Source organism: Ixodes scapularis, unplaced genomic scaffold (genome assembly GCF_016920785.2).
Source record: "Ixodes scapularis isolate PalLabHiFi unplaced genomic scaffold, ASM1692078v2 PGA_scaffold8__174_contigs__length_109621045, whole genome shotgun sequence".
NCBI lineage: Eukaryota > Metazoa > Arthropoda > Arachnida > Ixodida > Ixodidae > Ixodes > Ixodes scapularis.
Genome location: NW_024609883.1, coordinates 79,806,781 through 80,095,138, shown reverse-complemented (window position 1 = coordinate 80,095,138; position 288,358 = coordinate 79,806,781). Strand labels below are relative to the sequence as shown.

Sequence of the window (288,358 nt, the reverse complement as noted above, 5' to 3'; positions counted from 1 at the left end):
GACCAGCGCTGGATCCGACCCACGGCCATGACTGGTGTCGGGCGGTCCTCACGAAACAGTCCAACCAAAGGCTTGTGGTCTGTGACTAAAACGATCGACCAAGCAGAAAGTCGCGGAACCTAGACACTCCGAACATCAACGCCAATGCTACACGCTCGAGTTGAGAGTAGTTCCTCTCGGCCTTTGACGGTCTTCGGGATAGGAACCCAATTGGCTTGTCTATGTTTCCAACGCGATGCGACAACACCGCTCCTATTGCGTACGGCGATGCGTCGCACTCCAGGCGCAATGGCTTCGCTAGGTCGAAGTGCGTGAGCATCTTTGCTTGTCGCAGTGCTTGTATGGACTTCTCGAACGATTCTTGCTGCTCCCGACCCCAGGTCCAACGGCGATCCTTGGCTAGAAGGTCGTAGAGTGGAGCGAGCAACGTAGCCATGTTCGGAAGAAACTTGCTGTAGTATGTTAGAAGCCCGATGTAGGAACGTAATTCGCTTACGCTCTTGGGACTTGGAGCCTTCATCCAGCGTCCAGGGGTGCTATGTTGCGCTTTTTGCACTCCCAGGAGACTTGGAAGAAGTAAGTGACGTCAACGACTAGTGCAAACGCAGATTGGATGTTGACAGAAGAAAACAAAATCAACATCCAATCTGCATTTGCTGCGTTGTTGACGTCACTTCCTTCTCCCTAGTCTCCTGGGAGTGCAAAAAGCGCAACATAGCCCCTCTGGTTCTTCTCCAGAGGCTGCAGTCCTTCGCTGCTGATCTTGTGTCCCAGGTTCTGGCTTGTGTCCCAGGTTGTGTCCCAGGACTTCTGGCATCCGGAAGGTGCACCTGTCCTTCCTTAACTTGACGCCGTTTTCTCAAAAGCGCCTCAGAACCGCCTTGAGGCCCTTTCCACCATCTTCTTTCTTTTCTGCTACGAGGACATCATCCAAATACGCCTGCACGCCTTGAATACCCTTCAGCATAGTCTCCATAGTACGGTGAAAAATAGCGGGCGGGAAAGACACCCCAAACGGCAGACGGTTGTAACAAAACAATCCTCGATGGGTATTGATGACCGTCAGTTTCTTAGCCTCTTCGTCAAGGGGAATCTGATTGTAAGCGTCGCGAAGATCCAGCGTGCTGTACATGTCTCCCTCGTTGAGAGCGGCGAAGGGGGTCATCAATCACAGGTAGCGAATATTGTTTTGTAACGCATGCCGGGTTCCCGGTTAGTTTGTAATCGCCGCAAATTCTGACTGATCCGTCCTTCTTCGTAACCGGCACGATCGGGGTTGCCCACTCTGAGTGTGCCACCGGAGTCAGAACGCCGTTCTTCACTAGCCTGTCGAGCTCGTCAGAAACCTTGTCCGTTCTAGCATACGAAAGAGCTAGGTCTAGCCCTGAAGAACTTTGGAACCGACCCTCCTTGACATACAGGTATGCGGGTGAAATCTCGAACAGTTCTAGCGTTGGCTCAAATACCTTTTCGTACTCGGTCAAGATTTTATCCAGATCCTCCCATTTACATTGGCTTTTCGAGTTGGACACACTGAGAACAGGAGTCCCCAAGTTGTTTAGTGCTTGAATCAGGTCTCGTCCACACAAATATGGTTCTGGCCGGCGAAGTAGTCATCGACGCTGTGACAGTCTTGTCGGCATACGAAACAGAAAGCGTGAGCTTACCGGCAACTGGCAGTGGCCCCAAGTAGCAAGACAACTTCAGAGTTGACTTCTCCAGTCTTGGCCAACTTTCCCTGTGCTGGTCGTAAACGTCCCAGGATATCACGCACACAGGTGATCCCGTGTCGATCTCCATGAATGTCGACTCCACCCCAACAGAACTTGCGCCGAACTGGACCGACGAACTTGTTCTCCCCGATCGGATTTTGTTTCAGGGACATCAGGTTCGAGGAGAATGTTGTGTCGCCGTCCTCAGCGGAGTTTTCGGTTAGTGCGAACGTCCTCTGTTGTCGCTTGCCCTTACAGCGACACATTAGTGCGAGGTGTCCCTTCTTTCCACACTGGGAACACTTCGCACTCTTGAACGTGCAGGCCATCTCGGAGTGTTCCTTGCTGCCGCACCGCTCGCACGCTATCGATGGTCCACGTTCTTCCTTGCTGTACTGGCGTGACGGTCCCGGTCGTTGCTTACTCGCCAGTTTGTGCAGTTCCGGCTCTGACTTCACGTCTGAAGGCTTCATGAGCTTGACACCTTGTCTCGCCGCCTCCGCCGTCAGCACGATGTTCTCAGTTTCCTGCAATGTCAACTTGGGCCTGGAACGTCAATATTTCGAATTCCGCACACTATCTGTCTCGTAGCATGCGGTCTAACATGTCGCCGAAGTTGCATTTATCGGCAAGCTGCCGAAGTTCCACGATGAATTGCTGAGCCGACTCTTCCTCTTCCTGAATCCTCGTGAAAAATTTGAAGCTTTCAGCTATCTCGTTCGGTGTCGGTGCGTAAAATTCTTTAAGAATTTCAATCCCTTGAGAGTAGGTTAATTCTTTAACCTTCCTTGGTACGCAACGCCCACTCAAGACGTCGATTGCTCTTGAGCCCAGTGCCGAAACGAGAAGCGCTTTCTTCTTTACATCGTTCACGATGCCGGTTCCGTCAAAGTAGGACTCAATGCGGATAATATACGAAGTCCATTTTTCGTTCGTCTCGTCGAACTGTGGTAATTGCTACGTCATCACCGGAGACTCGGAGTTGCGTCCGTTGACTTCAGAGGCTGATTCGGTACTCGTCGCCATTGCTAGACATTATTAGAGACGTTACTAGTGCTCTTTAACCTATGTACAAGTATTTACACGAGATGTGCTCTTGGTTCCGACCGAAGGCTACAAGCGCGAGCTCCTTGCTCTAGGGCACATCTCGGCGGCGCAAGCTCTCGTGCGTTAAGAGCAGCTCCCAATGCTATGAGCTCGCGCTTCTAGCCTTGTCTGCGGTACAACGTAAGGTGAAACGGTAGGCCATCAGTTCCATGATTGCTCGCGCGTTGTTCTCGAGGCTGTCTGTGGGTTGTCGTCGTCGTTAGTGCGACACCAGACGCACACGCGGGAACCAGATGATGTCCGGGATGCAGCACGGTCATTCCTCGGTCCATAAAGCACATTCAGCCATAGGTTCTGCCGTACCTTCAAATACACGATTCATGCATTTTGGGCTGCTTTATTAGTCTTAGTAACCGAATTTCAGAAGCTGTCGAAATCAATTATACTTCGTTTAATTCCCCAAATAAATATCACTTCTAAAGTAAATCAATATTTTCAGTTTATAACGTTCTAAACCAGCTTACTTAGCTCATAATCTTACCTTTCTCTATCCATGCATTCCTTCTTTCACACAAAATACCAGACAAAACATATATCATGCCCGAAAAGCTTAAAAAAAAAACGGAGGCTTTTATGTCAGCTTTTTTCCCTGTTCTTTGTAGTTACACAGTCAAGCCGATTGGTTGGTCACCAGTACACCGCTGACCAATCGCAGAAGGCGGCGATGTCCTGGAGTTCCTGTACCGCTACGCTTGGTTCCGCCGTGTAGCACACGATCAAGCACACATTTCTATCTCGAGACTAACTTTCAGGCCCTTGCGACCGTAGGCATGCACAATAAACTGAAAAAAAGCAACATGACATCAGTATTTATTGACATCTATGGGAAATCTAGACAACTTGAGTCCCGCGGGGGAAACTAGCACACCGAGGGAGTCACTTCACTTTGCACAATCTTCTGCAGGCATGAACGTCTGGAACTTGACCACGGGCTCGTCGACCGCTTAAGCCGGCAGACATTCAGGACGATGACTTGAACTTCAAGGAGCAGTTGTAAAGAGGCAGCAGAAGTCGCAAACTATCTTCGGCACTCTTTGGGTGGGGGTACACTGAAGTTGTCCACGGCAGCAACCACGAAGCATGGAGGCTGTTTCAGCGCCTCTCGAAATTTCGGATGCGACTGAAGCCAACGAGGATACCTCTCCGAAGACTGCAGATTCCGGGGCAGCAAGCTCGGCGACAGTGGAACTCCGCGTTGCAGTCGTCTGAAGATCGGCAACTCCGTGGTCAGCACAGCCAGCAACCCTGTCCTTCTGCAGCCGCAGTCCTTTTGCAGCCACAGGACCGAGAGCCCCAGCATCGGGCCAGAACCCCGGGTGGGACGCCAAGAAAACCGGCAAGACTGGCTCAATGGAAACCCCGGAACAGAGAACCTGAAATAAAAAAAAAACGAGACAGCACCAACACAACCACTGGCCTTCAAAGAAGTCTGAAAGGAAAGGTATGTATTAAGTCACATAATATAAGGTATTAGGTGTCATAGTGGGGGGGGGGGGGGGGGGGGGGGGGGCTCGCGTTGTCTCCACGAAAACTATATGGTAAAACTCTCCGTTTCCAACCTAGGAGACGCTGGAGAGTGCATCTGAACTCTATCATCGAGGCACAACGAATCCATGGTCGGCCACTGGCCATCTGAAACGAAACAAAAATAAAGGCAACGAGGCACGAGTCCATGGTCAGCCACAGCCCATCTGAAAAGAAACGAAAATACAAGACAGTATACCAGTAAACACAATTACAATCCCGCCAAAGTCCCCAGTGAACAGTGTAGAAGTCAGTCGATATCTAGCAAAGCGCATTCGAAAGAAAGTTCCTGAAAGGTAACGAGGCACGAGTCCATGGTCAGCCACAGCCCATCTGAAAAGAAACGAAAATACAGGACAGTATTCCAGTAAACACAATTACAATCCCGCCAATGTCCCCAGTGAACAGTGTAGACGTCAGTCGATACTAACAAAGCGCATTCGACGGGATGCCACTTGCTCGAATATTGGACAACTGAAAAATAAACTAGGCAATACAGCGACAGGGAAAGTCCTTTATTTTCAAGAGCTGCGCATTGACACAATTGCACACTGAAAAAAAGAAAGTTCCTGAAAGGCAACGAGGCACGAGTCCATGGTCAGCCACAGCCCATCTGAAAAGAAACGAAAAATACAAGACAGTATACCAGTAAACACAATTACAACCTCACCAATGTCCCTAGTGAACAGTGTAGAAGTCAGTCGATATCTAGCAAGGCACATTCGACAGAACGGCACTTGCTCGAATATTGGACAACTGAAAAATAAACTAGGCAATACAGCGACAGGGAAAGTTCTTTATTTTCAAGAGCTGCGCATTGACACAATTGCACACTGAAAAAAAGAAGGTTCCTGAAAGGCAACGAGGCACGAGTTCATGGTCAGCCACAGCCCATCTGAAAAGAAACGAAAAATACAAGACAGTATACCAGTAAACACAATTACAACCTCACCAATGTCCCTAGTGAACCGTGTAGAAGTCAGTCGATATCTACCAAGGCACATTCGACGGGATGCCACTTGCTCGAATATTGGACAACTGAAAAATAAACTAGGCAATACAGCGACAGGGAAAGTCCTTTATTTTCAAGAGCTGCGCATTGCCACAATTGCACACTGAAAAAAAGAAAGTTCCTGAAAGGCAACGAGGCACGAGTCCATGGTCAGCCACAGCCCAACTGAAAAGAAACTAAAAATACAAGACAGTATACCAGTAAACACAATTACAACCTCACCAATGTCCCTAGTGAACAGTGTAGAAGTCAGTCGATATCTACCAAGGCACATTCGACGGGATACCACTTGCTCGAATATCGGCTAACTGAAAAATAAACTAGGCAATACAGCGACAGGGAAAGTCCTTTATTTTCAAGAGCTGCGCATTGACACAATTGCACACTGAAAAAAAGAAAGTTCCTGAAAGGCAACGAGGCACGAGTCCATGGTCAGCCACAGCCCATCTGAAAAGAAACGAAAAATACAAGACAGTATACCAGTAAACACAATTACAACCTCACCAATGTCCGTAGTGAACAGTGTAGAAGTCAGTCGATATCTACCAAGGCACATTCGACGGGATGCCACTTGCTCGAATATTGGACAACTGAAAAATAAACTAGGCAATACAGCGACAGGGAAAGTCCTTTATTTTCAAGAGCTGCGCATTGACACAATTGCACACTGAAAAAAAAGAAGGTTCCTGAAAGGCAACGAGGCACGAGTTCATGGTCAGCCACAGCCCATCTGAAAAGAAACGAAAAATACAAGACAGTATACCAGTAAACACAATTACAACCTCACCAATGTCCCAAGTGAACAGTGTAGAAGTCAGTCGATATCTACCAAGGCACATTCGACGGGATGCCACTTGCTCGAATATTGGACAACTGAAAAATAAACTAGGCAATACAGCGACAGGGAAAGTCCTTTATTTTCAAGAGCTGCGCATTGACACAATTGCACACTGAAAAAAAAGAAGGTTCCTGAAAGGCAACGAGGCACGAGTTCATGGTCAGCCACAGCCCATCTGAAAAGAAACGAAAAATACAAGACAGTATACCAGTAAACACAATTACAATTTCACCAATGTCCCAAGTGAACAGTGTAGAAGTCAGTCGATATCTACCAAGGCACATTCGACGGGATGGCACTTGCTCGAATATCGGCTAACTGAAAAATAAACTAGGCAATACAGCGACAGGGAAAGTTCTTTATTTTCAAGAGCTGCGCATTGACACAATTGCACACTGAAAGAAAGTTCCTGAAAGGCAACGAGGCACGAGTCCATGGTCAGCCACAGCCCATCTGAAAAGAAACGAAAGATACAAGACAGTATACCAGTAAACACAATTACAACCTCACCAATGTCCCAAGTGAACAGTGTAGAAGTCAGTCGATATCTACCAAGGCACATTCGACGGGATGCCACTTGCTCGAATATCGGCTAACTGAAAAATAAACTAGGCAATACAGCGACAGGGAAAGTTCTTTATTTTCAAGAGCTGCGCATTGACACAATCGCACACTGAAAAAAAGAAAGTTCCTGAAAGGCAACGAGGCACGAGTTCATGGTCAGCCACAGCCCATCTGAAAAGAAACGAAAAATACAAGACAGTATACCAGTAAACACAATTACAACCTCACCAATGTCCCCAGTGGACAGTGTAGAAGTCAGTCGATATCTAGCAAGGCACATTCGACGGGATGCCACTTGCTCGAATATTGGACAACTGAAAAATAAACTAGGCAATACAGCGACAGGGAAAGTCCTTTATTTTCAAGAGCTGCGCATGGACACAATTGCACACTGAAAAAAAGAAAGTTCCTGAAAGGCAACGAGGCACGAGTCCATGGTCAGCCACAGCCCATCTGAAAAGAAACGAAAAATACAAGACAGTATACCAGTAAACAGAATTACAACCTCACCAATGTCCCTAGTGAACAGTGTAGAAGTCAGTCGATATCTAGCAAAGCGCATTCGACGGGATGCCACTTGCTCGAATATCGGCTAACTGAAAAATAAACTAGGCAATGCAGCGACAGGGAAAGTCCTTTATTTTCAAGAGCTGCGCATTGACAGAATTGCACACTGAAAAAAAAAAATGTTTCTGGAAGGCAACGAAGCAGAAGTCCATGGTCAGACACAGCCCATCTGAAAAGAGACGAAAAATACAAGACAGTACACCAGTAAACACAATTACAACCCCCCAATGTCCCCAGAGGACAGCGTAGTAGTCAGTCAATATCTAGCAAAACGCATTCAACGGGATGCTACTTGCTCGAATATGGGCTAACTGAGAAAAGAAAAAAAACAAAAAGAAGAACTAGGCAATACATCGACCGGGAAAGTCCCTTATTTTCAACAGAAAATAAGGGACTTTCCTTGTCGTTTCCTGAAAGGCATCGACACGGTTAAATATGCACGCCCGCGTTTCTTGGAAGCCGTGCGTGTTTGTGAAAGGAGGGGAGCACAAAACAGAAGCACAGAATGTTTTCCCAAGTTTTTATTATAAACGGGTACACATTTGTGAGGGAGGGAGAAATTTCGCAAAAGAAAGGGCTGCAACCTGGAACAAAACATTTCGCAAAAAGAAAATGCACCTTCAAACAACGTTTCACAAAAAAATACGGAAAACATACGCGCAAGGTAAGGCCGGGACCTGCAACCAAATAGCGCGAAAGCAAACTGCGCAACCTGCAACAAAAGATCGCAAAAAAAAAAAAATCAAACTGCAAAAAAGTGAAAGCCGTTTACAACTCCCTGTAACGCCGAATTAGAGCGCAGCTCTTGAGGAGGAGGGAAGGGTACTGGGGGGGTGGGGTCAAGTGACCTTGGGTGGGGGTCACGTGACCTAGGGGGGTCACGTGACGAAGCCGATGACGTCATCAGAAACGATGACGATGCGGATACCGATGAAGTCATCAGTGACGTCACTGATGACGTCATCAGTGATAATGACAATGACGATGCCGGTGACGTCATTAGTGATGATGACAATGACGATGCGGATGCCGGTGACGTCATCAGTGATGATGACGATGACGATGCAGATGACGTCATCAGTGACGTCACTGATGACGTCATCAGTGATGACGCTGACGATGCCGGTGACGTCATCAGTGACGTCACTGATGACGTCATCGGGGTCACGTGACTTGGGGAGCCACGTGACCTTGGGGGTCACGTGACCCTGGGGGAGGGGTCACGTGACATTGGGGTGACCTTGGGGGTCACGTGACCCTTGGGGAGGGGTCCCGTGACCTTGGGGTAACCTTGGGGTCACGTGACCTCGGGATGACCTTGGGGGTCAAGTGACCTTGGGATGACCCTGGTTACGCCGACGGCGACGCCGCTCAAGCCGGGAACGGGCCCCTAAGAGCTGCGCTCTAAAAAAAAAACACTAGGAAAGCAGGTTTGTTTCAAGCGCATGTAAGCAGTCCTTTAAATTACAACTAAAGGCGGAATCAAGGCATGACAGTGCGCTTTTTGATTTTAAGCGACATTCGCGCAACATGACAAATAGTGAATCCCACTCACTTGCAGCCGAATGTCCCAGCCGACAAGCGGTGGATACAAACAGCCTGATGCGAAGTTCTCGTAGGTAAAGGCCACGACGCCGACGAGGGTATCGAGGCCACGTCGACCTGAAAAACCCCCTCCCAAAAGCCAGACCGCCTAAACAAACACTAAGCGCTTTAACCGCGAGCGCTGGAACTTGCATTTTACGACGCGGAGCATGTGGCTTTTGCGAGAGGGCGAGCGTTGGCCCCGCTATGCGCCCAGTCTCGAGGCTAACCTTAGAACCGGTACGCAGGACTCGAACCAACATCGCGACCGCGAGCTGATCTTGGCCTATGCATGCCCTAGAGTTCCAGTCCTGTGTAGTTTCTTTGGTTTTCCACTATAGGGCCAACGCCCTTGTCGTGTCGGGGTGGGCACTTGAGCCGAAGATTTGGCTCGCCCACCCGGCTCACCCGAGGTAGATTCCTGCAGGCTCATCGTTGCAAGTCGGCACTGGCTCGCACAACACCGCAAGTTAGTCAGTCGCTGGCACCACACCGCAAGTCAGTCACTGGAACAACACCAAGGAATGGGCGGGCTCGTCGCACAACCCCGACGATTGGACGGTCTCGCCGTCACACCAACGAGGAGTTGTAGCTGCGAAAGAGAAGGGAACGCTCTTCCAAATGCAGCCACCCCAAATGCCACCGAGTCATCAGACTTTAGGTAGACGCCAGAGCTACCCGTTGCTATTAGGAGGGCTGGCGCCGTCGCTTCGAAGCGTGGACTAAGTACGCGCCCGAACGGCCCGCAATCTACAACGCAAGGCCCAAATGAACCTCCAAGAACAGAGAAACCATACCCCTCAATGAATCCACGGCAAAGGCTGAACGGAAAAAATGCTTATCGCTCTAAGGCCCTCTACCTCGTTGAGAGCGAGGCAACGGGTTGAAATTTAAGTTACATATCTTCGTAACAAACGCGTAAAGTGTAGTTACTCGAAATATTGCCCGCTGATGATACGTTGAACAGTTGTCACAACTAGCGTATGTTTGCCTTCCACAGCCAATCGCCCAATAAAACTTTCCCAAAGCCGCGAGAAAAAAAAAACGAAGAAAAAAGTCTAGCATGGCTGGAGAGCAAACGTTGGGAATAGCCTAACCGTAGATCGTTCACACAATAAAAACTAAAAAAAAAAACTTAAAAAACGCACTGGCACTATTACCGCTTGGATAAAACAAATCGTTCAAACTAAGAAAAAAAAAAAAGCAGCAGATTATTACCGCTCGTAATCACTCGACGTCAAAACAAAGAAAACCGCAAGTGAAAAAAAATGGCCATAAACAACGTTTGCCTAAAACGATATCAGCAAAAATGAACCTCAAACGCGAACTTCTTTTTATTGTTTGTTTCTACACTTTCAAGCCCCCAGGCGGAAAATGCCGACTCACTGAGCTGCGACGCTTGCGACTCGGATCGCGCCGCACAGCAAAGATAAATAAACAAACATAGGGGGAGAGAGGGGGGAGGGGGGGGGGGGAACATCTTACCACCATTGCGTTTGCGTATCTGTTCACAAGCATTACGTTTTACGTACGACATCAAACTGCTCCCCTCAACATTCGCAACGCCGCCATGTTCAAAGTCAGCACGTGTCACGTTACCTCACCCAAGTACACACAAATTACGAACGATAAACTTGACATTTTTCCTTATCGCCATGTTTTCTAATATTTCCGAGACGCTCCCGAAGTAACTCAGTTGGTATACGGCCTCTTGGCTTCGAAGCACCTCGGCTAGCGGACGTTCCTTGCAGACGTTTTTGCTTGCGACTCCGACGTTGCGGAGTTGAAAACAGGACAGCGCGCACACCATACGAAAATCCGAACTTCGAACTAAAATGCTGTTCACACACTTGCAACCGAGTGAGACCTGCGATGAGCTGCTGCGTAGAAGGTCCTACGCCGTCGTAAGAGGCTTCAAAACCGCTCCTGTCTCTGTCGGTCCTCCTCGGTTGCAAGTGTGAACGGCGCTAGACTTGCACGGCACGCGGAAAAAAAAGAATACGCTTAGCTGAAAAACGCTGGCGCGCAAAAAAGAAAAAAAGACTTAACTTACCTCCGGAGGTTACCGGCAGCGGGTCGTCAGGGTAAGGACCCTGAATAAGGACGGTAGCGCATCAGCACCCTCCTCCTCTAACGCGCACACTTTCTATGATCATTTTTCTGTACTCGCACTCGCGCATGGACGGTAGCGCCGCCTGGTCCGCTCCAAGATAGCGAGAGATATGCGGACTAAAGAGCACTGTCACGGTACGCCCTGATGAACCGCGAAGAATATTCTCGAAAAAAGACGATTGAAGCCGTGACGTTACACTTTCGACGTAAATTGATTGGAGGACAACTCCTCCTTCCCCGTGCAAGCTCCTTTATCTGAATTTGTTGCTCTTTCGCACCAAATACGATATAGCTTCGCCACTACTCGGAACTCCTCCGAAGACCTAACGGAGCGGCGGCGAACGTGGCAGGGGCGCCTTTAGCGGACTTGGAGTCTACGGAAGCAGACGACTCGTACTTATCGCGCCCTGTTTCGTCACTCTAACAGCTGAAACAATTAATTACGGTCAGCACGCTTGCAAAGCGGAATCCACTGACCGCAACTGCAACAACAATCAAATAACAAGGTGCTCAGAAACAAAGATAGAGCAGTTTATTTAGCGGTCTCAAACGCCACTCGGGAGATTACACCGACGCGTTGGAAGCGCATTTGGGAAGCGGGAAAAAAAAGGCGTTTGGCTACTCGAAGTACGTCGTAAGAGGTTACTTTTGATCTGTTACAAACTGCGTTGTCACAATTTCTTACCTGAATAGGTGGTTATTAAAACGTGCGCGATTAACATATTAAGATTACCAGACAAGCGCGCCCGCCTTTGCAGCATTACAAAACAAAAAGTAACGGGGAAAATGACCGTGCAAACACTTTCCGAACTTTGCAGAAAAGATAGGGTCCGCATCCCAGACGAAAATAAAAATGGCGAACAGTCGCGAACAACGGCGAATGAAACAAAGACGTTAACAGTCAATACAAAGATACAAATCACCCAGCAGAGACCTTCAACGACGACGATCGCGCGGGGCGTCGGTAAGAGCATTGAAAATTAGCAGGTGGTGGTCGTCGTCGGTGTTGAGTCCACAATAAACAAAAGCAACATGACGAAACTATAAAAAAAATGGCTTCACTTTTTTTTTTTCATTTGCACTTTACACGTTTGTTTATTTGCTTTCGCGGCTTTGGTAGGAATCAAGAACAAAACGGAGGGCAAGAAATAAAGCAGTCCAGCTCACATTGCCTGGTAAATAAGAGTCGCACGCTACAATCTGCTACGTGTTAGCGGTGTGTGACCTTTTTTGCTTTCGGATTTCTTTTCCCAGGGACTTTGGCAGGTTGTTTGTTTGTTCGCTTGACGGAGCAGTTCAAAGGTACATTTAAGTACTTGACATACATGTCCAGGCAAACATTGCACACTGTGCCGTGCCTATTGTTTCGAGTGTCGATCAGCGGCCTCAAGTGCGCCCTTAGCTGAACTCTTGCTTGTGCAAAATACTGGGTGATTCAAAAAGCGGCCAGGCTCGGATACTTTAACGAAATTTGAAATATTCCCGTCGTGTTCAAAAATAAGTTGAATATGATCCACAATACCCGTAAATGACAATCGTACGTTTGTATTTTGAGCCTTGTGGCTGTATTTTTCGTTATAAACGGCCCACTCTGGCAAGCGCTCGGAGAAGGCCCAGCCCGGAGACCACGTGACATCCAACGCAATCGTGATGTAGGTCGTCTCGGGACGAGCAAAGCTACGGCGAGGCTGACGTCGAGATTATGGCCTAGTCGTTCCAGCCACCGAAGCGGCTGTCTTTGTACGAACTTTGAGTGACGGGTTAATCTTCTATAATCTTGTAGGCGGACAGACAATAGCGACTTCTACAACACACAAAGGCATTCGCGGGAAGAGTGGAGTTCCTCCTTCTCCTCTCCTTTCGTCGAGGCCGGAGGCGAGACAACCTCTGTCACTACTTGTCAAGGTCCCTAGACGAGCATTACAAACGAGGCGTTAGCGACATCCACCAGGTGCTCTTTGCTAATCGTTTAATTCGTTTTAAAATTCCTTTTCGAGACTTTTTTAACAAGATATTGGTGTGTTCGATGTGATACTGCTCCTTTGAACACATATAGACCAAAAAATGAGCTCCGAAATTTCGTTGTAGTATCCCTTTAAATCGACCGCAAAATTCGGTTTCTTAACCTATCGCGCTCTTTGTGCAACGTTGCCCAGAGATGGTGCTTTTTTTTTTTCTTTTTGTAAAATTTGCAAAGAGCGAACTTACCTAAGGAAAAAAATAAAGAAAGAAAAAGTCTTAGCTCCTATGGAAACGCAGCGAAGTCACCGGTCTTCAAACAATACGGCGCCGGTTCGCACGGGAGGCAAGACATGGCGCAAGCGGCCGCGATACCAAATGCCGCCAACGAACGAGCATACGTCGCCGAGAGCCGGCGTCTTTAGCAGACAATCCTTTTGAATCGAAAGCGGCGCGCGTTCCGCAGGCGGCGACAGTCGCAGAAACAAAAGCAGGCGCGGTAACAAGAAAGAACTGCAAAGCAGACGACATCATGCAGTACCCCGAAAAAAAAAAACAGTTAAAATATCGCGACAAACTATTTTTTTAATCGATTATCTGTCCATTCAATATGTTTTATTAGTAAGGATGATAAAATAATGCATTGGCAACTTATATCAGAAAAGCTCGCGGCGCTTTTGAGTCGAAACGATCGTCTGCTAAAGGCGCCGACTCTCGGCGACGTATGCTCGTTCGTTGGCGGCAGTTGGCATCGCGACCGCTTGCGCCATCTCTTGTCTCCTGTGCGGCGAAGCGGCGCCGTGTTGTTTGAAGAACGGTGGCTTTGCGTTTCCATAGGAGCTAAGCGTTTTTCTTTCTTTACTTTTTCCTCAGGTAAGTTCGCTCTTTGCAAATTTTACGAAAAAAAATGCACCATCTGTGGGCAACGCTGCACAAAGTCGTAGCGCGATAGGTTAAGAAACCGAATTTTGCGGTCGACTTAAAAAGCCTGGCCTCTCCTTGAATCACCCTGTAGATAGTTATGAGTAGTAGTAGTATAAAACATTTATTTGAACCGCTTTAAGGGGGAGGGGGAGAGGAATGAGTCAATGGCATCGCGGCCTGGACTCGCGGTATGGGGGAAGGGAATTATATATGTACTTCTATGCCAGCTTCGTGGATATAATCCAGAAGCGTGCGTAGAGTTTGATATTGCTTATCTGGAGGGCCTGGGGGAAAGACCCAGTCCTCCATGGATGTCACCCCGTCTTCTAAGTGCTTCTTCCTTGTTGCCTCAAGGCCTTTGCAGCCCCATAACAGGTGAACTCGGTCGACCGCATGTTGGAGGTCCTTGCAGTAGCAGCATGTCGGTGGTGTGCGCGCCTTTTCCCACGCTGCTCTTCTGTTCAGCGTGCAGGCGGTATTGGTTCTAATGCGAGTTAAGAGCACCCTCGTTCTCCGCCCAAAGCCTCGCGGCAGCGGGTCGGAGATGGGTGGAAGGTGTTCCTTCAGCGCAGTACGGGACGAAAGTTTGATCTGCTGTTTAGCTTCGTCGGGGTCATAGTCGTCTTCGTCTTCGTCATCTTCGGGTGAGAAAGATGCGTAGCCGTGATCATGGAGGTGGCAGGGCGGCTTCTGCGTCTCGCGGAGTGTAACTATTAGCGCGCGAGCTGCAGAGTGGGCCTGCTCATTGCCAGCTATGCCTGCGTGGGCGGGCGCCCAGGACAGCTGGACTTTTGTACCTTGCAGAGAAAGTTGGAGGGCCATCTTTTTTAAGGATTTTGCTCTCTTGCAGGGGCTGTTCCTATTTCTGCACTCGGTGAGCGAGGCTACCGAGTCCGTAAAAACGTGGAGCTCTTTTGGTCTAATGGTTGTGTCGTTGAGGACTGTTTCAATCGCATATTGAATCGCTCCGAGTTCGCCACCCTTGACGGAGGTGCTGTTTGGTAATTGTTTGGAAGATATAATTCCTTTTCCTGGTATTGCCACTGCGACCGTAGCAAGTTGGTCTGGGAGTGTCGCGAAAGCCGCGTCTGTGTAGACGTCTAGCTTCTCCGCCGAGCTTTCCCAGGTCTGTATTCGTTTGTTGTGGCTACTGGCTTGCGATTTCTGACGATCTGGATGTCTCAAGCTCGCGTTCTTCGGGATGGGCTTGCCTTCTACGAGGTCGATGTAGTCTAACCAAGGAGGGTCGTTTTCTGGGAAGTCGGGAAGCGGGAGTTTAAGTGCTTGAATCAGACTGAGAATGGTTCTGCCGGGTCGTGAGTGTTGCAGTCGTTCACGGTGGGCGGCAGATCGTACCAGTACAGTTTCTTGTAAGTTGTTGAGCTGGGCATGTTCCATTACTGTCCCTATTGGTGTGAATCGAGGTAAGCCGGTAATGACCCGTGCAGCTTGTCTGTTGATGGTTTCCAGTTTTTTCCACTGGCTTTTTGAGATGTTGTAATACGAAGCGCAGTAGCAGACCTTTGATACTATGAGTGCCTTCACCATCTGACGTGCAATTCCTTCGTTCGCTCCGCCTCTGGAGCTGCATATCCTTCTGATGACATGGATGATTGCCTTGCATTGCTGGCTGACCTTGGTCATCCAGGTTTTGCATGAGCCGTCTTCATCGATGTACATCCCGAGTATTCTGATCGAGGTAGATGGTTGGATTCTGTTGCCTGCTAGCGTTAAGTACATCTGACCGGCGATGCCAGCTTTTCTTTGTTTACGGGATGCGACGACCACATAGGTCGTTTTCTCCGGGGATGCGGTGAGGCCGACCCTATTGAGATGGGTTTGCACTTCGTCCAATCCGGCTTGAAGAGTCTGTTGTTGGGTTCGGGTATGGCCTGTCACTCTCCATAGGGAGATATCGTCCGCATATATGGTGAACTTGAGGCTTGGGATCCTCGATAGGCGGTGTGGGAGATCGGCCATTGCCATGTTAAACAGTAAAGGCGAGAGTACAGAGCCTTGTGGTACGCCGACCCTGTTGGGTCGTGGGTTGCTCATGTGGTCACCTATTCTTATCGAATATGTCCGATCCTTAAGAAAAGCTTTAATAAAGTTAAGCACCCTGCCCTGTATCCCTAAGCGTTCCGCCTCCTGAATGACAGCCCAGTGGGGGACGGAGTCGAAAGCCTTTCTAACATCAATGGCGACGATTGAGCGGATGGTTTTGCCCCTTGGCGCCCTTTTCTTGGTGATGTCGTGTGACATCAAGAGGAGGCTTTCCTGTGTGCTTAAACAGGGTCGGAATCCTGTCTGGGCTGGATGAAAAGCGCCGGATCTCTCTAGTGTCCAGTTAAGTCGATCTAGAACCATTCGCTCCATGAGCTTGCATGCGCATGAAGTGAGTGATATCGGTCGGAAGTTGATAAGCGTGTCCTTGTCCTTGCCAGGTTTGGGGATTGGGACGACGGTCGAATGCTTCCATATTGGTGGCAACTGTCCTTGTTCCCATACCGCGTTAATTCCTTCGATAAGCTGGTGTTTAGCGTCTTGTGGGGGGTTGTGCAGCATGGGAATGGTAATTTTGTCCGGGCCCGGAGCACTGTGTGCCTTCCCGTTGTGGAGTGCCGTTTCCAATTCACCCAGGGTAAAGGGTTGGTCCATTGGATCCGCTGAGTTAGCCAGCACTGGAGTATACGGGTTCGGAATTGAGTTTGTTGTCGTAGCAATGGGCTGCGGGAAGAATTGGTCTCCGGCCGCATCTGCGAGGTCTCCTACCGAAGTGTCAGTTTTTAGCGCCAGGGTTAGAGGGGCCTTCTGTTCCCTCTTTTGTCCCAGTATGGATCTGCTGGTTGCCCACAGTTTCTTTACTGAAGTTTTCTCCGACAAGGACGCACTGTAATCCAGCCATCGTTTCCTGTCCAAATATATCGCGTGTTTGCGTGCCGCGATGTTGTGTCTGGTGGCCTCTCTGAGTGCCGCTGGTGTCTTTGGGCCCCTCCTATATCGCTGCAGCGCTCGGAGTCTCCTAGCCCAGAGATTCAAGAGGTGAATATCCGGGGTAGGTGCATCGGCAGGTATGTTGGATCGGGTTGTAGCCGCTTTCAATGCATCGAGCATTGCTGTCGCAAAAAATTCCTCTTGGTTGTTTTCTAGGTGTCTTCTATAAAGGTCCCAATTGACTGTATGAGCAAAACGCCGGTCCTTTTCGGAGTTCACCTCGATCTTTATTGGGAGGTGGTCACTCCCCCACGTGTCGATGTTTACATTCCAGGAGAGGTTTTCAGTCTTTCCGTATATCCATGTAAGATCTGGACTGGTATGCTGTTGTCTGCTTGTCAAGCCGAGTCTCGTTGTTGAGCCCGGCGTGTTTAGTAGTGTGTACTTGAACCGTGTCATGTCCTCCAGCAGTTTCTGGCCGTTTATGGTGTCTACTTTGCAGCCCCAGCTGGTATGTGGCAGGTTGAAGTCTCCTCCTATAATCTTTCGTTCTTTTGGGTAAAGGATGTGTAGTTGTTCTATCCACCCGTTGTCTCTTGGTGCTTTGCTGCTAGCCCCTGGCCTGTAGTATACAGATGCGATGATTACGGGTGTTCCTTGATGCGTTGCACGGACTGCGACGACTTCTTGTCTGTCTGTGCACCATCGCATCAAGTCAATTTGATGTTGTGGCTAGTCCGATCGCAAATACACCATGGCTTGCCCCTTGGGCACGTCTTGGTTAGGCTTGCGGCCTGATGGGATCGACGGGCTGGAGTATGAAGTGTAACTTGTTAGGTTGATGGAGGTTGTCTTTACTTCTTGTAATAGAATTGCATCTGGACGTTTTGATGGTCTGTTCAAGTGTCTTGCGTTGAGTTCTGCGGCCCGTAGCCCCAGTCCTCTGCAGTTCCATTGAACAATGCTAATCCCTATTTTTATCGACCAAGTTTGAAAGCGATAACAGTGAGCTGTTGGCTCAGCGCTGAGAGTTGTTTTTCCAGCCTTGTAAACCGGACTTCGTAGCTGTCTCTCTCAAAAGTGGGGGTACCCCGGACTAAATCAGCGTAAGTCCTTTCGTGCATCCGTGGGTGTTGGATCGGATTAAATGGAGGTGGCGGCGGCGGCGGTGGTGGTGGTGCCCCCTTCTTCCTCCTGGACTCTTGATTGGGTTTCGCGTGCTTCCTTGCCCTTTCCCTCAGTAGCTTCCCGATCTCTGTCTTCTTCGGGCAGACATTGCTTGTCGCCAAGTGTCCATTTTTTTTGCAGATCTGGCAGTACGGGGTCGGATTTGGGCACGGGTTGGTGTTACCTTGGTCATCTTGCGTATCCTCGTGGTGTTTGCCGCACAAAGAGCACACCGTCTCGTTATGGCAGATGTCTTGCTTGTGACCCGCGCCGTGGCAATTTGTGCATGTCACCGCCTTGGCTCTATATGGGTACACTGGGGTGATGCAGAGCGCGTATCTAACGAACCTTGGCAATCGATTACCCTCGAACGTTATCATCGCAGTGCGTCCTTTCCTTCCCAGAAGTCGGGCCGTGACGATGTCGTGGGTGTCACATCGGAGCCTGTCCCGGAGAGAGGTGTTGTCCTCACCCTCGTCTACTTCATATATGACCCCTCGAATTTGGTTATCCTGCAGTGTTTTGTAAGCTTGTACGGGAATCTCTTCGTTAGCAACTGGAATTCCAGTGATCTCCAGTAACGCCTTGGCGGTAGGCTCAGATGAAGTTTGTGCGGAGATAGTATTGCTCTCCTTTTGTAGCTTTACTGATATCTCCTGTGATTGTGTGCCTAGCGTTTTTGTGAAGGCTTCCTCCAGGGTTCTTCTTGGTATGGTGGTAAGGTCTGTCTTCGTTCGTGGTCGAAGTATGACAGTGAAGAGCTGGCGTGGGGCCTGTGCCTTGCCTTCGCTTTCAGTGGTCTTCTTGCGAGTGTATCGTGCCCGCTTGATGGTCTTTTTGGATTGGACCAAAGACCACGCTGGGCCGTCGTCCTCTTCTGTGATTGTGCTTTGCGTTGCGGCGGTGCTGACGAGAGTGTCCGCTGTCGCCGCCTGTGTTGAGAGTGACGTCCCAGGCGCCATGGCCGCATGCCGCTTGCGGCTCTCGCTGTCGTCTTGTCGGCCATTTTTCTCCGGTGTACTCGCCGACGAGGTGGCCGACTCTTTTTCATTAGATTTAGAAATCGGTGTATTCTTGAACCGTGGCTCTATGGTAGTCTGCGTGTTTCCTGACGCTTCTGGCCGAGAAAGATCGTCTAGAGCTTGCAGGAACATTTCCGTGATTTCCTCTTTTGAGGCCTTCCCTAGCAGAGCGACTATGAGCGATTTGATTTCGTTCGCGGTACTTTGAGTTAGTGGAGCTGGATGTGGTTGTCTCGGTGGTGGTACCGAGTTGTTGGCCAGCAGGGCGGGCCAGTTGATCGTTGTTTCCGGTTTCGGAGGATTCAGAGTTGGCGTCGTAAATCGGAACACCGCATTGGGGTTGGCGGTCACAGCTGCGGTGTCCATCGTCTCCATCGCAGCGGTTAGGCCTAGCAACGCACCGGCTCAGATCGCTTTAGTGCTGGCTTTTTGGGTGCGGAAATTCGGCATGTTGGCCCCCGGTATGATATACCCTGGTCACATACCTGCCGAAATCTACACTTCGAAGCAATAATCGGTATACTTCTGTCTTAAAACGGAGTCAAGAAATTCGAAAATTTCCAGAGCGGTCGAAAGAGCAGGGCGTCTCAGTCGGGCTTCTTTTTCCTCCATAGTTATGAGCATTTCTGTGGTTACTAACTGGAATGACTTAAAGTGGCTATGGTTGGCTATTAGCATCTATTTCTGACCAATTGGCTTCAAATAGCTAGCAATGGCTATTAGTGAGTATAATTGACAATTCTGTGCTATTTCAGTGTTTATAGATGAAAATGACCACAGCTGGCTATTACTGGCTATCAGCATTTATTTTTTTATTGCAATGGTTTGATTTGGCTACAAATGACTATTAGTGACTAGTGTTGATGTTATGAGCGGTGTTCGTGCTTACCAACTGGAATGGCTTTTAGTCAAGGGGGTTATAAGTACCAGGAGGGGGCACGTTGCAATATTGGTGAAGCCTAGTCATAAAAAGTTTAAACGACTTTGTGCCCAGCGTAACCGCAGATCTCTCTGGCGATTGCTGCGCGTGACATGTCACGTGTGAGGTGGACGGTGGATTGCAGGAAGATTCCTTGCAGGCTTGAGCGCGCTTCGTCAGATCGGTTTTATCAGATCGAAGGCCAAGCTGTGGTGTATTGTAGTACACCATAGCTAGACAAAGGCTAGGCTGTGGTGTATTGTAGTAGACCATAGCTAGACAAAGGCTAGCTACGGTCACGTGACGTGGTCACGTTGGCTTGATAAGTGAGGAGAGTAAGAAGAAAAAATGAGAAAGGGGCGAGGCGTCAAAAGAGCATGGCTTGTGGAGGATAAATGGCCGACGTCATGCCCTCTCCTACCCTTCTATCCTCCTTGCTTTTAGTGGCTGTTGTTATAAAAAAAAATTTCCGGCCAGATTGGCTTGAGATGGCTAGCTATGGCAATTAGTGAGTATAATTGACAATTATGTGCTATTTCAGTGCTTTTAGATGAAACTGGCTACAAGTGGCTATTACTGGCTATAAGCATTTAGATTAGCTTAAAATTGCTACACATGGCTAGTAGTGACTAGGGTTGATATTTATAAGCAGGTTTTATGTTTACTAACTGGAATTGCTTTTAGTCGCTATTGTTGGCTATTAGCATCTATTTCTGGCCAGATTCGCCTCAAATGGCTTGCAATGGCCATTAGCACAGTTGCCTAGAGATGGGTAGTTAGTTCACTCGGCCGCGAAACAGGTCTTGGCGAGGGGACCCGAAAACGTGGAAAAAAGCAGAGGATAGCGGTGGCGCTGTAGTCGACTTTTCCTGAATAATTTCGCCGGCCGTGAACTGGCAGCGTGTTGCGGTCACTCCGAGTTCGCGGCCTTTCATTTAATTTAAAAAAACATCTGCTTTTTGACGGAGCGAACATTTTGCACATAAACAATTATGAAGCGCTGAGATGTTCAAGTAAAACAAAAACGAACAAGGCAACGAATCGCAAATGGAGCTGGGGGCTTATTCACCAGAATACGCGAGTTGATACAATACAGGCAAGATATAGGGGGGGGGGGGGGGGGGGGAGGGGGGGGGGACACGTGCCTAAGCTTAGTGTGTTTACGGGCACTATTCCGGCTGGCTAATCCCCTTCAAGGTTCACCACACCACTGGACAGAAAATAGGCACGCAAAGACCCAACAATTAAAACGTCCCCCAAGATTAGCAGAGCTCACATATATTCCTGCTTTTGACAGAACTCCCTTAATTTTCTTCTTACTACGATCCACCTATACTTCGTTTCAGCTTCGGTCCGAGCGCGGCCGATGTTATGAGCCGAAGGGCCAATCAAACAGCGCAAAAAGCGCTGCGTCATGGTGTGCTCTCTGCGCTTGATAGGACTAGCCGGCGGAGGAGCGCGCACAGAGAGACGGCGAATACCGGCTGGTCCTATGAACTGCAGAGAGCACCCCATGACGTTGTGCCTCTTTCGCTGTTTGATTGGCCCTTCGGCTCATAACATCGGCCGCGCTCGGACCGAAGCTGAAACGAAGTATAACATCAAACCAGAAGTTAGGGTAATGAAGAGAAATTGATAAACTTAAAATAAATTCCTTTACCCATCAATACCAACGAGTATGTCTCCCGTAAAGCGGGACGTACACATAAATACACGGTTCAATATGTTTGGCAAGGCACTTTCCGCAACGCAAACGCGCGCGCGTGTATTCTGCTCGATATGGGTAAGCTGGCAAAAGGCAATATTTACAAATCCTCAGCCCAACGTCCGATATCTTCTCATACCAGTATGCATGCATGCTCGTTGCTTCGGAAAGCGAGCTAATCACGCGCCATAGGTACGAACACTGAAAATGAAACCGTCCAGGAGGCCTTTTTTGGGAATGTCCTTATCTAACAGAGTGGGGAACATTCTGGAACTTAATTTGGTCTTTTTCGAAGTTCGGGCTGGTATCTGGTTGCTAAAACCTTTGAACTGTTTTTTACGTGAACTGCAGTATATTTTAGTAGCAAGTCTGAATCAGCGAAACAGCGCAAGCTCGCTGGCTTCCACACTGCTTTGGTTGCGCGTTCCTGCGCGTTCCCTGTTGTGTTAGCTATACTCTGTTTCATACTTAGCGTGCAACGCTGTCAAAGCAACTGGCGCGAGCATGGGGCTTGATGTCGTTGATCATTTGCACGCGTTCTCGCGCAAAAAAAACCATAGATGAAGCCACGCGCTCGCGCCAGCAGCTTTGACAGCGTTGCACGCTAAGTATGAAACAGAGTATAGTGTTAGCAAAGGTGGGAAGCTCACGCTGAAGGCGGAGGTTCTAGTCTCAGCTGTCTCAGCTTCATGGTAATAAAACCCGAGACTCAGGAACACAAAAGTCTCGGGTTTTATTACCATAAATCACCACCAGCTCGCTTGTTTTTTTAAGTATTTTTGTAGTCTCAGCTAATAAGCAGCGATGATAAGCGATAAGCGATAAGCAGCGATAAGCAGCGATGAGTGCCATCAGCTACTTATCGTCTGCCATGAGCACCAGTTTTGACAGTGCAATACAAAGCTGGTGAACGCTCCCGCCACCACGTGCTTAGCGCAATTCGTGTGTTGAGAGCACCATGGTTGAGAGCCACTCGCTCACCAAAGATGGGCCTAAAGACGCTGCTTTGGATCGACTGCTTGTAACGGTGGAAGGTGCTACCACGGTAAAATACGGGAACAATAAGCAGTTTTATGACGCTCTTCAAACATATGATTTCGGAAATACTATTTTTATAAAAATATAATTAAAACGGCGGTTATCGCACAGAGCTTTGCACGAGTCAACGGAGCAAAGGCGGAGGAGCCGGAGAACTTCAAGCGAAGGCGGCGGTGGCGCCCTCTACTAGCATCCACAGAAAGAGTAAGCTCTCCGGCCAGCATGTGGACTCACTACTCCTCTCTAGCTCACTGTACCATTAGCAAGTATAATCGACAATTCTGTGCTATTTCACTGTTAATGGACGAAACTGGCTACAAGTGTCTATTATGGACTATAAGCATTTATTCGTTATTAAATTGGCTTGAAATAGCTACACAGGGCTATTAGTGGCTAGTCTTGATAGTTATGCGTAATTTTAGTGTTTACTAACAGGACTGACTTTTAGTAGCAGTTGTTGGCTATTATTATTTATTTTTGACCAGATTGGCTTCAATGGGCTAGCAATGGCTATAGCAAGTATAATAGACCCTCTCGGGCATTCAGTCTGGCCACTTTGATCACTATCATAATCTGAAAAATTTATTATATGTGCTATACCAATGGCGGCCTTCTGTTTACTGATGAATGAAGAAGTTGAAGATGCTCATGAGCAGATGATTCGAGGCCTATAGATTCTAGACGTTAGTGCGACGTGAAGCAGGAATTGAATGCAAGAGCTGCGTAAGCATTCATTTCTGACTCGGGCCCAGTCAATATGTTAATAGCACACACTCGGCTTCAAAGCCCCTTGATTTATAGAACTTTATTAAGGCATTTATGTGGGTTGACGCTTCCTTCTGTCTGGTTGCATTTTTTTTTTTTTCGCCATCGACGCTGAAAGATATTGAAAAAGAACTGTACAATGAAGCGCACATTCTCGTTTATTGTTGACTTGTGAAAGTAACGGTGCCTCATAAAATACAGCAGATCGCAGGTTCATTGCCGCCATTGGTACGGTAAAAGCTAAACTGCCTTTTGCATCACCAGATGGCACTGAGTTCCAGAAAGGGTCTATTGTGGATATTCACGAATAGCCGTTCATAGTCATTCAATTGATATTCACGGATATCCATTCATAGCCATTCGAAGCCAGTCTGGTAAAAAATAGATGCTAATAACCAAAAATAGTCACTTGATGCCATTCCAGTTTGTAGACAAGGAAATAGCTGCTAATTATAAATACTAGTCACTTTAAAGGCCGCTGTACAAACGGGGCGTTCTGCAGGGAAGAACCTTCTCTCCCGAAGCTGGAGACGGGAAGGGAAAGGGCCAGCGTTGGGTGGAAAGGGCGTCTAGAGAATGGGATTAGCCTCGGGGCGAGCCACCCGCTCGAGAGGGAGTGGGGACGGAACAAAGCTACCGTGGGGGTTCCGGCTACCAGGTGGAAGAAAGATAAGCTTGTCAAACGGCGACCTCGGATGCGAGGACGGGCACGTCAGAGGATTTGAAAATAGCTGCTTGATTAGCCGGACGACCCAGTGCGGTCTACTGGCTCTAGAAGGTGACTCGGATGAAGAGAACTCGTTTTGCTCCAAAACTCTAACAGCATTCTGGAACGTGAACTCTTGCCACAAATAAAAATAACACATACATGAAAAACTACGAAGGTACCTAAGCGTTCTCCTACGATGTGAGAATGCGTGAGTATTACAGGCAGAGTTATGTCGGCGCAACTTGCAATAAAGAAAAAAAAAAAGTTATGTTGGCGCAACTAGGCGCAACGAATAGCGCGCTAGTTTCACGATCAAGAGTGCCTAGCTTCGAAACCGGGCAGAAGATGGTTTTTTTCTCGTGTTATTTTTTATTTCGTTTATATTTTTTTTTTGTTGGGTCACGTGTCAATAAAAATCACATGAACAGAATTTTTTTTTTTTTTGGTCACGTCACCAGAGATTTTTTTTTTCTTATTTCTCCTTTTCTTCTGTCTTTTTTTTTTTTTTCCTTTTTTTTCGGTTTACGCTCCCTTTTGCAAAACTCTTTGCACCTATTTCGCGTTACTTTGGCGTTAGCCAAATCATTTCATTTATGGCAGGGAATTCTGCCGTACGTATCTTGTGTTACTATTACCAATCCTGGCTTGCAATACGCATAGAGAATTTCGTCCGGCAACCAGTTTGGGAATGACGAGGCCAAATTTGTGTTATAATTTTTTTGAGGTACAAGCATAATTTCGGCCTCGTTATCCGTCGGTCTCTACGATTGGCTCTTCAAGTATCTTTTGGGAAGGCAGACGACTGGCATTTTTAGAGTGCACGTGTGTCGACCAGAGTGAACATTGCTGAAGCGCCTCCAGTGTGATTTTGGCCGTAAATAACTGGAGGCCCCGGGCAAAACACAATGTAGAAAAGTATCTACCTTTCTGGTTTCATAGGGAGCTATGAAAGGGGCGAACCCCAGCCGAGTCAAACTACCGGCCTGCAAACGCAATCGTGTTGACAATAGCTCCAAGGAGTTTGTATGACTCTCTCTGGCGGTTTGCAGAGGGTAAAGGCACGGAGGTAATAGGGAGTTTTAGCAGGTCGTTTCCACACGAACGGTTCGCCCTCGAACGAATCCGCGACGCCACTGCGCATGCGCGCGCGAGTCGTTCGGGGAGTCGGGAGGCTCTTCTCGTTCGTTTCTCCCATTCCAGCCGCTGGAGTCGTCACCGCAACGCAGGCAGCACCGTTCACGACTCGGGTAAAAAAAAAAAGATGGCGGTCGGTTCGGCGACCGCCTTCGCCGACCGAGCCGAGCGTTAGGCTTAGGACAGCGGGAGGCGATTTGGGCCGTCCTGTTCGTCTGCTTCATTTGAGAGGTTGAACCAAATCATTTCGAGGACTGCTTACAATGGTAAGCGATCGTGAATGCTGTAAACTGTGCATGCTAGTAAATTTTTGCGATCTGAGGGCAGACTAGCTGCCGTGGCTACCGCGAGCAGACGAAATGATTTGGTTCGACGGCACACAACGTGAATGATCGTCCAAGTTTAAGATGACGGAGACACAAAACATACCTTTACAATCGTTCAGACACTTTTTACTCGATCTCGCTTCGCAGTTCTTGAAATTCCGACCGGCAAATGTTACGTCGGCCGTCTTGTTTACATCAGTCGTACGCCGGAAACACGAGCCGCCACGGATTTGCACGTTGCAGAATGTTTCACATGTTTACTAGAAGATGGCGCCACCGTTAAGCCCAATCATCATCATCGTTTACACGGTCGTGCCACTTTCACGATTCGCTAAAGTATGTCAAATTTGAGGTACGGTTTCACGGAACGGACCAGCTGTACCGTTCGTGATTTCGGAACCGTGTGCTTGAAAAACGACTCGCTAAAACTCCCTATTATATGCGTTCGCCTAGTCACCTCGCAAACGGTTGGGTATTGGCTGCAGAGATCCATTTCGCTTTGTTTTATTACCAGGATTATAGCTTGATTTTTGTGTTCCTAATTTCACAGACAGAACGAAATCGCTTTTCTCGTGTAGCGTCACGGCGGTGAGACAGAAATCAATCAGCGTACCGGAATTCGACGCTTGTGCTCCTTCTATAGCGCTTCTAAAAACCGTGCGATCACGGCTGTGCAACGTCAACAATGCATAAACTGCAGTTAATTGTACTCGTACTGCATCGTGAGGGAACGACTATGACTGGGTAAACAGGAATGGGGAGAATGGGCGCGTTTGATTTGTTGAAGTTCGAATCAACAAATCAAGCTTCAACGAATGCGATAGTATTGCATTCACTCAACCAGCTATATGAGCTTTCAGACGGTATATACCTTCCAAGTATGCGATTCGTGTTCTGCCAGTGGTATACCTCAGCTAAATTAAAAAGCAAAATCCACGTTGAAAAAAAAAAAAAAAAAAGTTTACGGTGACTCGAGCCGCTCCCGCGCCGAATCATGTTTCACGTAAGCGTAATCTTGGGGTCGATGCACGACGAGGGGTCTTCAATCATAAAAATAGTTTGGTTAAGATTATTGGCAACGCTACAAATTTGAAAGCCAAGCAGTGAGGGCAACGGTGTTCTTAAAAATATTATATACATTTTATTTTACACTGTTTGAATACGCTTCCGTCGTTATGTTCTTGAATTATTGGCTAGCTTGTGGCGGACAGGGAAATCTTGCAGGACCATTATGATAGGACCTACACTAAACCTGCCGCGCTTCGAAAAATGTTAGTCTAATGCATACAAGCATTTTCAAGGCGGACGGAGCGTTGCGCATCCGGCAAAGCGCATGTGGTCGCTGCCCGCGGCGCTTTTTTTGTTTTTTTTTCGGGCAGCGAAATAATTTTAGTCAAGCAGGCCCCCTCTTCGGCGGGTTAGGCCGGATTAACGGAGGCGTCTCCTAATCCACTCTCCGTGTTGTCCCCTCGGGGGAGGGCGGTAAACAGGTGGGGGAGGGTGGTGAAGGAAGGAAAGGAGGGCAGGAGAGGAGGAAACGCAGAAAAAGTGGAAAGCGCGAACTGTACGGCGGCCTTTAACCCATTTGTAGCCAATTCAAGCCACCCAGGTCAGGAACAGATGATTATAGCCAATAATAGCCAATCCAAGCCAACCAAGTCAAGAATAGATGCATATAGCTAAAAATATCCAGTGTAAGTCATTCAAATCTTTACACACTCCAATAGCATAAATTGTAAATAATAGTTGATGATAGCCATGTATAGCCATTTCAAGCCAATCTAATAAAAATATATGATAATAGCCAATATTAGCCATTTGAAGTCATTTTCATCCATAAACACCGAAATAAGACGGACACGCTGTTTACAAACAAACCCGCGTTTGCCCACACCAGGTGTGGGCACTGCACGTGCGCAGAAACCGAATTCGTGTGAAGCGAAGCGTCTGCGCATGCGCAGTGCCGTCGACAGCGCCACCGCAGCTGCGTAACGTCAGGGCCGCGTGTTGGTCTTAGGATTTTGTTTCGGAGGGGGGGGGGGGGGGGGGGGGGGCCGCCAATGACAAAATGCTTTAGAGGGGGAGGGGGAGAGGAGGCCCCAGCTAAATGGAAGATTTCGGGGGGGGGGGGGGGGGGGGGGGGGGAAGGGGGGCCATGGGCCCCCCTGCCCCCTGGCTACGTGCCTGATTCACAAATAGCCATTCATAGCCATTTGAAGCCAGTCTGGTAAAAAATAGATGGTAATAGTCAATACTAGCCACATGAAGCCATGTCAGTTTGTAGACAAAGAAATAACTAGGGGTGTCGCGAATTTTTGTCGAACCAGATTTTTAGGTCGAACTTTCGGGGTTCGACTGGGTCGAACCGGTTCGACGAACCTTCGACCTTTTCGAGAGGGCATGACGTCGGCCGCGTAGCCTCCACAAGCCATGCTCCCTTGACGCCTCGCCTCTTTCTCATTTTCCTCCTTACTCTCCTCACTTACCATGCCAACGTGACCACATCATGTGACCGTAGCTAGCGTTCGTTTTGCTATGGGAGAATACACCACAGTCTAGCCTTGGATCTGATAAAATCTACCGGACGGAGCGCGCGCAAGCCTGCAAGGAGTTCTTCTACAATCAACCATCCATCTCACACGTGACATGTCACGCGCACCAATCGCCAGAGAGATCTGCGGTCACGCTGGGCACAAAATCGTTTAAACTTTTTATGACTAGGCTTCACCAATATTGCAACGTGCCCCCTCCTAGTACTTCTAACCTCCTTGTTTTCACCAGATTCGACCGGTTCATGGAGAATAGAAGGGTAGGAGAGGGCATGACGTCAGCCGCGTAGCCTCCACAAGCCATGCTCCCTTGACGCCTTGCCTCTTTCGCATTTTCCTCCTTACTCTCACCACATCACGTGACCGTAGCTAGCCTTCGTCTAGCTATGGTGTTCTAGAATACACCACAGCGTAGCCTTCGATCTAATAAAACCTACGGGACGGAGCGCGCGCAAGCCTGCAAGGAGTCCTTGTACAACCAACCATCCATTTCACACGTGACATGTCACGCGCACCAATCGCCAGACAGATCTGCGGTCACGCTGGGCACAAAATCGTTTAAACTTTTTATGACTAGGCTTCACCAATATTGCAACGTGCACCCTCCTAGTACTTCTAACCTCCTTGTTTTCACCAGATTCGACCGGTTCATGGAGAATAGAAGGGTAGGAGAGGGCATGACGTCAGCCGCGTAGCCTCCACAAGCCATGCTCCCTTGACGCCTTGCCTCTTTCGCATTTTCCTCCTTACTCTCACCACATCACGTGACCGTAGCTAGCCTTCGTCTAGCTATGGTGTTCTAGAATACACCACAGCGTAGCCTTCGATCTAATAAAACCTACGGGACGGAGCGCGCGCAAGCCTGCAAGGAGTCCTTGTACAACCAACCATCCATTTCACACGTGACATGTCACGCGCACCAATCGCCAGACAGATCTGCGGTCACGCTGGGCACAAAATCGTTTAAACTTTTTATGACTAGGCTTCACCAATATTGCAACGTGCCCCCTCCTATAGTCGGTTACAGGTTAAGAAGGTAGCGGCAAATGCCCCTCAAAGGGAATGCCATATCCCTCCGCCACCTCCGCATCCAATAGCGTCCCACCGTTTCCGTGACGTCGCGGCCAACGCGCGAGGAGGGTCTTGCCTTTCTGTACATATTTGCTTTATCTTTCGACTTCGACTTAGCATTGTGGAAGCCACGAGAGGGAGATTAGAGTTTTCCCCCACCGACGGAAACAAATACGACTTTCGGGGATTAGCTCCCCCTCCGATAGATACAAAGGCTGCTTTCAGGGGCTCGGTTCCCTCCCCGATGAATACAAAGGTCGCTTTCTTAAAAAGTGGGATCGGAGACAAGTTGGAATCCATTGAAGCGGAACAAGGAGCGTTTCCAGCGAACTCTTCTTTCGACTGCGGAGAAATTTGAAACGGGCGCATCACGCTTGTGGGAGGAGCTTCTCCTACCTTCTTGGCTAACCTCCTTGGACCGGTTCGACTTTGTGGACAGTGTGGCCAGACCTTGATACAAGCATGTCTAGGTTTGGAGAATTCTTTTTTAAGAAAAGGGTTATTTTATTTTATAAACAGTTGCAATTAAAAGAAACTAATTTTAATCATTGAAGAAGTTAATAACGTAATTTTTTTGGTACTGTATTGAGTGAAATAACCGATCAGCGCTGCCCTTAATTTATCCCTTAGCCATTACCATCCAATCCGAAGCCAACTGGCCAGCCTGTCGCGCATGCGCACACGAGTCGAACCTCAATACAAGGTTCGTCGAATTTTCCACTAAAAGTTCGAAAAAGTCGAACCTGGTCGAACTCTAACCTCGGCCGGTTCGCGACAACCCTAGAAATAACTGCTAATTATAAATACTTGCCACTTTAAGCCATTGGTAGCCAATGCAACCCACCCAGGTCAGGAACAGATGATTATAACCAATAATAGCCAGTCCAAGCCAACCACCAAAAAAACGCTCCTAGGCCGCCGCCATGTTGGTGATGCTGACGCGGCTGGTGCAACTCTCGCGCCCTCTATCAGCTAGAAATTGTCTGCCACTCTCTTGGACTGCGAAGACCCGCTCAGCGCGGTTCTCTACCTATGTTTTTGCTGTTTTGCATTTGACGTTTTTTCGCCCCTCTTGAAAGTTCACAATTAATTTTGGTTTATGCGTGCTGCGTACCCTTTCTGTGTTATCTTCTATCGTGAGAAATAAGGCTGGTCAGTGCCTGCCCTTCAAGCTTTTCTGCTCGACATTCACGGGAAACGAAGGAGGTGAAGGACGTGAAGAGTTCCGAGATTTCGACAGAAGGATAGTTAATGCAGCGTAATGAGTATACTGCTTTTTATAAGCGTTAGAATATCTCAGAACTTAGTTTACAACGTTAAGTTATCACTGTTTATATTGCAGAGAGTTTTCAGTCTTCGCGATTACCATTGCGACTGTCGTCCTTCAGCTGGCAACATTGGTTTCTTTCTCTCGTGTTATATCGTTCTCTTTCGCGATCTTTCACTCGGGACCCAGGATGTCGGCGCACGGGATTTGCCACTCCTCCTCACCCACCTTTACCCCCTGCATTAAATGTAAACATTTTGAGATTCTAGTTGAGCAAGTGTGCATATGTCTCAAGTTCAAATGCCTCATTTTCGGGTTTTAATTCGGAGCATGATTATTAAAAACCACTCAAAGACACCGGAAAGTACGGACTAAAACATCGAACGCCCGACTTCCGGGACAAGTATCAAACTTCCGGTGGCTTCACTTGTGCGACTTGTGCCCTGCTCGGAGAGCGGCTATGCGCCAGTGGATAGACATGTATAGCCCATAGCCAATAATAGAAACTTGAATCCATTGATATTCAAAACGTCATGAATACTATGTCACTAATTGTCACTGATGTTCATTCTGAAGCGATTTAAGGCAATATTGTTAAGATGATATGCTATAGCCAACACTAGCCACTTTAACCCATTTTCATTCATCAGTATAGAAATAGCAGAATATTGCGACCAATAAGCTCTAATAGCAAATACATTATAGCTTCGCCAATACTGGAAACTCCTCCAAAAACCTATGGGAGCGGCGGCGAACGTGACAGTGGCGCCTCTAGCGGACTCGGAGTCTACGGAAGCAGACGACGCACTGGAAAAGTATAGGCTCTGCGACGTCCTTGAGCTTTGCCAGCCCCGTTTCTTCACCCCAACAGCTGAAACAATTTATTACGGTCAGTCCGTTTGCAAAGCGGAATCCACTGATCGCAACTGCAACGACAAACAAATAACAACGCGCTCATAAACAAAGATAGAGCAGTTTTTTTAGAGGTCTCAAACGCCACTTAGGGGGATCACACGCGTTTGAAGCGCATCTGGGAAGCGGAAAATGGCGTTTAGCTACTTGAAGTACGTCGTAAAAAGTTACTGTTTATCCGTCACAAACTGCGTTGTCGCAATTTCTTACCTGAAAAGGTGATAATTAAAACGTGCGCAAACAATATGTTAAAATTACCAGAGCGAGCGCACCAGCCTCTGCAGCATTACAAAAACAAAAAAGTAACGAGAAAAATGATCGTGCAAACACCTTCCGAACTTCACAGAAAAGATGGGGTCCTCATCCAAGACGAAAATAAAAAGAAATGGGAAACAGTCGCGAACAACGGCGAATGAAACGAAGAAGTTAGCAGACGATACAAAGGTACAAATCACCCAGCAGAGACCTCCTTCAACGACGACGATCGCACGGAGCGTCGGTAGGAGCATTGAAAATTAGCAGGTGGTGCTCGCCGTTGATGTGGAGTCCACAACAAACAAAGCAAAAGCAACACGACGAAACTATTTAAGAAAGGGAACTTTTTTTTTTTCTAGCTGCACGTTACACGTTTGTTTATTTGCTTTCGCGGCGTTGGTACGAACTAGGAGCAAAAGAGAAGAAAGGAATAACGTAGTCCAGCTCACACTGCCCGGTAAATAAGAGTGGAACGCTGCAATCTGTTTCGTGCTAGCACTGTGTGACCTGTTTTTGCTTTCGCATTTCATTTCCCAGTACCTTGGCAGATTTTTTTTTTTTTTTTTTTTTTTTTTTGTTTGAAGCAGCAGTTGAAAAGTACATTCCAGTACTTGTTGGCGTTCCTGTCCAGGCAATCCTTGCACACCGTGCCCTTGTTTTGAGTGTCGATCAGCGGCCTCAAGTGCGTTTTCAGCTGAACTCTTGTTTTGCAAAATTGTCAGTGGCGATTTTGAAGCCAGACTTGGATAGCTCTTCCAGTTTAATCTGAAGTAATTAGGTACTCACATTTGTTCGGTCTTCGGGAAGCGGAAGAAGGATTTTCCACCACATCATGAAAACTTGTTTTTGCAGTGGAGATGGCAGGCACATGGCATGCCTGCTATCTTCAAGTATGCGCTGGTGTATGCCCGAAGGCGGCTGGTTGATCAACCAACGATGACCCATAGCATGACGTGACCGCGTATTCAAATAAGATGCGAATAGAAAAGTATAACGAGCTTACACTTCTTAATATATTTATTAAGTATCAAAAAGTACATATGAAGATTTCGGATCAGAAACTAAATCGAAGGCGAACATAGGAGGTAATCACAGACGACAGTGGAAAAACAACAACAACAAAGTTGCAGACGGCCCTCCAAATGTCCGGGCATAGCGTAGCAGACGAACCGGTGGTAGTCAGCGACGAAGCGAGGGAGAAAGTAAAAACTAAGCCAAACGAGGCAAAGCTGAATATGCGATTGTTCGAACGTCAAGTAAGCACAAGAAAGAAAAAAGCAAACAGAAAACATAAACGCAGGAGGAAGAAAGACCGCGGCGGCGTGGCGTCGCCTCAAACATAAAAAGAAAGTAGACTTTGAAAAATGGAAGGAGGTGCACGACCGTCCATCAAGTGTTCTTTTTTGTAACCCCGCTTTTATTAGTTTCAGTAATAGCGTCAGATTTGCATGTGCACAATCGTCTTCTTCCAGAGCATACAGACATCGCAGTAACGTACGTGGTTCGAAATTGCCTTTTGCTTCTTCATCCGGAGACGATCGGGATTAGCGAGCTCGCCTATTCGACGAAACGGCTTTTTAAGCAGTACATTCATGAGAAATTGAAATTGCAACAACAAAACGAATTGATCGATATGAACAATAAAGTTGAAACGTAGCAATGTTCTAAAAATGTTTTTTCATTGTCCTTTTCAAAGAAACGGGGCGAAGGTACATTCGTGTTTTGCCTGGCTTACGTACTTTCTGACGGAGTGTTTTCATAGGAGAGCCCGAAAATTGCACCCTACAAGCAGTACATCTTTCCCACGCGAAGAAAATGTCCTTGACTCATGAGAGGAACCTACTTTTTAACATTCAGAACAAAGAATACCCGTGACAATTTTTCTTTTTTTTTCATTGGTCACCTCACACGGGGATAGGCAAAACTAATGCGTTGTGGAGAATTCGGCTGCTAGTCGAAACCGAAAGTGAGTGGCCAACTAGTTCCCAGAGTGCACTGCGTGGTATTTCGCCGCGATGGGGCGCGTCGGTTTTGGAAGAAGTCCATTGCTGGATCGCACACAAGGAGGTTAGAAGTACTAAGAGGGGGCACGTTGCAATATTGGTGAAGCCTAGTCATAAAAAGTTTAAACGATTTTGTGCCCAGCGTGACCGCGGATCTCTCTGGCGATTGGTGCGCGTGACATATCACGTGTGAGATGGATGGTTGAATGTAGAAGGACTCCTTGCAGGCTTGCGCGCGCTCCGTCCGGTAGGTTTTATCACATCGGAGGCTAGGCTGTGGTGTATCCTAGTACACCATAGCTAGACGAGGGTTAGCTATGGTCACGTGATGTGGTGAGAGTAAGGAAGAAAATGCGAAAGAGACGAGGCGTCAAGGGAGCATGGCTCGTGGAGGCTATGCGGCTGACGTCATGCCCTCTCCTACCCTTCTATTCTCCATGGAACTGACGTAGTCATGCCTCTGACGTAGGGGCTCACTCTTGGCTGCGCCAAATCAATCCGTGGTATTGACAGCGCTGTTGATTGCTCTTCACGTCGCGCGCTAGGGTTAGCAGATTTCGGTGACTTGACTCGTTTGAAAGTTTGCTGGCCAGATTAATAAATATTTAGACGGAATTGCATCGCGGTACTTGGCATGTGGTCTTTGCTGAAGAGGGCTGCATAGTTCTCTCAATATCAAAAATGAAATGGAGTTGCCCTTTAAAAAAAAGAAAAAAATGTTTGCGCAGTCGACAGGATTCGAACCTGTGCGGGGAGACCCCAATGGATTTCTAGTCCATCGCCTTAACCACTCGGCCACGACTGCGGGACGAGTAGGGGGCTCGCGAGCCCGCTTCAGACGGGGAAACTTTTCCAGTAATTTTGAGGTTGCTGGCGGGTTGTTCCCTAGCTTTCCCTTGATCGACGCGAATTGCTGAGATCGGGTCCGGCTCGAACGAGCGAGCAACTCGCAGCAATTCGAAGACGTTTGAAACGGCTGCAGCCAATCAGGGACGCGATATTTTCACGTGACACTCCTATGAACAAAATCAGTATCATCAGCACCACCAGAGCTTCGCCTCAGTGCTTCGCCTCAATCAACATCATTCACCACGTAGAGATGCGGTCCTTTTTTTTTTTTTTTCATTTTTTGCCAGGCGATTTATTATGGTGTCAGAATACTATCCAACTAATATTTTGCTCCAGAGTCAAGTATTTTTTTAATAAAGCCAAAAAACGCAACTGCTCGAAACCCAAATCCCCGCACCGTACGGAAAAGTGGACAGGAGAGAGTGAGTGGCAAGAAGCTTGCGAAAAAAATTCGACGAGGTAAATCATTTTTTATCTGAGTTAAATCAATGTTTTGACATAATCTGTTTTAGTGAGACGTGGTTTACATCTGATGAGTGTGTCCAGCTGGCTGGTTACGACTGTGTGTCTGCGTGCCGCGCAAGAAATGTGGTGTTGCCATATATATTCGCTCAGAGCTATCATACAAAAAAGTTCCTGAATACAAAATTATAGACGACAACGTTGAGTGTATTTCGATTCAATGCTGTGATATTTTGTTTGCTCTCTTGTACCGTCCTCCGTCTGGATCCGTAAATGACTTTCTGCATTTCTCAGAAACGCTGCTTGAACACAGCATAGAACTGAGGTTGCAGGTGCAGAGCAGGTGGTTCTCGTTGGTGATCTTAACATAAATGCTTCCGCGGACAATGTATCATATTTGCGCTTTCAAGAGATATTTGAATCCTATGGTTGCACAAACACAATAGCTGAACCAACTAGAATCACCTCGACTTCCGAGACAACCCTTGACCTCTGCATTACAAATATTGAGAATTTGAGATCAGGTGTACTAACGTGCGATATCAGTGATCATTTGCCGATATACTGTCTAATGCCTGTTAACCAGCTGCGCAAGAATAAAGAAAAAAAAACTGGTTAGAGACTATTCGGAACGAAATATTCAGCATTTCAAAGATCTTATTTCCTGCCTAGATTGGGATAGTGTTTTGAGAGAAAATGATGCAAACACAGCCTATGACGTTTTCTTTTTTTTTTTTTTTTTTTTTTTTTTTTATCCTGTTTTGTGTTTGCGTATAACACCTCTTTTGACCTAAAGACACGAAAAAAACGTAAGAAAACTCGAAAACCATGGATATCTCATGAATTATATGCAACAAGCTATTTCAAATATTTCTAAAAACGAGAAGCGAAATTGACCTTTGCATATTTAAGAAAGTCCGAAATAAACTAAACTCTGATATTAAAAAAGCAAAATGCGAATATTACAGTATACAGACACAAAAGAAAACTCACTCATTTAGTGCGTGAAAAAAGGCGTCATTTGAAGCTATTGAGACAGCGCTTTTATATATTTATCCTTTTCTGTAGGAAACAGTATCAAGCTTTAGCTCGAAAGATGTACATAGATTTCCGAACCAATTAACTATTGATGGTGTCCTGTTCTCTGGTGAATCATTAGCAAATAAGTTCAATTCCCACTTTGTAGCCATTGGTGCATCACCATTCTCGATGGACCACAATGGAGCGGAATCTTACGTAAGCAAAAATGTACCTGCCTCAATTTTTCTGTCTCCTACATATGTGAGGAGGAAATATTTACTATGATCAATGCTTTGGCTAACAGTACCGCAGCTGGCGAGGATGAAATAAAAGCTGAACCAATTAAAGCGGTCTCTAATTTAATTTCAGCGCCTCTCGCTCACATTTTTAACGCCGTATTAGGCAAAGCCATTTTCCCAGAGAGAATGAAAATTGCTAGGGTGTGCGTGTTGCATAAAGGGGGAGCACCAAATAATCTAAATAATTATCGACCAATATCGGTTCTACCATTGTTTTCAAAAATATTAGAGAGACTTGTAAACGCAAGACTTACCAGCTTCCTTACAGCCAATACTTTGATCGTAAACCAGCAATATGGGTTTCAAAAGGACAAATCAACCGAAATGGCGTTATTGAAAGTAAAAGATAAGATAATCAGCAATATGGAAAATAAAATCTTTACACTCGGAATTTTTTTAGATTTTAGAAAAGCTTTTGACTCGATTAAGCATGATATTCTTTTAAAAAAAATGCCAAAATACGGTATAAGAGGTACAGCGTTGGAGCTAATTCGAAGTTATCTAACAGAACGGTCACAGTATACGGTAATAAACGGAGTGCAGTCCAGGCTTGAAACTATTGAGTATGGTGTACCTCAGCAATCTATCTTAGGTCCCCTGTTATTTCTTCTCTACATAAATGACATTGTTAACCTGCCACAAACACCCGACATTATCATGTACGCAGACGATACAAATGTATTTTTTTCTCATTTGAACTTGATGGAACTAGAATTTTTGTCGAATGAGTGGCTAAACAATGTATCACTATGGTTGCGGTCTAATAAACTTCAGCTTAACACTGGTAAAACAAAATATATTATTTTTAAACCAAAAAATAAACCGGTTAGTTATAACATGAGTATCACATTTGAAGGAACTATTATAGAAAACGTAAGCTCACATAAATTTCTTGGTGTCTGGTTTGATGAAAGTTTGACTTGGTCGCGCCATGTTGAACACCTCTGCTCGAAACTTTGCCAATCTATTGGCATATTACGCAGGCTTAGATTGCTTCTTTCATGTTGGTTAAAACGTCAATTATATTACGCATTGTTATATTCTCACCTAAATTATTGTTTACTTATATGGGGTACAACAGGAACTACGAATTTTAACAGGTTACTTGTTCTACAAAAGAAAGCGATTCGATGCATAGACAATTTAGATTTTTGCGCTCACACCGCTCCTTCTTTCTCCAAACACAAGATTTTTACAATTCAGCAACAATATAACTTCAAATTAGCCTTATTAATCTATAAAGAGATAAAAAACAGCAGATCCTTGTCTATAGATTTGTATCCATGGAAAATTACGACATATAATTTACGGCATGAGTTATTCCTTCAGGAGAGAATTCGCACAAATTACGGGTCACAGAAATTGAGCTTTTTGATTCCGGAATATTTAAACAAATTTTCAGCAGTATTAGATTTCATAAATTGCTGTTTTTCTTTGCGGAGCTTTAAAAATGAAATAAAAGAGTACATTTTTACGCTCTCGGCTTAAATATTGGGCCGCTGCTTCTTGCTCTCCAGATTCAGATTATTACTATTTTATGCATTCATTTATGAATCGATTTAAGGCAAATCATCCCAGTTTGTGTCTGGTTTGTGTTTAGTTGGTGTTTAATTTGTGTTTTGTTTGTGTTTAATTTATGTCAAAACCGTTTCTGTGAAAATATTTTCACCTTGAATTTTATTATGACTTCCACACTGCTGCTGCGACTGCTGTAGCGCCGAAAAGGGGAATGGAGCCTCGTCAGGTAGCTTGGGCAACCTTTTGCTCCTCCCTCCCCGGCATTTCATATGTGAAATAAACTTCAATTCAAACTTCAAACTACACCGGTTTTTGCCATAATAAATATCGTGAAAAAATTTGAGACGGAGGTGCTTTCTGCAATCGTTTAGTAATTGCCACTTGAGTTTATGTTTCCACTCAGTCATACTTAGTCGCCAATCGTAATTACTTAAAACAAACCTTAAAGCCAGATTTTGTGTTTTCCCAGACAATGTAAGCATATTCCAGAATAGAACAAACAAAGGAAAAGTAAATTATATCTCTGAGCGACTGAGGTACAGTTTTGAAATTTCGACGCAGAAAACCTAGCATCCGTGAGGCCTTCGAGGAACATGCGCATTCTAACGCAGATCGGATGTGAATTATACACCGAGATATTTAAATTCATTTAGGGTTTCTAGGATATTTTCCATTTAGCGAATAACGAAATGCTAGCGGTAAAGCCTTCCTTGTAAAAGTGACATGTACAGTTTTTTTTCCCCCATTTAAAGACATTTGTTACGACTGACACCATGAACGCTGTCCAGGTCCTTTTGCAAGATCACACTATCCTGCGCATTATTAATCTCTCTATAGACAACACAATCATCCGCAAACATTCGAATTGTAGAACAAACATCAACAGCAATATCATTTATGTAAATAAGAAATAAAAGCGGTCCTAGAATCGAGCCCTGTGGCACACCAGAAGAGGCGTCAGCCATTAGGGATTGGAAGCCATTTAAAACCACATACTGTTTTCTGAACGACAAATACTCACGAAGCCAGCTACAAACTTTGTCATCAACCCACGTAGCATCCAATGTCGTGCGAACATTCCCTGGGTGTTCTGAATGTTGAAGGAACGTTAAACACCATTCGGAACGTTCTAGGAACGTTCGTATGCGAACATTCCTTACAAGGTAAGCTGCTCAACATTCTAAAAACGTTTGTTGGCGAACATTCGTATGCACAATGTTCTCGGAACGTTCCCCTTTGAACATTCATATGTGCGACATTCTTAGAGCGTTCGCTTCCGAACATTCCTAGGATTTTCGCAGGTGAAGCCAACTTTACGGAGCTTTCAAGCAACCTGTGTTTCGAAACACCATCCACTATATGCCACCTTGTGCCAAAAATATGCAAATTAAGTGGAGGTTTTGCAAACTTAGCATAAGGGATCAGTTTTATCTTGTACGAGTGTACCGAGGAATGTGAGATAAGGTGTAGGAGAAAAGCAATGGTCTTCAAAATTTGATAATGCGTTTTGCACTCACTGCGTATGTAGAGGAGCAGTTTTGAACAGACCCGATTTTTAGCATCTCGGATTCAATACTTTGAAGAAGGTATGTCCCGTTTGAGTGTGGGATGCCGTAGGTATCTGTTCTTATGCTCCGAGTGAGTAATCGGTTATGTATGCCGCACGTTTTGATAAGTAGGAGTAAACTGCCGTTATAGTACAGGCTGTGGCTAATCCGCTGGTAAAGCCGTCTAGGTTGTGCAAGGCCTAGAAAAAGTATATTTCGATTAAATAATATCGATCGCTTTTTGAGATTATAGTACGGTTCAGTGGGGCTGTAACGTAAGCAAGCTATAATTGGGGAATCTTTGCAAAACGTTCCTCAGAGAATGTTGCAGACGTTTATGGATGTTTTGGGAACGTTATTAAAACCTTGTTAGAATGGTGATTAAATGTTTTGTCGTGCTCATAATGTTCTGAAAATATCAACTAGAAAATATTCCCCGAATGTAGCGAAAAGTGCCTGCGCCACATTCTGACAACGTCGATAGAATGTTCTTACGCAAATTAGCAACATTCAGAGAATGTTGCAGAAGTTCTTTGGATGTACTGAGAACGTTAGAACCTTGTTAGGATGTTTCAATGTTGATTGAATGACCTGGTAATGTTCTATGTCGTTCTCAAAACGGTTTAAGAATATCCCTTTGAAGACATTCCCCGAATGTAGCGATCAGTGCCTGCGCCACATTCTGACAACGTTGATAGTATGTTCTTACGTAAATCTTCAACATTCCAAGAATGTTGTCTATGTTATTTTGAACATTCCCGGAATGTTCTCAGAACGTTTTCGTGCTACGTGGGAAGTTCAGACGATGACATGGCCATGCTGGCCATGTCATCGTCTGAACTTGCAGATGATGTCGATGATGTCAGAGCTCGAGAGGACGCTTAAGCTTCGATAGCTAAACATATAAACCCACTCGTTCTCAAGCCATGCAAGCCTGCCTGCATGGCCTAGTGGCTAGCATGTCTGGCTCGCAACCTAGGTCATAGATTGGAATCCTGCCGCCGCCTAAAATTCTTTTTGAATTTTTTCTTTAAGGCAAATGTATTGCTTTATAGCAGGGGTTCTCAAACTGGGTTCTGGGGAACACAGGGGTTCCACGAGCTGGTCTCATGGGTTCCATGATCACACAAATTGCAACCCCCCCCCCCCCCCCCCCCCATGCTGCAGGCTGCGTGGCAGGACCATGCAAAGCACCTTCATCTCATTTTGTACTGACATTGCAATTGATATGGTGGGGATATATGGGAAGCAACACAAGCAAAATTGCCTACAATTATGCATCTGTTGCTTCTCGGTGGGCAAATATGGAGGAAGTGGGGGGGGGGTTCCGCGGCAGTTTTTGAGGCTTCCTGTGGTTCCGCGAAGCCAAAAAGTTTGAGAACCCCTGCTTTATAGAGTGAAATCATTTGAGACATGCAGTGACCTTGAATTTACATTACACGTCACGTTTTAATCACTTTCATTCCACGCGAGCATTTGAAATTCCCACGCAAGTTCGTGTGGCTGGGATGTTGACCCTATCGACCAATCAGGATTTTTCCAATCCACGCCAACAACACTTCTGCGACACAAGCTCCTTGAAGCTATCACTTTCAAATAATAAAATGGTGGTATAGCGGTAGCTCTAAGACAGAACCAAGGTCTCGTACTCCCGATGAGATCTCTCAATCATCATCTCTGCCACATGCCTCTACACCTTGACACAATCGCTGCTACCATCAACCTTCACCACCTTGCACAGGCACGCATGCATCAAACTTCTCTGCATTGCATTGGTGCGCTGGGGGAAGCGACTTGTGCGGCCTAACACCTGTGGGTTAGCACGATGGGCTCAGAAATTGTGCGCTGTAATATTACAAATCACTTTTTTTTCTTGATTGTAGGTTGACTTAATTTCAAAGAACAGTGCCAACAAAAAAAAGGAAACAAGAATTGCACTTATATTTGAACAAGTGAACAAGGTAGTTTCCACTGAGCAGTTGACTCTAGCCTGGAGTCAGCCAGTACGATGATCATCCAGATGGAAATGGGCGGGGTGGGGATGGAACCGAAGTTCCCTGGATTCTGCAGTATGAGGTTTTTCTCCAGGTGCTCCAAGCTGGTGTGCACTAGCCCACTCTGCCACCGATCCCTTCCACATATGTTTATTGATTTTACATATATGATATTGATAGGCAACATTAACTATGCACATAAAAGAGGGAGTGGGAGAAGCGTGAAGTATTTTGCTATAATTTATTTACATAAATGACGAACACTAAGACTTTTCATTTAAAAAAATACAAAGCAAAAAAAAAAAGGGTGCGGGCACGGTTGTTACAGATTAGATGCACCCTCCGCATCTTTGGAGGGTTCTTCGTCCTCAGGAAAGAACACCTTCTCGGCCATTTTGAGCATGGCCTTGTGTCTCGCAAAGACTCGCTGGGAGTTCAGTCTTGTCTCGGCCACTTTGTCCGCCAAGGACTGCCGAACCTTTTTCGCTTCGTCCTGGACTTGACGGATTTCAGCATCCAAGCCTGCCACCTGAGCAGAGGTCGGACAGTGTAAAACACAGCGTGCAAGGAGACAAACACAGCATGTCCCCCCAAACAATTTACAGTTTTTTTTTTTTTTTTCACCTGGAAAATAAACTATGCAACGCCGAACACTCAGACTTCGCCCAAATCTAGCGCTGGTGGCCCGAACCAGATGCCAGCTTCAGAACTAACAGTTACCTTAATAAAAAAGTGAACAGATTTCCTGAAAAGAAGGGCCCCTGAAAAGAAAAAAAAAATCTTTTTTTTAACAGTCTGGGTGGGACGCGAGACTCAAAAAAATAATTTTCCGTGAATTTTTTAAATTTTTTTTAGAGCAATATTGATGGTGCGAGACACAATTTAGTTGGCAGTCACCTCCTTTCCACTTGTTTTCTCTCTCTGTTACTGCTTCACAGCGCACAAGATCAGCAGCGGGAGTGTTCTTCCTGTGTATGCGTGAAATTACCTTTAATTTTAAGTGTGTCTGATCTTGTGCGCTGTGAAGCAGTATCATGAATCACCAACTCGCCCAAGCTGAAGTTCTGTCCAATTCTCTCTCTGTGTTTCGGGTGCGCGGAGGAGATGTGGATTGGCTTCGCGACCGAAATAGTCATTCCGGAATGACCTGCGACATCATGAACTTCACGTGCAGAATTTCAAGTAAACTCTCGTCGTCAATATTGCTCTAAAAATTATTTTTTTTTGCTCAAAATTTATTTTTTTACACGCAAGTCTCAACCAGATAGTTAAAAAAAAAATTTCTTTTCAGGGGTCTTTTAAGTGGAAAAAAAGGGCCCTTTCTTGGGAAATGACGGCGTTCATCCCCACATAGCTGCCATTTACCTACTGCCAATTTCATAAAATTGCTTACAACCATTAAAAAAGATAGTTCTGGAGCTCTGGCGCATGGACCGGACTGCTAGTGCCATATTTGGGCAAAGGCCGAACGTCCGGCAATATGTTTGTTTTTGTGGCGAAAAATATTCCGTAAATTATTTTTGAGGCGTCCCATGCACAAGCAGAGGGACACCGTGCAACGGAAACCTTTATGCTGTCCGATCACAGTCGTACCAAGGCAGCAAACGGTAGGATGAGCACAAAACGAGACTCTGATTTCTCCGGTGCAAACCGACACGAAGGGAGATTGGGTTCATCTGATTTCGCCTAAAATTAGTAATATAGGATTTGGGGGCCCGCAGAAGAAGATGCCCAAATATGGTAAAGCAACCTGCACACTCGTGCGAATTTCGTAGGAAGAGTGAAAAATGCACCCTTTGCAGTTCACAACCAGAATGGAACATCCAAGAGCAAACTGTCGTATGTTGCATGGTGCCGAGTGCAAGCAGCCTTTGTTGCGCAGGATACAGCAGAGGTTTTCTCTTTGGCTCTCAACTCGACAAAGAGGAAACGTGTCACGTATTGAGGAGGGAGGGGAGGCATGAGCGTTGCCTATTTTGGCACAAAAAGCAGAGCACACGGAACTATTTTCCTGTTGGCCGAAAGACTGTGGGGACACTTTTTGTCCACGCCCACTTCCGTGACGTTACGCCACCTCCTGCCCATTATAACCTCCTTGCCTACTATAGAATGGCGGCCAGCTGGCAGTGCCAGACCTCGGAATCCTTGGAGCAGACCACCTCTTGGCGCTCGAGATGGAGCTCCTCAAGGCGCTGCTTCGCTTGGGCCAACTGCTCCTTCTTGAAACTGAGCTGGGACTGCATGGCCTGGTGCTTTAACGCTGTCTGGCCGTTCAGCTGGCTTTTCTTTTCGGCCACTGCCTCCCTCTCCTTCAGCAGGCGGTGGTATTTGTCCTCCGCACTCTTCCTGCGTTCAAAAGCACGGGCAAATCGGGGCAAGAACAGCTCCTTCCCGCCGCTGTCACTTTGTCAATAATTACAGTTACGGGCAGTGTTACCAAAGGTACGAGGACGAGATCACAACTCAAGCAGTTGGAGAGGGGACAACTTTCTCGGATTCTGCTATAATCGGGGACGACATTCTGTGGCAATGCAGTCAAAGGTGTGGGAACACGTGTGCTCACGCGCCTCCAGCTCCACCCAAGGCTGCGCATGCGCACTCTTCCTCTTTTCGGAAAGGCCGTGGAACCTTCCCCCCGATAAAACAAAGCAGAGAACAGTTATTACTGATATAGAATTATGCTTAAAGGCTTATTTACACATGTGTTTAGCGTGTTGCGCGATCTCTCGCAACTGCTTACGACGAGGGCACACGAACACCATCTGTCAGGCAGCCCCGGAGCACGTCTAAAAAAGTCAAATTTGGGGGTTTTACATGCCAAACCTACGACGGGCATCTGGCACGCCCCAGCGAAGGACTGACGATTAATTTTGATCACCTGGGGATCTTTTGACGTGCAACCGAAAGCTCGGTTACACGGTGCCTTCTCCGCAATAAGCCTCTGTCAGATTGCGGGCACCTCGGTCGGGATTCGAACCCGCCACCTGGGGATCCATAGGCCGGCGCTCTCGCCTCGGAGCCGCCGAGGCGGCTCCGGAGCATGTCTAGTCCACAGACAAGGTTTCGCAGTTTTTGCGAGATCAAATCTATGCATTACATACGAGCAATGGTTGCCTATAACATCGTCAGAATTATTTTGAGACCACGGTAAGTGAATGATGCATAAAAAAAATTAGATTGTACGAGCATGAGAGGAAACATTTATTTAGCCACGAGATTACGGGGGGCAGTTGCGCTGCGGCAGGGCAGAAAATATATACTAGGCAAAATGGAAGCGCCAGTGCGTCCTCTGGTCGCAGCTGGCTGGAAGGGAGTGCAGCACGATCAATATGTGAACCAACCTCAAAACAACACGGATAGAGAAGAGCACTTTTTAAGCAAGCTCCGGATTTTCCCAAGGACGTTACGAGTGGCACCGAACTCCGACCTTACAAGTCGCAGCAAACTCGTCGCAAGACAACTGCCCAGGCCGCCACGGCGGTTTTAGGACACCAAGTGCGGTGCAATGAAGGGCTATAAAAAAAGATGGGGTACGGGACGGACCTGCGCGCAGACGCTTTGTCCTTGTCCTGCACCAACGACTCCAGACGCTGCGCAACGGCCAGGCTGGAGTGCAGCTGGGTCTTGCGTTTGGTCAAGGCCTCTCGCTCTCTCGGAGCCTTCTGCATCTTGCGGCGCAACTCCTCTACCCTGGTTTGCAGATGACGACGCTCCTCCTGCAGCTGAGACGCTGTCTCCGCTTCCTCAGCCAAGCACCGTCGCTGCCGCTCCGGCGAATGGCAGATTCTGGCTCGGACGTCGTGTACTGCAGACCTCAGGTCGAGGACCTCCACCTCACTGCAGAGAATGCACAGGGTGTGGCAGACCGCGAGATCACAGACCCTTTTCGAAGTTCACTATGGCAACTTTGATCCCAATCGTCACCGCGGGTAGGTGGCGCAAGCAACAGCCCGTTATAAAGGGTACAGTCGTTAGCATCCATCCATCCATCTATGTATGACATCTGTGCCAAACTAATGGCAGCCTTCTTGAGCCTGGTGAAGGAAGAAAGAAGATACTACCACAAGCCGAGGACATATGAGGCCTGAATGTTCAATATGTCATTGTGCTACACCACTCTCTTACCACAAAAAACTTGGCTTTAAAGGCTTTTGTTGGCAGATATTTAACCGAGGGACTTATGGGTCGCCGCTTTGTACTGGTCAATTCTTATGTTCACACCATTGAAACTGAAAAAATCAAAACAGGATTTGAAAGGAGCAATTCTCATCTGCCACGATTTAAAACTTGACTAAAACGGAAGAGCAACTGAACGGCTGCTATTTAGGTTGGTCACTTGCCTGCTTGCATGAATTTGTACAAAAGGTGCAATCAAAGCGACATTCTCATGCAGTATTGGCACGGAAAGCCGCAAACATTTGAGAAAAATTGCCTCATTACGCGTCGCTGCAGGCCTCAGACACGGCCTCAGACATGGGTGTTGTCACAACCCCTCAGCATTGAATTAAGATTATTATTATGTTCGTGCCGTGTTTACCCAACAGTTCATTTTTTGAAAAATGCTTAAAAAGAGGCACTGTGAAGGTCCCTTAGGCACTGTATGCTGGTGGAAAATACAAAATAAGACAATACACCGAATAACTGAGGTAGCCAGAGCTCCGGCTGGAAGGACTGGGGGACCTCAGGCAGCTCCACTGCACTCATTAAACGCTTTAGAACGCGGAACGCCGGCGTCCGCCATTTGCCTTTCGCATTCGGACGCGTTCGACGAGTGTAGTGGAAACAAAGGCAGGCAGTTTTTGGGTCTAGCGGCTTACCCACTAATCATGCGAACCAGAACTCGGCATTCTCGTGTCAGTACTCGTCAACTGAATAGATAGGAGCGACGAAAACAAACCTTTTCTTCAGCTGCTCGGTCACCTGGCATTTGGCACTTTTTAAGTTCTTGTAGTCGTTCATCACAACCGCCTGCTTTGGCTCCTCGGTCGCCAGCGCCTTGTTTTCGGCCGCGAGCTCCCCTTGCGCTGCCGCCAGCCTCTCCGGGTTGATGCCGGGATGCTGGGACAGCTGGTTGACCTTGGCCTTGACCGCGTCCAGCTCGGCTCTTTTGGCTTCGCGGTCAGTTTTCGCGGCGGCGAGGCCCACCTCGATGTCTGACCACATGTTCCACTGCCGACCCAGTCGCACCCAGAAGTTGCAGAGTATCGAGAGCAGCTTACGACTGCGCTTCGGCATCGGGACGCTGATGTCGGATATGCCGAAGTCGGGGACGCCCAGCTTCGTAAAGACCACCTGCATCAGTTTGTTGAGGTGTAATGTTGGCACGAAGCTGCTCACGTGTGCTGGCACGAGGAATTGGGACATCTCGAAGGCGGTCTCGTTTAGGCCCGCCTCCTTGAAAACGCCGTAGAAGACTTTCGTCATAAATTCGCTCGTCGGGGCTTCGACTTCTCGTCGGGTCACCTTGTCGTTGAGCATTTCACTTAGCAAAGCTGCAAGGCGTTCGTGGCTATCCGCAGCTCGTTCCATTTTCGCGGTCATGACGTTTCCGACGACGACACGACGATGACTGCCCTGACAGTGGCCCTGACCACTGTGGACTGTGGCCCTGACTGCCCGATTGTCCGGATTGTCTTCGCGCGCGTAGCAAGATATCTTGGCTTGGCTTGGATTGGATTGCACGTTGAGTTTGTCTGCATGTAAAACTGCTGCTTGTAAAGCTTGTAAGCTACATCTCTATAATGGCTACACCTTTCAGTATTTGGAACGAATATTTCTGCCAAAATTGAAGGGTAAGCGCCTTGATGTTGGAAAAATATTAGGCCGAGGCTACATCCACGCGCGGGGACGTAGCGAAGTCGGGAGGAGATAAGGCTCCATCCACGCAAAAGGTCACGTGACTTATAATATAAGCACATAATTTCTTTTGATGTACATATTATGCTTTCTTAAAAGTAAATTTGGGATATAAAAATAAAACGGGTTACATTTTATTGTTGTTTTTAAAGTTAATATGTCACGTGACCTTACAAATTTTTAGACAATTCATCAATTGTTTACTGTTTTCTAAGACTAATAGCAAATATCATGCGTCATAACAATAGTACCAATATATATATTTGCGTAGTTATGTTGTCCAGGAGTCACACGTGTAAGCGGCGTACGTGCCATCCGTGCGGGCGGTGCGGGTGCGGCCTCCGGGGCCTTCGCCCATGTATGCATCGCTGCTGAGGCGAGGCGGAGAGGCTTCGTCGTGTGTGTGGTTGGCTTGGTTCGAAGGGACAAGTACGTGCCCACCGCTCCTTACGTTCTTGACTTGCCTGCACGCACGCAATCACACAAAGATTGTGAGAAAAGGGAAAGCATGCATTAGTCCCAAATTATAACAAACATACCGAGAGCATTCAATCGAGAAAACTGGGTAAAAGATTCCAGAAGCAGTTTATTCCATGACAAATAAAACAGTAGCCGATGGACAGATGCCACTCGTTCACGAGATCACCGATAAACACGAAGCCCTTCTTGCGGCAGAACTCCTGCAGGAGCCAGTTTACGTCTCTGTGCTGATCATTCAACGCCTGGATCTCGGCACTCTGACTACGCTGATACTCCATCGAAAAGAACCTGTTCTCCCGCCTCGGAAGGACAGAAGAAAAGGCGATCTGCATCGTCGATTGCGTTCCAAGATCTGAGCGGCCAGTCGACGATACTTGTCAACGTACGCGCTGGCACAAACGCTGGTGTTGTTTGTGCCAAAATCGAGCAGGGCGTCAGACACCTTGGAAAACAAAGCCTCGATCCTAATGCCACTAAACACCCGCACTTCGACAGCCACCCGGTTATTCGATGGGAAATACTAGGACAAGTATTTCACCGTGGAATCCACGGCAACCAAACTTGAGGCAGATCAGAAGCGCGACTGTGCTAATACTCAAACGGCCAAGCTCCTTGTCCAAGAAAAACAGGAAAAAAAAAAACGCTTCAGAGAAAGTCAAACCCGCTTGCGGAAGACCAGGCATGGCACAGCAGACAGTAGTCCGCGCACGGCAGTAACGCAAGGTGCAATGGCCGCCGCGCAGATAGAAAAACAATGGGAGGCTGGACCGGAAGTTGATCGAAGTGCGCCGGAAGTGACGTATTGCGTGGATGGAGCCTTATCTCCTCCCGGCGTGGCTACATCCCCGCGCGTGGATGTAGACACTCCCTTAAAAATAAGACAAGCAAGCCATCGCCCCCGCGTCTAAACTCCGGGCGAACAAGCATAGCAAAGCCAAAGACAAAAAATACAACGAGAAACAAAAAACATGACGCAAGGCGCCATTGCTTCCCACTGTTGGGTAGACCTGTGCGCCGCCGCGCCGCGCCGCCGCCGCCGCCTGTTTTGCTCTCGCCGCCCTGCGCCGCCGCCGGAATCCCCAGAGCCAGCACGCCGCCGCCGCCGCCGGGCAAAAAATCCGGCGCGCCGCCGGCACCGCCAATATTTTTTTTTTTTTTTTTTTTTTTTTAGGGGGGGGGGGGTGTGGAGGGGTGCGTAGCATTGGTGTTTCTTTTTTTCTGCTTCTGTATCAGTCTCACCTACTATATTATGCATAAAAAAATGAATAAATACACCGGTGTCTGTATGTTTCTTCCCTTTCATTTTTACTCCTTTACACGGAACGATAAAAGAAATGGACAAAACAACAAGTCTCGAACACAGTTGCTAGTTTATTTAAACAACGAACGCTCTTATATATACGTCAAGACCCTCACCACCAATAAAGAAACACCTCCTCTTAACTAGGTCACCGAGAACCGGACACTCACAGAACCCATATGGTTCATGATTCAGACAGATCTAAATGATTCACACCAACCAGCTACCCTGATGACCTCGCTTGCGGGCTGACCAGCCACATGCGATAACAGGCAACTCCAGCTCCAGCAGAGCCCTTACAATTTTCGGAAAACCCACAAAACAAGACCTTAGAGACACAAAATACGCTTCATATCACCGTCCAATGCCAAGGACAACGTGCTTATACAATTACCAGAGGTCGAAATACGCATGGTCTCCCTCAGAATTACTCTCCTACCATTGCTGATTGTTGGGCGAGAACTGGTATTGTACGTGAGAAAACATTATTGCGCTTTAAGACGTAGACAGAGGAAGAACACCACAGAGCGCTTACTTTAAACTGATTTAACCCAAGAGCCTCAGTGTAGATACACACTGCGTCACCGCACCACATCTCAACCAATCCGTGGCCCCGCCGTAGGCCGCAAATACACTGTCTCTTTTTATGCCAAGTCAATTGAAGCCGCGCATGACTGCGTGTGCAAACCATTATTTGCTTCTTCCACTGTTCTCGCTAGGCACTTAGGCGGACGCCATCAATAGTTCCGGCACGTGTTGTAACGTGTTTTTTGTGGCACCCCTGAGGACCACCCGAAAAGGAGGTTAACCTTTCTAATTTGTGCTGAGCTTTGGAAACTAAATTTACACCGAACCTCTCTGCCACTGATATAAAGTTAAGAGAGCTAGATTCCAAGGTATAGTAAGGCACACGCACACCATTCTTTACAACCGGTTTTTCCACAGGAGCCGGATTAAACGTTCCTAACACCTTGAGCACCACTCTAACAATCACATATCCTCGTGTAATTGTTAGAATAGTTGTGAACCAAAATGGAGCTTGGCAGAAAGTGTCGTCGATTTTTATCCAGAAATGCCTGATAGGAGCGGAGCAACAGTTCATTGTCACTCAAAAACTCTGAGCAATTGACTGAAATATTGAATCCGCATCATGGGAGAAGGTGTGATGGGACACCTGTAGACATCAATGCCATTACTCTATGGATAAGTCGGAGCTGTTAATAAGGGTCAGGAGGTGGTGTGATAATAATCTAGTGAAGTTGCAGTCTGCCTCTGGGATTGATATAGATAGTTTTATGAGCATTATAGAGTTTTATTTAGAGTCCACTGCCGTAGACTTTGATGGTTCTCTTTTTATTCACAAAGAAGGAGTGTGCATCGGGTCGTGAATTGCTCCAATGTTGTCCGAGATTTTTTAAAACGAGATTGATGTTCACGTTGACACGGTTGTGCGGTCCTTGTAGACTGGACCGCACAACCCTGCGGTTGCAACAGTCGAATTGAGTGCTTATAGGCCTCCTGTTTCACACGGAAAAGGACCTGTGCTGGAGGTGGGGCAAGGAATCAGCAAAGCCTCTGTTGACAGCGTCTATGTTAGAAGCTGACAGCTGTCACTTAAAAATAGTTAAGAGTGGTGTAATTGCGTCTGCGAAAGATAACGCCTGTAAAAAATCTCGCATGCTTTAGGTTGGAGAGCCAGTTGCAAAAGATGCGTCGTTTGGAAGCGGGCCACCACCACGATGTAATTGTTAGAGTCGTGCTCAAGGTGCTGAAAGTTTAATCCGGCTCCTGTGGAAAAAACGGTTGTGAAGAATGCTGTGTGTGTGCCTTAAAACCATGGAATCTCTCATAACTTTATATCAGCGGCAAAGAGGTTCGGTGTAAATTTATTTTTCAAAGCTTATCACAAATTAGAAAGGTTAACCCCCTTTCTGGTGGTCCTCAGGGCTGCCAGAAATAAACATAAGAACCCAGATGTAACTTTTCAGGCAGGAGTGGTGTACGGGACCCTCTCATTTCGTCGAAACTCGTTTCGTGGAATTACGTATCGTGGACAACTTTTCATGGGCAGACGTTTCCCGGAAACACGTTTTGTCGACACGATCGTTTCATCGACACTCGTTAAGCGAATTGCACGCTGTAGGGACATCTCGTCACGCGTGTATCATATTTATATTATAGTAAGGGTTGTGATGGGGTTGCCTGATATCGCATGTGTCTGGTCACTCATCAAGCGAGGTCGTCAGGGTGGCTGGTTGATGTGACCATGAATCATTTGTATGTGTCTGAGTGTCCGGCTTTCAGTGACCTACACTCGAAAAAAAAAAGGTGTCCCATAGAATGCACCCCAAAAACTTCAGTTCGACGTACAGCGCACTGACGTCGATTTGGGTACTAACTTTCACGAGAGGCTCGATAGCCGTGGCGTACAACTTATTAAAATAGCTAATGTACGTGTTACTGACTACAAAAAAAAAAAAAAAAAAAAAAAAAAGAAACCTCGGGGTTTTTTTGGCTTTACTGCAAAACCTCAGTGTTTTTATTGTGTGGTCTTTGATATGTACTTTAGTTATTCCATAAGTTATATGACACCGTTATCAAGCCCCTCGTAAAATTTGAGGCCGTCTGTTCGACTATAGTGCGCTGTACGTCGAACTAAAGTTTTGGGGTGCATTATATGGGACAAAAGGGTGTAAGGCGATACACTTTTTTTTTAGGTTGTAGTAAAGTTTTTTGCTGTTTTTTTTTTTTTTTTTTTTGAGGCGAGAATCTTGACGTATAAGAGCGTTCGTTGTTCAAATAAACTATACCCGTTTTTTCAAGAAAAAAAGAAAGTTTTGAGCATTGTTCGTATACACGACGCGAAGTCTTACGAAATTTGGTTGTCGGAGGAAAAAAGCGACGATTTTGGCGCTGAAACGTGTACGTCTGGATAATATATATAGTAGAATTATCCTACATATATCTTAATTCTTCACATAAAGGTGAAAAATAGTAATGGTTCGCGAGTAGTCGGACTTTTTTAATTTTTTTTTACTAGGGTTCTTGACGTGAAAACGGGTATAGAAGCTGTGTTTGAGACATCTTGTCTTGTCCGTTATTCTTATCGTTCCGCATCTTGTGCATCCTTGCTCTTTCCCACACCGGGATGCAGCATCGGGGGTCGAAGTCGAGCTGCAGTCGGGCTCCCATCCGGTCGAGGCGGGGAGGCTCTCCTTACGGGTCTTTGCCGCCAGCGTATTAGTTTACACTCCCGAGCTCATAATCTTTGCGTCCTCGCATATTTTTGTTAATGTTGTTGTGATCCTCTGTTATGCGTCTAGCCATCGTGGAGGGCGCCGTCGGCGTGAAGCGCGTGTAACCGGAGGATCTGCGCGGCGCAAAGCGAGTTGCGCTGAAATCGACGTCAATCGCTGGTTGTTCAGGGGAAAAAAAAAAAAAAAAAAAAAAAAAGTTGTCGCGCGGCAGTTTGGCGGCAGTCCGGTGTGCCATGCGGGTTAAACCTGGAAATTGGTGTAGGTTTGCTTGTCCACGTTGGTGGTGATAACGTACGGTCCGTGGAAAGGCGGGCCAAGTTTCAAGGTACGAAGGCCGTTCGTGTACCATACCCTATCCTTGACGTTGTATGGAGCTGGTCGATGTTTAGCATCGTAGGACGCTTCATGCCGTGGAGGTAGTAAGCGAGGTTCGCGTTTGCAGCGTCGTGGTTCGCGTGGACGTCGCCGACCTGGTCGGGAAGCCGGGAAAATTCCATTGGTCGACGTGGGACAAAGTCGAACGGTACGTCTGGAGTCCGGCGTGCGGCTGCTCGTTCACTTGAAAGCTGGTTATAGGCGCTCCAATGGTCGATGTCGCCGTAGACGTTCTTTCGCAGACATGAAAGGATTTCTCCGTTGGCGCGTTCGACAAAGCCGTTAACTTCGGGAGCGTAAGGTACTGTTAGGATGTTCTGAATGTGCCTGTCAGTGAAGTACCGCGAAGCCAAACGTGAGGTTAGGACCCTGTCATTTTCGGTGATGACGGCTTGCGGCGTACCGAATGAGAGTACGAGTTCTAAAAATCGGAAGACGTGCTCGGTCGACTTGTCAGGCACGGGGCGCGCGACAAGCGAGTGGTGAGGTCGAACGCGGTGATAAAGTACCTGTTGTCGTCACCCCTCGTCTTGCTACAGTGTAGCCTTGCGGAGGATCTTGCGCCTCGGCTGCGGCCGGCGGCATATTCTCTTACAAAAGAGAATAAACAAGACGCCGGAGTACCTGATTCTTCTAACGGACGCACTCTACACAGCAAAAGCAACGTAACTCAAGAAAAAAAAAAAAAAAAGCGTGTTCCTTTTTATGGTATTTGTATCTTGTTTTCTAAACTCAAACGACTCCTTCCTCTTTCCCCCTCACACTCTAATTTACACCCCCTCCCCTCCCTCTTCCGCGCCGCGCCGCCGCCGATCCGTTGATCCCCGCGCCGTCAACACGCCGCCGCCGGAGGTACAAACACCGGCGCGCCGCCGCCGGCGATTTCTGACCGGCGCACAGGTCTACTGTTGGGTATAACCAAGGAGGTTAGAAGTACTAGGAGGGGGCACGGTGCAATATTGGTGAAGCCTAGTCATAAAAAGTTTAAACGATTCTGTGCCCAGCGTGACCGCAGATCTCTCTGGCGATTGGTGCGCGTGACATGTCACGTGTGAGATGGATGGTTGATTGTAGAAGGACTCCTCGCAGGCTTGCGCGCGCTCCGTCCGGTAGGTTTTATCAGATAGAAGGCTAGACTGTGGTGTATTCTAGTACCCCATAGCAAGACGAAGGCGAGCTACGGTCACGTGATGTGGTCACGTTGGCAACAGGGGGGTAAAGGTGGGTGAGGAGGAGTGGCAAATCCCGTGCGCCGACATCCTGGGTCCCGAGTGAACGATCGCGAAAGAGAGCGACAGAACACGAGAGAAAGAAAGCAACGTTGCCATGGTAAACGCGGTAAACGCGAAGAGTGTAAACTCTCAGCAATATAAACAGTGATAATTTAACGTTGTAAACTAAATTCTGAGCTATTCTAACGCTTATAAAAAGCAATAAAGTCATTACGCTGCATTAACTTCCCTTCTGTCGAAATCTCGGAAATCTGGTGGTTGCGCAGTTTCGTATTCCTCAACCGCGCCCAGCCGCGCCCCACCAGCGAAGCCGGGTATATGGTTTAGTTTAGCGTTAACGCGAGGCCGTACATCTGCGCGCTATGCAGAAAGAAACCTTCGAAAGGAACGCGAGTATTTTTCCACCGGTAAGTTCGTGGATTGTTGAAGTTCACGAAACTGCTCTGATGATGTAACCGTGTTTGGGACCCAGAGGGTCTGCCTGCATGGTCCGCCGCTTGCGGCAGCCAGAATGTATGGGAAAATGGCGGACCTTTTCCTCTAGATTTAGTATATGATCTCTATGGTTGGCAAGGTAAGTGAGGAGAGTAAGGAGGAAAATGAGAAAGAGGCGAGGCGTCAAGGGAGCATGGCTTGCGGAGGCTACGCCGCTACGCGGCCGACGTCATGCCCTCTCCTACCCTTCTATTCTCCATGGGTATAACAATGAGAGCGCGGTGGCGCGACGCCTCCACACGCTCGCAATGCTCCCCTTGGCTCTTGCGCCCTCTCCCTCCATGCTTTCTTCGGACGACACAGACAGACAACAGATCACGGCAAGCGCGGGAAGTTTGTGACCCGGCGTTGTAGAAGTCCATCTTTTGTTTTTCTTCGGATACGGCAGTCTGAGACTCTGTTGCAAAAGTGTACTTCTTCATCCCTATGGGCCTTCAGGGCCTTCTCGGCGCTGAAATTTATTTTATCGGACCAGAGGTCTTGCCTTTCACCGAGCACACTTGATGACGTGCTGCTTCTGAGATCATGCTCGTATGCCTTATTGATCATGATCTCATTCTCAAGGAAATGAACATGATCTCAGAAGCAATGTCGTTTCCGCGGATTCCTCTAGAGCGCCTGAATTATCTATTTTTGTGTAAAAATAAACGTTACGTTCCTTTTAATTTTTGCCGAGATTTTTTTTTTTTTTTTTTTTTTTCATAGAAAGAAATCGTTACGAACCGTTACGGACCATTATTTTTTCGTTCCGGAGCGAAAACGGAACGGAACTTTTTTGTAGGGAACGAAAATGAAAACGGAACGAAAAACATTTCGTTCCAACACCCTGCTTCTAACCTCCTTGAGGAGGGGGCACGTTGCAATATTGGTGAAGCCTAGTCATAAAAAGTTTAAACGATTTTGTCAATTTTGTGCCCAGCGTGACCGCAGATCTCTCTGGCGATTGGTGCGCGTGACATGTCACGTGTGAGATGGATGGTTGATTGTAGAAGGACTCCTTGCAGGCTTGCGCGCGCTCTGTCCGGTAGGTTTTATCAGGTCGAAGTCTAGAGTGTGGTGTATTCTACTACCCCGCAGCAAGACGAAGTCTAGCTACGGTCACGTGATGTGGTCACGTTGGCATGGTAAGTGAGGAGAGTAAGGAGGAAAATGAAAAAGAGGCGAGGCGTCAAGGGAGCATGGCTTGCGGAGGCTACGCGGCCGACGTCATGCCCTCTCCTACCCTTCTATTCTCCATGTGAGTGACCGGCGACTAGAGAAAACTTCGGCGCGCACTTTATTGGATGAAATTTGGTGACGTCACGACCAATAGGAGCACGGAAACAGACGCGGTCTCCTCAACGCCCGGAGAAACATCGGAAACACGAGCCGTCGTCGAACGAAAGGTGAGTGGTTTGAGTTTTCCTGTGATGTGATCTCTATGTGTGTTCGTTCAATGTTCGTTCCACGCGTCCGAGCTGTTTCTTCGTTTCAGATCTATTTGGCGCCGCTGCACCGACCTTCGCACATCGTACCTTCGCCGAGAAATGTTCGCGCGTCGCAAGGATCAAGTTGCCGGTGTTCGCTGCCAAACCGAGAGCAATGTCGTCCTGTATTGAAAATCTCAGCCGCGAGGATGCCGCCGACGTCGCACTCACGACGCCGCCAAAGCAGCCGCCGACGTAATCCTGGAAGCCGCCTTTTTTTTTTTTTTTTTTTTTTTTAACTCTGCTCGTCTTGGCTTTAGCCAACTTCTCATCACGAATCCTCCTTGGTGAAGCGCAAAGACTCTGCGTACGCACGCTATTTCCGAGAAATAGCGCTCGCTAAAATTGTGCACGCAAAGCGCAAAACATAGACAAAAACAAACTGGGACCAGGGACGGCGCCAGGATCTTGATGATGGGGGGGCAGTGGGGAGGCGAACCAAATTGGGGGGGCGGGGGGGGGGGGGGGGGGGGGAGGTTGCTCTGAGGTGCTGTCGCCCACGGGCTTATCGAAGATAGCTTTTGCGGTGTGCTCATTGGAAATGGAAATGTGGAGACACGAGAAGGGAAGAGGGGGGAGGGGGGGGGGGGGGGGGGCTATCACAGCAGGGACTTCTGCCCCCTGTGCTCAGGCTCACAACCAGGTTTTGCTTCCCTCTCTGAGACAGTCCGGAATTCCCCATGCTCCCCTCCGTTCACGTCTCCGGTCTCCGCTGAAGATAAGCACCACAGAGCGGAATACGGAGAAAAGCCAGCAGGCGTCACAAAGGGGAGCTACTTTTTCTAAAAAGCTTGACAGCTTACTCGCCCGCAGTACGACTTCCAGTGGCTGGAAGTTAATAGAAAAAAAAAAGGCATGAACGGCTCTAAAGTCTGGACACAGTCTGGACACTGGGTATTCAAGCCGACGTCGTAGGCAATTATTTGTGTACAAAGCTGCTTCATCTTGGGGTGGCAGAAGAAATTTTAGGGGAGGCGCCCGCCACCCCTCGCATCCCCTTGGCGCCGTCCCTGACTGGGACACGACAATCAAAGGGCCACGTAGAGAACGCCCAGGGGACGCGCGCTGTCATTGGTTGGGGTCGGAGGAAACAGAAGCACGGGAGCACGTTTGGCAGCATAGAGATCATACATACTAACTCTAGAGGAAAAGGTCCGCCATTTTCCCATACATTCTGGCTGCCGCAAGCGGCGGATCATGCAGGCAGACCCTCGGGGTCCCAAACACGGTTACATCATCAGAGCAGTTTCGTGAACTTCAACAATCCACGAACTTACCGGTGGAAAGATATTCGCGTTCCTTTCGAAGCTTTCTTTTTGCATAGCGCGCAGATGTACGGCCTCGCGTTAACGCTAAACTAAACCATATACCCGGCTTCGCCGGTGGGGCGCGGGTGGGCGCGGTTGAGGAATACGAAACTGCGCAACCAACAGATTTCCGAGATTTCGACAGAAGGGAAGTTAATGCAGCGTAATGACTTTATTGCTTTTTATAAGCGTTAGAATAGCTCAGATTTTAGTTTACAACGTTAAATTATCACTGTTTATATTGCTGAGAGTTTTCACTCTTCGTGTTTACCATGGCAACGTTGCTTTCTTTCTCTCGTGTTCTGTCGCTCTCTTTTGCGATCGTTCACTCGGGACCCCGGGTGTCGGCGCACGGGATTTGCCACTCCTCCTCACCCACCTTTACTTGCCTTTACCCCCCTGGCGCAAAACCTGGTTTGCGTTCGGAGCGTGCGCAGTGGCGACGACGCTATTTTTTGCGTGCGCAAAGCTTTAGCGTGCGCTATTCTAAAACTCCCTAGTGGCGACCATTGAATCTAGCCTTCTGCACGAATCATGCCCGGGATATTTTCATTTTCCTTCCACGCGCTTAAAAGGCAATACGTTGGGGGAATTTATGTGCACTAACATGCTGCTTCTAAAAGAAAGTACCAGATTTCTAGTGCATGTCAATTGACTCCGTAAGTGTGACGTCATGGGTCCAAACAAACCGTTGCTAGGGTCATTGTTATGGACAAATACATGTGGCTAGGTTTCGCTACGAAAACCCGACCGTTCAAAAATCAGGAGTAGGATTTAAACTTCTAAAAATCACAGATATAGAAAGCTTGAATGCCATTTATGTTTCGACAGAAGTGCGCCGGTAATCGCTTGTTTCTGAAATATTTACGACTGCAACTTCCGGTCCTCGAGATGCCTGCAGCAGACGACGAATGCAAGTATGCCGTCTGCCACACGCCCACCGGCCAAGCCGGCGCCGGCGTCTAAATCGTGTGAATAAAGACGATATTCTGATATTGCATCTGTTTGAAATATAATGAGTTTCAGACGCTTATAAGAATTCATATTGGGGTGCGATTCAGAATATGGTTTAACGAACGTCCGGGAGTCGATCGAGTTGAACGATCGGCTGCTAAAAGATCGCATTGCACCCGTAAGAAAAGCACTTCAGTCGATCGGTTTAGATCCCAAATTTTGTTTGCGGACTCGCGCTATGGGAGGGTGCTTCGTGTATACCTGGTTGTAACCATCGCGTGGAGAAACATTCTTGCAGTTTCTTGAGAATCCCGCAAGATCCCAATACAGATTGTACTCGCATCGCGGGCTCGATAGAGATCTTCACCAAAAGAGCACAGCCACAAAATTTGATGTAAACCAAGGAAAAAAGATAGTTCGAAATGGCGAATTCTTTAATAATCTGACAACCTCAATTATAATAATAAAGAACGACTTACCTCGACGGCGTACGATTTGTTTCTCACGCCGGCCTGTACTACGCCGGTAATGCACTTCAGGTCGTCGTCGTAACTGATCTGCATGGCGTGGTTTGACTTTACGGCATTTTCAACCCCCTGAACTAAGCCGGGTTCTTCACAGAAAAAAAAAAAAAAAAAAAACACATTGCGGAGGTTTCTACGGTTATGGCGATGCACTTGTTTTTCTCGCTCGTTAACCGACGCAATTCAACGAAGACGCCCGCTGCAACAAAGGCCAGCGAACCTATTGTGTCGTCTGCTACCAAAGCAAAACGGAGTTTAATACTTCAGAAATGGCTTTCATCGTTGCAATACGACACTGAGACGACAACAACATCTTCGTAATTAGATATCAAGAAGTTAGGTTGCTTACAAAAAAGTATTTACTTACTTGTAAGCAAAAGTATAGCCTCATGTGGAGTCTCCATGCATTAGTCCATAGCAACGTCCCTAGCAACGGTTTGTTTGGACCCAGTCACCATGTTGTGACGTCATCACTTACGGGGTCAATCTACATGTAAATAGTTTAATCAGTGTGCACAAACATGCGCGGCCTGGAGGATGACATGCTTGATGGCTGGAAATAGAAGTCTCTATTGGATTGCACTGGTGTGAAAAATTATTACGTCTTTTTGTTTTTCTTCTGTGCGAAAATAAAAACAGCGTTTAGAAACCGAACACTGTGCGTTTTGAGGAGCGCCGGAAGGACATAGAAAAACCGGGACAACCTGAACAATACGAGGCGCCTCGCGTCACTCAGTTTTTCCTGGTTTCTTGTTTTTCCGGAGCCTTTCAAAAGGGGATGAAAAATTATGAACCGATTGGCCCGATTTGCCACATTAGAGCGGTTGTTTTTCATTACGACAGGCTCTCTTACCGCTCATTCACTCTGGAAGCGGATCCGCGTTCGCAAAGCGGTTGCGAACGCGGTTGTATAAAGACCCAGTACAATTGCACGCGCACTTGATGTCATCGAGTGCGCGTGGAATTGCACTAGATCTTCATACAACCGCGTTCGCAACCGCTTTGCGAACGCGGATCCGCTTCCAGTGTGAATGAGCGGTTAGAGCGTTTTGCATAGTTCAGCTTGTAGTGGTCCGTTTTTATTTTCGGTTCCTTTCAAAAAGTGACCTCTAAGCCACTGGACCAACCTACAACATTCAAAATTTACGGAAGTGGAGAAGTGGTTGGGAGGGCCAAGCGCGGGCAAGGGTTGCATGCCTCTCGAACCACCGTCCGTTACCTTTGTTTAGTGCATGGCTGGGCTTTGCGAGCAGAATGCGAGCTTGCTCGAGTAACTTGGATCCGTTCAGAAGATAAACCCCTCTAAACGACAATCTCCGCCGCCCGGGAAGAACGTAAGCGGGCGAACGAGACGCCTCTGGGTCCCACGTAGCATCCAATGTCGTGCGAACATTCCCTGGGTGTTTTAAATGTTGAAGGAACGTTAAACACCATTCGGAACGTTCTAGGAACGTTCGTATGCTCAACATTCTAAAAACGTTTGTTGGCGAACATTCGTATGCACAATGTTCTCGGAACGTTCCCCTTTGAACATTCATATGTGCAACATTCTTAGAACGTTCGCTTCCGAACATTCCTAGAATTTTCGCAGGTGAAGCCAACTTTACGGAGCTTTCAAGCAACCTGTGTTTCGAAACACCATCCACTATATGCCACTTTGTGCCAAAAATATGCAAATTAAGTGGAGGTTTTGGAAACTTAGCATAAGGGATCAGTTTTATCTTGTACGAGTGTACCGAGGAATGTGAGATAAGGTGTAGGAGAAAAGCAATGGTCTTCAAAATTTGATAATGCGTTTTGCACTCACTGCGTATGTAGAGGAGCAGTTTTGAACAGACCCGATTTTTAGCATCTCGGATTCAATACTTTGAAGAAGGTATGTCCCGTTTGAGTGTGGGATGCCGTAGGTATCTGTTCTTATGCTCCGAGTGAGTAATCGGTTATGTATGCCGCACGTTTTGATAAGTAGGAGTAAACTGCCGTTATAGTACAGGCTGTGGCTAATCCGCTGGTAAAGCCGTCTAGGTTGTGCAAGGCCTAGAAAAAGTATATTTCGATTAAATAATATCGATCGCTCTTTGAGATTCATTACATCAATGTATGTAGTACGGCTCAGTGGGGATGTAAGGTAAGCAAGCTATAATTGTGGAATCTTTGTAAACATTCCTCAGAGAATGTTGCAGACGTTCTTTGGATGTTTTGGGAACGTTCTTAAAACCTCGTGCTTAGAATGTTCTAAAAATATCACCTAGAAAACATTCCCCGAATGTAGCGATAAGTGCCTGCGCCACATTCTGACAATGTCGATAGAATGTTCTTACGTAAATTTGCAACCGTGTTCCAGATGTTCTGAGAACGTTCTTAGAACCTTGTTAGGATGTTTCAATGTTGATTGAATGACCTGGTAATGTTCTATGTCGTTCTCAGAACGTTCTAAGAATATCCCTTTGAAGACATTCCCCGAATGTAGCGATAAGTGCCTGCGCCACATTCTGACAACGTTGATAGAATGTTCTTACGTAAATCTTCAACATTCCAAGAATGTTGTCTATGTTATTTTGAACATTCCCGGAATGTTCTCAGAACGTTTTCGTGCTACGTGGGAAGTTTATAAGCATGTAGTTTAGAAATTAAAAGATCATGAGGAACGACATCAAAAGCCTTACTGAAATCAAGAAATATACAATCAATACTTCGTCGCTTGTCGATTGCCAAAGAAAGGTCATGAAAAAATTCAACGAATTGCATACTACAAGAATATCCATTACCTTGGATCAGGGCCGTACCCAGAAAAAAATTTCGGGGGGGGGGGGGGGGGGGGGGGGGGGGGGGGTTTCGGGGACAACGGCGGCCATTTTGAAAGTGTCTGTTGTCTTATTTTCGCCTATGAATCATGTGCATCAGTGGCATGTAATGGAGAGTTGCAGCAAACCGGAGAACCGGTCCCGGTTTGGTACCCGGTAGCCGACCGGCGCCACTGCGCGTGCGCAGAGGTGGAGATTAAAATCGGCTGGCTGCAAGTGCACCGACCCGGGCCGTACCCAGAAAAAATTTCGGGGGGGGGGGGGGTCAGAACCCCCTAACCCCCCCCCCCCCTGGTTACGGCCCTGCCTTGGATGATATACTTGTTAAAGATATCGGTCGGTAGTTTTCTCTAGTACCACTTTTATGCACTGGCATTACTCGTGCAAGTTTCCAGTCGCCGGAAAAGTGAGTGAATTTAGCCATTTAGCGGTTCAAACCAGTTTCGTTTGAACCGTTATTTTTGCTCCTCGGAACTGAACCGGAACTAAACCGAAAGCCGTGAGCCCGAACCCGAACCGAACCGATAAAAATTTCGATTCGTCACTCTGCGACTCTGCCAACTCTGCCACCGACACCGCGGACCCATCCAGAAAGTGCCGGTTTCGTTTTGAAAATCTCTCAGCCTATTCCATCGTTTCCCATTCCTATCCAACACAATCCAATCCAATTTCGGTTTACCTTTGAAGTCTAGTGTGTTGTTTCGTGTGTCGATGGGTAAACATCGTGATAAAAACAAGCACAGTACTACATCTGGACATAGACGCAGGGACCATGATGATAGGCAAGATAACGATCATCATGCCAAGCGCCCAAGACACGAAAGGAGGTCCAGCGCGAGAGAGAGTGGCCAAGAAGAACCGAAGCCCAACAGGTTGCATCACGATCAAGGCGAGCCTCGAAGTTTGCTGTTCTTCCGTCATGAACTCTCAAGGATTTTCTTCGCTGACAACAGCCCGATACGCAGGTGAGACCATTCGACGCTGTTGATGTGTTCAGCGATAGTCACTGGCAAGGTCAGCACGGCAGGGTGGTCTTTTGTTTTGCGTTGCCCAGCGCGCGTTCATTTCGTGGCTTTGGAATGCCAGTTAATCACCCGCCATACGAATAATAATAATAATAATATTTATTTTGGTTCAGGAGAACTGCGGCGCCGCAGAAAGGCAAGTGGCCCATACCAGGGAGGCCTGCGGCGCCGCATCTAATGGCGATGGCATGAGATTGTGTACAGATGACAGAGAGGTGCTGACGATGTTGAAATGGAGCTTGTCGGCGAGGGTGGCGGGATGATATGACGGGTGATGTGGGTCCAATGTTGAGCGCCGAACGTGGCACTAGCCCAAAAGCCCATTCCAAAAACCTTTTCTGGAATGGTTTGTAGTCACTTCAGCGGAGGGAACGGTGGAGAGGAGGTCGCCTCCTCTCCAGCGTTCGCTCTACTAAAGTGGAAAGAGGTGGGAGGAGCTTCCACTTCGTCTCGGGCACGCGCTCGCAGCCAAAGCACGGCGAAAGGCACGGAGCTGCCTTTCGCCGTGCCGTTTTTGTTCTGTCAGCAACAATAGGGTGTTTTCACGGACGTAATTTCGTCCACCTGTTTAAAGTAAAGACGTCTTGTGTTTCTCCCCTTCTTGTAGCCTTGGATTTTAGAAATGTTTACCATTTTGTTGTTGTGAGGTGTCTGGCGCGTGCCGAAGGCGAGCAATCCAAGGATTTACATGACCCCTCGAATTCGTAGTGCACACAGGCTTATAAGTCTTGCCATGCTGACATTTCCTCACTAGGTTGCGGTATGTAATTCTAAAATTATCAATAAATTTGTTTGAACAAACAAACTCTCAACAAAATGGTGGATTGACGTCATGTGAAAACCCCTTATAGTCCGGAAAAGCACACAACATGCATTGATCACGCTCACCTTTGAACGACGCCGCAGGAACTCCAAGCAGTACGACGACTTTTGGACATTTCTGAAGAAGTATGAAGAGCACAAGCGGAAAAAGCGTGATGAGCCCGGGGAATCTCGAGGTCGGTTCTCCTGAATTGTCGAACATAGCCACAGTTGATATAGACCCCTCATAGGCCATGCAAATGGTTCAAGCTGCTGAAAAAGCACGTCCTGTACGTAGTATAATAACATAACCCAACCTACTAACCTAGTCTAAGGGCAACATTGTTCGTACGAATTCTGCATGCAGTTGCAGTCTAGTGTAAAAAATATAAAATAAAGCACATAGTCATTGAAACATAAAGAACAAAACAAAAAAAAAACCTTATGTAAAAGGGGTTTTGACTTTAATTTGCCTCTGGAAAGATTGCATGATTGCACGTGTCTGGCAATATAAAATTGCTTTTTTTTTTCTTCTGGTATTACGTATATGCCTGAGACTTTCACATTCTGCCTTCACCACTGGGACTACCTTCTAGTTATGTCTGAGTGGTCTGCGATGGGGAGTTTGTCTATGCTCAATAAAAACCCATGAATTTTTTCTTCTAGGCGTCTTATAGGCGTATCAAAGACGTTTTTGCAGGGCAGAAGCATCTGTGATAAGAGAGTTTCACAGATGGCATTCAGCATCACAAGAGCTCAGTGGTGTAGCCAGGGGGGGTGGAGGAGGTGATTAAGGAATCAAAAACCCTCCCCAATTTTTTTTTTTTTTTTTGTGATGTAGTTTTATTATGCCTAGCAGTGGCATGTCTAGAAAAAAATTCACAACCCTTGGTGCTGTGCCTTGTGCCTCCAGTTCGTTTTTGAGCTGCTGTAGTGGTTAACACTCCGAATATGAGGGCAAGAGACCTGACAGGGCCATCAGAAGTGTTACAATGGAGGGGGGGGGGGGGGGTGGAGTGGAGTGGAGTGGAGTGGAGTGGAGTGGAGTGGAGTGGAGTGGAGTGGAGTGGAGGAGATGATAATGAGGAACTGTTCGGATCCCAATGCTGGCGCACATTTTTCGGTCCTCGGTTGATATCATTGGTTCAGCAATACGGTTTATTCATCTGCACACTTCGAATCCATTTATAATAAGCTTTATAAATTCATGACTTAAGCAATGAGAAGAAATAGAAATAGGAAACTGGGTGAAATATTAATAATATTATCAAAGGCCATAAATGTAACTAATAATATGTCGCTTTTGCAAAACCACCAGGAAACATGAGAAAAAGAACACGAGAGTTTTAACAATAGCTGAGCACTGCTTAGCTAATGTCTTTCCAGCTTAACTCGTTTTGCCAACTCATTATTGCGACAAAGATTAGAGAACTAATGCGAGGCACAATGTGCTGAACATGTTTTAACAACAGGGATCAACAACAAAAGGGCTGCTGCCTTCACTCTCGGAAAAAGACATGCCAAACAGGTAGAAAAGAATTTTCTTATTTGAGCAAGGAAAAAGTGGAAAACGTTATTCGGACAAAAAAAAAAAAAATGTACAAGCTGCAAGCGAGCAGAAACCTTTCCTCATTTGCCAATGGAGTAGTTTCACCAAAAACAAAAAGTACAACATCGGCGGGCCGGGCAGTGTGGAGCCGCAGTTTCAAAGTCGAAGGGCGCAGCACTTCAGAGTCGTCGGCGCTTGCGGTGCCATCGCTAGGAATGGCATCGCTCTCGCTAGCACCATCGCTGTCAGCCACCAAACAAACCCCCCCCCCCCCCCCCCCCCCCCGCCTTTTTCTTGAAAAAAAAAAAAAAAAAAATCCTGGCTATTTTACTGCAAGAGTCGTATTGCTAGGTTCACTGAGATGCCACTGTTTGCTATATCTTTATCCTACAGAAAACCCATCTGACTACCTGGAAACATCTCTGGGACTACCACACACCTACGACCCGATCCACAAGGTCAACTTCTCTGTCTTCCCCGGTGAACCCAAGGCCCTGATGCTTGACGCTGGCGTTATGGTTGACACAGACGACAGCGCTAACTCGCTGTCCGAAGCAGATGTCGCAGAGGCTCGCACAGTTTTCCATCTCTTCCTGGACTTCCTCCAGCGCCAAAAATTCGCCAAACTCAAGAAGCTGCGCGATTTCCAAAGGAACCTCCCGATCGCTCAACAGAAAGAAGCCATCATCGAAGCGGTCCAGAAACATCAGGTGGTCCTGATCGCCGGGGACACCGGTTGCGGCAAGTCGACGCAGATACCGCAATACCTCCTCAATGCAGGCTTCGAGGGGATTGTCTGCACCCAGCCGCGCAGGATCGCGGCCATCGCACTCTGCAAGCGCGTCGCGTTTGAGACCCTCAATGAGTATGGCACACACATCGGGTACCAGATCCGGTTTGAGCGGCACCGCAGCAAGCACACAAGGATGATCTTTATGACAGAGGGGCTCCTGCTGAGGCAGATCAGCAGTGACGCAATGCTGAAGGACTACAGTGTGATCATCCTTGACGAAATCCACGAGCGGCACCTGACTTGTGACTTCCTTCTGGGCGTCGTCAAGTGCCTACTTCAGCACCGGGAGGACCTCAAGGTCATCCTCATGTCAGCCACGATCAACATCCAGCTGTTTGCGCAGTACTTCAACAACTGCCCCGTTGTTCAGGTAAGGTACCTCGCTGAGAGTCATTTCGCTGGCCGGTCACGAAGAAAGCTCAAATCTTCTATGGCAGCTGGTTAAGGATTGCCAAGAAACTAACCATCATCTAAAGACTATTGTAAAAGGGCTGCTTTTTGGCACTCAGAACCTTGGTTTGGCCATCTCTCTGGGAATCTTGTGACTAACCCTTGTTGTAGTAGTAACTTTGTGTGCATTGTCGTATGTATAGTAGAGGGTATTCTCGAGTGCATGCCAGCAGCAAGCTTCCATTGTTGCTCCTGTCTGTTGTTTGTAGCATGGTACATCCAGTAATATCATTGTTGTGGATGCCTCCTGGAAACATGCCAAGCACATCTTTGAGCAGAATGCCGAGGGCAACTTTACATCACACTCGGTTGTTTTTGTTTTTCCTTATATGGTTCCAAGTCATTCATATTCTGACCTGCATAGCTCAAAGCCAGTGCATCAGTCTGATGTCGTCCTATTACATACCTTTATTTGCGGAAGGTCTTTGAATTTGCTAGTGCATTTACCTTGCTTCTTGGTACCACCTGGCAATAATACAAGGGTCTATTGTCTCTTAGTGAGACCTCACATCCCTCAAGAGGAGCACACACTCGCATTTTAGTATTGGCCCTGGGTAAGACTCATTAGAAGTTTGGTAAGGAGGTTTCTATATTATTACATGCTTATATTGTTGCAGTAATTTGTCATAAAACAGGTGTCCTGTACCTACATGCAGGTGCCAGGACGCCTGTTCCCCATCCAAGTTCAGTACTGCCCAGTCCCCGTCGAAGAGAAGCGTTCCCGCACTGGCCGCCTCAACCCGGCTCCCTATGTCCGTCTGCTCAGCCTGGTGGACAACAAGTACCCCAGTTCAGAGAGGGGGGACCTGCTGGTCTTCCTCAGCGGCATGAGCGAGATCTCGGCCGTTCAGGAGGCGGCTGAACAGTATGCGAGTCAGAACGGCCACTGGATCATACTTCCACTCCACAGCACTCTGTCGCTGGCCGAACAGGACAAGGTACGGCCAGAGCCACTAGATACGTTGCTCCCAATAGAATTTTAAGGTGGCCATGAAACTGTTCTTTTCCATTGCTAAATGCTGCTTCAAGTTAATTTTCTACATTCAGAACCTACAAAGTGTGCGTTAGGTTTTCTTTCCGTTCACTAGCAGTCCAGAAACAATGTGAGAAAACGTACGGCATTTGCTCCTCTAATTCGCTGCCAGAGCGTGAGGCCAGATGTCCTGGTGCCAGTTATATGCATCCGACGTTCGTCACAGTCACATGCTAGGGTTTGCCGTGTACGTAATGGCACGTGTTCTGTTCCAGGCATTGTCAGGATTTGGGTTTGTTCGTAACCCCAGCAATTGGAAACAAGCCCCAGCCTGGATGTCCATTGAATCATTGACCGCCACCGAACCGAACCCGAATTCAGTGCTCACACAGTGCTCGTGTTCAATCCGCAACCAACGTCCAACTATAGCCACCCAGGTTATACCTAGCACCATGACAACATTGTGATCCCCACGACTGCGTGGACAAGTTATGTAAAGGGAAATACTGAAGTTAAGTTTTCTTTCTCTCCTCAGAATTACACCACAACAAAAGAGGCCTTTGCCTAAGTGGTACAATGTGTGGGTAGACAAGCACTATGCTTGTGTAAAGTATTAAACATCCCCATTCAATGTTGTTTCATGACCTCTTTAAAGGGAAACTAGTGCTGGGAAACATCTTTCCACATGTTTTAGAGGCATAGCATTTATAGGGCCAGTGCTTGGGGTTTTCGTGACACCACGATTTATTGTCACAGGATATCATGACGTCGCATGATGCCGTGATGTCCTGTGACACTGATATCACATGATCTGATGTCATGCCACGTGACATCATAAGACAGTGATGTCACATGTGGCACCATGTTACACTGATGTCATGTGGCACTGTGATGTCACGTGACATTGTAATGTTGCATGATGTCATGTGACACTGTGACGTCGGGTTGTGTCATATGGCGTCATGTGACATGGAGAACTTATAGATGCTATACATTCCGAGTGTCTTTGGGATACACCAGGGGCGGCGAGCCTTTTTACCTTGTGCATGTTCAGACATCTGGGGAAACGTCCCTCCACGTGTTTCCTTCTACGCATGTTCAGGTGTTCGACTACGCCCCCGAGAAGGTACGCAAGTGCATCCTCTCTACGAACATTGCGGAGACCTCGGTGACCATCGACGGCGTGCGCTTTGTCATCGACTCGGGCAAGGTGAAGGAGATGAGCTACGATTCGGCCAGCCACATGCAGAAGCTCAAGGAATTCCCCATCAGCAGGGCCAGCGCTGAGCAGCGCAAGGGACGGGCCGGTAGGTCGGTGCAGATGCAAAGCAGACCCCAGGAAAGGCTTTCATTCTTCCCTAGGCAGCAAGCACATACTGGAAACAGCTTCTGCAGATCTTAAGGCTTGCTTACATGTGCATCTCATGCTGGCATGACACAAGGTCGGAGCTGCATTAACGCTCTTGTTAACTCTGTGATGAACTAGCACCGCATTCTGCGTGTAAGCAAAGAAAAAGCGGGTTCACACGCATTGCAGCACTGTGGCTGATATACACCTGTCCAAAAAACGCTCCTAGGCCACCGCCATGTTGCTGATGCTGATGCAGCTGGTGCGACTCTCGCGCCCTCTATCAGCTAGAAATTTTCTGCCACTCTCTGGGACTGTGAAGACCCGCTCAGCGCGGTTCTCTACCTACTTTTTTGCGGTTTTGCATTCAACGTTTTCTCGCCTCTCTTGAAAGTTTCCACTTAATTTTATGATGCATGCTGCGTACCCTTTTTGTGTTATCCTCTATTGTGAGAAATAGGGCTGGTAAGTGTCTGCCGTTCAAGCTTTTCTGCTCGACATTCACGGGAAACGAAGGAGGTGAAGGACGTCGAACGACCCTCGACACTATTTTGCGAACATTGTTCTCCCCCCTCCCAGAGATAGTCCGTGTAGAATCCTCAATCATCTCCAAAAATAGTTGTCCGGGTTGGGGTGAGAAACGGGTCAGTCGCGTTTGTTTCTTTGCCTTGGTGCGGTTGTGAAAAAAAAGGAAGCTCTCCCCAAAACGTGCCCCAAAACAAAGTCATCTCGGATTCCGTCCGATCATCAAGATGTGACTGTCGTCAACTGGGAGTGTGTTATTTGAGATCTTTCTCAAATAAATTATTTTTGGATAACGCTGCATCGTGTGGTACGTACGATATATTGTTTGAATGTTAACACTTCCTCAATTGTATGTCCGTGTCCTGTCCATCGGTAAACACGTTATTTGTGAGCGTGAAAAATGCATGCCTTTCGGCCCTCTTCTGTTGCAATTTATTTTTGACAGCGAAGCGCTTTTGTCGTTTCACATGCGGCAAATCGCGCGGCGCCGTCAAAACTTGTAGTAAGAAAAAAAACAAAAAAAAACTAGAACTATACATTCCAGTCGCATTTGTTTTGCCGCGCGCATACCCAACAAAAACAGTTAGGTTTTTTTTTTTCTTGCTTTTTTTTAAATGTAGTACAATGCTTTCTCAATGTCCTCGGGAAAATTGATGTACCATGAAACACAAAATATAGCGGGAAAAGACGAGAATTTAGCCGCCAGCAGCGTTAGAAACTGCGCCTACGCAGGCTGCGCCTATTGAAATCACAGTCCACTCGGTTAGGGTTAGGAGGGACGCCGGTGAGAGTCTAGCCTCAAACTCAGTGACTGGGCTTGAAAACGGTTTGTTGCCCCTGGGGTCGAGTGTTCTTTGGAAAGGTGTATATGAGTGCAAAGTCGGCACTTTTTCTATAGCGCTGAATTAATGCACCGACGCATCTGTGAACAGTCTAAAACGGTGCAACAGACTCTTGGTTTGGTCTAAAGAGTTTTTGGGAATTGCGGTGGCCTTCAATGGCTGGCAAACCTGTTGCCTCAGGCAATTCCAGCATGCTCGATTAAGACGTTTGACTGTATTGATCACAGTTATCTTTTAGATTAATTATCATCATATGGATTTTGAGGGGTTTCATTTTCTCTTTTGAAATCTTATCCACAGCACCGCCGCCAATTCATTTCTATCAATGATCATAAGTCGTCCTTACTTAATATTTCTTGCGGTGTACCACAGGGAAGCATTTTAGGTCCTCTCTTATTTCTTTTTTATATCAATGATATTGTTACTATCGACACTGAAGTGGAATTGATTATATATGCAGACGATACAAATATGATTGTTTCAGATAAAAATATTGGAAATGTTATTACTGAAGCAAACAGTGTCCTTTATAAATTAAGAATGTGGTGTTAAAACAATTCTCTTCATGTAAATGCTGACAAAAGCAAGGCTGTGATATTTCAACTACACTCAGGAGCACAGATAAAATTACCTACTCTGAATTATGGTAACGATGGTATACAGTACATTGATAAGGTCAAAGCTTTTGGTGTATTATACTTTTCCTATGATATCTCATGGAATCAACACGTAGATCATATTTGTAATAAACTGTCAAAAATTGTAGGCGTTTTAAATAAGTATAGGAACCTTTACCCTACCGGTGTAAAACTTCAACTTTATTAGTCGCTTTTTTATACTCACTTATGCTATGCACATCTTGTTTGGGGATCTACATGATTAAGATTAACTAATTTAAACGCACTAAGAGTTCTACAGAAAAAAGCTATTCTGGCAGTTGCTGATGTCTCTTGGACATTAGCAACTGCCAGAGGGCGTCACTGCCCCTCTTCGAAAGACATATTTCCTAATTGACATATCAAATATTCTGAATGTTTAATATTAATTCATATCAAGCTGCATAAATGGTAAACAGAACTTTAGCTGACCTACGATCCAACATTTCATTTCATCACATCCGTCATTTTCACCCATGGCGTACTCCTCAATCGTGAACTAATTTTGGTCACTGCATAATTAAGCATCTGCTTCCCATAATATTAAATAGCATTGCATCAAATGGAATTGATATTACTTCTGTACTGAAAAAGCATCTATCAAACATTTGACAAATGTACATGTAGTAATTTCTGCTATGGTAAGGGTTTGCAACTATTGTGTGTTATCATATTTTGTTATTTAATACTTCTGACTCTTGGAGCTGTTGTCTACTTGCTTTGTAGGGATGCCAAGGGATCGTCAAATTGTGTAAAACAGCTTTTTTATATGGCACCCTCCAAGATGGAAAGAAAACAATGTTTGCAAATGTAAAAAAAAAAAAGAAAAGAAGTATGGCACTTCCTTATAAAATCGAGTGATACTGTTTGCAGGCAGGACAGGTCCCGGCGTCTGCTTCCGCCTCTACTCGGAAGTGGAGTATGAGGCGCTGTCTGCCTACTCCACCCCCGAGATCCAGAGGGTGCCCCTCAACTCCCTCCTGCTCCAGCTGGTGGCACTGGGCCTGCCCAACGTGCGCCAGTTCCCATTTCTGGAGCCTCCGCCGAGCGAGAGCATTGAGGAAGCCGTCCAAGTGCTCAAGGAACAGGTGAAACCCGTGTGGACAGTTGGACTCCAGCTGGCGTGCCTTGTCGTGAATACGCTAGGAGTAGTTGGAATGTTGAAAGCTGTCAGTTCTTTTAAGTTACGGCAACTATTGTCGCATTTGTAAGGATACAAGTTTGTAGCTTCGCTACCTTCCGGCACAAATAACTGTAATAACCTAGTTATATCTCCGCTACACTGCCACCCTTAACCGCAGCTAAGTCATGGCCTTCACTTACGCATGCACAGCTTTGATGGGTGCTCAAGACGTGCGAGAGCATGTGCACCCGTAGCTTTGATTGTATAGCCACAGAACATTGTTAAAAAGTATAATGTGGTAATTGTGGCTTAGCGTGACTGCAGTTAAGTGTGCCCGTGTAACAAGTGTATAACATGGGCACCCTTAAACTCAGTTAAGTGTGACTGAGGTGAGGCTTAAATGTGGTTAATGGTGCCCGTGTAACTGGGACACAGTTCGTTGGACACCCTTAACCGCAGTTAAGTTTTCACACTTAACTGTGCTTAAGCGTGCCTGTGCAACTAGAGTACCATAACTCACTCACTTCTAAAATGTTAAATCGAAGCTGATTTGAACGGGCATTGCACCGGCGTGCATCAGTGGCTGTATTCCATCTACGTACACCAGATGCACCGGCCACACTTGGTGGTCATCGCTGCATTTTATTTACGAATGCAGCCTATCTTGATTTAAAATGCTTACTAGAGGTATGCTGCCCTGCACTTTTCTGCACCGTACTACACTTGTCTGCATCAGTGTAGGCCGGTGCAAGTGGTATATCGAGCGAGCCCAGCGTCATCACTAGTGCGCGAGTATTGTTAAAGACCCCGGGTTCAAGTACTGCCGCACTGGTCATGCTGACCCTCCATATTAGTGAGACAAGTCGTCACGTTTCAAGGTGGATCACTTCTTTTTGCGTAGGCATTTACGGACTGACTCAGTCTTGACCTTTGACCCCAGGGTGCCCTGACAGCGGACGAGGAGCTCACCCCGACTGGGCGCATCCTGTCCCAGCTCCCTGTGGACGTGACCATTGGCAAGGTCCTGATCCTGGGCTGCGTCTTCCGCCTGGTTGACCCTGTGCTCTCCCTCGCTGCCGCACTGAGCATACAGTCCCCCTTCACCCAGCGGTCGTTCAGGGACCTCGATGCCTCGGTGAGCGGCGTTTCTGCATGATGTGCTCTGACTCTTTTTTACAGCAGGGCTGGGTTCCCCAGGATGGTGTCCAGTATCAAACGCCTGTCGACACAAACCTACCTGGACAGCTACCGCCATCTATAAGCGACGGCGGTAAGCACACAACCAGTCTGCTTGCCGCCGTCGCTTGTAGATGGCGACAACCTTTCCAGCTATCATAGAAGAATGGATAGTTGGGCGCTTTGGTGGGAATTCATTGTAGGAAACAGCGCGAAAAACAGATGACGACAAAGAAGAAGCACTCGTAACAAGCGCAGTGCTCGTCACGTGTGTTTCTTCGTCCTCGTCTGTTTTGTGCTCTGTTTCCTACGCTCTTATCAGTTTCAGTATGGACTTAGGATGGGTTGGCAGCGCGCCATTTCGGGGAAAGAAGACTGGCTGCAGAAAAAGCGGTGAAGTACGCAGCCACGCGAATGGGGCCGCAATCGCCGCAAAGCCGCTTTCGCCTTGACTTCCACTGTGTCGAGCGCTTCAGATTTCCTTGCCAAAGAAGAGCATATTGCTCGCCTAAAAAGCCTCTGCCGAGAACAGAACCAGCAATATAAAGGGCGCCGGCGGGCCAACGTTACGGACGACGATTGTGCCACGGATGCCAAGCGCAAGCGCGAGGCCCGGCGACGACTGCACTCCACGCTGGCTGAACAGTTCCCGGGATTGAGGGCGAGGTTCTGGAGGGAGTTCATGGATTACCCGTTTGGCGTCACGTGCGCTGCGTGCGCTTCATGGGACTCTGGTTCGCCAGAGACGTGTCGGATGAGAGGAAACGGGCGTGTGCGCGTTGCGGCAGTGTATCGAGTAGAGCTTTGCTGGTCCTCCTTCTTCACGAGAGTGGAAAGGCTGAACATATTTTTAATGGAGAATGTCTTATGGGTACTTTTGCTCAGTAACCGCATCTGCCATGTTGTTAAATGATTGTGTCTGCATCTGCATACCTTGTATCCTCATCTGAACCACATATGCAATGTTCTTAAATTATTGTATGTGCATCCGAACAGCATCTGCCATACTCTGAAACTATAGTATCTGCATCCGATTCGCATCTCCATATTACTTTGTATTCGCATCTGCAATGTTCTTAAATTAGTCCATCTGCATCCAATCCATATCCACATACTTTGTGTCTGCATCCGAACTACATCCGCCAACTTCGAAATCGCATCCTGCAATTTGTGTAATTATGTTACGGTATATTATCAAGCATGAATGAAGAAAAAAAAAAGCCTCTGGATGGTACCTTATATTTAAGGTTCAGTGTTTTTGGACAAGTCCGAAAAACTCCGATAAACATTTGCCGGTAAAATTTTTGTCAATTCGGATTTATACAATAAACTTTGAATTTTAGGGCCCCACCCTAAGAAAAAAAAAAGACAATATTATACAATTAAGTTTGATCAGCACTCAGGGTCAATGGTCCTGAGAAAATGCCTTTCAAATATGAACCATTGTCAAAAGGGGCTCTTACCGCTTATCTCGTCAAGGTTCATTCAGGACAGCAGGTCATTCCACTTTTGGGTCACAACAGAAGTCACTGTTTTGGTTTCCAGTCTGAGCCATACTATCTGTGATTCTTAGTGGGAGGAGATATTGTTTTTATTACAGTAAAAAGCTATAAACCATAGAGATTGCATAAGATGGGAAGAGGCGAGGGGGGGGGCCATTGAAGCTTCTCTATTACATTGTTCACCACTCCATCTCGTGCAGCCACAGAGTAGGTTCATGGAATAGGATGGGATCAATACGAGCGTCCCAGCAACTACCTCCTGAAGTTTATTGATTTTGAGGTATCAATGTTTACAACACTTGTGTACAATGTGTGTCGTGGGACGAATTAGTATTGCCAATGGCAATGGCACCAATGCCAAATCCAGCTGAAGAAGTATTGCTTAATAAAAGTATGTTTTTTTTTATCTGACACACGTTTACACCCGGGTATTATTACTTCTTTAATTTTTTTATAAAAACACTTCAAAATTAGACTCTAAATTTTGGAGAATCGGGAATGAAAAAAAAAAACTCTGATAAACTCCAAATTTTCGTTAAAAAAAAATAAAGAAAAAACTCCAAAAAGCACTTTCTGAATTTAACAAAAGATAAACTCCGAAAACATGGACTCCTACTTATAAGCCATTTTCTTTTCTTTGTACAGAGAACTCCTGGAGTCAGAATACGATAAAAGTTAATTTATCATACTCTGTTTTAATGTATTTTTGTTATGAGCAATAGTCCTTCCAGAGACACTTCATGTCACTGAAAAGATTACTGCAAAACAAGGCACAGTGTAATTTTGACAGTCCTGACGTGCTCTGTCACTGGAACTGGAAGTTCTCTTGGCAGTAGGAGAATGGGAACATTAGCAGCGAGCTGGCGGTGTGCCGGTAGGTCTTACCACAGGGTTTTACTGTGCTGATGGCGCCAATGCCATCGGCATATTTTTTTAATCAGCGCCTCTCATCAGCGCGATAGCCATGGACACATCGCAGCTGAGCGAATATTAAGTAGATTATTTTGCTACAGCAACAGCATGGGACTGGTCCCATACGCCGGTACGCTTGTGGGAAAGTGCTACGAGTCTTCCGACGAAGACTCCAGTTCCTCATTAAAATGGGACGACAAGGAATGGCGACTCCAATGTACAGAATGTTCCGAGCATACACAGATAACCCTAAACATGGAGCTTCGGTTGTCCTACCTCCAGCGCGAGCGTCCCACCTTCGGTGACGCTTTGGCGTCTCGTGCACCTAGCCGAAGCATGGTGGAAGGTTGTGTGTCTGAAGGTCGGGTGTCCGATAGATGCACCTTGCCATTCTCATTTTATCAGTGACAATAGTGGTTTTCGGTTTGTTCATTCCCGTCATGGAAGAGCGTCGCACGAGTGCTCTGTCAGCGTTTGACTGAAACTTATCTTCTCGCCGATTGAGCACCAATGCCAGTTTAACGCTGACACAGCACTCTTGTCCGACCTATACCACGTGCTGGCCTTCTGTAGGTGACACGGAAAATCCTGCACTATGCCCTTGTTATACCTAGTTCAGAGGTTATAGAAATTTTTGGTCTCAAGGAATGGCTGTCTCCCTTTACTGATTGCGAAGAAACTCTTCCCAGTCTCGGCACTGGTGCAATAAAGCAGTTGAGGAGCCCAGACACCTTGTTAACGAAAATTGTAGACGATCACGCAAAGCGCGCTGCGAATGACAGCGGTTGCCGCTGCGTCGTGGAAAGGCACATCGAAGGAGATTTGCCCTCAACCAGTGTGCTGTATAATGTTTCCTATGGGTTTTTTCCTTTTGGTAGAGTTGATGAAGGAGATGCGTGCGAGGTGTGTGCTTTGGTGGAATGATTGTGCGAGTTGTTGCACGTGTTAAAGTAGGGCACTAAGATATGTTTGTTTTTTCTGGCTGAAGCGCTAGCGTTTCTTTAGAATGGAGGCGCCCGTGAAAGCACATGCAGCAGAGGAACCGAAGGTGTGTACGCGAGCAGCCCTGTAGAGGCGCAGAGAGTATGTGACGACGGAACCTGGGCTGCGGTGGTGGGGAGGCGAGGGGGCGTGCCCGCAAAGGTCTACCGCGTAGGTATTTCGCAACGTCGGCTACCGGAGAGGTGCAATGGAGGAGGAAGGGCGAGCGTCGCCGGAGCAAGAACAGTGGCGGCCAACAGGGGGGAGGGGAGGGGGGAGCAAAAGAGAGCCTTGCCACGCGTGAGAAACGACGGGGAGAGGGAGAGCGGCACCTCTGCCGTAGGTTGAGTTTGGCGGTCGTACACGAGCATCTTTTTTTTTTTGCTGGGAAGGCACAGTAACAGCTACCGCTGTAATGACGCACACAAATTATGCATCAATGGGTGGCACAGAGCTGCTAAAACTGCTTTAAACTTGAAAGAAAAAAAAAAAGCTCGCTTGGGGTCAGGGATGGTCGAGGAAATTTGGGGGAATCCACGAGGGTATATGGTGAGCCCCCTGGCTTCCCAGGAACCCAGGGGTCCCCCCAGACTCAGTGTTGCCAATTTGGCAGTTTTGCCAACAAATTCCGCGGTTTTCTGAGTTGTCTAGGGGCAAAAATTGCGATTCCGGGGTGGCGGAGTTTTTAGCAGTTTTCACATCACATTGGCAATTGGCATGTTTTCTGACGTCCTAAAATGTCTCCAGTTTAGGTTTATTAGTCGTAAACACCATCATTTCTGGTAAACTAGAGTAGCGGAACCGTCACTTTTGCCTTCTGTGCTCTTGACAAAATTGTTATCAGTGAGAACAATGCTTGCGATGCGACTGAGTCAATACGGGGACAAACATTGAATATTAGTGTTAAAATGGCCATTCTTGGCCTGCTCCTTAAATTTAGTATTTTTGGGGTATTCCTTCCGCGGTTTTTAATGTGAGAGTGCTACTAAGCTACCACTCAAGATTTTCAGCTCTATGGGTATCATCTTTTCTGGCCACGAAAACAGTTTCCCCGCTAAATTGAGCAGAAAAACTGTCATCACGACCTATGCTCCAATTAAGTTTCCCCGATAAATTTAGCGGAAAAATTGATGCCACGACCTATGCACCGATTCAGGTCCTCGTTAAATTTAGCGGAAAAATTGGTGTCACGACCTATGCACCAATTCAGGTTCCTCGTTAAATTTAGCGGAAAAATTGGTGTCATGATCTATGCATCAATTCAGGCTCCCCGCTAAATTTATAGAAAAAATTGGGTGTCACGACCTATGCGCCGATTCAGGTCCTCGTTAAATTTAGCGGAAAAATTGGTGTCACGACCTATGCACCAATTCAGGTTCCTCGTTAAATTTAGCAGAAAAATTGGTGTCATGATCTATGCATCAATTCAGACTCTCTGCTATATTTATAGAAAAAATTGGTGTCACGACCTATGCACCAATTCAGGTTCCTCGTTAAATTTAGCGGAAAAATTTGTGTCATGATCTATGCATCAATTCAGGCTCTCTGCTAAATTTATAGAAAAAATTGGTGTCACGACCTATGCACCAATTCAGGTTCCTCGTTAAATTTAGCGGAAAAATTGGTGTCATGATCTATGCATCAATTCAGGCTCTCTGCTAAATTTATAGAACAAATTGGTATCACGACCTATGCACCAATTCAGGTCCCTCGTTAAATTTAGCGGAAAAATTTGTGTCATGATCTATGCATCAATTCAGGCTCTCTGCTAAATTTATAGAAAAAATTGGTGTCACGACCTATGCACCGATTCAGGTCCTCGTTAAATTTAGCGGAAAAATTGGTGTCATGATCTATGCATCAATTCAGGCTCTCTGCGAAATTTATAGAAAAAATTGGTGTCACGACCTATGCACCAATTCAGGTTCCTCGTTAAATTTAGCGGAAAAATTGGTGTCATGATCTATGCATCAATTCAGGCTCTCTGCTAAATTTATAGAACAAATTGGTGTCACGACCTATGCACCAATTCAGGTTCCTCGTTAAATTTAGCGGAAAAATTGGTGTCATGATCTATGCATCAATTCAGGCTCTCTGCTAAATTTATAGAAAAAATTGGTGTCAAGACCTATGCACGAATTCAGGTTCCTCGTTAAATTTAGTGGAAAAATTGGTGTCATGATCTATGCACCAATTCAGGCTCTCTGCTAAATTTATAGAACAAATTGGTATCACAACTTATGCACCAATTCAGGTTCCTCGTTAAATTTAGCGGAAAAATTGGTGTCATGATCTATGCATCAATTCAGGCTCTCTGCTAAATTTATAGAAAAAATTGGTGTCACGACCTATGCACCAATTCAGGTTCCTCGTTAAATTTAGCGGAAAAATTGGTGTCATGATCTATGCATCAATTCAGGCTCTCTGCTAAATTTATAGAACAAATTGGTGTCACGACCTATGCACCAATTCAGGTTCCTCGTTAAATTTAGCGGAAAAATTGGTGTCATGATCTATGCATCAATTCAGGCTCTCTGCTAAATTTATAGAAAAAATTGGTGTCACGACCTATGCACCAATTCAGGTTCCTCGTTAAATTTAGCGGAAAAATTGGTGTCATGATCTATGCATCAATTCAGGCTCTCTGCTAAATTTATAGAACAAATTGGTATCACGACCTATGCACCAATTCAGGTTCCTCGTTAAATTTAGCAGAAAAAATGGTGTCATGATCTATGCATCAATCAGGCTCTCTGCTAAATTTATAGAAAAAATTGGTGTCAAGACCTATGCACCAATTCAGGTTCCTCGTTAAATTTAGCGGAAAAATTGGTGTCATGATCTATGCATCAATTCAGGCTCTCTGCTAAATTTATAGAACAAATTGGTGTCACGACCTATGCACCAATTCAGGTTCCTCGTTAAATTTAGCGGAAAAATTGGTGTCATGATCTATGCATCAATTCAGGCTCTCTGCTAAATTTATAGAAAAAATTGGTGTCACGACCTATGCACCAATTCAGGTTCCTCATTAAATTTAGAGGAAAAATTGGTGTCATGATCTATGCATCAATTCAGGCTCTGCTAAATTTATAGAAAAAATTGGTGTCACGACCTATGCACCAATTCAGGTTCCTCGTTAAATTTAGCGGAAAAATTGGTGTCATGATCTATGCATCAATTCAGGCTCTGCTAAATTTATAGAACAAATTGGTATCACGACCTATGCACCAATTCAGGTTCCTCGTTAAATTTAGCGGAAAAATTGGTGTCATGATCTATGCATCAATTCAGGCTCTCTGCTAAATTTATAGAAAAAATTGGTGTCACGACCTATGCACCAATTCAGGTTCCTCGTTAAATTTAGCGGAAAAATTGGTGTCATGATCTATGCATCAATTCAGGCTCTCTGCTAAATTTATAGAACAAATTGGTGTCACGACCTATGCACCAATTCAGGTTCCTCGTTAAATTTAGCGGAAAAATTGGTGTCATGATCTATGCATCAATTCAGGCTCTCTGTTAAATTTATAGAACAAATTGGTGTCACGACCTATGCACAGATTCAGGTTCCTCGTTAAATTTAGCGGAAAAATTGGTGTCATGATCTATGCATCAATTCAGGCTCTCTGCTAAATTTATAGAAAAAATTGGTGTCACGACCTATGCACCAATTCAGGTTCCTCGTTAAATTTTGCGGAAAAATTGGTGTCATGATCTATGCATCAATTCAGGCTCTCTGCTAAATTGATAGAAAAAATTGGTGTCACGACCTATGCACCAATTCAGGTTCCTCGTTAAATTTAACGGAAAAATTGGTGTCATGATCTATGCATCAATTCAGGCTCTCTGCTAAATTTATAGAACAAATTGGTATCACGACATATGCACCAATTCAGGTTCCTCGTTAAATTTAGCGGAAAAATTGGTGTCATGATCTATGCATCAATTCAGGCTCTCTGCTAAATTTATAGAACAAATTGGTGTCACGACCGATGCACCAATTCAGGTTCCTCGTTAAATTTAGCGGAAAAATTGGTGTCATGATCTATGCATCAATTCAGGCTCTCTGCTAAATTTATAGAACAAATTGGTGTCACGACCTATGCACCAATTCAGGTTCCTCGTTAAATTTAGCGGAAAAATTGGTGTCATGATCTATGCATCAATTCAGGCTCTCTGCTAAATTTATAGAAAAAATTGGTGTCACGACCTATGCACCAATTCAGGTTCCTCGTTAAATTTAGCGGAAAAATTGGTGTCATGACCTATGCATCAATTCAGGCTCTCTGCTAAATTTATAGAACAAATTGGTGTCACGACCTATGCACCAATTCAGGTTCCTCGTTAAATTTAGCGGAAAAATTGGTGTCATGATCTATGCATCAATTCAGGCTCTCTGCTAAATTTATAGAAAAAATTGGTGTCACGACCTATGCACCAATTCAGGTTCCTCGTTAAATTTAGCGGAAAAATTGGTGTCATGATCTATGCATCAATTCAGGCTCTGCTAAATTTATAGAAAAAATTGGTGTCACGACCTATGCACCAATTCAGGTTCCTCGTTAAATTTAGCGGAAAAATTGGTGTCATGATCTATGCATCAATTCAGGCTCTGCTATATTTATAGAACAAATTGGTATCACGACCTATGCACCAATTCAGGTTCCTCGTTAAATTTAGCAGAAAAATTGGTGTCATGATCTATGCATCAATTCAGGCTCTCTGCTAAATTTATAGAAAAAATTGGTGTCACGACCTATGCACCAATTCAGGTTCCTCGTTAAATTTAGCGGAAAAATTGGTGTCATGATCTATGCATCAATTCAGGCTCTCTGCTAAATTTATAGAACAAATTGGTATCACGACCTATGCACCAATTCAGGTTCCTCGTTAAATTTAGCGGAAAAATTGGTGTCATGATCTATGTATCAATTCAGGCTCTCTGCTAAATTTATAGAAAAAATTGGTGTCACGACCTATGCACCAATTCAGGTTCCTCGTTAAATTTAGCGGAAAAATTGGTGTCATGATCTATGCATCAATTCAGGCTCTCTGCTAAATTTATAGAACAAATTGGTGTCACGACCTATGCACCAATTCAGGTTCCTCGTTAAATTTAGCGGAAAAATTGGTGTCATGATCTATGCATCAATTCAGGCTCTCTGCTAAATTTATAGAAAAAATTGGTGTCACGACCTATGCACCAATTCAGATTCCTCGTTAAATTTAGCGGAAAAATTGGTGTCATGATCTATGCATCAATTCAGGCTTTCTGCTAAATTTATAGAAAAAATTGGTGTCACGACCTATGCACCAATTCAGGTTCCTCGTTAAATTTAGCGGAAAAATTGGTGTCATGATCTATGCACCAATTCAGGCTCCCCGCTAAATTTATAGAAAAAATTGGTGTCACGACCTATGCACCAATTCAGGTTCCTCATTAAATTTAGCGGAAAAATTGGTGTCATGATCTATGCATCAATTCAGGCTCTCTGCTAAATTTATAGAAAAAATTGGTGTCACGACCTATGCACCAATTCAGGTTCCTCGTTAAATTTTGCGGAAAAATTGGTGTCATGATCTATGCATCAATTCAGGCTCTCTGCTAAATTGATAGAAAAAATTGGTGTCACGACCTATGCACCAATTCAGGTTCCTCGTTAAATTTATAGAAAAAATTGGTGTCACGACCTATGCACCAATTCAGGTTCCTCGTTAAATTTAGCGGAAAAATTGGTGTCATGATCTATGCACCAATTCAGGCTCCCCACTAAATTTATAGAAAAAATTGGTGTCACGACCTATGCATCAATTCAGTTTCCTCACTAAACATAGAGAAAAAATTGATGTCTCGACCTATGCACCAATTCAGGTTCCTCGCTAAATGTATAGAAAAAATTGGTGTCACGACCTATGCATCAATTCAGTTTCCTCACTAAACAGAAAAAAAATTGATGTCACGACCTATGCACCAATTCAGGCTCCCCGCGAAATTTATAGAAAAAATTGGTGTCACGACCTATGCATCAATTCAGTTTCCTCACTAAACATAGAGAAAAAATCGATGTCACGACCTATGCACCAATTCAGGTTCCTCGTTAAATTTAGCGGAAAAATTGGTGTCATGATCTATGCACCAATTCAGGCTCCCCGCTAAATTTATAGAAAAAATTGGTGTCACGACCTATGCACCAATTCAGGTTCCTCGTTAAATTTAGCGGAAAAATTGGTGTCATGATCTATGCACCAATTCAGGCTCCCCACTAAATTTATAGAAAAAATTGGTGTCACGACCTATGCATCAATTCAGTTTCCTCACTAAACATAGAGAAAAAATTGATGTCTCGACCTATGCACCAATTCAGGTTCCTCGCTAAATGTATAGAAAAAATTGGTGTCATGACCTATGCATCAATTCAGTTTCCTCACTAAACATATAAAAAAATTGATGTCACGACCTATGCACCAATTCAGGCTCCCCGCGAAATTTATAGAAAAAATTGGTGTCACGACCTATGCATCAATTCAGTTTCCTCACTAAACATAGAGAAAAAATCGATGTCACGACCTATGCACCAATTCAGGTTCCTCGCTAAATTTAGCGGAAAAATTAGTGTCAGGACCTATGCACCAATTCAGTTTCCTGCTAAATCTAGCAAAAAAACTGATGTCACGAAAACAGTTTTCCCAGTAAATTTAGTAGAAAAATTGATGTCACGACCTATGCACCAATTCAGGTTCCTCATTAAATTTAGTGGAAAAATTGGTGTCATGATCTATGCACCAATTCAGTCTCCCCGCTAAATTTATAGAAAAAATTGGTGTCACGACCTATGCATCAGTTCAGTTTCCTCACTAAATATAGAGAAAAATTGATGTCACGACCTATGCACCAATTCAGGTTCCTCGCTAAATTTAGCGGAAAAATTAGTGTCAGGACCTATGCACCAATTCAGTTTTCCGCTAAATCTAGCGGAAAAACTGATGTCACGAAAACAGTTTTCCCGCTAAATTTAGTAGAAAAATTGATGTCACGACCTATGCAACAATTCAGGTCCTCGCTAAATTTAGCGGAAAAATTGATGTCGCGACCTATGAGCTTATTCAGATTCTCTGCTAAATTTAACAGGGTACCTAAATTGGTGCCAATTAAGGTTCTTCGCTGAAAAATAAAATAAATGTACTCCAGTTCTTTCTCGTCAAGACCGAGCACTTGCCCGTGAATGCAACAATAAATGCTATCACATTCCTATGGGCCCTTCAAAAATGTTTTATTATTTTTTATTCACAAACATTGCCCAGAGTACTCTCGTGGGCTCCCCGAGCCGTCAGATTTCTTCGACCATCTCTGACCTCGGGGAAATGTTCTTCTGGTTTAAGTGCTATTTTGGCGAATTTGAGCCACTCACTGATGCGTAGACGCTCCCTAGTATGGACATTTATGTTTACGAGGTCTGAAGTCTTCTGCACTACCGTATTCTGTCAGTGCTGAGACTGGGAGGGGTTTCTTAGTTGCCATCCGAGGCAGCGGTTCCCCGATGTCGGCAAGTTCAGAGCCCTCGAGAGATGTGGAGGTCACCCCGGTCATAACTATAGCCTTCTGTGTTTTGTGGGTTTATTTATGTGGCATTTCATAAAGCCCAGACAAAAGTATGGATAAAAGTGTGGCCGTGAGGCTCGACACTGATTGGTTGTCGAGCAAGAAAGGAGAATTGAGGGGCTCGACGCTGATTGGTAAACGGAGAGGTCGTGTGACCAGCGGGGTAGGCGAAGAGGGGCACGGCCACCTGTGCACACTGAGGGAAAGGAGCTCGAGAGTATGGAAGACTCTGGAAGATCGCCAGGCTTATCAGCCCAATTAGCGGTAGCGTCACTTCATTCTAGGAACAACTATCAAATGTACACATGGTAAGCATTAAACTATGTGATGAAGAGCGCCGTGAATGTAGGTGTATGGCGTCCGTAAACTCGGCGTATCACTAAATGTTTCTGACGCTATAATGTTTCCTCTGTGCAACACAATTGCCAAGCAATTTTTTCCTTTAAGTTTGATCGGGATGGGTTTCAGGGGGCTTTATTCCTTCCTTCGAATTCAGTGTTTTTCAGTATCAGGTTTTGGTGTCTGACGAAAAAGCGGGGGTTCATTGGGGCTTAAGACGAAGAAAATAGGACACGGGCATGGGATTCCCCGTTTGTCAGGAAACTGTGCTCGATCCAAAGACCCGTAAAATGTCCCCGTGCCGACACGAAAAGGAAACACAACGAAAGGGTGTGGTTCCAGTGAAAGAAACGGCATCGCAGACGATTCGGCGACGGCTGTGTCCCGGGTAAACACTGTATGAAGCCTATAGCATTTTTCTTGCCCCTGCAAAGCTTGAAGGTTTCCCTATTCGAGGTCAGGCCCGAATGGGGTGTTTTATTTTTTCTTCTGCTTTCTCGATTTTGAGAGAAGCCGGCTCGGTATTCACTGAAAACACGGAACCCTGGTCGTAACCCGCCCGCACTCTCCCTAGGCCGCCCGCAAGAATGTGGACTCGGACCATGGGGACCCCTTCACCCTGCTGAATGCCTACCACGAGTGGCTGTCCATGAAGTCTGGCCGCGGGGAGGACACCCGCAAGTGGTGCCGCCGGCTGGGCCTGGAGGAGCAGCGCTTCTACGAGATGACCAAGCTCAGGAACCAGTTCAGGCAGCTCCTGGAGGTGGGCCGCACCGTCGCACACTCGCCATACCGCCTACAGTCCGAAGGAGATGCACTACTGTTCTCGTCCTGTTGGCAACTATGCAGAGTGCAAGTTTGTCTGCTTCTTGTGCAGGAAGTTTTGGTGACATCAGGACGCTGAGCTCCGATCGGCTCTCATTGAAAAATAGTGGGCACACCTCAAGGTAGCCTACTCTGAGGTCTACCCACCATCCTTCAATCGGAGCCAGTCACAGCTCGGCATTTTGACGTCACCACAACCACCTGCGAAAGAAGCAGACGAACTTGCGCTCTGCACAGAAGACGAGGGCTGTGCCTTGTCTCATCTGATATCATTGCTAGTGGATCCACGCAGCACTGCCTAGCTCGCGTTTGTGGTGCCACGAGTGCATCTGGCGACGTCTCGTGACAAACACGGCGCTAGTAGGCCGAGACGCATGCCTCGGCCGCTTTGCCGCGCGTGCTCCTCGAGCTGTGACATGTATTTCACTTGGGGAAGTTCAAGAACGCACAGGGCTCGTTTTCTAGGTGGTGTTAGCTCTTATCTACCTTCCCATAATGGCGACTGCCCGTCAGGGGGTCTCGAGCTTGCAAATGTCACACTCAGTAAGCCTGCGCATTCAGCTGCTTGGAGTACTCTAAATGTGATCTGCACCGAGTCGTTTACTCTTCTCCTTTCGCACATTGCGGCGATTGGCTCCGTGTGTGACGTGCGGGAAAGCCTGGGGTACCGGTCGCGTTGGTTAAGGGCAAATGCTGGGGCGTGCGAACAGTGCTTCGAATGGAATGGCGCTGCATCATTTGTGACCCTTGCAGTGTAAGAGAAATCCACGACACACTGCCTTTCTCAATGCCGGAGACTACATTGCGTTATTCGGTTTAAAACAATATTTGCATACCCCTAGAGGGTATGGTATTCTAACATGTTTACAAAGCACAGAAATTGATGCTTCTACTGTCGTGTCTTTTATTTAGCAGGGCGACCTGCACAGCTTTCCCCGAAACCTGTGGCTCAATAGCGGTGCTTCTCCTCTTTTTGTCTGATTGCTTTCAATTCGTGACTGTCGCTACTAACTACGTATTTCATTGTTATTTTGAGCAAGGGGATCCTCATCTACAAGACCTGCAGTCTCTGCAAACCATTACTGGTCTGAAAATTTTACATTGGACCTCAATGGTCGTTGCAAAATGACAAAGTGTCCACTGACTATTTTCTTTTTCCATTGAGCAAATTACCGTTAGACCGGTGTATTGGTCGATAGTAGGGTTGTGCGATTATTTGAATTTTTTAATAGTAGTTTATAATCATATGCTATTCAATAATCGCAGGTTAGCTCCGTTGAGTGTGCTTTTCGCCGAGCACTTGTGCACTGTGGGGAAGCAATTCTTGCGGAGTTCACTGGCTCCGCAGGTATTGCTTCTCCACTGTTTGCAGGTACCCAGTGAGAAGCACACTCAACAGGGCTAACCGCCGCAATTATGCAAGAGTATATGTTAGGCGGTGATGCCTTGACAACCTGCGTTCATCATTGGTGCTGCTCTTTTTACAACAATAGCTGTTATAGGCTCTTCCCGGATGAATGGATGGATGGTAATGGCTATACCCAGAGCCGTATTGTAGAGAGTTTGGTCAATGGGAGGCGTGGGCAGAGCCAGGGCGTGCGGCAGACTTGGAAAGAGGGCTTGGCATGCTCTCTTGACTAACCAGAAGCCGAAAAGAATCCCCTAGCGGTGGTAGCGAGAAACAGTTCTGATCGAAGGTCTATGTTCGTATATGGTTTTAATAAGTGCGTAAAAGTGAAGTGTAGTAACTCTTCGTAGTTGAAAATAGGGTGCACGTGTTGTTTTCATCATGATCATGCAGAAAGATATAAGAAACGAATGCGCCGCTCAACTTTGTTTTGCGGGGACAGAGTGTGACCACTCGGATGGCAGATTCCCGGCCCTCGGCGTTTGGCGTACGGATTATGTCGATCATTCCGCTAGTCGCACTCTTCCACCATCATTTTGGATGAGCATGATTGAAACATCACGTGCACCATATTTTCAGCCATCGAGGGTTACTCCAGTGCAGTTATCAGGTTTGTTTCTCGCAACCACCGCCAGGGTATTATTTCCGGCTTCTGGTTGGTCACATTCGAATTTCTGAAGACGGCCTGGAACACGCCCAGCTCGCTTTCGGCCAATGGCGCCTCCTCATTTGTCTCCTATACTTCCCAACGAATTGTCAAACTCTCTACATATACGGCTCTGGCTATACCCTTTGTAACGGGCAGCAGCTTGCGCCACCTAGACTAACATTTCGTCATCCCTTCTTTTTTTTTTTTAATTTGTATGAATTTTGTTATAACAGACCCCCCCCTCTCTCCTACCACTGCAAATGATGTCCATTGTTAATGTTGTAGTTGTTGTTGGTGTTGTAGTTGGCATAGCAAAGCGTAGGGTGTCTGTCGTCACTGCTGCAAATTCCTTCAAAAAGCTCATCCGCCTCCCGTGGGAATCGAACCTGGGTTCGCTGTGTGCGAAGCAGAGGTGCTACCACAGAGCTATGCCACAGCGTTAACAACACAGGACTGCTCAGTTCTTTTTTGTTATGTTTGAAATTGAAGAAATAATATTTGCATACATGAAAAAGATTTACAAATCTCCTCGGTCAGGATAGCTGTGACAAATTTTTCGTTTACATGCCACAGTTTATTAATATAGTTAAATGTGGGAGCCATTCCACTCTGTGGAGGTGGATGACCTGCGAAGCTGTTTAGCACATGAGACAGAAGTGACATAGAATTTGAACAAAGGTACAAACACATTTGTTGTCTTGATCGGTGGTCATCGTGACGAAAGGTACGCACACACACGTGCTGCCTGCCGCATTTAAGGAGAATGCAGGAAATGGTGTTTCACGTGCCGTGCACGCACGCCTTTCCCGTATAAGAGATTCAAAGTAAATAACCAAAATAAAGTGTTATCAAATGCGCGTGCAAGGTGCCATTTGTTTTGGGCTTTTGCTTTTGAACAGTTACTGCTGCAGACGCCGGCACGTGCGGCGCGTGGGTGCGGTGCGAGTATAGTTTTTTGTCACAGACACACGAAAAATTCACAGAACTCCAGCATAAACAGCTTCGCTGTAATATTAAAACGAACTGAGCTTTGAAGTGGAGAAGATGAAGGTTGGGTACAATCTTCACGAGTTCAGCTTGGCTTCTATTTAAGCTTGGTGCAGTAGCGAAAGGCTCTAAGAAACTGTTCAATATTTAATTCGAAAATATTCTGCCAAAACCACTATTCGCTTCAAATTTACTTCGAGCATAACATCCACTATTCTCATGTGCCTAGAGTTATCAGACAACAGGTTATCAGCGAGTGACTTCCCTTGTTTGCCCGCTCAGGAGGTGGGCCTGATGGAGCGTCAGGTGGAGGCGGCGAGCAGCGTGGAGCGCGTCCAGCGGCATGGGGAGTTGCGCAAGCTGCGGGACCTGCGGAGGCAGATGCAGAAGGAGCCCCGGAAGAAGCGGGTGCTCCGGCCGACCGGAAGGGACGAGGACGAAGAGGACGAGGCCATAGACCTCAAGGACGTGGAGTTCAGGCTGCAGCAGGACCCATCCCAGGTTCAGGTCTGTTCCGACCTGCCGTCTTCGTCGTGTCTTAGAAGTTTTTGTATGGGAACCCTGCAACGGACCTCACTTGCTCATGTTGGTATCGGTTGCACTGTAGCAAAACCATGGGAAAAAGTCTCAGCCATGGAATGCAGCTTTTGGTTTAACACTGTTTGACATGTGCGAAGTGGGGGAATGCTAGCAATGTGCTAACACTCTCTCTCCCCCTCTTCTTTCTCCTCCCCCCCCCCCCCCCCCTTCTGCTACTAGTAAGATGGGAACTGTATATTAGTAAAAGTAATCTAGTATTCATGGGGGCAATTCATGGCTGGATGGTATGTGTAGAGGCATTTCAGGAAAAACGGTGTCATGCACTCCCAAAGAACAGGTGTATGGATGAAAAAGAGAAGTTCAGATGCACTATTTCTTTGTTACGTGTCACATTGCACATTATTCCGAAAGGAAGTGCCGCTCATTAAAAATGCCTTCAAGTGCTGTTGCACATTCGTCACATTTTATGGAATGTCTAAGCCAGGCGTTTTTTTTTGCTTCTCGTGTCTCTGAAACTCTTCTATTCTTCACATATTTGAACTCATTTATTACAACCTCCTTGTTGTACAAATTATGTGAGTACAATAAAATACCAGGGGAGTGCCTACTCCACTGTAACTGAAAACTGGGTTAATCTAGACATGGGTGCTTGTCCGGTTAAATATGGGGCACTTAACAAATTACTGAAATTAGTTTGCAGAAATCCCAAGTTTGGAAAATGTTAATAGTGGGCGCTTGAACAAAGTTTACGGTAGTCATTATATCTGTTTAAGAGGGGGACACTACCTGGGATTGTCAACCTTTGAACCACCCACTCAATCGGCATGATATTTGCATGTGGTGTTTGTAGCCATATAGAAGGAGGGCATGCAAAGTTTCAGCCCTGTGAGCCAATTTTATGAGTTGCCCCACTATACCCCCAGAACGAAGTAAAGCATAGCTTTGCATAAAATCTGCTCAATGTATATCATTGAGAAAAGGTGTTGATAACCACATGTTGTTTTGTTGGAACGCATACTGGAATACCTGTTGCCGGTTACTATGAAAAGAAATCTTAAAAAATATGCATTTTTCAAGTAAACGGTTTATGCAATTTTTTTTTTTTTACATTTACAAATTTTTGCAAATTAAAATTTTTCATAATAAAGGAACATGAAAATGCAAAATCTAAGTTCATTGTTAATGGCTCCATAAGGTTCGGCATGTAAGCTGCAAATATTAGGTCTCTTGATAGTTTTATACTGAAAGGGTAGTTGTATTAAGGTGGGATTTATGCCAAAAAGAGGGTTAGAGAAAAGTGCATTCGAGGTGCTCGAACCTCCACCTTTTCTTTGACATTGCTGGACTGAAAATAATTTATAAAGAAAAATAGCTATCCAGTGTAAACAAATGAAACTTTCTGGGAATACTCTAGATGTTGGCAGATGTAAATAGGGCATTTTTTAAAATCATCTTTTTTGGCAAAAAAAATTTTTTTTCTGGGTAGTGTCTCTTTTAAGGATGTTATGTATGTTTCCCCTCCCCCACAAAAAAAAAAAAAAAAAAAAAAAGGTTTTCCAATGTACCATCTATTATGCCTGGACGCAGGGCTTCCTGAAACGGAGCCGCAGCTTTGGTTTCCATGACCTGAGCCTGATGAAGCTGATCCTCTGCTCTGGCGTGTACCCCCAAATCGCAATCTCGGACGACCACAACTCCTACAAGAGGGACTCCGACCAGGTCTTTCACACCAAGGTCCGCGTTTTTCCCGCATGCACCGACATGTCTGCCTCTGCCTCTGCCGTGGTGCCAGTGGAATGAAGCGCCATCTAAAAGCTTGACCGTATCCTCGAATATCTTTCTTCCCAGGGTAAGGGCTTTGTGGTGCTCCACCCCAACGGAGTGCTCGCTCTTCATGCGGACGTTCTGCGACTGGACGACTTGGACGTCTTGACGGTGCCCGGTTTCCGAAGCTCTCTGCCAGTCAGCACCAAGCATCAGGTGGTGGCATTCATGTGAGTAGGGCAGCTCCTCAGCCACTTCGACGACAAGCTGACAATTGGGTTTCAGTTTTTAACACAGAATGTGTTTAAAGGGGAGCTCCGGCGTCATTTTGAACATTTTCAACTAGTTCGCGTTTGTGCAGCTTATGGGCAGAAACAAGAAATACGAGACATGCCCACCAGCACATAAAAAACGACAGTTTGGAACGAAAAAACATACTATGTATAAGCAAAGAAAAAAATGAAAGCTGTTTACAACTCCCTGTAACGCCGAATTAGAGCGCAGCTTTTGAGGAGCAGGAGGAGAAAAGGGTACTGAGGGGAGGGTATACCCCCTCCTCCCTCCTCCTCACCTCCTCATCCCGTCTGCTGCTCCTCCCTCCGAGCGGCGTCGCCGTCGCCTCACGAGGGTCACGTGACGTCACCGGGGCCACGTGACGTCACCGGGGTCACGTGACCTCACGGGGTTCACGTGACTGCCGTGGGCCTGATGACGATAACGTCATCACGATGGCGTCACGTGACATCACTGATGACGTCATCGTCACTGATGACGTCATCGTCAATGATGACGTCATCAGTGACGTCATCATTGACCGCGCAGTCACGCCGTCATCAATGCACCGCGCAGTCACGCCGACAGCGACGTTGCTCAAGCCGGAAACGGGCGCCTAAGAGCTGCGCTCTAAAACAAACTAACTGCAATATCCATTACTAGTGTTGAAGAATGCAGCAGAAACACATTCTGTGTATACAGTGTAGACCGCATATAACGTATGTCGCGGGAGTCACGAAAATCCGCACTATAAGCGGTACCACGCTATAACCAAAACATCAATTTTTCATAAATTTTTCAGGCCAAAATACATGCTATCAGACAACTTACCTTTGTAAAAGAATTTATTTTATGTTAGATGAAAAATAAAGCTTAGTTTGAGGAAAGTCTTTATTTCACCAGACTAGTACACTTTTCTCTCAAGTGTGTCACACATTTTGAAAGAAATCAGCGACTTTTGCCTGGCGGAGCCTTTTAACGGCGTCGCGGGTTGCGGACGGACGTTGCGAGCGTTCAGGGTTGCTAACCCTAATCACTTTTCTCCGGCGATGAAAACGCGTGAAAATTCGCATCCTTTATACGGTACGCGCCAGTAATACCTTCAACTTGAGCACAGGCATGAAATGCTCCAAATAAGAAATCCGGGCGATGTTCGAAAACACAAATGCTTAGGAAGCACCACTGTAGTCGAAGTAAACAAACACAACGACACGGGCGTTTCTGCCGTCTTGAGAGTGCCGCCACAACATCGCCGCACGAGTAGGTGGATCTTCCGTTCTAGTACGTGCTGGGTGATCATAGCGACACACAACGAAAATTCACAGTCAAGGATAGCGCTTTGACGCGGAACGATGAGCTCCACCACGCCGTCTACCACGTCGACGATCACAGCCGACGTCATGTTTGCGGATAGAAGCAGCCGGCCCGCGACCGGCATGCAACGCGCGCAAACACTTCTCCTCGTCCTGCGATTGGTCTGCCGTTGCGGTTGTTTCCAACCGTCGCGGAGGGACGAGTTGGTAGTGGGACGCACGCACGTGAACGAAACGTGCGTGCGTCCCTCCGTCGCTATGGCAACTGAAGCCTCTCTCTTCGCTTCTTCCCGCTTCTTCGAACATCCTCCTTGCCCCGCGGGTGCCGCTTGCGGCTCGCGCTCGCGCCGTTATCTAGCGCCGCACGGGGAAGCGTGCTTGCTGCGTCGGTCAGTCGGCACGGCCGCCGGGCTGTTCGAAAAACCACACTATAACCAATACTTCCCTTCGCGCGCCTGCATTTTAAACGGTATGTAAATACATGGAGTTCTATGGGAGGTGAACCGGTGGTTTAAAAAAGCCGCGTTATACCCGGTCCCGCACTATAAGCGGTTACGTTGTAAGTGGTCTATACTGTAGCAACTTTATTTTTAGGATCAGGATAAAAAAATATTAGACGAAGACACTTCAGATTGCCTACGTGCAGGAATGCGAAAGCATGAAGGCCTGTTCACACATGTAGTGGAGCACTGCAAGCATAGCGCTGACCTTGCACTAAGCGCGTGCTGACGGAGCGTTCACCAGCTCTGTATCGCACCGTCAAACCGGAGGTAGCACGCTAGTCTTCCTTTTGCACGTGCCGCTCCGGCGGTGACATCACGCTTCCCCTCTGTGCAGGCGCGGCAACCTTGCCGGCTTCCATGAAAAAGCATCTACGTTGCTGTGCTTTTCTTTATGTTTTATTTCTGAGACGCGTCCGTTTTGACCTTGAGTGGCACATGACGTCTCACGGCCAATGGGAATGTATTTGCTCATATTGCTGCAACATACAACACCTGCTTTGCTCCATGGGGCAGTTAATGCTTTCGAATAAAGAATTTTTAATTAAATGACTGGGACATTGGTACAGCTTTCATTTTAATTAATATCTGTCTTCACTGTGAGACGTAAACGAAAGAATAAAAGGAAATGGCTTAGCTTGGGAAGGGAAGAGGCTTGGGAAGGAGCTTCAGTGTTCACACCTCTGGCGCTAGCATCCTACCTTCGGCGCTTTGCTATTTTCACCTTGTCAGCGACTATAGTATGCTTGTTGTAGATTGTAACTTTTAGCTCATTCTAGTGTTGTCCTATCCATAGGTCACTGTTGGAAACAACAAAGCCATACCTCCTGAATTGCCTAAGGGTTCAGTGTGTGCAGATGCTTCTGCTAGTGTCATCTGCAATTGACTCCAGTATGACTCTGTCCAGGTAAATGTTTTGGCTTCTGATCGTTCCTTTTCTTTAAAGGAGCTGTGAAACGATTTTAACGTTGAAGGAATTGGCATTTTCTGCTTTTGATATTGTGCACTGTGTCACAAATGGCAGAAAACACACCTCTTTTCATCGCAATGTTGCGATTCCGCCGCGTAATAGCGAGGCAAAACTTGGAATATTTCCCGACCTGCAGCCACGAGCGGCGGCCATGAGAAACAAGCGGCGTGACGTCACTTGGGTCGTTGTAAGAAAGATAGCAAGTTGTGCGAATACCTGCTCGATAAAAGGTAACTCTTTTTACAAATCTTGTCGTTCCAACATATATATAAATGCGTCAACACCCTGGTATCATCGACAAAACTTTTATTATACGGAGTTTTAGTGGCGCCATCTATCCTAGGTCCACAAAACCGCGAACAGCCGCCAGAAGCCGGAGGGGGAGGGGGACAGCGCCACACTGGCAAGGACGGGTGGTCACGCGGTCGGCAGCGGATGAGTTCTCGCTGCTCGCTGATGGCTCTAAAGAGAGAACTTTTCCGGAACTCCGCGCCTACTCTAGTGACGTCACTGTGCACGTGACCCGGAAGACGATGCACGAGTTGAGAGGCGGCAAAAACCTGGATCTTTTTCATTTTTTTAAGTAAAAACTAGGGTATCCAGGCAAAATCTGTTTTCTGTAGTTCACTGCAGAAGTGTCAGGCATCAACTTCCACAATTATTTAAGCAAAGCCCTGAAATTGTTGCACAGCTCCTTTAAATGTCGCAGTCAATTGATTGGTTAGGCTATCTGACGGCGCGATTTCTAAGTTCGAGCTCTATGCCCCCAAGAACATTTATATTGTAATTTTATCCTTCATCATTATGGGTGATAAGAGCACCTCAGTGCGATCATCCTTTAGTGTGACCTGGAGGCACCGCTCAAGCCGAAAATTATAATATTTTCACTCTCTTTGAGAATTAAAGTATTAGTGCTTTAGACAGCCTTATATAGGGTTGTTCTACAAAATTCAATTGAAAATCTTGTAAGGGAAGCATACAGGGACCTCTTTTTAGAAATTGCAGGTTCAGGAGGTTTCCATACAAAGATATGTGAGCTCATGCTCAAGCAAGCTTAGGCACCCCCTTGAGCAGGAAAGCCAGGTCTTGTTGGCTCCATTGAGCTGGAGTGTCCTAAATTGAGAACTTCCAATGTTTCTTTTGTGTGCATGGTGGCCTATCTTTTGCCTACAAGTTCATAGAAAGAAGCTTTTTCTCTCTCTTTTCCAATGGCGCATATTTCTTTATATACCAAGAAATCCCCAAACCCAATTTTCCAACAATACCAGTTTTTTTGTTTTTTTTCCAGTTGGTGTTGCTGTAAAATTGGTAATTCAAGAATTACCACTGTTAGATGTCATTGGAAAACACTTTGTGACATCGCAGCTAGATTGCTGCAATCTTCTGATATTTTTTTCTTCTCTGTGCACTTGCAATGTCCTCTTCTTCTTATAGCAGTGGTGCAGAAATAGTGTGAAAAGCATGGTATGCTGGCATCTTCCAATTTAATGATGAAACAAAGTGTAATAGAAAGCTTCAGAGGATGACGTTTAAAAGATTTTATGAGAACTGTAAGGCGTGATTAAAGAAATGCCAATGCCACGACAAATATTTTCAAAACTAGAATTGCCCTCTGCAGTATCGTAGGTTTGTAGATTTGAATGATGTTGATAGACAAAGAAAAAGACACATTGCATGGAAGATATACATGAAAGATGTGTTGCCTCACCCATCTTTGTGTTTGTTCTTTGAGCAATACTTAAATCAATAATGCTAACTCACATTTTTTTTTTTTTTTTTTAAGGTTGGTTTTTGACGAGTTTGTTGAGGTAACGTTTCCGGATCCGGACGAAGCGCTCCAACTGGTGCTGAAAGTGCTGATCGCCCGCAAGCTCTACGGGAAACTCCTTGCCCTGATGCTCGAAGGTATGCACAACTCTGACCGGGGGACGTCGATGCGCCAAAAACATGGCAGCGGCACATAACCACATTTGTATGTACATTGGACAATCTTTTTTATTAGAAACATCCTGTGTGTATGCTGTGTAGTCTCGGAAACATACTGGCCTATGCTGAAGATCTGAGCGTTGTCTTTCTTATCTTTGGCTCGCCTTCATTGGATTCCTTTTGCAAGTCTCAACGGTTCTCTTCCGCGGTCACCATGAGAAAGTAGACATGCCCGTCTCATAGCTGTCCCTGAAAGTATGTATGGTAGCATCCACAGTCTTCTGCACCTTTTGGCCAGTGTAGTCGGATCTGGATTGTTCTGCTTGCTCCACTGCAGTACAGGTCACGAACTGCAACGTACATGCATTTAGGAACGGACCTTTTTGTTTAATGTATCCGAACGCACTATAAAAGGAAGAAAAAGCGTATATCTTCATGTCGGTCTTGAAAGTGGCTTTTTCTCCAACAACCTTCGCAACACCAAAATTTTGTTCAAACGATAGAAGTGTTTGTTCACCGAACAAAAATCCTAGACAGGTCAAGTTAGTTTTCTCGTGCTTTTCGTTTTGCTGTCTGTCTTCTGGACATTTTGGGCATTGTCTCTTGGAGGCACACACCTCTCAACTCTTCTGTTTTTTGTTTTTGTTTCCTGTTTTGTTGCATTTAAAATTTTATATTTTATTCAATCCCGTACAAACTCTCTGGATTGAACGTGTATCATATTTTAGATATCAGAGTTTTCAAGCTCCTGGCCATAAAAAAAAAAAAAAAAACCATTGAAGCTTTTCGGTGTTCAGACAACCAGCTTTTGGATAGGTCAACGGATTCTTCAAAACCAATCTTCCGTACCTTTGAATACATTAGACATTCATTCATTCAAACTTCAAAAGGCAACAAATTTTCTTTGAATTATAAAAAATTCATTAAATATGATGCAAGACAAAGTTATGATTTGTCATATGAGTGGCTACAGATACAAAGCAGATATTTAATTCCTCTACATAGACCTGCTGTCACGCATGAAACTTTTGTGAAATGTATGACATAAGTTTATCTATCTCTCAAAAACATTGTTTATGGTGAACTGCTTAGACAGTACATGACAGCTCAAAACAAAATTAAGTTTGTTCGTCAGGCCAAGAAGTTGTCTAGTGTGGACTAATACGCAAGGGACACGAGCAATGAAAACTGGCACCGTATGGCAGTTTTCATAACTTGCGCAGACACTGTGACGCAGGCACGTAGCCAGGGGGGGTGGCCCAGGGGGCCTGGACCCCCCCCAAAATCCTCAGTTTTGCTGGGACCCCCTCTCTTCCCTCCCCCCCCCCCCCCATCTATGATGTTTTGCCATGGGTAAGTCACCCCCTCCCCCTCAAAACGAAATCCTGGCTACGTGCCTGCTGCGACATGGACATGTGCCATGCCACTACGTCACAGTGCTATGTCAAGCAATGACTGTGCGACCCGTGCTGCGACTGATGATGACGCGGCTGTTATCTGCTCCTAATTTACTTTTCCCTTCCTTTCGTTATTCTGTTCTTTCTTTCGTTCACTAACATGCCAAGCTGTTAAAAAGAGGCAGAGCCCACGAATAAACGTTCAGTGTGCCCGAGACGTTGTCCGAGTCACTTCACACAGCGTCTGCGCGAGCTCCTACAGAAATTTCCGCATGATGCCCATTTTCATAGCTCTTGTGTGCTCTGCTTGAGCACCGTTGAGTGCGCTTCTCACTGAGCATCGGTGCACTGTGGAGAAGCAACACCCTTGGAATCAAGCTCCGTGGGTGTTGCTTCTCTGCAGCGCACCGGTGCTCGGAAAGAAGCGCATTTAACGGGGCCACGAGAACAAGTAAGAATTACACGAAAACACTGTTCGAATTAACCGGCTTATGAATACATTAAAAACAACGCGACAACCAACTTTTCTTGAATTTGTTTGAATTAACCAGAAGTATGAGATACCCGAGTTTGAATTATCGCGAGCCTGCTGTAGCCCTTAAGAGTCAAAAAGACCTACCTTACATATCTGGACGATCGTCCCTTCCTCCCAAACCTCTTTGCAGAGACGGTGGAAACGGAGGGCAAGCGGGAGCCCAGTCCGGAAACGCTCCACCTGCAGCGTAAACTTCGGCGCAGGTTCGACGCAGTCCTTCGAACAGAGATTGCCTACACGGTGCGGCGACTTCTCCCCGCCGACGTGAAACACCTTTACACTGGAGCGCAAGGTGCGGGGACATCCCAACACTCTGGTGTTGTAGTACAATGCAGGCTGCTTATAAGATCCTCACGCATAGTTTAAGCACTATTTTAGAAGAGCCGAGCCATCTGGCGACCCACAGCAACGTGCTATACACCACCTAGTATGCACGTAGTGGTTCCCAAGGCCTGTAGGCTCTTGCACTGCTTTACTGCATCAATGCCAAGACTAGGAAGGGTGCCTTGGCTGCCACTCGCAGCAGACGAAGGTTTCTCAAGGCGGAAATGTTGACTTCCGTTTTTCAGTCCGCTTTGTGGTTGTGCTACGCTCCACACAATCGCAGTGCAGGTGCGTCATGTGGAAAAGCCATTGTAACGGGGGATTTTTAAAGCCGCTTTATAGCTATTGACTAAACCCAGAACTGTGTGACTGCGGTTATCACGTTCATTGGAGGTTAACGAATGCTAGTAAGAATTTACACGTGGGGACAGTAACTTTGTAGCAAGCATCATAAGCGCCCGAAATGTTCTGTCCCTATCTGCACATGTCAAGGAACGCAAGAAGGGTGAAGAAAAATGCGGCTATATCAAATATATGGCGTCTGTTTTCAGCATTTAGAGCCCTAGCACAAGACGACGATTCACTGCCAGAGGAACGCTTCAAGGTCAACTCCAAGAAGGGGGGTGTCTTCCTCAGCGAGTTCTTCACATTTGGCAGGTTTGTTCTGGCAATTTTATTGATTGCCTGCTTCTGAGCTCTTTTTTCATAAAATGAACTAGTGCACAGTAGTACTAGATCCATGGATGCTGTGTCTCCACTGTAGATGAGAAATTTAGCAAGAGGTTAAGTGAGGTGTAATTAGCCATAAGAAAAGTCAGTATTCTTGTCAAGCTCGGATTCATGAGAAAATATTTCTAAAATCACAGGCTTGAACTACCGCAATATTCTGAGTCATCGCCCACCCCCTGCCTCCTGAAATTCATTAAAAAAAGTGGTTGGGCGTCTCGGTGGGCGAGCACAAAAATTAAAAGAAGTGAAAAGAAAAACATGCTCACGACCAGCCATGGGTGCACCTCTGTCAGTGGAAACGTGCCACAGTACCCTGCCAAGTCATATTGGCACCTAAAATGACATTTGCGCAGTGTAAAGGCAAAAATTTTACCCTGCGTAATGAATGCACCCCCCCAATTATGTGTAGGAGTGGAGGGTCGGAACATCTCACTCTACATATTTGCAATATGTACACTGTCCTTTTGACTAGCTCATTGAAAAGCCTGTCACCAAATCCCAGGGTCCGTACAGCTCGGGGTCCAGGCACCTCGTGTCCCTTGCTCGTGCCTGTCCCGTGAGCTTGGCACCGTTCAGGCGCTAGATAGCTGCCGCTACAATGTGTCAATGTTTCGGAAAAAAAAGTGCATTTATTATGCGAGTAAATACGGTAGTGCATATGTCCTCCTATAGATGCTGCTTACTTTATGAGATAGTGTTGCACTCAGAAACACAGTAATTAAATACACGCAAATCTCGTTAATTCAAACTTGAGGGGGACCGAAAATTTGTTAGAATAAAGCAAAGTTTGAATTAACGGGAGTTTTCTCCTATAGAGACGCATAGGATGAGACCTGCATGTTAGTTTGAATTAAGAGAGTTGGAGTTAACGAGATTCGACTGTATTGTAATCATGCTTAAAATAATATTTTGTTTTTTACTTATAGTCTGGAAGAGATTAGCTTGTCTGCGGATGCCTTTGCGGATAAAAAGTGGAAGTGTCCCATTTGCGAAGAAGAGTTTCCTTTGTCGGTCATTGATGCTGTCCTTCATCTGGATGACTGCGACAAAGACGCCGACATCAAAGGTAAACGAAGCTCGACTCTGGTTTTGGAGGAATTTTAATTTACCAGAAATGCTGTGATCTTTGAGACACTTTCTGCAGCTAGGCATTGTTCTGTAGTAATTTCGAGCAACTTCCCTAATGTTTGTTATTCACAGTATATCATTGAATGTGCTGGATCATGGCAGCTAGTGTGTCTTGCAATCTGCTGTCTTCCATAGAGGTATTAGAAACCTGTTTTATTTAAGCTTGTTAAACATTTTATTATAGAACTAATTCTCAAGCCTAGAACCTATGTGCTATTTTGTTTGTTTTTTCACAAGTTGGTATGCAATATACATTATGGTGGTGCCCTTCAGCAAGTTGTCTGCGCCACAGGCAAGGCTGTCAAATGACTCATTGCAGTTGGTATCTATACACTTTAATGTTCAAAGAATAATGAAACATTCAAGAACAGGACAAGGTGTCAATGTCTCTTAGATGTTTCTGTACACACTTATAGAATTCTGTTGCGAGGCTGGCTGACTGAGGCCGGAATCCAAAGTTTAAGTGGACTCCATAATTTTCGCAGTGCAATCCTCGCACATCGCAAGAGGAGTTTTGTTTTCTGAACCATAGCCGGTGACTTGCTAAGATCAGCAGGTCACTTCCAGACTACCTTTATAAGTATGTCAAGTGTCATTGTTTTATTTTTATTTTTAAGATGAAGCGGAACCCTCCAACGAAGAGACAGTGCGGCGGGACCCATCGCAAAAGGCCTACTTCTGCAAGGAGTGCAACAAGGAGCTGTACCTGTTGCTGCCCGAAATATTCAAGCACAGGAAAAGCCATCAGGTGGCTGAAACAAGAGAGTCAAGCTGAGAGACAGCCCCGAATTCAGTGTAAAAAATGCAGTGTACATAGAGCCATCGTCACGGCATCTCACTTACGATTAGAAAATGTCAGTACACAGGGGTTAGACAAATCTTGTATATAATTTTAATAAAGCAAGTTTCTTACTGGAAAGTGCTCCGTTTGAGAAAGTGACGAGCAAGCATTTGTGATACGATAGCCCTTTTTGTCAGAAGAAAAGTGAGGCCAGTTGTGTTCTCTAAAATGAACACTGCAATTGGCTTTACATGCGTGTTTGTTTATTAAGCCGCGGGAAGTTGGCGAGCACCATTGGGCGCCTCCTCTGCAGATGAGAAGTTTAGCCAGTGCTGTGCCACTGCTAGCCTGGAGCACTTAATGTGCATTATGCAGTAGTGACAGGGTGTCTACCAACCGGGAAAACCGGGAATTGTCAGGGAAATTTCCAAAAATATTGCCAAATCGGGGAATTTATCCCATGCTCACCCGCTCGTGCGGCAGCAGCAGGCACGGGCAGGCATAGCCTTGAGCACAGTCAAGTGCGGCGGCGCGACGTCGGAGCATGGTTTGCACTTTGTTAGAGTGGACTAGAAACGTCCGATCCTCCGAAAAGTGCGCGCCTAGCGATCCATTCACTTGTCAGGTATGGTGTTTTCGCACTTCCCCGTAAACGCAACTGGATACCTGCACTCTACGACCTCTGCCACGTGCGTTTGTGGCTTTCGGTTGGGCTTTCTATTGTGTTATTTCCCTGCAGTGGAGATATGTGAAAGTGACTATGTCGCTGTCAAAGAAGTGCTTCTTCAACTTCGACTGGACAAACCCAGACATATCCACGAATGCGAGTTAAATTCGACCTGTTCCAATCGATCCAAATAGTGCTCACTGCACAATGTGCTGCAAGAAGTTCTCCCTGAGCAACATTGGGAATAGGGCGATTACTACTGGTGTTGAGGGTAAGAAATGTCAAGCTGCTATGAAATATCTGCGAAGCGTTACCCAGACTCCAATCGTATCATTTTTCAAGACTGCGACAAATGTGGACTCTCCTTTCGCGACAGCAACGGGCGTTTTGTCCGGAGGTAGTGCCAGTGCTTGTAGCACTCCGGCAATGCGTCTAACCATCGCCACGGAAGCTCTTAGCCCCTCTGTGACGACGTCGGTGGGCGGCTTTTTATTGAAGAATGAAGTCACAATGGCAGAGATCATGTGGTGCTTGAACACTATAAGGACTCGTGGATCTTTCCGTTCAGCGGCAGCGTCTGCCTCGCTGTTTCCGTTCCCCATGTGCGAGACCACAAAAAAAATGCAACCCAGAGAGAGCAAATGGGTGTACTGATCAGGTACTGGTACTAAACTCCCTGAAACAGCAAGCCCTGGTCAATGCTGTATTCTAAACATCTTCAAGAGTGAAAGTAGTTTTTATCTAACTTAAAATATTTTACATTGCAAATATTGTGTATCTATAATAGATTGCGTTTTGTTGTCAGTAGTTGTGGATCAGGGAATTTAAAATAGTCGGGGAATTTGAAAAAAAAACACAATTTGGTAGACACTTTGTAGCGATACGTGACCACGCGCCCGTAGGACGCTCATCCTGATCGAAACGGGCTCGGGTAGAAACTGAACCCACAATCCTCGGGTCCAGCAGTGCGAGCTTCCGTTCCACATGCTCGGAGCTGTGGTTCGTTAACGCACTCGGCAACCGATCCTCCGCATGCGCAACTGCGTCAGCGTTTCAACAATACCAAAACAAGTGAAATTAGAGTCACAAAATCAAAGGAGAGCCGTCAGCTTTATTGACTATCGACTGTAAAAAAAAACGCCGATTCACCCCCACCCCCCCTCGCCTCCCTTCCCTTCCCCCGTCAAAAATACTCTGTTCCCTGCGGCAGACGGCGTGCAGCATCGGTCGAATAGAAGAGACGATTGCGACTATTTACAGTTAAATCCAAAAACCAACTAAACAACTAGCAAAAGCCCCCCAACAAAAACAATGTGGACAGGCAGTGCAGGCGGGAAAACTACTTATTCCTGGCGTGGAATTTCTTGGCGGTGTCGTTTGCGTGGTCCCTCAGCAGCTGGCAGGGCTCGAACTCCGGCCCATATGCTTGGGCAAACTTGTCCAGCCATTGGACCAGCCGGTCTGCACCGTAGGTGTCGACGTAGTGGAAAGGGCCGCCCAAGAACGGCGGGAATCCCAGACCAAACACGGCGCCAATGTCCCCCTCGACCTGCAGTTGAAATGAGTGATGGCCGTCCATGGAGCTCTCGGGTGTCGTCGTTCTCTTTTCTCATTTTCACTTCGAGAACCGCGATATAAGAGATTGGCACCTCGCTAAGAATTTACCCGCTTATGCAGTAAACCGAGATACTCGTGAGCATTTAATATTAATCTGCAAATATTCTCATTATTCCTATTTTTCGGAGTGTTGGATTGGTGCGGATTAGCCCTGTGGAGCATGCTTGCTACCGAGCACCGGTGCACTGCGGAGAAGCAACATCCGCAAAAGCGAGCTCAGCGAGTGTTGTTTCCCCATAGCAAACCGGTGCTCGGTAAGAAGTGCGAAGGCTAACCTGTCGCAATCAACAATTCGAAAAGTATGAATATGGCAGTCGTGTGCTCAGGAGAGAAATACACTTTCAAAGTGGGATGATGCTTTAAAAAGGAGCGGAAACATTGCACCAAATTTTTGAGATTAGTGTGGTTATGATGCAAGGGTCTATGTTCGGCAGAGATGTCCCGACAACCTGCATTCATCATTCCTGAATTTTTTTATTTTTTTTTATTTGATTTAAAAAAAAGGATATTTACACATAGCGAGATTTATAAACCCCCTCGATCAGGTATAGCTGGGCATCTTAATGTTTAATTTATATGTCAAATTCGTAGTTTACTTGCTGTCCCAATGTTGGCATTGGACTTTCTGAGGCCACTCCATAACTGTAGGCATATTAAAATTAGCCTAGAAATGAACAAGTGGAGGCTTGGGAACATCCTTCACGAGTTCGGCCGGGTACGCTAGAAACACTAAATTTCTGGACCGATGGTAGAGGCGTGCACTTACGGGGTTGGCCAGGACGCCCTCCTGTAGGCAGAGAATGGCCTCGTTCACAAAGCGGCCCGCTAGCCGCATCTGCAGTTCCTCCACAGTGTTCCTGCGAGACAGCGTGCTGCTTCAGCCTCGGCATGACTTCAGGAATCTCGCGTCTTAAAAATGCGCCGCAAGCGAGGCAGCGGAATGGGCGTTCTCAAACTCTTCCTTACACTAGAACACCCCAGCAACAAACTGGAAAATAAATAAAGGTAGCCTTTACATAAAGTAATATGTTGCACTTGCTTGTAACGTAACATTACGAGCATAATAGCGTCCTTTTAAAGTGGCGCTTCTACTAGAGCACAGGCCGTCAAACTCGCCCGCTCGGAACCGAGGCCGCTCGGCTACACAAATTCACCGGAAAAGCGCATGCCTAATTTGAGCTCCATTTCAACGTATCCGAGCCGTGCGTTGATGCGCAACAGTGGGTGAAACATTCTCTCGTACATTTTCCGTTGTTAATCTGCAAGCTCCTCAACCGCCAAAAAAAGGGAAAAGTGCCTTGCGAAGCTTATAGCTGATTCACACGACGGACCGAATCGCGATTTTCGTCCGCGGACCGTGTAGCACGCGACCGGCACATCACCGATTCGTGCAATCCACTCCTCGTCCGCGAACGCGCAGGCTGATGAAGTTGAGCGCCTTTTTCACTCGCGGATTTTTGGCGGGAGATTGACTTGAGAAGCGTTTAGTCTGGCAACGGTACATTGTTTTCTTGTTGTTTTTTCTGGATGATTAAAACAAAAATGGTGCATCCTTGTGTTTTGTGCATTTGCTGGTTCATTTTGTCGCGCGATTCTTGGTCCCACGCGTGAAAGAAACTCTAGAAACTTTGTCCAGCTGACGCGACGCAGGTTCCGATACTCCTCCGGGTCCACGTCAAAAAGCTCCCGTCAAAACTGGTCTAGCACGCCGCTATCATTCTTGCACGTCCAATCAGGATTTCACCGAGCAAGGCCTATCTTGTGGATGTGGTGTACTTGAGTGTTGTGCACGAGCGCAGAGTGTGTGAAGGCATCTCCAAATGCCCCTCCACAAGCCCAGAACTTCGTTGCTTCTATGCCGAACCCCTCTCGAGCAGGACCATGCTTTGGGTTAGTAAAGCTAGTGGCGCTTCGTGCGAAGCCTATCGCGGTGTTTTGTCTCGATCTGTAGTACGTAACAGCGGCGTACGATTCTTTACTGCGGTAGGAAATGTCTATTTCTCTTTTGGACAATGTGCAATGGTGCAATGTTGGAGTTTCGCGGCACCGTGGGGTGGCGAAAGGGTTCGGTCCGTCCTCGCTAGTGTCTGCTCGATATTTCCCTCGTGTGGATCCGCTTGGGAGACGGACGAACCGCGGACATGTCGTCACGTGATCAATCCGTCCGCAGATCAGTCCGCCGTGTGAATCGGCCTTTACTTGGCATGGAGAGTAACGCAAGCCTACGACGCTCTTTATCAGATAGTTTAACGCTTACCATGTATACACTTGATAGTTGTTCCTAGAATGAACGAAACGAAACTACTGCTAATCGGGCTGATAAACCTGGCCATCTCCCAGAGCTTTCCCTACTCTCGAGCTCGTCTCCCTCGGTGTGCACAGGCAGCCCAGCTCCTCCTCGCCTATTCCTCTGGTCACATGACCAGCGATGGAAGTGCTGTGCCATTTGCAGCAAATTGCACCACAAACAAAGGTTTGCTACTTCTTGTGCCAAAATGCTAAGGGTTCTGCCACACCTGCGCCGAGATGGCTTAAAGCGGAAAAATTAATGTTTTATTATTGTTTGACTCTAATATTCGGAAAAGTAGAAGGAAAAAGAAAATTGTACAAATATGAATTCCACAGTGCCTCTACTCACCGTATAGTTTGTTTCGTCTTAGGTCAGAGCACGGTTGAAGGCTCGAACACGTACAACCACAACCACACGTACTAAAAGTGCAAGTGACGGGACATTCCCTGCACTTTAGTATTGGTTTAACCAATGAATAAAACATACAAGATGACGAATGCCATGTTGTTGCGCTTTGATACTGTCCATTACCGGCCAGAGCCGCTGACGTTAGGCATCAACCACTCTGGCCGGTTGATGTGCTGGCTGGCTGACTGTCGACATCATCTAAATTTCCAGACTGTTGTCGATGTCGGAAACTAATTGTCCCGAGAAAACCTTGCAAAATAGTAGGATTGCCGATTGTGGCTACGGTCATAAAACAGAACCAGGGTCTTGTATTCCTGATAAGATCGTTCGATTATCGTGTCTGCCACGTGTCTTCGTTCCGTGGCTGTATTCCGCTCGCATTGGCCTTCACCGCCTCTCACCAGCATGCACGAGTCGAGCTTCAACGCTTTGCACCGGAGTGCTTGGAGCAGCGACTGACACGGGGGAACGCGTGGCTTAGCACAATACGCTCGCAAATTGTGCTCAGGATTATTACGGGTCAAACTTGTTTGTCCTAATTGTGAGTTAATCTCAAATTTAGAAGAAAAAAAAAAACGGAGAAAGAGAGAAAAGAAAACAAGGGTCTATATTTTAATAAATATGGTAGTCCTGCTAGTTCCCGTGCAGCTGTCGATCGAAAGAGCAGCGAACTTTGACGTAACTCTGGTTCCTACGCCCCTCACTCCTATCCCACCCGTCAACCAATCGGTGTCAAGCCTCGCGGACACACTTTTTTTTTTCTGGGCTTCATGAAATGCAGAGCACCTAGCCAAAAAATGTTTCATGCCGAAGTTAGAAGTGTGTCCACTGCGTGCGAAAAAAAAAAAGTAAAAATATTGACACCCGTTGCAGGGAGTGCTATCACTATGTGAGTAAATATGATAGTTGTGCACCAATGGATGACTCAAATGTTGGTGCTTAAACTGAGAAAAAAAACACAGTTCATATAGGGGTGGAGATGGTCGAGGAAATTTGTGAGTTTGGGGAACCACTTGAAGGTAGTAAGTACTCTGAGGAACCCAATAGGAAATCCACGCGCCGGAGCGTTGTCAAACTGGGTTTTGTTTATAAGTGCAAAACCATCAAAGGGCAGGGAAAGGGGTTCTTTGATATCGGATAGTCTGAGAGCGCCCATCCCAGAGATGCCAGACGTAAAACTCCACTCACTCCAACTTCTTTGGCGTCCTGTACTTCTTGAGCAGGTTCTCGGCCTCAGTGTTGGTCGGACGGTCTTTTACCCCAGGGGTGTACAAATAGCAGCCCTTGCCGGACTTGCGGCCTGCAACGAAGTCGTAGAAAAAGAAATTAGCAGCTACCTTTATCTTCAAAGTTCTATAATGCACGAAATGCAGTATTTAATGACCGATCGTTTTAGCCCGAGTAGAAGACATTAAATGGTGGTGTCGAGGATTGAACCTTTATCCATTTAGCGGGGAAACTGAGGGTGTAGAGGTCACGTGACGTCAATCTCCCTGGAGAATTTAGCGGGGAAACCAAACAGGTTTCCCCGCAAATTCATTGGGAAATGCACGGACAAAACTTTGTGATTGGGGTTCTGTTCAAAAGCATTTATGCTTTAAAAGTTTTGATAAAAAAAGAAAAAAAGAAAAGGCAGGGCAAGACATTGCTTGAAACACTGCTTGCGCTTGAGACACTCAGCGCCCCAACGTCCCCGCACACTCTCGTCTCCTCCTCTCCCTCAGTTTCTCGCCGCCACCGCGTTAGAAGTCGAGCGACGCAAGTGGTCGTCGCAAGACAACGGAGGACGCAAGGTGCCGGCATAGCTCTCGATCGACCCTGGAACTGACCGTGGAATCCAGCAGCCACCAGGTCGTGCAGAATGGCGGGATTGCCGCCCTGGAATCTGGCGCCGAATTCTTTGTTGAGGAACGCGGCGATGTGCGACGCCACGTCGATGCCGACTTCGTCCATGAGCGTCGCGGCACCCACAGGGAAGCCAAACTTCTTGGTCAGGGAGTCTAGTTCCTTGACGGTGGTGCCTTCCTGGCGACGGAAACGGCGACCTCGATTAATTCTCATACTCTTTCGGAAACAACGACCGTGTTCCCATCACGCGACTTTTATGATTTTTTAAAATTTATTTATAGATACTACATATTCTAACTTGGACATGGTAGAAGTGAAACACACTTCAAATATACAAAAACTGTCCGACAGCCAACGGTGCCTTAAAATGAACAACAATGGGCTCGCATATTAATACAATTCAAAGCATAAATACAAAAATCAACCGCGTTCAGGCAACAAAGACAGTGTACCAGAAAATGTGCATGTCCGTGGAAAAAAGAAGCCTCGATATCCTACTGACTGTTTTATCATGTTTTCAAAGGTTAACAAAAGCTTCAAGGAGAACTTCAGGCACCGCGCTGTTGCGCATGCACTTTCGGATTTTCGGCATTTACAGTTTGGATTTTTAGGTTTTAGGAAGACACTATTAAGTTTTCGAACTCTTTCCTGTTCTTTAAGTTCGTTAAGTTTCCAGTTAGGCTTTCGTTGCTTAGAGAGCAAGCCACAGGAAACACTCGCCCGCAATTATTGATTTGGGAGCAATATACCCAATAAGCTTAACAAATATTACAAAAAAGGACATTTTCATTTTTACAAAGCCGGCGATTTTTAATGATACATTGACATATGTTACGCGTGATCCAAGAACCTTTATATAAAGAGAAAAAAAAAATATCGGCGAGCTTTTCTCCGCATACACTCAATGGCCGGTAAACATTTCTCTGCATCCGCTGGTTTTGCGGTGAGCTTTTCTCCGGGATTCAATAACTTCTGTACCTTGCTTCCGACGTGTTCCCGAAATCCCTGCCTCCCCCAGTTCCTCAATTCTCGCAGACCAGTTAAGTGCCCGCCCAATCGTTAGGCAATAGTGAAGTATTGTCCCTATTCTTCGCAAAATAGGGAAAGACTGTGCGGGGATTGTGATCCCTCAACATTCTGTCGCGTCAGCGTTTTGGAGCGCCGTGGCGGCCGCGCCGACGTAGCGAGAGGTGGCGCTGCTTACCACTGTGAGTGGCTTCCTCCTCTCCCCCTTGGGGCGATTTCCGTAACGGACCCCCGCACAAAGGAGATCGACGTGTCGCTCCTTGATTGGCCACTTTGCCCCCGCCGTTATCTTAAAACCAGCGGACAGCAGTCTCGCTTCTCGCTTCTTCCTGGGATTCGGCGGCGGCGACAACGGGGAACCTTCCGGCGCACCGGTGAGCGTTTACCCCGTCCTTTGTACATTTGTGAACGACCGTTCGGCCGTGGGCAATCTCCACACCGACGGCGTTCACCAGCTTATAGCCGCTGTGTTGTTGTTATTTTGTTTCATTGTAAATAAACAGTTTATCACCGTTACCAACGTGACTGGTGTCTGTTTGCGCTCAACGAGCAGCATGCCACGCGAGTACGAACCCGCTTCGCGTTAGAGCGTCTCGCCGCGAACGTGGTACTCCCAAAGGCAGTGGCCCCAAGGAGAACCACAACTGATCCGTAATAACGGGCAGCGCTCCTTATTCCTTGCAGAATGGGGAGACCGATTCATACGCTGGCATGAAGAGCTCCCATTCCTTGCAAAACGGGGAAAGACTGACCCATACACTGGCATGAAGAGCTCCCTATTCCTTGCAATAGGGAAAGACTGATCCATAGTAAGAGGGACAGCTTCTTATTCCTCACAAAATGGGGAGACTGATCCATTGTGATGGGAAGAGCTCCCTATTCCTTGCAAAATTAGGAAAACCAATCCATACAATGACAGGAAGGTTGTCCAAAACTTCATTCTTACCCGCTTGTAACGGCGTCAAACAAACGCCTCACATTAGCTCAAAATAAAACACACAATTTTTTTTTCTCCCAGCAAAAAGTGCGCCCCAAAACACAAGGGGACCGACCTGTAGTACCCTGAGGGCCTCGGCCATCATGGCCGACAGGATGCGGGTGGTGTAGAAGCCCGGTGCATCCTTGACGGTGATCACCACCTTGCCCTGCTTCAGGCCCACGTCCACGGCCGTGGCCGCCGTGTCCTGGGACGTCTTGTCCGTCGTGATCACCTCCAGCAGCTGCATCTTGTCCACCGGCGAGAAGTAGTGCATGCCCACCACCTGGTACGAGAGGAGGCACATGTCTACTGCGGTGCCTGGAACACATCTCCGACTGCCACATTTTCCGCATCCGCATCCCTCGGTTCCTGCCTACCATGTCGCACTTGCGTCATCTTGTTGCCTGCAGCAATCTTGGCGGTGGCACTGCAGCAGAAGGGGACACAGCATACGGCTGTCCTGCTCAGAGTCACTCTTCAGCTTCACACAAAGTTTACGGAAACTTCGGCAGCTATGAGTTAGAACACTGACGACGGCGGCAGTAGAGGTTCGCTTACTACTTTTCGACGGAACTTCTATGACACACAAATTAGGATGTCGACATACGTCCGACAGCCTGGCGCGCCGGTTCGTGTGGCGTACTTTGTTGCCACTTTTGGACCACTTTGGATGTGTGGGCGGAATAGGACGCTGGACGTACCGGGCAAGGGTGCGTTCCACGTACCGTGACGTGGGATGAAGCGTGATCCTCTTCGAACAGCTGCAGTTCTGTCAAGCTACCTTTACAACACATGCACGCAAGAACTCTATAAAATCTTGTGTAAGGACCTCAATGAATAAACGTCGGTTCAGCTAGAATAGAACAAACATGCTCAACCTAACAGATGAGTTTGCTACATGTGGATTTGGCTGTGGTCCTACACGAGTTCCTTGAACAGAAGACGCCGCTCAACGCCTCAACTGCTGTGTACGTTCACGCGTTGCAGACATGGCTCCCAGAGTCCACTTGTAAGAGCATGAAGGTGGGCAAGATAGCAGTAATAAAGTCAAAAGTTAAGTCTTTGTAAGGACAGGCTACAGGATCACAAGGAGACTACGTCATTGCTGTTTGCGTTTCTATCACCTGTCCCTCCTTTCTGTCAATGATTCAGGCCTTGAAATGTTCAACTATACTCCACTACCAATGCTACAAGCCAATGGGGCCAATCGAGCTTCTCGGAAAGCGCTAGATCATGGCACTTGTCGTGTTTCTATGTGTGTGTCTGACACCATCTGATCCAAGCAAGTGCGAAGGATGCGTTGCGACATGGCATTTCTAGTATGTGCATTCGTGTTTATGTTGCCACTAGCTTTCGGTCCTGCTTTTAAAATGAAATGAAGTACAGTATTGTAATTCTGCCCTATCCCACTTTGAGGAGGGGGCCACTGACCTTCTCGGGCCTTTTGCTCGCCTCGGCGATCTTGGCGATGGGGAGGGCAGACGTGTTGGACGCAAAGACGCAGTGCGGTGGAATGTGCTGCTCCACCTCCTTGAGCACGGCGTGCTTGATGCCGATGTCTTCGAAGACAGCCTCAATGACGATGTCCGCCTGGCTGAAGCGGTCATACTTCAGCGTCGGCTCCAAGGCAGACATGAAGCGGTCTTTCTCGATCCTGCATGATGCAGAGTCTGACTTGACGACCCGACACAGCTCCCGCTAAAAGGCTCTGCCGTGCCCGAGTCACGTATCTCGGTGCTGAAACTGTTTCAAACGGTTTCAAAAGATCTCAATTCGCGACACAAATTTATGGTGCAAGCTTATGTAGGAGAGTTCATGATGCAGTGCAAGGTGATGATGCAAGATTTGAAAGATTAAATGCAGGGGTTTTATGTAAACCAGACCAGTGAAGGACATCTGGCACACCCAATCTGGCAAACTGTGGTGGTGAATCTGTGCTTCCTTGTCACTCTTATCGCCACTTCAGTTTGCCCTGCGCAGTTTCAGCCCAGCGTCCTTGTTTGTCCTTCTCTTTTTTGTGCTGTTGTTGCCGCTATTACAATCTCATCCTGTCAGTGACAATAGCGAACGCTGACCAATTCTTGCAATCATGGAGGTCCGGACTCACGCTGACAAGCGCTTCTTCTTGACTGCGTCGCTCAGCCCCTTCTGGATTTGCTGCTCCCCGCGACCAAGACCTTTCTGGTTCGTGTCCTTGAGAAGGACATTGTAGCCCTTGTCCACTGAGACGTGGGCAATGCCAGCACCCATCAGGCCGGCCCCAAGGACTCCCACTGTCCTGTGGGCCAGAGAAAAGAAAACTTGTGAGCCGAACTCTTCTAAACCAAGATGTCAACTGAACGGAACTGCCTTCCCGCCTCTTTAGTGTCAATACCATTGATTAGTTCATTTAGAACTGCCATAACCAATCATATTTGTAAATTCAAACCTTGAATGTTTCAAGCTTCCAGTGAATTTTTTTTTTTTTGTAATAATGTTGCATAGATTTTATATCTTTTTTTCCCCCTTCCCTTAGTAATGCTTCTGGACAACGAGGCTACTGAAATAAATATATAAATAAATAAAAAGTAATGTGAAGCAAGAGAGACTGTGGGCCAGGATGTTTACTAACTGGCACGAAAAATATTTATAGACGGGTTGAACACTATTTGCATCACTGCGTGGCTTCATTTGTGTTTGACCAAGCTTGTGCATTCAATCAAACTTTTCTTCACAAGTTTTTCGAAAAAAAAAAAAAATGCATATGGTCATTTAATTTTTGCAATAATTGAAACTTTCCTTTTAAAAATTAAAATCTGAGTTTTAGGGAAAAAATACCTGATGTGCCAATTGGCGTAATACGTCAAAAACTCAATTTGAATTTTTCGCAACTTTGGCCGTTCTTTACAAGCTGACGACTTCACTCAAACAGTTCACATTTTTTCATGTAGCAGAAACTTTTGCAACCTATTTTTAAAAGGAAAGAGCTCATGTTTCACCCTTATGGTTATTTTTTTTTTCTCCAAAATTTCAGACTTGTTATCCAGAGGAATGTTGCCTTCCATTAGGATTGCTGCAGAAAACTAACAGCAAACTAACAGCTCGGAGCTATGATTATTCTTTTACCCTTTTGGTTATATCCTTTGTACCTGGCAGCTAAATTGAGCTCTTACAGCCCCATTTGTGGACCTCGTGCTGGAGTAATCATTCACAGTTGGGGCATTTGCAAACAATCTTGGCAAAAAAAGGGTAGAGGCAATATAGAAAGCTGCAAATAGTGCATAATGTCATTTAAATTAGTATTGTTTGAAACGCTTCAAAGGAGTGCCGCAAACATGTGCCCTCTGCGCCGTTTACGCAGAACCTAATAGACCCTGCAATGAGAATGATTTTCCTCTTTACTGATCCTCCTCCCACACACGTACCCCCATCATTGAATGGTTAACAAATTTTGCTCAGCTAAGCCCCCGTGTTTTATGGAATGGAGCTGAGAAACTTGGAGGCACATTGACCTAGATATGCAATCTGGCTGTTTCTTTTTCCAGTTTAAGAAGGGACATGAGCCTAAGTTTTAAAATTTTTCGAAAAAATTAATTTTTCAATTTTGAGGTTTTCAGTTTTAGAAACTAATTATACACCCTTACACTAAATTTCATACCCATGCAGCAAATAGTTACGTTGACATAAAATATTTTCAACACATTGTGAGGCACCAACAAAGTAAAGGAGTTCAATGTTTGAATGCATTTTTCTCAGTTCCACTTTTTGCTGCAAATTTCATACGAAGGAACCTTTTGTTTGAGGATAAAATTATTCTGATACCACAATCAAGATATTTCTGAACTGAAATTTACTGGGGAATCGGGCTATCTACTTTATTTTGTTTTAAGTTGAAGTCCTCATTGAGAAAAAGCCATGTTTTCAAAAATTGACATAGGACAGTTATGCATCTCATATTTCGAGGTAATTACTCTCCCTGAAATATTTACATTTGAGTTATAAAAACTAGATAGCCCAAAGTCCCACATCCCCCATTTTATATTCAAGCAGTTAAACTTATGCCTAATAGCTTCATTTACATATCACAGATTTCGTAACGAAGAGTGACACACTTTCTTATGCAGGTATGTAAAGTTGTCCTAGAGAGCTGAAAGTTTGTATAGTACCCCTTCATCTGAAGTTAAATCTCCCGTGCAAATTTCATTCCGATCACTTGAGTAGTTCAGAAGTTCAACCTCTAGCCAGTGTCCCCCCTTAACCCTTTGGGGCTCTCTGTCGGGTATCTTCCAATAAATATTCCCGTTCTGGACAAGTGTTGAAGCTCCCCCAACGGGCCCATTTATCCTTTGTGGTCGGGCGCCTCCCGACAATTTCAACTTGCGCCATCTCTTATCGAGTATGTGAACTATGCGTACTTAGTTTTTTGTCCCTCCAACAGGTGCCGTAAAAAAATGTGACATGTTTTCAATTATTTGTTTGCTAGATGCGTGGACGGGCATTTTGTGCATGCTTTTGGGTGTTCAAGATGACAGCCTTTACTCCGTCTGCAAAAGGCAAAGACACGAAAATGTTTTCTACTGTAAAACCTGGCTTGAACTGTAAAACCCGGCATTTGCTTTGAAGAGTGTCATACGCTGCGCAAATACCGCTAGTATAGTTCAATAATTCAAATGAAAATATTCAGGACAATGCAGAGTTATTTTAAACTGAACATATTAATCATACTGAAGATTTTTTTTTTTTTCTTTCTCTTTGCCGGATTATTTGCAAAAGCTACAGTGAAGCAATTATGCCAAAGCACCAGGTTTACAAATAGGGTAGTAAAAGTGCCCTACTTAGCTGTCTGTTACCGAAATTATAAGAAGGTGAAACAAAACTTATAGTCCATCATTAGCAACTACGTGGGCCCACTGCGATAGAAGTTGAAAAATAATAAAAAATTACTTTTTCAAAAACCTGCTTCAGAAATCTTTTATACTTAACCATTTTTAGAAGCTTGCTTACCGACATTATTAAATTATCACAAGGTAGCTCTCACCTATGTAGCTAAGCACCAATATGTGTTTCACGGTATAGGTCCTTGCAGGTGGGAAAGTAATTTTTTCTTGAAATCTAAATTTAAGCAACATAATGTTCTTGGATTAAAGCAAATTCAACTTAGGCAACTAATGTGAATGTTATTTTTTTCTATACACCAACTTATCAAATAAAATAAAAAAAGAAGTTTTTTTTTTTTTTTTTTTTTTTTTTTTTTTTTTAGGGTTACAGGGTTGCTTTTTCACAGCAAAAATAAGCTAAGCATGGCTGAGCGCCCATTGTCCGCCCAAATGTGGTGTTAGCGGACCAAACCAGATGCAAAGTTCCAGAATGAACCGTTACCTTGTTCGAAAGTTTTACGATTTTCTGGAGATTTAAATGGGAAATTGGTGGCCGACGGAGTCCTTGAATACACAGAGCTGAATGGTGCCAGTTACTAAGAATGAGTCAATTTTCCCATTGAAATTTTCAGAAAATTACTTATCACTTTTAAACGAAGTAACGGTTCAATCTGAAACTTCGCATCTGGTTTTGGGCTGCTAATATACTACATTTGGACAGAGAAAGAGCGTTTGCTGATGCATACTAGTTATTTTTGCGGCAAAAAAAACCCTGTATACACGGCTTGCTCATGCAAGCTCGTACTGAAAGCTCAATCTGATGAGCACAAATGCCGCACGACAACAACACGCATGCTAACCCGCTGCATGGATATTTGATCACCGTTTACTTCATTTTTGTTTACTTCTCGTTGCTACCCGATAGCGGCTCCTGACACAGACGACGGCCATAGTTGAGAAAAAATTCGAAGCGAGTGTTTGTGCATCTCACTGCGTGGCAGCTCAAATATTTTTTTTTTTTTAATACAGCAGACAGTTTTGTATCTTCATTTAAAGGGAAATTTTAGACATGGCAGAAATTGAGTTATCACACTCATTTTTCATAAGAATAAAAAAAACCTGACAAATCTGATTGAATTTATACGAAGACGCTCCGTACTATTGTAGGTGTGGCAACAGTTTTCCACGTGCACCGTTAGGCTGCACCGATTCTCAAGGTGGCTCCGTTCGCGCCCAGCAGAAGCGTGCTGCTCGGAACACGTCTCCGACTAGGCAAGTCTACTGCGTCCCCATTCGTGGTCCCCCGATTTCCGCCCGACGACGTCACACCAGTGTCCCTAGCGCACCCGTCTGCCGCGATCCTGGTGGCGGCGCAGCAGCGCAGGTGGATGCCGCAGACGACCGTCCGCCGTACCTACCCGCGCCGGCAGCTTAAGTTCGCTCGACCGTCAGATACGCTGAAGCTTCGGCATTGGGGCATCAGGATGCCACAATAACGGCGACGCTTGTGTTCGCTTTTCTTTTTTTGCTGAACCAACAGCCGGGGACGCGACATCCAACGACACGACGTCGTCTGTCGACGCTTTGGGACCGCTTTTGATGCGCGGGCGGGATAAAACAGCGAATGTACCGGTTGGAAAAACGTCCTAGGCACAATGGCAGGAACGGGTTCCTCACTTGACTTTGTTCTTGGGCTCTCCAAACCGATTCTTCTTGCAGGTGACTTGTCCAAAGTACAGCCCGATGAGGGCCTTGCTCTGAGGAGTCATCACAAGCTCTCCGAAACCTTCGTGCTCGGCCTTATAGCCGGCCTGGGGGCCCTTCTCGATGCCGGTCCTCACAACCTGGGCAGACGGTCGAGTACTACTGTAAAGGCAGACTCACACACTTCCGCCTGCTTACGACCGATTTCTTGTGATCTCTCGCGACGGGATGGCGCACTGGCAATCTGGCACCATCTATGAAGTGACCCTGGAAACGCATTTCACTAGAGCAAGGGTGACCAAACACCGGCCCGCGGATGGCCGCGGTCTTTCCAGGGTGATGCCCGACCCACAACGCGCTGCTAAAATAACAAAAATAAACGAGAGAAAAAAAAAAAAAAGAAGGGCGCAGCGATGAGCATTAAAAACGCAAACAAAAATATTATAAAATATTTTTAAAAAAAACTACATAAAAAAATATGTTCTTCTATATATTGCACATTGGTATTTGTAGTCCGTTGTTTCATGTCCGTGTAACTATGTTATAATTCCTTTGCTTTCTGACGTATATCGTGCTTAGACTCCCGTGCCACAACTATTGCATATTGTCATAATCAAAACTACCATTCCTAATAGCTTTATGCCCTCAGTGAATATGCCGAAATTTCTATGCAAATTGATTTAAGACTTGGCGAGTTTTGGAGCTCACAATTATTTTTTAATGTCTCAATTAGCGACACATTGAATTTAAAAATAAAGTACATGTATTTATCCACTTTACCAACTCGAATTATTGTTACGTACTTTAAATTTTTACATGTAAATATTCATACTTAGGTTTATTTGTTCTGTAATCCAACTTTTTATTGAAATATTTATTATCCGGACCTTAAACTGCAACAGATACCAAATCCGGTTCCTTAGCCGAAGCTTTTGCAGTATTTGCGAGGTTAAATGTATGTAATATCTCTGGGCTGTTCTCGAGGCCTATTGGGGCGATGGTGTTCCCGGTTCAACAGGCCCTGAGAAGAGGTGACACAATAGTGCCTCCCGTTTCCTCCAACCCGTGCGCATTTTTTTCGGCTGGTACAAAAACGCGCCTAGATTTCTCGCTTTAAAACGCAGTCCACCCCTGTGCCGTCAACTTGTTCCTTATCGACCACCCCGTGCATTTTCGCACTCTGTAAAATAACAAACTTGTCAACCATGGGTATGTACATGCCCCATTCATGGCACTGCAGTAGCCTCAATTTGGCCATATTTCTTGCTTTATAACTTCAAAGACATGAAAATAAGGCAGGGTGTTAGTACAGATTTTGTTAGTACATATTATTAAGCTTAAATTGGAGGACTTTAAAAAGAAATTTAAGACGGTCTTATTTTGTAGCGTTAGCTACACTGTCCAAGGTTGAGCAGTTTCGCGTAGCCCTCATAATTAGCCGTGCTCATTATGCGGAGCGTGCGGCGGTGGAGCTCTGCATAATGAGCATGACGACGCGCGCTCCGCATAATGAGCACGGCTCATTATGAGAGCCACGCTCCGCCGCCGCGCCCGCCTTGCCGGTCTGCGCATTCCAGAGGACTGACGTAGCCGCGGCAGAACGCACTCGCGCCACCGCATGCCCAGCTGTGCGCCTCCGTTGCGCAGTAGCCAAGTCTGACGCTGCACCGGAGCCGCTTGATAGCGCCTCTCATTTTGTGCGTGTAAGCTCACGCTACAAATTTTATTTAACTGATTTTCAAAATGGTTTGTATTGAGTAAAACAGCCCCATTTGAGTGTTTTTCGTAAATTTGTTCCTCTAACCAGGACAAGAAATTGTAGCTAAAAGATTAAAACAAATATAGGGTAACAGGCTGACAAAGTTTGAAAAGCCTAGCATTCATAGATGTAATAAAAAAAATTTAAGTTTTTGCACAACTTGCCACGTTTGAGATTTTTCTTTGCAAACTAACGACGATGATACTCCATGGCAAATACTTTGGGTTCATCATCCCCAAGCCCAACTTACCAATAAATATTTCTAGACCCGTAAACATGTTAGCTGTTTTGGGGGAGGTGCCTGAAATGCCAACTTTGTACAATCTGCAGAAAGCACTTCAGACTGAGAGAGCGCATCTTAATTTCTTTCCGACAATATTTTTCTTCTTCGCAAAAACAAAAGCTCGTTTTAAAAAATGGTTGTAGGACATGGTCGTCCAAACTTATCGGAAAACACCCAGCAGCTATTCTTTTACCTTCCAAAACATTTTTTTTTCAAAATAATATGCAAACAGGCCTCACGCAACGTAGAAGAGGCATGTACACTGTGCAACACTGTGAGTGCAACCGCGACATGGGCACTTTTGCACATTTTTCTCCGAAAGGGCACCAAAGATTACAGATTAGATTAGTGCCCCAATTAATGCATTCCAGCACACATAGTGTCGACAAAAGTCTTAGGATTCCAAGAGAAAAACAAAGAAAATTGGCGATTGCTTGTTTGCACTGAAAGAGTCGTGCTATGTACCTTTCAACCCAAAATTCCCAAAGTTTACCTCGAGGATCTTGAGGGGTGCTGGGTATAGTCCCTGGGTCATTTTCATGACCTGTCCTTTTGCCTTCTCGAACACATAGTTCCTGGCATATTCATACGAGAGTGCCTTGTTCATCAGTCCTGCGAAAATAGCCACAATCCGTCACAATTTGACAATCGAGCAGTAAGGGTGAAATTAAAAGCAAGAAAGTAAGTACTTGAGGCCACTCACGCTCCATCAGTGGCCTTGTTCGATTTGGTGTGAGGGTGTTCGACGCAAGCCCCTTAGCAGCTTCGACTGCAACTTCTTCGAGGTATTCGATCATCCGGTCTTCCATTGGTTTCAGTCCTGGGCCTGCATAGCCAAGTTTTATTTCAAGGTGCATTATGTACAGTTTTCAGCCAGCCTTTCATTTTTACTTCATATGGTGTACGAGTCTGGGTGCATAACAATGCCATAATTCACCGTAATATATAAGTCCCCTACCGGGTGTCCAATCGAGAACCAACGAAAGTCAGATGTAGAAAATAGAGTAAAATCTAGTTAAGGGGATGCTAACACGAATTTTGAGATCGTCTTTGCATGGCACAATCTCAATCTGTGCTCCTTAAACATCCCAGAAAACCCAAAATTACAAGTATGTGCTCACTTTTCACCCAATAAAAACACCACCAAATGCCACTTTTCTGAAATAGATCTCAGGACAAAGGGGTGCGTCGCAATGTTTGGTCATGTTTTTAATTAAAAAAAATAGACCATGCACGATTGCAATTGGGCGTCTTCTAGAATGTTTAGAGCATGTGGTAGAGTTTGCGACCTACAAAAATCTTTCAACAAATCTGCTCTTGTGCTTTTTTAAAATTTAATGCTATACTTTCGGTTCCTTGTGACAACTAACATTAAAAAAACAGGCTATGACCCCCCCCCCCCCCCCCCCCTCCACAATCTACATAAATTTGACCAACCAACCAACCAAGACCAAGGCAAGTCCACAGACTCACCAAGCAGTTCCACGGTCTGATCCACAAGACCCATCTTCTTGGCTTGATCGGCGCGAATATTCCGTCCAGTCAGCATCATGTCGAGCGCAGTCGGAAGTTGGATCTGTGCAACAATAAGCGAACTCAACACTTGGTACCGACGCAAAGTGGAATGCCCGCTGTGATATGCCTACATCCTGTATCCTGCTGTGCTTAGCGTCCTATGCCACCCACTGACCAAAGATTCCCCGAAGAGACGTCAAATGGGATAACTGACGATCTTCAAGAAAAAACAGCTCAGATCATTGTGACCCCGATACAGCGGGTATTCAAAGCTACAGTACAACAAACTGACATGTGCAAGCATGATACTATGCTGCCCGCAACGAGAATTCGAGAGGCGTGTATAGGGCCCTATCCCGCCCATGTAACAAAAGTGCCGGTGGGCTCGCAGAAATCCAAATTCGGAAACTGCGAACAATCTTTTTTCTCCGGGCCAATATTTTGCGATTTTGGAGAAGTGTGGTTTTCGAGAACATTTCAGGGACGCAACATTCCACGAATCAGGGTGGTATGGAATGTATCTATTACCATAAGGACACATAATCGCAGGATTTATTTTTTGCAGTATTAAAACAAGACACAAAAATTAGGTCCGCGCAAAAATTAAATCGATTTACAGTATTTCATACGTATGGTTAATTCAGACAAGTTTCAAAATGTTAACTGCCCTGCCATGGTTTCAACGTACTGTATTTATAAGCTGCTCCTCACAGCCCCATTGAATGAGCTTCCTACCAAGCACAGTTGCACAGCAGATATACAACACCCGCGGAGCTCGGTTCTGCAGGTGTTGCTTCCCCGTAGTGCAGCAGTGCTCGGCAAGTTCACAATAGACAACCTTTTCTTTTTCAAAAACAAACCAACCTAATTTTTTTTTTGGGGGTGTTAGATGCTGTTTAAGCAGTCCACAATAGACAACATTTTGGGGGGATGAATAAGCTTATCTCAGAACATTTCACCAATGTTTCATGTGTGGCATACACCTTCTTATGGTTAGGAGGCCTGTGAAAAGAAAATCATTAAATATCTGCTTAGTATGTGTAGCTATCCATACAGCAAATCAAAATTTTATCTCGCATCACATTTAGCTTAACTTCCGAAAGTTGAAACGAGATTTGTGGCTTCCTGGAGTCTGAATTAACGAGTCTACTGTAGTCCCTGAAGTAGCAACGAGTTGTGTCACAGAAGCCGTCCTGAGAACCACGTCCAAAGGAGCACTGACAATCGACACGACGCACAATCCCGGCGTCGCCGGGCGTACGACGGCCAGAGACGTGTTTCGTGCCCCACACTTTTGACGGTGAACAAATGGCGGAACTCACGAGCTTGGGAAGGCGCTGGGTTCCGCCGGCACCGGGGAGTATGCCGAGCATGACCTCCGGGAGACCGAGGACGGTCTTGCGCTCCTTGACGGCTATCCTGTAGTGACAGGCCATGGCCACCTGAAAGGCAGTCGCACGCTGTCAGGTGTTTGTCGCGTCACCGTCGTCGCGGTCCTACCGTGGCAGTTTGCGATACCTTTTTGTCGTTTAAGGAAGGACACCACCCAAAAGAGAAATCGTTTGAACATTTGGCTTAATACGAATTAAACTTACAGTATATTCTGGCAGTTGCGAGCCAAAATGCAGTGTGAAGGTTCATCTGCATACATGAATTGTGAAATTATAGTTGTATTTTTATCAGGAACACAGACATTGTTAGGGAAAACTATCGTTAGGAAACTGTAATACCCAACGTTTTTCTTCACTAGATGCGCAGCAGAATGCCTGGAGAGTGCAACTATAAAAACAACATTTCCAAAAAGTAATTCAGTTTATGATAACATTGCACTGAAAAATCAAATAAATTTTTTGCTTTTTATGTCAAATTCTTAACAATTTTTTTGTAAAAGACATTCATAATGTAAAAAAACAATTCAACAGTTAATTGGCCTTTAAATCAGAGTTAGAAAAAACCAGTGACCCTTTCTTTTGTTCTGTTACCAAACAAGTTTTCCTAAAGTGAAATTTATGCAATAAGTGGAACGGAGAAAAACACATTCAAAGTGCTCTGACCTCTACATTTCCTTTAGCATCGGTGGACTGAAAATAATTTATAAAAAAATGACTATTCGCTATAAACAAATGAAACTTTCTGGGAACACTCTAGATGTTGGTGGATGCAAATACAACATTTTTAAAAGTCAACATTTTTTACACACATTCTTTTTTTCTGGGTAGTGTCCCCCTTAATGCGCAACAGTGCAAAGACCTAAAGCATGGTCTCCCCAGACTGGGTTAATAGAAGCCCCGAGGTACCCCAGAACACCCTCATGGGATCCGCGAGATCTTGTATTTCCTCGACCATCTCTGTCCATCGAAAAGAAGTGTTTTTCCGGCTTAAGCGCCATTTCAGCAGATTTGAGCCATTTGTTGGTGCGGAACTATAAGCCAAACACCCCCTAGCATGCATATTATTATTTACAAGGGCAGTGGTGTCCTGTACTGCTTTATTGCACCAATGCCGAAACCAAGAGGAGTTCCTCCGCTGCCATTCATGGCAGATAAAGGTTTCTCGATATCAAGAAGTTTCAGAGGCTCTGATCTAAAGACAAGCGACAGTGCTGACAAACGTTTGTTTCGGTTGCGTAAACCGTAATGCCTTGGACAAATGTAGGAGCATCATACTGCTGCGAGAACCTTAACCTCCGGTTCCGCAGCCCTGGATGACTCCCTTCCGCAAAACGTTGCGTCTTTGCTGTCGCACACCGCGGCTGGGATTGGGCCGCCGTGAAACTTGGGCAACGCTCCCGAAATGGGCCGCTTGGTCCTTTCTCAGAAGAGAAAAGACCCGTGTGCTTTACGACATTCAGGCACAAAAGCATGCACAGTTCTAGCCACCGCTACCTAGTAGTTCGCTTCTAGTCGGAAGCTCTGTGCACAGCGAACTTCTATGTCACGACATAAACAACTCCACAAACAAAAACAAAGAGCATCAGACAGGACTTTGTTTTGGTCCACACAAAGCAGCACCTAAAGCTAAGTTACGTAAGAAAGCTCAGGAAACCATGGAAACAGAAAATAGACACGAGCGAGTGCATGTCCGCGTCCCCTTTTTTCGTGTCCATCTTTGTTTGCGCTTGTTTCCGCACGTCATGCACCAACTAGCCCAACAACAAGTCTTGTTAAGCTTCAAGAAAAGAGCTTTTCTTCGTGTCCATCTCCGTTTGCACTTACGTGTTTCCTGACATTGTGCGCCAACAAGGCCAACAACAACTCTTGTTGAGCCCGTAAAAGAGCCACATACATAGAAACAACTTGTTTGTGTGACCAACTTCCCACACAGAGAGACCCCTAGACGTCCAAACTGAAAGAGAGACCGGTAGACGTACCTCAAGACCTCCACCTAGGCAGGACCCCATAATGGCCGCCACGATGGGCTTGGGGCTATCCGCCAGCTTCTGCACCATCTTCTGTCCCTCGTGCGAGAGTTCGGATGCGTGGGAAACGGACGTCACCTTGTCCAGCATTCTGGTGGACGACGCGCGGTAGAGATGCCGCAAGTTAGGGCCAAGCAACCAATTTTTTTTTTTTCTCAATCACCCGTGATCAACGGTTTCCTCGTGCCGCCAAAATTCGAATTTGCCGCTTGGGAACGCTGAAGTTTCTAAAGCTCTTCAGCTACCTTGTGAATAGCTGAAGAGCCATAGGTTCGGTTTCGATTTAAATTTTGCACTTTCTTACAAGCTGAAGATCTATCGGAAATAAATTTTTTTCGTGATAGCGTCACTTGTCAAACGCGGCGTTTCACTGGCGTTGGGGACTACCACAGGGACGGCTTCACTCTGCTGCTTGTTTTTTTGTTCTCCTCTGCTACTTGTTTTTTTGGATGACAGCAGCAGTGAGGACTGTGGATGATGTTGGATCATTTGATTTGAACTCCAGCACCAAGGTTTTATGTCCAAGGCCCCGAATGTGCACCACCGCATAATACAGCTTCTCTGAATGGCACTACTGTCACAGAAGCTATAGCTTGCCAACGTTCCCTCCCCTCCCCTCCCCTCCCCTCCCCAAAAAAATACAATATTAGATAGAGTGGTCTAACTTGTAGAAGAGATAGTGATGCGTATGAAGGCACGTTTGGTGTATTTCAGATTTTTAAAATTCATATTATAATCTCATACAGCCACAAACGTTCCAAATTTTCATTTTTGCATAAATTCCAATTTTGACAAATCAATATAAAAAAAATCTCTTTCAGACATCATTGCAATTGTTTGTTCTTTCTTCTAAAGAGCAGCTTATTGGCTACATTTTGATGTATTCTAATGTTGTATCATGATTAGATATTAAAATAAAAAAAAGGTTTTCTTCATCTCCCGAAAATCACCCCCTTTTTCCCATGGCATGAAAAGAGTTAAAAAGTACAGAAATGAATGTTACATCCTTTCCTGCATTCTTCACTCAGCCCTCAATTTCTCCTCTCCTCCCCCCCCCCCCCCCCCCCCTCAAAAAGAACAACTAATAAGAGAAAGACAAGGCAAACTCACACTCTCTATACATCACACCTTAAAGTTTTGTTCTGAGCCTTATTGAGTCAAAGCCCACGAAAATATGTTCCGTAGTCCCTCTAATAAACTTTTTGGAGGAATCATGCAATCCTCAATATTTCTAGTAGTCACTGCCACTGCTCGGAGGGTACAGTTGTCATGGCAGCAATTGAGACAGCAATTAATCCATTAGGTCAGTATTTCAACATGCAGCAACCCCCACTACCAACTCACGTAATGTCCGCTCCGGCGATGAAGCAACCAGGCTTTGAAGAAATGAGCACTGCACTTGTGACGCTATGGTTGTTTTCAAAGTCCTTCAGGACAGCATCCATGTCCTCCATCACTTCAGCATTCAGTGAATTCACCTGTAAAGACGCATGCTGTAATTTAGATTTCTGAAAGAGACACTGAAGACATATCCAAAAATTTTCTAGAAAGACATCTTGTTTTTAGAAGCTTTACATGCAGCCTAAGTGTCCCCAAATATTCCGACATACACTTTTTACCGATGGAAGAAAACCAGCAAAAACCACCAAAAGTGACCTCCACCTTCGGCAAAAGCAGCCATGTGAGACAATCATCTCCCACAAGAGACAGAATTTGGAACAAAATTTATAGAGGAGGGATACAAATGAGACTACGCTGGGTGGCAAAAGCTACCACAAGATACGAAGGATATACCTTATTCATCTATCCATCCACCCTACATGTCTCTCTCTTCCCTCCCAATGTCATGTGCAGCAAGATTGGATGATGAACTCTTTAATAGATTTGTGAGACACAGAATCGTATGTTTTGACTAGAACTTTATTGCTGCTGCCAGAAACACCTGTACAACATAAATCAACTACAAAACTGAAATTTAGAAAAAGCCTACTTATGCATCTCTTAAAGGAGCAGAGCAACGATTTTTGTCCTTTCAGAAAATACCGCTTAGAATTAGTGGTTGACATTCATGATCTACTAAACATGCAATAGATTTTTTTTTTCTCCAAGCAATGGTAATTGCAGATGAAATTAGAGAGAAACGAGCAGAGTTTACGAACTCGCAACCAGAACAAGCAGTCACGTGATCCGGTGCTGAAAGTAAGCTGCCAATGTTCATTGTAGCCATGCACTGGGGTTGGCAGAGCACAGGACATGTGCCGAGTTCCAGACATTGTTAGGGGTCTACGATTACCATCACTGCAGCCAGTGAACGCTAGTTACTATTCGAATGCTCGTCGAGGCATTGATTGTATCGAGTGCTCAAACAGTGCTCACGTCTGATCCATGAGCCAGACTCTTGCCACCATGTCCCTGTGTCTGTGTCAACACTGCGATCCCCATTAATATGTCATCAAGTTTTGTGAAAGAGAGACTTAAAGGGGCACCGACACCCCAAAGGTCGTATTTATTTTTATTGTCTAAAACGATGCAAGTTGTAGTCAGAGACACGCAAAAAAAACCGCATCGCGAAAAAAAAATTTCCCGCGCGCGCGCGCGCCTTTTTATTTTTGGCGTTTGATTTTCCCGCCTCTCGCCTCCTCGCTTCTTTTGATCGGTGACGTCAAAAATCAGGAAATTTAGAAGCTTTGTAGGCGACATCTCTATAACATTTAATTACGGCAATCTTAAAACATGTTTTTTAACGTAATTGCGAACGCACTACGGCCCTTCTTTTTGAAATACCAAAAATCGGGAGTTCGTTGTGGTGCCGTCTCCTGGATTTGTATCCTCCAACGGAAAACAGGCGACACCGCTCAAAACCGGTCCGCCGCAACGCCGGCGCTAGCCGGCGCTCGCTCCTATCCTCCTCGCTTTGGGTCGCCATGGCAACAGCAGGGAGTGGTGACAGGAAAGTGGACTCTCAGGTCTCCTCAATTTTTGACGTCAAGGCACCGGCGCCGATCGCGCGGGAACTTCGAATTCGGCATTTGGAAATTGTTTTTTTACTTCACGAATACTGAATTCCCAAATCTCAAATTTTGAGGGTAATGTCCCGGCATCGTTTTCAATCGTTTCGGATAATAAAAAAAAATATGATTTTGATGTGTCAGTGCCCCTTTAATGAAAAAGTCTGCTTTTATATAAAAAAAAAAAATTACACCGCAACAAACCTCTCTGGTATGTGGTGCTGCATGCGAGTATACTTGGGTCGCACTAGTGCCAGTGAATTTAAAGAAAGTGAGACACAGTGCAACCGAATATTGTTCCAACCCCTTTAACAGATGACATTCAAGACCTTACCCTCGAGTCCGGCGAGTTGATGCGAACCACCGCCACACCATCCTTGACAGTGTATGTTATATGCTTTAAACCTTCGAGAGAGAAGCGAAAAAGCGAGTCATCCTAACAAACCAGCTTCAATGCGTCAAGAAAGTATCACAGCAACACCATATTCGAGAATTTCACTTACTGTTCATGGTGGTCAGTGAAAAATCCCTAACCGGTGTCGTCCCTAGAATGCGTATAGAAAAATGTCAGTGGGGCAAATCGCTCTTGGGTATACCAGGAATGAACTGGCAACTAATTTTTGCTTGTGCCAAAGCTTACTAGCTTCAGAAAAGTAAGTAAAGCTATGTGGAGCGCAAGTTCGTCTGCTTCTTGCACGGGGGTTGTGGTGATGTCAGAACGTCAAGCTCTTATTGGCTCTGATTGAAGGATAGTGGGTAGACCTCAAAGCAAGCTTGCTTGAGGTTTACCCTCTATCTTTCAATCAGAGCCAATCACAGCTCGGCGTTCTGACGTCACGACAGCCCCTGAAAACTAAGCAGATGAACTTGCTTTCCGCATAGCATCGTGTTTTTTGGCACCATTGCAAAAAGGCTTCCGGGTTTTGGCAGGCATATGCAAAACGTTTTTTTTTTTCTCTCTCTCTTTTTTTTTGGGGAGGGAGGGGGGGGGGGGGACAAGACATCAAATAGGTGGCTCCCGTTTCCTTTAGTAATTACTTCATTTAGTAATAATAATAATAGTCTGCTTGCAAAGTAATGTTAAACCGGGTGGCTAGCAAGGCTAGAACAGAAAGGAGAAAGCCCGTACGCTCCTGCGCCTGTTAGCCAACCAGCCAGGGGAGGAGAGAACAAAATAGCCTAACAAAAACTGCCCTACAGAAAGCATGTTGGACACTGAGCACGAACACACTACATAGAGCCTCAATTTTCGCCGTTTTCGCTGCGCCACACTTAGCAGATGGGAAAGTATTCACCAACAAACGCGATAAATACAGAAATATTTTAGTATCTATTATAAAAATAGGAGCTAGAGATACTAAAGGGAATAGATCTTCAGGTAAAACTTGGGTCACGGCGAGATAGCCCCTGCACCAGGAATGGTTCACCGACTGCAGAAATAAACATGACAACCGTTCGCGTTCATAACATGCGAGAACGCTCGTTCTACAAAATTTTTACACTGCAATTAACGAAACATAAGGTTCAAGGTTATCGAGATATGGTTACATCTTCCATGAGTTCCCCACTACAGCGGCCTACAGCTAGGAGACTCCCTACATGACCTCGACATTTAACGCTTTTCAAAGTTTCGGGGGCACATCGGGATTCTCATAATATCAGTAGAAGCGTTAAGTATGATATGAGGAAGCGCTCAAACTCACCCAAGGCCGATAACCGATGAGGAAAATTACGGAAAACTCCCAGCACCCGACAAGCCATGATCACTTCCTCGCCGACGTTTCTCAGGCAATCGCGGATCAAACGGAGCAAAGGCCGGCAAACGTGTGCTAAAACCCGATGCAATGCATGTTTACGCCGTTACACTTTTCCTGATTTGAAGGCAACGGGCCTGAATAGTTTGTAATTAAAAGTACACAGGTGAATTATTTTAAAATTTAGTTATTGTTGAAACAGTTTGAGCATTGTCGTTACGTCTGGTAAGGTTTGGGTTGGGATCGGCCTTCCGTTTTTGGGTCACCTATCGCATCCTCCTTTCAATTACTTTGGTCGGCACAGTCGATTAAAGATGGCGTACGTCGTTGGTAGAGTCGGCATCGCTTCCGCGTTAAATCAGGCGAAATTATGTAAGTATGATTTGTCAAACTTCGAGCTGGGGGGCAAACGAAAGTTTATGTATGTCATTTCGAAATGTCCCTATTGAGTTTTGTCGATCTAGTTGATTTTGTGATGTCTTCAGTTCAGACCGTTCTGTGCCCTTGCACGAAAGGGTTGCGACCAGCGATTTCCTGATGCGTATTAATTTCCGGATTTCGTTCATAACGCATAAATGCAGTCTTCTCTTTTTTTTTATGTGTATATATGTTGTCACGTGCTTACTTGTCACGGTAATCTAACTTGTTTACATACCTTAGATGTTTACAAGTGTCTGTAGAGGTATACCTGCGTAGTTCGAAATTCAGTGGTTTAACAAGACGATGTACAAAATGTCACAAAAAAAAAAAAAAAAAAAATATATATATATATATATATATATATATATATATATATACATACATACATGCATACATACGCGTTAAAATGGCTTGCAAAGATAAAAAGACTAGACCGATCTTGTAGCAACTTTTCTCAGAAATGTCTTTAACTAGTCACATTGTTGCGCTAAAATTTCAAGTCGGAACTCCGAGTAGTAAGAAAATAAAGTGATTTTTTTTAACGGCGAAGCGGCAGTTGTCGGGGAGATCATAACTTACAGCGCGACTGGGACGACAGACAGACAAGAGAAAACACAGGACAAGCGCTGAACTAGCAACTGACATTATTGAAAAGATAGATTGCGGATGCCAACCCCTTTTCATTAACACAAGCACATACTACCCTGAGAAATAATGGAGACATACTACATAACACAAAACGGATCCTTGTGTGCGAGTCAGCCCACAGTGACTTTGACAAGCACTGAGATCAGTTTTTTGGATCTTGGGTAAGTGGTCCAGTTTCGTGTTGAGTGAAAGAAGAAGTGCCAGGGCCACAAAGGGGCATGCCTGCACGAGCATCAGCAGCATGTGTATTTTTTTCTTTTCAATAGAAACACTTGCTAGTTCAGCGCTTGTCCTGTGTTTTCACCTCTGTCTGCCCTTCTCCCAGTCGCGCTGTAAGTTATGATGGAACTCTTACCAACTCGCCCCATTGTCCATTATTCTGTCGGGGAGACACTGAACAACGGCCATGTTTCTTTGCCTTATCCAGAGATGGCGCTGAAGATTACTGGACGTAAAGCCCCTAGGCTCCGAGCGAAAAAGCACTCTTTTATCTGAGTCTTTGGTTCCGAGGGATATTTGTCAAAATAAAGTTGTTTGGGTTTTCAGTTAAGTTTCACAGTGGAGAAAGTGTCACACCATAAATATTAATAAATAAAACCACCCAATACTGCTCCAGAAATGACGTACCTTCGTCTGCAATGGTTCTCGTTTCGTACGTTGCCTACTTTTGCAGTTTGACGTTTGAAGGAGACACAAGAGGCAGCCAGGAGTGCACCTGAAAAAGCAGCTATTTGGTGGCTCTGAAAAGCCACTGAAATCTGAACTACGGTCTTCGTAGTTGCGGTCAAATGACTTATTCACACTGGTTACTATAAGCTGGTTACAGTGTGTGAATGAGGCATTTGACCGTAGTTGCAGTCAAATGACTCATTCACACTGGGCGCGTTCAGTAGAGGCCCCGGAGTCAAGGAGTCACTGACTCCTTCCACTAGACGGCCAAAAGTCACTTCCGGTGCACGTAACTCCGGGGCTTCGGAGTCAAGCTCCGAAGCACCGAGTCCGGAGACGGTGCACGTAGAGTCAAAGGAGCTAAAGATGGCGTCATTTCCTGACTGGTGACGATTTCCGGGGAATTCGGCGGGAATATCCAGAAAAGGTTTCGAATTCTCCCGTGCGTCTGCTGCCATGGCTGCATCGATGACATCCACTGCGTCCGAAAGCCCCGTTTATCTGGTTGAAAGCGACGACGGTAAGGGACAACTCATGCGCTAACGTTCCGTCTCACCTCCTTATGTTTCATTTCGTGTTGAAAATAAGAACCTCTCCGTATATGTCGTTTTTTTTCTTACAGGACGCTGCACTACTCCTCTCTATATTAGTATCGGTGAGTACCTCCATATTTCGCTGATCGCATTCTTGCATTTGAAATTGACATCGCTCATTTAAATTGTCGGCGAAAATTAGTTGTCGGTGAGTGTGAGCGTTGCGCGACAAACGCGAGCCATCGCCGATCGGCATTTTTCACTCACTTTATACTGCAGCCCAATTCCGCTTGCGCACGGCCGCTGCATTTCTATCGATATTTTGGTAGAGCTCAGCTAGATACTTCCACCGCTCAAGCGCTATTGTTGCTGTGGGCCTTCCTTGTATCGAAGTGCGAGCCACTTCCCCTTGCACTAACAAACAATCATTTGATCATGCTTCTTGTTTTGATCACATCTTCATAAACTTCGCTAGCGTGCACATTCTGTCGTGTGAATATGCATTGCAGTGTGTTACGTAAAAGTGCTGTAATGCAACTGCTTTCCCTTGTTGACAACTTCGCAATTTTTTTTTGTTTATAGTCAGTGGTCATCAGGAGTTGGACCCGCAGCCATGTAGCAGCAGGGAGTGCGACGGTATGAATCTCACATATAGCTTGGGTTCTGAAGGGAATTTCTAAAAGCCAAAAATATTCTCTCGTGTGAAAAGACTTAGCTTCTTTCTGGCCTAAAAAGGCTGTTAGCAGCATGCCGGCTGTCACTCTCTGGCTTCCAGGAGGCTTGAAGTCCTTCCTGCCAGTGTTAACTAACCTCGTGTTTTGTCTATAGTTGCATGTAATGGGGCTTTGATGATTGCTTGGCCTCCCCGGCATCGCCTACAGCTGTATATATAAGGTTTGGTGTTTAAAGGGTCATGAACTGATAACCTTAATAATTACATTTGATGTTTTGGACATTTTAGATCATGAAGGAAGCCCTGATGAGGCTGGTGAAGGAGGGGCATGGTCCCGCAGCGAGGTGTTGTTGCTGATTTCACTTTATGAAAAGTACTATGCTGACTTCAACAACCGAAAGTTGAAGAAAAGAACAGTGTGGAGGAAGATCAGTGTAGAAATGAATGAAGCTGGTGCCCACAGATCGCCAGACGACTGCGAAAACAAATTCAAAGGTTTGAAGCGGACTTACACTAGAAGGCGGCAAGATAAAAGGAAGACAGGACGAGGGCGCAAGGATTGGGAATTTTATCAACATATGGACAACCTTTTCCAAGATACGGCCGAGTACACTGCCCCGGTGTGCACGAGCATGCCGGTCGTTCCTGCAGCCTCAGTCACCGAGTCCCAAGTCATCATCCCAGCCAGCACAGGGCCGTCAGCCACCACCACAGCTCTAGCCATTGCCATGCCCTCCCAAGCCGGCACTGTGTATCCGCAGAGCGCACAGACTCCAAGGTCAACGAGGCAGCCTGAGCTCCCGCAAGCAAGGAGGAAGAGGCCGGCTGCAATCCTGGGAGAAATCCTTGAAAGGATGGACGCATGGGAACAAGAAGACAGGCAGCGGTACAGGCAGCAGCTGAAGCTGCAACGTACTAAGCTCCGACTGCTGAATCGCCTTGTATGTCAATCTAAACAGTCTCAGCAGCCTTAAAGGGATGCTGGACCGAAATTTAGAGTTCGGAAAACAATGCAGAAGCTGCAGACGGGACGCTACAATCCCTACAACACTACTCGGAAGGCGATATCTCGAATCGACAGCCGTATTTTTGGAAAAAAAGTCGAGATTGAACAAGGCCGATGAGGCACGTGACGTCAAGATATCTCGTTTCCTCCTCTCTTCGTTTCGCTGCCTCAAGGCGGCGAGGCAGAGAAGACTCGAGGTCGTTTCCTTTTCTCGATTCTTCTCGGAGAAACAAGACGTCAACATACGTGTCAAATGCGCCTCCTTGTTTTTATAAAAATATGGTCATCTGTTCGAGATATCGCTGTATGAGTGATGGTTTGGTGTTTGTGGCATCCTGTTGCACGCTTCTCGCCGCTGTATTTTGTGGAATCCAGATTTCGGTTCAGCATCCGATGCTGAACCGAAATTGGATTCTACAAAACACGGCGGCAAAAGCGTGCAACAGGATGCTGCAAACACCAAACCATCACTCATACAGCGATATCTCGAACAGATGACCATATTTTTATTAAAAAAAAAGGAGGCGCATTTGACGTGTATGTTGACGTCTTGTTTCTCCGAGAAGAGGGAACAACCTCGCGTCTTCTCTGCCTCGCCGCCTTGAGGGGGTGACGCGAAGAGAGAAGGAAACGAGATATCTTCACGTAACGCGCCTTGTCGGTCGTCCATTCGAGATATCGCCTTATGAGTGGCGTTGTAGGGATTGTAGCATCCCGTCTACCGCTGCTGCATTGTTTTCTGAAATCCAAATTTCGGTTCACCACCCTTTAAAAGGTACACCGAAGGGGTTGGTGCTTACGTCATTTTATAGCTCTAATTTATTCTCTGTGCTCCAAGGATTCAAGAAATCTAGAAACTGTTGTTACACGTGCCCCACTTCAATATAAAAAATGAGATGTTCGTTAGAAATCTGACAAAAATGCTGCAGAGGGGTGAAGGGGCAAAAATGAATTAGTGAAACCAAGTGAAACACGCTTGGTTCATGCCTTGGGCCTGCGAGTCAGCTGTAGACAAGATCTTTTCATAGTCGCCGTGCCCATTTATTCATGTGACCTCGAAAGTCATTTTGCTTAGACTAAATGCTCTTCGCAATGCTCCACTAGTTCTTCTTAGCTCCTCCTTTTTTCCCTCGAGCCATTCTTGTTGACAGTTTGGCTTTGAATGCGTGTAATGCAGAAGGACGCTATAAATTTCTCGATTTCTAGGATCCTTGGAGCAGATGCACGAAACCAGAGCCACAAAAAGAAAAAGTTAAAAACCTCTTTAGTCCACCTTTAAATTTCACTTGTCCACAGTGATGGTCATTTAGTGTGTCGTTCTGCGGCATGAAAAGAAAGTATAGCAAAATGCTAACCTTACTAGTCAGGCCAACTGGAACAAGCATTTTCGTACTGAACCTTAAGAGCTGCATATATTGTTTGTAACAGTTAATGTTTCTTTTTACAGTTTTCTTTTGCAGAAGCATGCCAGACTTGTCTGTGTTTCGAGTTGCTGGAAAGTACAAATACAGTAGTAAACAAAAAGTAGATTCATAGTTTTTGCTACATTTTGGTTGCTGTCTGTACACTTCATTTAGTTCTTACTGGTCATTTTGCGAGTTGTTTTTTTGGAAAATAAATGAGCATTACTTTAGGCAAATATCGCCTATCAGGAAAGTCACTCCAAGTGTTTCATTTGTAGTGCTAAAAATGACCCTGTGGTTTAAGTTTATGAATAAAACTGCAGTTTTTTGCTCAAAACTATAGTTGTTTTTTTCTTGTTGCAGCCTCCGTCAGATTGCGGGCACCTTAGTTTGGGATATCAGTGCATTCTTATGTTATTAAGTACAGTTTGGCTTCTGGACAAGTGAAATTTCTAAGCTATACCAGAGTCCTGGCTATACATTCCCCCTACATGAATGATTTTCTGATCCCAGATGCCACTGCGTTCATGTTTCTCTGTTCTTGAGATCCGACCACGGGCCTGTGATTTTTTTATATTGTGACAAGTTCTAGTCAACTTTTAAGGTTTTTGAACTTAATAAATACCATTGCTTGAATTGTTTTGTGCAAAGCTGTATCACTTGTGTCTGTCTTGTTCCAGGCATTACAGTATTATTGTTATATTGGACGTTCTGAGTGACTCAGTTCCAAAAGGAAAGTCCAAGCGTACGCTCAAGATACATTATTCTGAAATAGTTACTAAGGATGGGGAGAAGTATATTGCCTGCATGTACAAATATTCCTAAAATATGTTTTAACTGGGGACAACCTACATTCAGGCACTATAATATTGATGGGCACAGGTTGCAAGCCACCAGTTCATTTGTGCCAATTTTTTTATTTTGTCTGCATTTGGTGGTATTTTAATTCGCAAAACTTTTGCAAAAGAACTTGTGGAGTAACAATGTGAATATGTAGCTCTAATAAATTGTAATAAGGGCATAAAAGACAGGAAAAAGCAGGAGGGGGAAACATTGGTAAAACTCTCCAAAAAGTATACTCGAGCAACAAAAACTGTGTTCTAGTCAATTGCCTTATTATTGACCGATTTTATCAATTTAGTTTTGCTAAAGGTTGAGAACCGAGGAGCTGAAGAGATACAGTGGTCTGTAACATGGCAACCTCATTCTTCAGGTGCATGCAGGGTGCAGCAAGCTAGCGATTGCGTCGCGTTTAGCTTTTGCAGCGGAAGGCGCTCTTGTCATGTCTGGTTGTTTGCGCACCAGGCATGGATCCTCTAGTTCCTCCGTGCAAAGAACAAAGGGCTTTGCAGACGTGAGAATGACATTATGAAGAACGCACGCCGCCATCACAAACATGGGAACCATGTTAAGGTTGTCCATGTCTAGGTGTTTCAGACGTCGAAACTTTCCTTTCAATTGGGCAAAGGCCCGCTCTATCACTGACCGCGAGGCACCTAATGTTGTGTTGAATTTACTTTGTCTCCTCGTTAGATGCCCATTGTCCTTGTAAGGACGCATCAGGTTCACCCCGAGGGGATAAGCGGAGTCGCCGAGGATGTGGAGGTCCTCGGGAAGGGCGCTAAGAATGTCGTCTAACCCAGAATTGGTGAGGATGCGTGCATCGTTCATCCGGCCCGGGGACCCCACATGCACGTGTGTAAACACCATCCTGCTGTCGCAGCAGCCTTGGAGCACAACGGAGTGGAACTCCTTCCTGTTGTAGAAGGCAGACTGCTCTTCTTTGGGAGCCTTGATAGAAACATGGCACCCGTCCACGGCACCCACAACGCCTGGGAGCCTCCACTTCCGTTCGAACTGGCTGGCCACCTGGGCAAGCTGCGTGGGCCACTGTATTACAGAGGGTGCACACCGTGCCCATACCAACACAATCTCGTAGACCACGAAGTGGAGGGTGCTCTTGTGTACACCAAACCTGTCAGCGACGCCACGGTACGATTCCTGATTTCCTAAGAGCCACAACGTCATGAGGACCTTGGTGGCTGTTGGCACCCGGACTCCAATGGTCTTGGCTAGGTTAGGTTCAGTTAATTGGAGCAAGACCTGGAATGTGTGGAACCGAACATTTAATCAATGAAAACAAGAAATACAATGATGTGATTGGCTCGAGCCATTTTGGAGCAGCAGAAAGAACTTTTAAAGCAGGCATATACCTATACCCTATTTTCATTGATTCTACTCTGACGAGGAGAGAGAGTGCTAGCATTATTGAAGCTAGCACTCAATAGTGTGAATTGCAGGGCAGATAATCTAATTGCCCAGAACACGCAATTGGCTCTTTAGTTTGGGTTAGTAGCACAGTCACGCGACAAAAATGTTGTCACGAACTATCTTTTGTTTAGAAATTCCAGCCACTGTTTTTATTACCAGTAGATTTACACAAAACGCAAAATCGCCATGTGAGAAGATAAATATTTATTGTAAAAGGAAACAAGGGTTACAGGGCTCAACTTATAAAGATGAATTCCCCAGCTTGCACTCAAACACTGCTAACGCTTGCTTGGCTTTACGCTTAATAGCCACAAAGAAAATATTTTTCTTTTAGCTCACTAAGGACGAGCGCGTGCGCTATCTCGCCCTGAGGGAGTGTTTTTCCCTCAAGTACGCAGCTGCGCTACGGCGAAGCACCCTTCAAAGATGGGCTTGTGTCACTCCTTGTCTCGTTTGGTTATTTTTTCTACGTGATATATCGTGACTCTTCATCGCTATGATATTTTAATATTTCAACACAAGCCCATCACGCCTTAAACATTATTAAAATTTTCCCCTGAGTGGCCAGACAGAAATCCAGACCTCCCGCGCTGTATTTTTGTACTATATTCCGAACATATGCTTGTGGGGTTACCTCGAACGTCGAACGGTGCATCCTGAAATGCTCCTTGAATTGGGTATCTGTGTAGCGAGGGACAACATCAGAGACAAATCCCTCAATCCCCCGGATACGGTCGGAGTCCGACGGTCTAGCGGGATCTGCGGAGTGTGTAGAGAGACACTGTCACGATTATGTCGGCCATCATCATGCATGCTTACCTTCACAAATGACTTCTTTGAGGGCTCCAAGCACCTCGGTGACTCTTCGTCGCTTGGTTCGCCTCTGCGCCTCCATGAATTCTTCAAAATCATCCTCCAAAACAACTTGGAGAAGCGCGTTGGCGGCGTTGTCGTCTGCTGCCATAGCGCGCGCTTTTTTTTTCTTTTTTTTTTCTTGGGCAGGATGTTCGCGCGCGAATTTGACGGAAACGGAAATGCGCAAACACTCGGCCGCGCGGCGGCGCAAGCGGCGCCCTTATTTCCCGTCTAGTAGGCGCTCTGAGAGCTCTGACTCGAGTTACTCTGTCCGGAGACGAAGGAGCCGCTACTGAACGCGCCCATTGGTTAGTAGTTACTGGAAGCTGGTTACATTGTGTGAATGAGGTTTTATTTATTAATATTTATGCTGTGACACTTTCTGCACTGTAAAACTTAACTGAAAACCCAAAACACTATTTTAGCAATTATCCCTCAGAACCAAAAACTTTGATAAAAGTGTGCTTTTTCGCTCTGCGCTTAGGGGCTGGATGGATGGATGGATGAATACGGCTGAGCCCTTTGGATCGGGCGGTAGCTTACGCCACCTAGCCATTTTGTTTTACCATTTAAGCTTAGAATATTTAAATGTGAAATCTATATTCACTCCGCAGTGCAAAGAAAGTGAGGCTATGAAACCCCCTTGCCATCAGTGGATAAGAAAATACCTAGTTTTCTCTCGATTTCTGCCACCATTCACTTAATCTTTGCTTGGTAATCTCTACAGTCTTGAAATCCACTCTCCCTTCGCTGTCTCTAAAACCCAATGACTTTATTAAATCTATGTTGTCTTCGGTAGGCATAGGGTGAAGCCCTTTACCTTTACGGGCTTTACGTCCACTGCAGCGCCATCTCTGGGTAAGGCAAAGAAACATGACCATCGTTTGGTGTCTCCCCGACAACTGCCGCTCCGCCGTTGGAGAAATCACTTTTTATTTGCTCATTTTCTTTGTACTCGGAGTTCCGACTTGAAATTTTAGCATAAAAATGTGACCAGTTTTTGAGAAAGACATTTTCGAGAAAGGTTGGTACAAGATCTGTCAAGTTTTTTTTATTTTTGTGAGCCATTTTAGCGTGTGAATTGTTTTTTTATGTATGCACCTAAGGGCTGGAAATGCTTAGCAAGTCGGCCGTTCTTCTATATTTATAATTTTGCATGACGCTCAAGGAGAGTTGTAAAGCTTTTATTGGGCATCTTCATAACAGAGCAAATAAATATATAATATTCAGGGTGTCTAGTGACCGGGAAAACTGGGAAAACCGGGCTTTGTCAGGGAAATTTTAGTTGCTGGGGAAAATCGGGGAATTGTCAGGGATATTTTCAAAAAACGAGGTCACTCTGGGAAAATGTTCCAAAAACGCCATAGAGTGCCCCGAGTCAACATGAGGACTTGGGGGCAGAAATATAGGCAATAAATTCTGCTTAGAATGGAGCGCGGTGCCTGCTCACCCGATGTAGAGTGTGCTACCCAATGCAGAGGGGACAGCCGAAAAATCCAGTTCAAGCCTTGGATTGGACTGGATTGAGGGCACGACACTAGGCTTGATCCAGTTAGAGCTGCTAGATTTAGTAACAAATGGGAAAGACGCAGACCCCAATCCAATCCCAGCATTAAGCCGAAAGTATCCGAAAGTGTGCATCTGGCGGCAATGCGCCATGCTGCCAATCGGTTATTGACGTGTGTGGTTGAGCGTCGTGCTTTCATTGTGTTTCCCGAAGTGGCTTTTTCACTGAAGATGTCGGCGGCAAGAAAGTGCTCGTTTAATCCGGACTGGACAACCCAAATATTTCGGAATATGCAAGTTGGATTAAGCCCATGCAAAATTATGCTCACTGTGCTCAATGCTCAATGCCTTGTGCTGTAATGGTTTTATGTATTTAACCGACTCTACAGTGGTCAGGGAATTTCACCTGAAATTGTCAGGGAATTTCAAAATAATAATTTCTTAGACACCCTAAATATTGATCACATTTTTTTAAATATTTTTTTTAAGAACTACTGAAGAAATGTTTACAGCAATGGACCTTTTTCAAGAAGGGTTGTGAACATGCGCAGGCCTTCCTCTCGCAGCGGCGAAGGCTCGAATTTCGGTTGGAGTCCGGAGGAATGGTTGCACTACCTCTCCTGCCTTTTTTGTGAATCGGGTCAGCTGCAGAGAAGGCAGGAAAGGTATCGCAGCTCCCATTCTATTTCCCAACTGTAGTTGGTGTTTTAAGCCACTTGGCGCCATCTTAATGTAAAAAAGGTCCATTGGTCTAGTGCAAGCCGATCAATCAAGTAAATCGAGCAAAATTTCTTCCACAAATCTTGAGCGTGATCAACATTTACAGAACTCGTACTTATATCATTTTTAGAGTCCTTTATCAGTGTTGCATTTTCCATGATTTTTTTCCTATCCATTATTCTCAATTTAGAGCTCATTATTCCCGAGGAAAGCGTGTTTGTTTGTCTGTTTATAACCTTCTATTATTCCAGTTTAGTTGTGTCCATTTTCTCGCTTTTTCTCCCTGTCTGGCATTTAAGACAGAACAAAAGCGCATATGCTGCCTTTTTTTTAAGTTCTTTTTTATACAAGTTTAAAGGTGAAAGAAAACGTCAGAAACAAAGTTCATTTTCGCCGTTATCTGATGCCAGATATTTTCTCCACTCCTTCGGTGTCACTATCACAGCCTGTAAATATGTGATAATACTGGTCCGTGAGCACCGACCTCCTAGGCCCTGATTGCGATATTTGAGGTTATACTTGACTATATCTTCGATGGCTGGCTCGTGCACGGACTTTAACCCTTGGCAGTCAAGGTATATTGCACTGTGCATGCTGAAACCTTTGCTCCTACTATTGTAACTGAAGTTTTACAAGCCATTGAAATGCCCTTGGTCCCCGCTATGCCTGGCTGCTACCGTAGATCTAGCAGTCAAAAGAAAACAGCTGGGTACAAATAAAAAAATTAATGCTTCATAATTGTTTTTAGAGCGCAGCTCTTAGGCGCCCGTTTCTTTGTTTCGCAGCGTCAGTTTAACCACGCTAAATTTAGCAGGAAAATTGACGTCATGTTACTTCAACACCAATTCTGTTTCCCCGCTAAATTTAGCGGGGAAGTTGACGTCACATGACTTGATGTCACGTCACGTATGAACAAATACAGTTTCTCCGCTAGATTTAGAGGGAAAGTCGACGTCACATGGCCTCAACTGCAATTTAATTCCCTGCTAAATTTAGCGGGAAAATTTACATCACGTGAACTTAACACCAATTCAGTTTCCCTGCTAAATTTAGCAGGGAAAATGACGTCACATGACTTGGTATCACGTCACCTATGAACAAATTCAGTTTCTCTGCTAGATTTAGCGGGAAAATTGACGTCGCATGTGAAGGAGGAGGAGGGGCATACCCTCCCCTCCTTCTCAAGAGCTGCACTCTAAATTTGCGTTGCAAAAATTTTTAATCTTTTTTTTTTTTATTTAAATTAACATTGTTGTTTGAATACATAGTTTTAATATAAGTTTGCTACACAGAACTGATTTCTTCACAACTATCATGTTGAGCATTTGTGCGATATCATCAGCGGCTGTTGTCATAGGGTCGAGTTCACCGTGAAATTTCGAGCATGCACCCATGTCGCAATAAGCCCCCATCCCTTTTGAAATATAAGCAAAGGACATCAAGTACCCACCTCATAACACTTCCTGGCCCATCCGGCTATCCGAGGTGTCCCACCACATCGGCTGCTTTTCCAGGGAGGTGGTGCAATGCGCAGAAGCTTTACGATCGTGCAGAGGTGCGATGCGGTAAAGCTTGACAAGAGCGGCTCCATTCTGTCAGACCCCTAAATTGCTCGTGTACCGTTTCGTTGGATCGGACATGGGCCTGCCCAGCCCCCTTCTGCTTTTCTGCTCTTAAACTGAACAAGTGCCCATCCTTCCTTTTTTTTTTTTTGTGTGTGTGTGTGATTATCTCCAACTTTTTGGTGGGGGCTTGCTCGGTATTTTACGGAGAGGGAACTCGCTCTTCAGCGGGCAAGGTGCAGAGGCCGGCGTATTCGCGATGCTCGTTCCGGCGACTGGCTCAGCTATCCTTTTCTTCCATAAGACGGCAAACCCGTCCCCGTCGGCTGATTCCACCAAAAGCGACAACAGGCGCTTTGTGCTCCGGCATAGCTGCACGTGTTCCGGCTGGTATCGCACGTTTTATGGTAACCGACAGAACGAGAACAGCAGGGCATGTCTTTCGCTTCGAAAACTTAACCTTTTCGGGCTTCCCCTTTTCCGCGACCGCGGGCTTTTCACTCACACGTTCGGTGCCGATGCGTGACTCGCGGGTGCAGCGGTCGGAGCTGACAAAAGTCGAACGGGGTAGCAAACGCGCGGCACTCGGGGACTTGTGAAGTAGCTCCGTATCACGAACCAGACAAGCACAGAGCTTTTCGTCATCTGTCCATGGCACTCCTGCACCTCGGCCTAAGGTGCGTGCTTTCTAGCAAGGCTGAAGGGTGGTCAGGCTTGCCATCGCACTCTTCTTTCGTTGTAAACCCGAGACGAAGGAATGATAAAAAAGATGGACAGAACAACGGAGCTGCGTGGGAGATTTTGTCATTCTGTCCATTTTTTTTTATTGTTCCTTTGTCTTGGGTTTACCATGAATGTCAATTTCCAGCTCACCTGCTTTTCATTTTTTTTATCCTAATTTGCACTCTTCTTCCTGCTCGTGATGCTGTTTTTTCGTCTTCTTTGCCGGCGTGCGCAACACTGCTGGGCAAGTTCTCAACACTAAGCCTAGTCGAAGTGTGGTCTTTCCATCTTGTGCACATTATACGCTCGAAGGTGCCGACGCAGTTCCTGACGAGACGTTCGTACTCTTCGTCGACAGTGTTCGTACGTGTCCAATGGAGTCGTCGGTTGCAGGTCTCGGAATGCGCAGTCTATTGCTGCTTCCACATCTACCTTTTTTCATCGGCGCCACCTGTCGAACATTTGCCATTAGCAGGTGCTAAAAAAAAGAAATACACAGCTGTAGCGGCCATTGAAACGTTCCATATACCAGCAATGTTTGATCTATCACTGTTGCAAAATGTACTTAAAACTTGTTTTTCTTTTTTCTTTTTTGCAATTAACTTTTGTGGGCTTTGAATGTTGTTGGGGTACTTTCCTGTTCAGTTGCTGGCGTTCATTCAACTACTTCGACAACGTGTGGCCTTTGCACGTTTCTGTGAGTAGAAGCAATATTGGAATTTATTATGTTTTTCGAAGCTTAGGATGGTAGTGTCTAACCTGTAACAATAGTTTTTTGCAACTTAAGAAGGGGAAGAGAAGCCCTCCCAACAAAGCTTTCTAATCTCCATGATTGGTGGTTTTCTTCTCTACTCAAACCCTCTCCAGCTTTATCTCCGCTAAAGTGGAAAGGGCGGAGGACTTGGTGGGAGGAATTCGTTCTGCTATTGTTATCCTGCAGCACAATAGACGTTTGCAAGTATGGCCACTGAGCTCCGCCGTCTTGCTGCTGGTGTGGATATATTGTCTGATGGTGAAGCAGTGCTGAGGCATACCCACGGTTTCCAGACTGGCGCCCAAACAAAGCATTTTCCATGCGCGGTGGGCAGACCAGCTCTCAAAGCATGGCTGCTTGCTGAGGTCTACAGCCTTCCTAAGCATTATCTGCGAATGAAGAAACGGTAGTGAAGAGAGGTGCGTTTGCATTTGGAAATAAATTGATGTTTTGGGGCACGCTAAAACTAGAGAGCGCAGCTTACACTTACAAGCTTTGTAAGTCTGTAACTCTGGTGAGACTATTCCCGCTGCATCGCGCTGTTATTTTGGTCACTGAAAGCAGACTGTGATAGAGCTTCGTCTGACTCCAAGAAGTTGTCTTGTTTTAGCCTTGGAACAACCTTGGCGTACAGGTTCCCGTTCTCTCTGCCACATGCCTTCAAGCTGTCTTTTGTTTGGGGAGAGCAGGCCTGTTCCCTGTCACCTCTGACAACAGATGGGCGTTACTTCTTTATTTTTATTTTTTTTCCTTGTCTTGTTTGCATATGGGAGGGTTGCAGCGGTGTTGTGAGAAAACTTTGTCACCATACTATATGTGTACGAGAGAGTATAGGCATGCTTATGGGTTTGCTTTCCTCTCTTTTAGCTTGGTTTTAAACTTTGCTCATTATGTGCAGATTGTTTTACGTGCATATCTTTTTTTCTGCTCATGCTTTTTTTTTACACTTTAGATTTAATTGATTTAATTGGACTTGTACTTAATAAATTTTAGCAGTTAGCTCATTCAGAGTTATGAGGGAAGCATGGTGAGCAAAGCAGCTGGCTGAAAATGTGAGCCTTATTAGTAATAAAAAAGCTAAAAAAAAAATAAAACATTTTGTGAAAAAAAAAAAAAATTTTTGTTTATCAAAGAGAGAAAAAAAAATGAGGAAAGAAAAAAACAAGACCTAATTTATTTTAATTATTATCAAGCCTATTAGGCGAATTTTCGCAACACATGATACAAATAACATTAATGACTATGTCAAAACGAAAAATAATCGCATCACAAATCATTTCGTGGACAGTGCAGTGGAGGATTAAACACACTATTCCATATTAGATTTGCTAGCCCGTCAAATGAAAAGGAAACGGTGCGGTGATGAAGCAAGGTAGAAAATGGAACGAAACACAAGCGTTTGTTGTGGTCTGCCGCCTCTATCTGCGTCGAGCTGCTTGCATTGCCCTAAAATCATACATCAGATAAGCATTGTTTCACTGTTGAGTGTACATTGTGCAGCAGTATGGCTATAAATGTTAAGAATATATCAAAATAACTTTTAAGAACTTTAAAACAGAGTGACAACTTAGCACTGCCCGAGGTTTTTCTGTGTAGTGTATGCACACATGTGAAGAAGCCATTATTTTATATATTCTATAGCATATTTTCTGGTTAGCACATTGTCACGCCCCCAGTCACCAACATATGTAATACTTTTGTGTAATATAGCACCATAATTGAAGAACGGTGGCTTCAAGTTAACTGTTCCAAGTCAACCCAGTACGGCATTTAGTATGATGAAAAGTTTATTGCTATTTTCAGATGCATATAGTCAAAAATCTGCTAAATTGACAAAGCTCTAATAAACATTGAAAAATAATATAAGGTAATAGTACCACTGCAAGAACTGGCAAAAATGCTTGCCGTTGATGATCTACATCGGTATCTTTTAAAAGATGGCTGGATTACTCGTGCTAAATCAAAATTTCAAGTTAAAAAAAAAGGATCCTTTTTTTTTTGTTTTTTGGTCTTCAAAAATTTTTGGAAATTTTGCATTTCTAGTTTTATATGGTTATCATAATGAACACTGAAGTGCCAAGGACAAGTGAAAGGCGTAGACAGGACAAGCGCTGTCTACGTCTTTCCTGTCGCCCTCCTTGGCACTTCAGTGTTTGTTCTGTATAAGCAACTTGCCCAGCACATTATTTTGGTTCAACTCGTAGGGTAAGCTTTCTGTGTTAACCCTTTCCCAACTGTGTCCATAGAGCGTCGATCACCTGCGATCGATGGGCACAGAGGCCCATTTCAAAACTCTGGCAAAGCTTGTGCTCTCTGTACCGCCTTGTAGGTAGTTTGGAAACTGCAGTTTTGGTTTCTGTGTAGCAGCGATGAAGCCAAGCATGAAGCCAACGATGTGTCATTGTTATTTTTCATAGCAGCGATTTTTAAGCCAAGCATGAAGCCAACGATGTGTCATTGTTAGTGACAACCGTGTTCCACAATTCCGTCACGACTCTCAAGCGTGGCAATTCTCGCAAGGCCTGTTAATTTTTTTTTTTTTTTTTTTTTGGGAGAGCAGCAGTGGGTTTGATGATGAAGCGAGGTTATCATATTTTAGTTCTGATGACCTGTGCCTCACCACATTAAGAACCAGCTTAATTAGCCAATGGCACGTCAGTCATAAGGACTGACTTGATTTTCGGTAAATGAAAGTCTTTCTGAGCTAGAACTCCAGTTTCTTCCTAGAGTTTTGTTGTGAAAATTGAAAACATTTCGTATATTTTAATTCTTTTTTTTTTTTTTTTGTGATAGCCATATTGTTATCTGGTTTGGTGGACCAATCTTTGGAAAACAATTGTTTTTGATGAATGAAGTATTGCAATAGAATTCAGGTCTCTGCTTTAATGTTTGCATCATCGAAAAGCTCATTTATTAAGCCTAATTTTTTTTTGCATGGCATCATATTGAAAACTGAATAATTTCCTCAGGAAAAAGAAATTTAACAGAATGGCATACAAAAAGGCATTTTCCCCATGGTCAGAAAAGGGTTTAAGAAAGAGTAGTGACAACAAATGCATGGACATTTCTTGTTGTTTACAGGAAATTAACCAGCAGATTCACTTCTTCCCCTGATACACATAACCATTATTTGCCTGGCTGAAAATCCCTCTAACGGGAGAGATTTTTTTCTTCTTTCTGGTTGTGAGTCGGTCAAGCAGTAGAGAGACAGGTACCTCTGCTTGTAACGGAGCTTACCAGCATCTTTTGATTGACTAGCAAAACAGCTGAGAAAACCTATCTACAGCCATCGTTCTCATTTATGTAAAGCTTCGAAATAACACAGTTATAACTTGGCTCATTCTGATGCAATTTGTGTTCTCCGAAAACCCAAAGCAAGCAACGGTATTTTTGCCGCAGGCTCGCCAGTGGCACTGTCGTGCAGTACTGCGGGGAACCGTTACTCGACTGCGCCCGGTGAGACACCTCTCTCGTTTTCTTTTTATAAAAATCTTGTGCCAAAAGTTCTGCCCGAGTTTAGTTGGTTGCTTTTATTGAACTTGCAGCCCTTACAATTTTGTACACAGTGGGGTATATTGACAAAAACCCCATTGTCTCCAATGACTTCGAGCTGGTGTTGCCCCTGTGATACTTTCAACAAATTTTTATGATGTACTGCAGCAACAGTGAAGTGAAGCCATCATTATGGTGTTTGGAGCTTGGAAATTGCTGTACAGAAATGTGAAATCACAGGGGCAACATCTGACTCAAGCACATTTAAAGTATGTTTGAATCAGGTGGCTCAAACACACGTTTGAGCCATCCGACTTGTAACCTTCGGAGGATGTTTCTAAGATTCTTTTGGCTTCAGCGGCAGGCAAGTCCCGCTCGGGAGTCAAGAACATTGTGCTCGTGGAAGGGGTTCGCACGCCATTCCTCCTGTCCGGCACCAAGTACAACAACCTAATGCCGCACGACCTGCAGAGGATGGCCTTTCTGTAAGCATCCTGTCTTCGCTTCCAAGGGAAGGCGACGATAATTGAAATTCATCTATTAATATTTTCGCAGTGCGTTTGCATTCTAAGAAGTACTTTGCTGTGTCCGAGCTTACGGTATGTGACCGCTTCTATTTTGTGGTCCTTTTAATTGGCACAAGTGCAGTGTCAGTGGCGACCTGTCTGGGCAAAAACCGTCGGGGCGATTTAAGTTTAGTCGTGAAGGACACTGTCACATTTTCGACGAGCATATAGATGCAAGCTTCAGGTTTCAGGGGCTGTTTTGGCTGAACATGTACTGTAGAATACCATGCATCCGCTCATTTTACATAAGCGCCCATTACCAAATTGGTAAGATCTGAAGAAATACGCACAGTACATTTATATGTAAAATTGATGACCGGACAAGCGCCCATCCCCCATTTCTTTGTGATTATCTCCAAAGTTTGAGTGGGCGCTTGCCCCGTATTTCACGGTAATCGTGCTGACGATAGATTGCCTTGTTCCTATTGCTGCTGAAGAACTTTTCACAACAGTTGTTCTACTTTGTCGTATTGGCAGTTTTTTTGGGTGATCAGACGAAGGGGAAGGTGGAAAGATCTTGGCACTCTTGTTTTCAGTTCAAGCTTTTGTAATAACTTTTTTACATTAGGTAAGCACAGATCTTAAAATTTCTGAAAGAAAACCCTCCAACTAGGATTGCCTACTGTCCAGGATTTTGCGGGACTGTCCCGACTTTTCATGACGCGTCCCGAGTCCCGCATCGTCCATGTCGGTACAGCTATATGTCCCGGATTTGGTCCAGATTGTCCAGTTAGCAATTTCATACGTGATCCAACGCACGCCAACAATGCGCATCACGCTGCAAAACCCGAAGTTAGCATAAACCGCACGAAGCAATGCTGCGGTGGCTAGTGTTCGCTGCAAGAGGCTTTAGCCACTTTAGCATGCAAGCCATGGGGAGCCAAAAAATCGGGGCGACACTGGTGTGCCTGTTATCATCATCATAGTTTCTATAAACCCCTTTGTGTCTCCCTTCTCTTCCCTCGCGCTGCACTCTTTGAATCTTTTCACCGTTGCTGCCATAGGAAGTTTGGAACACGTGCTGTTTAGCTTTTCTTACGTTAACGGTTTATGCCAAAGTTTACGCCTCTGTGGGGAGAGTATTCTCAGTTATGAAGAGTTTGTGGAGAGACGAAAGAAATCGTACGCTAGATAAACTTGTCCAGGCAGAGTTGCAGGTAAAGCTGAAGTTCCGCATGAAGTGCGGCATCGTTGACGAGTAGATTTTTTGGCAAGAGGAACTGTTATTAGTGGCAAGTAGTCAGCAGAGGCACCGCTTCAAAAGGCCAGCAATAAGGAACGATGGACTACCAGATTTATCTGGAAGGGGAAACTGTAAGATGCTGCAATGAAGATAGAACTGATTTTGCTAACCCCCTATGTAAACCCCCCCCCCCCCCCCCCCCCCCTTCCCATCCCGACTTCATACTTTATTAAAGAGTTGGTAACCCTACCTCCACCACCATTTTTTCATCAATGTGCTTTCAGCACATTCATGGAAAAAAAAAAAGGTTTGAAATTGTGTCTCAAGGTTGGAACAGTGTCTTAAAATTGCTTTGAGTTTGCTTTTAACAACTCTGGCAGTGATTGAGAAGTAGCGTTCTCAGTTTTTCTCACTGTTTCTACAGTATGATCATTGAATACCAACTAGCCAAACTCTCAACATTACTTCAGAATTCTCAAGCGTGAACTTTTTGTTTTTGTTCCTGCAGGGCCCTGCTTAGAAGAACAGGGGTGCCAAAGGGTAAGTGTCAGAATCTTTTTTTCAGGAGCTTAGGATGCCCCTAACATTTATTTCCTCCATGGAATCAAGTGATCACTGAAAACTGACGGCTCAACCAACCTAACTAGCTTCCACAAAGATACATTTCAGCAGCCGCATTCACCTTGAATCAGAATGCTTTCTGAGTATAGCCCTTAGCAACTGGTCATTAGAAAAAGGGGATAAAAGGTTCATTCTAGTTTTTGAACTGAACACTTTGCCTTGTTAACAAAACATAGTATTCTGCTAGGGTGCAGTGTCTTGCTTACGGAAGCTCCACTAGAAGATTTTTTTGTGAAACCTTTGGAAATGGTGCCGGGTGCGCAAGGCAAATAAGCAGCTGATGGCGGCACTGGAGCCAATAATAATTAATGTTTTTCAGTTCTAAAACCAAATCTTGCCAAAGATAAGAGCGAAGCGAAAAAAAAAAAGAAAAACATTCTCATATTGTTCTTGTATCAGGAAGTGTGCTCTGTTAACTCGAAATATTTAGATTTCAAAATGCTCGTGTAAGTATGACAGAAAGTCCGGAGAAAATGCTTGTTGAATAATGCCATCATTTCTTGGAAGCGTGTGAATGCTGGACCAACAGGAAGGTCAGAATCCTGAGCATCTAGCCACTTAATTAAACAATTACCAATGTAAGCTGTGAGGTCTATTGTAGCCGAGCTCCCTGCGTAAGCTAGTTGTCCTTGTTTAGTGCAGAGTTCCATGTCATGTTGCTGCCGTGACGTCGTGCTGTTTTTGTCGATACAAAGCGTGACTCGGTTTGTTCTCCGTTCTTTGCAGAGGCCATCGAGTACATTGTTTCTGGTTCAGTCATTGCAGAGCCAAAGACTTGCAACGTCGCTCGAGAGGTGAATGTTTTTCGCTTTATTGTTTTTGCTTTTGTACCCATCTGTTTTCAACTTTTGGTTCACTTGCATATGTTTCTATCAAGCTTCATTCTAAACAACTCAGTGGATTTTTCTTAAGATGGTACTGATGCATAAAAGTGAACATCCAAATTTCTGTTTTTGGTGGCAGCAATTGAAACTCCCGCTCAAGCCGTAAGCGAGAAACATTAACAATGGTCCGCCGGCAACGAAAGTATAGAATTGATGTATGGCAGTCGTTAGGGTTGTGTTCTGCTTGACGATTTTTGAGGAAAACAGCTGTTTTCTCACCAACATGAAAGCTGGCTAACATTATATTTTCTGTATTTTATTATATTTATTGCCACAAACGGTTGCTATTCCTACGTTTTCTACTGTTATTATCGCAGGCTGTTGCTGATATATGCGTCATATGTGCTCATGAACCTTGTAAACCGACGTTCGGTAGCTATGCCCTTCAATGCAACTCTTGCATTTTCGGGAAAATATATTTTGCCTGGAACAGCGTTTGCACTGAGGGACTATGCTGAAGTATGGTTAACATTTTAATATAAACTTTGAAAACAGCCTCATAGATCTTACTCAGAAATGAATGCCAAAAGACCCATCTCCACCGTGCTTGCAAGAATTACCTAATGGCCACCAAGGGTGGCCGTGAAATGGCATCAACCTGAGATCACGTCATGACATTTGCAGGCAGCGTTGTGCGCCGGCTTTTCCGACCGGACCCCATGCCACACCGTCACACAGGCCTGCATTTCGTCCAATCAGGCCATCACTTCGGGTAAGCTTGAGTTACCTCTTATCTCGTTTCCCCCAGAATAAAATATTACATTGTTTTGTACGTGAATGTTGTCCTCGGGAAGGATTGACGCGTAACAAACTACCCATGTGAACAGTAGTGTTAATGAGCATCTAATCTCGTTTATTGGAGTTCGAGAAAGAACTTACGACTTCTCTCGTTTCGAGGGAAGTGGCCACAGTTTTGCAACTGCCAGGCTTTAGTTTCCACGTACCAGGGAAAGGAGGTGTCGCAACTAGAAAAGAAAACCTGCACAACATTTCGCTAACGCACTAAATTTCTCAGCTGTGCTTCTACTAGAAGTGGGCACGAATTACTGCACATGCTTCTGCGGGTCGGCCAGTGCTCGCCCGACATTGCACGAATTTCTGACGACTACATTGTTGTGACAAGGGCCATCAATTAAGCTAACTTCAGCCATATCGTCGCTTAAAATCATAGATGTCGGTCATCTGACGTCCAAAATTGCAGCCATTTCGTCCTCCAGAAAGGTTAAAACGGTCCTTGACGAGGCAAAGCAACATCGCCTGAGCATCGCAATGTCGTGTCGGAGGCTCGGGAGATGGCATTAGCAAGCCGTAACTATCACCAATTGCACCCACGCTGTACTAGACGGCAGAATGGTGGCACCGGCGAGGGTAACGGGAGTCTAATCTTTGCCCGCGGTTACTGACAGAATTGGAACGACGAGGAGGGGTTTCAGTCGAGAGCTTCCTACCTTCAACGACACTTTCGCGTCTCGCCAAAGTGTCAGCAAACTGCCAAAGCACAGCAAAAGGCAACAAGGGTGTGCTGGAGGCCATGCTTTCGACTCTGGTTTTCACCAGAGTGGAAAGGCTGAATTTCTCTAGGCGTCATCCTAGAAGTCATGCTTGATGTTGTCCTTGAAGTTGTCCGAGACGTCGTCCTTGAGGTCGTTCTAGAAGTCGTCCTAGACTTCCTCGAGGTCGTCCTAAACGTCGTCCTTGAGGTCGTCCTAGTCATTGTCCCTGAGGTCATCCTAGGCGTCTTCCTCGAGGTCGTCCCAGAAGTTGTCCTTGAGGTCGTCCTAGACGTCCTCCAGGCGTCGTCCTTGAGGTCGTCCCACCATAGTACAGCTTCGCTGGTCTTCCTTCTTCACCAGAGTGGAAAGGCTGAAAGTTTTTGTACCAGTAACACCTACATACCGTATTTACACAATTGTAAGTCGACTCGATTGTAAGTCAACACCCCTCATTGCACATCAGCCCCCTCCCCCCCCAAAAAAAAAACAACTTTAGATGCAGATTTTACTGCAAACATGTGAGAACGGCAAAGTATCTTTCGAAAGCCCAGCCTCTAACTCACGATCAATGCCTTCTGGCATGTTTTGGCTGCACGTGCACACGCGAGGTGCATGAGATGCCCAGGCGTTATCGAAACTAGGAAGTTCACGTTAGAGGCGGGGCAACTGAAGCTGCTCCCTGTCGTTCTCACTTCGTCCGCAACTAGACTACGACTTGTCCGCACGGGTGATGTCAGTCCCGTTGTCATCACTGCTACTTTCTTGAATCACGTCGTCACCGTCGTCCAACGAAATCTTTCACTTCGCAAATGACAGCATCATTCGCACCTTCCGCGCTTGCTCGGCAATCGCGTTGCACGTCACAAGCAGGGACCAATTGCGCACTTTTGTGGCATATGCTGCAAGCCTGACTTCCAACTCAAGAAGGCATCCCCACCTATCCAGACTTTGGCCTGCGGAAGCCTCTTCGTTTGCCTTCACAGTTTAAGATCCCGCGCCACTGCAGACTCCGCTGGAGCATTACCCACTCTGACGAACCCACACTTGCGAGTATGCAGTGCCAATTTCATTGAAGTAATGCCCTCCAAAGACATTTTGTCTCCATTGTATGTGTCGAATGACATTTCCGGCCCAGTATGGCATGCAATGTGTACTTCATGAAAAAAGATTCGGATGGTACAAGAAGTGACAAATATGAATCTAAGGAAAACTATGATGAAACTTGGAATCACTGGACAATCGAAGTTTGAGTTTGGCAGTTTATGGGATATGCATTCTTTTTCATCAGCCTCCTTTCGGACATGGAAATTGCCTTTCACCACATAAGGGGGTAACGGTAGGAACTAGGTGACTGCAAAACGAAACGTCGGAATAGCCTTTGATCATATTAATGCTAAGTAACTAATACATCTCAATAAAAAAAAAAAAAAAAAATTGTGATTTTAGGAAACTGAAGTAACTCAGCGTTTTGTTTAAGTTTAAACCAACTATAAATCATATATATATATTATTTAAATTACTTTACCTAAAAAAGTCATTGGTTTTTCACTACAGTGAAACCCGTTTAGAACGAACCCAGGTACAGCGAATTATTGTTGATATCGAACTCTGGGAAAATTTAAATAAAAAATGCATGTAAAAAGTACTATTTATAACGAACAACATATTGGCTATCTAGAACTTTTCCCCCCCCCGGAAGCCTTCCAAAAACGTGCGAACAATCGCCTTCTAGCCTGTCCCTTCCCCTCCACAAAAAAATCTAGGAAAGAAAGCAAATTCTAAAAGCTCAAGCTGTGAACAAAGTTGACATAGAGAAGCGATTAAGAAGGGAGAAAGCTAAAAAAAGAAACTGCACGCACTCAAATAAGAAAAACACAAAACTTCATCCCAAAGCGGTTGCCTACGAAGAGAAGTTATTCGGAAGGGGAGATAATCTAAAAAAAAAAAATCTGCAAGCTTGCAAAAAAAAACAAAAAAACATTCCAGTGTTTTGTTACAAGGTGGAAGAGAAGAGATGAGAGAGTAAAAGAAGCTCTCGCCTTACAACGAACGCATCGTGGAAGTTTGTTGTAAATGGTTTTTTCTATCAAAATGAGTTGCTGGGCGAGTTAAATAGACATCTTGACTTAAACAGTGCAAATAAGTTACGTAAGGAAGAGACAACAGGAAGGAAAGAGCGCTCTTTCCTTCCTGTTGTCTCTTCCTTACGTAACTTATTTGCGCTGTTTAAGTCAAGGTTTTTTCTATATCGAACTACTTGCTATATCAAACTGATTGGAGCTTTTCCTGCTGCTCGTTATTAACGGGTTTGACTGTAGTCTCTTTGGGCACATGAAATGGATTCTTTAATCTGCCCAGTCACTGAAAACAGTGTAAAAGAAAGATTCACTGCAAATTAAATTACATTGTAAAGTGCAGATTAATTCAAAACTTCTTTTCCTAATATAAACAATGTTATACTAGAACAAAAAGAGCTTGATCTGTTTAGTTATTGCAAAAGCTTTATTTGCTGTAATACTTCAGCAAAACAAAATCAGAACATCTTCGAATTTCTATGAAAATGCCCAGGAAACGACTCGTTCCCGCCAGATTGTTTTCTCAGCTTCATGCACTCAAGGCCAGTGTTGCAGCTGCTACTGAGGCCGGTTCCAAACAAAGTATTAAAGGTCTCTCAACTGCACCAAAAATGAAAAGCAAAAAAAATATATATATATATATAGTATTTATATTTAACGACGTAACATTATGGCCGTTGAACTCAAGCACAACTCGCGAGTTGTTTAACGACGGTGACTTGCTCCTTTGGTTTTAAAGTGTGCGAGGTGAGGGTACAATTTCATGAAAAACAAGGCAAGCTTCTGTAAGGCAAAACATACTGAGCGATGTAAAATCAACCTTACATGTACAATTAGATCCGTATGTACCTGTCTCTCTGTCACATCCTCTGTCGGTCTGTGTGTGCGTGCACGCATGCATACAAGTTTTTGTTTGTTTCTTTCGCATTATGATATGCTTGCATCAGATGCCACGTAATTAGCGAAAGAAGTGGAAAAGATAGATAGTACAAAGCTCACCTTTCCGATTAGCGTGGAAGAGCACTGCATTTTGCTCATGTCTACATTTTTAAAGCAACAGCTTTAAGGAGCTCGTTGTGCAAAAAAGTCAGCGTTTGGTGGGCCAGTAAAATCCTGATTGGTCCATAAGTAATTTGTTTACCTCAAAGAAACAATTTGAAGAATTTTGGGCGGGGCTAGATCAACCCCTGACCCTTCGCTTGCAAGCCAGACGCGCCCCCGACTAGGCCACACAGACTCGCTTGATTGGCTTGGAAACGAGCAGGGGTTTATATTTAGCTATCGCGTTCCACTCTTAAAATGCAAAGCTTAAGCGTCCTTCTGTAATTTTTATTTGCCTGATTTTTTTTTATTAAAAACAAAATAAATTTGCATGGATGGCATCAAATTATAAGCAAACAATAATGAGTTCATGATTATGGGATTAGTTTTGCGGGAAATTATTCTTGTGAAAAATTATCATAGTGATATTGGGGTGACTTAAATCGTGATTTAAATCATCTTGATTTTTTTTCTTTACGCTAAACTCAGTGAATTTGTGGTAGATTAATTTCAAGGCACAAATTCTTCGTCAATTTTGGGAAAAAGTGCAGTGGTTGCTCTCTCTAGAGGCCTGAAAAGTTTCTTGTTGGAAGCCAGCATTCAGCGTGGTTGGTAGAAGATGTAAATTTATTTTCTGGGATATATAAGAAGCGGAGAACAGCTAGATGTCCTTTCTAGGTTTCCCCAGCCCACATGCAATGTCACCCTCAACGTACAAGCTCAAGAAGCCAAAGTTCCGTCCCTGCGTGCTTCCGCCGCCACGGCTTCGCACGCGAAAAGGCACCGCAGGCTGCTGCACGCATCTCACCCTCGCACGCCAGCTCCTCTGCTGGCAGTGCTATGCACGTTTTTCCAAGCACCCCCTACACTGTAAAACCCTTTAATTTCGCGGCCACTATGTTTTAAGCTAAACGGTCACAGACGACATAATCGCGGCCAATATATTTCGCGAATTCCAGATGCCTGCAGTGAAACTCTTGAAAACCAAAGTCTTTGCGCGCCCTTAAATTTCGAAAATTTCTCAATTCGCGAAGTTCGCAAAAATTAAGGGCTCGCGCACATTAAGGGTTTTACAGTAGTTTCCACACAGAGTGTACATGTATTTATTTATTTATTTAAAATACCTCAAAGGCCTTTCAGCATTACATGAAAAAGTGGGACTGTGCGACTTGATAAAAAAAAAACTTAGCGAAAAAAAAAAATTTAATAATATACATGAACAAAAATTGAAGAGCATACCGTGTGGAATATAATGGCTAAAAACTTGTATGTGTTAATAGATATCAATCTTTTAATGCGAGTAGATATAACACAAGCACATAGACATGAAATGAATTGGACTCTCAGGTATTTTAAGCCACAACTTAAAATATTTTTTTTATTGAGACACATAGTTGTTAATTATGCAACGAACATGGTTGCTAAATCTGAGCGGAGAGTTTCTGGATCTGAAATAGAAATGGCAGCATCTAGAATGGTTCCAGAGTTTGATGGTGTGTGGCAGGGAAGAGTTACTGAATGCTAATGTTGACTCTCCCGCCCCCTTTCCCCCTACCCCTCCCAAAAAAAAAAATGTTTTAAGCTCTATAGGTTTCATGTAAATATTCTATGTTTTTTTTTGTTTTTTTTTTAATTTTTTATATGTTGCCATTTATATTAATGGATATGTGGAATTGAATATCGTTTACATTGTGTGTTGTTGTTGGTACTTACGATTAATTTTTTTGTCTCATTCACTCGTGCAGTCTGCAAAGCCGTGGCTACCGATTGCGCAGCTGGCATTATTGTTAAATAAATAAATAAACATTGCGCTCGAACGTGACCATTAATTCCTGCGCGCTTTTCAGCCATGGGCCTGATCGCGTTGGGATCACACGACGTCTGCATAGCCGGCGGAGTGGAGTTCCTGTCGGACGTGCCGATTCGCGTGAGCCGTCCGCTGCGCAAGATGATGCTGGGCGCCAGCAAGGCCAAGACGCCCATGCAGAAGCTAAAGCTGCTGTCCAAGTTCAGGCCAGGGATGCTGGCACCCGAGGTGCCCACTCTTTCTCCACCTTTCTCGTCAACGGTCCCAAATTTTCATTGGCCCAACCTCGAGCTACCCAAACTCTGGTACTCGGCTGGTTTTTCTAGCTACCCAGACTAACTGCATTCGCCAAATACTGTAAACTACTTAATTTTCGTGAGGACCTAATTTTTGCGAATCTCCTACAATTCGAGAAACATGGGTCCCGCGAACAATTCCGGCAAAATGTAAACACATTAAAATCTATTTTGAGATCCCACCGCGTTGCGAAAATTAGAACCCGCAAATTATTTCAAAACTTCAGCTTCAACCTATATCGCAAAATATTGAGCGCGCGAAAAATAAGTTGTTTACAGTACCCGGGCTTTGCTCTTTCCGGCACGCTATTCAGTATTTCTAAATTATGAATGAATAGCTATTGAGGAAACGGAAAATGTAGGCTGTGCCAGAACTAGCGTTTCCATTTTCCCGCGCTTTTACAGCGATAGCTGTAATGGGCTTTTCCCACCACTGCAAAATCACGTCCGTTGTTGACGTTTTAGTTGACGTAGTGGGCGTTCGTCGTCAATGTTGCCGAATCCTTCAAAAAACCGCTGCCTGCGGGTCACTACTGAGCAACGTTACAGCATCAAAAGCCCGCTCTATACATAGGGCTTTTGTAGTACCAAATGCCCATGGCACGCACTTGCTAGAGAAAAAGCGTAGCAGATAACAAAATGCCGTTCTTGTAGCACTGTCAATGCTAAGAGCTCGTGCCGGGAGACGCTCTTTTACGTGCTCTGGAACAAAACGGAAACAAAAGCATTTGGAACAAAACGGTCAGTCTTTTTTTTTTGTTGTTGTTCCGAACGCTTTTGTTCGCGCGCCTCACAGTGCATGGACGTGACACCAATGCCCAACGACCTCGCTGTGAATGTACTGTGGATTAACGTGGGACTGCACGATTTCTCTTTTAATGGTGCAACGTCGCACGTTAGAAAACTTGAGGGCTCAGCAGGCAGGCTAAAAAACGGAGTATTGTAAGCAACTAATTTTCGCGGGAGCCTAATTTTCACACTTTGAAAACTATCGCAAAAAATTTACCACACAAGTACGTTGCCCCGTGGTAACAAACGCTTACCATACCACCCCCAGTCGCAATATGTTGTGCTCGTCAAGTGTTCCAGAAACTCCCCCTTGGTAAAATTTGTGAAACATTGAGCATAGGTAAATAAATTTGTTTGAATAAAGTCTCACATTTTTTCGTACAGCTGGAGTGAGCTTCCGCAGCGTTAATTTCACACCATCGAACTACTAATGACCTCTGGGAAACGAGTTCTACTGCCCAAATACCCACATCAGTCGTCACTTTTTTAGTTTGGTCAGTAGTGATCCTTCAATTTGAAGAAGCGGCAGGTGCCGACCTAAAAGTTTCAATAACTTCGCGAAAAGAATGATCTTTACCCGCTATTAGCGTTAGTTCAGCCGTGTCTATCGTTGCGTCGAACCAATTTTGAGGCAAATCGGCGGCCGTCAAAATTCAAAGGGACGCTGGCGGTGCGCAGCTCCCTGCAGTGGCCGAGTTCACCACGGGCGAGGTGATGGGTCACTCGGGCGACCGCCTGGCAGCGGCCTTCGGAGTCACCCGCCAGGAGCAGGACGAGTTTGCCCTGCGCTCGCACAGCCTGGCCGACAAGGCGACCAAGGAAGGGCTGCTCAGCGACCTCGAGCCAGTCACCATCCCTGGTGAGCGTGGGTTCTCAAACCGGGTTTCTAGGGGTCCCCCAGAGTACGCTGCCTGAAACACGTCTTCAACTGGTGCATTTATCGCGTCCTAGAGGGTGGCTTCTACATTTCCCCCCAACGACGTGTTGTTGCAGCAGCGTTGGTGTTACAGGAGGGCTGGTGATGGCATAACACTATGGGTGGGTCGCACCATTATGGTGGCGTAACACCATTGTGGGGTCGCACCATTATGGTGGTGCCTCCCATGGCGATGTAACACAGCAGTGGCAGTGGACTTGGCAGATGCCCATTCTGCCGGAATCCGCTCCAACTCAACAGTCCACGGAAGCATCGGCAGCTGGGAGTTGGGACACCGCAACAACAGCGACGTTCACATTCACCTTTGAACCAGAACTTCTACGCCCAACCGTCAAGATCGCGACGTCCAGTTCTGATTCTCATGACGCCATTTGTTGCTGTTTCAGGACCAATTTCGATGCGTGGTTGGAGTGCAGAGCGCAAGTTTATCTGCTTCTTGTGCAGGAGTGACGGTGACGTTAGAGACGCCGAACTCTCATTTTTTTTTTTATTGAAAGAATAGTGGGTGGACCTCCATGCTAGATGCCCTGAGGTCTACCCACTATTTTTTTTTCAATCGGCCAATAAGAGTTTGGCATTCTGACATCACCGCAATTTCTGTGCAACAAGCAGACAAACTTGCGCTCCACAAAGGATGCCGAGCACACCAGTCGGAGACGTGTTCTCGGCACCATAGCCTGAGTACCCTCGTGGGTTCCCGAACCCCAAATATCCAGTTTAATCATTACTTGAGCAGAGCTGAGTCACTCGGTGACGTATAACTATGCACCAAGCACTTTCTAGTTTGCCCTTTATTGATTACAAAATCCCTAGACTTCTGCGCCGCTTTATTGCATCAATGACGGGACGGGGAGGGGTTCCTTGTAGGGTTGTGCGAATAGTGGATTTTGAGTTCGAATCGAATTCGAAGCGAATAGTGATTTTGGTTGAATATTTTTTAATTGAATATCGAATACTTGCCATTAAAAAAACTTGGCCGTTTTTAGAGGGAAGTTTACAGAAATACTTCCAAACTGGACTTCTCACGCTGTCGTTAGTCCATCTCGCCAACGGACTTAGCTGCTGTCATTTTGACAATGTCGATGTCATCCACTTGCCTTGACGCTGTAATAATATAGTATTCCTTCGAAATATTATAGTTTAAATATTTTGAAACCGTGTTTATGAGTTTTATCGGAAATAAAAGTTTCTGAGCAATTATGCATGTTATGAGAAATTTCTAAAGGTACTTAGTTTTATCCTAAACTTGTTTTTCTAAATTTATGTCTGGACGTGGCAGTGGTGAAAAAAAGAGTGCTGGCAACCAGGGCGCCAAGATTGGGGAAGATGGTGCGGGCGTCTCTGGAGTTCGTTGCTCGGTTTCTTTTACCCGTTATTAAAAAAGTTGACGAAATAAGTATGATGATTTTATTTCAAAGTTCCCACCATAATATTTATACCATATTGCCGAACATGTGAGTATATTCTTGATTTTAGATATTGTTTCTTTCTGGTCTTTAGACAGTAAACGAACATGCGACCGTGAGTTTTCGAACACTTCGAAAAGCATGAATATTACAACTGCTCTCGGAGCGAATATCGAATTGAGTACTATTCGATACTACTATTCGAATATTCGCACAACACTAGTTCCTTGGCTGCCGTTTAGGGCCGACGTAGGTTCCTTGAGGTCGAAAAGTTTGGTAATTTTCGCTGGTGAATTGTCGAGTCAAGAGAGGTTGCCAGGCGACAGTTTTAATGCAGAGTTGCATTCTTGCAGAAGCTAACTCGGGTGTTGCGAGCGTCCGAAGCACGCGTTGCATGGCACGGTGGAAGGTACCAGAGTCGGCCAACTGCCAAAAGCTTTTGGAAGGAGAAAAAGAAAAATATAACAGGAGAGGAGGATGAGGCTGCATCTAAGCGTCAGCTGCGTTCGTCGTTGAACGCATTTCTTCGTGCGACGAATAGACCGATAGATGCAAGTAGAGCTGAAAATTTTTCCACCTTGTCTCGGCCTCTTTCGTACTGTGGGGAGTTTGGTTTGCTTCCAGGTGACAAGCACAAGCCGGTAGCTCTGAAAGCCAGAGCTTCCAGTCACGTGTCAAGGGGGAGAAAGGCCGTCAATTCTATGTTTCCACTTACTGTATCGCCCTTTGTGCATCCATGCACAAGCGGGCTTGTCTGAGCGAGCAGTTTCGAATGGGTGTTGGCTCTACTGTGTTTGGAGTTGGGTGCGAAGTACTTTCTTTGGTTGCGGCTTTAAAATATTGAGTACACCATGCCCGTAAGAAGTTAGTTCACGTCACAATCTCCGAATTCCAGACGACTTTGGCGGAAAAGTATATGCAGCGTACACATTTCTGTCAACCCTTGCCTCGGAAATTTTATTTATTAGTCTCTGGAGACGTTGAAGGCTGAAGATCACATCAGAGGTCCACAGGACAATGTTTCCCCTTGCAGGTGAATCTGCGCAGGTGTCTGCAGATAATGGCATCCGGGTGTCTACCTTGGACCAGATGGCCAAGCTGAAGCCGGCGTTCATCAAGCCCCACGGAACCATCACAGCTGCGAATTCTTCCTTCCTGGTGAGTCTTCAGCATTTGTCTGCAGTTGCTGGAACTACTACCCGCCGTTTTTTAGACAGCGTGGTGCAGCTTTCCGAAGCAATGAAGCAATTTCTTCGTATCACCCACCCTCTCCCCAGGTAAAAATAACCATTGAGAACCATTGGAATTTCAATTGGTATCAGTTGGTTCCAATGGGTTCCAGTTGGAAGTTCAATTGATGCCAACTGTAACTAGTTGGATCCAATTGGCAGTGAGTAAACAATTGTTTGTGACAGTTGGTTTCAATTGGAAGTTCAATTGTAACTAGTTGGATCCCATTGACAGAAGGCAAACAATTGGTTGTGGCAGTTGGTTCCAAGTGGAAGTTCAATTGATGCCAATTGTAACTAGTTGGATGCAATTGGCAGTGAGTAAACAATTGTTTGTGACAGTTGGTTCCAATTGGAAGTTCAATTGTAACTAGTTGGATCCCATTGACAGAAGGCAAACAATTGGTTGTGGCAGTTGGTTCCAATTGGAAGTTCAATTGATGCCAATTGTAACTAGTTGGATGCAATTGGCATTAAGTAAACAATTGGTTGTGCCAATTGGTACCAATTGCAAGTTCAATTGGAATTGGTTATAACTAGTTGAATCCAACTGGTATTAAATGAACAATTGGTTATGCCAATTGGGACAAAAATGTCTACTTGATTACATCTCAACTGAAACTGTGCTTTTCAATAGGCACCGGACACCAAATTGTATCTTCAGTTGTCTTTCATTGGTTATTTCAATTAAAATTACTTTACAATTTGAATATGGTCCATTTGATGGACCATTTGAAAGGAAGGCTTGCATTTTTATTAGCACATTAAATCTATGCAATTGAGATAGGGACATTCTATTTCATGCAAATATGTAAATGTATTTTCTTTCTATTCTTGCTGTCACAGCTAGCCGAGATCTGGTAACACTAAAACATTGCTTGTTTACCTCACGAAAAGAAAATCTATAAATTGTGAGGTTCAAACACTGTGCTAGGAGTTTGCAAGGCTATTGGCAATAATTTGAAAAAGCAAGCAACCTTTCATATCGTAAAGAATCCAAACTCATACACATGTCTGTTTTTTAGAATGTGTTTATAAGAACTCTTACACATATGCACAGGAGTAAGCCACAATCATTTTGCCTATCCACATACTGTGATATCCCATCAATACTGGATAAAATACACAGATCAGTACCATATCTCAGAGCAAATGAAGGTTAAAGCAGCATATGTTCAAACATTTTAAAGTGATTGCAAGACATACAAAAATTTCAAGTTTGTTATACAAAATCTGCATGTTTATCATAGGTGCCCACTGCCAATGTATCAGGAGTAAAAAGTAACTGAAAATGTGCACGCTACAAAAAAGATTTGTGAGAAAACGCAGCAAAACAAATCATGGCAGTCTACCTTCTTTTAAAAAAAAATATATATACAAAATGCAGAAATGAAAATTCACAAACAGTTATTTTCAGTGACACACAGAAGCAGAGCATGTGATAAAAGTAAAGTAACATAAATAATTTGACTAATTTGATTGTTCACCAAGTAAAAGGTTTTTGATGAGTCACATAACCTTACAGTGAGTGCCCTAGAAATCTTCAAGCCCATCAGTAAACTGCAAGAACAGGGTGGGATCTCTACCAACCTGGAATTGTCAGTAAATTTTGATCATCAGGATAAGTCAGGGAACTGCCAGTGAAATAGTAAAAAAGATGGCTAAATCAGGGAAAATTAACAGTGAAAATGGCATGGCAGTGTGTAACAAAGCCCGACGGTAGCACATTGATGCCAATGTGCTGAGTAACGTCGCACGAGGCGTCTAGGGAGTGGAAGCCACAACGTGATTGAACGGGAAGAGCCAATTTAACTCCACCTAATAGAAAGCCTGAAAACATGTCCAGCTATTGGCTCATCAAACCAATAGTCCTGACTGAAGTAAGTCATGGAATTTCATATAAAATTGTCAGGGTAAATCTGAAAAGGTTGGCAAATTTCAAAGCTATTGTGGTAAACACCCTGAAGAAATAACCTGTTTTCAAATAAAGCAATGCCCTATTTGTACAGGACAGAAACAAGAAGTCATTGTGGAATGGATATTAGACCTTAATATTTTATGAAACACAGTGCTAAAAGTATGAATAAACTTATGGGGCTCTTCACATATCAGTACATGAATAGCTATTATAGAGCTTTTATATTGTAGCATTCTAAAGGACAACTGTAAGCATAAACAGTGACACAAAAAAAAAACTGGGTAATATGCATTGGAATAATAACGGAAATGTGGACTTAAAGGAGTACTCCGGCGATTTTGTCATGGTCTCTAATATGCCTCAAAATTGGCTAAACACACCAAAACACAGTGCTGAAGTAGTATTCAAAATATACTGACAATATATATACATACATATATTTTTTTGCAGAGTTATTGAAGTTTTTAATCGCGCTCTTACCGGTTTTTCAAACTGAAAGTCATCATTGGTGGCACTGAACTGATGACTATACGTCATGTCTCCTTTTCACTGTTTGGGCCGTATAACTTGTTTCTGACCGATTAAATAAATGCATATTGGTGCAAAATGAATGGTGTAAAAACCCTCGCTGAGCAGCACGAAAAAAAAAGTGCAATGTACTGTTTTTTTAGGATTCTTGCCTTATCTGCGAAAATGCCGATTCATTACGTCATGCGACTAGAAACCGCAGTGAGATTTGAATGTTGGTTTTCGCATTGTCATTACGTCATGCGACTAGAAACCGCAGTGAGATTTGAATGTTGGTTTTCGCATTGCCAATTCCTCAATAACTAATATGAATTCAGAGATCAAACTACTGTGTTGGGAAGAGCAATGTCCGGGTATTCAGAAATGTAGTTTGTTTGGGTAGCTCGAAAAATCGCCGGAGTGGCCCTTTAATAGTTTTAAATGGAGGCAAGCAGCTCTTGCGAATATGCTTTGGTAGTTCACTTTTTGTGAAATGTACGGACTAAGGCACACAGACTGTTTTAATGTAAATTTCGGTTTTGATAAGTGCACAGATGAAGCTTTTCTATGTGGCATTCATGGCTTTTGAAAGCTGGATTAAGATTGTGGGGTAAAATTACCCTAAGAGTAAAAATTAGAGTGAAGACTTTCAGAAAGGACATAGTGAGCTAGGCAGAGCTGTAAATATTGTCACGAATGACGGCGACGAGAGGATGAACAGTAAACTGAAGAATAAAAGTTTGATCGGCGTATTTGTACCTTAAATTCTGCCCCCGCCCGTTTCGCTGTGAACGAGCATTGTGCTGGCATACAATGGTGCATCACTACTGCACGACGCTTGTTAAAGGGATACTTCAACGAAATTTCAAATATTCCCGTCGAGTTCAAAAATAGGTTGAATATGATCCACAATATCCGTAAATGACAATCGCACGTTTGTATTTTGATCCTGGTGGCTGTATTTTTCGTTATAAACAGCCCACTCTGGCAAGCGCTCGGAGAAGGCCCAGCTTAGAGCATGTGACATCCAACGAAATCGTGACGTAGGTCGTCTCAGGACGAGCAAAGCTACGGCGAGGCTGACGTCGAGAGGATGGCCTAGTCGTTCCAGCCACCGAAGAGGCTGCTTTTGTACGAATTTCGAGTGACGGGTTAATCTTCTATAATCTTCTAGGGGGACAATAGCGACTTCTGTGACACACAAAAGGGATTCTCGGGAAGAGGGGAGTTCCTCCTTCCCCCTTCTCTCGTCGTGGCCGGAGACGAGACAACCTCCGTCACTAGCTGTCAAGGTTCCTAGACGAGCATTACAAACGAGGCGTTAGCGACATCCACCAGGTGCTCTTTGCTAATTGTTCAATTCGTCTTAAAATTCCTTTTTGAGATTTTTTTAACAAGATATTGCTATGTTCCATGTGATACTGCTCTTTTGAACACATATAGACCAAAAAATGAGCGCCGAAATTTCGTTGTAGTATCCCTTTAAAGACCTGTTCAAGACCCCAGCTTAGCAGTCATACTGCACTAGCTGAAATGCTGATCTGTGAACCAAAGTTGTCATATGTGGGCAGACCGACGTGATGCTCTATAAACATGAAAGCCTAATTTGCTACGTCAAGAGGAAGAAAAAAAAAACTGCTCATCCATTTGAGCAAATAATCCCATCGTTTGAGAATGGAAAATAAACCATTTTCATCTCGTCTCCGGCTAACCCAAAACATTCCTAACAACCACCTTAAAATGTAAAAGCACTGGGCACTGGGGCCACATAGATATCATCAGTGCCCATATAAACAACTGCACTGAAGATTTCGGAAGATCTTGCAATCTGAAATTGCCTCGGACGTCCATGAACCTTAAACAGAGTTGCCTTCGACTTTGAATAAAAAGGCGTGCATTCTAAAGGTTACAAAATCAGGAAGCTTGACTCCTTGTCGAAGACAATTTTCTCAATTACTCCAATGAGACCACTGGTCAGCTTTACAGCCGAGCTGTTGCTTTTCTTCTTACCAACATAAGAAGCAGTCGTGAACACAGTTCCATCCTTCACCATACGTGGATACTCAACTGCTTGAGCACTGAACACAGCCTCTCCCCCAAGGTCACGAAAAGGACACCCTCTGCCTAGCAAACGCACTCCTTCCGTGCAAAGACTGACAGATTTTTGTGTTGAGCGGGAGCTCAGAGAACAACAATAGCTAGACACAGGTGCGCTGGTAACATGCTGCTCTAACTCAGACACAACAGTCTCTGCCGCTAGCATCCTACAGATCTGGTGAGGGATCCCCTTAGCAGCCTTAATGCATGTTTTCATTTTCCCATTACCCGCTTCAAAAGGGAAGGCCGAGTGTGCCCACAAAGGGCCCCAGAGACGAACACTCTTCACAATATGTTCCATCTGATGGATGTTAAACGTCATGCTGTCTTCTCCATAGAGGAGCTGAGTTTTTACAACGAACTCCAGCATGAGAAGATCGCAAAGTTCTATGTCTACAGAAGAAATCTGTTGTTGCAGCATCAGGTGCACAGCTTCCACCAAAAGAGCCCAGTGGGCAACATACTTTGTTGGCAATAATCCATGAAGTACAGGAATACTATAGTAGAGTACCCAGCTTTCCAGTTCCTTGGCTTTCCAAAATTTCCGCTCCCTCAGCGACCTCGGCATCCTCCTTACATCTCTTGGGGGTTTTATGGCCAGTAGCCTACTGTCCATCCTGTCAATCTCTCGCCCAATATAGAAATCTCTGTCGCAGCACTCGAGCCAATGCTCCAAAAACTGCCTAGCCACACCCAGCAAGACACAGTGCATGTAGTCTGGGACAAAGCCCCAGACTATGCTGAAGTGCTCCAGGTTAATGAGCGGAGAAACGGTCTTGACGCCCCGCACTACAGTACCAGTTTCAAAAGCCTTCTGCATGTCATCATACATTTGGTCATCAGTACGCTCATCGGGATCCACTGTCTGGACAGGATACTTTAGAGATCTTCCTATCCGTGTGCCAGGGTGCAAACACCAGTTGCAACCAAAATAACCATTAAATTGCATGATTCCCTGCATAGGGGCTCGTGCCACTGAGTCAACTGCAGCGCAGATACAAAAGGCTCTGAAAGTTTTAGTCTTCCCTTTAAAGCTTAAAGGAAATCCAGTCTCGGAAAGATCCTGCATCATGTCCACAAATGCCTTTTGGAAGATGTCCATCCGCGGTTTGCTTTTCCCAAACCAAAGGGCTGCTAGCACAAGGTTATTCATACGATCCTTGGGAGGAATTTCATTAACTGAAAGCTGGATTGGCCATATCGAAGTTGATGAAGACTTGAACACTGGGGCACCATCTGCATTCAAGGTTACACTAATCCTATGCCCGGCCTCTGCAGTTTCATTCACAAATGTACGGTACATACTTCCATCCGTTATGTCACCCATTGTGTGTCCGTCCCCCAAAGGTTCTGTCAGATCTAGAAAGTCTGAATTTTTCAGGATCCCCTGCAGCTGCGACTGAACGTTGAAAGTAAGAAAAAAAGGTGGCTCAGAGACATTTGACACCTGGCACTCCCGGCTACAATGTGAGCACTGGAAAGAACTGCAACTGTTGTCCAGCTTCCCAATGAAGAAAAAACAGTGAGGGCAGTAAAAATGAAATGTGGCACCACCATCACCAAACATCTTACTAAGAAAGTAACGAGAGTCTGGTAGAATAGGCTTGGAAAAAAAGCTATTTACCATCTTGACAAGATTTGTCAAGCCAGTGAATGACAGGTTGTTGCTGGCAACATACTTTAGCAACATTACCAAAATGTCGCATTTCGACACAACGACTTGCTCGCCAACAATGCCTTGGAAAAGCTCAGCGAAGTTTCTGGCAGCCTGTGTTCCTTGCGGATCAGAATCCATTGCATCTTCATCCGAGATATCTTCATCTGAAGGAGCCTGGGATTAAACGATTGTCATTTTAAGAACCTAAATGGTAAAAGAGATAAGTGACACCAGTAACAATTATTTGTCTATATTGTGGATAATTCTCAAAAAACAAATTGCTGCTGTATAGCTACATTTTTCAGCTTGCATCCATTTTTTTTTGTGACGACAAATCAACTTATTAAGTGCTTGAAAAACACAGCCTACCACTGAGGATGTGTGTGACCTTGCATCATCCGAGCTGTACTCTTCAGTTGGGTCGTCTGGGAAGGCACCATGGTTCTGAAGCTGTTGGGGAGAGATCGACTATCAGAAATATTGCTGCCGTATAGTCACAATTTTCAGCCTGGATCAATTTATTTCTTGACGACAAATGAACTAATTAAGTGCTTGAAGAACATGACCTACCACTGAGGATGTGTAGGACCTTGCATCATCCGATCTGTAATCTTCAATGGGGTCATCTGGGGAGGCGCCATGTTCCTGAAACGTTATGAAAGAGATCAACTATCAGAAATTTAAAGTCTAATGAACATAGGGCAGACCTCTCCCGCTGGCCTCTGTTACTTGTTGGGTGGCATTAATTGCTTGTACTAAATTTGGCCAAAATTCAAGTTTTCGCTCATATATAGCTTCTTTTCTTTTTGTGGCGAAAAAACACAGTCCGCTTTCTAGGGTTGAGAATTTGTAAATCGCTGCTGCTGTATGTGAAAAACAAATCTTAGCTTAAACTCGGGGGCTGCACAGAAACTAATTCTTTGAAAAGCCACATATTAAAATGTATGAAGAATCACTTGATTACTCATGGGGAATTCCACTGGTGGATTTGGAGCTGTTTTGAAGTGTTTTTATCTTGGTATCTTTGTGGGCATGCAAGCACAAGCCAGCATTTACTGTTCTAAACGTGCAAGTGAAGAGTGCTTTTGGATCGCTCAAAATCCACCAGCTAATTTTCATACTTTGTGTGGACAACAAACAATATATCAGATTTTTTTTTCTTAAGTTAGACAATTACTACCAACGACTTATTTTTTGCAGGCTCAATATTTCACGATTTAGGTAAAAGCTAAAGTTTTGGAATTAGTTGCGGGTTCTAATTTTTGCGAGGTGGTGGGATCTCAATGTAGCTTCCAATGCATTTACATTTTACTGGAATCGTTTGTGGGACCTGCATCTGCAGTTTCAACTGCCCAAAAAGAGCCATACTCAACAGCTTTCTATTGTACAGTGGAAGGTAGGAACGACATAGTGCTATTAATTTCAAACCATGTGCAATTTACCCACCCTTACTCTTTTAAAAATACTAGCTGCTCAAGGATTTGAACCACATAGATTTTATGTAGCATATGCTCGCAGGCTGTCTTGGTTACACAAAAAACGAGGAAGCCCCTAACGGAAGTAGAGCAAAAGCAAAATACACAGGTTTAGAGGAGAATTACATAAATGACGAGGACTGCACAACACAAATCAAAATATGTCTTTGAAAACACATTATGAAAACATAGACTAAACAAAATAAAACTGAAATAGATTTACCATCCAGTTTCAAACTGAGTGCATGTTTTATTGAATGGTAATCAATATATTTACCATAGGAGAAGTGCAAGGATGTTCTGCATCATCAGAGCAGCTAGCGTTGTCAGTAAAATCTTCTGAAGATGAACCAGGTTCCTGTGATTCATTGGGAAAGAAGAATTAGGCACTCACTGCTATAGACTTTATTGTTCGTTATGTAGGAGTACAATGCTATATTAAGATTGGTATCACTACAATAATACAATGCTTACCATAGAGAGAGTTGACGGATGTTCACTGGCTTCACAAGGCAAGCCGCCTCTGGCTTGACCTTGTGCGGCATTTTGCTGATGTGGAAAGATGTAGAAATAAAAGTATGCATTTGTCCCAGAAAAGTTTAGTGCTTGAGAGTGGTATGAGCAACAACCAGAAGATGTACTTACCAAGGAATGGGTAACAGTTGCATCTTCACTTTCATGAGGTAATTCGACATTTGTGGCTAAGCACGGAAGAACTGCACCATCCTGCGAGAATCGGCAACCAATTTTTATCATAACAAGAAAGCTAAAACACACTCAGCGTTAAATGAACTACCACCTGGGGCGGATTTATAATTCAGGCCTGGGAGGGGCGGTAGGCATTCAGCTGGCGGAGGAGGGGGAGGGGAGTCTGCTGAGATATGATGTTACCACGGAAACATAACCCAGATCTATATTATAGACCCAATATTTGCTATGTCACCAAATAGACCCCTTTCGAAAGTCACGTACCGATTATTAAAAGGCCGGAACCACTGCACAATGACGGAAGAACCGCATCGAGGAGCGTTCAAGTCATCCCATAAGATAGCTAAAGTCGGAGTGCATCCAACGCTTCGAGCTGACGAGCCAATCAAAAAGCGTCAAAAGTGCAACGTCACTGCGCTCATCATCTTTTTCTGTTGGTGTGTTTTTTCCAGTGTGCCGTGACGTTGAAATTTTAGTCCGCCATTGTGCAGGAGTTCCACAGCTGCCAACAGAGGGCAGTATTTTGAAAGGGGCCTATACCAAACTTTTGCCGGGTGTATATCAATTATTTTATTTTAAAACGTTGACTTTGGTGAGCTTGGGGAAAGGGGGGGGGGGGCGGGAAGGAGGTCAACCCTTCCCCCTAAATCCACCCCTGATTACAACTAGGGTCGGTGACAGGTCAAGAACGAAGTGGAAGCTCCTCCTACCTCTTTCCACTTTAGTAATGCGAACGCTGGAGGGGAGGCGGCCTCCTTTCTATCGTTCGCTCCGCTGAAGTGGAAAGGGGTGGGAGGAGCTTCCACTTCGTTCTTGACCTGCCACCAACTATAGGTAGCTTGGTTTCTATGTGTTATTACAATTTCTTTCTCTAGTGTATATAGCTAACTGCAATCTGATCTAGCGAGCACACAAACCTTGCACATAGAGGCAATCTGCAGCCTAAGCTTCTGCAGTATTTTTTATGTTAACCAGAAATTCACTGATAGCAAACTTGTTTTTCCTCTTCGTTGTTTACAAACCCACAAAAGAAAGCTTTGCCTCATAGCTTGGTGGCCATGCTTGTAAGGAATGATTCAGCATCTGAATATAATAATAATTGGGGTTGTGGGGATATTTATACAGCGTGTAGTTGGTCTGCCATTAAAGTTGTGACGAGTCACACGCTGTAGATGAGCAATTTAGCCAGTGCAGTACAACCGCTAGCCTGGGGTCTTTAACGTGCACCACGCAGTAGTGATACACGACTGCACGCCGGTACGATGCTCATCCAGATCGAAACGGGCAGCGGTGGGGCTCGAACCCAGGATCCCTGGGTTCTGCAGCGCGAGCTTTCGCTCCACGCGCGTCGAGCTGGGTGTGCGCTTCAGCCCACTCGGCCACCAGATCCCCCCAGCATCTGAATAGACTATAGGAAGGCACATATGCTGAAGAAAATTCACGTTGGGCGTGGCAATAGCAATGCTGATGGGAAGACCGTTCCATTCGTTAATGGTGCGCATGAAAAAGATGTTTTTAGCATTCGGTTCTGCACTAGGGTGATGGAATAATTTGCAAAAGTCTGTCAAATAAGCGAGATCACTTGATCATGTACCAGGATATAAACGATTAATTCTGCACTGAGTCTTTCTTCTGCATTCATTGTACAGGCTGGGGCAGGTAACGCATGCAGCTGTACCATGTCTGCGGACGCGCTTATTCGCACCGATTTTACCGCTTCGTTCCGTGATAAGCCGCTGGCCCTCCAGGCCGCTCGGTGCGCTCGCGATATTAAAAACTGGATCACCGTACTATACTCCGTTTCACCTTATGTTCTACCGCAGCGAAGGCTAGAAGCGCGAGCTCATAGCGTTGGCAGCTGCACGGAATGCACGAGAGCTTGTGCCACCGACATGTGCCCCAGAGCAAGGAGCTCGCGCTTGTAGCCTTTCCTGCGGTACATCATAAGGTGAAATAGAGCATACCTGCCTCGAACAAGTGGAGCAATCTTGGCCTGAAGCCAGAAATTTCGAAAAACAATTTTACATGTGACAAAGGCGGGCCGATCGGGTCCGTTTAAAACAGTTTGTTGAACTGAAATTTCCTCTGCGCCAAATGCGGAATATCTAAAAAAAAAAAAAAACGTTTTTAATTTATTTTTTGCGAGCTATGCACCGGGTGCGGGAAAATTCAAGACACTCGAGGTAAACCTGTCTAAATTATCAGGTTAATGTTCAGACTGACGAAACCCGTGCATAATTTTATGCCGAACGTCGTTGCGCGCGGAGCGATAAATCAATACTCACAGAGGTCCCACATGCGCCGTCTTGTCTCTGGCAGTACTTTGTAGACTTCGGGATCGGAGCATGGGACCCGGGAACAAAATACTGCTTATAGGGCCCCCGTTTTCTCGGTCGTCTGGGGCATGGAGTCGCAAGATCCGGACACTTTGGTGGCTCCGAGGTTGGCGAATTCCCACCCGAACTCTCCATTGAAAATTACTGGCTCGCAGGCCTCGTGTAAAGACGGCGTGCTAACAAGGAAGAACCTCTGATTATCTATTCAGAACAGAAATCACATATTCCAGTTCCTAGAGCCATAAAATCACCAGAGATCGCCCAGCCAGCCGCACGGCCGTGTTTACGGTTGGCCGTGGTTTGCAGTTTGCAGGACATGTGGCTGACATGGCTGTGTTCTAAATATGTACTCAATCTCATTTCAAAGGAGAGTTGCTACCTCGGCGTCCGAAAAAGTCCCAAATGCCATCCACGTTCAGCGTTATCCTATGTATGTAGTCACGTGATGTGACCTGCCCGAGTAACTTTGACCCACTCGAGTTAAACTTGATGTCACTCGCACTCCTACTACCACTCGTTGTATGAGTTATATACTCCTTTTTAGAAATCCAGATGGCGCTAGGGTAGTCTCATTGTTAAGCCCTTTTACTCTAATCTTCCTCCGATATCACGAAAAGTCCCTTTCCTACAAATTTTTTTTTTTTTTTTTTTTTTTTTTTTTTACGTTTGATTTAGAACCGGTGCAGGGGTGGGGGATAATACCATTGTCGCATTCTTTTCGGATTAGGAGAGGGTGCGGGAAGGTCTCCATATTCTTGGGAACGTTGGTCATGACTCATGTCATGTCGGTTTTTGGCACACACCGCGTTCACTTCGAAGTTCGATGTAACGTTTTAGAACTGCGTTCTAAAGCCGTTTTAGAACTGCGTTCTAAAACGGCTTCGAATTTTTTTTGTTTTCCGCAACGCCATGCTTCTAAGAATAAAGGCGCGTTCACCGGCGATGTGATCTAATCGCGCGATAACTTTCATCGCAAAAGCGACCATTGCGGAAAAAAAGCGACGCGATTCGAGCAGTCGCTAGCTGACCCGACTTTTGCGATGCGATCTAGTCGCAGAGCAGCAGAGCCAATCAGCGGCGTATCAGGCATCATAAACGCATCATGAACGACATTACTGAACAACTTCCCAAATTTATAGTTCCGCTATGTTACCGCTGCGGTTACGACAACTCCGCTACGGTATCCCCGAAGAAAACACCGCAGTTGCGCATGGGCGCTGCCAGCCTTATCTGCATAGTTCAAGGTCGTGTGACGGATTACGGAGCGCTATCCGGGTGCTTAGAGGGCTGAGGAAACGGTCTACTACAATTCCCCAATAAAATGCCGTCGTGCGCTCGTATCTTTTTTTATTTATTATTCGGCGAACGCGATCGCGTGCACGCGTGTTTTAAATATTGAGTGCTATTTCACGCGCATTATGCTGCGAAAACGGGCGAACCCGCTTTGCGGCGGGGATCCCGTTGCAAATGTGTTTGAGCCTTAAATCAGGGCGGAAATATTCTCTAGAATATAAATGCCGATTGCAATAATTATATATTACCGCCAGTGTGCTTTTACAGCAGAGCAGCACCAGGGCATTGACTCAGAGTAATGACTATAGGGGTTCACTAACACACTCGGGGAATCGATGGTATTTATGTCACACACTTTGTAATTATATATGCCGTAATATGAATGTATAAAATGAAGAAAGAAATGGGGGGAGGGGTGACGACAATCTTATGATTGTCGTCACGACATGCACTATACATACAGATACGAAATATACCAACACGCTCGTTTTCAATTTTGTATGTAGGTGCGTTTCCTGACAATAAAGCTTCTATTGTATTCGCACAAAAGAAACACACTTCACTAGTACAATCGCGAGTTTTAGCAGATCGTGTTCAAAGGCTCGACACCACTCCTGACGCGCGCTTCATATATATATATATAGCATGCTTGTTTTGCTTTAAAAAAATAGCCTCTCGTGATATTTATTTACGATATAAATATCTACACTGTCTCACTCCCAAGCGATTATCAAGATCTCCGTTTGAATCTAGAAGCAGTAATAGCATTCCAGAAGAAGAGCTTGAAGAACATAATCCAGAGAAAGCCAAAATCCCAGTGAGTCTTGTGCGGTACCATACCCATCACAAGTTTTCAAATTAGTTGTATCCACTTCTTTCCCAATTTACATGGCTTCGAGAATAATGTATTCTCTCTCCCAATTTCTGTGGAAGGTTATCAAAAGACCAGGCACGATGGGGTGTGTACCTTGCAAAAAACTTAACTTTTCCGACAAAAAAAAACAAAAAAAAAACAGAGCTGGTGATATTTGCATTGCAGCAGCAAACTTTTTTACTTTACCTGCAATTAATGAAAACCGGAACTGACGGTAAATAAAGCATTTTCACCCACTATATAGAAATAAACAAGCAAGTCTATACTGAAGTAATCAAACAGCGCATTCGTTTTAGGACTGAATATCGCTTTGAGAACGCGCGTGATTCTTATATTTCAGTAACGTTCTATGTGATAGCTATGTGAATGTGCAGGCTCCTGCTTTTATTAATTTCGCGAAACGCAACATTAAAGTTTTTGTATACGCGTAGTATTTTTTTGCGAACGGAATATTTCAGTGTTTTCAAACGCTGACATAATGGGAATTCCGGACAAAATGTTTGAAATGGTCCCAAATACATTTTGTGGGGTTTAGTATTGGTCCTAATTTTTTTATTGGCTTTATACTTGATAAAGTCCGAACGTATAAGATAAATATTCGCATAATACAATACGAATTTTATTTGGGAAATAAACATTTCACTACATAAAGGAAATGGTGGTAAATGTGCCAGACGCATGGCTTTCACTCAGCACGTCTTCTTGCTCTTTTGAACTAACGTGGAACTTCATTAAAACCTTGTTCACATCATCGAATTAAACTTTAAAGCTTGGACGCTACAAAGTAGAAGAAACACACATATGGGACGGGCGCCTGTCCTGTGTGTTTGTTTCTCCAAAAGTGCCCCGTGTCAAGCGTCTTTTTTTTTTTGTTTCGTTTGTTTCTTGTTGTTATGAAGCGTTCGAGCTCACTGGCATTGCTGCAGATGTAATGCAGCATCCACACTATACTTCGTCTCACCTTAGTATGGACTATACTTCGTCTCACCTTAGTATGGACTATTGTTAGCCGCGCGTGCTAAAAGCGCGAGCTAGTTGCTTCGAACGAAGCAACTAGCTCGCGCTTGCGGCTGCATGAGCGCTCGTGCAGCGAGTGCTCCAGTCAAGGTGGTCAAGGTTAGCCGCTCGCGCTAGCACAGCATTCGCGGTTAGTCCATGCTAAGGTGAGACGAAGTATAGTGTTAGCCGCGCGTGCTAAAAGCGCAAGCTAGTTGTTTGGAATGAAGCCTCGGCGGCTGAACGAGCGCTCGTGCAGCGGGTGCTCCAGTCAAGGCCAGCCGCTCGCGCTAGCACAGCTTTCGCGGTTAGTCCATGCTAAGGTGATACGAAGTATTGGCGACGTGCGCGACCGAAAGCGTCGCTGTGGTCGGCCTTCCACGATTGGCCGAACGCTGACTATGACGTCGGAAAGGGGATTTATAATTGACGAAATAAGAGGAATGAAAGAACTTTAATTTTGACGGTGTTGGCAGTGTTCCTTTGAGAGTGCAATGATTTCAAGCTTCCACCATGCTATTTACAAACACCATCGAACTTGTTGTTTGCAAGATAATGACGTCACAAGGGGGAACCATAGGAGGGCGCCACCAAAACATCTCGTCGCTAATAGCAGCGTGAGAGCAGAATTACAAGCGGATGTTTTCAGCATCAAATGCGCGTGTATTTGAACTGGATCTTTAAGCGGTCGCGTTCGCAACCGCCCCCGCGAAGGCGATTCATCTTCCAATAGCGCATTAAAGTTGAGCACAGAAGCAATGTGATTTTCATTAGGTATCGGAAGCCTTTGAGCAATGAAGATGCGAGAGCCAGATATTTCATAATCCCCTCCGTCGTACTACAAAATTCGCATCATACGAACATTGAATGTCTGTTTAATAGAACTTCAAAGTAGCACCTCATTAAATATTAAACTGTGTCTAAAATTCATTTGGGATCATTCTGTCCGGGATTGCACTTGGAACCAATTTGTCCGGGGGCATTTTAGCGAGTGTCGAAATCTCGAAAAATAAGTCGCTTGCAGATGCAATAGATGACACATTGAGAAACTACATCAAAATAAAACAAATAACGAGCAATATTTAGCGATTTTTTATCATCCCGCAAAGTATACACGAAGCGAGTGTCAGAAGTAAAAACATAATATAGAAAAAAGGTGAACCACTCTGCCCCTTCGAAAAGCCCAAATCGCATCGGATATCACGCCAAGCGGCCAAGCCTTCTACACGCCAGCGCGTGCATGACGGCGAGTCACCCACCACATCCGGGTAAAAAAAAAATTTTTTTTTCCTTTTTTTTTTTTGGGGGGGGGGACAATGAATGTAGTTCGCCTCTCCTTTCGCGGAAAGACACAATTTCGCAGTGCAAACGCTTACCAGCATAATTTCCAATCTGCTCACCCTGTGGCGCCACCAAAAAGTTTGATAATCGCTGTTATTTTTGTTTTGGCTCCATTACCGCAATCCAAAGCCAAGCCAAGCAAACTGCCGATCTGATCCCCGGCCATTGCCAAACTTCTTTGTCCGTCCACTACGTATTTCACTCGCCGTGTGTTCCCTGTTCCAACCAATCTGCATATGAAATGATTACCCACGCGTACGTACGATACGTGGATGATAGTACCCACGCAATTGTGCCCATCTCGAGCATCAAAGATTTTCATCCGAGTGGGCCCACCGACTTCAGCGACAAAACGAAGTACTACGTAAGATGGCATGCTGGCGACAGTGAATTCTACAGAGCCCGGATACTTCTGTTGGGAGCTAGGTGTCAATGATTAAGCCGCATACGCTGCGATCGGGAAATTATATTTCCCACCCCTCGTTTGCGCCCGGTAATCAATGACTAACAACCGCGCATAGCTCGCGAGTGTCGTCGTTGCTGGGTACTGAAAATGATTTCTATTTGCTAATTCCTTCGAACCACGAGTTCTGCGGTGCGCAATTCTCACGACGAAGCCAAAGCTCGTGGCAGATAAAATACCGGTATGACCGCGAATGACATGGCGTGCATTTGTATTGTGGAGGCTATGGTATTGCACGTGTACGTTCTACCTGCAGCTTCTGCTAGCGCTAGCGTGGGCGGTCGTGATTTCAATAATGCTAAAGATATGGCGTACATCACTGTGTCTAAATATATGGCGGATGTACCCGGTACGGGGAGTTTTAACTTCTAAAGATACGGCGGACGTTCTAGCACGGATCATGGTAACATCGAACGCACCCGCTGGTTTAGGAGCAGTCCAAAAGCGCTCCGTGCTCGTGCCTTCTTGCGCTTGTATTAAAATAAATAACTAAAAAAAAAAAATCTAAAAAAAAAAAAACGTTTCGCAGGCGCGCGGCCGCCGCCGCCGTCGTGTGCGTGTAAGACACTACTACTACACTAGGCTACACATGTCGTGTGCCTGCCCTGTGTGTCGGTAAATAAAAGCTTGGGACAAGTTTACGGCATTTAGTAAATTTGAAGCTGATCCAAAACAGTTTTGTGTATACGGCTGTCAATCCATCACAGCAGATTGGCAGGCGGGAGCTGCTGTCCACCGACACTAGCCGATGTAAGTCGTTTTCATGTCCGTACAGACCGCATACAGGCAAAACTTCCGAGCACCAAGGAAACAGCACCCAGGTTGGTACTCTAAACAGCTAGCTGAGTGCCGAGCACTTCAGACATGGTCGGAGAGTGAGCACAGACTAAAGCGTGAAAAACATGGTGGGTCATCCGTGTTTACATGCCAGTGATAAGCATTTAATTTTAACAGTTAGTCTGGTGCCCTGAATGCAAAGCTTCACTTTCGCGCTAAAAAAATTTGCCGGGCACGTCTGCTGTACTTTTAAAACCCCGTGTTCTGGTTATGTCCGACATATCTTTAGATTTCGGGTCCATCTGATCTCTTTACACATACCGTTTATGAATACCAGGTGTTTCAGAGAAAGTAGGTAGAAGTGTTTTTCTCACCACAAAGATAATGTATGGGCGCCATGAGCTCGAAACTGCCAGGATGTAGCCTTTGTCGTTGGAACAAGATGCCAGTTTCAAAACAGTATGATCTGACTCAGTTATAGGCAATTTCTGAAAACGTTGTATTAGAAATTGCCGGCCATTGGTGTTTGTGAATAAGAGACGCTACCAAGATGCAACACATTGGTCATTGAAATTTTCAGAAAATTGCTTCAATGTTTTTAATCAGATCACTCTATGTTCCAAAATTTTAGCATGTTGCATGAACTGCTAGGGTTACGTTCTGGTGAAATCTGAGCTGGCCATGATCTGTAGTTTATTTTTGTGGTGAGAAAAACACTATTATCTTTTCTCGAAAAGATGCAGTACATTGGCAACTTATTTTTGTAAAACTGAATGTCGTTTTAGAGCTGAAGCTAAAGCTTTCGCCGGAAAACTTTATCAAGATAGAGGACACACTAGAAATTCGTCTCTCAAACCGGATATGACCGGGTGCCCAGGGTAACTAAGACATAGCATAGAATTGTTTGACAGCTGTAACAGCATACTATTTAACGTTAAGATCCTTTGTTGAAAAGCTATCTGAGGATTTACCTGATGATTAAGTTAATATGATCTGTGAAAGTCTTCAGCAGCACTCTGCCCCCGTGTTTCATACAAACATACTTTTATCCATCTTATAGTCTCTGAAGAGGATGTCACGGTGAAACTAAAGAACGGGAGACTACGTGTCCGTAAAGTCATCGAGAGCTCCGACTACTCTGAAGAGGATTCACTGACCACCGAGAAGGAGAATGTCAAGGCGCAGAAGGTAACATTATTATACCATGGGGTTAGGTGTAGATGAACCAAATTGATAAAGCTTTCCCATCTGCAGAAACACATGAAAGAGAGACAAGCCACATCAACGAAGGCGGACTTGATGCGGATACTTGAGCTGAAGAAAAAACAAGCGACTGCAAAAAAGCCAGAGGCCAAGGGGGACCTCGAAGAGCTGCAAGCCAAGTATGACAGGGCGCAAAGGCATATCACACGGTTGGAGAGGGAGCTCAGCCAAGTTAGGCAGCTCAACATTAATCTGCAAGAGATTGTAATAAAGAAAGTGCAATCTTTAAAAGGTATGGGATTATAAAGTCCATTATATACAAGCATAGGATGTAATCTCGTGTTCAATGCCTCTGCAGATGAAGAAAAAAATGTCAGTGCCAAAAAAATGAGCGTGCTGCATTTGGCTTTGACGCTGCAACTGGCCCTGCCCCGGTGGGTGCCCTCCCTGCCCCCGCTGTTCGTGCCCCTGCCCTGCCAGCTGCCTGTGCCCATGTCCTGGCTGCTCCTGTCCCTATGGCCCTGGCTGCTCCTGTCCCTGCGGCCCTGGCTGCTCCTGTCCACGCGGCCCTGGCTGCTCCTGTCCCCGCGGCCCTGGCTGCTCCTGTCCCCGCCGCCCTGGCTGCTCCTGTCCCCGCGGCCCTGGCTGCTCCTGCCCCTGCAGCCCTGGCTGCTGCCCCTGAACTTGCCGCACTGCCAATTGCAGACCGTGCTGAACGGGACGCTCGCTTGGCAGAAAATGATGGTCATATGGTATGCTTGTGTAAAAGATTGTCTTTCCTCAAAGAATGTCTAAATAAGCAGTACTGACGACTATCAATTTTAAGGCTATTTCAGACAGTAACGTTTCGGACGCCTTGCTATGTGCTGGGAGGGGATCCTTTTATTGTAACAGGACTATGATACTCCTGGTCATAATGGTAGCTAGCATCATCACGAGCGGTCGCAGTGGGTTGCATTGTAGAAAAACATACATGTGTCAAAGGTGCTTTACACAGTAGGATCTCTCCTAGAAACCAACCTGAATCAATATCATTCGGTAAGCCATACAGGCTTACTGAGTGTGACAGAAGCATAGGCCTTTCTTCGTATTGAGCGCTTCATGGTTCTAGATCGTCGCGAAAAGTTGTTAGGAAATCATGATGGATGGATCAAATGCACATTTAGTTTCTTAAGGCTTGCTGTCATTTTATAACTAATTTTTCTAAACTCATAATATATTGCCTCTCTCCCCCCCAATTGGCATCCCTGCTCTGAACACACACACTGCAATCAGGAAAGTGCTGAAATAGCGTCTGTAGCACTGCTTCACATGAAAGGGGGACTACGGAGGTTTCTGAGATTGTCTCGTTATGACGTAACTCAATCTGCATGCTCTAAGCATTCCAAGAATGACAATCATGTGCGATTTATTTCACTATAAAAACGCTATTGAAGATTATGAATATCAGATTTACAGATAGCGCCACCGAACCCAGGCGAATGTGGTAGAACGACAAACGGCACCCGTCAATCAATCGTGAGCGTTAACTTGCCGTGTGGACAAGCAGAACAGGTAGGCTGCTTGTCTGCACAACAAGTCATCGCTTGCGACTGGCCGACAAGCGCCATTCGTTGTCTGATCACATTCGGCCAGGTTCGATGGCGCTATCTCTAAGTCAGATTCGCAACCTTTGAATACATAGTTTATAGTGAAATAAGCTGCACATCATTGTGATTTTCGGGATGCTCGGAGCATGTAGATCTAGTTTCAGCCATAATGAAACAATCTCGCCTCTGCGGTGCCCCTACAACACCCCAAGCGTGCACGCACGTATGTGTACATGCACACCCTCTCGTGATTTTCCCATGTCCATCTCTCAAAAATTCTTGGGGAGAACCTTGGGTCATAGGATAGTTAGATCTATTATTAACAATTCATGCAACTTTGGGGACCCCTAGCATCTGGGAATGGCAGTATTTCCATATCTGTGCTCAAATATACAACGATGGGCTTTTTTAATTTTGATCTTGGCTTTTTCTTTTATCATTTGGATGATCTTGTTTTGCAGGTGGACATCGGAAACGGTGTTCTTGTGGACCAGGCATCGTTGCTTCTGGCACAAGGGAAAAGAGATGCCTTGTTTGTGAAGGACCTGGCTGTGGCTGTCTTCGGATCTCGACTGCTAATGGACAGTTCGGTCCTTGGTAAGCAGAACCGCATTTTTATTGGGAGTATGTTGTATGTTGCTGCATGGAAATTTATATTGTTTCTACGAAACATAGTGCCATATTTTCCAGTCTATAGTCTACACTCGGTATATAGACGCTTGGCACCCGCTCTAAATTAGAGCCACTGTAACTGACTTTCCCATATCTCGCCGAGAGGGAGTGCCAAAGAAACTAGTGGTGACAAGTCAAAACAGCCTGCATTGGTAAAAGGAACCCTGTAGTGTCTAGAAAGGCATCGAGTTCTTGTATGACCGCAGTGGTGATGGGAAGCAACTTAAAGGGACCATGAAATTACCTTTTTACTTTTGCCAATTCACTTTCACATTAAACCTTCAATGTTCACTGCACGCCGAACAGGCATCCGTTTGGTTGATTAACTTCTACACAATAAATTATTGAAAGTTTGAGTTTTTCTTCCTCTCCAAGTCGCCTCAAAACAAACATCGCAGCTGAGCGAAATTCAATTAGATGTGTTGCACTACAGCGACAGCATGGGACTGGTCCCATACAATGGTACGAAGCGCAGCAGGTCATCAGCACGGCAGGCGCTTCTTCGCCGTCAGCCGTTTCCGCGGTATCTCTAAAGGGATGCGCTGTCACTCATTGGCGTGGCAGAAAGTGCAGAGAGTTTTTTCTGGGCTCAGGCTTTATTAACTTTTACTTTGTCAGGATAGGCTCGCAGGACAGAGTGGATGAAAAGAGAAAAGAACATTTCTGATGTCTTGGGGTGCCACCACAACATCGCCGCACAAGTAGATGGATCTTCCCTTCTAGGCCGTGCTGGGTTATCATCGTCTAGCGACGAAAATTCAGTCAAGGATAGCACTCTACGCAGAACGATGCTCTTCCACTACGCCGACCTTGTCAACCATCACCACTGACGCCTTGTTTCTCTAGCAGAGAGCAACTGCGCAGGCACGGCCTTATTTTACCGCACAATAGATGGCGCACAACTCCTAGCATTATAAAATTTAGCAATTTCCATCACATTGCTAATTATTCAACAAAATATGCATCAGAATATCCTTTAACAAAGCTTTTAATAAACATTAGCTGGCTATTTATTGTTTATGATCGCGGTGCTGGTGAGGTAGGCTCTTATCCAATAGGCGACGTATAGATTTGGCTGACGTGCCGTGGCACCCGTGGATACATCGCAGTGAAAAGGCAGAGAGCTTTTGAAGGAAAGAAGGCGCAAAACAGGCCGGTTTTGTTTTGGAAGTTTTATAGCGAAGAATTTTTTGGCTCTCTGTTCTTGTGTTTTTTGTTTTTTTTTACACCCTTAACGACGTGCGGTGGATGAAAGTTGATTTCAAATTCATTTAATGGTCCCTTTAAGTAAAAGGAAACTGAAAGTGAAGGTCAGCTATGGCCATGTCATGCACGTCTGCTGTAAATGGTGTATAGTCCTTGGAGAAAAATTCAGGCTGAAAATCTGCTTTGTTGTGGCGAGTTCAGCTGGTAGATCTGGACCACTTCCCAAAATCCTCGAGGGAGGAGAAAATCTGTTACGTGGAGCATCCTCAAAATCGACCAGCCATAGGTATACCCCCACAGTTTTGGAGCGGCCCTACTGACGTGCACCGAAGACGGAGGAACGTTTTTTTGCAATATTTCATGGCTGCTGTTCGCGTAGCTGCAGCCTCAGTTCTCTGATGAATCACTTTCATACAGCAGCAGCAAAGCCGCACGCAAGTTCAGTGCAGATGCTCTTTCACACAACAACCCAGACACATGTCTGGCAGGACCAACAGGACGAGTGAGCGGAGCTTTAGTGACCTTGTCTCAAGAGGGATTTCTGCGTCTGGGTTGTTGTGTGAAATAGCTTCTGTGCCAGACTTGCGTGCGGCGTTGCTGCTGCTTTGTGAAAGTGACTCATAAAAGAACTGAGGCAGCGGCTTGGTGAGTGGCAGCCGCAGAATATTGCGAAAAATCGTTTCTCCGTCTTTGGTGCGTGTCGGTTGGGCCGCTCCAAAGCTGTGGCAAATGCAGCCTGATGGTGGCCAACTTGATTCGAGTCCATGAGTTTAAGATGCGCACTTCAAAAGGAGGTCTTTAGAGCGCGTCAAGTCTGACAGCTGAATTCACCATTAGACATTATAGACAAGGGATATTTGTGGACATGTACCCCTCTCATCGGTCAATACCAGAGCTTCTAAAGATTTATCTTGACACGCATTGGTTGCTTGGGGGCACCCAGGCAAACCGTGTGCCACTTGCAACATATCAAAAGACTTGGCGATGCATTGAGTTTGATTTTGCGGTTCTTACTTAACGTCCCTGCATAAAATATTGTGAACACGGCAATCTGATTGGAGCAGTCTGGAGGTAACAAACAATCTAATCCGCAACTGAAGATAGTCTGCACAGCATAAAGTATGCATGAGCCTTTAGACATGTATAGTCTAGAAAATATGGCAGTGTTTATCAGAGGTGGAAGCATCTGATTAACCTTTTATGAATTATTTTTAAGGACGTCATTGCCCGAAGAAGCCAGGCCAAGAGAGGAAGCCGGCCCTCTGCCCCACCAAACTCTCTGTCCTGAAAAGTGAGTAGTATTTTTATTGCACTTCACAGCTGTAGCTGTTCACTTTTTTTTGTTTGCATTGAATTTGAGCTGCTTTCTTTTATGTAAGCTTAACTGCACACAGAAAAGTATTAAAAGCCATTGCAGTTTATTATGTGGCATATCTTTACAATACTAATATGCTTATGCAATGAAACATTGCGTTTCCACAATGGGCACCATTATTTGCCTAGGTCGATAGGAGCTTTTTCCGGTGTCTTTCCTTGCTGTTGCTATGACTTTCCTGTCAGCAGGTCATGCCATTGAAATAATCAGCCTCTGGGTGATGTAGTGCAGCACAGCTGCATTGATGGGGCCTGTGCTCAAGCAGAGCCTAGGTGCTTTCTTAAAATCTATCTTTATGTCACACTTCAAAGATAAATTCCACCAGCCAGTTTTGCAAGTCCACCACTGCTGTGATGCATTACAGGAACTTTATTCTTTCCACACGCGTGACAAGTCATGAGCGTGAAGCATGCACCTAAGAGTTTGAGAGATTGGTCTATTGTATTGTCATGATGTCATACTTGAACGGCTTCATGCCACCTTGTACTTCAACATCTTTGTGCTACCAAACAGCAGTCTTAAGCAGCAGACTGTTCTTTGAAAAGCAGAGTCGTGGTTGCTAGATTGTAGCTGCTATTTCATTATAGTAGTCAATCTTCACTCATTTTATTGCTTTATACTCAAGTTTTCTGATGCAACGGTTTTGAGCCAAGTACCTTACTTTTTCATGCAGATGTCTACGTGGCTCGCCTTGTGAACAAAGGCATGCCGGAGAGGTTTGCCAAGGCCGGAGCCAAGGATGTCACCAGATTTATTAATGAAAAAATCACTGAGCTGAGGAGGCTTGACTCTAGGAGGTGCGTTATGTTTGTTTCATTTCTTCTCAAGGCAACATTCATCTTTTTCTTTTTAGCAGGCTTTCTTGGCAAATGCTGTAACTGTGTGGTATATGTGTATAGTTACAGCATATTAGCTGTAACCTCTTGCAGCGGAGAATGCCTCAGTGGTTCATAGGAAACAACTAGTCGTTGAGTATCCAAAATATGGAATCAGACTTAGTCAACATGGTAGCAGTTATTCTTTGCAACCACCAGAATTTACCCATTGATTATGAATGTACTACACATACTGCCGAATGCTCTCCTTCAGGCAAAATAGAATTTTTATGGATCCATATTTCTGACTACCGTAGAATACCGTGCATCCACCCATTCTGCACTAAGCGCCCACCCCCAAAATATGAAACATCTGAAAAAATATGCACAGTACATATATATGTAAAATTGATGACCTCACATCTTCAAATTTTGAGTGGGCGCTTGCTGGGCATTCTACGGCAGTCCAAAATGCTGCCTGCAAATCCTTGTCGGGCGGCTTTGGCCGCCTTTTGCTGCAGCATCGAAGACTTGATTATAAATAAATGAAGTCAGGTTTTATGGAGGGAAAACATTATTGTTCTTTATCGCAAGCTAAATATGAACACTTATATCCCATTAAGTAATTTAACCTATATTGGTGTTTCTAGGAAAGCTGCACAGGAAAAGTTTGACCTGGAGGGAGGTGTGGAACCGGAGGGCAACGCCTGAGCAACAGAGGAGGCCGAATGAGTTCATTTCAATAAAAATTTCAAAAATCATCTACTAGTGTTTCATTGTCTAGTTATCACAAGCCATAAGCAGTTTTCCCATGTGGTGGTGCTCAGTTAGTTCCAATTAGCAACACTCAATTGGGTTTTGACAATTGGAACCAATCAATATTTTTTTAATGAGGAGTCCAAAACTGCAAAACGATTTTCCCAATTGGTCGTGCCCAATTGGTTCCAATTGGCCATGCTCAATTGGGTTTTGACAATTGAAACCAATTGGGATTTTTTCAATGAGGAGTCCGAAATCACAAATGGTTTTCCCAATTGGTCATGCCCAATTGGTTCCAATTGGCATGACCAATTGGTCATGCTCAATTGGTTTTCGACAATTGGAACCAATTGGGATTTTTCAATGAGGAGTCCGAAATCACAAACGGTTTTCCCCATTGGTTCCAATTGTCAGAAATCAATTGGACCCAATGGTTATTTTTACCTGGGTCTTCAACTCTTGCATAATTAGTTTAATCAAAATAATAATAATAATAATAATAATAATAATGCTCTATTCATATTCCGGGAGGTTGACCCAAGCACCAGGCATACAGGGCCGCATAAAGGCAGTGCTGCACATCCAACAAGGACTTGCGTGCCCAACCTAGAGCCCAGTGATGATGATGATGACGATGTGTGTGATAAATAAGATGATAATGGGATGGTAAAGAGGGTGAAAAGCGTTTAGCCTAGCAGCGGTTTTCGCGACGGTAGTCTTCGCTGGGCCACCATGGCCCGCTGACTTCTAGCAGGCCGGTCTCGAGCGCCAGGCAATTTTTTTGTCGGGTTGGTAAGCTGTAGCAGATCCAAGTCTTTGGCTATAAAGAACATTCTCAAAGCGCTCGTTTGACGTCTGTGCTTGTCCGCAGACGGACGGGGCGTCCGCTGCCCTGATTATGTCGGAGGAGAAGGCCCTGGCCATGGGACTTAAGCCCAAGGCATACCTGCGGAGCTTCGTGTATGTCGCCCAAGACCCCAAGGACCAGCTGCTTCTCGGGTAAGTGACCGCGATCTCCACGAGGCTCCACCGTGGTTTTATTCGTGCTGGTCGGTCGTTTTGGAGGGATCATTTTAATAATTAATTGAGCCTTTTTTTTTAAAAAAAAAAAAGCTTTTTTAGGGAATTTTCAATTCCAAGTTTCCCCGCTAAATTAAGGGGTGAAAAAAATTAGGAGTGTGCTAAATTTCAGAGTGCAATCAAGAATGTTTTTTTTTTTTTTATTAAATGCTACTTTTATTTTTTGTGATATGCCAAGCTCATTTTCACATTGAGGGATAATGGAGCGTAAAAAACTGTCCTTCCCGATTAGCAACGTTCACTTATCTCCCTCTGTGGCTTGGTAACACCGATTCTGCCAAGGTCGTCATTGGCCATCGCCCTGCATTTACTAGAGGTGGGCTCTCTTTCGGCGTTTTTTTAAAGAATGGCAAATCATGCCAAAAATAGGGGGTGGGTTATCTTTCAAGGGTGGGGCATCTCCTGGGATATCACGGTAGTCGGAGAGTGAAGTGTGCAATTTTTGGCGGCCTGTCAGTGCTACATTAATTTCGAAGTGCTTAAACTAGCCCATCAGATTATTTTAGCTTAAAGGGAATCTGACAGGGTATTTATGCTTTGCTTAGATTTTTATTTGTACTTGACATATGAGAGCACTACTACCCAGAACACAACTTGCAGCTCGAAATTTGTTTTCTTTCTGCTCAAAAACCGTTGGTCTAGAACTGGCTGGCTTGAGTCGCGCTCACTCTCTTCTCCGTGGTCACGTGCCCTTTTTCTGTGATTTAGACACGACCACCAAAGATAACCAAAGTTGTGGATCATCAAAGGCACACACTCAATATTAAGAATGGAAAAGAAATATGATACCCATTTTTTGTGGCTTCTAAAAAGCCGCAGATTTGTTGATTGAAGAAAAAAAAAGTTGCACAGCCACGCAACTTCCGCCAACTGTCTCCTTCTCTATATTTCTGCTCCCTCCCCAGTCCAGTTTTGGTTTTGAGCGATTGCATTTTTTTACTTTATTAAAAATATGTGATGCTATAGCAAAATATTGATTGGGTGGTCTTCTGACACCATAATGAATCAACTGGTAAAAAAATAAAACAAAAATTTGGGGGGGGGGGGTGTCAGTGTCCCTTAAAATGTAGCCACCACTCGGATAGTCCAAATACAGTGAAAGCTGCACATGACATTCAGCCTCGTGCATTTTCTATATTTGACAGAGTATTTGGTCAGTCTTTTACATTTGTATTTGATTTATATATCAGAAAATATTGATATTTTCACATTTCAGAAGTGTGTAATTTTTTTTTTTCACAGTCCCGCCTATGCAACCCCGGCAGTGCTTGCTAGGGAGGGGCTCAAGATGTCCGACATCGACGTCTTCGAATACCACGAGGCGTTTGCCGTGAGTTTGCGCCCTCTGTTCGGACAAAATACTTGCAGCTGTCTTATTCATTTGCATGATGTCATGAAACTAAATTCAACAACTGACAAGCCATTTTTTTTTTTTGTGCATGTGGTTAAAATTGGGGCCCTTACTCTATGCTGCCATCTTTGTTTTGGTCTTACTAATAGAAAACTATTGCCTCTAATTTCAGTCTCAAAATAGTCTTGTTATCAGACACAAAGTAAAATTAGCGGTGAAGTTAGTACGGTGTCTAAAACACATTTCCAACTACTACATTAAACGCCTTGTACGGCCACACGTGGAAGTGGCCTTAAGTCCCAGGAGGCAGCACACCACGCCACACGTCGCAATCCCGACAGCCGATTATAAAAGCGCCTGTCAAGCAAGCAAGCAGACTTGCGTCGCCGTCGTAGCATCCCAACCCGTGGCTGATAAGGGGCTTCCTTAGACTGGCCGTCTGCAGAGCAACCTACAACGGAACTGCCTTCTGATGTATTCACCCCTCGTGCTGTACCACCGCCAGGTTTGCATTGAACGGCCGTATCGCAGTCTCAACGTTACCAGCCCAAAATCATGGGGATAAAATAATGATTCGGTAAACGCACAATTTGGAGACGCGATTTAGGCACCATAGTCCTGTGCGGAACGCAAGTTTGTCTGCTTCTTGCGCAAGAGTCGCTAGAAGCAGACGAGGGATAGTGAGTAGACTTCAATGTTGGCTGCCTTGAGGTCTACCTACTATCCTTTCGATCGGAGTCAATCTGAGCTCAGCATTCCGACGTCACCGCAACGCCTGCTCCAGAAGCAGACAAACTTGCACTCCGCATGGTCGCCGACAGGCTGAGAGCAGCAGAGCATCGCTTTTGGACGTCCGGCTTCCAGTGCACGCTTGTTGCCTTCACCGCAATGTGGAAAAGTGTGCACGGTCGAGGTTCGCGAGGCACCAAAGCAATATCAAAGGTCGGAAGCGCGTTATGGAGGCGGAACAACTGGAGCACCTCCCCGCCGTTCTCATTCTGTCGGTAACCGTAGTTCCTCAATTTTTAATGATCTTAGCAGAATTTATGGTAAGGTGTGGTTTCATGCAGGCCCCCGCTCTTGCTGTGCGAGACTGATTTGGAAGTCACCACTGGCGGTGTTCGCTCTGCTTTTCGACGAGATGTGTACAGGCTTTGTGTTTCCTGCTATACAGTATTCTAAAGATATTCCTTTTATACTTAATATGTCAAAGTTGATTCTTGGTTTTGTGTCTGTTGTATGGCAATGACATACCATCACTAGCCCATGGGGTATTAGAAAAATAAGTGCACAACTCTCTTTTTGTTGAAAAACTGACGGAGAAGAGTTTGTGAGTCTAGCAGTCAGACTGACATGCCCCAGTCTCTCTAGCACCTAACATTTCTGCGACCTCTTTTTATTTTTTTTCTTGTAACAGGGACAAATTTTGGCCAACCTGAAGGCCATGGACTCCGATTACTTTGCACAGACTTACATGGGAAAAACTGCCAAGGTGAGCATCGTTCCTGGGGTGGTGACATTTCAGTGGAACCTCGTTGACATGTGATCATTCTAGATCGTCGCATGTTTTCCCAGATCACATGTTTCCGTAGCCCCTGTGAAAAAAATGCATCACCGGTGTTCTACTTTACTTCAACACGGTGCAGAGTGTAAGGTGCTCCCACTGTACGAGTGCACACAGAACCTTCCTCTGTACACTCATGCGCACAAGAAGGTTCTTCCTGTGTGCATGATGATGTCATTGTGTCATTTGACGTCGCTGTCCTTCATGACGGTTCTTTGCAACTGTCTCCTCATAGAATTCGACCAATTAAACACATTCTGCGTTCAAATGCTGGGGCATGAAGCAGTGTTGCCGCGCACATTGCAAGGACCTGTTTTGCATCGCACCCTCATGGCCATTGCACGCAGGTCGGCACGCTGCCCATGGAGAAGCTCAACACCTGGGGTGGATCCCTTTCGCTGGGCCACCCGTTCGCTGCAACGGGAGTGCGTCTGGTGACCACCGTGGCCAACCGACTCATCAAGGAGGACAAACAGATCGGCCTTACGGCCGCCTGCGCTGCCGGCGGTCACGTGAGTTGTCCGCATTCTCCTCGCTCCTTCCTCGGCAGGGCTCTTTTGGCCAAGTAGCGCAACGTTTCGTAGCTCTATTATGCCGAGCATGGGTGCATGCATGAATTACCAAAGGCTCTTTGATACTTCATGTGCGACCAACTGAATTTGGGAGTTTATTGGTGAAACTCCTAAAGGTTGTTTTAAGCTTTCCAAACAACGAGCATGAATAAGCGAGGATTTTGAAATACTTCTCCATTCCCGACACGATTACTTGCCCCAACGAGGTTGAGATGCTTTCAGTGCCCGCCAAATTGGAGCAGCCGTTAGGGACCTTCCCTCGTCTGGCCGACGCCAGTTTACCGAAACCGGCGTTAACAAACCCATAGCAAACCTACGTCGATGAGAACAGTGGTGCCTAGGGACGCCATAACCTCTCATGTGACTACAGTAATGGAGTGAAGCAAACAGGACAAAAGGAAACGCATCACAAGGCCTGGCCACGACTGCTTCCTTTGACGACTGCACAAAAGTATAATACTATATATCTGGGGAAATTGTGGTTATTCGGTGTCTACACTTCGGTTGCTTTGCAAGTCGATACTCCCAAAAAAGCCTGCACCTTAATATGAGCCCAATGCCTGCTGCTCCGAGTTAATTTTCCAAGCATGGGATGTTCACAGGACATTGCATATTTTTAGAAAAGCGAATAGAGGTTGATATATTGTTCCATTTTGTTTCAGGGCCATGCCATGATTGTGGAGAGGTACCCCAGCAAATGAGAGGCCTTCTTTTGTCTTCTTGACAGCATGTTAACACAAGCGTATGGCTTTCTTTTTTTTTTTTTTTTTCAGAACCAGTTTAATAAAGTGTACATATTGTAGAGGTACTCTTTTTTTTCTGGGTTTGCTTTGCAAAAAAGACGCTCCACAGATCGCTACAATATTTTGTTTTTAAGCTTAAGCAATAATATAAAGCCTAAAACATATTTGTGCACACTATGACTAGGAAACATAGGTGCTGCTTGTGCATACACTAAAACACTTCATTAACAAATTCCACGATACAGACGGAAAGATCAGGACATACAAAACCGAAAGACGTCTACCAAGTAGTGCTGTGTCTGTGCTATCTTAGGAAATGGAAGCACAAAAGATACCTAGTACTACAGCAATCCCTCAATTAACTTGATAATATTTTGTGCACTGAAGATGTCGCATCAAGTTGGGCTTCATGGCCTTTTGCCTTGACCTCCTTCCTGGATGTATTATCAAGTATGAATGGAATGTAAACAGCACAGTGCGTGACCTATAATACATGCTGCGCTACCTAGAGGGCAACTAGGAAGTGGTAAAACTATGGGGATGGAAAAGGGGCTGCGGGGGCTCGCATCTACTCCAATGTGCATACCCTCGTAGCCCCTCCCTCCACTTCGCAGTTTTATCAGTTCCTAGTTGCCTCTAGGTTGCGTAGTATGAAGTATTGAAGGCCACGTGCTAGTATGGCCTTCGATCAGTCATTTTCAGGCCAGTAGTAGGCCTGAAAATGAACTCAACAAATTAAAAGGCCATTATAACAAGAAAAAGTACTTCTCAGCGTTGGGGTTTCTGACAGAGTTCAAGCGCAACTCTAGGTCTCTGGTGCAATACTGTCGACTGCGTGCACCAGGACCGCAACAGAAAATTGCTTCTCAACTAGCCTTTGTTACCCACCAGCGTCGCTTCAAGTTGAAAGCCAGTTCATTGGCCAACACTAGCATTCCTTTGTAATTCAGCAGTCTTGTCTAATATTACAACCAGAGTAAACCAAAGAAATTATTAGCTGTGGTTATTGTATGTCTCGTACAGTAGTATACCCATCCATTGGACGAAGTGTTGAAGTGAAATTATGGAGAGAAAATAAAATATTGACTCTATTTTCGCTCTAATAAAAATGCTTTAGCCTGCAAACAGCAAGAGCGCCGTGTCTTTGCTTGTGTGCTTAATTTCCTGTCATAATGGCTTTGTACTGTGTTCTTCATGGCCATGTGAAGAGCAGCCATTGGTCATGCCGTTACAAGCCTATTCAGTTATACATGATGGGGAAAACAGCTCAGAAAACACGGACTACGAAGAGGAACACACACGACAGGACAATGCTGTACTCGCAAGTACAGCATTGTCCTGTCATGTGTGTGTTCCGCTTCATAGTCCGTGTTTTCTGAGCTGTTTTCCCCATCATGTATAACGTCAACCAACTGGCCCAGTTCTCCACCTTATTAAAGTCTATTCAGCTTGCATGTGTTTTATAGCAAAACAATTTCTTTGCTCTTAAGAGAGAGACTTTGCGGTGATGTCATTCCCTCCGTTTCATTATCACAGTTCCCAGACTTGTAACTCATGCTGGTGCTGCCTGTGTGCCATGTTGTCTTTAAATCAAAAGTGTATCAAATAGACGTGCCTGAAAAATCAAAAGAAAAGGTTCCAGAAATAGAGGTCCCATCCCTGATCATCATGCGTGGATGGTCCACCAAGAAAGACTCCAGCCTCCAATTGATCCATGTCAGGTAAGTCTTCTTCTGTGAGCTCTGGGGCTTGCAGCGCTCAACTGCAGTATGTGACATCTTGCAAATATCTTGGTCATGGTGATGATATCTGGGCACAGGAGGCAAGGACACGGTAGAGGTAAATAGACAGTGCAGCACTTGTCCTGTCCGTTTTCTTCTACTGTGGCCTTATCTCCTACGCGCTCTTTATCACCATGTTTAATGCATACCAACTCACCAAACTCACCACTTTGCTAAATATCTTGGTGTTCACATAACTTCTAACTTGTTATGGAAAACTACTGATCACATTATTGCTAATGCGAATTCTATGCTTGGGTACCTGAAACAAAATTTCACCTTGGTTCCTATGTCATTAAAAATACTTTTGTATAAAAAAACTAGTTTGATCAAAGCTTGAAGGTGCAGCATCATTCTGGGACCCCGGCCACAACACACCGGTGACTAACCTCGAAGTGCTGCAAAATCGCGTTGCACATTTTTTTATATGCTGTAACTATCACTGCTCCGCTATAGTCGCTGACTGGTTAAGAGTAAAGTGGAAGCTCCTCCCACCTCTTCCCCTTTTGGCGGGAAGAGTGGAAACAGGTGGAAGAGCCTCCACCACCTCCACTTTACTCTTAAAAGCCACTTTATTTTTTCCTCTCCTTTGCTTACATCATAATGAATCTGTTGAGGACTTTTCTACAAAATTTATCATTAAACACTTCTTTGCACGAGTTGGTTATAATTTTAAAGTCTGCATACCTCATTGTCAAACATAAGCATACATACATACCAAGCCAAGCATACCAAGTATGTTAACCGATGGGAACCGAATCCAGCACCTCCGGTAGTCGTACCACCTTTGCTAACATGCTGGATTAGTTATTTCCTAACAAATTACTTACCGTAATATCCCGAGTCATCGCCCATCCCCGAGCCATCGCCCACCCCATTTTTTGGGCCAATATCGATTTCCGAAAAAACACCGAGTCATCGCCCACCCCTTCAAATACAACAGCGCGGACTCTGCGATCCGCGAACACTCATTCTACCCGAATGACGCGGCCGCGGACCTTACAGTTGGAGGACATCCGTGACAAAGTAAAACGAAGGAGGGAAAGACACTTCTTTTTGTTTACGCATTTCCTCCGTGAGCGACCCCAAAGTGGTCGTGTATCCGTGCGAAAAGAAAACGATGGAGATAACAAAATAAGAGTTTGTTAATGTAACCGCGGAGTGTCAGGTCAAAGTCTGTCTCCGCCGAAATAAGGTCACCGCGAACCCGCTCCTTCTTCCCGCCCGTCGCGACCGCGGTTGTGCAATATTTTAGGCAAAGCCAAAGCGTAAATAAAGCTTTGCTGGAACGTCCTACACAGACGTTTGCAGAGCGTCCCAACCGTGCATTCATAGCCCGCCGTGCATGGACGCACGTATGTACGCACCAAACAAGAAAGTTGCGCAAGAGCTTGCAATTGACAAGGCGCCCGACTTGGCCCGACGCCAAAGTATTTGCCAACGCGACCGCCGGCTTTCCCGCTTTCCCAGCATTGCTCTTGGTAGCTTCTTTGGACCGCTCGCTCGCTGGCTCGCTCGTTGCGCCTGGTCGGTTTTTCTATTTTCTTGTAGACTTTTCTTTCTTTTTTTTTTTTTTTTTTTTACTAACTAGGAGAACATAATGGTGACATTCTTTCACGGAACAAACGTTTGCGCTATATGCAGATCGGCGGTGTTTCTAGCGCGTATGCAAGCAACGGACTTGCGGATCTAATTCAAGCCCCGAGCAGGGCGCCCCTAGCGGCAAACGGGTCCGTTGCATCGGGCATCTTCTGCCAGTCGCTGCTAGGGATGTCGCGAACCACCCTAGGTTCGATTTCGAAAGGTTTCGATATTTGCGAAGCGAACTGAGGTTCGATTTCGAAAAATTTCGATATTTTCGTACCGACCGAGGTTCGATTTCGAAAAATTCGCAACTTTTGTCCACAGCGGAGTTTCGAATTCGAAAATTTCGAAGCTGTCACGGTTTCTAAAATTTCGAATTCGAATATTTCGAATATTTTTTTACTTCAGGTTCGATAAATTCGAAGATTTCGAAATTCTTTGTAAAAAAAATTCGAAAACTTCGAACGCTTCGAATTTTTATAGACATGAAGTTCGAACAATTCGAAGATTTCGAATTTCTTTTGGCATAAAGTTCGAAAAGTTCGAAAGTTTCGATTCTCTTTTAACGCTAAATTCAAAAAAAAAAAAAAAAACTTTGAAGATTTTGAATTTTTTTAAATCCAAGTTTTCAAAGTTTGAAGTCCGATTTTCAAGTTTTTCTACAGTTTCAGTTTCAAATAACGTTTTCACGACTCACTTGTTTTCACAAAATCAAGTTTAGAAAAGTTAGGGTGTGATATCTAGATTCTGCGAAGTTGGTAAGGCAATTAAATGAGACGACGAGTGTCCCGGACGTGCTAGAATATTTGCCAGTGCAGAATTGTGACCGCCAGCCCCCCGGGGGGGGGGGGGGGGGGGGGGGGGGGGGGGGGTCTTTATCACGCAGTAGTGATTGCACGAACACACTGTTTTACGAGACTCATCCAGTTCGAAACGGCCAGGGGCGAGCAGGAGGTTGAGGCTCAGAGAAACCTTGAAGCGACCTGGCAAACTAGCTCGCCACCCCTTGCACGCTGGTAGTAATCCGATCCGATGAAGTTTATAATTGTACTGGAGGTTTATTTTCTGGGACGGAAGAATCGCCTCGCAAAAAGCACAAAAGCCGACACAACTCGAGGTCGAGGAGCGTTCTACCATACAAGTGGCGTCGGAAGAGGAAAAACGGGGGGAAAGAGGGTAGCGGGGGGGGGGGGGGGGGGGGGGGGGGGGCTTCAGCCTCCTTCTCCCCCTTGCAGGTATTTCGGACTGTTAAAGAAAACAATACCGGGAAAGAGGGGCGTGGTCGAGCTTATTTTAATCTGAAATTATTTATGCATATGTATAGCTACTGTCGCTCTTCACTGCATAAAAGGTTGCGTAGATGGTCATTGTTAGAAACTCGTTGTCAGAAGGCACTGCTCGTCACATGCTTAGTGGTTCGGAAGTTCAAAGCTGTCTTTTCGACCTAAACACCTGTGCCGATAGTAACAAAAGAAGAAAAAAAAGAATAAATGCGGGAATAAAAAGCAGGAGAAAAAAAAACTATCAAGAATTCGTCGGAAGTGTTCTATTCTTGCATATTCAGAGGTTCAGAACTTCGAAACAAGTTTCTTTTACCAAAATGTGTACAGGCTAAAAGAAACACGTCCCAGGAACGTGAAGCGAAAAAAAAAAATTTTTCTTTTAATGAGGTGCTGAACTTGAACAATACTAGAAATCTTCTGCCATGAGTTAATTTATTCCTTAACGTGAAAAAACAATAAATATATTATTTTGTATTCTGCAGATGGCAATGATATGTACTGTCTGTGGTGTTAATTTAAATGCGATACCTCAAACAACTTAGACGAAAATAAATATCAAGTTTAGGTCATAATTGCATGCAGATACATGTTTGGACATTTCTTCGAAACTCACGTTGAATAACAATAATCACATCTTAAGACGGCACTTACCTACGCTATACATAGATCATTCTTAAAAAAAAAAGTATAACATAGCTACCATAAATAGCTCCGGCTGCAGCGTGCTTCTAATCTGGCACAAACGATAATCGTCAAAAACCCGTCGTCCGTCCTCGCCCCTTCGGGGATTTATTTCTTTAAACCTAAGCATGCCAGAACATTGAAATAAATGACATTGTCTTTCGTAAGGAACGCAGCACCGCGTGTAAAAGTTCGAGAAAAAAAATTACGAATGTACCCCACTACTTGAAATCAAATGAAACCGTCCGCCGGTCTTTCGAAGTTCGACGAACGTCGAACTTTTACCCTATAAGTTCGAAGTTCGTCGAACTTCTGACTTTTCAAAATTCGAAAGTTCGAAACTTTTCGAATTTTCTTGATAAATAAGTTCGAAAGTTCGAAATTTATCAAATTTTTTGGTCAGTCAAGTTCGAAAGTTCGACAAGCATCGAACCTTGCAGCGCAATAAGTTCGAAAGTTCGAAAAAGATCGAATTTTTTAGCGTAATAAGTTCGACGGTTCGAAAAGCGTCGAACTTCTTAGCTTAACAAGTTCGAAAATTCGACCTCCGTCGAATTTTACGATATAGACAATTCGAAAAATCGAAATCTTTCGACCTTTCGAACCGCTTGATTCGATCATCGAAACTTCGATTCGAAAAAAGTTCGCGGCATCCCTAGTCGCTGCATTGGTTGTGCGTTGCAGTCCTTGGTTGTAGTGGGTTAGCGCTGTAATTTCTGAGATGACTATTCCGCACCAAGAAAGCCGCAACAATTGCTGCGTGGTCGGCAAGATCGCGCACGGCACGAAGTTCTATATCGTCCCTTCGAAGCCGTACGAGGCGGAGTACTGCGCGACCTGGGGGGCTATGTTGCGCTTTTTGGACTCCCAGGAGACTTGGAAGAGGGAAGTGACGTCAACGACACAGCAAACGCAGATTGGATGTTGACAGAAGAAAACGAAATCAACACCCAATCTGCGTTTGCTGTGTCGTTGACGTCACTTCCCTCTCCCTAGTCTCCTGGAAGTCCAAAAAGCGCAACATAGCCCCCCTGGGTTCGACTTGTGCGTCCATACAGGTTAGTGGTGTTTCTTACCTTCCAGTTCGCGCTTTGCTTAAGCTGCTGACGAATAATACAATTAACTTTTTTTTCTCTTCTAGCGATGATAGAACAGCATCGACACCGACGGCAAACTCTAAAGTATGCAGCAAATACTTCACCGGAATCGAGAAGCAGAATGCGGTCGCCCTCCTAAGCCTATCCTTGGATGTTTCCATCAGCCTACAGGAAGATAGTAAAGAGAATCGCGGAACGGCGCGAAAAAAAATCGCCCAGTTATTGTCAAGCTGATTCAGAAATAAACGTACATAATTACCGCAGTCCACTCAACGCCAACTAAATTTTTTTGCGGGAGGGCTTAATTTTGTTTGCAGAGTACGGCGCTCCATGACATCCACTTGTCCGTCGAAACGGACCTCCTTCACGTCGTACACGCGGCCAGATTCATGAAACAGTTTTTTCTTCGTCATATTGGCATTACGGAAGAAGCTTTCTGGATTCGTAACCGCCTTAAACTGCTTAAACCCCGTCGTAATCACCCCGGCAACCCCGGGAACACTGTCCGCTGTGCTGTTAATCGCCACTGCTTCCCCCCGATGATTCTGCACCGGTTACCGAAGAAGCTTTCCGGATTCGTAGTCGCCCACTGTCCTCTGTACTGTTCGTTGCTATTACTTCGCGATGATTCTGAGCCGGCGGCACCGGCTTCCGAAGGAACTTTCCGAACTCGTAAGTGCCTTAAATTCCGTCGTAATCACGACGGGGACGCTGTCGGCCGTGCTGTTCGTCGCCATTGCTGCCCGATGCTCCTGCGGCGGCTACCGCCAGGTCGCGGCGAACAATAGGCGACCGCCGCGACACGGCCGGCTTGCTCGCTTCCTATAGTAAAATATTCTTTCGTGAGCATTCTTTTCTTTAAAACAATGAAACTAAATAGAGTTTTGAGTTTGATGTATCTCTTGTGCATCAGCGCTAGATACGCAAAGAAAAATAGGCGTTTTTTTCCGCTTTTTTTTTTTTCAAGTGTTTGTGCTCACCCACCGAGACATGGCCCACCCCACTTTTTTAACGAATTTCAGGCGGTAGGGGGGTGGGCGATGACTCGGGATATTACGGTACTTTGTTTGCATTCTTATTGTTTTTTGCATGTGAATTTGTATGCCCTTCTCATCTGTAATGCCCTATGGGCCCTGAAGTTACTGAAATAAATACTCGCGGACGCGTGTAGCGCGTCCGCGAGAACGTTTGGTACTAGCTGTTGTGTGATCGGTTGCAGTTTACGCGAGGCACCGCGCGACGCAACATCACCGGAATTTCCATTTATTCACGGTGCAATGTTATCAAAATGTCGCACCAGCTGACGTTGTAAATTCGAATCGCGTCGCGTGATCGTCCGCGCAATTTTTGGAGTGCATAGCTGGCTGGCATTACCGAAGTGAAGACTTGGGGCACAGCTGTGATCGCACTCAAGCTACGCGAGCACAGCTGTGATCGGCGCTCAACATAGAGATCATATGGCGCTCAATGTGCGCGGGCGCACGGGAACAACCCATAGCTTTGGCATCATTGCCAAGAAATGTTGTCAGTTGTAGCTGGAGCAAAAGCTGGAGATAACGATGGATGAATCTCGTTGCGGTACTTGAAAATGCCGCCAATGTCAGCCATGCCGGCCATCAAGTATCACGTGATAATTTCAACTTCCGGTTTAGGATCTTCACTTCCGTCCGCCATTGCTTTTGTCCCACCGTCGCTGTGGTCCGCTGTCGTCGATTTGTTGCCGTTCAATGTAGCGCCCACGACAACTGGCGACTGGTTGCTGCGCGCTTGGTAGCAAGAATCAGCCTGAAGATGGGAAAAAACACTTTACAATTCCATGCGTAAGAGAAAAAAAAAAAAGTGTTGCACCGGATAGGAAGACCAAACTTCGCACCGGACGTCAGACTGCGAGGTAAGACAACATTACATAAGTAAAATCACCGAGAGGCCTGTATCGATTGTGTTGATATGTGTACGCATCTCAATACAATCAATGCAGCTGGCAAAGCTGCGTCCTGCGAGCAGCATCTTCGTTTCTGTTCCTTTTGCACGGGAAGTTTGAAGACTGCCGGGGGGTTTTGGTTGATACGTTTGAATGCTCACCTCGAACTAGGCCGATCCATGACGATAGAAAGGACGGACTATTCGGCTGAAACGTTGCGACGGTCGTGCATCCGCCACAACGTCGATATGAGGGGTCTATTTCCGTTAGTGCGCATCGAATTGGGGGACCCAACACTGCCTAGACCAACGTTGACCTAGACATCGCGTGACGTCAAGCGATGTGTCCGGCTTCTCCAATCTTCCTCTCCACATCGCGTGACGTCAAGCAACGTGTCCGGCTTCTCCGGTCATCTCGACTAGGCTGGACGATGCCGAGCCACCGGGCAAGTTCTAGCCTGTTTGCCCGCAATAAGATTATATGGTTTACGTGACGGGATAATGGGTCGGTGCTGTGTACCAGGGTGTCGCGGAAATTACGACAACGGGCCCAAGGTTCGAGTGTTCTCGTTTCCGTCAGATGAATCTCTCAAAGCCAAGTGGCTGAGATCAATTCCTCGCAAAGATTTCGTGCCAACCAAGCACTCGAGGGTAAGTTGAGCTGTTGTGCCGCATTATCCTGACAAATAATCATAATTTTAAGGAATGCTACGTGCAGAGGTGTAGTATGCCATCTGTACATCGGATGGCGCTGCGTTAGTGTGTGTAGTTGCAACGAGATGGCGCCACGTGCCCGACAGTGGTAGAGTGCCTTCATACACACACGCGCTTTTGCTTGAGTGGTGACATCTCGGCCATTTTTCCACCCAATCGTTTTTTCTATGCATTTTGAAGTGCGCACAATCCGGTGTCACTCAGCACGAGCGCGTAGCTTTGCCTAATGCATAGACGCCATTTTACCGCCCAAGTCACGCACCAAGTGCGCGAGAGCGTCACGCGCTGGCACATTCAGGGCAACAATGGATGTCTTCACCCTGAGACAGACAGACATGTAGGCACCCTAGACAGTGGCATATGCTGTCTCTGGATGCATGTAGATATTGTAAATAGAGTTCGAAACTCTACCTTTACCTGGTGTGCCCGCTTGGGTTTCGCGCTAGCGACCACTTTGCGTCCCAAGCGCCATGCAATGTGAGCCTTTGCAATCTCTTCACAGGCCTTCTGAGGCACTGTCTTTCCCGTAGCTTTCATGTCTCTTTACACCCCTTTCATAGTGGCATCCACAACCACTGCATTTTGGCGACGTGGTGTTCTTTTTTCGTTTTTCTATTTGCACCCTCGTAAGGTTCAAATCGGACTCGGTGACGGAAATGAGTAATGGCAGCATGTATAGTTTTCTCCTTTGTGTGATAGGTAATATTGTAGCGCTCAAAAGGTGAGATCCTTTTTGAATATTTGCATCCACCATACCCTTTCCATATAGAATCTAGTACATGTCAATACTGTCGACGCATAGCCGCACTCAGTGTTCCATTTTGAACGTCACTATGGTGAGGCATAATGCCATCTTTTGTTTGTTTGTTTTTCGAACACTGTACGACTGTTCGAATGGTTCTTTTCTTTTTACGCATGTAGTGCGCACAGCACAAAAGCGTCCATCTCTTTTCCATGATTCAGGAAACTGTTCTCGTTTTCATTTGGGGTGAAATTTTTGTCTATGTTTGAAACATTGTCTTGCAACGGTAATGGGTGGCGACGGCTTCCTTCCCGATGCCATTATTATTTCTTCCCACGCCAGGTGCCCCTGCGCAGCCTTAGCTAAGTTGGAAAACATTGCTTTTCAATTATCTTGTGTTCATAGAGGCCGATAAAAGCTCTCCAAAGTGCAAGCGCGCACTACTGTGGTCCTTGCTTGGCTTGGAATGCCAACGAAGTTAAAAACATATCCTTCAACAGCCCCCGCCTAGAGTGCGGCCGTTTCTGAATTTGACAAGCTCGTAGCAGCACTTGATAAGCATTTTGCTGCCATAGCTAACGTTGTCGTCGAACGAAGGCAATTTCTCACCCGCATCCAGTCCTTGGGAGAGAGCGTCCTCGACTGCCTGGTGCACTCAGGCAACTCAGTTCTCTGTGATTTTAGAGAGACCCTTGAAACCTGCATTGCAGAAGTCTTTTTGGCTGGGTCAACCTCATTGGAAGTACAAGATCGGGTAATCCTAGAGTCTTTGGGAGCTGGACAACCTAGCCTTGAACGCGTTATGTTTCTGGCACAGCAGTTCGAGCAGGCGTCTCGAGATTGCAATCGGTACCGGCGACTTTCTTCCAGTTTTCCGCGTTCTGGAACATTGCACGCCGTTGAGGCCATACAAAGAGCTCCCGTTCGGCGTGAACAAGATGGCTGACATTCAAATTCAGTCATTGGACGTGAGCAAAAAAAGCAGCGTTATTGTTGGGTAATAATACCAATGGAATTAAGTTTATACTCCGCCAGATGAGCATTTATATAGCATCGAGTGTTAGTAAGGTATTTAATATGTACACAGAGCTTAGAACGTCCAGGTCATTGCATGTTTTGCGGGGGTTCGTCATCGTCTTTGCTTTAGTGACCTCTCATGCTCAGCAGGATTCTATAACACTAGACCTAGACAAGTTAAGGAACCGGTGAACAAGTGTGTGCCATTAAGTAAAACTGTACGAGTTAGGATCGCAAACTCGGTTGCAAATCCCCCAATTGGCACCTGGCTAAATGTTTCATGAAATGCCCGTGACACTGATAGTAGTTGATAAAGACAATATCTAGTAACACTAATTCAATAAACAATGCTCTACTATAACTTGAAGCAAATAAACCTCAATAATGAATGGCTTAAAAATGGACTGGTAACATTTTATGCGACCCAAAATCATTGCCTTTTTTGTGGAAAAAATAAATGTTCCATTTGTTTCCTTTTGCAGGTATGTGAAGAGCACTTTGCAAGCAACTGCTTTATCACAACACTGACCCATCATGATGAATCCACAGGAAGGACCCTGGAAGTTAACCGTATGAGGACTAAGCTCACGCAGGACGCTGTCCCAACAAGATTCCCAAACTGCCTGAGCTATTTTTCAGCATCGAGCTCCTTCACTAGTGAGGCTCCTGAAGCAAAACAGGCAAGGGCAGAAAACACTGCACGTAAAGGGGTCATAGAACGATCTCATATACGGTGCAATCCACTTATAACGACAATGATAAAACCCGAGAATTCATTTGTCATGACCAATTATTGTTGTATCTGGTCTAAAAACTGATCGTTTCTAGTCTAGAAGCTCTAGAAGCTGATCGTTATAAGTGATACATCATTATATGTGACGCTGTTATAAGTGGATTGCACACATGAAGAAAAAACTAAAAATAATTTGGTTCCTTTTTTTGGAGACCTCACAACGAAAGCTGCTCATGACACCAGTTTGAAACTTCTAGACAAAGACAGGAAACATCCCATGCGTCATGTTCCTCTGCATAGAGACGAAGGAGGCACCCCGTATTTGAAGCATTCAGTCACAGTTCACATCAACATGTCTGTGGCTGTGTGCTTTGAGGGCATCACATGAAGGACACTATCAAAGAGGGACAAAAGCTCAGTAACATTTGTTTTAATTTATTTTGCCACTAAATCCAGCATGTTTACATTCAGTTTTTGGCATCAATACCGACTATAGCAAGTTTCTCTTGTAATGAAGGCATTAAGATTTACATTTATGATTTAATGCAGATTGCATGTGCATTTCATTGCAACTCTAATTAAAGATTTCGATTGAATTAAGCTAACCAGTTCTTGCATAACAGAGCCACTGCAACGAATTCATCCGCACCATTGAACATACAGTCAAGAGCTGGGAGGCTGGCCATTGACACAAAAAATCATACATAACCAATCAATTAGTGTGAAAGTTCTCATGCTCATTCAGCAATTAATGCTTGAACGTGTATTTCGAAACGGTGTAGAAAGCAAAATGCCAATCTGTTCGAAGGCTCTGACTAGAATCCTTGGAAACTAGTAATAAACAAACGACAACTCGAATGCGTCGACACGAATACTGTAGTGCTGTTGAAGCTCCAAACCAGCAGATTAAAGCGCGAAACACATGTACATTGAAACCTTCCGATCCGACGTGCGGACTGCCGGAATGCCCTTGGGGGCGAGGGTTTTTGTAGCATCGGAGAGCATTGAAAACCCTTGCCTTTGACCGTCGTACTGTCTGGTCGGACGTTTGATTGGACGGTTTTGTCGTACATGTGTTTTGCGCTTTACTCCTCATTAGTTGTGTTCATGGAGCTACAGACAACCGCTTCTTTTTAATTATTTTAGCACCTGTTTATGCAGGAAAATAGTCATTCATAAAAGGCACATAGAAATACCGTCGCACAAAAAATTACTTAACTGTAATTAACACCGTTTCCTAGTTATTCTGATCTCAAATTCCTTTCCGTGCAGGTATTTAGGGGCCCACGTTTGTTGCATGTTTCTTCCACATACACTGTCACGTACGGATGTTCCCTGGCTCAGTCAAAAATCACTTCAAACTGAAAAAACGAATTCGACGAAACACTACGCCATAGTCTCTGCTGCAATTGCCGAATAACTGAAAAATAGAGATCAGGCGGCCGGGCCCATAGCGTGACGTAATAGGAAGAGCGGAGAGGCCTGTCAGTCTATGCGGTGTTGATTGATCCCACAAGTGATAACGTCACAACATGGCGCTGCGTTCCAAACTAACCGTTGCTAGGAACGAATACATCTGGGCTCAATGTGAGGTTAAAGTTTGCCTGCTAAAGAAAGTTAATAATTTTTCATAATCATTTTGTCTTATCAATATCTAATGTTGAAGACATTTTCTGTCGTCTCAGTGCCACAAGTCAATTATAAAAGCCCGTAATAAAGCTTCACAACCGGTTATGTCTCGCTAGCAGACGACACAGTAGCTTCGTGGGTTCAGTGGTTCTTCTGGGGGAATACGTGACTGGTTACATTTAAGGTCCCTATATCCTGTGAGGTAGTGCAATTCCCCCTCTCCACGTTTTCCGCCTTTCCATCGTGGGTAATCCTCGCCCTCCCACGCCACGCCCCCCGCTGCCATTTTCGTGCGAGGCCCACAAGGCACGCTTTTGCGTGCCAGGCCGTACTTATTTGCTATTGCATACAACAGACTAAACTTTTTTTTTTTATTCATGAAGACAGTTTCATTTATTTAACATGAAGAAACTAGCATTTGTGCACCTTATCGGAAAATGTAATAATGTGAGCAGAGGCGGAGTCGCTCGGCTGTGAAGACAAGCTTTTTCCAAATCCGCTGAATGCTGACGATTTTCAAAGATGCCAATGCAGTCCCAAGCATTTTGGAACATCAACATGCACTGCAAAAATATATTGCGTTTACTGCAGCAAGTCCTGAGAGCAGGCGCATGATAGAAAACACCTTCCTGCACGTAAATGTAGTTCTGGTGGATCATCGCAAAAGGAATGCGTTGCTGGCGGGAGCTCATGCCGTCGCTTTGAGCACGGATGGAGCATGCGCTCACAATGCCCGCAATTCTTAGCGTACGCTCTACTAAAACTTTCTACACTCTATCTCAGGAGTTTTGTTCAGTAAAGGCATAGGTGCAGGCACATGGCTTTCAGATTTCCTTTCCTTTCGCGAGCGCTTGTGAAAGAAAAGAAAACCTTAACTACACGGTTGCGTCTAGCACAACGTACCTGGCACGAAAAGTGCAAACCCAGAACTTTTTGGTAATGTTTAGCATTACCAACCGATTAGCTTAACCAGCAGCTTGGTTTACTTCGTATATGTTTTATAAACATTGAATACTACCTGCAACTGTGCACATGTGCATGGAGTAATATCTGACATCTGCTATTTATGCACCTTGTACGTTTCACCACCCATCAAACAGTCAAAACTTTTGCGACCGATCTGGTGTCCTCGTCATTGAAAATTTTGCTTTCCCGTCGGCACGGTAACAAGCTTCTTCCTTTTCACCGTGTTGTTCATACAATCTACGATGCAGCAAGATGGCATCGCATTGCCACCAACGTCGTAAAACAAAAAAACAACCTGCGGCCGGAAGGGAGTTACACCATACCTTGCACGAAAATGGCGCCGGTTTAGGGTAGACCACCAAATTGCTCGTGATCATGGGAAGTTGACAGTCACTTGTTGTGCCTGATCCAATTGAAGGGAGGGGAAAGATAAGTTTTTAGAGGGAAAGGGCATGGGGGGCGGGCAGGAATTTCTTTTTTCCTTTTCAGGCAATGGTTTGCGCCACCTTTCAGTATTGGAGACGTTAGTTAAATTAAGTTGGTGACGAGTGACAAAACTTTTTTTCTGGGGTCAACTTTCTGTGATATTTAGGAAGCGAAGAGTGCATGTGCAAAGCTTTGAACGATGCTTGAGGTGCGTGAGCGCACAAATGCCTGCTTTTGGAGGCTTCTGCAATATCTGAGAAAAATGAAAACACTGTAAAGCCGAATCACATATGACGACGACTTAGAGTGTATCGACATCGAAGTGCAGGCCAACCGACGAGGCCAGGACAGATTTCAAGGAGTTCTGACGGCACAGTTGCTTCAGTGCACATTTGTGTGATCAAAGGAGCTGTCCGTAGCAGATATATAGGTTGCCTGATGTTGTTATCCAGCTCTTTCACTATTTAGGGCCGTACTGAAAACGGAAGAATCAGCAGAATTCTTTCTTGGTGTCATGTTTACAAGCCAGGCACAAAACACACACCCGCATTGTGAGCCGGAAAAAAACAAAGTTTGGGGTCTCGAACCGTTATGTTAGATTAGAAATAATGGCTCCTGTAAAATAAAAAGAGGGCCTGACGTTGCTTCGATATCATGTACTAAACAGATGCTCCTCTCGTGGTATTAGCAGATCTCTAAACGTGTGATGGTCTTCGTCGCACGGTATCCTGTATAGCATGCAAATACAATTCATTTTTATAAAACTGACAAGTTTTCTTAGACCTGCTATGTCCCCAATAAATACGAGACCAAAATCGTAGCAATATGCGGACAATATAAGCTATTGCAGACGGCATGCCTCGGTCATTCCGGACGCGTTCGTCGTCTGCAGCAGGCATCTCAAGATGAGCCGGAAGTTGCCGTCGCAAATATTTTAGAAACAGCCGATCCTCGGCACACTTCTGTCATAAGTGTAAAATCTAGGCCTCCTATATCTATTTTCTTTAGACGTGTAAACTCGGGATCCGATTTTTGAACAATGGTTCTTTCCAAGCAAAATCCGGTCCCATATATCCATTCATAGCAATGCCCCTAGCAACAGTTTGTTTGGAGCAGTGGCATCCCACCTACGGGGTCACTAGTGGTGTGCGTGCATTGTCGAGAAAGGAACTCTCTTACACACGGACTACAGAGCTGTGGCTCTTGCGCTGCGCCGCAGGCATGGAGGAGCTTTGTTGTGTTAAACTATTGTCAGTGCCGTTCTTCTTTTTCTTAAAAAAATATATATCAATAAAATGGGTTCCAACGGACATGAAGCCTGCCAGGGTAAAGGTGCGAGCACGCACCAGAGAGTCCACATAGGCGTTTGGTATTAAACCGAGTAACACACCGGACGAAAAGTCTATAGTGTTTTCGAGCCAACAAAAGTGTTAAGTAGAGAGCATTTCAGCTGTCTTCGTAAGAGGGGAGTGTGCTTTCATACATCACTTCAATAGTCACACGTGCTTAACGAAGAGCGCCGAATAAACCAGGGATCCGTGTGTATTCATTTTCGAGGTTCTTTAGATGCGCCTGCTTTCTGGTGTTAAGACATAATTATTTCATATTGCTTACATTCATATTGCGACATACTTAAAATGCTTTCAATCAACAGGACCGCTTCACTGCTGACCAGTTTGAACCTCTGGTGTTGAGGAACACTGGGTCAAAGAGGCTCAAGCAGAATGCTGTCCCAGCTATCTTCAAACACCAACCAGCCCTGATGGGAATAAAGCCAACCTTCAAAAGGAAAAAAGCTGATCATAGTATGTACATTAAAAAAAAAAATTCATATCTGTGTATGAAATATTGTTCCAGACCTAAGAAACTAACCATTCCATTTCCTTTATCAAGGCTCATTGTGTTTTATCTAAGTTCTGTACAAGCTATTGATTCCTCTTTTTGTAAATGCAGTTTTAAGAGACGCACAGTCCGTGACGAGCGGCCAGTTGCCAACTATGAACATAGCGGATACCAGTGAGTGTCTGCAGTTTACGACAAACTCAAAAAAACTTTCCACGACGGTTTCTGCTTACCATTAAGTTGTGTCTTCTGCAAATGCAGGTTCGCATGTGGAGGTACCCCCCCTGACGTGTAGCCAGTCGCCCACTGAAAATCCAGCCATTGGTGAGTGACTGCAGATTGCTCCCAATTTCGGGACTGTTAAATGCTCCATGTCTTTTGTCAAATGCAGGCTCGCACAGTGACACACAGTCGCCTAGGCGCGGCCGGCCACCAACTGGAAAGCATGTCATTGGTGAGTGAACAAACTTGGGAACTGTTATCAAATGCTTGGGCCGACTATTAAGCCCGTGACTTCTGTAAAGTCAGGCTTGCATGCTTATAGCCTTTCTTCAACGTGTGACCAGTCGGCCCACTAAAGACCAAACAGGGGTGGGACAGCTGCGCCAATTGTGCCATTTTGATACATTCCCAATTTTCACGCGTGGCGGTGCCAAAAGCGTAAAATCGACCAGAGTTGTGCCACGCTGCTCCAAAGGTCATGGTGGCGCTAGATTTAGCGGAAAGTGAAAGCTCGATTGACGACCATGGCTATTCGATTGCCAGGTGGCGCAAGCCGCCGCCCGTTTCCTTGGTTCAGCCGTATCTGTCCATCCATCCATTCTATGAATTCAATGTATCGTACATCGCACTTGTACGATGTATGATGAAACGTGGCATGTAACATTTATGTTGCCGAGTCGTCGTGCCCCTTCATTTTTATTCGAAATTTGTTTCTATAAGTAAATATCTTTCTGTGTGCAATTTCAGATATTTCACAGTAAAGTTCTGTGCGGCGTGCAAGTCTCTCTGTTCTTTGCGCACCTCGTGCTTTTGTTTACCCTCCGGATGCGCGCACATGCTCTTGTTTCCTTCTGACCTCAACGAATGAAGGCGCGTGCTTGCCTGGAATGCGCATTCTCTTTGTTGTCCTTTGATTGGCGTGCCCCTCCCTGCATTCTGATGTGCCAAGGGCTTGCTCTCTCTATTTAATACTTTCCAACACTTGTAGTACAAACCTGTCCATGAATGCTTCGGCTTACTATTTACCCTTTTCTTCTGCAAATACAGGCTTACAGGCCAATGCATTGTCCCCGACGCGTGGCAAGTTGCCAATTGTATACCAACTCATCAGTGAGTAACTGCAGCTTACTTCAAGCTTCTGTATTGTTATCAAATGCTTGTGCCAATCATTAAGCCTGTGTCTTCTGCAAGTGCAGGTTCGCATGCTAATGCACTGTCCCCGATGTGTGGCAAGTCACCGACTGTAAACAAAGTTATCGGTGAGTGATTGTTGGTTACTCCAAGCTTGAGAACTGTTACCAATTACTTGTGCCGATTATTAAGCCCGTGTCTTCTGCAAATGCAGGGTCACGTGCTAATGCACTGTCCCCGGCTTCTGGAGAGCCACCGACTGTAAACCAAGCCACTGGTGAGTGACCGTGACTTATTCTAAACCTTGTGAATGTTCATTAATGCTTCAATTTACTATTAAACCCATGTCTTTTGTAAATCCAGGCTTGTGCGCTCACGAGCAGCTTTCAACTTGTAGCCAGTCGCTAAGCGTAATTCAAGCCAATAGTGAGTCAATGGGATTTACTCTGAACTCGAGAACATTTCAAACATTCATTCATGTCAGCTCATGCTGACTGGTGAGCCTGTGAAATTGCCACTTGCTGGCTGGGGTGACATATTAACGATAACCTGAAAGTCTAATTATAGACACGGGATGCTTCTCTAGATTGCCTCGTTGCATGTCCTTAAACATTTTTTTTAAAATCTAAATGCGATTGCAAAAGATAGGAATTCTTCACGGCGTCTTGGTCTATAGGCGTTTGGTCTATAGGCAGGAAACAAAAGGTGCAAACCCTGGGTGGTCCTTCCGCAAAGTAAAGCTTCGCCCCCAAAGAGTGCGTTGTCGGATAGCCTCAGTTGGTTTGCGGCATAAAGCCACAATATATTCACTTGTGACAAAAGAGTTACAGTATTTGCTAACCAAGTTTAAGGGAAAACTATGTCGGTACTGTCCATGTAATAAAATTTAATGAAAATTGCGACAAAGACACCTGTCCATATACTGGACCAACAATGTAAATAATGGATTGCTGCTTGCTCACATTTCACTGACAGGTTCATGAACTATTTCTCATGCAGTTCAACATTCTTCACAACAGAATCAGATACCACCTTTAAGCCTGTCCAGAGTCAGTAAGGCGCACGAGATAGAGAAGCTGACGATAAACACAGGCCAGGGGCCTAAGGAAACAAATTATTTTGTCATTATGAACTGCGAAAATTGTGACAGAAACAGAATTCTGTCGTCTTCAAAAGACTCTAGGCTAATCAACGACCTCGCTGTCAAATATTCAATGTTGGCGCGATTAAGCACGAAGTTGTCCGTCATCGGCCTGCACCGCGAAGGGTGCTCTTAGTTTAACGCATCTTTACCTTCACATTTGCTCTAAACAGGACTTTAAATGCACCACAGTGTGCGGTAACTTGAGAGCAGAGAGGACTTACATATTGATATAACGGTTACAGCCTGCTTGTCAGTTATTGCCTTCGCAAATGCGACTCAAATACGGCAGCAGCAAACGCCTACAGTGGCTGCGTCTTGGAGCAAACAATACGGCAGACGGTAGGGATGAGGGTTGAGACATTGTCGAAAGAGAGGGTGAAGAGGCAGTGGAGAGTGACATGTCACTACTTTTCCAAATAACGCACAATCAGTGTAACCGCACTTCTAACAGTGAAGCGCACTCACTTTATTAGTGTGACTTGTGTGATCTCCCCACCCGTTCATCGAAAAGTGGTCAAAGCGAGTGAAAACTTACGTAAAGGCGTCGTTTGCCTAACAACATCGCACGGTCTCCTTCAAATCGATGCCCGAGTTTTTTGGTCTTTTTTTTTGTCAAGTAAAGTGAGTGAGGCATAAGTTAGGGGGCTCTCGTGTAACGAAAACTCCGAGAAGCGTCATGCCAGAAGGAAAAGATAAACAAGAAGACAGAGTAGTATATAATTAAACTGGGTAATTGTCACAGTTGACTACTTTGTGCTGGGAGAGAGGGATAGGGTGTTTAAAGGAAGGCTTTAAAGAGGCAGGGGAGAATGAGAGGCATAAATGTTACAAGATTTGAATTCCAGAAACACGGCACCGTTCACGGTTGCGGAGGTTCATTCCCCTTAAAAGCAGAAATCCAGGCGTGATTCCCCTTAGAAAACGAATGAGAACTTTTGCGGCATTTACCTTCTTAATTGTGATTGGTCCTGCGTAACAAACGATTCTGGCACAAAAAAGCGGCGGTTATTCGGGCATGTGAGCGTGCTTTTGAGTTTACTTTCTGCTAGTCCGTCATCTATCGGAGGTTAGTAGGGGCACAGATTGGGACGCGAGTGCTGTGTCAGCGTTCGGCTGGAACTCGCATTCTCACCAATTGGATATGACTTTAAGCCCAGCACCGACACACAACTCATGTGATGCTCTTCTATTTGTTTGTTTTTTTGTTCGTTTTGTTCAGGTATAAGGTGTAGGGCAGTAAGGCAAAAGGCAGGTTTGCTCTACCTGATGGGGCCCTGTTACCCATTTACATTGCTCAGCAGGTAACAACAACAATACAACACCGGAGAAAGAAAAAAAATTAAAGCAGGAAGAACATTAAAAAAAAAAACAATTTTAGCAAAAAAGCAACTACATACCCATCCATATTAACCCAGAGACGTAGGAAAATAAAAAAACGGACAGAACAACAAAGTCTCTAAACAACTACATATTTTGTGCAGTTGTTACTCAAACAATCGTACAGGATTGCAATGAACAAAGCATGATGTACAGTCGCCCAATCTTTTAATAATATCACGCAAGCGTCCACCGCCGGGACGGCCAGCGCTGTGCTGCGGAGAAATGCGACGTCACGAGAGAGATTAGGCGCATGCGCACAAAGCTCTCTCCGGTGCGAGCGTCGTCTGCTAGGCTATTCCGTTGACCGCACACAGCCCCTGTTCCTTACCTGCTGGCATAGCTGACTGCCTTTAAGCTAAGATCTGAAGAGCGCTTGCTTGCTTGCTTGCGTGATACCGTGATACTGCTCAGGCGTGAAAGAAATTGCGTGTCATCTCGTTTAATTTAGCTTTTTTTTTATTCTTTTATTTTTTTGTTTGCGCTTACTTTGTCAGCACCAAAAAAAGAAAAATATGATGACGCTACAAGCTAAATGCAACGATGCATTAAACTATATACCATAGCTAATGCTACAAGCCATCAAAACCAATCCAGCACTGTCACCCTGCCACATGGCGTTGTACTTCCACGTGCAGTTGTGCCCAACAGGAAGGCCACGTGACACACTCTTAGCAATAGCAGGGGCTGTGTGCGATCAGCGGAATACCCTAGCGGACAATGATCCCCAGAAAGGGCTTTGTGCACACGTGTTTAATCTCTCCTGTGACGCTGCATTTCTCTGCGGCACGGCACTGCCCGTCCCGGCGGTCGACGCTCGCATGATATTATTAAAAAATTGGGCGACTGCACATACTCGAGATTACAAGCATGCGTCGCAGCAACTTACTAGGGGCAAGCCACGTGGCACATTCGGTGTTTAAAAATATTTTCGGAATCAAATTAAATAATGTTGACGATTGGGATAAGTTGGTTTGTTCTCAAAAGTACAACGACGGGGACAGAGTGAAAGAAGACTGACAGACAACAGCTCCGGCCTCGTGCGCCATTGTCCTTTTTAAGTTTTCGGAGTTGAAATCCTTTTCACGTTTTCGGGAATCAGAAATAAAAGTTTCGCACCTTGGAAAACTTTCTTTTACCCTGTCCTCGTCATTAGCCGTTTCTATTTTTTTTTAGAATTGAAGGACACCGAGGCACTGTAATTCCAAGCAATTCCGGGTTTCTTTGATGACGGCGCGTTGGTACGTATCCGCACAGCAAAGAGACGTCCGGGACGTTCGGGGCAAACCTGCTGCATTCCGGGATGCTCGAAGAATGACACAAGGAACAAGGAGGTCTCTTGGCACAATTTCCCGGCCGACGTCGAGCTGAAGAAGCAGTGGGTGACGCAGATCAACCGAGCCATGCCGGGCCCGTTTTGGTGGGAACCAAAACCCAGCAACAAAATCTGCGGGGACCACTTCAACGCCAGCGGAAGGAGGAGGTACGAAGACAAGATCCCAAGGTTCTTCCCCCTGAGGCCGGACGCCGAAGCCCCGAGAGCATCACGTACGTAACGCAGTTCTCGGTGAGACTACGATGCCTGGATGACATTTTAGAATGTGATAAGTGCACTGATTGGAGAGGCCTTCCAGGCTTCGTAGCTCTACCAGTGGCTCTACTCTGCGGTTCGAAGGGGCAGCGGCAAGTCGGGTACAAAGTGTTTTCGCGGAAGCCCTCACGTCGTTCACAATTTCAGAAAAGGTCTGTGGTACAATCTGTAAGCTAACAGCAGTGCCACAACTGTAAAGACTTGTTAACTTGTTGGAAACTGGTTTCTGAATGAAACAGAGCAGGCAAGATATGTAAAGTGAAATATAAAGGGTTGTGTTCCCATTTACGCTTGAACAATGCCCGTACAGATCGAAATCAAGTGCTCGATATCCGCCCATTTATCTTAGCCTCGTCTAGCTCTAAAGCACAAGGTGGCACCGCCGCATGCATACAGATCATGCTGCGCTCTGTAGGCTTGAATTGTGGGACCGCTCTTGCCCGCATAACTGTCTTCCCCTTCTAGCCCACCATACCTAGGGTCTGCTTTTCAGTTGTTTGTTCTTTTACTTAATTGTATTTTAGAGTCAAATGAAAATGACAGTCGACAGTCAATGCTTTACCTGTGTATTCCTCCTACTATCCCTCTGTCTTTTTAGAGCGCAGCTCTTAGGGGCCCGTTCCCGGCTTGAGCGGCGTCGCCGTCGGCGTAACCAAGGTCATCCCAAGGTCACGTGGCCCCCAAGGTCATCCTAAGGTCACGTGAACCCCAAGGTCACATGACCCCCTTGAGGTCACGTGACCCCCCCGAAGCCACGTGACACCCCCAGGTCACATGACCACCCCCAGGGTCACGTGACCCCCACCGAGGTCACGTGACCTCGGCGGGGGTCACGTGACTGATGACGTCACTGATGACGTCATCAGTGATGATGACGATGCAGATGCCGGTGACGTCATCGTCACTGATGACGTCACCGGCATCCGCATCGTCATCGTCATCATCACTGATGACGTCATCAGTGACGTCACTGATGACCTCACCGGCATCCGTATCGTCATCGTCATCATCACTGATGACGTCATCAGTGACATCACTGATGACGTCACCGGCATCGCATCGTCATCGTCATCATCACAGATGACGTCATCAGTGACGTCATCACCGACATCCGCATCGTCATCGTCATCATCGCTGGCGAAGTCATCGGAGTCCGCATCGTCATCGTCACTGATGACATCATCGGCATCGTCATGTGACCCCCCAAGGTCACGTGACCTCCCCCAGGTCACTTCACCCCCCAGTACCCTTCTCCTCCTCAAGAGCTGCGCTCTCATTCGGTGTTACAGGGAGTTGTAAACGGCTTTCATTTTTTTCTGTAATTTTTATCTTCTTGCAAAACATCCTTTCACGTAATATTTTGATTGATTAAGTTATGTTCCTTTGTGCTCTTTCACTTTGCAGACCTAATTACAGCCGCCATTCAGCAACCTCTGGTCGTCGTCAGTGTACCGAAAGAGGAAGGTATGGATGGATTGTTTGCACAAATTGCTTTGAAAAAGTACAAGCTGGATGTAGCATATGATAATTTGTGGATTTAGTTTCTGTGTTACAGTTTCATACTAAAATCTGGGGTTCCACTTTATAAGGCTTTGAAATGTTCAAACCTTACTGATGTGCACATTTTCTATGTTCATAGTTGTAGAGTTTTTTTTAGGTTTAAGCTCAGCACTCAAGAATGTCTTTGAGGTTAAGAATGTAAAGATTAAAAGATTTTGACATTTCGTTTTTCAAGTTCAAGTTTGAGAAGTTTTAATTTTTTAAACCTCAAAACTCAAAATTCAGACCTAAAAAATTACTTTAAAAAAATTAAAGGTTCACAGAATAGATGAAGCGCGAGACACATGGACGGCAGAATCGTCCGATCCGACAGTCCGAACGCCGCTCCGAATCGCCGCACGCGGCAGTTTGAGACACAGTTTCCGACCTTGCATGCGACACGACGATCCGTTCGGCTCCACCCAGGAGATCCAAGCACTCCAGCGGAGGTCCGCGTTCACAGATCTCTGGTCCCAGATTGACGGTTTAGCTCGCATGAGCGAAGTTCGAAGGTCGTTCTTGTTAGCGCGTGCATTCTTTGCCGAAGCCATCTTTCTCGAATGGGTCAGCGGGATCAACGCGACCGGCTTTTTGTCGCCCATCCCGTTTTTTTATTTGCCCAGCCAGACCCGATACGTCATCATGACGTTCGCGCTAGCTGTGCTGTCATTGGCTAGACGCATCCGACAATCCGTCCGCCGTGCGAAACTATCTGGCGCAATGGACGCACGTCGGATCGGCGATCCGACGCCTGAAGCGACCAAATTTTTCGGATCAGGCAGTCGTACTGCTGGATCGGACGTCGGATCGGATGGATTTTTCGCGTATGTGTCTCGCGCTTAAAAGTCACAGAGTTCAGAATGTTTTTTATAAATATATTTATCGCTGAAACACGGTCAAATCAAGAAATGAAACCCCGCTTCTTGGCCCGCATATTTAACTATGCATCGTGGAAACCTCAAACTGTGTGAATGTGAAGCTAGCAGTAGCGATAGAATGCACAAACTTTGAGAACAGGACGTTACCTGGCTCAAAGAATAAAACAGAAAAAGGAAATTTCTCTTTGAGACCCCATTTATTTAGGCCTAATATTCGTTAAACTATGAAATTATATTGTGGGCACCTGGGGCAATTATTAAGTGAAAAGAAATTGTGAGCATGGAAACAACCATTTTTCTTGTGGTGACTACGGGTCATGTGGTTGGTGTAACTACTGGTCACATTGTTGCATGACACCACGGCAATGTAACATCATGACTTTATGTCACATGACCTCCGATAAAGCTTGCACGATTATTTATTTAGGGCACGCATCCGAGTCTTGACACTCCACTGGTACAAGGGTAAAGCATTAAATTGTGGAACGTGAGGTCCAGGGTTTGATGCCTGTCGAGGGATCGTAAAGACACCTGGCTGTGTTATGTTGTTTTCATGACAAGACATGGAGTTGGGCTAGTTAGTTTAACATGACTAAAGTAAAAGAGAAAAAGAAAAGAAAAATGTGTATGTGTGCTTTTTCAGCTTGTCTCTTGTCTTTACTTGCTGTTTTGCTTTTTGCTCTTGTAAATTAGTTTTTAAAAGCATTCTGCTTGATGAAGTTCGGAATCAAAGAACACTGCAATTCCAAAACAGTTCTGAGCTTCTTTGACGGCATGGCGTCTGTGCAGGAAGGAAGCGTACGTGGCAGGGACATTCCAGACAAACTTGCTGCGTGCAAGGGTGCCGAAACAACGACAGGAGGAAGAAGAACGAGGAGCTCTCTTGGCACAAGTTCCCGGCCGACATCGAGTTGAGGAAGAGATGGATAACGGAAATCAATCTGGCTCTACCAGAGGGGCAACCATGGTGGGAGCCAAAGGCCAGTAGCAAAATCTGTGGGGCCCACTTCAACACTAGTGGAAGGAAGAAGTACGAAGATAAAATTCCAAGGTTCTTCCCCCCGAAGACGAATCCCGAATCCTCAAAAACGCCACGTACGCGACATAGTTTTTTTGGCGAGATCCTGTAGAAGACGTTTTAAGGGGCAGCAGCCAATCGGGGGTGCAATATTTTTACTTGACCCCCTGTGGTCACGGCAAGATTGGATGGCCCCTGATTGGATGCCGCCCATTTACGTATTCACATGTAGAGAGTGCCTGTCTACGCTCTCTGCACATGCAGAGGGGGCGTGATCGTGCAGTGGGAGGTAGACGGTTGGCCGGTCCAACAAACATGTAGCTTCCACCGTCCTGTCAGTTTAGTAGTGAACGGAGTATAGCCCTGCGTGATGCCGAGAAGGTCAGGTGGTGGGTTTGAATCATGAGATGTTATTTCCTTACTATTGCATTGCGGCTGTTAAAATTGGTTTTTGTTTCCTTGCATTATGAAAGTGGTTTGCACCTTCTGCAGGGCACTAATAAGAAGTTTAACCATACGCCTAACTCGGCGGTTCTCAAACTGTGGTCTGTGAACCCCAGGGTTCGTTGAGAGCATTCACGGGGTCCACGCCAAATCAAAAAACCGCTCTAAGAAAAAAGGCCTTCCTATGCCATCGCACGAGACCTCTGGTGAAGAATGCAGTGGGGGGTCCCCGAATGACCTCCGAGTGGGTAAGGGGGTTCATGACTGCCAAACGTTTGAGAATGGCTGGCTTAACTTACAATCGGAGCTTGGACTGAATTATTCGCACATGAAACCTTTCTACCAGTGAAATTACTCAATAGAATGATTATAACAGAAGAACATAGCCAAGTGCCAAGCGTACGCTAACCTAACTTTTCAGGCCGGTTTCACCCAGCTAAAATGCATTGTCCATGTTTTATCCGAATGCAACATAACTTCCCTGCATTTCCCCTTCAATTAATTGTGCGTTTCTTGGAACTGACACATCTGCTCTTCACCCTCTGCACTCATTAATCCACAGACGTCCTGTTTATGTGCCGCCTTAAAGAGCCTTGTGCGACGTTAATCCCACTTTTTGTTTTCCAGGAAATCCAGCACAGTCGTTTGCAGACCTGGATCATGTGCCATCGATCTTGGGTGTTCCCTCAGGTCAGCCACGATAAAAAGATGTGGTCATTTATTTTTTATACAAAAAAAATGAGATTCAAAATGAATGCGCATGCTTGATTGTCCACAGTTAGGTTTCGAAACTGATGGCAAAGATTTCTTCTACATTGATCGGTTCTGTTTTGTCTCTTTGTGCTATTCTTTTTACATTGCAGACCTGACCTTAGCTGCCCATGAGCAACCTGGAGTTGCCGTCAGTTTACCCAAAAGCGAAGGTATGCATAGCCGGCTGTCTTGAGGGGTTGTTTAAGCCACCTTGGTGGCTCCAAGGCGAGAGCGTCGGTCGGCCTATGGATCCCCATGTGGCGGGTTTGAATCCCGGCCAAGGTGCCCGCAATCTGACGGAGGCTTATTGCGGAGAATACGCCGTGTAACCGAGATTTCGGTTGCACGTGAAAAGATCCCCAGGTGGTCCAAATTAATCCTCAGTCCTCCGCTGGGGCGTGCCCGATGCCCGCCTTTGGTTTGGCACGTAAAACCCCGAAATTTGACTTTTTTTGAGGGGTTGTTTGCAATCAAAATCAGTTTGAAAAGTGTAAACAGGATGTGGCATGTGTTAATGTCTCTTTCAGATTTAGTTACAGGGTAAAGCCCGTTCACACACTTGTGACCTTTTAGAGTCAAGTGCCTTGAAACCTTTCAAAATCTCGTACGACGAGAGGACACGCTGGGCAGCACCCATTGGGTAGAAGTGACACACTGGGCAGTCTTGTGTATTTTCAATTTTTTCCGCATCTCATTATTTTCTTTTTGGCTTGAAAAACATTTGTCAATATTATAAACAAACATTTCTCATAAGTAGTATGTACATTTGACCTCGCAAATACCGCCAAACCTTTTCTTTAGTGAAATGCAGTTCCAGGGTCACTGCATAGATGGCACCAGCGTGTCAGTATGTTCTCCCGTTGTAAGAGATTTTAACAGGTTTTAAGGTGCTCGGTTCTAAGGAGTCAAGTGTGTGAACGGGCCTTCACAGTCTCGTAGTAAAAATTCCAGTTTATAAGGTTTTGAAACATCCTAACCTCACTGACGTGCAAATATGCAATGTTCATAACTTTTGAGTTTGTTCAATATTTTCAGTTTGGCAATCTAAAACCGTCCTGTAATTGACATTTAGAAAGATGAGAAGATTTTGACATTTTCTCAGGTTCCAGTTTGAGAAGCTTGAATTCTCAAAATGGTCACAGAACTCCAAGTTCTACACTTCCAAAACATTTTTGAAGCTTTCACGAATAAAAAATAGAAGTTTCCTAGCCTAGATCATTTTGACTAAGTTTGCCAGTTTTACGGCGGTAGCCGTTAGTGCCCATTCCCAGCCAAAAATGCTTGCGTACGAATGCAAAACCCTACTCTACAGCAACAGCACTGTTCTACCTCTCCCCGTCCTTCCTCACGCATACACGCCAACAGCAAGGCTCTCTGTCGTTCCCCCCCCTCTATAGGCCGCCGCTGTTTCGAAAAACCCACGTAATCACGGGGGGAGTACTTTCTGCCTCGCCATCCTCCCCTCTACATTCACATTCCCTCCGGTAATGCTCTTCCTTGTCCCGCCCACCCCCCCTGGCAGCCGCCATTGTAAAATACCCACGTGGTCGCCGCTGTGGTGACGCGCTCCCCTCGCCTCCTCACTAACGCCACCCAGGTTCTGTTCTCAGAACCCATTGCAACCATTGTTCAGCGCACTGTCTGAAGGCAAATATCTTTCAACGTGCCTTTCCACAGCGCAGCAGTTACCACTGTCAATCGCAGCATACTGTGTGCAGTCGTTTGCAATATTTACAGAGAAGCTATAAGAATTGCATACGACTGCACATTTCCTCGTGTCATCATCCTCACAAAAAAAAAAAAGAAACGCCAATTGAAGCGAAAAGTGCATATCATGCATGCAACATACAGCACAGCATTCGTTTCAATAAGGAACAAGCACCAAACAAGCATCCCAACCACATAATTGAAGATAAGGCGCTCCTGATAACAATGCGAAGCATGTAATGCTCAACGCATATGTTTCTCGGTTGTTGCACAAGCTGCCGCGGCGACGGCAGCTTGCGACGTGGGGAGTGATGTCGCTAGCCTTTTATATATCTAAAGTTTTAATATAGTGTAGTATAGTTGCTGTTTACAAACATGAACTGCCACTTGCGTCCCATGTGACTGTGGTTCCGCCTTTGCAAACCTGTCATGCTTGTTTATGTCACCAGTGCTAGAAAGCATAAATGCTATATACGTGCATCAAAATTGGAGATTTAAAAAGGCCCTCGGCTGGACATATAACATCTTGGAGGAGGCAAGTTGGTTTACAAGAATATCCAAAAAATATTAATAGATCTCGCGCTTCTTCATTTTGTTGGCGTTCACCTGGAGTTAAAGTTTCATCAACATTTCAAGTAGCAGTGTTAGGGTGGGCTTTGTTCATTCCTTTTCTAAACAGGAAGTTCTCTGGGACGTCAAAAACTGGAGCACCACCTGGTGGCGTTTGCCATGAAAAGGGTCTATAGTGCAGTGGGCAATCGTTGCAGGTGATACCACAGCTTCGCTGGTAAACCACCTTCGCAGCGTGGATTGGAACCCCGACTTTTTTTCCAAGTACTCTTACATCAGACATACTTTTAATGCCATCGAGCAGTTTTTGATGAGGGACCAGCAAACGCACAACAGCTACGCGTTCGTTTCTGTTTTTGTCTCGATCCCATCTCTCTCGCGCAAGTTTTTAGCAGTGTGCAAATTACGGGGAGCGTCTCTCCGGCCATCATCGTTGTTGTCGCTTGTGACAGTCGGTAGGATTGATGGTGCAGGTTTCGCGGCTCGCTCCTCGCATCGTTTGGTTGTGCGGCAAAACTAGTTTTGCGTACCGGGTTTATTTTGCGGGGTAATATTTCCAGTTAGACATTTCAACATAGCTCGAGTATGTGTGCGGTGCCTGAAGCATGCATTGGACCGGCACGTTTAGCGTCCCATTTCTCCCACGAGTCGAAAGAGGTCCCGAAGTCCCCGACGACGCAAAAGCTGGACGACGACATCGCAAAAGCCGGAGCGTCGTGCCGTTAGACGTTAGAACAGGCACGAGCGAGCATTGCCTCGGGAGTATTGACGTTCAAAATCGTTGTTGCCAGCCGTCTAGCTTCCCCCAAATATGTAGGAATTGCTCTTTTGGCATTTCGTCCTCCAGATGCGTCCAAATGGTCCGAGGAGGAGAAAGGCGACATTAACCAAGCTTTCCGGCGTCCCACAAAAGAAAACTCTTGGGCAGTCGCATTTTTGGAGGACGACAATCGCCGGTCGCGTCGGCCCTGCGCCGAGCGCCAAAATGGCGGCGTCCGCGAGGGGATCAGGTGACGGGGCGCCACCACTCTGGGCGCTGCTCGTCGAGTGTGGCACCGTGCGTAGTACTAGTAACGTTGTTGGAATCGGTTGCATTCGTACGAGTGACGGGTAGCAGGGTTGTCTGGGAGGCCATTGCAAATGGTGGAGGCATGCCCGACGAGGTGACAGCCACAACTCCGCAGTCCCATCGTTCGGCGAGCCCGGGCAGAAAGAATGTTCCAACGAAAGAAAGAAATCCGAACAGTAAAAAATATGCATCAACAATTTTGCAAAAATGCCGCATTAAAAGGATGAAAGCGAGTTGATGGCCTAGTTGGATAAGCATCTCAGTGACAGTGCGAAAGACGAGGATAAGTAGAAGCACTTGTCCTGTCTAGTCTTCTACTTGTCCTTGTCCTTCGCACTAGATGTTTTTAAGATGCCTAGTACTAGTAGTACTAACCGAGCGCATTGGTGTTGAGGCAGAAGTGCCAAGGCAGTGGTGTACCGTTTCGTGCCCCAGTGCAAGACCTACCACGATGAACAGGGTGGAAGTTTGCAGTATTTTTGAACGAGAGAAAACCCGCGGCTACATTTAAATATTTGAAGGGAGGGCACTGGCCGTTTTTGCTGCTTGTTTAGCGTGAAGGCCGCTTTTTGCTGTGGGAGAACTCGTCAGTGCCAACACTGGTAATGCAGCCGCCCCAGCCGACGGCAGGCTATGTAATGGTGTGTAACCAACTGCTACATCGAAACATTCATTTGCTTACTACTTGTGTAAAGTAATCTTTTTTTTTTTTTTTTTATGCAGGTGAACAAGAGTTTTTACAGTCAGCAGCAGTGCATGGTGAGTTTGCATGACAGTAATGTAACTGCTGAGCCATTTGTGCCAAACTGCGCCAAAATGAACAGCCTGCTACATGCTGCTCCAAAGGCTGTATTTGTGCACAATTTGTGCCATGTCTGCACCAAAGGGGAGCTATTCTCGAAGAGGAAACTGAACGTGTCTGGCACATGGCATTGTTAACAATGCCACAAAAAATTAAAAAATTTTTTTCAAATGGTTAATTATTATGTGCGAAGAGTAGGGTTGTGCAAATATTCGAATTTTTAAATATAGTAGTTAGAAATAAAATGCTATTTGTAGAAATAAAACACTATTTGATATTCTCTTCAAAATGAACTGCGATATTCACACTTTTTGAAGTGTTGGTTGCGGTGGGGTTAGCCCCCTTGAGTGCGCTTCTCCTCAAGCAGCGGTGCACGGCAGAGAAGCAATACCCGCGGAGCTGACACCGGAATCGCGCGACTCGCTTCGCCGCAGCCGAGCTGTGCTTTTAGGTGAAAAACACACTTTCAAAGTGGTCTGCTGCATGCGCAAACCTACTGTATTAAAAAAAAAAAGAGACGTGATTTCTGATTTTACATTGCAGTAAAGTCTTCAAAATTTAACTGGCTATTATGCAAGATGTCAGCGATGTTTTAACAATCTGTGTTCATTATTAATGTGTTTTTTTCTTTTTTTAATTTAAAATATAAGTTTGTATATAGCAAGAAGATTTATGAAACCCTTCAATTAGGTATGGCTGGGCTTCTTTACAGGTTTAATTGTATGAAAAATCTGTCGTTTACTTGCCATTCCAATGTAGGTATTGGATTTTCTGAGGCCACAATCTATAAATATAGCTAGATTGAATTTAACAGAGCTCATAAATGGGTAATTAGAAGCTTGGGAACAGCGTTCACAGTTCAACTGAATTTTCGTTTAAACATGGTGTAACAGTAGTGAAAGGCATAGAGAAAGGCGCAGCAACTATTCAATATTCAATTCAAAAATATTCAGCCAAAACAACTATTCACTTTGAATTTGCCTCAAACCCAAAATTTATTATGTGCACACTCCTAACGTCTGAATAATGCTCGCATCGATCGCGATAAACAGCTAGTGCTATCCAATGTGATTGGTTAGAGTAGCTATGTGCTCCGCTTAGCTACTCTGAACAGTAGCAGGTGGAATATGAGTGGCAGCAGCACGATACAAACCCTACAAAGTAGCCAAAAACATTTTTTTACGGCAAACTCGGACCGAAGGCGCCATCGGTACTCCTAATAGGTTAATTGAGACATCAGGAAAATTACCGCTGTATGATGTTCAGTAAAAAATATCTGTAGTGGCCAGGTACCCTGTAGGAATGACTCTTCAAATAGTCTCCGAACACTCCAGCAACTGCAGTTTTTTTTTTCCACAGTCTAACTTTGAAACATTGTATAAAATTTTCTAGCATGAAAGCTCAAAATTGTATTTTTTTTTTTTTTTTCAAAGGTGAGAATCTCTGCTTCAAAAGCCGTCTTCCCTGCTACAAGAGCTGTTCCAAATCACCACTTGTCAGTTTCACTGCATGCTGGAAGATGCTTGCCAGCATTACAGAGAAGCATTGGCACAATTGTGTATGCATTCTCGTTTGCTCTTCATTCCCATGGCTATGAAAAATTTCAATTCAGTCTGCAGGACTAACCTCACTAGTTCAACTAAGTGATCGCCGTCTTGTGGAGTTGACCAAGTTAGAATTAAAAAACTTATTTTATCGTGTGACTTGAAAATGGGAAGGGGGTCATTTGTATGCTTAAAATTGGGGGTGAAGGCTTCACTTAGCTACAGCTCCAATTTTTTTTTTTTTATATTCTCACACATTGCCTTTTTTTTTGGAAACCTTTCCCATTCAAAGCAGAACCAGGGATGACACATAATTCTGCAATGCCATGTTCCTTGTTGTTACCATTGGAATTGCCAAGGTATTGAAGCTATTGAAAGATTCAGCATTCTAATTTATCACCATCAGAATTATGAAACACAATATTGAGCAGACAAACATGCGCTTTAGAGTTCGACAACACAGATTGGTACCTAAGAATGGTGCTTTGTTTGAAACTCAAGGTGTCGAAGGAACAGAATCTGCAATTCTGTGCCAAAAGTGTGAAGATATTTCTGCTGATTTATTCCCCTGGCGGCTAATGCAAGAATCACTTTGAAAGCAAAAATTCATTGGACGAGACTTATATGTGCAATTAATTGCTGACTCAAGCTGGCGTGAGCACTTTCGCCCACTTCAGCATAACTGTGAAGCTGAGCCACTTGCAAAAGAAATTATCTTTAGCATTTATGTAGGCAAAAGTTCTTAAACAGACATGAGATGGTTTATACCAATGAAACAATCAATATTGTTACGTTTTTAATTTACAAAAGGACGTCCATAACCAAATCAGACCCAATTCGAAGTGTGTCACGCGCCGTCTGCACGCACTTCGTCGCCGTCCTCGGTGGGTTCTCGCACGCGCCTCGGCAGCACCGCTACACTATTTCCCCTCTGAGTTTTTTTAGTGATGTTTCTTTGTAGGTTGGTTCATTCTGCTTAACAACCTCGCCACGTTCCATTAAAGACAGACAGCTCCTTTTGCAGGTGTCGTTGCCGATGCTCTTCTACGACAGTTCCTCCGCAGCACCAAAATCCAGCACATTGGCGCTTTTTGAAGTTGATGCCCGGAAACTTGTCACTTGGCCGCCGCTAGCTCCTGTTTTCGTCACCCCTGGTGGCATGCCTAATCAGAACTCTGATGCCGGCACATATCATATCGGTGCAAAGCATCACTGCACATTTGCGCATTTCGAAAAGCAACACCGAAAATGAAATGTGCCGGTAAGGCCAAAGTTCAGAAGATAGAGCGTTATGCTCACGACCTCATCTGCCGAATGTCCAGAACGACAGTCAGAAAAACATTCAAGTCCAGCGCGCACTACGCTCCTCAATGCCTTGAAGCTTTGGGATGCAAATTTGGCCATAGGCGAATGCAGGATCTTCAGTGAACGGCCACAGAATGGTTGTCGGGAACGTGGCGAAGTGGTAACTTGTTCGTGGCGGTTCCCGCATGAAGATTTGCGGCGTCGGGAAATCCAGCCGCCATCCATTGGTTCCATGAGATGCCAACGCTGACCACATTGCAGAGGATGTTCTTCCCGAGAGGAGGCTGTCCGGGTAACTTGAGGCGCCATGCGAGAAATCCCACTTCTGACACCAAATGTTACGTTTTTAATTTACAAAAGGACGTCCATAACCAAATCAGACCCAATTCGAAGTGTGTCACGCGCCGTCTGCACGCGCTTCGTCGTCGTCCTCGGTGGGTTCTCGCACGTGCCTCGGCAGCACTGCTACAATATGTTCGCATGTTTCTGGGAACCGAAACCAATAGGGCAGCAAGAAATAAGACTACTAAACTAAAGGAACACCGACTAAAAAGCTTCATGTGCTTGAATATGTTACGATTAGGATTCCGTGTTTTCATATCAATCCAAAAAACACTCGGCAGTAAAACATTTTGTCGATTTGGATTTATTCGAAAAACTTGGAATTTCGATGTCACAACAGCAGACTGAAAAGCAAAAAGAACGGTATTTTATAAATTTTCTCAAAGAACAGGTTCGACAATCTTTAAAAAAAAAAAAAAAAAAAAAAAAAGACCGATTCAGGTAATTTTTTTTTTTTTTTTTTTTTTTTAATTGGCAAATGGGAGCTTCTTGTTTATATCATTAAGGTCTGTCTAGGACAACGGGCCAACAACCTTTTGGGCCACGACAAAAGCAACTGTTCCGATTTGCAGTTTGGATCATATTAGTGATCCTTGGAGGATGGGTTGGATTTTTATAACAGTGAAAGAAGTGGCCTTATACATTTCATGGAAGGAGGGCAGCTGAAGCCTTTACGCTTCCCAACGACTACATCCATAAATTAGGTTATTTCAAAGTACTTTTTTTATTTTTTTTAGCAACATTTGTTTGCAAGATTTATTGTGGAACAGTTAGTACTGCTATTGCAAAGTGCAGCTGCAGGAATATTTTAGAGTGCAGCTCTTAGGCGCCCGTTTCTGGCTTGAGCGGCGTCGGCGTCGCCGTAACCACGCTTTGCATTATGGGACGTTCCTCATAATGACGTCACAAGGGACGTCACGTGTGACATCATGAGGGTCACGAGCGACGTCACAAAGGTAACGAGTGAAGGTCACGACTTTCACAGTGACCTTCACGAGTGACGTCACAAGGGAGGATGGAGGAGCCGAAAATACCCTTCTCTCTGTACCTTCCCCTCCTCCTCCTCCTCAAGAGCTGCGCTATAATTCGGCATTACAAAGAATTGTAAACATCTTTCGATTGATGCTAAAGTTGAGGCTTGGGCGAGTTGGTACATCGGAATTAAAAACAGCGCGGAAAGACGAGGACCAGACAAAGAAGTGACACGGACGTAGCGCTACGTCCGTGTCACTTCTTTGTCTAGTCCTCGTCTTTCCGCGCTGTTTTTAATTTTCGATTGAGTTTTTATTAATCAAGTCTGAGGATATGTTTTTGTCCAAATATACCTTAATTTTATTAAAAAAATTAAAAAAATTGGGAACACAGTCACGCGTTTCGGAATTGCTCTTAACTCAAAAGGTGTCTTGCAACGTAAATATATTGTGCTCAAAAAGTTTTTAGGAAAACTTCATTGTGTGATTTACGTGTCTTACGTACGCAGGCACAAAAGGGGTTTTTGGAGACTTGAGTGTCCACTTTAAGATCAACTTCAATATTGTGCAAAACATTGGAGTTTTAGTCTACCATTCTGATACCTCCGACAGCTATATGGTGCATGCGCAAAGGCGTCGGTGAAGTGTCGGGTATCGTTATGGAGTCATCGGAACGACCTACTTGTACTCCCCGTTATGACTACTACTCATTTTTTAAACCGAGTTGCTACCTTGGTTGAGCTTTTCACGCATCTCCGAACGCACGCAAGGGCTTTTTTCGTTCTTTCATAGGTGATGGAAACACGCCGTTGGGATCGACCAGCTTCCTTTTGAAGGTCACCGAAGACGTCCTGTTCCGGTGCTGTTTCTGCACCCACATCACCACCGACCGGCGCGGGATCGTGAGCCACCTGGTTTCCCACGACGATGAACAACCGTCAGAGTGCCAGTACCGTCCCACGTCGTTTGGCTCCACGTCCATTTTGCGCCACCACATTCAAAAGCGGGCGAGAGACAGGTCGTTGAAGTCCTCCGGCTCGATTCAAGCGTGCAAGGACGAGCACCAGCAGTCTCCCGAAGCCTTCACGCAGAACAGCGGCGTAACCAATCGCGTTTTAGCACAGACGAGCGACGAAAAATCTTACAGGTGCGATCTGTGCCCCAAAACCTTTGCTGTGCACGACAGTCTGGCCCTCCATCGTCAAACGCACGGGGGTCAGAAACCTCACAGGTGCAAGCTCTGCCCCCAAGCCTTCGTACAGCTTACGAATTTGGTCGACCACGTTTGTACGCACACAAATAAAAAACCTTGAAAGCGTGGGCTGCGTCTCGAAGTTCTGGAAGCAAGACCCGCACTGTTCGCGTTTGGGCCCCTACAGGTGCAGGACGTTACAAGTGCAACCGTTGTTGCGAAGCCCTTGCTTGGAATGAAACTCTAGCCCAAAGGGCCAACGGTGCTCCTTGACAATTTCTAACCAGCCTTGCTTCAGCAGTCGCTTGTCAACACACAAGGATTATGAAACCAGGGACATCTGCAGGAGGACACTGATGTGCAACAGGCCTTCCAAATGCATATATCTCGGAGTCTTCAATCTCTGTTCCAGTGTGCCATAAGCTGAAGACATAATTTCTTTTTTTTAATTTAAAAAGTTTTTTTTTTTGTTTTTTTTTAAGGGGGGGAATCACAAAATATATTAGGCTACAGGCGCCTCTGTAGCAAGTTTAGCGCGATATGCTAAGGAACCGATTTATGCACTCTCTTCAACAGGTCAATGCACCATTGAGTTTATCCAGTGGTGTTGGAACGTAAGCCGTTCATCGTAGTATCACATAATCATCCTTGCATTAAGGTCTTTGTTTGTGCGGGACAATACCTCGTCAAACCGCAAGTCCGCTCCAGTGGCAGTCAGAGGCGGCAGCATCCGATTACAAACTGGAGCATGCTTTTTCTTGCATATCAAGCTTGCATAGTTTGACGTGTGTTTTCTTGAGGTATGGTCAAATATGTGTAAAAATATTTCTATCCCTGCTGGCTTCTTTGTTATACACTCTTGTCTCACTTGGGTACAACCAAGATAGTCTCGCAGATAATAAATGTTTGACGAGACTTTCGTTTTCGCCTATTCTTTTGGCCAAGCGATGTAATTTCACTGGCAGATGTCTAGTAACACTTAGAAGGTTCCCATTTTGACATACTGTACTGCGCTGAGGACTTATTTCAGTGGTTACCTTGCCATAAAATTTATTCCAGAGTGTGCATGTTTCAGTTCAACAGCATGTGGAGTGGACGCATGAGAAATGGCAGCTCAGACCTCCACGCCTACAAATATTTTGGTGTTCCTATAACCCATAACATGTTATGGAACAATCACATTAATCACATCTCTGCTAACACCAACTCTATGCTTGGTTACTTAAAACTAAATTTGGAATTAGCCCCCGTGTCATTAAAATTACTTTTATTTAAAACACTGGTACATTCAAAATTTGAATACGCTGCAGCAATCTGGGGTCCCGGTCACCCAACACTTGTGTCCAACATTGAGGCCATACAAAATCGCGCCGCACGATTGATCTTTTGTAATTATCACCGCACCGCAAGTGTCTTGTTTATGGAAACTAACTCATTTCAATAAGAAAAGCTAGAAAACACGTGTCGAAACCACATGATAGATGATAAGGCGCGCAATAACAATTCGAAGCACGTAGCGCTCCCCGCATGCATTTCTAGGTGAAGATTGTGGTTGCATAAGCTGCAGCGGCAATGGCAGCGTTCGAAATCTCTCATATATATTAAAAAGAAGAAACGCCTAGCAACTGATTTGATTGTTGTTGCAAGAGTGCTATGGGTAGGCCACGCACAGTTAAGACATAACGGTACAGAGATGTTTCAGGGGACATGGCAAAAGGCATAAATGACTGACGGGGCCATGCCACCCTTTTCGCAACAACGGTAGCAAAAATAAACAAATGAGAAATGATACAATTTCACTCCAAACTAAAAATCAATACAAAACAAATACATCACAAAACATGACGTGAAAGGACAATTGCTAGTTATCATTCCAAGCATTTTGCTTAGAACACACCCGGTTTTATTCCCCTGTGAGTAAATGTTCTTTTACAATATGTTTATACTGATAGAGTGATCGTACCACTGATCTCTATGACAATTGCTGGATCGCGCTTCCCCGCTTGTTCGCTGCAGCGCAAGTGAAGCCACCGGACTTCACTCGCTTGGGATACGATTTGCCGTTTTTGCTAGCCTTTGCTGCGGTTTTCCAGCGTGCTGTGGACACGTTTTCTACTCGTTCGTCGTCATTCGCCGAAGAAGTTTTTTGAAGACTCTGTGTATTGTTGAGACTTGCCGTTGTGAACACGTGGACAATTTTACGAAAGTGCAGTGTCGCAGGAAAAAGGCACAACGCGTCGAAAGGAAGGGCTGGCGGCGTGTTCAAAGCTTCCATGGCACGCCGAAGTGCCGTGTCTCTGTGCCTTCGCACGCTTGGATACCGACCAAGAACCGACGCCGTGTGTATGTGTCTAGCGAGTGCAATGTGCGTGAAGCTGTTCGTGCCTCTGGATCAGCGTCTTTTCCCCTCGCGGTTTAGGAACGAGCTTAATCCAGCGTCCACTAGCGACGGAAGATGGGGGGAAGGTACGTCTTTTTTTCGTCCTTAGACGATTTACGCAATTCCGTGCACAACAGCTCCTCATCACTGATCAGTGCTGACTTATTATCAGCCTACTTAATTGCACTTGACGTTTGAGCGCGGCTCGCCTAATTGTAATTGGTCAGCAGATTGCACACGACCATATCGGCCGCGCTTCAAAGATTTTCATTCTCGCCGTCTTGTACTTTTGCTTTCGAAAACCCCCCTGGCTCCACAACGTTGCCCTATTCGTGCTCCCACGGAATCTATTGGAGTAGATTTGGGACATAGCCATGGTTAATATAGTACATAAGAACACGTACAGATCTCTCCCTTTTATTGATAGCAACTCACCGGAACAGCTGGACGATCCAGAACTCCGTGGCCGATATATATAAATGATCTAAAGGCTTCTACGCGCGACACACGTTCAGAACTTTGGCGCGGCGTCAATTCTTGACCGGTATCCAAGCGTGCGAAGGCACAAAGATGCATCACTCGGCGTGCCAAGGAAGCTTTGATCACGCCGCGACTCCGGCGACACTTGTTTTCGACGAGTCGTACCTTTTGATACGGCTTCACGCTCATTGCACTCGCAAAACACATCCACACGGCGTCGATTCTTGGTCGGTATCCAAGCGTGCGAAGGCACAGAGACACGGCACTTCGGCGTGCCAAGGAAGCTTTGAACACGCCGCCAGCCATTCCTTTCGACGCGTTGTGCCTTTTTCCTGCGACACTGCACTTTCGTAAAATTTTCCACGTGTTCACGACGGCAAGTCTCAACAAAACACAGAGTCTTCAAAAAACTTCTTCGGCGAATGACGACGAACGAGTAGAAAACGTGTCCACAGCACGCTGGAAAACCGCAGCAAAGGCTAGCAAAAACGGCAAATCGTATCCCAAGCGAGTGAAGTCCGGTGGCTTCACTTGCGGGAGCGGCAAGTGAGATCAGTGGATCGTACGCACTCCAATGAAGCTAAAATGTATGGGTATTGGTTTAAATAGTCTGGTATAAGAAAACTCAATCTCTGGTCTCCATAATTCGTTCGCGAACGCGATTTTATTTATAAATGACGGCTTAAATTATACGGGCTATCTTTCGTGTGGTACTTAGCATGGAACACCAATTTATCGAGCTGAAATTGCCGCCAAATTTCAAGTGATAGTCTATATTGATGTAGATTTCTTACATTGAGAATTTGATATGTCCTAAAATATGGTGTGGCACTTTTAAGAAGTTGTATGTTACCAATTGCTCACAATGCTTGCTTTTGTATGGATACAATATTGTTTAGATTTGTTTGGGATGATCGTTGACCAGATTTTCATGGAATAAAACCCCCAAGAATCGAATGGTTGAAGATGGTTGAATATAAGAGTCCTGGAATTTTCATTGCAAATTGGAAGGTGGTATCATTCCTTTTGGTCTAAACAGTAAGTACTTTGTTTTTTCTATGTTTAAATAAAGTTTATTAGGTCTAAGCCATAAAGGGGTACTCCGCTGTTTTTTTCATGGTCCCCGATTTGCTTGAAATTTTGCTAAACTAACCAACAAACATCGTGAAAATAGTATCCCAAATGTTAGGTCAAAATATTGTTTTTTTGCGAAGTTATTGAATTTACAGTTTTGGTCCTCACCGTGTTTTTCAAGCTCGAAGTCTCTACTGGCAACAATGAAAAAGTGACGTCAGTGGAAGGCAGGGGTTCACTCTTTGGGCTGTAGATTTTGTTTTAAACTGATTCGAAGCAGTTTCATGGTGTCAAATGAATGCTTGGGAAGCTCGCTGCAGTACCCGCGCCCCAGCACGGAACAAATGATTGGCATATTCTATTTTTTGGCTGCTTGCTCGACTGGCAAGCTTGCCTGCCACTGACGTCACGGCACTGAAAAGTGCGCGTATATTTGAATGTTGGTTTTTGCATCATTTTCATTTGCCAATTTCACAATACCTATTATGAATTTCGCGATTCTAAATAGCATACCGGAGAGAGTAAAGGCCGGGGAGTCAGAAAATATAGTTACTTGAGGTCGTCGATGTCCGAGCCAGAAAAGAAAATATTTGTGTCATCTGCATATAGGACTATATTTGAACTGCCATGTATGTTTACAATGTCGTTAATATATAACAAAAATATTATAGGACCAAGAATAGATTCTGAGAAACCCCATACTTTATGTACTGAACGTCTGACTTTACTCCATTTACTACTGTATATTGCGTTATTGTAGTGAGGTAACTTTTAAAAAGTGATAAGGAAATACCGCGTATTCCTCAAAACGGAAGTTTCTGTAAAAGTATTTCATGCTGAACGCAATCAAAAGCCTTCTTGAGATCTAGAAATATACCAAGCGTGAATATTTTTTGTTCTCTGTTCTCGAGAATTTGTTCTTTAATTCCAAGAAGTGCAACTTCTGGCGATTTATTTTTCTGAAAACCAAATTGTTCTTTTACTAAAATATTATTGAAGGTCAAAAACTTAACAAGTCTTTTATTTATAATGTGTTCGGCTACCTTTGCAAAAACTGAAAGTACAGAAATAGGTCCATAGTTGTTTAAGTCACAAACTGGGCCACCTTTGTGTATAACCGTCACACGTGCATGCTTCATTTTGTCTGGAAAGACACCCGTAGATAACATGAGGTTACAAACGTGCGCGAGTGGAATACTGACTGTGTCGCAAACGGCTTTTAACGGTTTTGGTTTAGTGTCGTCTGGCCCGGAGGCGCAATAATTTTTTTTAATGCTAGAATTAACTCCATTATTTCACACTGGTCTGTCGGATATAGAAAGAGGGAATCAAGACAGTTTGTCGATTTTTATTTAAAGGAGCACCAACAGCCACAAAATGCACATTGAACAGATTTGCTATCTGTTCATCCGTCAGCGCCTCATTGTAATATCGAACTTTTCTTGCCGAGGTATTTTTAGAAATGATCTCGTTTACTGTTTGCCATATCATGCGGGGATCTCCCATAACCTCTGAAAATTTGTTCATGTAATATTCGCATTTTGCTTTTTTTAATATCAGTTTAGTTTATTTCGGACTTTCTTAAATATGCAAAGGTCAATTTCGCTTCTCGTTTTTAGAAATATTTGAAATAGCTTGTTGCGGTTTTTAATTCTTGCATATAATTCATGAGATATCCATGGTTTTCGAGTTTTCTTGTTTTTTTTCGTGTCTTTAGGGGAAAAGAGGTGTTATACGCGGACACAAAGCAGGATAAAAAAAAAAAAAAAAAAAAAAAAAAAAAAAAAACGTCATAGGCTGTGTTTGCATCATTTTCTCTCAAAACACTATCCCAATCTAGGCAGGAAATAAGATCTTTGAAATGCTGAATATTTCGTTCCGAATAACCTGTAACCAGCTTTTTTTCTTTATTCTTGCGCAGCTGGTTAACAGGCATTAGACAGTATATCGGCAAATGATCACTGATATCTCACGTTAATACACCTGGTCTCAAATTCTCAATAGGAAGATTTGTAATGCAGAGGTCAAGGGTTGTCCCGGAAGTAGAGGTGATTCTAGTTGGTTCAGCTATTGTGTTTGTGCAACCATAAGATTCAAATATCTCTTGAAAGCGCAAATATGATACATTGTCCGCGGAAGCATTTATGTTAAGATCACCAACGAGAACCACCAGCAACCTCAGTTCTATGCTGTGTTCAAGCAGCGTTTCTGAGAAATGCAGAAAGTCATTTACGGATCCAGACGGAGGACGGTACAAGTGAGCAAACAAAATATCACGGCATTGAATCGAAACACACTCAACGTTGTCGTCTATAATTTTGTATTCAGGAACTATATTGTATGATAGCTCTGAGCGAATATACGTATATGGCAACACCACATTTCTTGCGCGGCACGCAGACACACAGTCGTAACCAGCCAGCTGGACGCACTCATCAGATGTAAACCACGTCTCACTAAAACAGATTATGTCAAAACATTGATTTAACTCAGATAAAAAAAGATTTACCTCGTCGAATTTCTTTCGCAAGCTTCTTGCCACTCACTCTCTCCTCTCCACTTCTCCGTACGGTGCGGGGATTTCGGTTTCGAGCAGTTGCGTTTTTTTGGCTTTATTAAAAAAATACTTGACTCTAGAGCAAAATATTAGTTGGGTAGTATTCTGACACCATAATAAATAGCCTGACAAAAAATCAAAAAAAAAAAAAAAAGACCGCATCTTTATGTGGTGAATGATGTTGATTGAGGCGAAGCTCTGGTGGTGCTGATGATACTGATTTTGTTCATAGGAGTGTCACGTGAAAATATTGCGTCCCTGATTGGCTGCAGCCGTTTCAAACGTCTTCGAATTGCTGCGAGTTGCTCGCTCGCTCGTTCGAGCCGGACCCGATCGCGTCGATCAAGGGAAAGCAAGGGAAAACAACCTCAAAATTACTGGAAAAGTTTCCCCGTCTGAAGCGGGCTCGCGAGCCCCCTACTCGTCCCGCAGTCGTGGCCGAGTGGTTAAGGCGATGGACTAGAAATCCATTGGGGTCTCCCCGCACAGGTTCGAATCCTGTCGACTGCGCAAACATTTTTTTTTTTTTTTTAAGGGCAACTCTATTTCATTTTTGATATTGAGAAAACTATGCAGCCCTCTTCAGCAAAGACCACATGCCAAGTATCGCGATGTAAATCCGTCTAAATATTTATTAATCTGGCCAGCAAACTTTCAAACGAGCCAAGTCACCGAAATCTGCTAACTCTAGCGCGCGACGTGAAGAGCAATCAACAGCGCTGTCAATACCACGGATTGATTTGGCGCAGCCAACAGTGAACCCCTACGTCAGAGGCATGACTACGTCAGTTCCATGGAGAATAGAAGGGTAGGAGAGGGCATGACGTCAGCCGCGTAGCCTCCACAAGGCATGCTCCCTTGACGCCTCGCCTCTTTCGCATTTTCCTCCTTACTCTCACCACATCACGTGACCGTAGCTAGCCCTCGTCTAGCTATGGTGTACTAGAATACACCACAGCCTAGCCTTCGATCTGATAAAACCTACCGGACGGAGCGCGCGCAAGCCTGCAAGGAATTCTCCTACAATCAACCATCCATCTCGCACGTGACATGTCACGCGCACCAATCGCCAGACAGATCTGCGGTCACGCTGGGCACAAAATCGTTTAAACTTTTTATGACTAGGCTTGCGTGCCCCCTCCAAGCGTTGCCCCCTCCTAACTTCTAACCTCCTTGGTCAGTTCTATGTTTTGGTTGTTTTTACTTCTCCGGGCAAAATTGAACGATGACGTCGTGAGTGTAACACGCATGCGCCAAGTTGGGAGCAGACGCACTCGTTTCCTCGTTTCGCCTCTGTTGCAGTAGGAGGACGGCGTTTTGTGGTTTTGTAGCGGTTCGAGCGCGGGCAGCATCCCCGAAGCCTAGCTGCGATGCCTGGCGAAAGGGCCATAGGCTCACGATGTTGTGTTGCTGCCTGCTTGAACTATCAGTTGACCAGCGCGGGAGTTGTTTTTCACAAGTTCCCTCGCGACAGTGCGCGTCTCATTGTTTGGACAGACATCGTGCGCCGTTGGAACTCCGAGAAGCCGTGGTCGCCAAAGAGCAGGACAATGATCTGTTCTGACCACTTTTTGCCGGAATGCTACCAGCGAGATCTGCGCTTGTTATGCGACGCTGGTTTTTCAACCAAGTACGCGCGTCTGGAGCCAAACGCCGTGCCATCGATCCTCGTTCCTCGATCCTCGCCTCCCCAAACAGCTGACGAATCATGCGTGAAGCGTCGTCGAACCGGGGGGGTACGTATATTCCTCGCTCACGTCGCGCTGGCCGATGCTTTTGTTTCTGTTCGTGCGGGCGAGCATGTGCGATCGCAAGCCTGTTGAGGCGACACTCACGAGCACGTCGCACGTGAACGCACGCGAACGTTTTGTGCTATATATCAGTGGAAGTGAGTGCGCGTGTCCGCGCGCGGGCTGGCGTGCTCTTGCAAACGCTCGAACGGCTGTACGAACTTTACCCAACACTGGACCGAACCTGAAATTCGGAATCGTAACTCTGAACACCGCCGTTATGTACTATAATATTAATACATTTCAATATATCTATGCTGTTACCAGAAAGCAGTACATTTAAGAGCAAATAAGTTGTTTTCAAAACCAGTAATCTGAACAGTATATCCGATCATCATTGCAAGTTAGACTAGAAAACTTTTCGTTTGTTTGGCGACCAAGATATTCCCCTTCTAATATAGGCATCCAATTGGTATTTATGTTGACACTTGTTGCACATCGTTATTTTTAGCACAGGGCAATTCTTTCCACCTCTACTCTCTCCTTTTCCACCCCACCAACATTCTGGCTGACTCCCAGACGGCCTGTCGGCACTTCCTTTTCAACACCCTGCATCTATCCACTGCGTCCCTACTCAACTCCTTCTTATCCTCCACCTCCCACACTTTCCGGTTAGTCTGGGTGCCTGGGCTGGGTGCTTGGGCATGCAGCCGTCCCTGGTAATGAGTGTGCTTGTGTACTCGCCCGAGAACTCTCACACCGGGAATCTGGGAAAGACTTTGCCACCATATGACCAACCGAACAACATCATCCTCCTCCTCAGCCTTCTCTTACTCGCAGACAGGGCGTTCTATGACATCAACTTTTTTCACACACTTCTCCACGTGGTCTGGTAATGCCAGAACATTCTGTCTCGCCTCTTCCCAACCCCTCCCCCACCTCCTGGGAGGGGCGGCAGACCGATGACGCGGCCACCGGCCAGCAATAGCAGGTGGACCGTGCCAAATTGGTGGCCGCCATTTTTGAGGCCCCGGACTTTGGGCTTCACCTGGGGATGCTGGAACCCATCCCTACAATAAAGTTTATTCATATTCATTATTTTATAACTTTCGCGCGGCCCTTACACTTAAGCTAGGCTATAGGGTGTGTTATGAACAAATCAGAGGCAATAAATATTGACTGATTGGTTTCACAGAGCGGTGACCACTGTAGCAGCAGCACACTGTCGAAGGACAGTAGCTTGCCAATGGTCACTACATTGGATGACGACTCAGAAGCACCAACATATGAGTCATCGCTGGATGCACCAGTGGCTCGAGAAGAACCTGTTGGTCAGAACCAAGCCAAAACAGCATGCCTTAGCCAAGTACGTATTTTTGTTTTCATTGGTGCAAATTAGCCATATCTTATGCATGAGCGTGGAGATAATATTGTTATCAGTAACGAAACATGTTTACTAATACTGAACGTGCGGGTCCTTGGCCCGCAACCAAAAGGTGAATCATCAACAGCGTCTCGCATTGTTTGATATAGGGTGGTGTCAAAAAACAAAATTTCACTTCCTTTGATTGCACTTCGGAGTGCAGGGGGGGAAGGGGGGCGGGGCGGGCTGCATTCAACATTTTCCTTATTCGTTACGTGGAGGCGCTTGTTTATGAGCGAAGTTTTGTGGTGTTGGTAAATCCCACAAAACCTAATGAGCATCTCTACCGACGGCAGAGCTCAAGAAGCACCATCAAAGACGCTCTTAGGCCTCATATACCTTAGTTCACTACGCTTTTCTGTCCATCAAAGTGGCCTTGCAGCACCCACTGGGGCCATTTTGGCCACTAGTGAGCCAATTCCTCAAGTAACAGATCCTCTAAGCTTCAAATAAATATCAATATGTATGAAAATTGAGTACCAGCCGATGCTCCTTTGCATTGCCGACTTCTTTGAATGGCGCAGCCAATCACAACGCAAAAAAAAAATTGCGCAAGCTGGAAAACATTGCCTCCGCCCGCAGGAAAGCAAAGGGCTAAGGCCCACAAACTAAGAATTCTACCGCGGGTTTGAGCAGAAGGTATGTCATGTGAAACCAGCCCATATGTACGCAAACTCAACTCTGTTATGTCACGGTGCGGTGGTGGCGCGTCGGGTGCACTTCCGGCATGGGCTGTGGGCGGAAGACCCCATGCGAGACGTGTATTACTGCATTGAAAGGAACCGGGCAAAAATCTGCCTTCTAGTCAAAATGCCGCAGCTGAGGATGTACCAAAAAGGTCAGTTTTCACGTGCTCGGTTCGTCCGAGAACGCGTATATGTGTCGTGAAAAGGGAAAACCAGACGCCGTCGTACTATGATTGCTTGAACGGGAAACGCTTTGGGTTGAAATCACGGATACTTGTAGTCATCAGCTTTGTTTTGTTCCAACATAACACCGAAGAACCGTCAAGTTGTGCGGACCACCACTACGCGAAGTTTTGCGGTGTAACGAGCCTTGCTAATTTCGCTGATTCCGCTCAAGTACCGTATTTTCCGGACTATAGTCCGCACCCGGTGTATAGTCCGCAGGAGGAAATTTGGGGTCAAAAATAAAAGATTTTGCTTAGATAGCCCGCACCCGGTGCATAGTCCGCACCTGGTGCTTAGTCGACACGAAAATCTTCTCATAGATGGCACACGTTTACAAATGTCTGCTTTTTAGCTCACAATAAAACCTATAATGTGCATAAATCATCATTAACATACACTTTCGTGCACAAAATTCGTCACGTCTCGTCATAATAAACAATCTTGAAAAAGATAATTCCTGTATAGTCCGCACGCGTAGATAGTCCGCACAGCTAGAAATTTCAACTTTTAAACATATATAGTCCGCAGACTATAGCCCGGAAAATACGGTAGTTGGAGATTGCCAGGAAGACATAGGATCAACAATTCGAACGCGAAAGAGGGCAGGGGAACTCACACCGACGCTTAAAAAGTTTAAAAGAGCAGGCAACAGTTCGAACGATCAGGCGGCCGTTTGAACTTGAAAAAGCACTGAACGTGGTCCGCACAACTTGACAGTTTTCTGGCGTTCATGTTGGAACAAAGCAAATAAATGTGATGACCACAAGTATCCATGAATTCAACCCAAAGTGCCTACCGCCCAAGCAATCGTTGTCCGACGGCGTCTGCTTTTCCCTTTTCACAGCACATATCCAGATTCTCGGGCGAATCGAGCACGTGAAAACTGACCTTCAAACCTTTCTCAAGACTCTTGGTATGGTCCCAGTAGCGGCGTTTTGACGAGAAGGCATGTTTGTGTCTAGTTCCTTTCAAAATAATGCAGGAATACACGTCTGGCATGGGGACTTCTGCCCACCGCCCAAGACCGGAAGTCCGCCCGACGTGCCACCAGCGCGCCGTGACGTCGCAGAGTTGAGTTCGTGTATACCGGTTGTAGTAACTATCGCACTGCTTTTACAGAGCGGGAACCAGGCTTCCGCTTCAGGGCCAGGGTGCAACAGCAGCACCGCCGCTTCGTGCGACACCGTGCCAGCAACTACTGCAATTGATGGCCATTTTGGACCGCACTTGGAGTCGTCCATCTGCCGCATCTGTATGTGTGTGGTAACGAGAGGTATGTAGTGACTTGGTTCACCTTATCGTGTAATGACAGAATACCTTTATCTGTCTCTCTCTCTCTCTCTCTCTTTGTGCAATATTATTCGAGTCTATATCTGAAATGTAATGTTTTTGGTGTGCCAGGTACACGGACACTGTCTGTGGACAAAGCTGTGCAAGCTTTCGAGGAACTTTGTCAGACCTCGACTGAAAATCCGGCACTGCCAACATCCTCCGGTGAGTAGCTGTGGTGGCTTAAGAATATAGTGCCATCTACGTAATACAATTGTGACGAGAGTTTTAATAGTATACATAACATAGATGCATTATGTCCATGTTTCCCCCAGTTTATTTTTCGTCAAATTTGGAAAGTGTTACTTGGACTTCATTCTTCTGTGAAAACAATTTTTAATAGTGTAAAATATTTACAATGAGCTCATCTATGCATTTCAAAACAAGCAAGTGTGCTTGTATTTACTACAAGCTTGCTGTAATAAATACAAGTGCACATGTTTGTATACGCATGAAAGTAAATGTCGCCTCGCTGTTGCAGGTGCCACAGAAATGTGCCATGAAGGCGCAGGTTGAACAACATAGTAGTATACACCAACTCATGTTTACAGACAAACCGGAACGCCCCTAGCGGACGCCACCGTCGCCGCGCGTGCGCGATGGGGGTGTGGGCATGAAGCTTGCCGTCGCCCATAAACAAACCATTGAAATGCGATGTTGTCGGCGTTGGTGTGAGTCCCCCTGCCCTTTTTAGCGTTCAAATTGTTGATTCTACGTCTTCCTGGCGATGTCTGACTATCTTGAGCGGCTTCAATGGAATTACCGAAGCTCGTTACACCGCAAAACTTCGCGTGAATAATGTGGCATGTGGCGATTCAGTCCGCGTGGACGCCGCAGTATTTACGCTAAAACCTGATTTGCATGATGAGATTTCGCTCGCAATTTATAGTCACGACGCCGCTCGGGCTGCAAAAGCGTGAACCGTAGCTGAGATGGTCGACGTCGATACTGAAAATCGCAAGCAGAATCGGACCAAGTGAATTAGGCATAACAAGTCGGTGATGGTCACTGGTAACAATGACCAACATCTCCTTGTATCTACTGTTTACATCGAGCCTGCTTACCAACCTTCAAAGTTAAGTCTTTTGAGGCCTGCACTTACTTCTCATCGCAAGTACCGGGCCAACATTTAATCTACGGGCCAGCGTCGTCTAAGAGAGCAGACGACAAGCAGAAACGTTTGAAAGAGCAGACGACAGTTCGAACGATCAGGCGGCCGTTTGAACTTGAAGACGCACTGAACTTAGTCCGCAGGTGGTCCGCACAACTTGACGGTTTTCTGGCGTTCATGTTGGAACAAAACAAATAAATCGGATGACCACATGTATCCGTGAATTCAACCCAAAGTGCTTCCCGCCTAAGCATCCGACAGCGTCTGCTTTTCCCTTTTCAAGGCACATATCCAGATTCTCGGATGAACCGAGCACGTGAAAACTGACCTTCAAACCTTTCTCTACGCTTTTGGTACGGCCCCAGTCGCGGCGTTTTGGCGAGAAGGCAGGTTTTTGACTGGTTCCTTTCAAAACAACATAGGAATACACGTCTGGAATGGGGTCTTCTGCCCACAGTCCCAGACCGGAAGTGCGACCGACGCGCCACCACTGCGCCGTGACGTCACAGAGTTGAGTTTGTGTATAGGAACTTCGGCTTCATGCACCCCCTTCAAGTCACTTTACCCGTACCCACTGATGGAACTATGCTGTCCATGGTGACTATGGTCTGAACTTGAGACTGGAACACCAGCTAGCACCGTTAGACGTACAGCCTTATTTCTGCCGTGACCTAGAAATACATTGCCTCGTTCTCTGCAAAAAACAGACACCCGTCTTTCTCACGACCGACGACCCTTCGCACTGATCCAACCTGATCTTTATTGCGCGCTTTTTTCTTTTCCCCGGTCGGTGTGACCTTCAGAATCTAAATTTTTTCGGATAAATTCGAATTGACAAAAGTTTTACGGGCAAATGGTTTTTGGATTTTATCGGCTTTATTTAAAAACACAGAACCACCGTTATATCTTAACCATGGTGTTGAACCGCCGATTTTGTGTTTTGTTCTGGTTCGGTCTCGGTTCCAGCATGCCTGCTAAATATTAGTTTGGTTACTGCCGCTACCAAGCATGAACTGGTTCCAACCAGTTCATGCTTGGTACACTACCTTCGACTGTGGCCATTCATGCATTTCCCTCATCTTTCGTTGAGCCTGGGCTATTTGCAGTAGCATGGCAGAAAGGTGGGGACCTGATGTTTTTATTGTGTCAAAATAAACTTGGAAGGGTGAGAGTGACGGATATATATTTTTGCTCATCAATTGTGAAAGCTGCACTGCATCACGAGTCATGTCATGCACACTGTTACTGTGCGTGTTAAACAGTTTTTCAATAAACGAGGAATCGCCATGCACATCTGATCGAGTTCTGGTTTGGTCAACAATAATTGCTTTGATCCCGTTTTTGGTTCGGTTTAGTTTTGACACCATAATGTTTGCTCTGGCATTCAATCTTTTCCAGGCGTGGAAAAGATTGAATTCCCTGAGGTGTCAACTTATGTCCAAGAAATTGAAGTTGCTGCACTGAAAAATTCATTTGTTTTTGTTCGGTTTCCAACCTGCATCTTGTAGGCGAGGTAAGCCTTGTCTTAGGCGGGCATCATGCTCTTCAGTTGTGCACGCGAAGTTGAGCACATCATCCAGATTGACAATGGTGCCTGTTGTGTCCCAAAGAATACAGTTCTTCATCTTTTGAAAAACCGGAGCAGTGGAAGCCAGCCCAAAACATACTGTGAACAGAAGAGACTTTCATGAGTCACAAACGCAAGGAGGTCCCCGCTCTCCTCTATCAGGTTCAGCTAGTGGTACGCTGACGAGAGGTCCCGCTGGTTGAAGACGTGGGTGCCAGAAAGCTGGTGAAGGAGCTCGTTTGGACACAGAAGAGGACGTGAATTGAGAACAACAGAAGTGTTTGATTTGCGGAAGTGGTCTGTGATGCATTAATGCGCTCGATCACCCAGGAGTGCTCCAACTTTGCCGGCTCTACAGGAACTTTGTCACGCAGTGCAAAAGTTATCCTTCATAGATTCTGTTGCACCAGACTGATGGACGCTTCGTCTTCACCTTGTGAGCATATCCAATGGTGTGGCCCGTACCTGAGAACAGCTGGAGGAAACCTTTGACGGCCTCTGGAAGGTTGTTTCCCGAAACGATAGTCACCTGTCCTCCGCAGGAGATGAAAAGTCCAGTTGAATTTCCAACCCTCGTAAAGCATTTATAGTCCCATTACGGATGTCTTGTTCGGACAACGTGGAATGTGCAATCGCCATTTCTTTGCGCCAACTGTACTGGTGAGCTGACTTTTTTCAAAATGTTTGGGATAGCAATGTTTTTTTATGGAGTAGCCAATGAATACAGTACTTGTAGGTTGCAACTTACAAGAATGGAAGCATCTTCTGTAGACGCTTTCCAGAAGGATTGAAACCGAGGGTCTTGTGTCTACTAGGAGTTTGATAAGAAGGAACGCAAGTATCCTGCACGTGGTACAGTTTGCTGGTATCTGAGTTGGTATACTTCAGTTTGTTCTATGCTTGGTACTTGTGATCCTGTCAAAACTGTTTGCTTGCAAACAAAGGCAAAATGTCCAATCTTGCATTTTCTGCATGCTTGATTCCTTGCAGGACATTTAGGGTAGTCTGCCATGTGGTGCATTGAACCAGATCTGCAGTACATGCTGGACGACCTTTGATTGGGTGTTTTGCCCCTAACTATTGGTTTCTTTTGGGCTTGAATCTTTGCCAGTTGAAAACTGAGTCCCGCATCTTTGGTAAACACTTTGGCCTCCTTCATTGCCTGCTGAACTTTTGAGGTGATGGCAAGAGCTGATTCGAGTGGTATCTCAAGCTCTAGTAGTGGGCGGTTTCGGACTTCGGCATGAATTGTCTTATTGGCAAGTTTATTGCAGATTATTTCATACGTTATTGTCCCAAACCTGCAGTTTGTCGCAAGGCCCCGGAGAACGTGACACACTCTTGTACTGTTTTGACCGGTCATCCATGTGTGCAACGAAAAATAAATCTTTCCAATGTTTTACTGTGAAGAATTTTTGCAACTCTCTTGCCACTGCATCATAGGCTCTGGAAATGGGCGATGCAGGTCTGCGCGATTCGTAGGTAGCTCCTGCAGTACTTGCACTTAGATGAGTGGTAGCAGTGGACAAGGCAGAATCTTCCGGCAGTTTGCGGCAGGTCCGCTGACCCTCAACTTGAAGTGAGCTAAATAGAATGGCAGTTCTGCCATTATCTATTGTCGACCCATTGGAAGGGATCGTGTACTGGCGTACAATTCCTCCATGAAATCGCAGACTCGCCTGGGTATGGTAGGAAAGACGGGTGGATGAACCTTTATAATCGAGTTGAAACTGTCGATTGTGACAATTGTTATGTATAGGGACTGTCTATGCAAGTTTAACAGAAGGCAAGCTGTTCCCATTCCGAGCTCGGTTCGTTCATTCTTATTCATTGTCTTCTTCGGCTCAACCTACACGTAGACACAACAATTTAGGTAATTCAATATTCCTTCCTCCCCCAAAACAAACACCTGGCTATGTGCCTTCTTCGATCCAAGGTACCATGAGCACAACTAATGTTTGCAATATTCGCGACTCCAGCTAAGTCTAGGGGGTATGCTGGTCAGGCAAAATGGTGGTCAAAAGGAGGTCGTTTTCATCGTTTAGCACGCGGACCACCATAAATTTCTTGCACTGCAGCGTAACATCTGTGTTACATAAGAAAGCAAAATGATTTTTCGACAGTAGAAACCTTCTAGTCAATGCGTAGGAATGACACGGCAGAAACATAAATATAATCACTGGAAACAGTGTTTGTATCTATGCTGGCTACGAGAACCAAGCTGCGATAGCAGAAGACAGAATCAAAATGACCTCCTCTCTTGAGCTTCTCGGCGGTGCCGCTACGCAGCGTCGATAGATTTTGTTGGAGTCGCCGACACACTAAGCGGGATTTACAGGCTGTCTTACAGTGTGGTGCATTTATATTTGATATGCTATAAAAGTTCTGGTCTTACTTGTTCCGATCCCGAGCTGCTGGCTCCAAATATGTTGGGCGAAAAAATTTCTGCTGGTCGTACGCTATGTTCAGCAGTTGCACATCCAGACATACGAGCAGAAAAAGTTTGTTTTCTGTGACACACCTTCCCAAGTTTTTTTTGTGTGATTTTTGGCATGTCCCTGCAGCATTGCCCGACCTCCTGGGAGCAATTTCCACATGTGCACCTGAAAGAGGATACATTTCAGTTGAAAATGATCTTCTATACTTATGTGGAAAGGGAGCTTCAGGCAGATGTGAGAGCGGCATGCCAGCGTTTCACTCTACCTTCTTCAGGAGACCTAGCCCTGAAGTAGGTAGGTCTCCTAATGAAGTATCAGCACGCCGTTCTGAGGTCTACCTGAGAAGTTAGGTCTTCACGTTCTTCCTGCCAGCCTGGACTGCCTTGGTGCTATGTTTGTACTTTCTATACTTCTGGTCACCCCAGAAAATGCAAGTTGCACAAATAGTTCTTATCTGGCTTTCCTGTTGCTGGCTATCACGTCGTTCCCTCGCTGGCAATGGGGGATCAAAGTTGTACGGATCAGGCACAAATATAGCTCCTTGCTGCGGGCCTCCCAAGTCTGCTCCAAGCGGCAGGCTGTCGTCGTCGGACATAGATACCGAAAATAAAGCATTTGGATCTATTAAACATTTCATTATGTATGATCAGTTACATTTATTTTTCCCTGACTGTTGCATTAGCTCTTGCAAAGTGTTGTAAACAAGAATGCTTAAGCAACCGGAAAGAATAAACACAAATTCGGGACGCAAACAGACGATACAACTCTTTCAACTCACAACGACATTTATTTCGTCTCCGTTCAAACGACGGCCATCGAGCAGGTTCTGGGAAGGGAGCAGAGAAGGAAAAAGGGGGGGGGGGGGGGGGTTGACAAAGGAGGAGGGGAAAAAACGGGTTATTCGCGGCCTTCCCTCAAGGTCTCTGGTCCCCTCCGCCCAGTTCGGGACGGAGGAATTTCATCTCCCGCTCGGAAAGGGCCAGAGAGGCCGAGGCGACGTTAGTGACCGAGCTCTTGATGGCGTACGATTCGGCGACTTCCCTGCCAAACCTCTGCCGGTGTCCTCCCAATACGCGCGTACCTTCGTATCTGGGCGAACAACCGTCGCACGTCATGCGGTGTACAACTATTGGGTGCATGGAGTCGTCGGGGGGTTCGTTCACCTCCCGCGAGTGTTCCCTCAGGCGGTCATTTAGGCACCTCCCGGTCTGCCCTATATACTCCCCGCCACACGAAAAAGGGATGGTATAAACCACCTCCTTCCTGCACTTAACAAACTGCTGCCCGTGCTTCTTGTTGCATTGAGTCACGGAGGGCGGGGCATTCACCATTCTGCACATTTGTTGAAGCTTTTGCTTGCAGCTAAACACTACCCCTACCTCGAAGCGAGAGGCGAGTCCCTTGAGGCGATGTGCGGTGTTGTGCGAGTAGGGAATAACTGCAAAACGTTTTTTGCGAGGAACAGGAGCGGCTGGCGGTGCCCGGGATGCGGTGATCAGCGTCTTTAGAGTATTTGCCACTAAGTCTTCAGGGTACCCTGCTCTCTTTAGCCTATCTGTCTGTAGACGCACGCTGTGCGCGGAGAGATGGGTGCACGATCTGGTTCCAGAGGATTTTAGGAGTGATTTCACGAGGCCCCGTTTAACTGCTTTGGAGTGGGCACTCGTGAAGGGCAGGACCGGCTTTTGTGTGCGCTGTCTAAACTCCCAGCATATCCCATCAGAGCGCATCTTCAGGTGCAGGTCCAAGTATTGAAGACCGTCTTCAGACGGGTCTTCCCTCTTAAAGAAGAGTCCGGCGGGGCTCGGAGTGAAGGCCTCAATGACAGACTCGGGAGAGGTCTGCTTCGGGTGCACGATCAGATAATCATCTACATACCGGAACACATGGCACTCCGGCACGGTCTCCTCCATTCGGCTTCTAATGTCCCGGTCCACATACATCAGGAAAATCTCGCTCAGCACAGGGGCCAGACAGGAGCCTATACATACGCCTGTCCTCTGGGTGTAAACGCTTCCCTCGTACTCCACCAGTGTCGAGCGAAGGTACAACTCAAGGAGAGAAATGAAACCGCTAACAGGTATTCCCGACGAATTCTGAAATTTGCAGGCTCCATGTTCGTGAATGGCGTTGCTAACGGACTCGAGTAGAAGCTTGTTGTCTAGACTGTAGAACATGTCCTCTATGTCCAAAGAAAACATTGCCAGCGCACACAAAAGCCGGTCCTGCCCTTCACGAGTGCCCACTCCAAAGCAGTTAAACGGGGCCTCGTGAAATCACTCCTAAAATCCTCCGGAACCAGATCGTGCACCCATCTCTCCGCGCACAGCGTGCGTCTACAGACAGATAGGCTAAAGAGAGCAGGGTACCCTGAAGACTTAGTGGCAAATACTCTAAAGACGCTGATCACCGCATCCCGGGCACCGCCAGCCGCTCCTGTTCCTCGCAAAAAACGTTTTGCAGTTATTCCCTACTCGCACAACACCGCACATCGCCTCAAGGGACTCGCCTCTCGCTTCGAGGTAGGGGTAGTGTTTAGCTGCAAGCAAAAGCTTCAACAAATGTGCAGAATGGTGAATGCCCCGCCCTCCGTGACTCAATGCAACAAGAAGCACGGGCAGCAGTTTGTTAAGTGCAGGAAGGAGGTGGTTTATACCATCCCTTTTTCGTGTGGCGGGGAGTATATAGGGCAGACCGGGAGGTGCCTAAATGACCGCCTGAGGGAACACTCGCGGGAGGTGAACGAACCCCCCGACGACTCCATGCACCCAATAGTTGTACACCGCATGACGTGCGACGGTTGTTCGCCCAGATACGAAGGTACGCGCGTATTGGGAGGACACCGGCAGAGGTTTGGCAGGGAAGTCGCCGAATCGTACGCCATCAAGAGCTCGGTCACTAACGTCGCCTCGGCCTCTCTGGCCCTTTCCGAGCGGGAGATGAAATTCCTCCGTCCCGAACTGGGCGGAGGGGACCAGAGACCTTGAGGGAAGGCCGCGAATAACCCGTTTTTTCCCCTCCTCCTTTGTCAACCCCCCCCCCCCCCCCCCCTTTTTCCTTCTCTGCTCCCTTCCCAGAACCTGCTCGATGGCCGTCGTTTGAACGGAGACGAAATAAATGTCGTTGTGAGTTGAAAGAGTTGTATCGTCTGTTTGCGTCCCGAATTTGTGTTTATTCTTTCCGGTTGCTTAAGTATTTACCAACACGCTCGTTTTTTTAATGAGAATGCTTAGTAGGAGTTATTTTAATTGAGTTGTGTAAATTACACATGTGTATTACTTTGTTGTGCTGGTTTTGTGGGAATTGTGTGTATGTGATTGTTCTATTACCAAGCTACGGTATCCATAAAAAATGGAGCAATAATTGCACACTCTTTTTTGGTCCTTGACATTTGCATAGGTGGCTACATGTGATTGCGTATGCTCATGTCACTAATTTGCTGTCACCCTCTAACAAAGAACAAAAAAAACAAAAAAAAAGACGTGCGTGCAAATATTAGCTACGCTGTGAAACCAAACAAATGTGCACTGAAGCGTAATTATCGTAGCATTGATCATTTTCGCGGGCACTTTTGCTATTGACAAGAAACGTGTAGTCTGTCGTACAGCTCTATAAAGGTGCACATCAGGCTACTAAATTTGGAAATATGCGCGGTCAAACCGGTCTAACGCACACCGCCTTGGCCGCACTACGCGCCGGGCGTTTCCGTGTGTACGAGTAAATGTCTAGCGCCTGTAGAAACAAGCGGCGAGAAAACTTCGCCATTTTCGGGAAAAGATACGCAAATTTGGGGGTTTATGTGCCAACCCAACGAGGAGTACCCAGCACGTCCCAACGGAGGTCTGATTATTAATTTGGACCACTTCGCAATCTTTTGACGTGCAACCGATATCTCGGTTACACGGCGCCTTCTCGGTAATAAGCAAGCGTAAAATTACGAGCATCTCGGTCCAGATTCTAACCCGACAACTGGGGATACGCATGCTGACCTATGTTCCGGGACAGCATTTTGTGGCATATCGGAAAAATTAGAGCGCGAGTACACAGCTTTCATTAGCGCTGAAAACCCTTCTTGACGAAATGTCTGGTGATGCCAAACCACATAAACGAAAACTGAAAGAAGAGTTAGGGCACGGGCGAGCTGGTGACCGAAGACACGGAAAGGCGATTGTGTGGCACGTCACCTCGCACAACAAAGCTTCGTGGGATGTGTGATGGTTGTAACTAAGCTCTAATGCATCAACTTCGTGAGGACAAACGAATGCACCACACTGTTGATTTTACTGCAGTTCTTTTGTTCCAGCGGGCATTGGCCGTGGCACGCTCGTACATAGTACATATACATGTATTGTTTACTCTATCTCAGCTTCTGAAATGTTTACGAAACATACGCTTGAGAAAACTTGCCTTTTCTGTAAAGAAGCGCAAGCTTCGGCCCCGGTGGTGAAGACGTCGTTGGATGCTGTAGAGAGCTAGGTTGGCGAAAAGTGCGGAGCAGACGACACTGGCGCTTACTCCCCGTTCGCCCGCCCGCCCGCCCGTCCGCGATCGTGGAGAGATTCACGTGACGGCTCGAACCACGTGGTTCGTCATGACGTGGTCATGCCTCTGGCGACACGAGACCAATGTTGCCTGTCGCATTCAAAGTTTCGGTTTCGGTTGCTGTTAATGTTGAAAATACGATTACACAAAAAATATTTCACATTTTGCAAATCTAAAGACGTCAAGTTGTTCATTAGTGCTTTGGGAAGTGGAATCACAAGTAATCCCAATTTTTCTGGAATTGAGCGGAGTTGCCCTTTAGGAAGACAGATGGGATGGTAATCGATGTCAGCACGGACGCCGGACGGACAAGGCTAAACCCTAAGGAGCTTCGCCCCTAAAATAATTTTGGGGGGTGTCAGTGTGCCTTTAAACACTCAGTTGGGAAACTCACCCTTAAAACCCGGACCGCTCGCGTCCACTGACACCGAGCTAAATACGATAACAGCGCCGCCCTTTAGCGACGAGTCGAAACATGAACTGTGAAAAGGCACTGCGAGACAGCGCAATACCACCTTGAAGAAGGCCTGCGCATGACGTTTCGTTAGTAGACCCCCGACCCGCCCCAAACGGCAAACAGTCTGAAGCTTGACGAGAGTAGGGGCCGTGTCACAACTACGTCGCGTTCACTGCCGGCCACAGCTGTGTGCGCGACTGCTGAGCGCGAGCCTGACAGCGAGCTTCCAGTTCATTTGCAACGTGCATGCGAACACTCCCTCGGCCAGGAGCGCGAGCTAGCTCGCGCTCCTGGCTTTGGGACGTGCATATCTAGCGCGCGCGCTCTTTCTGCGGAATGACGCTTCAAACCTCGAGCTCTCGCGCCTGTGGTGTTGGCTGCATTCTCTGCTGTGAACGGAGTATCAACAGCGCTCTCAAAAATGGCGTCCAGTGCCAGCAGACGATGTCGCAGAGGATGTAGCAGACAATGGTGCTCATCCAGGCTACCTAGGGGGCGCTGAGGGGATCTAAGAGTGATGACGTTTAGAGGAGGAAACGCGCAGGCCTTGTCTTCTAGCCCTTGCGCGATGGAGTCAGATTAGCGAAACTACAATGCTCGATTGCGCCAAGATGGCAGCAGCTCAATTGTTGTTACTGTGGTCATTATGAGCGCTTAGAAAGCATGTTTTTCCATGTTTTTCTGCTTAAAGACAAACGGAAAAAGCTCTTTTTGTGTGAACTTTTATTGGAGATTAGTACAGAACGACAAAGCGCATGATGTTTTCTAAAATCTTTAGTTTACGAGGTATTGCGGCACAATTAACATTGTTTTTTTACACTCATGTCTCACCAGTGATTTTAGGTAGCGCGTACTAACTTCGGTCCTAATTCGCGTCGCGTCCGTTTGGGAGAAGGGAGCCGATTAAAGCCAAAATAGAATTTTGGTGGACGCCATGCAAGCAGCCACGGAGTTCCCCAAGTGGACGCTGCGGAAGAAATGGCAGTGTTGTGATCGCCATTCGTCATTAGTCCGGTTCTCGAGTGCGGGTCGGTGCCAGAGCGAAAGAGGAGAGGGGAAAGGGCTACCGGCACTTTCCCCCTTGCTGGTGCGTTAGAAAGAGTGAAATTCCCGGATGAGAGGCTTCGCTCGTGCTAGATGTATGCGTTGCCCGAACTTCGTTCGCGCTTTCTTAAACTCCAAACTCAATTAAAGCCGCGGGCTTGGATGCTGACAGTTGCAAGAATAACGACAAAAAGTGTCGAATACTGTTCGAGAACCTATGTAGCTTGCGCGGAATCTTACGGCGGCAGTGGGCTGCGTCAGCAACATAGCCTCCAAGATCCCGAAACGCGCGCGCGAAGGCGCGCTTCGGGATTTCGGAGGCCATGGTCCGCAAACCGAAAATACTTTTCCTCAATACCATCCTCTCGACTGTGCTCGGAACATTTTGTGAATTGACTCCGTAACGGTGACGTCATGGGTCCAAACAAACCGTTGCTAGGGTCGTTGTTATGGACAAATGCATGTGGTCCAAATTAAGTCCGGTCTCAGGGCGCCGCCATCTTCCTCAGTGGGGTGCGCTCTCGGGAGCGGCCATAATCCGATTACGACGCCTTAGCAAGGCTTCGTAATCGGATTATGACTGGTCCAAGCGCACCCCAGACAGGCAAGCTGGCAGCTCCCTGAAGCCGGACTTGCAAACGTGTATAGGTTTCGCTACGAAAACCCGGCCGTTCAAAAATCAGGAGTAGGATTTAAACTTCTAAAACTCACAGATATAGACAGCATGAATGTCATATATGTTTCGACAGAAGTCTGCCGGTAATCGCTTGTTTCTGAAATATTTACGACTGCAACTTCCGGTCCTAAAGATGCCTGCAGCAGACGACGAATGCAAGAAGTATGCCGTCTGCCACACGCCCGCCGGCCAAGCCGGCGCCGGCGTCTGAATCGTGTGAATAAGGACGATATTCTGATATTGCATCTGTTTCAATTATAATGAGTTTCAGACACTTATAAGAATTTATGGTGGGGTGCGATGCAAAATATGGTTTATCAGAAGTTCGAGCGTCGATCGAGATGATCGTCTGCTAAAAGATCGCATTGCACCCCTGAGAAAAGCACTTCAGGCGATCGGTTGAGATCCCGAATTTTTTTTTGCGGACCCGCGCTATTGGAGGGTGTTTCGTACTTGGTTGTAACCATCGCGTGAAGAAAGATTCTTGCAGTTTCTTCAGATTTCCGCATGACCCCAAAGCGCGAAAGAACTGGATAAAAGACATAAGGTGAGTTTATTACAGGTTGTACTCGTATCGCGGGTTCGATGGAGATCTTCAGCAAAAGAGCACGTCCACGGAATTTCATGTATACCAAGGGGGAAAAAAGCAAAATACTGCGAAATCGCGATAGACATGCAATTCTTTAATAACCTGACAACCTCAATAATAATTAACAACTTACCTCGACGGCGTAGGCTTTGTTTCTCATGCTGGCCTGCACTACGCCGGCAATGCACTTCAGGTCGTCATCGTAACTGATCTACATGACGTGGTTTGATTTTACGGCATTTTTACCCCTCTGAACTAAGCTTTGTTCTTCACAGAAAAAAACGCACATTGCGGAGGTCTCTACGGCCATGGCGGTGCACTTATTTTTGTCGCTCGTTTACCGACGCAATTCAATGAAGACGCCCGCTGCAACAGAGGCCAGCAAATCTATCGTGTCGTCTGCTACCAAAGCAAAGCGGAGTGTAATACTTCAGAAATGGCTTTCATCGCTGCAATACGACACTGAGACGACAAGAACATCTCCGTAATTAGATATCAAGGGTTGCTTACAAAAAATTATTTACTTGTAAGCAAAAATCTAGCCTCATGTGGAGTCTCCATGCATTAGCCCATAGCAACGCCCCTAGCAACAGTCTGTTTGGACGCAGAGGCCATGTTGTGACGTAGTTACTTACGGGGTCAATGGAGCGCAGGAGCGCGCACCGAACGTTGTACCGCCAATGATTGCTGTTTCGTGATAATTGCTGTTTCAGCTAACATTTTGTTACTGAATTCATCTTACTATTGATATTTTGAAGTGGTGAAGCTGAATCGATTTTCTCATTTCCGCCGCCGGGTCTGGTGGAAATGTTTTTGGCGTCGTCCACAACGATGAAATATAATGTGAACAAGGTGAACGAGGACGCGCGAAATAAGAATATTGCAGGGAACGATCGATAGCGGCTCACTCCAACTCGAAGATGTTTCTAAACGTTTTATTTGAGGATCCTGTCGACGAGTGTGTCTTTTGTCGAGAACTGAAAACAGCAAAGTCGAGATGGGCCTACTGCCGAACCGAGTAGATCAATGATTCAACGATTCGAAATCGATGCATGAGCATGTTTCAACTTTCAGCAACAGAAATTGAAGGTTTCTTTCCAGCTACATTATGTACTAATTTTGAAAATAAGAAGAACCTAGTCGCGTCGTGACGGTCAACATAGGTTCATGGTAGGGTGCCTACGCGGCGGAAACATGTAGGCACCCTAGTTCACGGCTCTGATGTCGCGCAGTATATAGATTGGGATTCCGGAAAACTGATAGAACTAACTTTTCGACAATTTCCAGCGACACCCGGCGGCGGAAATGAGCCTTCAACTGAGTGTTGTAGATGATAAAATCGAGTCAGTGTCACCACTTCAAAGTACCAGTATTAACATGAATTCAATTACACAAAGTTACAAGCAGAAATAGCAATTATCACGACAAAACTTGCACGCACCTTGCGAGCGTGCCCCATGTTCATCGGCGGTACAGCGTTCGGTGCGCGCTACATTCACAAAAGGTTCAGAGCACAGTCGAGAGGATGGCGTTGGAGAAAAGTTTTTTTTCGGTTTACGTACGCAACCCAGCGCCGCCGAAGATCGGGGTACGCTCGCAAGGTTTTAAACTCTTGAAACTCCATCGAAAGCGATGGAGTTTAAAGACATGGCAGCCGCGCTTTCTGTCGTTATTCGTGCAATGGTGTCCCGATGACTGTCGCCATCGGAACCCGTGGCTGGAATTAAGTTTGGGAGTTAAATACAGAGAAGAAAGCGCGAACGAAGTTCGGGCAACGCATGTCCCCAACACCGGCGAAGCCTCTCATCCGGGACTTCCTCTCTTTCTGACGCACCAGCAAGGGGGAAAGCTCCGGTAGCCCTTTCCCCGTTTTTCTCTCGTCCTCTTTCAGTAAAACGGACTGTATGGCAGTTTCCCAACTAAATATAATGCAATTAAATGCAAAGGTGCAAGCGAGCTGGACAAGAATGATTGCATTATATTTACAACCTTAACTTGCAAGCTTCACCCTTGTTGGTGTTAGTCTGGTGGCTACTGATAAAACCCGTTTGCTCTACTGACGTCTAACCTCTGGTTTGCTCGGTTGGTAGAGCGCTCCACCTGTAATGGAGCGGTCCCGGGTTCGATACCCGGACCAGGCGAATTTTTTCGACCATTTCGTCGTTTACCCTGAGACTGGGTTTTTTTTTGAAGAGCAGAAGTAACAGAAAAAAACAGACAGGTCTCAAACCCAGCTACACGTTTATTTCAACAACTTCCTCTTATATAGTTCGTTCTCGTCGTCGTCAACCAATCACATACGACTTGTCCTTTGCACCGTGACTTTACAGGTTCCACTCTATCACAAAAGAAGCGGACACTCCCAACGTTTCCAAGTGAAAAGGTTCTAGCAGAAGATATGCCTCACAAAGACTTCAAGCAACTCTTTTGTGTCCTCACAATAAACAGGACAACAGCCCACAACAACATCCTACTCAAAACTGGTCACCTCCAAGATTATAGAAAACAGTACACACCACACCACACCAGTACACACCGCAGACAATACACACCAAAGAAGCCTTTCAGGATGACTAAAAAAAAAACACTTAAAACTGTAAAAATTGCTTGCAGCGGTTCCCTATTTGCATGGAAGGTTGACTAATGCAATTTCCCAACGATCTAATCCTAATTGTTTCTCTTACGACCCTTTTAACATCGTTGCGTTCCTTAACAACTACATCCGTTCCAGACCAATCCGTTGTGCAGTTTCTACACTCCTCCAGATGCTTAGCCAACTCCGAATTCGCTGCATTATTTTTAACATTCCTTTTGCGATCGTTCAAACACCGAGAGGTTTGGCCTGCATACTTAAAACCACACGCCAAAGGAACCTCATACACCACGCCTACGCTACACGGCGCCGACTTTTCCCTATGCGCCTTCTGACAGCCCCTCTGAACCGTTTCAAAAGGTGTCAATCTATCTAACCTAAAATCCGTGCTGAATACGACATCCACGCCATATTTTTTTTGCACATGCTCTAAGATTGTGGGACACCTCGTGAAAATACGGAACCACAGCGTACCTATTCCTGATTTCTTGCGTCTTCCCCTTTTTCTCCCTGCACTGTAGGGCAATCTGCCTTTTAATAATGCCTTTATTTTTCATCCGGGCGATGTGGGAGGTTGGGGAAAAAAAGCTGAATGAATCAGCTTGACGAGCTCCCTCCTCCCCAGAAATTATACAATGTAGAAAATAAAAATAAAGCAGCCAGTACAGCACATCGCGCAGAAACACTTTGTATAAATCATACCAACAAGCTTTTTTTTTTATGAGATTCTCTTTAAACATTTCACAACCATAACATTGCGATACTCACAACTTCACACTCGTGTTAGAAAAGAAAAACTTCAGATCTTTTTTTGATGTAGATTCTAGTTGTATGTCGCAATTATTACAGAAATTAAGCAATTCTGGGAGTTTGCGTTGCATCATTTGTTCTCCATAACTCGTTTTACACGCATAAATGTTCCATATGTCGATGCTACGTGTGGGATATGTGATTGTTTTTTTACATAGACAAGCTAACTGAGTAAGAAAATTCATGTTGTTTTTTGCTTCCTGTTTATAGGTTATACTTAAACGAAATGCATACATATTATGAATGTTCATTATGCCATGTTTTTCAAAAAGCGGTGCAGAAGGGTGATCATACGGAACGTTATCGATATTTCTTAGCATTTTCTTCTGCAGTAAATAAACCTTCTGCAAATTTTGGAGGGTCGTGTTTCCCCATACTAGATGACAATAATTTATATGCGAATAAAATAATGTGTTATGTACGAGAAGTTTCACTCTAGTAGGTAAAATTTGGCGATGAATATAAGTTAAACCTATGATACTCGATAATTTTGATACGACGTAATTTGTATGTTCTTCCCAAGTCATGCGTTCCGTAAAAACTACTCCAAGGGTTTTGAAGGCGCTGACTAATTCTATTTTTGAATCAAACAAATTAATATCTTCATAAACGCGTATATTTTTGTTTTTTGGGCGAAATAGGACAGCTTTAGTTTTACTTGTATTTATTTTTAGCGCGTTACTCAGAGTCCATCTTTCCAATTTTACAAGGGTAGCATTTGCTCGGGAAATTAGTTCAGAGGGACTTTTTTCGGAAAACAACAATGTAGTATCATCTGCAAAAATAACAAATTTTGCGACGTTATCGATGTTTACTATATCGTTCAAGTATATGTTAAATAAAAACGGACCCAGGATACTCCCTTGCGGTACACCTGATAAAATTGGTTTTATATCGGAGGAGTGACCATCAAGTTGTACAAATTGCTTTCGACTCCCTAGATACGATGTTAACAGCGCTAAACCGTTTCCACGAAAACCATAAATTTCCAGCTTTTTTAATAGTAAGGCATGATTCAAATAATCGAAGGCTTTTGTAAAATCGACAAAAATTGCAAGTGATAATGTTTTGTTTTCAAAACAATTTAGGATGAATTCTTTCTGTTCTAAAAGGGCGAGTTCTGTTGACCGATGTTTTCTGAACCCGAATTGCGCGTCATTCAGTATAGAATGCTTATCGCAGAAATTAGACATTCTAGATAAAATAATCTTTTCTAGTCCCTTCGAAAAAACAGGCAATATTGATATAGGCCGATAGTTCCCCATATCGTTTTTGTTCCCTTTTTTATACAAGACGGTGACTCTTGCTATTTGCATTTTTTTAGGAAATACGCCTTCAAGTAGGCAAAGGTTAAAAATATAAGCTAGATATGGCGATATTAAATCTAAAACATACTTTACGGGCTTAATTTTGATACCATCTGCATCGCAGCTTCCACTGTTATTTAGTCCTAGAAATACAGATGTCACTTCAGTTTCTATTACAGGGCTTAGGAAAAAAGACTTATTATTTGGTCCTGACATATAATTTAAAGCATCACTGTCAAAATTGCCTCTATCGAGGTTGACAAAGAAGTTATTAAATTCATTAGCTAAGCAGCTTCCCCTCAATTCTTGATTGTTCAGACAAATTTTCGCGATTGGTTTTGGTTTACACGAGCGATTCAGTACTGTGTTCAATTTTCTCCACGTTGCATCCGCCTTATTTGCGCACTTGGAGAAAATGTCGCCAAAATAGTTTGCTTTTGCACTTCTAATCTCTTTTGTTAGCTTGTTGCGATATTGTTTGAACGTTTTGAGGAAATCACGATCACGCGTTTTCAAGAACTTTTCATATAATCTATATTTCACTTGAATTTTGTCCAGCAACTCTGGGGTGATCCAAGGTTTCCGGATTTTTTTTGACAACCGGAGAAGCCTATAGGGAAAGCATTCACTATACAGTTTTTGAAACTTAGCTAAAAATATATTATAGGCACGATCTGCGTCTGTTTCTTGAAATATGTCACTCCAATCAAGGGAGAGCACTTTTTGCCTGAAGGTGTTTAAGTTGTTCAATGAAATATCTTGAAAATATACTGACTCAGCTCCTTTCCCGTTCAACGTGTTTTTTCTTAAACAAAAATAGATACCATGGTGGTCGCTTATGTCTGTACTTATTACTCCTGCCAAAAAATGAGACGTGTGTAGGTTAGTTATAAACAAATCAAGTAATGTAGAACATGTAGGAGTAATTCGGGTAGGTGAGGGGATCACGTTCACACATCCAAATTGTTGTAAAAGCTGTTCCAGGTTTCTTTTCGCAGGGGTGTCTGCAAGCATGTTAATATTAAAATCGCCGCCCATAATCAAGTTGTATTTATTTTCATTTGCAAAACTCAAAATTGACTCAAGAAAATCAAAAAAGGTTTGAAGTTTCCCTTGTGGAGGCCGATACACAACGGCTACCACATTTCGATTTATGCACAAAGACAGAATTTCATAATCTTGGTTTACACACGAGTAATTAGACAGTATTTCGCATGAAAAATTCTGTTTTACCATCAAAGACACACCACCGCCCCGACCGGAGGTTCGATTTAGAACAAAATTGTTGTATAACGGTAGATTAAACATATGATTATCTTCGACATACCAAGTCTCGGTTAACATAATCACGTCGAACGACAACTTGAATTCACTAAAAAGCACTTCAAGCTCGGTTATCTTGTTTTTCACGGATTGTGCATTTATGTGAAAGAATTTTAATGATTCAGCATATTCTCTTCCACATACACTCTCAAAATCTGATGGCACAATGTAAACCGGAGTTGCCATGATCGGGGTTTAACTAATATACTGACAGGTGTTAGCAGAATTTACACAATCTCATCCAGGTCACTTTCACTTCGCACAATGATGGCTCTTTCTCCGTCTTTCTGTCGAATGTATATCCTTCCATTCTTGTGCCAGACATATTTGTAATCATGATTTCGAGCCCAGTCCTTGGTTGCCGTGAGTAGAACTTTGTTTCGCTTTGTTAAATTTTCCAGAATAAAGCAATAAATCTTCAACCTGTTCAGTTCACTTTTCTTTGCAAGAAATGCATCTTTCACTGATTGCCTTGCAAAACGAACAATGATACCCGGCACCTTATCTCTGGCTGCAGGCAGCCTGTGTATCGAAACAACGTCAGTCACGCTAAGTTCCGGAACATTTATTTTTGAGGCCACGTCATTGACCTTCGAGAGAAGATCTTCATTTTCAGATACGGGAATTCCATGAAACTCGAGATTTAATTTTCTGCTCTGCCATTCAAGCTCATTAACGTCCTGCATAAGCTGGTGGGCCCCACCGGATTGTTCTTGCCTTTCAAGAGCATCAACTCTTTTTTTTATTTGGCTTATCTCCTTGTCCTGATGACGCACGTGGACGAGAAGTTCGTCGTATTGGTTCGACATTAATTGTACAGATTGCTCAATACCTTCTACAGTGTTCTTAAGCGTCATTAGCTTTTCTAGTTTTTCGTTGATACCTACAAGTATGCTTGCAACGTTATCATCTGACTCTTTCTTCGATCTACCACTCTGGCTACCCCTTGCCTTCACTGCCCTGCATGTCGGACAGTTCCACGCCTTCCTCCATGACTCTCCTTTCGTCTTGAAAGTAGATTCCGCGACTCCTGAGCATTCGCCAAAATGGTAGAAGTAGTCACACGCCCCACAAGACAAGGCTCCCCCATCGCTACAATTGTTGTTACACCGTGGGCAAACATCACTTTCATTACCGCTCATGCCTAAACAAGTCGCATACAAATAAACAAGGGCATAAACACAAGTGAAGGCAGCAGCAGCAGCGTTGTAAAATCAAGAGTGGTCACAAATGGTGTTAAAAACTAACCTGCAAGTTTGCGGTTGAAATGTTTAGCCTGCGTCGACACGCTGCTGCCGCTGCCAAATGGTCCGGCGATGTCGTGCCTGTCCTCTTGTAGTAAATGGGCGTCGCTGGTATCGGTGACGATTTCGGCACGTGCTTATGACGAGGGCTGTTGCTGCTTGCGGCCGATTTCCTTGCTGGTGACAATTGGCAGCGTTCCCGATCGTACGTCTTTCCAGTTGAAATCTCCCCGTCAGCGCCTGCAAGTTTGCGGTTGAAATGTTTAGCCTGCGTCGACACGCTGCTGCCGCTGCCAAATGGTCCGGCGATGTCGTGCCTGTCCTCTTGTAGTAAATGGGCGTCGCTGGTATCGGTGACGATTTCGGCACGTGCTTATGACGAGGGCTGTTGCTGCTTGCGGCCGATTTCCTTGCTGGTGACAATTGGCAGCGTTCCCGATCGTACGTCTTTCCAGTTGAAATCTCCCCGTCAGCGCCTGCAAGTTTGCGGTTGAAATGTTTAGCCTGCGTCGACACGCTGCTGCCGCTGCCAAAATTACATTTTGATGTACTCTTCCCCATATCCTGCCATTACCAGTCTTTCCCACTGGTTTTTTAGTGCCTCCGGTCCGAAGTGCGTGCATGATCTCACCAAAGCATTACTAATCAAAGATCTGACTACCCCGGCTTTTACATTTTTCGAGTGACAGCTACTCTTTGACAGAACCGGTTTTGGGTTTTCCTTCCCATACTCCCAACAATTTTTTCGGTCGCTCACCAGTCACCTAGATGTGTTTGGAGATTTATGTTTGTCCTTGTCCCTCTTGTTCCCCTTCTCCAGGGATTATTTTCATCCCAACTAAGTTGATCCAGTAACGTTGAATAAAGCTTGGGTTTCGGCTAGTGTTTTTCATTATTTTTGTTCTGCGCTGCTAGTGTTTACAAACGTTAACGTTGGCCCGGACCAACATTTCTTTCCTCACACGAAACGATGACGTCGCACCACTAGTCGGGTGCACTACAAGCGAAGGCTCCGCCCGGCGAGGGGAGAAAGGGCAAGCACTAGAAAGGCTGGGTCAGAGAGAAACCTCCTCTCTTCTCTAACGCTCCTAGTGCTTTCCCTTTTCTCCCCTCGCCCTCCAGTGCCCTCCTCTCTCCCGTTCCGCTTAACAGAGTTGCGCATTCAGCCTCGGCGCGTGGCCGTAGCGCCGGCTTTCCCGCACGAGCTGGATGCTTTGCTCCTCACGTGACTAAATTTGGCGAATAGCGGCGCCGCGCATGAAAAACAGGAGAGGAGGAAAAGGAGGCGGAAAGCAGGGAAACATACGCCGGGGCAAAAGAAACGTCGTCGGAGCGACCGTAAAGGTGGCTTTCTTGCACGCCACCGGATGCTGTGCTGCTCACGTGATGTATCTCGGCGAATAGCGGCGTGGCGGCGCGGGGAAAACAAATGCGCAACTCTGGCTCCCGTAGGGAGCCTATTGGGGAGGAGGACAGACCGTGACGCCCCAAGCGGTTAACTTAACAACTACACGGATGGGGACAACAAATACAATGACGCAGCGCTCGGCCGACATAACCGAACGCGCTGTCAGCGTTCGGCTGGAGTTCGTGTTCTCCGGCGAGGTGGAGGAGGGGCTGTTTTGTTTCCACTAGGGCCTGCATGAACAATGCAGCATGCACGATCCCAACTTAGCACAAAAGCCGAAGTGGGTCAAGCTCGCATTCTCTGAGGATAGATCCGGCACTTAACGTCGCTTCGTCGATTGTTAGTATTTTTTACATTAGACTGTGCCCCGCGCTCTATACACGTTTGCAAGTCCGGCTTCAGGGCGCTGCCATCTTGCCTGTCTGGGGTGCGCTTGGACCAGTCATAATCCGATTACGAAGCCTTGCTAAGGCGTCGTAATCGGATTATGGCCGCTCCCGAGAGCGCACCCCACTGAGGAAGATGGCGGCGCCCTGAGACCGGACTTACAAACGTGTATAGGCTCCTTGCACAGGACGTCACTTCCGTTGCCCTCCAAAGAAGAGGGGAAGAAGGAGCTCCCCTCTTATCAGGACCCTCCTTTGTGCCTCCCGGATTTGTGCAGGCGTCGCTATTCTCCCCCCAGAAGATTATAGAAGATTAACCCGTCACTCAAAATTCTTACAAAAGCAGCTTCCCTCTCCTCCTCTTACTTGGTGTTCAAAAGTGTGCGATGTGACGTCAGTGCAAGAAGATGACATGCCCATGCCCATAAGGCCTGTCGGCATGTGCACAGGCCTTGTGTTGAGTAAACACCGATCGTGGGGAAAACAAACGGGTCAGAGCGCCCCCTATAGTTCGATCTCCTGCCCAATAGACCTTTTCCACAAGGGCGCCGCCATCTTGGAATGTCGTCACTTCCAGTATGGGCGACGACAAAATAATAAAACGTTTCAACCTGTAACTAGCAAAAAAGTAGAGGGGAGCCAAAACGAGAATGTGTGACGGTTAGGCTTATATCCTAAATTTCTTCTATTGGTGTGGCGACGGCAAAACAATGTTTTCGCCCATACTGGAAGTGACGACAATTCAAGATGGCGGCGCCCTTGTGGAAAAGGTGTATACACCAACTCAACTCTCCTACGTCACGCCGCGGTGGTGGCGCGCCGGACGCACTTCCGGTCTGGGGCGGTGGGCAGAAGTCGTCGTGCCAGACATGCATTCCCGTGTTCCTTTGGAAGAAACGAGACAAAAAACCTGCCTTCTCGTCAAAATGCTGCGACGGGGGTTGTACCAAGAGAGTCTGGAAAGGTTTGAAGATCAGTTTTCATGTGTTTTTGCCCCCTCCGTTCGTCCGAGAACGTGGATAGTAGCCGTGAAAAGGGCAAACCAGACGCTGTCGAACTACGATTGCGTGTGCGGACAACACCTTGTGGTCGCCAGATGTATTTGCTTTGTTCCAACATAAACGAGAGAAAATCGTCAAGTTGTCCGAACCACCCACGGGTTCAGTGCGTCTTCAAATTCACACGGCCGCCTGATCGTTCGAACTTTCGTCTGCTCTTTCAAACATGTCTGCTTTTTGTCGTCTGCTCGTTCAAACAAAAGCGGCCCGTAGACCAAACTTTGACCCGGTGATTGCAATAAGAACTAATTGCAGGCCTCAAAAGACTTAAGTAGGCTCGGTGTAAACAGTAGATACAAGATGTTGATCATTGGTACCGGTGGCCATCACCGACTTGTTACGCTTGGTCTGTTCCCGCTTCCGATTTTCAGTATCGACGTCGATCATCGCCGCTACCTTCTACGCTTTTGCAACACGAGCGACGTCGCTACCGAAAATAGCTAGAAGAATCTCATCATGGTTTTGGCGTCCATTCTGCGGCGTTCACGCGAATGAATCGCCGCACGTCAAATTATTTACGGAAAGTTTAGCGGCATAACGAGCCTTGATAATTTCGCTTAGGCGATTAAAGTGGTAAGACATTGCGATGGGGACCTAGAATCGACAATTTCAACGCGAAAAAGAGTACGCAGACTCACACAGACGCCGACAACGTGACATTCTAGTGGTTTGTTGACGCGGGACGCGGCGCTTCTTGCCCGTGCCCCATTACGCATGCGTTCGAACTGTCGTCTGCTCTTTCAAAATCGGCTGCTTTTTGTCGTCAGCTCGTTCAAACGACAGCGGCCCGTAAACCAAACGTTGACCCGGTAATTGCGATAAGAACTAAGTGCAGGCCTCAAAACACTTTTGGAGGTTGGTTGGGGTAAGTAGGCTAAGTGTAAACAGATACAAGAAGATGTTGATCATTATTGTTACCAGTGGATGCATCACCGACTTGTAATGCCCGATTCTACTTGCGGTTTTCAGTATCGACGTCCACCATCTCAGCTACGGTCCACGCTTTTGCAGTCCAATCAACGTCGCGTCTGAAAACAGCGAGTAGAATCTCATCGTGGGAGTCAGGCTTTAGCGCCTATTCTGCGGCGTCCACGTGAAATGAATCGCTGCACGTCACATTATTCACGCAAAGTTTTGCCTCGTTAGTTTTGCTGAAGCCGCTCAAGTAGTCAGACTTTGTTAGGAGGACGTAGAATCAACAATTCCAACGTGAGAAAGAGCACGGGGACTCCCACCGACACCGACAACAACGCAATTCAATGGTTTGTTTATGGGCGACGGCGGGCTTCTTGCCCACCATCCACCACGCATGCGCGGCGCCGGGGGCGTCCGCTAGGGGCGCGCCGGTTTGTTTGTAAACATATACACCAACTCATGTTTACAAACAAACCGTAGCGCCCCTAGCGGACGCCACCGGCGCCGCGCATGCGCGATGGGGGTGTGGGCAAAAAGCTCGCCCTCGCCCATAAACAAACCATTGGAACGCGATGTTGTCGGCGTCCGTGTGAGTCCCCCTGCCCTTTTTTGCGTTCGAATTGTTGATTCTACGTCTTCTTAGCGATATCTGACTACTTGAGCGGCGTCACCTAAATTACCGAGGCTCGTTACACCGCAAAACTTCGCGTGAATAATGTGACATGTGGCGATTCATTCCGCGTGGACGCGGCAGTATGTACGCTTGCAGCCCGATTCGCATGATGAGATTCCGTTCGCAATTTTCAGTCGCGACGCCGCTCGGGCTGCAAAAGCGTGAACCGTAGCCGAGAAGGTCGACGTTGATACTGAAAATCGCAAGCAGAATCGGACCAAGTGAATTAGGCATAACAACTCGGTGATGGTCACTGGTAACAATTATCAAAATATTTTTATATCTACTGTTTATATCCAGCCTGCTTACCAACCTTCAAACTTTAGTCTTCTGAAGCCTGCACTTACTTCTTATCGCAAGTACCGGGCCAACATTTGATCTCTAGGCCGGCGTCGTCTAAGAGAGCAGACGACAAGCAGAAACGTTTGAAAGAGCAGACGACAGTTCGAACGATCCGGCCGCCGTTTGAGATTGAAGACACACTGAACGTAGTCCGCACGTGGTTCGCACAACTTGACGGTTTTCCGGCGTTCATGTTGGAAGAAAACAAATAAATCTGATGACCACAAGCATCCGTGAATTCAATCCAAAGTGCTTCCCGTCCAAGCAATCGTAGTCCGACGGCGTGTGCTTTTCCCTTTTCACGGCACATATCCAGATTCTCGGGCGAACCAAGCACGTGAAAACTGACCTTCAAACTTTTCTCCACACTTTTGGTACGGCCCCAGTTCCGGCGTTTTGACGAGAAGGCAGGTTTTTGTCTGGTTCCTTTCAAAACAACGCAGGAATACACGTCTGGCATGGGGACTTCTGCCCACAGCCCCAGACCGGAAGTGCGACCGACACGCCACCACCGCGCCGTGACGTAACAGAGATGAGTTCGTGTATAGTTCCGGTGACAGGTCAACACCTCCTAGAAGAGAAGGCCGTAGCGCTCTGCTCGTGACGTCGCGAAGGAAGGCCATTAAGGGCGCGCGTGGATCGACCGTCGTAACGCGCTTTTAGTCACATACGCGGGTCTTATTAGCTAAAATGACTGCTGCACATAGCAACGGGTCTCGAAAATATTTTATTACGCGGGCAAAATATTACACCGCTAAGTGATCGGTATGAAATGGTACGAGGTAGGCGTATAAGAGAAAACATTGAGTCACGCAATTATTGCTGTAGGAATGCATATTTTACACAGAAATACTTTGACAAAATGGCGAGACACGCAGTGATGGGACACAGCAAAACAGATCACAGTTAAAAATCAGGTAGACGTAGTCAACGCGGACACGGCTAGACAAATGTCACTTACGATCATGTAAGCGATGTCATCACGTGCAGTGAGTCAATTCTTGCATCATACCCCGGCCACATGGCAAAAGTAATGTAATTTTGATCGAATGACATTAGGGGGTTCAGCAGAGCGAAAGGTGGTGAGGAGGCGACCTTTTCTCCACCGTTCGCTGTTGGTTCGCTCCGCTGAAGTGGAAAGGGCTGGGAGGAGCCAGAGCCGTATATGTAGAGAGTTTGGTCAATGGGAGGCGCGGGCAGAGTCAGGGCGTGCGACAGTCTCGGAAAGAGGGCTTGGCATGCTCTCTTGATCAACCAGAAGCCGAAGAGAATCCCCTAGCGGTGGTAGCGACAAACAGTTCTGGTCAAAGGTCTACGTTCGTAAATGGTTTTAATAAGCACGTAAGAGTGAAGTGTAGTAACTCTTCGTGGTTGAAAATAGGGTGCACGTGTTGTTTTGATCATGATCATGCAGAAAGATGTAAGAAACGAATGCGGCGCTCGAACTCTGTTTTGCGCGGACAGAGTGCGACCGCTCGGACGGCAGATTCCCGGCCCTCGGCGCTTGGCGTACGGATTATGTCGATCGTTCCGCTAGTCGCACTCTTCCACCATCATTTTGGATAAGCGTGATTGAAACATCACGTGTACCATATTTTCAGCCATCGAGAGTTACTTCAACGCAGTTATCAGGTTTGTTTCTCGCGACCACCGCCAGTGTATTATTTCCGGCTTCTGGTTGGTCACATTCGAATTTCTGAAGACGCCCTGGAACACGCCCAGCCCGCTTTCAGCCAATGGCGCCTCCGCATTTGTCTCCTATACTTCCCAACGAATGGCCAAACTCTACATATATGGCTCTGGTTTTTGTAGGTCGTTCTTGTTATGACCCTTCTATACTTTTTTTACTTGTTCAAGGTTGGAATCTCTTGCTTTTTTTTTTTCGGAACGCGTACCGGATACGGGGACAACGTGGCTGGGCGCGAGGCTAAACGAAAAAGGTGTATAAACACGTTACTGTTGCTCAAAAAGGCTCGAAACAGAGGGCGAGTGGTGCCATCTGCGAACAAGTCCTTCGTTGGATCACGCCAGAGCGCTTGCTTCCTACGCGCGCAGCTGGTTCGCGCCAGCATCACCTGACCCGCCGAGAAGGGACATACTTAAATGCATTGCGGCTGTTTGCCACTTTTGCGGTTGATTTTTCTTGGTCATACAGATAAACTGAAGAAGGAATGTGCTCCTGTGGATGGTTGAGCGCGTTTATATCGTAATGTGTTCTTCTATGGCACTCTGTGGGGTTTGGGGTTGACTATAAGCTCGGGTCTTTCTTTTTTTTTTCTTTTTTTCTATCCCTTTTCTTTGTTATATGGCGATTTTACAGCGAAGCTGTATGGTTCCATGCATTTTTCGGTATCCGTGTGCAAAAACAAAAGCGACAAATTGCATGTAAAAGCGCTCCATTGTATGGAAATGCATATACGCCCAGTCACCTCGATGTGCATTTTGATAAGGAAAGACGTCGAAACGTGTGATAATGGAGATGCATCCTTGAACAATGGGCCTTCTCCCGCTCGAGTCGGGTGACGTCACTGCTTTACATATATAAAAGCAGCAGCTGCCGAATAGGCCTTCCATTGTGTTCTGTAGTTGCTATGGGAAGGCCACGTATAGTTAGGACCCCCGACGAGCAACGTGCCTATGACGAGCGACGGAGGGAACAGAGACGACAATGTAATCGGCGACGGCGGGCGGCAAACACCACCGAAGATCGCGCCCGAGATGCCGAGCGCAAGCGGCGAGCTATGCAAGATGACGAACGTCGCCAAGCGCACAACGCAGCAAAACGTCGCAAGTACCATGCCGGTAAATTGGAGAACTTTAAAGGAGCAAACGGCTACATTCAAAAGGGACTTTCTGGACAGACATTTTGGATTTAGTAGAATATATGCGACAGACTGTGGTACACTCTTTTGAATCGGGGTGGTCACATCCCGAAAAGTGTACCACATGTTGTTAAAAAACTTATATACCATATATCTTCAATAATAATGTAAATACTACATGCTAGAAAAAAAAAAAAAGAACAAACGGCCGCTTGGCAGTACTACCTAGCCGTTCGTGATGTCCAGGCCAACGTTCGTGCAAACGTTGGCCTGGACATCCGGGCCAACGTTTATTCTTCTGCCGGCAGGGCAGGCGTAAACCCACGAGGTAACCGCCGAGCGGTAGGCATATTGCAGGCTTACCGCTGGCGGAGCCGATAACACGTCCACTCACGTCGATGTCAAGTCACAAACAATGCGTCATCGCGCGACCAGGACCAACGTTACCAGATTAGGTCAAACTGCCCATAGACCTCGCTGCTGTCATGAGCAGCATCACAGCTCGCTTCCTGTCGTTCCACGCACCACCGTTCTTGGGGGGATGGCCAGGATGGCTGCTACGGTAACTGTAATATATTCCATAGAGGCGCTGTGCCGAAAAAGCGGACGGCTGCCTGTGGCGCTGCAGTCGGCAACTGGAGAAGAAAATGGATGCGTCGGTTGCTTTCTCCAGCCGTCGGGGGCCCTTGGCGGACGCCGCTTGTCCAAAAGATTAGATGTGCTGATCACTCCAAAGCATTACCTGCTGAAGTGATGGCGTTTTATGTTGCCACTATAGGCTGCATTTCTTTGTTATGTCACTGAATCGTGCCAGAGTACTGAGGCATGAAGCAGCAAAATAGCTGAAGCTCAATCAGTCGATCTGCATAGCTTTTTCGCCCAGTTTTGTCATCAGAAGTATCTGTTACTTTCAGTACCTTCAGCAGATTCTACTTTTGTAATTTTGCCATGCCCTTCCGTGCTCTGCGAGTAATTGTATTATTTCCCTAAATGCTTCCATGTGAGCTTCTTTATTCTGTGTGTGTGTTTTTTGTGTGTATTGTCATGGTGTTAGCCTGATGTAACGTTTTTTTCTCACTTCGTTCGGTTTTATATGATACATAAAGTCGTATGCAGCTCAATATGTGCAAAGTTTCAAACTTTTTTTTTTTTTTGGTGCATGCAATGCAGAGTTGTGAAACTGTCGGAACTCCCCCCCCTCCCCCCCCCTTCCCCATTTATTTGGTCGTGTTCTTAGCGGCGTTCATGTCTTAGTAATATATATATTTTTTTTTTCTTGGTCAGTGATTTAGTATTTGTCAGTATTTGTGGAAAAAGATCAGGATATATTTTTCATCAAATAAATCGGCATTTTTTTTATTTGAATCAAACTTACGTTAATGAAATCTCTTCAGCTAGAAACATGGTGACTTTTTATCACTAAATGTGTGGGTATGTGTGTTTTGTATGGCTGTCTGGTACAAATATTTATTGTTTGATCCTTGTTTACTTGAAATACAAAATAAATACCCCTGGGAAGAACACTGATAGGCAAACGGTTAATAAAAAAATGTTTTCAGTATTCTTGTGTTTTCGGTTGGAATGAATGATTTTAAATTGGGACTTTACTAATCGTATATCGTTTAGTTGGCCAAAAGAAAGAGGCTAGAAAGTCAAAAGCCAGCTTTTCAGTACGAACATTTGAAAATATAGCGGACTATTTTGTACCTTCTTGCCTTGGAAAGCTCTCCGCCTTTTCACTATGATACATCCGCGGTTCCAAAAGCGCGTCACCGGCGCCAAACTGACATCAGCAGAGCCCAGCTCACGCATTGGACACGAGAACTGCGTCACTCGGACGTATGCGCTCGTCAACAATCAATCCGTCGACAAATATTTGGATTCGCGTTCGTGGCCAATGAGTGCCCTGACGGAACTTAATGTCACTGGGGAATGACAAGTTCTATGGTGTGCATAAAAAGCACGGTGGAAGCTAGGAGCCATCGCACCGGTGCCGAAGGGATGTCACGACCACGTGATTTCACAATTCGCATTTGAGTTGAGGATTAAAGCTAAGGAGGAAGAAGTGGGAAAATCGCTTCATGACCCCATTAACTCACTATAACCAAATCGGTGCGATTTAAATAATGATTTAAATTAGGATTTCAATTACCTTGATTTTTATTATCCACCCTGTTGTGGTACGACTGCATCAAAGCGTGTCATGGAATTCATTGCTGTTTTCTTGCCATGTCAAAACAAAAAAGTGTTTTCATTGGGAGTTATGCCTACAGGTCAGTGGACTACCAAGAATTTAAGAACACAAACGTTAAGAGGGGGCGCACCTCAGAGCCCCATAGAGAATACATGAGGTTTTTCACCAAATTAAAAAAATTCTCACATAATAACGGCTGCGCGGATCTTCTTGAAAATTTCGGCTTTAAAGACATTGAGTCATTATCGAGACACTAATCGCAACAGATGTTTCGTCATAAATTTAATTATATTCTTTAAAAAAATCATGAAAATGGTCAAAATCGGCTAATTCGGCACTCTTGCGTTCGGAGCGAATTTACAAAATTATCTAAATTCAAACATAAGAAGAATTGCGTTTAATGTCTTCTAAATTTATTACGGAATCGAATAATATTCAAATTATTCATGTAAGTTGATTTGTTCCGTAACTACAGCAAATATAAAGAACCAAGGTGTCGGTGCTTGTTTTCGTCGTTTTTAAGGTACCTCTCTCTCCCGTGCGGTGGCGCTCGCTGTCCACGAAATGCGAAATCGTCCGTTCGGAGATCGGCCGGATCGGCACTGTGCGAGGTGTTCTTCCGCGGCCGTGTTCCGCGCCCGTATCCTGTTTCATTCTGCACGCCGCCGAGGCGTCAGTGTGCGTGTCTTGCTTTCCTGGTTCTCGCTGGGTAGGTCTCCGTGTTTTCGCAAGTGGCAAATTCACCTTGGAGCTATGGGTCGAAGACAACCGTCCTGTGGCAAGCGGACCGCGAGGTGTTCCACAACCTCGCGGTCCGTCAACGCGTTGTGCTTGTTTCTACTTTTTTTTTTTTTTTCTTTTAAAAACGGGCTTTTTTTTTTTTTTTGACGCAAAGTTTTATTTTATCGTTATCCTTCACACAAACGTCCTTCGGCCTTGGGGTCGTGGAAATTGGGGATGAAGCGTGCACAGAGTAGATCGTTGTTTGCCTCCTTTTTATTTTTCACGGACGTCCTGTGACCTCCGTACGGTTCGTGGTCACCACAATCTAACGCGGGGAAAAACGGGTCGCCTGCTCTGTAGTCAGGGTATTCCTAGGGGAGGGTGATAACTCGCTGTTCTTCTGGAAATTCACATATCACCCAAAAAGGTGACATGGGTAATGATTACGGTATGTTTTTTTCCGGTGTTTATTTTTGAGCGAAAATCGGTGCATGTTTTTCGGTGCTTATTTTTTAATCACCAGTGTATTATGGGTTGAACGTCTTGTGATGACGCTAAAAAGCGTTGATAACCAAAGAAAAATGCGATTGGACAAGAACATTTCAAATTTCCAATTCTATTCACATATCCATTACGCTCTTCTCGTGGGAGCATCTATCCTGACGAAAAATGCCAAAGTCATTGAGCTGTGAACGCATACTCAGTGTACAATCTTTCGGCCTAGAGAGGTATTGCGCACGCTCGAACGCGCTTCACAGCCCAGTAGACGAAGTTGGTGGCACCCAGAAGGCGAGTTCTTGAATGGTCTGTAGTAGGCAAAAGAAACAAATAACAATCAACGCATATCAGCTCTTCAAGCGAAGCGCGTTTCTAAGGTCAATGGTTCCGGACGGCACTAATGTTGTTGGCGTTGTCGTAAGATGACGTCAGTTCATACGAACTGACGTCATCTTACGTGATGACGTGACACAAACACGTCATCTTACATGATCTCGTTACACGAAATGACGTCATCTTACGTGATCACGCTGCACGAAATGACGCCATCTTACGTGACCACGTAACACGTCATCTTGTAAGTCAACCTCTCCACACAGCAGCGCTTTCCGGGCCCGTGCAGTGCTGTAGTCGAAAGCAAGCTCCCTATGGCAAGCGAAAGCTTCTGAAGTCTCACATTGAGAATACTCGCTAGCGACCGTCTGTGGAAGCTTCGCACGTTGAGGTTTTTGTCGAGATCGAGCCATCGTGTTCCATTAACTATAGTTGAAGTTATGGTTCAATAACGCCCTAAAAAATATGAATGTAGTTGGTGTAGACATCAAGATCTAATCAAAAATGCGGTTTGACGTCAATTAACGTGCATATACAAGTGTAGAAAAAAATGAGTTATTTGTGCATAGATGTTTAAAAAAGTGTTTATTATTCGACATAGGACTTTGGGAGAAGGATGTGTTCAGATTTTTCTTCATGAGCGCAAATATACCTGACGCAATAAATAGTGACGATTTCATCGTCCCAGTGGTGAGCAGGTGATTTCTTGCTCGAAACAATGATGCCATTTCATAAACCAAGTTCTGTGACATATGCTTTTCCAATGTCTGGTCACTATTTTGTAAACCTTTCAGTCCAAACGAGTATACTTCTGTTTGTTTTTGTTAGCTTAGGAGGGGGTCACAGAGCCTATCTCTTTGTCTTTCTCTAGGACAGACGTACAGAGTTATACCGCAACACGCATCTGTGGAACACACAGAGCTATCGCTCTCCTGTTGGCGGTACAGTAGCAGACGACACAACGCAGCTCCGTAGTCTATCGAGGGCACGGCTAGCCGCGGCCCGTAGCGCGACCGTTCAGACTTGGGAAATGGTTTTGAAGAACCGAGAAATGGTATCTTGTGTACAATAATCACATGTCGTTAGTATACTAGTATTCTACTTGCTAAGCCAAATAAATATTTGCAGCTTGTGAGAATATGTTTGCGTGACGATTTACCGTTCACACTCCTGACGGATGTTAGCGAGTCCTTCATGTTCGTGGCTCGCAGTTATCGCTACCCCCTCGGAGTGACTTCACCATATATATTTTTTTCTTGCTTGCAGGACATCATAAAAATCACAAACACGCGAGAAAAAAAAAATCTTATGAGTACGCGTGATTTTGAGCTTCGCAGCTCTAAAGATGCCCGGTAAATGTCGTCCAGTCTGTTTTGTCTATACTCCGTTTCACCGTAATTTGGTAACCCTCAGTCGCGGAGCAAAGCACGTGACAGCTACTTTTACGAGCAGTACTATGGCACCTGCAGCGCGTCTCCGACTGGTGTGGTTAGCGTCTTATGCTGGCCATACATCAAAAGTTGTTCCGAAGTGCAACAAATGACGTCACAGAAGACGGAGTGTCACGCTGTTGCATCTCGCGATCCTGGCAATTCATCGTAGAAATGCTGGCGAAAACCACGAGGGAACACGAGTGTCGCTGTCGTCATGGCGTCCCAACGAAAAGCAATTATACAATTTCGACGTTTTTGTAATTCGGTAATTTAAATTACTGTATATAATTTTTAAGAAAGTAAAGACATCATAACCAAATAGGAACTTCCGTGCCAAAACATGCAGTGCGAAGTGAAGACAACTACTATCTTTTTTTTTTTTTTCTTGATGTCCACAAAAAAAAAAAGGCTATGCAGCATCGATCCTACCGTTTTTTTGTTGTTTTTTTCGCACATTATGTGATGTCCTCTAACACGAAAGTACCGACGTAAAAGCGCTGTAGAGACGATATAAAAACAAAAATTTAAGGGAATCGAGCTTTGTAGTAAACGGAAAAAAATAAATAATTGACGACTTTTTACGGTAAACACTTCACCTCTAAGTAGAACTTCAAAAAAGTGACGGTTACGCGCTTTCATGCCCATTTCAACAAAGTTGGGAGAACGATGTATTGCATCTTGTGAATAGACATGTGGAGCAGCATGTTTATGTTAGAGGCATTGTGTGTAATCGCTGCGCAGTACCTGCCAAAAGAAGATATTATTTGGGCAGTCTCAACCGTTTCCGTCTGTGTGTGCTACGAATACAGCAACTCTTTTCGTAGAAGAAGTGATGAGGAAATGGCGTGCCCTTGATGATACGATTGTGATTATGAAATAAAATTTTTAATCAGCCAATAATTGCGACCTGTCCGGTCGCCTGGAACCCCGACAACAACTCTCGTTCTCTGGAAAGTTCATTCTAATATTTACACGTTTTGTGGAGTTCATCGAGCGAATAAGAATGTTCCAACGATGAGCTAAACCTACACGAGTTCCCCAATCCAACTCGGCGCTTTTGAATTTTAGCGCCGTAGATAGTTCTGCGAACAGAGTATACTTCTGTGCAAATATTCGTCTAACAGTTTTGCAACGTTGGAAAGCATCGGAATGATTCAGAATCACTGCGGAGTTGATACTCGGGAAGATAAGACGGGCACTTGGGAGAAACGGACCGTGGCATTTGAGACAGGGGCACAACCGGGGGACAAACGTGCTACAATCGCATACCCTTCCAAGGTCATCGCTTGGGCGACCGCGCGCACGCCCAAGAAACCTTTCTTTTCTTCTTTTTAGGGGTGGTGGTGGGGGGGGGGGGGGGGGGGGGGGGAGTGGAGGGGAGTGGTGTAGGCGCTGATTGTCTTCCTCCTTTGTGGCTTTTGACAGACGCACAACGAGACTGGCAGAACAAGCGCATGATTCATTTCTTTCGATGGAGGCGTTCTGTCTGTGTATGCGAACATGATTTTTTTCCCCTTTTAGTAGTTAGTTGTTCTTGCCTTGACTCGGGTCCCAGTGGGTGCGTTGTCGTTGTATGCCCACTATTTTTGTTTTTAGTTTATGGTAGTTTTTGCGCTGATGGGGTATCAAGGTAGACAAAAAGTACAAAAAATGAAATAGCGCCTCGACAAAAAAAAAAAAAAAGTTGTTGCGATCAGGAACGTTTTCAAAGCCATTTTAGGAGCCTGCGGTGTTACCACAGGTGCAGGATTGAGAGCGTAACCCACGCACTTGAAGAGAAGGGGAAGCTCTCGTCTTATTGGAACTCTCTTTTATGGGTTTCAACGTCGCGATTGTCCTTCAAAATCAACTGTCATTTATTTCTTCGCTCGTGGCTTTCAAGTACTGGAAGCCACGACTCGAGCCACAATAGTTTTGCGAAATCAAGGTTTCGCTGAAATGGATAACTCTCACGTACAGTTCGACGCGCAATACCTTTGCCGTATTGACTCGCGAGAGATGCCCCCAACACGGCTGAGTATGGCGGTGCTCCAGACCTAACATCTAAATTTTGTTGCCTTACCTGTTACTATTTCGCGCCCATTTTGAGCCATATCAAAATGAAAGCGCATGATGAAATAAAAGTCACACTCGTTTTCCGCTCGATGGAAATTTCACGCCAGCTCGCTGTCTTTGCTGGTACCTTGAGCGTTTCCCAGCAATGCGGAGAGTTAAAAAAACAAAAAAAAGAAAAAAAAACGTACGATGGCATCCTTTGCGGGATGAGGACGATTCGTCACATGCGCATTCGTCACAGGACGATTGGTCACAGGATGATTCGTCACATAGGAACATTTGTCACAGGATGACTCGTCATGCGGGCAACTGCTCTCATTGATCGAGCAGGGGACGATAGTAAATTGTAAATTTCAACATCTGCCTACATACCCTGATGAGGAGTCTCACAATTTTCCACTGTCACGTAAACCAATGGTTATATAAACTAATATTACAATACTCATCCGCTTTTCCTTTCATTATATTACGAGTCTTCAGCAGGTTGATCTCAGTTGCAGGCTTGAACGAGCAATAATCCGACTGGCAGCCAAATTAGTTTTTAGTTTTGCCTTGCATACACCTATTCGACAAAACCAACAAGTATCGGAATTCCTTCTGCCGAATGTGTACGAGTACCCCTCGTGCAGCATCATGGCTCTCTCTGTTGCGATCACCTCCATCCTTTTGAATGTAGTTCAAAAATAGTCGCTCTTCTATGGCCTCCGCATTCACCGTTCAGGACGGACCCAGATAGCTAGAACGTCTGTTACAAATTCTTTGACCTCGAGAAGCGAAAGACATGCTAAGATAAGAGGTGACCGACTTTCTGAGGCCCAACCAACATTCAATGTTCGGGACCGAATCAGAAGCTAAAACGTTCCTTACAAATTCTTCGCCTTTGTCCGCCCGAACCAAATTGAACAATACATTTTTGGGGGGACGAACTATTGTGAGACCGGTTGGCCGCGTGACGAGTCATCCTATGACGAATGTTCCTGTGTGACGAATCGTCCTGTGACCAATCGTCCTGTGACGAGTGTGCATGTGACGAATGGACCGTATCCCATCCTTTGCACACTCATTACTTCTATAACACTGAGCCACCTCGTATCCTTTTGTTTTTCTTTCATGGTACTAATTTCTTTCTGCGCATTACGGCTGTTACGACGCTAAGTCTGTCTGCCTTCGAATTTAAACTTAGGCTCAGATCAGGGACGAACCAGTTTAAATCAGGAAAATATAATTAACACTGTAGCAAAGTAAATCTATCATATCGATCGGAAATACGATTTGGCACATTCCATCTGAACACATATTGTGCACAGCGAATGCAATAGCGAGTCAGCGTGCAAAACGCCGCCACACTGAGCTACCATAACATCTCAGCGATTTTTGCATAGCACCGAGCACGGAAAAGAGAAAACAGTTATTCATTCACATAAACGAAGCAAATTTATTTAAAGCCCGGACACTCCGTACGTCCAATCTAGCTAAGGTTATCAATAGACTCGACCATGTCATTTGTCGAAACAGATAAAAGACGTTGGCAAAAATGATTAGACTGAATAAGTCAATCTAACGCACGTATTTTACCAACCGACGGTCGCGCGCCTTCAATACCCTTTCCAATTGTCATTGCGCACCTGGGACACACTTTGGGAAGCAATGCATATTTACATCGCCGCCCGAGGTCTCCATTAAACGTGTAGTGCTGACCCAAATAAAATGCTAACCTGACTCTCAATCGCTCACCGCAAAGGACGATTTCGAACAGGCGGTACTGTAGGTCACTTGAGATAAAAAAAAAAAAAAGAAAAACAAGCTATAGAAACGAGCGTCGTAAAAAAGGGGACCGGCATTTTTATTCCTACCTCCGAACAGAAACGAGCGCCACCCACTGCATCACACAGCGCAGAGGCCGGACTCGGTCACCGCGCGTACATACCAAGCGCGCGCGAGGGATGCAGAAACTTCCTCCGCCGGGAGAACACGGCAGATTTCGGGATCTATTTCACGCAGCGGATAACGCGGGCCTTTTCACACCTCGATACTGGCGCCATCTAGAAGTTGCGCGTTCAACCACGTTTCGAGCCGCGCGCCATCTGGTGGCTGAAACGGACGAATAAATAGAGGTACCGCGCCCTCTTAAGCAACTCTTTGGTTAACGTTTGTTAAGGAAATTAGTCATAGCTTGAGTTTCTCTCCCCAACTTGCAAACCAGTCCGCCAGTAAGGAACATGACACTAAAATAATTTTGGTGGATCAGTAGTTTTCATTTATTGGGCAAAAGTAAACTGAAGAGAAATACCAACCGTGTTTTTCTGGCCGCAATAATAAACTACCCATAACTGAACCCTCAATCTACGTTGAAATGGATGGAAAGCCAGCCGTTGGGATCCGATTTCATAGCTGAGCATTTAAGCTTCAAAAAGGCATTGGCGTGAACAGCGTCTGCTTCAAGGAGCGGGCAGTTTTTTCATAAAAAATATCCGGACATTGCTTATAACTCATTTAACATCCAATTCTGAATCTTAGCACATTATCCGAATCTCTAAAGCTACATTCGGGTGGAGACTGATCTGATTGAGCATTCGCCTATAGTTTATTTTTGTTGTGGCGGCACTGGCGTGTAGTGGCTCAAGCTTGTCACTTGTGTTGTGTTGAACACCAAGAAACACATCGCCACTGCATGACACATTTCCAAGCGTTTCAAACACTCTTTCGTTCAGTCTGACGACCGCAAGGCTTATAAAATGGTGTGCCTGTAAAAACATCTCTAGATAGCGCCGTGTGTAAGTATAGCCGATCTTGCCAGCGCTATATCTGCTCGGATGGATGGATGGATGAATCCGGCTGAGCCCTTTGGATCGGGTGGTAGCTTACGCCACCTAGCCATTTTGTTTTACCCTTTAAGCTTAGAATATTTAAATGTGAAAACTATATTCACTCCGCACTGCAGTGAAAGTGAGGCTATAAAACCCCCTAGTTAATAAGAAAATACTTAGTTTTCTCTCGCTTTCTGCCACCATTCACTTAATCTTTGCTTGGTATTCTGTATACTGTCTTAAATCCACTTTTCCTTCGCTGTCTCTAAAACCCAATGACTTTATTAAATTTATGTTGTCTTCGGTAGGCATAGTGTGAAACCCTTTACAGTAGAGTATCAAATGCTCAGCCGTCCCGCCCTCCTCTCCGCAAGCAGCGCGCTCTGTATCTATTTCCTGGTACTTCGCTCTGTGTGTTCTGGTTCGCAAAACACCCGTCCTTGCCTCAAACAACAATGGGCTTCCCCTAGAATTGTCATAAATGCTTTCTTTGACAATAACTGTCTTGTTTAATCCATAGCTTTCCAGAGCCGTCTTTGTCTGCATTCCCTCTAGCCACCGATCTCTTTCTGTGGCCTCAACTTTCTTCTTTGCTGAGACCTGCTCTTCCGTATCTCCACTATAGCCTAAAAACTTTCCTCTTAATTTCCTAGTGCGCTGTCTCCACTTTGTGTCTACACTCCTCGTGTATAAATAGCTGAACACCCTTCGTGTCCATTGCTCCCCATCCATTTGCCTCAACCGATTCTCAAATTCTGTCTTACAGCTTTCCTGCCCTCAAATGACGCCCATCTTATGTCTCCTTGTACTCCCTGGTTTGGCGTTTTGCAATGTGCCCCCAAAGCCAGCCTACCTACTCCGAGCTGTTTTATTTCTAGTCTCGCTTGCACTTCGGATTTCATGCATAGCACTGCGTTTCCAAAAGTCAAGCCAGGCACATGACCCCTTTCCGAATCTCTCTCACCACCTCATACCTGTTGTAATTCCAAAATGCTCTACTTTTCATTACAGCTGCATTTCTGTTGCCCTTACCTATTATATACTTTTCATGCTCACTGAGATATTCTGCACCACCACATATCCATACTCCTAGGTATACTTGTATTTACTAGCTCTCTCAACTGTAATATTCTCTATCTTCAGCCCCTCAACTTCATCCTCGTTAAAAATCATGACTGCTGATTTTTCGCTACTGAATTCTAAACCTAATTCTTCTCCTTTCCTACCACAAATGCTCATTAATTCCTGCAAATCTATCCTGTTGCTCGGGAAAACCACACCAGCGCCATGCACACAGCGGCATCCGCTTCGGAGGCTTCATATGAGGGCGCGCCGCATTTGTCATTACTCCCCTTCAACACTGTAACGGGAATGAAGGGGGTACCCCCCTCATGGCCGAGATCCCGACCCTTTCTCAATAGGACCCGCCTCATTTGAGCCAGTTCTCATTTGAACATCGTATTTCAAACCAGTCGCCTAACGCTCTTTGCGCTTTAACCTTTCCTTATTTATGCCCTTCTCGGTTGAACCCGATCTCATTTAAATCCTTATTGTTTGATGAAACTCCGTCTCAAAACATGTGTACTTGGCGTTTCAACCCGTATCGTTTAAACATATAGTTTGACAATGTGTGTGTCATCTTTTTAGAGTGCTCTTGGAATTTCAACCAGTCTCTCTTTTTCTGTGTTAATAAATGAGTAAAATAATGGAGATGTTGACACTGTTCATAACAGTGCCGGCTGCTCCATAGCAATTATTATTTGATAAAAAATTAACCAGATCCAAAACAAAACAAGCACAAAAACAAACAAAAAATCCGCCAGAGTCGCCATTGTATATATTATTACAATTCAAACATGTTCGTCAATTCATTTTCGTGGTCTACCTGTGCCAGTGTGCACCGATGCGAAAACTTAATGTCATGTTCCACATCAAGGCTAACTGGCGATCGCTTAGGCAACATCACAAAGCAGCGGCAGCGGCGTGTTTCTCGCTCTACTGTGCACCTGGTCGCTGACAAAGCGTTGCCGCCACCACTCAAGAGCACCACCAGCAGGGAGCAGCCAACGGTCCTGTGCCCACCCCCGGATGGATCGTTTTCACCCTTTTGCAGAGGATCCATTGCACTCGAAATATGGTCACAGAAATATTTTGTTTTCCATACCGTCACGTTTGAAGCGACTCGCTAAGCATGGTGTCATTCAAACCGTATGGCCAATCGTTAGGCTGCTGAACGGCTCTTCACGAGACGCATAGTAGAAAACATTTTTCTGCCGCATAATCAGTCATCGCTCCTGAATGCGATCACATGCTCGGTGAAGCTTTGTTCCCACGAGCATTATCAACGCAGGAAATTACCTATAATTGGTTAAACTATTTAAGATGACCGCAGCAACAAAACACCAAAAAAATACCCTCGCCCTCCTCAGAAAGTCACAAAGGGAGATCCTGCCATTAACAATCTAACCCTGCGTTGTTGTTTTTTTTTTTTTTTTTTTTTCTTAATGTGCGGGTGCAATGTTGCGTGGCTTGAGGGCTTTCTTACCAGGCACAACTTTTTTTTCTTCATTTCAGTCGGGAGTCATCGGATGCAACTTATGCTCATCTGGCATGCCCTGTGAGGATATTGAATTATTCACAACCGGTGTCGGAGTGGTCGTACGTCTACGATCATTGTATACTTGCCTATTTGTCGTCCGTCATGCAGTGGATTGGCATGCACTCTCTAGATGTCATTCTCCAAGGAGCGTTCCAAGGCGTAATAAAGCTTCAGGTGCCTGGACTTTATAATGTCATTGCTTCCTTAATTTCGGTTTTCCGTGAGTGTATGCTGAAATTATTGCTTTTGCCTAGCCTGATAATGTACACGGTTAAAATGAGAAAAGTCTTTTTGAGAATGGTCAAAACCAGAAAGTATGTTTTGAGAAAGTTTGGATGAAGAAGGGTTAAAATGAGAAAAGTCATTTTGAGAATGGACCAAACCCCGAGGTTTGTTTTGAGAACGGTTTAAGTGAGAAAGGGAGAAAAGCGAAACTTTTTTTTGCGCTGGGTTGAAATGAGAAGGTGAAAACGAGAAGGTGGAAATGCGAAGGGGTTCAAATGAGAACCACCCAATCTTAATCTAGTAACGTTGGCCCGGACCAACGTTTCTTTTTACATACAAAACAATGACGTCGCACAAACAAACAAAAAAAAAGCATACTAGACATATTACTGTTGCTCAAAAAGGCTGGTAACAGAGGGCGAGTGGTGCCACCTGCGAACAAGTCCTAACTAGAATAGTCGCTTTCGTTGGATCACGCCACAGCGCCGCGCGCAGCTGGTCGCGCCAGAATCACCTGACCCGCTGAGAAAGGGACATACCCAAATGCATTGCGGCTGACTGCCACTTTTGCGGTTGACTTCTCCTTGGCCATATAGATAAACTCGGGAAGAAATGTGCTCTTGTGGAGAGTAGAGCGCGTTTATTATGTCGTAGTGTGCTCTGCCATGTCATTTTGTGGGGTTTGTGGTTAACTATAAACTCGGGTCTTTCTTCTTCTCTCTCCCTTTTCTTGGGATCCTTGAAGAGAGTGTGACGGAATGCCACGACAATCATTACCAAATGTGTCACATATACTTCAGGGCACAATTCTGTACAAAAGAGTGGTAAATTGAGACGAATCAAAAAATATATTCTCATCGCGCTTCAACCTACGACCTCATTATAGTGAGCTCGACATCCTACCACTGCGCCAATTAGTGGGTAGATGTGAAGCTAGCTGACTTTGTGTATCACAGTGGTTTCCACTAAATGTTTGAGCGCCGAATGTTGGACGCTAGCGTTCGGCGTTCAAACAGTTTATATCTAAGACGTCCCCACCGTCGCATGGAATAGGACAAAGTTTGGAATAAAATAACATGCTGGCCAAAGAAAAAGAACGAAAAAGTACTACAATGTCCATACTTAGTGACTCTAGTCAGTCACAAACTCCGAATGATGCTGCGGAAACACCTTCTGGGTATACCAACTTTGTCTGTAGGACCAAGGTAAATGAAGCATTTTTAATATTTTTTCATGCCATTATTTCCCCCACAGATCGTTTTAATCGATTCCGTGTCGTAAAATCAAGCGCTATGGTTATGTATAGTCACACAGCTGCCCACAGTCTCACACGCTTCCGGGCCTTGGCGAGCAAAGTACTTATCTTTCAGTTTTGTCTCCCGTGCGCACAGTGGTAGAGTGTCGGGCTCACAACCTTGGAATCCATGGGTTCCAGGTCCAGGATACAGGACATCGAAATAGACCAAGTAGGAAAATACAAATATCTGGGAGTCTGGCTCAATGAGGGAACAAAATATTTAGAGGAACACGAGGAGAATATAATTAGAAAAGGGAAAAGAAATTCATCAATTATGAAGCTCAAGGCGCTATGGAACTATAATAGGTATGAAGTGGTCAGAGGTATATGGAAAGGAGTGATGGTGCCAGGGCTGTCTTTTGGCAATGCAGTGCTGTGCATGAAATCAGAGGTTCAATCAGGATTAGAAATTCGACAAAGAAGCGTAGGCAGGCTGGCACTGGGAGCGCATGGAAAAAACACCAAATGAGGGAGTACAGGGGGACATGGGATGGTCGTCTTTTGAGAGCAGGGAGGCAGTTAGTAAGTTGAAATTTGAACAAAGGTTGACCGAAATGGATGATACGCGGTGGGCACGGAAGGTATTCAAATATTTGTACATGAAAAGTCTAAACACAAAATGGACAAACCGAATTCGAAAGCTTACATTTAAATACCTACATACTGGTGATGGGGCTGAACAGACTACTTCAGTGAAAAAAGGGGTGAAAGAGGTAGAGAGGAAAATGTGGGAAGAAAGAATGCAGGATAAATCAGCTCTAACAGTGTACAGGTCACGAAAGCAGGACATAAGAAAGGAAAATGTTTTTGACAATTCAATAGGAAGTTCTTTGCTGTTCGAGGCGAGAACGGGGGCTTTCAGGACGAGGACGTATAGGGCTAAATTTCAGGAGATAGACACTTTATGTGCTGCTTGCCATAATGAGAGTGAGACACTTGAGCACTTGGTATTAAAGTGCACGGGGCTTCGTCCTGCAATCCCTGAGGGGGTAACAGATCTGGCCGGGGCCTTGGGGTTTGCTGGAGACGATGGAGGGACGGAGGAGAAGAGGATTACAGTCACAAAGAGGCGATTAGAAGATTGGTGGAAATTATCTAGGGAAAATTGAATGATGCAGAACTAACTAGCACAGCTGGGGACAGGCGGGACAGAGGAAAATTGGGACTCCCTCCCGCGTGGCTCCGGCCCAAAGTCTCAACCCTGTCTCCCAGTGGGTCCGGTGCGGGGGTAACGCCGACAAGGTCTGACCAGAGAAAAATTGGCGACTCCCTCGCCGGGGGGAAGAGGCGGGGGGTGATGTTTTTAGTTTTTTTGCCCGATCCCCCGAAGGTCATCCTGGTGATATCCCACACTACCTGGTGATAGCTAAGGGGCAGAAAATTGGCTTAGAAGGGCGCGAGAAATCAAATCAAATGTTTGTCTTTCTTAGACTTAGGCTAGGTGGTGCGAGCTACCACCCGATACAAAGGGTATAGCCAGTAACATCCATCCATCCATCCATCCATCCTTCTCGTTAAAAAAACAACAAAAACGTTTGACTTTTTTTTTTTTTTTTTTTTTTTTTTATCTCAGTTATATTTAGGCTTTCGGGTTTTCCGCGAATGCCCATAAACCCCGGAAATTAGTCCCCCCCTTAGCCGATCTTATCAAAATACGGGAAAACCGTAAAATCCCAAATTCAAATGCCTTTGCGAAAGATAAACACAATTAATTTTCGGGGAAGTAAATATTTCTCTACTACTTGGTTGTGTTGATCCGGAACACAATCATCAATCCTTCTCCCTCCCCTTTCCCCTTTTGTTTTCCTGCCCTCATTTTTTTGTGTTCTTTGGTATTTTATTTTTATATAGTGATTAAATCTACTTCTTGGGTTGCATCCTGCCTGCAGTATTTTAAATAAAAAAAATCTGCATTAAAATAGCCAATAGCCCCATTGCTAAATTACAAAAGCATCAAGGAGAATGCAGGGATTGGTGTTCCAAGCGCCGCGCGTTCTGGCCTCAGCAGTAGTAACTTTTCCAAAGCAAATGCCTAAAACAAATTGCATCTAGCACGCGCGTTCGTCAATGTTTTGTTTTGGTTATTTACTTGGATTCTTTTATACGGGAAAGGCGTGCGCGCGTGGCACGTTGAACGCCAATCCCTGCATTCTCTTTGGTGCCTGGGTAATAGACCGATCTCACCAGCCAGTTTGACTACGCCACCGCTGCCGCAAAGCATCGAGGGAACTTTAGTCTTTCTGCGCGTGCGACAACCTCGCTGGAGCTCTGCGCGTGCAGGGCACGAACACTGCCGATTGCCCCCTGTGAAATAAGGTTATGGCTGCCTCGCGCATGCGTCGAACGCTTGGTGAGATCGGTCTATTTAACAATAGGTTTATTGCCGATGATGTGATATGGCTACCTTTGGACCATCACACACCTGTCGTGCTGCTTGCTGTGTGTGTGCCTGGGATAACAAGCTTTCGGCAGAGTTTATTTTCGTTAGTGTTGCTCTGTTCAGATGCAGGTGTTTCACAACATTCCATTCAATGTATTGGAGCTTATTTTATTCTTGAATAATACCATTATATATATATATACCATATATATGTATACCAGAAAAGTTTCATGGCTACTTTGTGAACAACTATAATGCAGTCATTCTCTGAACTCATATTTGCTCTCACGTTTTCTTTTTCCGCAAAACAAAGCCTTGGCCCCAACCGTCACTAAAATTGAACCTCTAGGCACAAAAACATGTCAGGCGCTTCGATGCCCAGAAATTTGCCCAAACTACCGGTTACCGTGTCAAAGTGTGCCTTGTATTTGTGTTATGATAGTTGGTTTCTAATACATAATGTGATGTATCTCTGGCTTCAACAGTTCCCTGTACATTCCTATAATGTGAAATATCACATGGAAATTGATTGTACTCGAGTGATGCACGAGCGTTAGGTTAGAACCCTTGTCCCCCATAATACGAGTCCCAGTCTAACGCTGGTGAAGCTCTCGTGTCTAGTCTGAACCCCCGTGCTGGTCTCCAGTAGGTGATATAGAGAATCTAGCACTACAACCTTGCTCTATGGATAGTGTCGAGCGTGTGCGTTTGTACAGATGGTGAGAGAGTCTACAAGAGGTGAAAGAAAAGGGAATACAAGCGCCTCCTTCAGAGGAAATGAGGATTTAAAGCAGGTCCAAAGTTGGGGCATGCAACCGCAAGGAATGCAGACTACAGATGCCACTGCCCTTGGAGCACGAGCTTTGACAGGGGCATAATTTTCACATCATTGAGACATAAATTGCGTGCCAAGTTCATCTGTGCAACGTCACTTCAAAATAAGTCAACATGTTTAGTGTTCCCACCGACTTCGTCACTATAGTGGAAAGGGGGCAAAGTGTGTTTTTTTTTTTTTGTCTAACAATATGCATGGATGTGTCTTTTTGTGTAGGTGATAAAGGTGCACACTTGACGGGGATCAGCTGCCTACCGGAACCCACGACGAGCATTCTCTTCAAGTGCTGTTTCTGCACCCACGTCACCGGAGAGCAGCGTGAAATCCTCAGTCACCTGACTGTCCATGGTGATGAACAGCTCAAGTGCCAGCACTTTCCAAAGTCATTTTATAGAGTGGAGGACTTGAGACACCATTCTGAGATTCACAAACTAGAAGGAACTTTCGAGTGTAAACGATGTCCAGCAGCATACCAGAAATATGCTCATCTATAGTAAATCACATCCGAATGCACGCGGTTGAAAAACCCTTCAAATGTAAGAAATATCCGCTAGCATTTTCTCAAAGTAGCCGCCTAGCCTATCATATCCGAGCCCACACATGTGAAAAACCTTACGAATTCCAAGAATGCCCCGAATCATTTGCTCGTAGTAGTGCCTTGGCTGCCCACATGTGAACTCACACCAGTGAGAAACCTTACGGATGCCAAGAATGTCCCAAAGTGTTTTCTCGAAGTAGTTATCTGAGTATACCACATTCGAAGCCGCAGAAGTGCCCCCAATTTTTTAGTCAGTGTGAGAGGCAGAATCAACACATTCAAATGCACACGGGAAAGGGACCTTACAGATGTGATCAATCTCCCCAAACCTTTAGTCAGAGCGATATTGCTGACACAGCAGATTAGAACACACACAGGGTTTACAAATGTGAGCTATGTCCGGTCCCCAAGTTTTTAGTGTTTAGTGCACTTAAGTGCGCGACCCGCCACATTCGAACTCATACAGGTAAGAGACCTGGCAAATGCGAGCAATGTCCCCAAGCCTTTAGTGGCATGGAAATCTGACCCAGCACATTTGAACGCATACGGGCGAAAAACCTTAAAAATACGAGCTATGTCCCCAAGCCTTTAGTGTGCGTGGGAACTTGACCCGCCACTATCGTATTCACACGGGCGAGCGACCTTACAAGTGTGAGCAATGTCTCAAAACCTTTGGCCGAGGCACGCGAGACACAGTAAAAGTGTATCTCCCATAAGCTTGAGTCAACGTACTCAAGCAAAGTAAGAAGATTTGTACAAAAATTTGCACGAAAAATTATTTTGAAATTACCGCAGTCACCGAAATGTGTTAGGTTTTAGCGCAGGGATTCGTTGTCTTGGGAGAGTGAGTAGTTTCGGATGCAGCCACCACAGCTTATAGAGTGCGCGTCAACAGCGGTGCATCATTGGAAGCCTGCGAAAGACTCTTGGACAGCCTGACCCACCACATTCAAACACATACGGGCGAGAAACTTTACAGGTGCGAGCAATGTCCCAATGCCTTTAGTGAAGGGAAACCGGAGGTGGCACATTCGAATACATAAGGCGCTGTGGAAATGGCATGTTCCAATACTTGTCGAAGTCAGCCGGCCCAAGCAGAGTAATGAGTTTTGTAGAAATATAATTTTAAAAAAAAGCAGCCAGGGAATAGGCTTCGCAGGTGTCAGCAATCAGACTTCCACTGTGGTTGGATAACATCTTACCTGCGTTGATAGTTCGCACAAGCTTTCTTAACAATCCTGCTTACTAGACACTTGAAGCATGTGTGTGCGGAGCAGGGGTGGATCTAGAGCAACTGATTGCCTAGTCCTGAATTAAGGCAAATGGCCAACAGCCTTCACTCTCATTTCAATAAAGCTTGGTAAGCTCTGGAAATGAGCTAGTCCCTCTTGAAGTATGTTTAGAATATGCTTGCAGTGGCTGCCTATGCTTTCTATTAGAGTTCTTGTGCAAATCATTTTGAAAAACCTTTTTTCAGCTGCGACCTTCTTGCTTTCATTTATATCCATGGCTTTTCTCATTTGCTTCAAAGTGTTCCAGATAATAAATAAGTGCCCAAACTCAGCTTTTCTTATTTCTTGCCCTGCCTACTGTGCCATATTTGGACCATTACCATCATCGACCGGTAATGATATGCTATTTGTTGCACAGCTGGGCCGACATCGATTCAAAGCTGCTGGTTAACTTTTAGTGGGATAATTGGGGAACGAAGATCGCAGCAGGTAGGGATGTGGGCAATGAATTCTCAATCACTAGTGATTCTTAACATTAACTTAACATTAAAACATGATCGAAGCTGTGAAAGTAGGCACAAGGGCTCACTGAAGTCAATGATAAGCCCCTGTAGACGACGGGAGGCAATTGATCGAATGACGTTTTAGCGAACGCCCACGTTTCACGGAATGACACTTTAGCGAATAGTCGGACGCCGCGTAGCGGCGTTTTCGGGTGGGCCAAGTGGGTTCACATTTTTGTAATGACTCGCCGCAGACTGTCGCCGCGAAGCGGCGTAAAGCGCAGCGCGGCGGATGGGTTAACGCGCGCCCCGGTTATTCGCTAAAACGTCGATTCGCTCAAATGTCGCTGTTCGCTAAAATGTCATTCGCTCATGTGATATGGACCCAAAATAGTTATGTATGGAACTAATTGTGGATACTAATCGTTTTCTTGTATAGTCGCTGACAAGATGAGAACAGCGTTGAGGGGTGTCGGTTGTCCCGTCTCTAGCGCAAGCTTCCTATTTTCGACAAAGCTTTGGTGTGTCCTGCACCTGGAGCGCGCGTGTGCAGCCAAAGCACAGTGAGAGGCATGGAGGACGAGCATTGAAAATACTCGCCCTGCGTCGTATTTTGCTCTGTCTGCGACTATATAGTCTGTTACAGGTTAGGAACAGCAGGACAAACCCACTAAGTTCTCTGCTTGCCATGGTTGATTGTTTCGTCCTCTCCAGTGTTTGCTGTGCTATAAGGTGGAAAGAGCAGAAAACGCCAACTTTGCTTCGAAAGACACTTCATCGAATGGTCGGTCGCCGCGAAGCGGCGTTTACTGGTGGGCCAGGTGGGTTAACATGTCAATTTGTAATGAGCCGTTGCATGTTTTCTCCGCGAAGCGGCGTGAACGCAAAGGGGTGGGTGGGTTAACAAGCGCCGCGGCGATTCGCTGAAACATCTCCGCTCAAATGACCGCTGTTCGGTAGAAGTAATTTGTTCTTGTGGACCCGCTGCTCTCTGCTCTTCCATCTGGTGTGAATGAAAACAAAATCTTCTATACTTTTGTTCGTTTTTTTTATTTTGTGCATTTGAGCTTGGGGAAACCTGGCTAGATTAATGCGTCGGTCTACCGTCGAAACATTGGGCTTCGGTATACATAGGAGACGAGATATAAAACCACACCGCATATTCTAAACAACTTACGCAAGCGTGACAGAATGGATGCCCCAAACCTGACGAAGTGTATTTATTTCATTATATGCACCGACAGCTTTCACCTACCACAGAATGCGTACTGTCTAGTCCAGCGGTTCTCAACCATTGGTGTTTCGTGAGTTCCTTGTGGATCAGCGGAGATGATTGAGGACCCCGTTCAGGGTGAGGGGAAGAGAAGTGTAGGTTAGTTATGATAATGATTTGACGAATGGTTATAACTAAGGGCCAGAGTGAAGTATAGGCTTTTCTCATTTACAAGAGTAAACTTGACAGAAAACTAAAACGTTTGTTCTCAATCTAAAAAAAAAAAAAAAACTTTTATTGCCGGGCTTGACTGATGTGACAGGGCTTCACGGACCCCATAATTTCTTTGCGGATCCCCATTTGATAACCACTGGTGTAGTCCATTGTTTGCGAATCGACGTGGTGCTTTGTCGCTTCCTTCCTTGTCCGTCTTGACGTCTCAAGCTTTGGAATATACTAGTGATGCAAATTCAGCCTCTGTTGCTCTTCCGTCAAGTTCGCAACTCTTTTACTCATCTGTTACCGAAACATATAGGTTAGCGTTTTGAAACTTTTTGAAAATATCGCCAAGTGCCCATTAGCGAAGCCATTTACGAGGTGGGACCCACAAGTAACCCGAATTATTTTTCTGAAGGGCAGAGGGCGGGTGTTCCTCGTAGTACAACTTTCTCCCACTAGCTGCGTTTTCCAGGCACCCGTCTGCATCACTGTAGCAGTTGACGTTCTTGCGAGACATTGCGTTTGGCTTGAATGGATTTTTTTTTTTTTAAGACTGCTTTAACGCGTTTGCTTATTTACGATGGACGATTTATACAAACAATGTGCGGCGGGAAAGTTTTGCTTCCCGATGAAGGAAAATGCGGCGGGAGCGGTTGTTATGCTACAGGCAACTCCCAAAAAAAGCTGCTCCGACTAAAACACAAGTCTACGAATGGTTTCCTACCCGTTTTAAACGAAGCGCAATGTCATTTGACAGTCAACCTTGTTCCAGGGGTCCCAGTGAAAAAACTACGGCATGTATTCGTCAAGTCATCTTCGATAACCGTCGTCGGACGGTTAATGAACTTGTGAAGTTGACTGGAGTGCCAGGGAGTTCTGTCAGCAAATTTTATGGGATGATTTAGGCATGTCACGAATTGCAGCAAACTTCGTACCTTTCTTTGGTAAATTGGTTCATCCTCCGCGACAACGCACCTGCCGACAACGCGACAAATACTCAGCAGCTTTTTTTTTTTTTTTTTTTTTTTTCTCTCCGACGGCTACCAGGTCCTCGCACTCCAAGTCTGCGACCGGGCACTCTATGGCTCCGTCGTCGAACTGCCAGGCTTTGAGAGTATAGAGGAGGCTAGGGTGCTACCTACGGTTCGCCTAACTCTCATTCTCCGCCGAAATGTAGCGCTTGTGGTCCAATCTAGGTGCCAAAGTTTCAGAACTAACCGCTATCTTATTTCGAAATTATAAGTAGGGCTACGTGTTTTCGGTATATACCGATAAACACCGAAAATTAGCTCCCGAACCGAAAAACCCTAAATTAAGCTGTCCTTGAAGAAAAAAAAAAAAAAAAAAAAAGCTTTAGCTTTCCGGGAAGAAATATTCCATTCTACTTTATTTTTTCTCGTTGACCCGAAACACAGCCGCACTGAACTGTCCTCGGGGTTGTTCCTTTCCCTCGAAAGAACGTTCCTTTCCCCGTTTCCTTCCCTTTGTATTTACCAGCATGACGCGGTGTCTAAGTATTTAGTCCAGGCATAATTAAGTTTCCTGTAACATAGGGAAGAAAATAGGACACGGAAATGTTGTGGGTTGAGTCCTGTATAAGGAGTATTCACTGGGCGCCATATTTGTGAGTGCTGTCTAGAGCGCATGCTCAGAACGAGCTCACATCAATAGGCTGCTAAGACCGACTATTTTGACGGTGTGGCATGCACGTTGCAAAAGAACTGTGGAGGCTCGCCATCAGCACGCGCTCAGCAGTCGCGCACACAACTATGGCCGCCAGTGAATACTTCTTATAACTTCCGCAGGCCGGGAAGGGTGAATATACGGGGAACCGTCTGTACCAGCTAAGAAGACAGTGAAATTAATTCATTTAACATTCACTAAGAATGTTTAGCATTCACTAATTGTGTAAAGCGTTCGGTATGTGTTCAAGAAAGTTGTGTAATACAGGGCGTTGTAAGTTATAATATTTTCTCTAGTAATTACCCAGTCGCTTTACTAGACAAGCCCGATGAACATCGAATTCTTCCGGCATTGAAATTATAGACACCGAAAAACACTGATTCAAAGAGAGAGAAAAAAAAAAAAAAAAAAAAAACGAATGCCGACAAATAATCCTGAATTTTAAGAAAAATTAATACCGTCAACACGGAACCTGATTTTCTGTGATTCTCAATAGAAAAGTGGCGGTCGAAGCAGGGTATGGGCCTTCGGCCTTGCTGCCGCACCCCCGTCTCTCCTGAGTCGAAATAAATGAGATGAAATTAATTGAAATGAGTTCTCGCATACATGGAACTGAATAGCGCCAGTCACCAAAAACGAGCGTAAACAAGCCGCATTCTCCCATTGACATTTTTAGGGAATCACATAACTTTTTGATTGAGGTGACGGTCAGTTCTAAAACATTGGCATCTGCTTCGGAGAATAAACGTTTTAGCAGTAAAAAAAAAAAAAGAAAAGACAGCAACAACAACGTATTTTGGGGGATTTATTTTATACATCGCGATAAAGTGGCTAATTAACTTATGTATGTTGAACAATGTACAGTATTTTAAAAATCGGAAGATATTCATTTATTACTTTTCTTATTTTCGTTGCCGGATTTCGACACAGCAAGTTGCGGGGAGCTCCTGTCCACAAATAATGCGTGTGACATACGTGACGTGTGGTATTTTCGCGCCATCTTGATGTGATTGCTGCTGCGCCATTTGCTCCAAAGTTCTTTAAAGTGCTTACCGGCCTGGACCTGCATGTATACATGTCCTGCTACATTTCAGCAAAATAACAAAATTTCCGCCGACACTGCGCCGAATTTTAATTTTACTTTCTTACTGCTGGAATTCTAATGCCTTAAATACACCAATTTTTTTATTTATTTTATTCGGTAGGTTTGCACGCATTCTTGAAGCTTGCGTGTTGAATATACTGGCAATACAGGGGTAGTTCCGCCGTATTTTTCATTGTTCGGACGGGTTACCTTCGTTCTCACCGCATGTTTGCGCTGTGCACACGGGAAGCGCACTCGCACGCGTCAGATACTGAGAGAGAGAGAGAAAAAAAATATTTAGGAAATGTTGATGTAACTAACTTGGGGTAAACATTTTTTTTTTTTTTTTGGTTTGTTTAGGTTTGGGGGCCATGGGGGAAAGAGGTAAAAAAACAACCGCATCTCCAAGTGGTGAATGATGTTGATTGGGGCGAGGCTCTGGTGGTGCTTGTCTGCGTAGACGGTGAGCCGCAGCATGCCGAGCCTTTCGTTCGTTTTCATTCATGTCACGCTGCGGTCAAATGCTCAAATGCGTATATAACCACCGTTCCATACCACACATTCTCTTTCTGACATAGATGAAAACGAACGAAAGGCTCGGCATGCTGCGGCTCACCGTCTACGCAGACAAGCATTACCAGAACTTCGCCCCAATCAACATCAATCACCTCGTGGAGACGCGGTTTTCTTTTTTTTTTTTCTTTTGGCCCTACATGAGCACAGGAGCACGTGCTCACGGGCTCGTGAGCACGTGAGCTCACGAGCAGGAGCACGAGCCCCCGACGCCGGACATCGGACGGACATACGGACATGGCTAGCCCCTAAGGAGCTTCGCCCCTAAAGGAAAAGAGGGGAAATTTATAGAAAGATTAAATTGATTCATTAGTTAGCTATTTAACTAAAGCTATGTATCTATTGTTTTTACATATTTATTTTCTGCGGCATGATATAGTTAAAACATCGACACTCGACCTCACTGTAGTCTAGCCGTGACCTGAGGAGTGGGCGCTACGGGGTAGAACGGTTAATTGGCTGTTACTAAACAGTTTTAAATGCCTTAAAATATTTTTTTTTATTGGGGGGGGGGGGGGCATATTGTATTTGGAGAGGTGAGAACAATCCAGCCGTGGGGGGGGGGGGGGGGGGGGTCTAAAGTTGTGATTAAAACAAAAAT

At 45.4% G+C, this 288,358-nt stretch overlaps 8 protein-coding genes, 1 long non-coding RNA gene and 2 other non-coding genes across 12 annotated transcripts; 7 read left to right on the top strand and 4 right to left on the bottom strand.

Annotated features, from left to right (window-relative positions):
• Window positions 1–34,402: 34,402 nt before the first annotated feature.
• Window positions 34,403–34,484, bottom strand: Trnas-aga. The gene has a single exon. It is a non-coding gene; the product is annotated as a tRNA-Ser (tRNA).
• Window positions 34,485–41,597: 7,113 nt separating this feature from the next.
• On the bottom strand, window positions 41,598–46,996 carry LOC120836361 (kinetochore protein Nuf2). The gene is made up of 4 exons (XM_040205189.2): window positions 46,266–46,996; window positions 44,912–45,205; window positions 43,504–43,714; window positions 41,598–41,897 (listed from the first exon to the last, which is right to left on the bottom strand). Exons 1-4 carry the CDS (start codon window positions 46,907–46,909, stop codon window positions 41,691–41,693), a joined length of 1,356 nt encoding a protein of 451 aa, XP_040061123.1. The 5' UTR covers window positions 46,910–46,996; the 3' UTR covers window positions 41,598–41,690.
• A 15,121-nt stretch (window positions 46,997–62,117) lies between these two features.
• LOC120836363 (probable ATP-dependent RNA helicase DHX34) lies at window positions 62,118–100,180 on the top strand. The gene is made up of 17 exons (XM_040205191.3): window positions 62,118–62,383; window positions 63,350–63,441; window positions 65,187–65,956; window positions 66,693–66,974; window positions 68,112–68,316; window positions 71,254–71,468; window positions 72,444–72,638; window positions 84,591–84,779; window positions 88,168–88,392; window positions 90,013–90,159; window positions 90,274–90,419; window positions 93,072–93,182; window positions 95,029–95,150; window positions 97,234–97,395; window positions 97,979–98,084; window positions 99,083–99,222; window positions 99,902–100,180. The coding sequence occupies exons 1-17, from the start codon at window positions 62,130–62,132 to the stop codon at window positions 100,057–100,059; spliced, it is 3,519 nt and encodes a 1,172-aa protein (XP_040061125.1). The 5' UTR covers window positions 62,118–62,129; the 3' UTR covers window positions 100,060–100,180.
• Window positions 100,181–101,822: 1,642 nt separating this feature from the next.
• Window positions 101,823–127,234, bottom strand: LOC8052272 (trifunctional enzyme subunit alpha, mitochondrial). Its single transcript, XM_002436044.5, has 17 exons — window positions 127,147–127,234; window positions 125,947–125,988; window positions 125,778–125,848; window positions 123,780–123,913; window positions 122,388–122,526; window positions 120,340–120,459; window positions 118,976–119,078; window positions 118,206–118,328; window positions 117,996–118,114; window positions 115,434–115,600; window positions 111,008–111,178; window positions 110,332–110,554; window positions 108,974–109,183; window positions 106,877–107,072; window positions 106,236–106,347; window positions 103,116–103,206; window positions 101,823–102,281 (listed from the first exon to the last, which is right to left on the bottom strand). The coding sequence occupies exons 1-17, from the start codon at window positions 127,202–127,204 to the stop codon at window positions 102,072–102,074; spliced, it is 2,289 nt and encodes a 762-aa protein (XP_002436089.3). The 5' UTR covers window positions 127,205–127,234; the 3' UTR covers window positions 101,823–102,071.
• Window positions 127,235–127,496: 262 nt separating this feature from the next.
• On the top strand, window positions 127,497–188,189 carry LOC120836359 (trifunctional enzyme subunit beta, mitochondrial). The gene is made up of 14 exons (XM_040205186.3): window positions 127,497–127,569; window positions 144,340–144,396; window positions 144,791–144,917; window positions 146,690–146,721; window positions 147,529–147,596; window positions 148,311–148,398; window positions 154,143–154,330; window positions 155,866–156,046; window positions 158,564–158,688; window positions 183,692–183,819; window positions 185,143–185,230; window positions 186,669–186,743; window positions 187,163–187,327; window positions 188,050–188,189. The coding sequence occupies exons 1-14, from the start codon at window positions 127,512–127,514 to the stop codon at window positions 188,086–188,088; spliced, it is 1,419 nt and encodes a 472-aa protein (XP_040061120.1). The 5' UTR covers window positions 127,497–127,511; the 3' UTR covers window positions 188,089–188,189.
• Window positions 129,360–133,297, top strand: LOC115313692. Its single transcript, XM_029972687.4, has 4 exons — window positions 129,360–129,454; window positions 129,557–129,589; window positions 130,050–130,103; window positions 130,429–133,297. Exons 1-4 carry the CDS (start codon window positions 129,391–129,393, stop codon window positions 131,112–131,114), a joined length of 837 nt encoding a protein of 278 aa, XP_029828547.1. The 5' UTR covers window positions 129,360–129,390; the 3' UTR covers window positions 131,115–133,297.
• Window positions 164,999–165,532, bottom strand: LOC115327773. Its single transcript, XR_005714639.1, has 3 exons — window positions 165,509–165,532; window positions 165,308–165,388; window positions 164,999–165,112 (listed from the first exon to the last, which is right to left on the bottom strand). It is a non-coding gene; the product is annotated as an uncharacterized LOC115327773 (long non-coding RNA).
• On the top strand, window positions 173,942–178,558 carry LOC115323332. Its single transcript, XM_040205187.1, has 5 exons — window positions 173,942–174,389; window positions 176,262–176,389; window positions 176,456–176,696; window positions 176,763–177,156; window positions 178,455–178,558. The coding sequence occupies exons 1-5, from the start codon at window positions 174,203–174,205 to the stop codon at window positions 178,531–178,533; spliced, it is 1,029 nt and encodes a 342-aa protein (XP_040061121.1). The 5' UTR covers window positions 173,942–174,202; the 3' UTR covers window positions 178,534–178,558.
• An 8,042-nt stretch (window positions 188,190–196,231) lies between the features above and the next one.
• Window positions 196,232–224,268, top strand: LOC8052274. Of its 2 annotated transcripts, none has more exons than XM_040498990.2 (16): window positions 196,232–196,447; window positions 199,499–199,629; window positions 204,358–204,508; window positions 204,657–204,719; window positions 204,807–204,869; window positions 204,937–204,999; window positions 205,815–205,877; window positions 205,964–206,026; window positions 206,113–206,175; window positions 209,677–209,967; window positions 211,415–211,474; window positions 213,217–213,522; window positions 214,517–214,579; window positions 214,753–214,812; window positions 218,712–218,747; window positions 223,745–224,268. In XM_040498990.2, exons 2-16 carry the CDS (start codon window positions 199,522–199,524, stop codon window positions 224,263–224,265), a joined length of 1,974 nt encoding a protein of 657 aa, XP_040354924.1. In that variant the 5' UTR covers window positions 196,232–196,447; window positions 199,499–199,521; the 3' UTR covers window positions 224,266–224,268. The 2 variants fall into 2 exon arrangements, with proteins under 2 accessions (XP_040354924.1, XP_040061119.1); XM_040205185.3 differs by having other exon boundaries at window positions 196,259–196,447; window positions 199,432–199,629.
• A 6,795-nt stretch (window positions 224,269–231,063) lies between these two features.
• On the top strand, window positions 231,064–231,145 carry Trnas-aga. The gene has a single exon. It is a non-coding gene; the product is annotated as a tRNA-Ser (tRNA).
• A 2,421-nt stretch (window positions 231,146–233,566) lies between these two features.
• Window positions 233,567–282,375, top strand: LOC115314102 (B-cell lymphoma 6 protein homolog). Its single transcript, XM_040205184.2, has 4 exons — window positions 233,567–233,731; window positions 235,819–235,972; window positions 236,101–236,193; window positions 280,929–282,375. The coding sequence occupies exons 1-4, from the start codon at window positions 233,612–233,614 to the stop codon at window positions 281,204–281,206; spliced, it is 645 nt and encodes a 214-aa protein (XP_040061118.1). The 5' UTR covers window positions 233,567–233,611; the 3' UTR covers window positions 281,207–282,375.
• The last annotated feature ends 5,983 nt before the right edge of the window (window positions 282,376–288,358 follow it).

Coding starts and splice junctions, on each gene's coding strand:
- LOC115313692 (XM_029972687.4), top strand. CDS start 129,391: ATGGCTGCATCGATGACATCCACTGCGTCCGAAAGCCCCGTTTATCTG. Junction 129,455..129,556: donor TCTGGTTGAAAGCGACGACG/GTAAGGGACAAC, acceptor TTTTTCTTACAG/GACGCTGCACTACTCCTCTC. Junction 129,590..130,049: donor TCCTCTCTATATTAGTATCG/GTGAGTACCTCC, acceptor TTTTGTTTATAG/TCAGTGGTCATCAGGAGTTG.
- LOC8052272 (XM_002436044.5), bottom strand. CDS start 127,204: ATGGCTTGTCGGGTGCTGGGAGTTTTCCGTAATTTTCCTCATCGGTTA. Junction 125,849..125,946: donor TTCACTGACCACCATGAACA/GTAAGTGAAATT, acceptor TCTCTCTCGAAG/GTTTAAAGCATATAACATAC. Junction 107,073..108,973: donor AGGCCCTCAGGGTACTACAG/GTCGGTCCCCTT, acceptor TTCCGTCGCCAG/GAAGGCACCACCGTCAAGGA.
- LOC8052274 (XM_040498990.2), top strand. CDS start 199,522: ATGAGGACTAAGCTCACGCAGGACGCTGTCCCAACAAGATTCCCAAAC. Junction 205,000..205,814: donor AACTGGAAAGCATGTCATTG/GTGAGTGAACAA, acceptor CTGCAAATACAG/GCTTACAGGCCAATGCATTG. Junction 213,523..214,516: donor CGAATCCTCAAAAACGCCAC/GTACGCGACATA, acceptor TTTGTTTTCCAG/GAAATCCAGCACAGTCGTTT.
- LOC120836363 (XM_040205191.3), top strand. CDS start 62,130: ATGGGTAAACATCGTGATAAAAACAAGCACAGTACTACATCTGGACAT. Junction 71,469..72,443: donor TCCAAGTGCTCAAGGAACAG/GTGAAACCCGTG, acceptor CTTTGACCCCAG/GGTGCCCTGACAGCGGACGA. Junction 95,151..97,233: donor CCTTGCCCTGATGCTCGAAG/GTATGCACAACT, acceptor ACCTCTTTGCAG/AGACGGTGGAAACGGAGGGC.
- LOC115323332 (XM_040205187.1), top strand. CDS start 174,203: ATGATTACCCACGCGTACGTACGATACGTGGATGATAGTACCCACGCA. Junction 176,390..176,455: donor AGAATGTCAAGGCGCAGAAG/GTAACATTATTA, acceptor TCCCATCTGCAG/AAACACATGAAAGAGAGACA. Junction 176,697..176,762: donor GAAAGTGCAATCTTTAAAAG/GTATGGGATTAT, acceptor ATGCCTCTGCAG/ATGAAGAAAAAAATGTCAGT.
- LOC115314102 (XM_040205184.2), top strand. CDS start 233,612: ATGGTCACTACATTGGATGACGACTCAGAAGCACCAACATATGAGTCA. Junction 235,973..236,100: donor TATGTGTGTGGTAACGAGAG/GTATGTAGTGAC, acceptor TTGGTGTGCCAG/GTACACGGACACTGTCTGTG. Junction 236,194..280,928: donor GGCACTGCCAACATCCTCCG/GTGAGTAGCTGT, acceptor CTTTTTGTGTAG/GTGATAAAGGTGCACACTTG.
- LOC120836359 (XM_040205186.3), top strand. CDS start 127,512: ATGGCGTACGTCGTTGGTAGAGTCGGCATCGCTTCCGCGTTAAATCAG. Junction 127,570..144,339: donor GTTAAATCAGGCGAAATTAT/GTAAGTATGATT, acceptor TTTTTGCCGCAG/GCTCGCCAGTGGCACTGTCG. Junction 146,722..147,528: donor AAGAACAGGGGTGCCAAAGG/GTAAGTGTCAGA, acceptor CGTTCTTTGCAG/AGGCCATCGAGTACATTGTT.
- LOC120836361 (XM_040205189.2), bottom strand. CDS start 46,909: ATGACCGCGAAAATGGAACGAGCTGCGGATAGCCACGAACGCCTTGCA. Junction 43,715..44,911: donor GACAAAGCGTCTGCGCGCAG/GTCCGTCCCGTA, acceptor TTTTGAACGCAG/GAAGAGTGCGGAGGACAAAT. Junction 41,898..43,503: donor TCTGCTCCAAGGATTCCGAG/GTCTGGCACTGC, acceptor ACCTCTGCTCAG/GTGGCAGGCTTGGATGCTGA.